The sequence below is a fragment of the Anser cygnoides genome, chromosome 2 (genome assembly GCF_040182565.1).
Source record: "Anser cygnoides isolate HZ-2024a breed goose chromosome 2, Taihu_goose_T2T_genome, whole genome shotgun sequence".
In the NCBI taxonomy this organism is placed as follows: domain Eukaryota; kingdom Metazoa; phylum Chordata; class Aves; order Anseriformes; family Anatidae; genus Anser; species Anser cygnoides.
This window is the reverse complement of record NC_089874.1, coordinates 157,892,355-158,136,147: the sequence shown is the minus strand read 5'-3', so window position 1 is coordinate 158,136,147 and position 243,793 is coordinate 157,892,355. Positions and strand designations below refer to the sequence as shown.

At 39.9% G+C, this 243,793-nt stretch overlaps 2 protein-coding genes across 10 annotated transcripts; one reads left to right on the top strand and one right to left on the bottom strand.

Annotated features, from left to right (window-relative positions):
* Positions 1 to 1,569: 1,569 nt before the first annotated feature.
* Positions 1,570 to 206,368, top strand: FAM135B (family with sequence similarity 135 member B). 9 transcript variants are annotated; one of them, XM_066990767.1, is made up of 21 exons: positions 1,574 to 1,810; positions 35,000 to 35,081; positions 63,531 to 63,626; positions 96,171 to 96,250; positions 129,703 to 129,842; positions 136,206 to 136,276; positions 138,062 to 138,235; positions 149,420 to 149,546; positions 176,084 to 176,237; positions 179,286 to 179,335; positions 183,400 to 183,555; positions 185,571 to 185,644; positions 190,822 to 190,976; positions 192,034 to 194,101; positions 195,915 to 196,081; positions 197,478 to 197,569; positions 200,169 to 200,266; positions 200,554 to 200,705; positions 201,274 to 201,384; positions 203,841 to 203,954; positions 205,947 to 206,368. In XM_066990767.1, the coding sequence occupies exons 3-21, from the start codon at positions 63,550 to 63,552 to the stop codon at positions 206,150 to 206,152; spliced, it is 4,266 nt and encodes a 1,421-aa protein (XP_066846868.1). In that variant the 5' UTR covers positions 1,574 to 1,810; positions 35,000 to 35,081; positions 63,531 to 63,549; the 3' UTR covers positions 206,153 to 206,368. The 9 variants fall into 9 exon arrangements, 8 of the variants coding, with proteins under 8 accessions (XP_066846868.1, XP_066846872.1, XP_047905335.1 ...); XR_010828841.1 differs by lacking the exon at positions 35,000 to 35,081 and having other exon boundaries at positions 1,570 to 1,810; positions 203,759 to 203,954; positions 205,947 to 206,080; XM_066990771.1 differs by lacking the exon at positions 35,000 to 35,081 and having other exon boundaries at positions 179,289 to 179,335.
* On the bottom strand, positions 70,102 to 71,518 carry LOC136789811 (inositol 1,4,5-trisphosphate receptor-interacting protein-like 1). Its single transcript, XM_066990775.1, has one exon. It carries the CDS (start codon positions 71,293 to 71,295, stop codon positions 70,285 to 70,287), a length of 1,011 nt encoding a protein of 336 aa, XP_066846876.1. The 5' UTR covers positions 71,296 to 71,518; the 3' UTR covers positions 70,102 to 70,284.
* Positions 206,369 to 243,793: the final 37,425 nt, after the last annotated feature.

The following is a 243,793-nucleotide window of genomic DNA, read 5'->3' as shown; positions in this document are numbered from 1 at the left end:
TTTTTTCTTTCATTTTCTGAGTGGTAGAAAAGCCCTCTGAGACAACTATTCCATATAGTATCTGATCGGGGATCAGAATTGCTGCCTGAATTAATATTAAAAATATTAATTAAAAACCCTATAGCAGCAATGATGTATATAGCAACTAATTTTATAAGATACATAAAGACAGGGAAATGGGAAGTTATTCCAAGGAAGTCTGATTTAATGAGTGCTGGCTGGTGCATTTTGCTCCTCAGATGGGTGGTTCCAGGTTCTCCTATAGCAATGAGATAAACAGAAAATGCCTTTATGTGAACCACATTATGAATCTTCAGATGAACATGGTTTGGAGACACCGTCTTCTAGAATACCTTGGGGAGTGGTGCTGCCAGCACATCTCCTGGAACTCCTTCTCCAGGATAATTTAATAGGAAATACTATCCAGTGCATCTTCTTAGTGCCTCGGACTCAAAGGTTAATATCCTCTGCGGCATCTAGGCTGCGAGCAGAGCTCTGGCAGTAGGAAACAAATCCCTTTAGAAAGTTTCCACCAGTGATTTTTCTTTTTCGGTAGGTTTTAGACAGGGCATCACAACGTCCAGCAAACAGTACCAGCTCTGGAAAGAACTGTCATGGCATATGAATGTTACGCGGCTTTGCACTGACATTTTTGGATGGAAGTGACATTTGATTGTTGTGACCTTGCTGCATCTTGTGATGTTCCAGTGCAGAATCAGAGCCTCGTGACATGCGTATTTGATAGATAAATGGCAACTGAACGCCTTGATTTCACATGTCTCTCTCAGTTAGGACTCCACATTTCGATCATGTGGCAGCCAATCCACCTTGGATTCTTTCCTTTCTTATTTTCAGGTCCCTAGAAAAAGGCAAAGTTCAGCTTGTTTGCTTCATGTAATTAGGCATGAATTATTAGTGTCCTGGGCTGTGTAAGAAGGCTCCTTTCAGAGAGATTTTTTTTCTCAGTGTTTTCTGTTAGGATGCAGCTCTATCCCTCTCACAAGGAATTGGCTCGTAAGGGGGTTTCTCTATACAAAAAACAAACAAACAAACAAACACACCCACCTTTACAAAAGATGGTAATAAAATCCTTCTTTTAAGCCCTGTCTTAAAGAAAGAGGACTGACCTTCCTTTTAAAAGAAAAAAGTCCAAACTTACATCAGAACAGGAACTTTGAAAATTACTCCCCTCCTCTGCTTTGCTGTTTTGTTCCCTTCGTAACAGAAATGCAGAGCAGCCCCGAAAATAAAACCCTGGCCTCGCAGAAGCTGGTATTCGACCTTCACAGGGCAGCAAGCTTTTCGCCCAGGAGCGTGCAGGGACTTTATTTCCGTGCAAACATTTTAGGCACATTGCTGCCTGTTTTCTCCGAGCTCCGAAGAGCGAGCGACCTCCATCCTCCCTCTGGAAGGGCTTTGGGGTGACCCCTCCGTGCCCGTCTAACCCAGGGCCCTTCGGTGGGTGCCGAGTAGGAGATCTGGGTGCTGGGGCAGCTGTTGCGCCGAGCAGCTCCGCGCCGCCGAGTTGGGTAACCATAGCAACAGCATCACCGCCAGCATCCTCCTCCTCCTCCTCACTCGCTCTCCTCCTCCTCAGCATCATCAGGAGCAGCAGCAGCAGCAGCAGCAGCAGCCCTGGCAGGAGCCAGAGCCCGGCAGCCGAGGCTGCAGCCAGCCGCCTGCCGTCCCCTACCTGCACCGTCACCCCGCCACAGCACCGGCACCGGCCCCGCTGCTCCCCACCGGGGGCAGGAATAGGGGGAGAGGGAGCTGAGGGAGGTGCACTGCAGAGGGATCCCAGACAACCCAGGTAAGAGCCACGGGGCTGCTCGCAAACTCCCCGTGATCGATGTGGTGTGTGCCTGGCGTGTGTTTGCGTGCGAGTGTTTGTTGCTAGTTTTTCCGGCTCTCCCCTTCCAACGGCAGGGTGATGACAATTCAAGGCAAGCATGTTTTCTGGATCGTGTTTCCCGTCTCTGCCATGCTGCCCCTCTCCGTCTCCTCCATCCTGATGTATAAGGAATAATAAATAAAATTTTAAGAGGTTGTTTGAAAACGGGGTGATTGGGGAACCCAATGTGGTAAGAGTGCCGAACGGCTGTGCTTCCGAAATAAAAGTGGGCAGCAGCAGCACAGCAAAGGTTGACATGGTAATTAATAACCCTTTAAAAAAAATTTCATGCGACAACGCACTTCTGTCTCTGCCCACTCCACAAATAAATCTCTCTCATCATATCCAGCAGAGAGCTGTAAACCAGAGAGGTGTATGAATAGCCAAGACTAGCAACCTCACCGTAGTCCAGAACTGGCACGTTTACCTCAAGTGCTTCAAAGCCAGGCTAAGTCATTGCAATAGCAATGCAATCATATCTGTAAATGTATATATATACACACATATATATTTGCAGAAATATCTCTTAAACCTTTACACCTTCTAAGCAGAATCAAAAATGTATCTTCTTAAAGATGTGGGTGTGATAGCCAAGCAGTAAGTGATGCTCACTTCATCTGTGTATGAGAAAGCACGTATTGAATGCATTTTAAAAGGTAGGAATAATAGCTGTAATCCAAAGGCATACGGGGACAGTCCTTTTCATTTTAAAAACAGAAGGGATCCAAAGCTGTGGAGTGTCCTTGTGCAGGCAAATATCTGTGGATGAGTGTGTACATGTCTGGGGAGCGTGAGGGGGAGAGAATAAGAAGCAAGTTTAAGCCAAGCCGTAAGTGTTTGCTATGTAATGACTGCAGAGAGCTCTTTTCAATTCCGTGTAACTAGTACTATATGTATATATTTCTTATTATTACTATTATTATTTTTTTGGTCAGCTTTGAGGAGAATGAGAGCTGCTGCTGCTGTCTCTGTCTCCTTCTATAACCCCCTGCTCTCCCTGTCTGGTGTCCTTATCTTCCCCTGTCCTCCCCAAATCATCCTTGTCTGCATAGCTGGAAATGCCCCTAGCTTTAATAATGATAAGCATTTTAATAGAAGGCTTTTGAGTTTGTCCCAGAATATGATACAGTCATAACTCTACTTCTTATTTATACTGTAGGGACAGTCTGGATATGACCCAATGCCAACCAACACAGTCAAGGGGCATCTGTCTTTCACGTGAAACCTGATTTGAAAATCACAGGGCTTTTTTTTTGTCCCAGTCCTGTGTTTTGCTACTTGCTTGCAGATCCCCCTAAAATCAGCTGGAGCTGGGAGATAACCTGTGATTTCCCAAAGAGGTATAGAACAGAACACAGAATTGGGCCCACCTTTGCTATCTGATCATAAACACCTTCCTCCTGCAAGCTACAGGAAAGCAAGGAATTTGGGTAGGCAGGACCTTATGCCTGGTTCTTATGCAGAAGTGTTGTAAAAATCACCTGGGACCTATGTCCCATTGCAAGTGAACTCGATGGGATGAGGGACAGAAAAAGAAAACAGAGACAAGTATTTGGAATCAGTGCTTTGATTTGCAAAATAATTTCCTTAAGAACCTGACCTTATCGTCACTACGGGTCTGCAAAGGGCCATTTGACCCATGTTAATAACAGTGCTCACGGACATCAAGTTTAACTGAAGGGGATGATTTTGGATCCTTGTGCTATTTAAACAGAGTCACTGTAACACTACAGTCATCAGGACATTGGACTAACCTAGTCACGTTACAGGGTATTTCTGCATGAGATTTGGTGTCTGCTTCAAATCAGAGAATGTTTCAATTTTGAAACTTCTTCTGGGTAATAACAGGGAATAAAAATACCTATGAAATTGCCTCTAAAAAGAGCACAAACCTCATCACGTTTTGGTCACGAAGACATCAGAGACAGGATTAAAATGCTGTTTATACGTGTTGCGGAGATCTAAAGTGCACCTCAGTATGGCATGGAGCCGTGATCATCTCTCACCAGCACAAGCAAATGACTGAAGGTCAAAGGGCTTTTGTAGTGTTACACATTAACACCCTGAAAATATTCTTATGTGGTCTTAACTTGCTGCTAGCTGTAGGTAGATGAGTATGAGAAAGGAAGAACTCAAGCACAGACTTTTGATTGCTGTGGGGCTGCAAAACTTCTCCTGGAAATGGCTCTGGGAAAGGCAGGAGATGTGCATTTTTTCATAAACACTGCTTTGTTATAAAACTCCTCTGTAGAAAAAGCACTGTGAAATGCTGTGTGTTTTTGGAAAGTCAGGGCACTGTATCTGATATCAACGTAAACATCAAAGATTTTTCCCACCTCAAATAACCAATTTTTAATGATTAGTGTCCCTCACCTCTACACCTCTTTCCCTTGTTTAAACTGGAAAGCTTAGGAGGGATTATTTTAATTTTGATTTCATTTTACCTTACGGCTTGTTCTATTATATTTTATTTCTATAGTAAAGGAAGAGAACAGTTTTTCTATTGATTTGTGCACAGCTGTTAACAGCTGGTCTCTTGATGCCCACTTAGTGTTGTTCACTAGCGCATTTCTAAGGAAAAAAAAAAAAAAACAAAACAATTTTTGCATCTAATGATATTATTAAGCATCTTTTAAAATCCAGATCCTTATTTGCATTAGTCACCCGCTGTGCCTCTCGGAGCTCAGAACAAAAGAAGACTTGTACAATAGTTGCTGTTCAGAAGTCAGCATTTGCCAACAGGTTGAAAGAGGCATTTCTGAAATGCTGCAGCCAGGGCTTTTTTTTTTTTTTTTTTTTTTTTTAAATAAGGAAGCTGCCGTTTTCCAGATCCTACCATGTAGTAACCTGAGGCAAGAGAAGATTTGATGATCAATGTTGTACCTTGCATTTAGTTTGACAATGCTATTCATTGTATTTTGAGGCTGCACGTAAACTGCCTTTTATTACTCCACTCAGTAATCATACTTTGTGATTCTCCTTGTTGCAATATTGTAATTCTCTGCCTTTACACTATATGGTGATTGGCTAGATCTGCTGCTTAATGAGGCAGGCATGTAACCATGGAAAATAAAAGTTTTCCCAGTGAGTGAGGGGAGGATGAGATCTTTTCATCAAAGATTGGACACTCCATACCTTGAAATTAGCTGTAGCTGTGGTCTTGATAAGGAAATGACCTTTTTTCTTTTTCTTTTTTTTTTTTTTTCTTTTTTTTTGCCACCACACATCCTTTTTGGGTGATCATTTTGTATTGGCAGGTTCGTAAGTTCAAATTGTACCTGGACCTTATTGTCCACCTAGCAGACACCAAACTTTTGGTTAGCCTTGAAGTGGTCAAGCAGTTGGAGTTGATGATCTTTGCAGGTCCCTTCCAACTGAACTATGTTATTCTGTTCTATTATGTCCTGTTATATTCCATAACTTCACTTGAAAAGGTTGTAACTCCTTTCTCATTTATTGGCTCAGGTAGGGTACGCTCTTAGCCTCTGCTCAGCATCTCCTGGGGTCCACCAGCTTCCTTGATGATGGGTTAAGACCTTCCCCCCGGCTTGGTGAGATGATCTGTGAGCCCATGCTTCCCAGCAGCACAGCTAGAAGGAACTGAGAAAAGTGTGTCTAAAAGCATGAATAGCACAAGTGTCTCACTGCATTTCTTCTGAAATCTCCCCTGTATCCAGTTCCCATCCTTGCACACTGGCAGTTTCTGACATGCTGCAAGGGAAGCAGGGCCTACGGTGCAGCATGACCTTTGCTAACACTGCTCCGGGAGGTAATGGGCTGAAACAACCTGCAGCGGTTGTGACTGCTGGGCTGATCGGAGTCCTGTTTCAGAAGGTCAACACCACGGCACGCCTGATCTCAACTTGTCAGGCGAGTGAGTCATAAGATGGCTTCTTCAAAATCTAAATCCAAAAAGATATAATTTTATTCTCTCTCTAATCCTATTATTAGTGCCTGCAATGTTAAGGACGCTGTTATTCAGCAGTTTTACTTTTCCCCTGTCTGACTGCAGCAGATGGAGCATCCCAACAAAGTGTAAAAAGGGAGAATTCCTTTTCTGTGCTAAGATGCTGCTGACATTCGTGTGTTGATGCGAATCAGCAGAGAATCCCTTGCAGAGGGGGATGCTCTCTCCAGTCCTCCCACAGACCTCCCAGAAATCTGATGGCACTTCCACTTCTCTCCCCAGATCAGATGTGCCTTGGTGTGGTTTCTTTGTGACTGGAGCACCCATACCTCAGATGTGGCTGTTTCAGTACTGAAACAAGCCATTTGTGTGGCTGCATCACATAAAGAATGATTCTGGTTCTGCTGATTCCACAGAAAAAAAGAAAAGCTCATCTTCCACGGACACAGAGGGAGCCACACCATTTACTTGTCTTACTGCTGTTGAAGCACTATAGGTAGATGCACATTACTGATGTGTCCTTGATGTGATGTCTGTTTTCTCATTTTTAGGATCATACATGTAAGACTGTCTAAGCACTATTTTGACCTTCTACTGGTATATGTATTTACAAAATCTTTGCTTTTGTACTTTCTGATCACTGTCCAGGAGATATATTTATCTTATTTTTAATTTGTTCTAACTTTTTCTTAGCTATGTGGTGTTGTCATGGATAAGCTAGGCTTTACACATCGTATGGGACTTCAAAGCATGAATTGCAGATGATAGTCTTTATACCACAGACCTGTATTGCTAATGCATAGCAGTGGTGCTTCAAGAAGTCGGTGTCTGTCTCTTTTGCATGGAAATTTCAAATTCTGTCTTCCTGGTAACAGTGTGGCTTTTAAGGATTCACAGCATGCAGCACAATGACAAGTGGGGCTTTCTTAATGTAACTTGGCTTGGGAAGGACCACTCATCTGCTGCCATCACTTAGCAGCATGGGGAGCAGCAGGCTCTTTCTTTGTCCAGTTAGTTGGGCAAACAAATCTCTCCCGTTTTATTTCTATCCAGATCTGTGTGATTGGGAAAGAATCTGGCCCTGCCAGAATCTTTTAACGTGTAATTTTAGCTTCTAACATGTCGCTAACATTGAATTTATTTCCGAGGCTAGAAAGCAGTGTACCATTAGTTTCTTATGGCATAAAAGAACATGAGTATTACTTGGAGGATATACCTTGAGTGAAACATTGTTTGCGTCTGTGTCAATTTATCAGCCCCTACTGCCAAAAACACTGTGTTTCGAAGATTGAACAGTAGGAAAAGGAAGCCTCTTTTCTGAAAACGATTTCAAAAAGAGAGTGAAAGGACCAGTATTTCCCTCACTGAGTCTTCTACAAGTGGGGTGTTTCAATATGAAAATCTCCATTCCTATTATATTATCTCCCTCTCCTTCTCACTACTATCCTGTGTTGCTTCTCAGTGGCTGTGATTTGACTTTATTGAGGGCAGAAGATGCATGTGGATGGTGTAACCTCCTGATCTAACTAAAAAATGCACTTGACTTGTGAGAATCAGCTTTGAGGGTGTCTGCATGAAATCATGGTGAAATGATTTCGTCTGCATATGGAAACTTCCCTTTTGCTCTAGATGGGGAAGCGTGGGTCAACACAACAATTTGGAAAATCACGTTCCTTTGACTAACCCTATTCTGGATTTGTGTGATCTAAGAAAATTTGTGTTCTGGCTGATAATTTTGTTTCTGCAGAGACTTAACCCTCTGAGCTACAGGTTCTGAGCCCAAGACACAGGCTTGCTAGCTGCTGTTAACTGTGGCAGCTGCCCACCCTCTGTGTGATTGAGTACCGGAGTTCAGCAGGTACCAGCTTACATCTGCACAGCTCCTACGTGCTACTAGGACTCTGACTATCCCACACCTTAAAGCATGAGGATCTCTGTGAGACAAGGCAGATGGATTTCATTAAAGCAAAGCAGTGTCTGCTGCTGCAAGGGACTTCTTACAGGTGTTTATAGACTATACCACATTGCTTAAATCTATTCTATGCCATGCAGCAGTGCAGTCCTATTTATTTTCTTTGCCTGCCTGTCTTGGTTTAAAATCTCAGCTGAAGACATCTCTTTTCTGTCCATGTCTCTTCATTGTTTTCTCTGTTTCCCTCTCCCTTTGCAGCTGTGTTTAAGCTGAGCTGTGTGAGGGTACAGTTGGCCAGGGTAGATGTTACAAAAAATAAAGTTGCATTGTGTTAGGTTCTAGAGTGCTTTGCTCTATAGACAGCCAGTCCTTTCACTGCTGCAGTCAAGAGGATGCTTGCCACTGACCTCAGAAACAGCAAGATTCATCTCCATGCACAAAAGGCTTTTCAGGAGAAAAAATAATGCACAAGGCTGTAAAGAGATTGTTGTTTGAGAAAGGAGTGGAAGCCTGAACCCCGTCAGTGGAAAGGTTTTTGTTGGCTGTCCTGGATGGATCAAAGTCGTGGTCCGGTTTTAGCTGGCAATGTCATGACCACCAGAACGTTCCTCACCTTTGTGTGGGGAACTGAGCAGCAAAGTCAGGGCCACTGGGAGGCAGAAGAGGGACAAGGTAGAGAAGTCATTTCAGGAAGGCTACTCTTTTTTTTTTGCAAGAAGTAAACATCTGTTTATTGGACCAAAAGGAGAAGGAATAATAATTCTATGTTATGTTAAAAGTGCTTGGGTATGATCTTTCATGGTAGGAAAGGAAGGAATACCTTGGGAGGATATTTTAGATTGCATCAATCTTTTGTCTGTGGAGGGAAGAAACATCGTCGAAGAAGAAAGAAAATCTAGTGAGAAATGATCAGCAGACTCCTGCTAATTTTTAGTAGCACTGTAAATTAAGCCTTATTTTCTTTAGGTGACTTGCGTTGGTAGTGGGTGACATTAATGCTTTATTAAACTTGCCGTGCCGAGAAGCTCATCAGTTTTGCGTAGCTAATAATAATACCCTAATCGAGAAACAGAAGGTGGGATAACTCGGCATCAGAAATTGGAATGCAGAAATAGTTGCTGCTAGATGAACTAAAAATACCCAACAGCATAACTCTTGCCTACAGCAGCACATGCTGAACACACATTCGGGCTCTGGCAGCAGGGAGAAATGGCTTTCCTTTATTTTTGGCAGCTGCTAGATCAGCAGTCCTCTATGGTGACCCACACGCGTGACCGTCAAGCTCCACCTCAGATGCATGCTAGGCCTGCTGTAGCAAGTTAATTAGTATCCTCAGCAAGTTAACCATTATCCAGAGCCATAAACAAGCTGTGTAGGGTAACTTCAGAAGCCAGATTTTCCTAGGGTGGGACAACCTGATCAGGGTAGCACCCAATGAGGCGGGAGTGACCTGCAGCAGGGAGAGGGGTGTAACCTTGGCTACTCTGTTCCTCTGCTCCACTCTCGGGCCTTGGGATAACCATCAGATGTCACGATCCCTGCTGAACTAGGAGCCGTGGAGTTTTTACTACATAAGGGTTGTTGGTGCTCAAAGAGATTTATACACTTTTCTCTGCAGCCTTTCAGAGCTTACCCAGCCTGTCAACTTGGGCTTTACGAGGGTGAAATTTGATTTAGCATGTACATGTTTTTCTGCTATGAACTTTGAAGTCTCCATGCCAATAAGCTAAGAGTGGCTCAGATGCAGTAGTGATGGGAGACCCTGAAATAGGTTAGTTAGATTTAATTAGGACACATCTAATGTCAGAATCAGCCATGCAACACAGAGTATCTGCTGCATTGTCAGCTAGTAGATCAAAGATGGGGCACACACTTTAGAGTAAGAAGGGCGCTCAGTGAAAAGAGAGAACTAACTGTGTTGGGCACACATGATGAGGCATCGTCCCTGGACAAAAGACACAAAAGCAACATAGGCCTAAAAGAATGAAGGCAAGAAGCAAGGGCTGAATGCTCTGATTTGAAATTCCTGCATTATGGATAATAAATCCCTGGTTGTGGTGGGAATCCTTCACTGGTTTGAGATAAAGACAATTGTGGCTGGGTTAGGAGTGCAGAAGGATATGACTGTGGCTAGTTTGCTCACCACACCTGCAGGTGGGAGGAGTACCCGTGTCTGTATTAGCACTTGTGCCTTGCTTTCCTTCCCAAAGTCAGGTGTCTGCTTACTATATAACTACAGGTGCTTGCCTTGGAGCAGAAAATGGCAGTATGTTCTTTGAAGAAGTGTAGCTAACAGAGCTTTTAAAAAGATTCAACCTAAAGGTAAGCCCTTTACTTGATGCACCTGAGCTTTTCTTCTACCTATTTTCCTTTTGTGATGTATTACAACCAGAAAGTCTGAGGACATGATTCTTCCTTGCATCTCATCTAAGACTCCTTGGTGTCAGGGGGATCGGCTGTAGACAGGGCAGACAGAGCACAGAGGTTATTTTTCCTGCAATAGGTGCCTCTTGGATGGAATTCTACAGTCTGAGGTTACTCTGGATAAAGGGAGCAGCAGAATGACAAGCTTGCTTGCCTGTCCTCCTTGGCCAGCCTTAGCTTCTTCCTGGGTCTGTTATTCTACTTACTCTTTGATGAAGTGAATAGCAAAAAGACATTTTTGCTCATAGGACAGGTTCATCATATAACTCAGGCTGTAAGGAACCTCAGGAAGTCTCTATTCCAATTTCTTGCTGAAATCAGGGTCAGCTATGGGTTCAGACCCTCTCTCTGTGGGCTTTTTTTAGTCTAGCTTTTTACTCATCTCTATTGAAAAGAGCACCCAGAGCCTGTAAAAGCTTTTGAATTGTCAGGACTAGGGTCAGCAGGAGCTTTCAGGAAGAGATCATATTCAGGGAGGGAAGAGACCTGAGAGTACATGCAAAGAGCATTTCCATGGAGACTTCTGACCATGGAGATATCCAGAGGAAGCTGTGGCAGACGGTCTGAGAGGAGAGTGCCAAGCAGAATGTGATAGAGGTGAGGACGAACTTATCAAAAGCATCCTCGGGCTGTCATGGGCAGTCTTATTCCTAGGCATAAATGGCTTCCTCTGGGGACTTGTGGAATATGCTTTGCCAGGGGGAAAGTGCTGATGTTTATAGTGCAATGGGTTTGGCTTGCCCTGCATCTTCACGTGGCAGATGACTCTTTGGGGAGATAGTGCCTCAGGTCAATGATTTAATTATGTCTGATTTGGAGACCTTTACCACACCTGAGATAAGGTTTGAAGGATGGCTTTTGTAAGAATCGTCTATTTGGCATCAATAATCACCAATTACTTAGAAAAGATTATTTTAGAAAATCATCTCCTTACTTAGTTGTTTCCCTCTTATCCCTTCTTCCCACCAAATTCTCAGTTTAAAAATCTTTGCATTCAGGAGCAGTGCCACTGATAATCAGAAACCTCTCATTGTAAGCACATTTAAGAAAGAGTTTGAGGACCAATTATATAAATGTTTCCCTTTTGTAAAACAGCTTGGGACTTGTAAACATACTCAGTCCACATCTCTCTAAATAATTCATTATGATGAATTATTTAGTTTTGTAAGCTGTGTTTTATGTAAGGAAATGCTTTTATTAATGCAGAAATTCTAGATATTTTCCAAAGGGGTAGCTGTCATTTTGCTCCTTTGCTTCCATCTGCGTTACAATTGATTTTTGTCATGAATGTGTTCTTCAGGAGTGGTTGATGCCAGGTCTACAGCATGTCAAGGTGACTTCCTCAGCAGTGACAATGATAAGATCTTTTAGCAGAATGAGGTTTAGCAGAAGTCAAGGAGTCCACTTCCCATTGTAGATGTGAAGAGGGCAAATTTTAGAATGATTGCTCATTTTCCATAGAAAATCAGGGATGATGACTTTAGTCCATGGGAGAGGAGAAAAGGGGATTGCTGTTACTGCCTGAGTCTTTTGCACAAGGCTCTTTTGAGTTTGAGCTTTGAGTCTTAACTGTGAGATTAACTCAAATTTTGTTCTGTTTTTATATTTTGATAATTCTCTTGCACTTTCTTTTCTCTCCCCTTCTTTTCCTCCCTAAAACAGATGATTTTGAAGACAGCATGAATGAAACAAAATGTTGGCATGTCCTAGCTGGATTTGCTGACAAGATAAACATTAAGTTAAATGTGAGACATATGCCTTAGTGTGTGACTGTAATTTTATAGGTTCTTTTATATGTTATGGTTGGCAGCAGAATCTCTGTAGCCTATTCTGGCTAGAAAGAACAGTATTTCTTAGTCTTCAGACAGACACACAATCTAAAATCAGCATATACCACTAGCTATAGTGTGAGTGGTGGAGTGAATCTTGGTTACAAGCAGTTTTCACTATGTTACATTTTATAAATGGAGGTCGTTATTCAGACATGGTTCATTTGAGATAACAATGATGGTCTCATTATCAGTGGTCCTCTTTTCTGCCTTCATCCCACACTTGGTGTTAAACTACCTGGAGGCATTGCAGCTCCGTGCACTTTCACTGTGGTGGACTTGCTTTGGGCAAGAATACCTAGTGCAGTGGTTGCGTAGGTGGAAAATGAGATGTATATTGACTCCAAGTCATTCTGTGAGATGTTAGTTTGTGCAGCCAAGACCACTGGAGTGGGAATGAATGACATGGTTCTTCCCACCCCCTCATGTTTGAGGACCAGTCATACCATCTGGGAACATTTTGAACTGCAATGAAGTCAGCTCTCCCACCTTACTGAGAAGCTTGTACAGAGCCCCATCTTTCCCTTACCTTCTCATGTAAAGATCTCCGTGTAGAAATGCTATCGCTAGCCCATGTATGGGAAGATGGAGGCCCATGTGTGTTTACTTCTTATACAAGATCCTAGTCATGAGTGGAATTTAATTTGCTTTGCCTCAGTTATCTGTGATGGGGTCAACTTCATCTAAAGTAGATTCCAGCCTTCTCTTTTTGGACAGGACAGAGAAGCAGCTATTTTTAAGGCATTAAACATAAGCTTTTAAGTGCCTACTTTAGCATAGAAAGATCACACTCAAGTTTTTTCTCCACTGTCTAAAAGAGAACCCGAACAAATTGCTGAAGAAGACTTCTTTATACTGTAGATGTCTGTCACTTTGCAAGGTATATCCACTCTTATTTACCGTCAAAATACAGAATAGACTACGGACATCCTGAGCCTTATCCCTCTTCTCCAGGTGCCCTTGCCACTTGTTTGTAGGTTTCCTGTAATGTGGGGCATAATGATTTTTGTTTTGCAGGAGGGGGTCACCTTTGTCATTCACATTTCCAGAATGTTCTGGTTGTTGGCTTCACAAGACCACCTTTCTCAATATGATTTTTGGACTTATGGCTGGTAGCTGTACTATCACAAGTGAAAGAATGGTGAAGCAGCTGTTAGCACTGCTTCACCTTACATATACCAAAGGATTTTAATGGTAAGATGTAGTTAGGGAATGAAGGGTGTATTTGGAAAAAGTGTAGCATATTTGGGGAAATGCATTTGAGCTTTGAGGTTACAAAGGCCCATGAGTCATCTTGGATAGTAGACACACTGTAACTGCTTTAGCATGATGTCCACCTACAAGAGGACATCACTGGGATCTACTCCTTTTCGCTAAGGTCCTTTAGCCCTAGCAGAGCACCGTCCTGTCTCAGCCTTCCTTTCCTTGCTTCTGAGAGAGCTTGTTCAGATGCAGCTTAAGCATACCTCTGCAGTGGTTCAGATACGCAGTACCCTTTGTTTGGAGGAGTAATTTAGTTCCTTGTGTGGGTGCTTTTATGGGAACACACAGCTTCTCTAAAAGAAATACGTATGCTTCTGGTAGTTGCAGATGTAGTGGTGTACATTAAGGGAAAAAAAAAAAAGGCAACATTTTGGTGGAGGAAATTTCCATTATTCACCAGTTCTTTGCAGACAACACTATTAATTGTGAGCATTGTATTTGTATCTTAACGGCCTTTTCTGTTCAGGGAGGGAAGGGTAGTTGGAATTTGATCCTCAAAGGGATGAAGTATATCTGGTAGTAAGCACATCAACAGCTTTGTGAAGAGAATTGCACCATAAAGACCTGTATCTACAACTGCTATTAGAACCACAGTAAGCCATGCAGGCTCTTGAGAGTGACAGTGAGCCAATGGGGCCTCGACATTGCTGGCTTCTTCATGACTCTCACCCAGGCTGTCCTTTGTCATTCTGGAGCCTAAACTTCTAATGTGCTTGTAGATTATTTTCATAGAATAACAGAATATCCCAAGTTGGAAGGGACCCACAAGGATCATCGAGTCCAGCTCCTGGTTCTACACAGAACCACCCCAAAATCAGACCATGTGTCTGAGAGCATTCTCCAAAGGCTTCTTGAACTCTGGCAGGCTCGGTGCCATTACCACTGCCCTGGGGAGCCTGTCCCAGTGCCCAACCACCTCTGGGTGCAGAACCTTTCCCTAACCCCCAGCCTGACCCTCCCCTGTCCCAGCTCCATGCCGTTCCCTCGGGTCCTGTCGCTGTCCCCAGAGAGCAGAGCTCAGCGCCTGCCCCTCCGCTCCCCTCGTGAGGGAGCTGCAGGCCGCCATGAGGCCTCCCCTCGGCCTGCTCTGCTCTGGGCTGAACAAACCAAGGCACCTCAGCTGCTCCTCACATGTCTTCCCCTCCAGACCCTTCACCATCTTTGTAGCCCTCCTTTAGACACTCTCTAACCATTTTCTTTCTTTCTTATATTGTGGTGCCCAAAGCTGCACAGAGTGTTCAAGGTGAAGCTGCACCAGTGCAGAGCAGAGCAGGACAGTCCTTTCCCTTGGCCAGCTAGCAACACTGTGCTTGGGGCACCCCAGGGTACGGTTGGCCCTTTTGGCTGCCAGGGCACACTGCTGGCTCATATTCAACTTGATGGTGACCAAAACCCCCAGATCCCTCTCTGTGGGGCTGCTCCAGAGCCTCTCATCCCCCAGTCTGTACGTACAGCCAGGGTTGCCCCTTCACAGGTGCAGAATCTGCACTTGCTGCTGTTTAATTTCATGTTGGTGGTGATTGCCCAGCTCTCTTTGTCTTGGCTCATTCATGGCAAGGAGAGCAGCAGTATGTCGGATGAAAAACTGAAGCCTCAAGTGTGTAGAACTGAGAAAGATTTGAGAAGTCCCGATTCAATAAAACAAGCTTCAGATAGGTGTCTGTCTTCCTCTGACCCACACACAGACTTGTCAAAATGGAAGCTGTAGATGAGGTACAGTCAAGGTGCCTCTCTGGTGTTGAGTGCTGTGCTTCGTACACCAACAGCTCTTGTGGCATCTGCTCTCCCATGCCTTGCTGGTCTGATCTGTGGTGTCCTCACTGATTGTGGCTGGTGGTGCAAGCTGAGATGATCATACAAATGCTGATGTGACGGGCTGTAGCTGCTGGTGGAAGTTGTGGCTCTTCTCCAGCCTGTGAGGATACAGTCTTTTTGCATGACTACACTGATGCTAATAGGGGATCTGGTGGGACAAAAACACTGATCTTCTAGTTGTTTTTTTTTTGTATGTTTGTTTTTTGTTTTTTCTGTAAAGCATACCGCAATTTTGGAACCTTATTCCAAAAATTGTCACTCCTGATTAGTGTCCTCTTAGGACACTAATTATGCTTTGCTGACAACACATTGAAAAGACAGTGGTTGTTTACTTCTCTGTCTGCCATTGTGCAACATAATCAATGATCTTGCACAACTGTTGTTCACTTTAATTCTGTGGTTGCTCTGGTAGGTTCTGCAGATCAGACAGGTGGGTTATCAGCAGGAATCTAAACTATTCATTTAATTTTCTTCTCTTTTCCAGTCTGGGGCAATGGAACTGTTGAGAGAGAATACAAAATGCTTCCTTTTAATTTTAAGAACTTTATTTATTTTGTTATGATTTTTTTTAATCTCAGCAAAACTACTGTGAACCCCAAATCAGTGTTGAATATATTAAATCAGTGATCCAGGAAAAAGGGATGATCAAGAAAGTAGTAAAGATGGTAGGAAATGTGAAATTACCGAACTCAGTGTGCAGAAACTTAACAAATCTATATGAAGGAAAAAGAAATTCTCTGATGAATACAAGGTAATGTACAAAGGAAATAAATAACTAGAATGTTTAATACCTTTGAGTTCTAAGTGAATTCTCACCAATTGAAGGGAGAACCTTCAGAAAACATTTCTTCATGTATATTCTTCACGTATAGTTATCTCAGAAAAAAAAAAAAATCCGCTGTAAGTAAATAGAATACTTGGTGCATAAGAACTGGAATGAGGATTATTTCTGAAAATAAGAATTAATCATGTTTGTTTTCCCTCAGTGAAATGTTTTTCAATTAAAATCTTTTATTTAAATTTAAATCATCCTATGGAAAGAATTGATCTTCTAAAATTTGGTTTCAGAAGAAGCCAGAAAATAAGTTTACTCTAATCCTCTTGGAAAGCTCAGGCTGTTTTATTTTGAAATGCCTTTTTTATTTCAAATTGCATTTGTTTTGGAAAAAAAAATCCATACATATTAAAAAAAAAAAAAGAAAAAAAACACAAAAAACAACAACAAACACAATGAAACCAAAAAACCAAAACAGCAAACACAAAAAAAGCAAACAACACAAATGAAATGTGCTGATTCACTGAAACATAATTTTTCAGATCCATTAAGATATTTTATTTTTGTCAAACATGCAGTTCTGTGGGAAATACAGGGTTTTCATTTTGAGTCTGAGCACAGATAAACACACACCTACTCACACAGCCAGAGAATTTCTTGCTATAGGTCCTATAGCATGCTCTCCAAAACATTTCAGTGTCTTATCAGAAGCATGGAATCCCCTAAAATAGTGCATTTTAATCAGATCGTTGTCTCTTATGGTGTCTATATCTTAAGTAGAAGGCTTCAGAAGCAGGTGACCAAAACTATTAGTGATAGGAAGACTCATCCATGCTTTGGCATTGTGTAGAATGAATATATTATTTCAGTCGTGAATGTAAAATACTCCTTACTGAGGAATGAGATAGTGATTATTTTTTTTTAAGCTCCTATGAGGTTAATTGAAAAACTTCCTCCTGCATACAGACGGGTTTTCACCCCGGTTTTGAGGTCAGAAAGGTAGCTTATTTGCCAAGCTAGATGCAGAGTGCATTGCAGAACTAGCTGGTGGGTACCTAAAATAAGTGGAGAAATGATTTACATTTTTTTTCTAACATTTTTCAAAATGTAAGAGGAAGACCGCATTCTGTGAAAGTAAAAGGCAACACAATGAATGTAGATTAAAAAATGTTTTTAAACCATGAAGGTTGCCAAAAAGAAAAAGAAAAAAGGAGGGCTTAGAAGAATTTAAAGAAGTGGAAGTAAAAAAAAAAAGTAATGTTCATTTTCACAGCCAGTGAAAACATTCACAGTTACAGGGTGAATTTAAAATCTCTCATGTCCTGATGCAGAGGCTAAAAAAGTGGAAAGATTCCCATCAGATTCATTTTTGCATGAAGCAATATCTGAGGGCAATTATGACAAAACCTGCCCATCGGGAAATATATTCTGTAACTTTTCATTGCAGAATTATTTTTACTTTTCATTGAATCTTCTTTCATTGGTCTTGCTGTTGCATATCTGCTTGCTGTACTTGTCTCTGGTAGTTTGAAGTCAAAAGGTGAACTCTGACATCTATTTCTTGGTTCATAAACCCCTATCTGTATGTAGAGACATTTGTAAGTTGTTTTTTTTTTAGTGCTGAAATTGTTATGCCATAGTGCACATAACACTAGACTTTAGTACATAGGCTTCTATCTGTATTTTGCTTTGCTTTTTAAATGTCACAGTGCATTCCTTGCTAAAAGGCATTCAGATAGCTTGGTTTTGGTGCTGTGTGCTGTCTTCTGCAGTAATGTATATATTTTAAAAACTGTTAATTAACTTTCTTAGCACCACTTTTTTTTTTTTTTGTAGAAAATGATTATACTGAAATTAAACTTTATACTGAAGAGAGAAGGAAGGAAATATAAAAGCATTGCAGAATGCTGGGCCCCAGTGTATACACAGAGAAATAAGATGTTTGTGACAGCAACAGAAAACCAAGCTGAAAGCAGTTTTCTCCCTTCCACCTGCATGGTGAGCTTGCCCTATAATAAATTGGTTATTAGCAATCTCTTCTTCAGGGCTCAAAGGAAACCCGTCTGCTTTACCACAGTAGATTAAAAGTAGATTTCCTCTCTGAACAGTGACAGGACCCAAGGGAACAGCATGAAGCTGCATCAGGGAAGGTTCAGGTTGGATATTAGGAAAAGGTTTTTCACCGAGACAGTGGTTGGGCACTGGAACAGGCTCCCCAGGGAAGTGGCCATGGCACGGAGCCTGATGGAGTTCAAGAAGGGTTTGGACAATGCTCTCAGGTATATCGTCTGATTTTTGGGTGGTCCTGTGCTGCAGACCCAGGAGTTGAACTCAGTTGTCTTTGTGGGTCTCTTCCAACTCAGGATATTCTGTGATTCTATGAAAACATTCCGTTCCCTTCTCAAGAAAAATCTCCATTATGCCGTAGTAGGGTTTAATATTTTCCATTAATGTGTAGCTGAGATTGTGAAAGGCAGCTAAAAACTGCAGTGTTCATGATGGCACAATTAAAACATGAAGGCTAAAGGTAACAAAGCTCCAGTAGACAGTTTTCTTTCTTCCAACTTAGAAATGTCCATTCAAGGCCTGACCCCACTCTTTCCTCTTTGCCGGCATCTTCTATAACCTCTCCTAGGTCATGTGTAGGATGGAAGCAGAGCTATGTAGATTAGCTCTCAATATAATGGACTTCTCGTAGTGTTTAGGCCCATTCTTATCTCCATGTCCACATATAGTAGATTACCACAGAAACAAGGGAAATAATCTCATAACCACTTCCCTGTGAATGCATTGTGCCGTTGCTGCTTCATGTAAACCTGTCCCGACATTATTTGCCATGAGGAATGGGGCCTGAATTCACTTGGTTTACAGCTTGTAGTAGAATTGTCCTACTTGTGTCCAGCTTCATGGGCACGTGCTGCTTGTTGCTTCCTGCTGACTTGCCCTTGGCTCCTTTCTCTTTGTTTCTATTGCCCCTGCGTGGGAAGCTGCCAATTTGTTCCTGCTTTTTGTTCCATTTGTTCCAAAACCTGCTTGTTTTCCCTTTTGACCCTCTCCCCATTAGACAAGACAGTGCTGTGCCATCTCCTCTGGTTTTGGAGAGTAGCTCCTCCCTTTCCTTCTCACTTTACCCTCAAAATGAAATCATATTTCTTACAGAATCATAGCCCAGGCTGAATGGACCTTGAAAGATCACCAGGTCCAACCTTTCATAGGAAAAGGGAGCCTACATGAGATTATCTAGCACCCTGTCCAGTTGCATCTTGAAAACCTCCAGTGATGGGGATTCTACCATGTCCCCTGGGAGGTTGTTCCAGCGATTCATTGTTCTTACTGTAAAAAAAAAAAAATTCTTATATCAAGACAAATCCTTTTCTGATGCAGCTTGCACACAATTTCCCCTTGTCTTCTTAATGTGACTCCTTGTGAAGACGTGAAGAGAGCCTCCATTATCTTCGTAGGCACCCTTTAAGTACTGGAATACTGTGATGAGGTCCCCCCTCAGCCTTCCCTATTCCAGGATCAAAAGACCTAAGTCCTTCATTTTTTTTTTTTTCTGATGGTGCAGGTTTGCTAAACCTTTGACCCTCTTTGTGGCCCTCCTTTGGACCCCCTCCAGTCTGTCTGTCTGTTTTGAATTGTGGGGACCAGAACCAGACACTACTCCAGCTGTGGCCTGACAAGCACTTGTCACACTTCCACCCCCATGTCCTCCCACCCAATTTGGGAAGGTGATGTTAAAGAGGATCTGTCCCTTTGCTTCCTCATCTCAAAAGAAGCATGTAACTTCTTTCCTCCTTTGTGTTGGTGTCTGTCTCTCTGGGAAGCAAAAAGCGTGTGCTGCATCCTCAGAGGCTTGTTCAGCTTGGAGAATTTAACAGGTCCTTGAAAACAACTGAAGTCACACAGAAATCTCATATCTTTAGCCCCTTCATCTTAGGTGGGCTTGGGATTGCTGTATTTTCTAGTAAAATAAACGGGATCATCTGTATTCTTCCTCTAATTTGCTGTCTTCCCTTTCTGTACCTGCATTTCTTTTCCTTCCAGCCTATAAGCAATGTTTACTTCATCAAAATCTCATCACCTTTCCATAGCAATGGAGCTTTCCCATCACTCTCTCTTCTCCTGCAGCTCTTTTACAATCTAGACCCCCTATATTAGGGAGGGCACAAGTTCTTCCATGTTCTTAGCTCCTCTCCCATCTGTCTATTGGAAGGACCCCATTCACTTCTAACCCAGGAAAAGAAAATGGCAATCTTTAAAATTATCCCCCTCTAAAGCAGTTGCAACTAATTACGAAGGCTACAGCTACTGCAAGAGCAGCTAATAAACTCCTTGAACGGGTCTCTGAAGTCTGTATTAGAAGTGGATGAGTCATAGTTGCACCAGCTGATTGCAAATAAGTGAGTGGGAGGGGAATAGGCCCCGTGCTTTATTCTGGCAAGGTAAGAATAAAAGAGCTGTCAGCAGGCCCGGGAAATGAGCAGGGGTGAGTTTGGACTGACAGCTCTGCAACAGGGGGATGGAGGCAGCTGAGTCTAAAAGTAAAAACCTGAGCTTTTGAGTTAAATCACGCTTTGGAAGCATCCCATCCCAGTGAGGGAAGTGGGAGATCAGCAGAGGAACTGTTGGGCTGCGAAGCTATGTGGTTTAGCACGCTGAGTGTAAGATTTACTGTCTGTGCACTGGCCTCGCTATTTGTATGTAGCTCCTTGAACATAAATGTTTGGAATAATTATGTACCGTGATTTGACTCAAATCAGCAAATGCTGATTTGCTCTAGCATTTCAGATCAATGGGATGAAGCTATCTGTATACGTGGCCCAATACCCCCCTTACCACTGTCAGAGGTTCCAGATGCAAAATCTGATCCAAATGTGGGTATGAGCCAAACATATGGTGAAATTATGTCAGAGGGTCCATGCTTGCCCCCATGATCTTGCAGAGGCTGGAGTGTTGTATTTGATTTGCGGTAAAACTTTGCATATTTTTTTGAGGAAAACCCAGAGCAGTGGAAGCTGATAAAAATGATTTTGTACATCCCACGGCAGCAAAACACCCTGCCCTTCCACATACTGCTGCTCAGCCCGACTGTGGTTTGTGTGTTATAGCACTAGATCAGAAGAGATTTGTCAGCTGTGTAAAACTAAGCCTTGGCCTGTGGTTATCTCCTGAGACTCGAGGAGAAACACCATCTGTATGGAGAAGATCTTCTGCAAGCACTGCCCCCCTGATGGGTAAAGCTTCTTGTGGATCCCATCAGTTTGCAGAGTTCCACTGAGAGTGGCTGCTTCTGTGATTGGATTTTTTGAACGATAAGTGCAGACAAAAGGATTTACAGGATTAGTGTTTACAGATGATAATATTTGAGAATACCATGGAGGGTGGGGCACAGGACTCTGAAGGTACAGGTCTTGTGCTTTGTTGTTGAGTGTGTTCTTTTAAGTCAGTTCTGCTCATCTTGCAAAATTCACCCAGACAAGACTACGTAGTGTTTCCTGCTTTGTCCAAGGAGATAACACACTTACCATCTTTGACACATCTTTCTTATTTTTTTTGAGCCATCATTTGGCCTTTCGAGGTGTGCGTATCGGCTTGTTGCTTTCAGCACGTCACAGGATATATAAAGCGGGATACAGTCTTGCAGGTGGATGCACAATGGTGGATGAAGAGCCATGAACTAGGCTTAGCATGGAGCCAACAATGCATTTCAAACCAGGAAAATAAGCTATGGAGTGCTGATGCCTGGGGGATGAAGACAGTGTGAGAATGTGGTCGTCTTGCACCATGGAAAAGCAGTCCACGCTGGCTGATCTGGAAAAAATATAATTCTATGGTAAGTTAAAACAATCCAGCCAGACACATCATCAATAACTGATTATTTGCAGCTAAAATTAGACCTGGAACTGGCATTTTGTATCTTAATTAAAACAAAGCTATCTTTATCAATAAACTATGACAACTTTGAGCAGACATTTCCTAGCGAATGTTAATCCTTCGGTCTCTTTTGATTAGTAGATGGGATTACATTAAAATCGATCCTCCTCCCGAGGTCCATTTGTGCACTCTCTCTCTGTATTGAATTACGTAGCTGGCCTAGTGCCAGGCACAGGTCCCCCATCGGGACAATGAAATCACAGCCGCAGTGATGCTCATTTGTGTTTTACAGTATGCCATTTATTTATTACAATGGGCTCAGGAGACTTAGCGCCTTGGTGAGATATTATCTTAGGCTTCAGATCTCTGTCAAACCTTATTACTCTCGTTTTAGTTCAGTTTGCACATAACTGGCTTTTAAAGATAGGAGGTGAAAAGGTAAGGAAGGAAAACAATGTCATATTTAAAATCGAGGGCTAGTTAGATTTCCCCAGGTGTACAGGCTGATCTGAGGGAATTGCTGAGTTTCAGGCTGGGACAAAACATCACTGGAGGAGCTCAGAGAAACAGATCACTTTTGGGTGTGGATCTTTTTAAAAAAGATGGTCCTCTCTTGTTCATGTTTGAGCTTTGGGCAGCCACACCCTGAAAGAAGCTGTCCCTAAACTGTGCTGAATTGTTATTACTGTACTTTTAGGGTACCTGTGAAGCTGGTGGGAATCAGTGATGTGGTCCTCACTGAGCAGAGAACTCCAGTGTCTTTGTTTTCTGTTTCAAAGTTGTTTCTTAGAAATTGAGAGTAATTAAAGCTATGAATAATTCTTCTTAGGGAAAAAAAAAAAGACTGCATAAAAAGTAACAGAGAAGAGCTGTTGACAGTCTGGTAAGTGTAAGAGCTGGACAGCTTTCCATTTAATTCCCTCCCACCTTTCCCATCTGTAGCTCTTGTCATCAGTCAGCAAGCCAGCCAGGAGACGGTGATAGCTAAATGGTGTGCATTCCCTTAAGGTTCGAGATTACATCTTTCCTTTCCTCTCTGACATCCTTTAATAGCCAGCTGCTTTTATGAAGTGTGCTGTTCCTTGGCTTGTGCAGTTGTGATCTGGAAGCTGTCTTCCAACACCTGACTGGTTCAGTGGCACTTGGAGTTATAGAAGCATCTTGTGAGGGTGTGAACTAATCTCTTAACTGCGCCTCTAAGCTTAATTCTGAGCCTGCCAAGGCTGAGATGTGAAGTGGAAACATATATATAATTTAGACAGGAAATATAAAACATTATGGGATTCCTTACACTGTTGTAAACAATACTCTGTATCACTTTGCTTATGTGATTTGGCATTTCTAACAAAAGTAGTGCTCTGTGATAATGCTAAGAAGGATGCTGTGCCAGCGTGGAATGGAAGTAATGTGGGATGGTAGTGACTGATGTTCCTTGAAATGAGAAATATGAGAGATTCAAGGTAGCAGACTAATTATGTAGCTTGTTTACTTTTCAAGGAGGGTCACATTCCTATGATTACTGTCAAATGGAGAAGTCAGTTTCATATTGTCTTGGATCTGATTATTCTTAGATTACAGGTTTATCTTTGAATATCTGGGGGATATGATAGCAGTCACAGAAGAAGAAAGATAGGCATAATACCTTGTTGTACTTTGTAGTAGTGAATCTCTGGTGGAGATTCACATCGGATGCATGTTCAATTTGATTTATTTGTTTTCATGGTAGCTATACGCAGAGTTCAGGGTATTCATCTTTGACCGTGTTTCAGCCAATATCTCACCTGTAACCTAACTTGTGCAAATACACTAAATTCTATACAATACTGCGTGTTTCCTGAAACTACACAAAAGTCTAGGAGGTGGTTTCTTTTCCTTTTTTTTTTTTTAAACAGTGATCTTTTAAGTTAGGAGAAGCAGCCTTAATTAGACTGGTTAAGACACAGAAACGTAAACAAGCTTTGCCAAGTGAAGTTGATGATGATAACGTTGTCTTTCCAAGACAGAGTTATCATCATCATGAACATGAACATATGTATCTTTAAAACAGCTAGTGTCTTCTGTAGTGTGCTGAGGCAAGAAACTTCCCATGTGAAACAAAAAAAATAATAAAATAGGATACCTTCACTAGTAAAAAAAACTAATTAAAAGAAAAACAACATGATACTTCAGATGTCTTTGCAAAGCTGTGGGAAACCTGCATGACCTTGTTTATTTGGTTCTTTTGGGGCATATACAGTGTAAAAAACGTTGTCTTTACACTGTTTTTGCTTGCAGAATCAGGGTCTTTGCACTCTGTGTCTCCAAAGACCTTGCGGTGTATGTCTGAGTTGTGCTTACTTGGGACGCTGCCTCATCTGACTTGTTCAGGATAACCCATTTTGTCATATGATAACTGAAACTGACAAAAAAAAAAAAAAAAAGGATGAGGAATAGTGAATTTTCCTTTTGTATTTCAGAGATTCTTCGGTCTCGTGTGGCCAAATCTCTTCATGCAAAGGATCGTTTTGTTTCATTTCATATTCCTAGATGTTAGTGGCTGTCTCCCAACACAAAGATTGCTTTCAATAAGCAAGCCAGTTCTATTTTTATGCCTACCTTGCTGTGTGCAAGCTGGAAGTTGCTTCTTACTGCAGCAAGCTCCCTACTGTTGCGATGAGCCTCGAAGAGTCTTGGGCTTTCACGTACCTGAGCTTTGTGGCTGCATTCCACATGCCTGTGTTACCTGAAGTGACTGTTTGTTATAATGAAAAATGCTATTTTTCAGCCCACTGATTTATTTGGAGGACTGGGGAGAGGCTGCAGATCTTTTCGACTGCCACAAAATCTAATAAACTAGTAGATCTGTGCATGTTTTTGAAAGCCAACTGAACTGCTGCTTAAATTTGTTTGATTTTACTAGAAATGCAAGGAAGCGCATTTTGGGAGCAATCAGTCCAGTGGTGCCAACTCAGTGTTTGACAGAAAGCATGAAGAAATACCACAAAACAAAGCACAGTGATTTGGAGCGCATTGCAGATAGCAAAGTCTAATTCCCTGTGGATTTGTTTGCTCAGGTTCAGGCACAATTTTTGCACACTGTTAGCCTGGACACCCTCTACTCTGGATGTTGTGTCTCCACAATCAGGCTAGACTGCAACCAGACTTGAATTGCCATGTCTCCAGGTTGACTTCAGCATCACGTTTTGTCTGGAAAAACAGAAATCAATTTCTTAGGTGTTGGAAACAAATTCCATTTGGTGCTTTTTCACTAGTAGAAAGGTGATTTTACTTGATTCCTTCTCTGATGAGACAGCACTTTACTTGAGCTCTCTGGTCTGACACCCAGAAAAGAAACATTTGTTTGGGCTTTGTCAACCCAGTAGACCACAACTGATAATTCCCTTGTACCTTTTGTACAGTTTCTGAGCTACAGTAACACTGCTCTTCCTCCACTGGTGATTTGAGTTGTCAATGACTCAGGGGTGAGCCAGACTGATCTGTGCCCAAATCACCCCTTCCTGCGGGTCACTGTCCTCCTCTGATCAATGCAGAGCGAGGTGGCAGCACTTTGTGGCCAATTAATTGTCAGAGTGACTTTAATGGTAATGGTGAATATGAGACAAATTAAGGAGTTCAGGGGCTGCTTGGAAGCAAGAATTGAGTTTGATTAGAGATTTAAGTACACTCACTGACAACTATCCGCATAGTGAAAATGTAAGGAGTTTCAGCTGGTTCTGGTAATTTAAATTATTGAAACCTATCCCCAGGCATGGAAGCAGAGAAGCTTTTTCTCCATACCTGCTTTCCCCCTGCAGTAATGCTGAGGCACCTGAGATAGACGCGTTCAACGATTCCAGTCAGTCACCGAGGGCAGGTGAGGTGGCTTCTTCAGAAGTCTGCTTACCTAAAACGATCCGCTGGTGCCTAAATGAGACAAACACCACCATGAAAGTTAGTTTGTCAAGACAGGCACTCTCTGAAGTCAGGTCAAGAAATCTATTGGCTTGAATAAGACCAGGATTTCACCTGCTAATTTTTCAGAATTAAGTGTTCAGAGGCTTATTGTTGGACAATCAATAGCTGCTGCAAGAAGAGTTAGCGCAGACGGAGGGTGAATATCTCTGTAGCCATTTCAGATGTGACTTTTTATTTTTTTCCCCAGTTTGTGTGCATCTAGCAATTTCTTAATTATAGTACCCAGCACTTACAGCTATTTACCTCTTCAAAGCACTGCACAATTATTAACAAATTAATTACTGCTTCATTGCCCTGTGAAATAATACCCTGATAGTTGTCTGATTATTGGACTGTCATCCAGTGAATGAGAATAACCCTGTTGGTTATAATACCAGGTCACCTATGGTAGAACATTCAAATATATTTTTGCCAAGAGAGACAGGTGAGACCACACGTTCTGATGATTTACATTGCAAAGTTTATTTGATGATACAATAAAAATCCTGTAATGTGGCGGTTAACTTGGGTAGAACGGGAAGAGTGAAGGGATGTTACTTCAGTCAGTGGAGCAGTCATGGGAGCTGCTTATATGAGAAATCACTCTGGTAGGAGTGGTTTAACAGAGGACTGTCATCTCTGCAAGCTCCTCCACAGAAATGGGAATGGAAATGCTGTGGTTGAAAAGAATAATGTCTGAAATGTTGCAATTAGAGGAAGGTTAAGGGGTACAGAAAGTCCAAACTATCTTTTTTGGAAAAGGGGAGCTTCCGTTTCATTAGTATTCTCACTTTGCCTTCTGCAAATTTAAGTAGTTCCTTCTAAGAAAATATGATCTAACGTGAGGATTAATTAGACTGTTAACCACATTTATCTCCTTTACACAAGAGATCATTCCCTGATGAGGGGGGGAAAAGGGATGTTTTATAACGAGTAATGAAAATATGGCAATTTAGGGAATTAACATAGTGTAGTGGCTGACGCAAATGTTTTTCTATTTATAAGACTAAATATGTTAGGCTGTCAGAGCCTCAAGAGCTAAATGCTGGGAATGATGGACCCCTATTGCCAAGGCTGTACAAACAAGCAAGAGGAAGAGCTGCTTGCTGAGGGCTAAGAAGAGATCTAAATGACATGGGAATTGTTCAGTGCCTCATAAAGCTCCAGTTTCTGTGCCCCTCTTATGAGTTCTACAAGTTGCAGCTATATAAATGTATTTATCAGATTTAGGAATCTTTAGGGTTTCCACTTGATAACTTTGAATAGATTTTTTTTTTTTTGGTAGAGGTTCACCATTCACCACTTGCGAGCGGTGACAGTGGATACTTAGGTTATTGGCATGAAAAGGCAGCTTCTCTCTCTAACAGCTTTCTTGTGCTTCCTGCATGTGTTGTCTAATGGACACCATGCTGATTTGGGTTAATAAAATGGTGGGATTAGAAATCAGCGGTTGCCTTGTGAGGGATGCAGCCACACATCTCTTGTAAGAATTAGACTTGTTGTCCAATTGGCCTCCAAGGCACTGGGAAAAAGCAGTAAATTCCTGCTCAGAAAGTGCCCTCCCTTTGTTTCAGACAGTCACAAATGTGTTGTGTGAACCACGGAGCTGACCTACAAATGTTCCTAAGGCATGTGGATTGGGGTGGTGCCCTGTCAATTTGATGCTGTGGACACAACTGAGATTATGGGTTCTTCTGTAAACTTCTTTGTAAACTCCCCCCTTAGCCCTTCTTCTTTTGTTCACTACTCTCACTGCTTGATGGATTTGTTCTTCTTTGGAACTTTATTTATTTTTTTTTTATTTTTTTAAAGCAGGTTACGCATCTGTTTTTCTGATAGTGTATCTCTTTTCTCCAGCTTTTAGCTGAAGTTTCTGCTAGAGAGACTGAGTCAATGATTTGGCCACTAGATTGCTCTTGCCAGATTTGTTCCTTGCCATCAAAATAAGACTGACAGCATGTCTCTGTGTTTTTTCATTTAAGAGAATGGATCTTCCTAGCTAACAGAACCCTAAGCAAAAGGGATAGTTTTCCTGTGAACAATGTTTATGTATATGAAATTATTTCATTCCGAAGATGTAATTAAGATCTTGCTTTGTGGGGCCAGGAATAATGTCGTCAAAATTTTAGTTTGTTCTAGCACTTTAAAATTTAGCATTTAGATTTATTTATTTTATTATTTTATTTTTTTCCAAAAGATTAATGCAGAGTTGTAGACTAAATAGTTCAGTACATCCTATTTACATAACCTTTTTGCTGGGCTGGATTCCAGATTTTCTTGATTTCATATGTTTTATATCTCCTCAAGAGAGATTAATTCTATGTTAATTACCATATTAGGGTCAGCTAAGTTAACAAATATGGTTTGTGATTTACGTAACTTTAACAGCACTTTACCTGGTAGCTTTTTAAAATAAAATGTTTGACTACATTCGGGAAAGATTTTTTAAGAACCTTTTTTAAAAAAAAAAAACTTTTTTTTCAAAAAAAACTAAAATAATGAGAGACTGAGAAGCAGTCTACTCTACTCACTGGCTGCATTTCTAATTTTCCTATTTTAGAATACATTAGAAACTCCCCAGGCTCTGCTACTAACTGCAGTGGGAGATTATCTGGGTGTACATGTACACACCTCCACTCAGATGTCTGAATATGGAGCTGAATCCCATATGAAGAGGTTCTTTAAATATTCTCTGTCATTGCATGGTTATATGTTCCTGATAGTCAGCTCTTGCTCTTTGTTTCAATGTTGTCGTCGAGTGTGTTTTCCATGTTGACTTTGAACACCATTTCATGAGTAGTCAATGTAATCTTTATACCATGGCATTACTAATAGTTATACCATGACTATTTTGTATCACATTTCCCTGTGTCCCTTTGTGTTGGTGTTTTTCAGCAGTGGTAGCAATCTGCACTACTTGTGATTTTCATAATTTCATCCAAAGTCCAAGAAATATTTCTGTGATTGTCTGTACCAAAACCACCTTGATCTCATACATTTCACTCAGGTGTTATAAAGCCAATGAATTCTTGCAGACCTCAGATGAAGTATGGATGTGCCCCACTGGAGAACCATAGTTTTGCTGAAGCAGGGTCTTCATCCTAATATTGATCCTCCTGTGTTAAAAGCTATGTAAAGCTCACTACAGACTCAAAACAGATATGCATTCAGATTAATTTTTGGGGAGGCTGATGCATTTTTGTAGATAGGTTAACACACTACAGAAATACAGGTTGCAACCCCTTTAAACTATTGTGGCTCAAACTCATTACCAGAAACACTGACCCTGTGGGAACCTGACTTCTTTGTAAGGCACTTTTCCCCTGTCTTTCATAAAATCCAGTTCTGCTCTACCTTCCTACTGGAGTTGGTCAGATTGCACTCATAAAGCAAGTGCAGAATTCATTCTGTGCTGATTACTCTTTATTGAAATTTCCTACATTTAGTCTTTAAAATGATCTCCCACTGTTTTATTTAGAATCTGTTTTTGTAAAAAAATCTGCTGTTTGGCTATTCTGACAGACAGATGCTATTTAAAAGCAAAAATGGTAGAAGAAAATAGTATGAAGATCCCAGTGTAGATTTGTCTCTGAAGCAATAAACTCTGACCAGGTCATAGTTGCTTCCATGAACTGTCATGCTGTGTGCAATGTTTAGTATATATTTATTCTAGTATGTAATTGTTTTAGTATATTTTAGTATATAATGCTTCATTGAAGCATTAATGATTTTGAAAGACTCACTGTCTGCCTGTAACCAGTGGTATGCATGAGAGTTTCATAAGTGTTTAAAGAGATTCCAGGTCTAGGAAAATAGAAACATAAAAAATCATGAGACTGCAGTGGGGAAAAAAAGCAGGTTGTAGTTATTTGTCATCCAAGTACTTCAGCCAGTTTCCCACACTGTCAAATCCCAAGGTATCTTGCTGAATATTGGTTAAAGGAAACGCTTATGGGATGAAGTGAGAATGGATGGTAAGCACTCATGGAAAGCTGTTCAATACCAGCAAGCTGGAGCACAAAAGGCCTGGTATGATGGAAGAAGAAAGTACTGGGAATAGCATAAGAAAAATACTTTCTGAAGTACTTTCCTGGGATTCATAGCTCTCATGCATTTCGTTGTAGCCTTTGAGCCAAGTGAGTGCTATTTGTTCCTTTTTTTTTTTTTTCATAAAGGGAGTAGAAACATAAAGAAGCTAAATGACTCATCCAAAGTCAGCTAGAAAATGTGTAACAACATAGGAAAAAAATCAGATGTCTTTTATCACAAGGTTGCACAGTGTTCTTTCAATCATTCTTCCCCTTTGAGATGTGAGCAGAGTGCAAGGCTATTTTGTGTTGAATAAATATCTATGCAAGAATGGGGATGTGATATGAAGTTTTGGAAATGATACGGTGGCTGCGGGAAGCACAAATTTGAAAAACAGATCAGGTTTGCTGTGGGTCTAGCCAAGAAAAAAAATGGTGGAGAAATCCAAGTGGTAGCTAGCTCAGGTCTAACTTCAACACGCTGTTTGGAACTAATAGAAATGATGGTTAGAGTGACGTTTTGTCTCTTGACCAATTATACTAGCTGAAGTGACTAAGAGGAAAACAGGCAAAATTCATAGGCAGATAAATTTTTAATGTTTCATAAGAGTTTCCAGCCTTTATGTTGTTTCCTTTGATTGGAAATTAGCTACTGAATTCCTTCTGAGCTCTTACTGGCATCCATGAGTGACAGCAGTTACTCTTCGCTATATATGAAAATCCACAGGAGACTGGCAGGTGATGGACAGATTTTAATTTCATTTCTTCTCAGCTGAGTTATGAAAATGTGATATTTCTCTGCATAAACCTCAGAAATTTCAACTCATACAGAATACTGAAACATGTCCCTTCAGAGATCAGGCAACCAACCCCAAGCAGATATATTTTATCTACTGTCCAAGAATAGCTGAAACATTTCAGTCTTCAATAGCATCAAACAACTACACGATGCCTTGGAGATCATCTAATGATGATGAGGAATGTAGTTTGTTAGACAGCTCTTCTGATCCATTTGAACTGTATGAGATAAAAGCTCTTATGCATATAAGAGTGGAATTTTTCAGTGGAAAACCACAAAGTGACATTCCAGACACAGCAAAGCACTGTCATAAGTCTCACTATTCTGTCCATAACAAATATTTTCTTTGAATATTTTTTCTCTAATGCAGATAGTGAAATGAATGGCTAGAAACAACAACTAAGCTGAAAAGGTTAAAAAAAATTAAAAATTCCAAACCCGTAAAACCGTAATTCTGTAACAGGAATCACGATTGTTTTGAGATTTCTGCTGATTTTGAGCCATTCTTGGAAGAGAAAACCAAGGAATCCAGTTCTGATGGGGCTTGCTGCAGAAGTCCAGGCTTTAGCAGAAATGCACCTTGATGTCTGACTGGTTTTGCTTCTGTAACTTGTTTCAACGCTGTTCATCTTTGTCAGCATCATTAAACTTGAGGGTGCCCTTTTTGGGTTTGGATTTGAGCCAGCAATTTAAAAGGGTGCTCCTTCAGCAGCAAATACTAATGCTCGAAGTGAGAGATGAGACAACAGCACAGTGACTGGCTGCAATTTGAAGCATTTTCAGTACAAATGACAAAAACACTTAAAACCACAGGGTCTGCTTTTCAGTGTTGACATGCACTTGGCATGTTTGTACAAGTCTTCATTCACCATCTCTCTGTGCTTCAAATAAGCACTCAGGATATTTTCAGACACGCTGTGGCAGAGGATGAGCTCAGATATGGAAAAAACCCCTGCTATTATCAGGACTGTTGCAGGGATTGCTAGCCACGCTCATAAAAAAGAGGAATATGTTCTTCTAGAGGTTTAGATTTAGCTATTAGATATCATCATCATCCAAACAAGAAGCCTGGAAGTTATATAAAGAACTGCCCTGTATTTGCGGTATGTAATTCAGCGGGTGTGTATAATTTAGTGCATGTGTCTGTGCATATGCACGCACACATGTTGGTAGGCATATGTCTTCTTTCAGTCTAGAATAAACATATTTTAAACAAGCATCAGCCTCAGCCACAGGGTTTCTTTCCTTCTAGTGTCTGTGGTCTGTTGACTAAGGAAATCCTTCACTAGTGGTACATCTTCATAACTTGTTTACAGCTAGGTACTTAAAGACTGCATTCCTGTTGTGGTTTAACCCAGATGGCAGCCGAGCACCACAAAGCCGTTTGCTCACTCCTCCCGCAGTGGGATGGGGGAGAGAACTGGAGGAAAAAAAAAAGTTGAAACTCATGGGTTGAGATAATGACAGTTTAATAGGACAGAAAAGGAAGGGAAAATAATAATAATGGTGATAAGAATATACAAAACAAGCGATGCACAATACATCGCTCACCACCCGCTGACCAATACTCAGCCAGATCCTGCGCAGCACCAGCCCCCTGCTCCAGCCAACTCACCCAGTTTTATTGCTGAGCACGATGTTAGATGGTGTGGGACATCCTTTGGCCAGTCTGGGCCAGCTGTCCTGGTTCTGTCCCCTCCAGCTCCTGGTACACCACCAGCTTCATTGCTGGCAGGGCAGCACGAGATGCTGGTAAGTCCTTGGCTCTGTGTGAGCACTGCTCTGCAACAACTAAAACATCGGTGTGTTATCAGCATTATACTTATCCTAAATCCAAAACACAGCACCATACTTACTAGGAGAAAATTAACTAGCTACTAGGAGAAAATTAACTCTATCCCAGTCCAAACCAGTACAATTCCTTAACCCTGCTGAGGACTAAAAAAGAAAGTACTATTTCTTATTGAAATGTAGCCACCTCTTTGCAATGAGAAAACAGTCTGAGCTGTTGACAGGTGGAGAGGAATGAAGACAGACTTCACAAAATGAAGCATGTAGATACCTCCCATGTGCACTTCTTGCGGCAGTAAAGTGTAATAATCCACTCACTCCACTCAGCTGGGGTTTTATATGTTGCAGAATATAAAAACTTTATATATTTTAGTGAGATGATCTCTGGGAAGGAGGGATGGGAGCTGTTTCATTGTTTTCAGTAGCTGACTGAGTATAAAAGGATTAAGAATTTAATTATGAATTTACCAAAAACTGAATTAATTTGGTACTTCAAATTCAAGACAGCTTCCTGGTACTTCATCTCTCATCTTCGCTAGTTAAATGCCTAGGCATATATCACCATGTTTGTACACCAGGTTGACAGAGTATCTGATGTCCAGGCTAAACCTGAGCTTTCTTTACTGAAATGCACTTACTGAAGCATCGATAGTGGATTGTTGGTTCTGAGGTTGCTAGATCACATGCAGTCTATTGCTGAATATTGGCTTTCACATACAAAATAAGCTGCAAAAAGGAAGAATTTACCTTGAAGTTTTCTAGTCTTGCGTAACTCATCAAAACAAGAGGCAAAATTTCTTTAGGGTTGAGAGAGGACTTTAGCATGGGAAAAGAGAGAAACAACTTTTTCTCATCCTGTAAATAATTCCATTGACCCAGGTTGCTCAATGTATATGCAGGCCAACAAGGTATGGCTCCTAAAGTCAATTTTCATGTGTACCAAGGGTCTAAGGAAGATAACATCTCTCACATCTTCCTGCTGCAGCTCAAGCTGGGCCAAGATTTGTGTTTCCCATAACCCACTGTCATGGGTTGCTGGTCTTGGGATTTTGAAGTGGATGACTAGCAGCTATTTTCATTCAAAAAATCATGTTTAGATGTAAGGGAAAAGTTTAAAGGACTCGAGACAATTCCTCTAAAATCTTCAGTTATGGACTGGTACGTGCATTTGTGGTAGCAGTTTGTCTAAGCTGGACATGCAGTAGTCATCTTCCTCTTATAGAAGATTTTGGGACTGTGTACATTCTCAGATTCATACAGTCATAGAATGGTTTGGGTTGGAAGGGACCTTAAAGATTGTCTAGATCCACCCCCCCTGCCATGGGCAGGGACACCTCCCACTAAATCAGATTGCTCAAAGCCCCATCCAGCCTGGCCTTCATATCCTGCTCAGATTTGCTTTGCTCCCATTTGACCTCTGTGGTAATATTATTCAATAGCTGACTGCAGATTATAGATCTAAACTCTTGGATGGAGGAATCATCCATATGTCAGACGACACCTGCATTTTTATATTTCCACTATCCTTCTCCACCTTTTTAAATAAAGAATTTTTTGTCCTTTCTCTTTTCTAAAAAGCTATTTTTAAATAAATGCTCTCCCACTAGGATGCAATGTAAGTAATTAACTAAGCAGAAAGTTTTTATATCATAAATCATGATATCATAAATCATGAAATATATGAAATATATTATGATAATATATCATAAATCATGCTTTCACATACCGGTGAGTCGCACGATATTTACTCTATGTGAAAAAAGACAAGTTTAACATTTTGTTCTGCAGTCTGCAGCTCTTATCAATTTAATGTCCAGTGATGACTGTTGATAGGAAAGCAGCAGTACACTTAAAAATCCTAGGAGAAGGTTATTGCCTCTTGACCACATCACAGATGCTTTCAACTCAGTTAAATGAATAAATGCTTTACTGTACACACATGAAATTGCAGAGCTTGCTCCTTAAAGCAGTATCAAAATTTGTCACATGCACATTAGTTGAAATGGAAATTTATGCAACATACTGGTTCTCTGCACATATAGTAGCCTTGTGTACGTTAGAGTTTACGTGACCATACATTTGTTGTGTAGTTAAATACCTGCTCTAATGAGCATGCCTGGCTGTGCTCTGTTGTAAAAATCATCTTTTATTTATTAAATGAGAGCTGTGGTGATACGCTGACTGCACAGAAATAGATCATTGGCGCGTGTGTTTAGAATAAACACCAGTTCAACTGGCTAAATGACTTTGAACTACTAATGGGAGATTTTTACAATAAAAGAAATTAGCTTCTATTGTTCCCGCAATTTAGACTATGAAAAATCCATTGAAATGTTAATCTCTGCCATGACCACTGCTGGCTAACAATTGTGTTTATGTCCTCTTAGCAACATTAAATGGCTCCTAAAGCAGCTATATTGGCATTTCAGGCTCTTCCTGGCACGAAAATTATACAGTGGGATGGGAGTGGCTTCTGAATTGGTGGGTTGTTTCAAAAAGAGGATGTACCACAAATATTATTTGTTTAATAGCTGTCTGAAAAAGCAGATGTGCAGATAATGTATTGAGCTAAATGAGGTGTTGAAAGGGTTAGGCATTTGCTTGCGCGGCACATGCATACTTCACTAACAAGACTTCCAGGCGGGCTGTTTACAGGTGGTTTTCAGTAATTATTAGTTACTTAGATTATTAGTGACTTGCTGATGTTAAAGTACCAGTGTGCTTTATTTTAAAGTACTTTGTTTTGTGGGCATAGGGGCTGATTTCCAGATGAGCTGGGCTTCCACAGATTGCAGCTAATGGGAGCTGCAGGTGTTCAGAAGATCTTTAAAGAAGAGGTGAGCAAAGAGACTTCAGAAAATCTCTGATTTGCCTGCAGTGCTGTTGCAGCTGCAACCCCCCGCCTCCTCCCACTTCTGGAGTTAAGTAACATCAAGGCTCAAGTGCCATCCGTGAGATTTTAGGAATTTAAAATTCTCTATTTGGGTGGTTTGATTGCTAGAGAAGACTACCCAAAGTAGAACTGAATCTCCCGTTTCCCAGGAGAGAGCTCTGCCAGCGATGCAGAGGGTTTTCTGTTTTAGAATGGGTCTTTCTTGATTTATTTAAATTTTCCTATTTTGTATTTTAAAAATTAAACACTAATGAGAATGGGGTTGGAGCCAATGTCTCTTGCATGCCCTCCAATTCTTTAAACCCCACTTGAAGAGAAATTTTCTCTGTGTAATCAAATTTTTGGTTATTTATACACATTGGAACATGTCCACTGGGGGAAAGCCAGGATGAGGCATCCTAGAATTTCCCCCAATTACAGAACTGTAAGGATGGTGAGTACTGGGATACCTGCTGTAGTTAGGGGAGAAGTAGAATATCAAAGTCAGCACTTTGCCTCTCACAAATGACCTAGCCACTGGGACGAGCAGGGACACTCTTTTTCTTCTCTCCTCTTTTTTATGAGATATATCTTGCTTTTAATAAAATTGCCTATCAGAAGAGAAAAAAAAGTTTCACTTACCGTTTATTTTTATTTTTTTAATAATCATATGTGTTTGCTATTTATATGAATTTATTTTGGGGAAGGATAGGGTGATGAAAGGAACAACGTTTTAGTTTAAGCTGATCTTTATTTCACTCAGCCAGTGAATTGCATCCTCTTCTACGTCTTCTCATTCATCCTCCTTTAGGATATTTCTCCATGTTCAGCTATTTCACGACACAATTGTTAGAGAAAACCCAGGAAAAAGGTGTTGATCCTTCTGTTGCAAAAGCCAACCTATGGATGTTAGCAGTGGAGGAAACAGTACATTTCTATTTAACACATTTATTCTTTGTTTTGTTTTGATTCCAGGGCATGTACAGTAGCTAATCCTCCCCTACAGTTTTAAAACAGAGTTCTACCAAGTAATGAGATGGCAGCTACTAGCCAGCATGTTCAGCTTTCACCGTCTCTCAATATGCTTAAAAATAGGTTCAAAATGTAAACATAGAAAGTCATATTACTGTGATGAAGCTTTTTGGATAGGGCTGACCCTATCTGACTATTCGCTGATTCACATATTGCTGTGCTGTGTGAGTGCAGGTATACGTTTATGATTGCAGCCCCGACAGACTCTTTCTCTAAGTCTGCCTTATACCAACATCACTGGGTCTTTCACTCCCATTTCTTCCACTCCTAGTATTGCACCCCAAATTGTCCCCAGGTTGACCTGGGCAACTCAATGTAAGGAACAAAATGGGTGCTATGAGTCTACAGAGCTGCAGCTTATCCTCACCCTGGGCTTCCCCCCTTCCCTCCTCCTGCTCTGTGTGTGTGCACTGCTTCAGTTACCCTTCTGCACCAAAGCAAGAAATGATTTGGGTGAGTCGGTACAAGCTGTGAGTCTCACAGTTGTGAGCAACTCTGCGTAGGCATTTGCCAGGGGCCTGCTATTAAAGCTCATAGCGCTGCAGAGCTTCCACCTACTTCCCTCTTGAGATACTACCTACAGCCCGTTTAGTTTGACTGATTGTTCTTAGACTGTGATCTCAACTTTGCAGAGTCCTGGGCTATGAGGAAAGGACATCATGGAGGTGGATCTGATAGCCCTTGTAATAGCACTTGAAGATTATTTTTTCTTACAGTTGTGACTGCTGAGTTACGTGTTGAATTTTTGCTCCAAAATATTCTTGCTCCTAAAAACAGGGCCACAATAGCTCTGTTGATGGCTTTCTTCGCATTTGATGTCTTTCCCTACATAAGCCCAGAAAATATGTCCCTTCATGGTGTCCTCCTCCCATTTATCCTCCTGTAGTAGCAACACAGATGTGTAGTCTATAATGCCCTGATTTAGCTATGTCTCTTAGGAGGATCATCCTTATGCTGTAGGTTTACAGGTAGCTTTAGCAGGCATCATGATTAGATTAAGCTGCTTGTCACGATATGACTGCACAGGACTGCAAAACTTGGTCATCCATTTACAGACTAATTTTAGTTGGAAGAGACCTCTGGAGATGATCTGGTCCTACCCCTGCTCTAGGCAGGTCTGCCTTTGTCAGGGTGATCAAGGCCACGTCTTGCTGAGTTTTAAATATGTTGGATGGACATTCCACCACCTCTCTTTCCAGTGTGCAACCGCTCATGTACTGAAAAATATTTTCCTTACATTTGACCATAATTTCCTTTGCTGTAGCTTATGTCCATTGTCATCTAAGCAAAATAATTTGGCTGATTTCATCAACGCCGTCTCACACATAAGGTGATTCTTTATTTATGCATTTCTCAATTTCTCAGTGAACAGAAAGTATTGTTGTACAGAAGTTCATTTATTTATTTTCAGAAAAGAAGGACAGCATTTTAACATCATGGATTTAAGCCGCCTTTTGTGTAAATCTTGGGTGCACTGAGTGATGCCCATTAGAATACATTTGTAAAAGAACCATAGCTTCTAGCAGGAGGGGCAGCTTGACGACTTTGCCCGCATCAGTCAGGATAACAGAGAGGCTGGTACCATGAAGAACCACTTATTTTCAATTGTTGAATACCCAGTCCCATCACACTCGCTTAATTCCTCATCTGTGAGCCAAGCAAGCCTAATAAATTAGATTGAGGATGTTGATGTTAAAATAGCATATGTTCAGAGATACTTAGGTAAGCAGAGAGGGAAGTGAGTGAGGTATCTGACTCCGCAGAGCTGTTAAGAAGGTGAGAAGTCATTCTTGTGAAGGGTCAAGACAGGAGTTCTTTAACAGATTAAGGCAACTGGTTTTGAAATGTCACCACAAATCTTATACATAATGGTGCAGGTTTGACCCTTTCTAAGTGTAATTGAGCATAGCTCCATTGACTTCCCTGTATCTCCGCTAGATGCCAGATGAGCATCTTGTCCTTAGTTTATTTTCATGTTCATTTAGTGCCTGCGGCACAATGATATCACAGTTGCTGTGCAGGGAATAGACTGTGCTGAACAAATATCACAGCTCATACTGGAGGAAGAAATTGTGATGAAATATTTTCATATCAGGAAATGCTGTTTTTGTCAAAAAAAGGTAGTAATTGTACAAGAAGGTGTTGATTGTGATGAAATTTTGCTTTGAGGAAAGAAAACACACACACACCAGAACTGACACATATTAAAACACATTAGCAATGTCCAAATCATCTATTTTAAAAAATGGAATATCAGAAGTTTCTTTTCATTCCAAAACAAACCACGACAAAAAGCCACAACAGATTCTGTACTTCTCTTGCTGTTGGGAGTGGGGTGGGAGGGATGAGGGGGATGAGAGGGGACATAGGAAGGGGGGGAGAGAGATAAGAAAAAATGCAGGGGGGAAAAAAAAAAAAAACAAAAACAATCCTCCCAATATTCTTTTACTGAAACTCTGCCATGGGAAATGTCAAAATTTGACAACAATTCTGATATATAATCCAACCTTTAATTCTGAAAGTGACCTAATATTGCTTTTGTTTGGGTTCTAGTGTATGAACAGCATGGCCAGGGAGATTTCTAGCCTTTGCTTTCTCTTCTTGCATCTCTAAACATACAGAGAAACTTGGGCCTGCAGGAAGGACTGACCAAGAGGGACTTCTTCCTGGAGCTGTACTCCATGCTTCATAATTCCATTGCAGGTTCTCCATTTATCGAGAAATGATCATTTATCATTTATATACAAGGAATCAGAGACTAATTTAGGTTGGCTTCTAGAAGTCCTAGTCCAAATCCCCGCTTAAAGCAGAGCTACCTTCAAAGTTATGTCAGGCTGCTCAGGACCTTGTTCAGCTTTGAGTATCTCCAAGGATGGACATCCCACAGCCTCTCTGGTCTCTTGCTCCTCTGATCAAAACGTATACATGCATGCACACAAACATTTCTGTCATTTGTCACCTTGATTTTGACCTTCAGAATTAAATCATTCTGTGCTTTTAGAGATCTTCCTTTAAATCTTTAGAAATTAGAATGTATGCGTTTTTATTTTTGCCTTTTGTAACAAAAGATGAATATTCCTATTCCATTTGTGCCTGAGATCTAGAATTTTAAGAAAAGAGACAAATATTTAGAAATAAATATTTGGAAATAAATCAGGTTTTTACCATCTCTCCTTTCCCTTCCCTTAATCCAGGATGTGGAATTTATGACTGAAGCAATTAAGTCTTTGGCAGAAAATATCTCCAGGTTAAATGTGTAAGTAAAAGGCATCACAAATGCTTTCAGTTTGGACAGTTATTACAAAGTAAGACAGGTTAATATTTCCCTTTAAGTTTCAGATTTTGGCTGAGTGGTAAAACAAGCAGAACTTTGCTAAAAACAGTTGAGTCCTCCCTCTTGATAAGAAGGGTCTTGGCATCTCATTGCAGGTTCTTAACAACTTTGGTAAATATTTAAAGCGTACAGATTAAAAATTAATACAGCAATGATCCCTGGTGAAATGAAATAATTGAGCCTCCAGGCACCACCATCATAATACAGCTAATTAGAATAATATCAGAGAAATGCAGACCAAAGAACAAACTTCTAATACTGGCTCCATAGGACATTATAATCCATTGGTCTATTTGGGGTACTTTGATCTTTTCTCAGCTGCTGGAAATATCTAAGCACCAAAGGAGACACTGGAAACAACAGGACTGATAAGGTTTTCCACTTCTGTGCATTTTTTTCTTCACATTCATGTTATCTGCTTTCTGTTGGAAATTCCAGGTTCTTTTTTAATGGTTTTGGATTTTGTTCCACTTTTCTTCCTTAAATGAAAACTTAAACATCTCCAGATGTGGAGAATGCAGTAGCTCCATCCTTTGCTTTCCCTCTCTCCTCAAAAATACTGTCAGCACTGGGGACATGCTTGCCCTGGTACCTGCATGCAGGAGGAGAGACCTGTCTTGTTCTGCCACGGTCCCGCTCCCCACAGCCCCATGCCTCCAAGCAATTCATCGCAGCAGAGAGAGCGCGAGCCACCGGCGGTGTCAGCCCGCATCAACCAAAAGGAGGATGTGCAGCGGGGTGCTACAAGGGCTGTTTATCCTTTTTGCCATAAAACTCCCACTGCTGTAGAGGTTTGCAATCCGCTCACAAACTGGATTTTTTTTTTTTGGTCCCTAATTCTTTCTGATTGCAAAGCCCTGCTGCCTATGATGACCTTGCCTAAGCAATAACGGGCTTGTAGTAAATATCAATAAATACTTCATTTCAGCAGTCCAAGTGACTTGCCCCATGAAGATTTCTTCTGGCTGCTCTAGGAATTCGGTGGAGATGTGTTTCTGCTCTTCCTGCAGCTGGGAAAAGCTGAGGAGAGACTCCAGAAGCAGAAAGGACCAACCCTCTGCTTCCCCGAGCCTGTTGAAGCAGGATTTCTGCTTAAATTAAGGTGCTTTTCTTGTGTAAGATGGATGCAGTGCTCTGGAAAGCTTTGTCTCTCCCACCCCCGGAACCTCCAGTCTCATCCTTTGGCTTTTTTTTTTCTACCGTGGCAACATTCTTGCTGTACAGTCTGTTAAATATAGGCTGGGTTCGGCAGATAACTGAACGTTTGTTATAGTAAATGAGGCAATAAATGTCTGAGGTTATGATGAGCAGAAAAGTCAAGGTATTTATCAAATTGCCATGGGAAATAGCTTTGCCAAGCGTTAAGTAATAAACTTTCAATTATCATTTTTATACTCCTACTGCTGAATGTTTTTCAGATCGGATTTGCTTTTGTTGGTTCAAATAGGGTGAGAGGTGAAGTCGTTTTGCTCTGTGAGCAGAGAGATGGATGTCCCTGTGTGTGCATGTGTGCTCACAGATGTGCCCGTACATTCTGTTTTGTTTGCTGGTTTGGTGGTTCTTTTCCTTTTTTCGCTTGTGGGCTTCTCCCAGCTCTGGATTAACGGACACGCATGCTGATATTGAGGATTTCAGGATAATCCTTTAAATGGCTCTTAGAAAGGTACTTACCTATAGATTCGAAAAGACGATTATACTTTGTTATTGTTGCTGTTATCACTGTAGTATCATCCTCGGCCTGATCTGAACTCCCCAGCTGTAGACCAACTTCTGTCATCTTTTTTGTGATAAAAGAGAGGAGGATTTACCCTCTGCTTGGCACCTGGTTTGACATGCTAACCACTGAAATGCAAGCTGTTTTTAACATTCACTTTGTCCTTGATTTCAGTGAAAGTCAAGTGAAGCCTACATGAACTTTCCTGTAGAAGCAGAATTTCTTTATCTGTTGGTAAGGAAAAACACCCAAGGAAGAAAATCCTCAAAACTGAAATGGGTAGATGAAAGGAAGGGCTTAAGGTATTTTCTTAGAGCATAAAGAGATACTGAAAAGACAGTGAGAAATTCTTGCAAGCAACAATTAGGGAACTAACAATGAACAAACCCAGAAATTTGTTATGCCATTGTATCATATGCCATCAACAGTACATATGTACCTTAAATATGGTTTAATTTTCTGTGTCTTCTGTTTCAAAAAATGTAGAAAGCAGGGCAAGAGTCATCACAAAGATGGAAGAGTTCCCACAAAGAGAGAGGCTGTAGACCATATTCAGCTTGGGGAGGAAGCGACTGAGAGCCAGGGCATGACTGCAGAGGGCTGGAAGGATGTGTAAGGAGGAGGGGGGCTCCGTGCTTGTTTTGTCTCTCGTGGCCTCTGAAAATACACTGTAGGCCTAGAGGGACCTTTAGTTTGATTGTTTATGAATGTGCTTGTGGCACTGGGGCTCTGTTCTCTACTTTTCTCCTGATTTGCTCTTAGCAAACATTTCACTGCCTACACATAGTTTTAGAACAAAGATGATAATGTAACCCAGGGGAGTACAGAGATGAAGCACTGCTAAAGTTTCCATACGATGGGCTTTGTACAACTACTAAGTTTTGCCACTGATATATTTTCCCTGCTATTAGGAACAGCAATGAAATACAGGGTTCCATAAGAGGGTCTTTATGCGTAAATGTTCACAGGTTTACTCAGAAGAGGCCACACATGGTCAGTTGGTACTGACATATCCCAGAATCACTTTAACCAGGCTCCAACATATTCTGAAGCATGGAAACAAATTTTTCTCCTCTTCAGTTTTCCTGCTCTCCCCGTCTTATTTTTGTATAGTGCCTTTGCAATTTTTAAGACCTGATGTATCTGGAATCAGCTCCAGCACCTGGCTGCTTAGCCAGCAGCTCGCAGGCTAGCCTCGTAAAAGCAGACTCTTTGAAAACCTGTTTGTTAAAAAGCAGGCTTCTCACGAGCTTTCCAGCATGCTGAATTCCCACTGAAATCCAATGTGTTCTTTTATATCTCTGAAATAGCTGGTGATTTCAGAGGGAGTCTGTGATGTGCGGGTTCTGTAGAATTACAACTTTAGCAGCTGTAACATCACTAAAAGGTTTTTTTCAGAGAAAGACCGTGTCGTAAATGAGGTGTTCAAAGACTGAAAGTTCTGGCTGCAGCTTGCTAACTGTGCCTGCTGCCAAAAATGAGACTCCCCAGGAAAGTCCTACTCTCTCCATATAGATGCTTTTTCTTTTAAAATACCCACATTTTAGAGAGTTTGAAAATAAAGGACACCAGAGAGGATTTTTGTTGGCTTCTAAAATGATGGAATTTCAGATGATGAGGTCCCTGACAGATGAATTATTGTAGTTAGATCTGTGAAGATTAAGGATGCTGTCACACTTGTGTTTCCCCTGTCCCTCTTTGGGAAAGTTTTGCCCCTCTAGCCAAGGAGAGGAAAGATGGGAGATAATCTGTAGTTCAGAGAGCAGATTATTAGCTGAAATATTGATGAAAGCGGTCTTTTGCTAAAGAAGCGTTTTGAATACTCCCAGCACACACATCTTCTGCAGCCTGTGCCCCAGCAGAGAAGCTTCTGGTGGAAGGCTGAAAGTAACAGACGAGGATCTCTTAGAGCATCAAGACTAAAATTGTCAAATTCAAAGCCAGGAATTTAAATGTAGGAGTTGCAGTGTTGAACCAGATAAGGCGTAAGGTGGGGAGATATAGCAGTAACCGTGCTGACTATGTTTAAGTGTCTCCCCTCTGATCTTTAGGGTGCTACTTTTGATCCCTCAAACCCTTTTCCCCTACAGACTTTTCAACCAGCATTTTAGATTTGGGGTGAAAGTACTCTTAGTCGCTGCATTTGGGGTGAAGTTTTGCCTTATGGACTGGGCCACTCAAAAGGACTTCACCAAGATGTATGTTTTGAAGCTGCCTTGTCCCATTCAGCAGAAAAATAGGAACAAGGATGCTCAGCCCAGCCAAAATGGCGTTGGTCAGGACTTGTACAGAATTGCAGGTATTGAGATAGCTTTGTCAGTAAAACCTTGGAGAAGGCACTGGATGGGGTAGAAGAATTTCAGGAAGAAAAGGCTGGTTCATGACCTTAATTTTGTCATAGCAGGGCTTTAAATACTTGAGACATTTTGTACGTCTGGAATTTAAATATCTGAGAATTTTGAGCTTTTTGGTATGCCAAAAGATGCCATAGAAAACAAATTGGAGTTTATTTTCTTTGCAGATGATTCTATAGGTGCAGCAATCGGGATAGAACAGAAGCTGAATCAAGTTGATTTTGCTTCAAAAGAGGTTGTTTCAGACTTAAACTGGTATTTTATTAAGTTCCAAGGGTTAATTACGTATTGTTACTCTGTGTCTATGGGGCTTATTAAAATTGGTCTTCTGCCTCAGACAGGTGCTTTCAGAACATAAACGGCAATCATATCGGAGAAATACAAAGCAAAATGAAGAAAGTGCAAGTTTTATGAATTTTTACCCTAAACAGATTCTTGTCCCGTTTTTCCTCTATATGTCTAATAATGGATCCATGAAATGTTTTTAAAATCTAGAGGTTAATTTTAGAATTGTTTTGATCTTTTCTTAATGCTGCTGTACGGATTTGGCTGAGGAAAGTGTATTATTTGTTTCAGATCACCATTTCAAATTTGCATTGAGCTGAAAGGACCAATAATAAATTCCAGCTCAAATTGTGAATCTTCTGATGCTTTTCTAAATGAAATCCACTGTTGTGTCAGGGATATTTTTATCCCTCTGACACAGAAATCATGTTTTGCAGAAGCCTCGGCTGCAGAAATAATGCGTTATTATACAAGAACGGAGAAGGACAAGTTATTTTAAAGATAGTGAGAAACATCCTCCCATGGTATAAGAAGGCAAAAGACTCTTGATCTCAGTCAACCTGTACTGATATGCACTGGCTGAACATCTGATTATGATGAGAAATATTGCAGATACCTTGTTGTTCAGATTACCTGCTATTTGATAATTAATGTTCTTTGTACAGTGTCAACCCACAAACCCATTCTGCTTGACAGATTCGTGAGAGCACTCTTTGTAATATTCAGAGTTATTTGTACCTTCTGATCTTAACAGTGACATGTAGTCATATGCAAAATTTTTCAGAATAGCCATTTTATTGCTTTGGATGGGAGCGGGACCTTTCCTGAAGCAAGTTTTATTGATGGCCAAATTCAGAATATTTCACAAGGGAACTGCAGAATTTAAGCAATTTTTTAATGGCACAGACAGACATTTTTTTTATGGTTTAGCATGTGCATGAAATAAGATTATGTGCAATGAGCAGATCTCAGTGTAGTTCATCTTATGGCTGAGTGTATCATTACTTCCTCCTTGCAACTAGAAACATGTTTTCACTGTTGTGAACAATAAACAAAGAAACCAATTCCAACACAAGTCATTGCAAATTGTTCTATCTAAAGGAGAGAAATCTGGAAAGGGAGGTAAATGTCAAAGTCTACACTGTGCCAGAAGGGTGTGTGTGACATTAAATGTATTATTTAGCTTGCAAAGATTTTACTTCTGCAGTCCTGAAGCTGCTTTTGAATTTAATAGATATGGTGTCAGAGTTCACATGATATTTCGGATGCTCAACATCAGATTTATGTGAGAAGCTAGATCACTAAATTAAGAGTCTTTTGCGCTCTCTAGTGCACACAGTGTTGTTGTTGATAACATCTTAACAGTGACCTCAAATGCAATTTTGGAGTAGGAAGAGGGATATAGTGCTTTCTATTTTCTCATTTTTCTGATCTCCATGAATAGGTGTTTAACACTCATCGACAGAGTAAGAAGCTATTCTGTTGACGACAGTGTGACCAGAATTTTACCCAACATCGTTACTCTTACTGCAATCAATATATTCCAGGAATCACTGGGCTATTACTCAGTGTGTGATGTTGTCTTTGCTGCCAAGATTTTATCTCAGAAGACACACAGATGGCATGTTTCTGCATATAAACACAAAGTAAAAAGTGCTGGAGCAGCATGAAACATGCTCCTCCTGCAACAAACCGGGCAAACAGGACTCAGTGACTCAGCCAACACGGACTCTCCTTTGCAGGATCAGGGCATGATTCTAGACCGGGTGAAATGTAGATTTCATGAAATCCTTGGGCCCACTACTTACTTTTATTTCTTGTAGGGGCCTGCATGTCGCTTGGCTGCTCTGAAGCACAAAACACGCTCAGGAAATGCTCTGCCATCTTCTGTCTCTGCAGTGAGGACATCGTGGAAACACAACTGCGTTTTCCTTATGACAGAAGTTGTGAATAGCTCGGGTTGCCTGTCTTCATCTGGTTCATAGTGATATTTATTCAAATGCAGGAGAACAGAACATTTCGCAATTTGCTATTTGCGGCCTGATGAAATCATGTGCCTGCCATAGTTGTGCGTTCTGTCTGTTTTCCTAATTCTCAATGTTGCGTGAGAATTGCATTTTATGGATGTCTGGTTGCTAATAGGAGGATGAAATCTGAAATCCGTGATGAATGTTTACTCAATACAACAAGTTCAAGATTGTGATTAAAACTCCAAAGGCCCGGTTGAGGCTTTGCGCATATATATTAATATCACACTTTGTGTGATATATCACACTTTTTTTTCAGCTTTACAGCTTTTTTTAAGAGAGGGATCTTGTGAGGCACTGAAAACTGATCTTGATGATGATAACTCAAGTTAGAGAAATAAGCCCTTATATTTTCTTGTCCAGAATGACAGGCCATCACTCCTGGGGAAGAAGTGACTTGCTGCTTTGTTACTTTGTTCTAACAATAATTCACATTTCTTTAACCCAGAGGAGCACCAAAATGCTCTCCAGTATGCATATATTTCATTTCTTTCTGTAAGCTGAAGAAAGCAACTATTTTATAGCAACAAAACTAGAAATAGAATTGAAAAAGGCAATATGGCCATGGAAAATTTATTAGCCAATAAATGTAATTCCCTAAATTGGGAGTTATCTGAGGGGCAGTGGCATTTCTGCTTGTGAGTGGACAGGGCTTAATTTCATAATACAGTGCCTGTTGCACTTTTTTTGCTGTTATTTAATCTTATCTTTCCTTTCCATAGAGTCACTGGAAAATAGTAAAATATAAAGACAAACAAACAAAATTCTATTTAAAATTACTGTTAGTGATTGAGCTGAGTGGTGCAGTTGATACAACAGAAGGAAGGGGAGCCATCCAAAGGGACCTGGACAGGCTGGAGAAGTGGGCCCTCGTGAACCTAATGAGGTTCAACAAGTCCAAGTGCAAGGTGCTGCACCTGGGTCAGGGCAATCCCAGACAGGAGGACAGACTGGGAGAAGAAATTGAGAGCAGCCCTGCAGAGAAGGACTTGGGGGTTCTGGTGGACGAAAGGCTCGACATGAGCCAGCAGTGTGTGCTTGCAGCCCAGAAGGCCAACTGCATCCTGGGCTGCATCAACAGAGGGGTGGGCAGGAGGGGTGGAAGGTGATTGTCCCTCTCTGCCCTGCCCTTGTGAGGAACCACCTGGAGTGCTGCGTCCAGGCATGGGGCCTGCAGCACAAGAAGGACATGGGGCTATTAGAGAGGGTCCAGAGGAGGGCCATGAAGATGGTCAGAGGGCTAGAGCACCTCTCCTATGAAGACAGGCTGAGAGAACTGGGGTTGTTTAGCCTGAAGAAGAGAGAGCTGTGGAGAGATATCATTGATATCAATACTTAAAGAGGAATTATAAAAAGATGGAGAGTGACTTTTTTTTTTTTTTTCACAAGCAGATAGTGATAGGACACGACGTAATGGTTTTAAACTAAAAAAAAATAAAAATAAAAATAAATGAAGATTTAGATTAGATATTAAGAAAAAGTTCTTTACTATGAGAGTTGTGAGGCCCTGGCACAGGCTGCCCAGAGAAGCTGTGGATGCCCCATCCCTGGAGGTGCCCAAGGCCAGGCTGGAGGAGCCTTGGGCAACCTGGTCTGGTGGGAGGTGTCCCTGCCCATGGCAGCAACGTTGGAACTAGATGACCTTTAAGGTCCCTTCCAACCCAAGCCATTTTGTGATTCTATGAACTGATGTTCATACGTGAAGACCCTATATCAAAGTTTTGGATCAATTTTTAAAGCCTTTTATTTATTGTTGTGTTTGAAGCATACTCTATAGTTTAAAGTTCCATTTAGATGCTTAGAAATAGTGGTTTTTTTGTGTGTGTGTTTTGGAGAGCAGTGAGATATATCAATCTAAAATTTATAGTTTCAAATGCATCTTAGGTACCTAAAGATAGGTATAGACGTTTAGTGATATTTCTGAGAGGCAGGTGTCTAGTTCTTGATCTCTACCCACTTTCATAGAAGTGGGATTTCTCATCTATCTTTACGAAGTGTACACCAGAGATGAACACTGAGATTCTCCTGCTAGTCTGTGGAGATAAAGGGTGTGACTCATTTCAGTGTAAAATGGATGTAGAAAAATGGGTCAAAGGAATCTCTTTCTAAATGTGCCTGCTTCTTTTTTTCTCCACTTTGCTAGACAAGCGACCCATATGTAGCTATAGACAATGTAAATACCTAGAATAGGTGAGATGAATTTCGCTTTGAGAATGGAATGCATTCCCACAGTGAGACACCTACATTCAGGTGTTAGTGCACACAAAATATATATAGGTCGAAGTGTTTAAGCTCCCATTACAACCAAAAGAGATGCAGTCACTAAAGGTGGAATGAGTTCAGCTGGGTGACTGTTTCAGGGTAAGCTCAACCACTGTCATTTTTTTTTTTTTTTTTTTTTTTTACTTTTGTAGACTTAGACAAAAGATTGTTGCCTAATTATATGTGTGATGCCATTTGAAAGGCTTTAGGATGTCTCATCTGGTCTTCAACTGCTGCTTCGAAAGGCAGCAGAACTCCCCTACATCATGGGCCAACCTCCAGTTGTGCACAGATGTCTTATTTTATACCTATACATGATATCTCTAAGTTTAGGCATTGGAATTTCACCCGAGGATCCTAATTGGTATTGAAAAATAGAGCTTTAATACTTTCTTATCTAGTGTCATGGGAGAAAATAGTAGCAGCGTGACATTCTGGTTTGAGTCTGCAAAATATCCCAAATTACCTTTTTCTCAAAGTAGTTTATGTGGATATAAATTTTCAGGGGTCAAAATGAGAGGTGAAAACGCCATTGCTTCTGAAAAGGTAATAAAAAGACCTTGGAGGCTTTGTTTGTTTGCACAGCAAGCTGGTGTCTAAAAGAGCAAGATGCAAACATTAAACTAGTTTCAACCCTGCTGGCCCATCGTCACTTCTGTTGTAAGTTCTGCAAACCAAATAATGCTTCTGAAGAAAACATGCAAAATTTTTAACTTCAGCTAGACCCTATACAACAGAGGTAAAATGAGGTCATAGGAGATCCAGTAAATTTACTGGATTTGTGTGCCATAAATATTCATTGTGTTGTATAAGAATTAAAAACAATGGGAATTAAGTTATTGATTATGGGACACCAGGAATGATTCATCTGTTACCAAGAATCAGGCTATGAAAAATCAGCAGGAACAGTGCAGACATCTGTGCTAAATATGCTTGAAAATGAATATTCACATGATGGGGACTTTTACTTAGATGTTGATGTACCTATTTTTGCTTATAACTTTACGGATAACTGCATCCTCTTGACTTCAATTTCATGTACACCTCGCCTTCTTATTTGGAGGCTGAGGAAAAACCCTGTGCTTGTTTTATTGTTGATGCTTGATCTGTGCTCTGCATTCATGTCTTATCTTGCTCCAGAAGCTGTTAGCGCCTCTCTTAAGATGAGTCTTCATTCTTAAGAGATCTTGAATGTTCTCCATGTGGTGTGTAAATAGAAGGAGCTCAAAAATTTACCAGGGTCAGGATTTGGAGGCTAGTCCTCTGCAGCAAATTCAGTTACTTAGAAGTAATATCAATGGCTTTCAAAATGACATGGTATTTCAAACTAGTAAGCAAACGACCTGACAAGTCACAGTGTGCCAGAGGAATAGTATTGTCTTTCAGTTAGGCATAAAACTAAAAACTTAGCTGCTTCTCCGTGTTTGCTAAAGATTCCTGCTCTGAATAAGAATTGCTTAATCCAAACTGCTGTCCCAGTTTCTTCTTGGGCAATGAAATTTCCTCTGCCCACAGATAACCTCTCTTGCTCTGGCTAGGTGTTCTTTTCTTACTGAATTCCTGGCCTGGAGTACAAGGAGCTGTTTTGTTTTGTTTTTCAGCGCAGTAGCTTGGTTTGTGATTCTGCAACCACAATGCTGTACAAGATATTTGTGGTGATACATATTTTCGTCAAGATATGCTTGTTCCCGGAACTGCATTCCATTAGTGAAATAGGATCAGAGAAATAGAAAGGATACTTTTGCTGGCTGCAGTTTGGTCTCAGTGAGTACATGGTGCTGGGTGATTCACTTCATTTTGCTGTGATTATCCCACACAATGAAAAGGTCTAGCAGGAAAGCTTTTGATTTCATTATTTCTTTTTCCAAGTAAATTTATACTTTTCCATTTTTTTTTTTTTTCTCCAACCTTCCAACCTCAGCCATTCTGTGATTCTGTGAAAGAGTCATATTAAACTTTCTGTCCTTAGTGAAAATATAGGGTCCCAGTGTGTGTGCTGAACAGCTCTGGTCTCAGCCAGCCACTAGTGCAGTGAACCCCCTTTAGAAAGCAGCATGACCTCAGAAGCCCCATTTGAAAGGGGAAAGTTTCTCCACTGCCCACGCCTCAGCGGGAGATTCTTGCCTGGGTGTAGAGCTGTTAGCAACACAGTTCTGTCTGATTTTGGCAAGAAGCATCTCCTGCTGCCATCTGCTAAGACCCTTGCAAGCTGAGGACTATGTCTGAATGGCAGTCCCTATAATTTCAGTGTATAGGGCCTTGATTGTTTGAAACCAGCTCATTTGGACACTGGTGCCAATGTAAATTGTGGCAGTATGTAGTTCATTAAAGGCTGAAAAAAACACTGCAGAAAAAGAGCGCGTTTTCCTGCTCTGCATGCCATGCTGCTATCACCAGACTGCTATCTGCATCAGAAACGTGCAGTTTATTGCTGGTTTATGTACATCTGCAGCATGCCATGGGCACCGAGTCTGCTCACACTTAATCAATTGTTGGGGAATTTTTATTGTACCCCTTGAGGCGAGTTAAACACGCGTTCGTGCTTAAATATAAAAAGATGAAATGAACAATGCATTGGACAGAGTCCCACCACCACAAGCAGATCTACAGGGAGGCTGTCAAGATATGTTGCTGCCCAGTTCCTCCACTTGCACCTTCACCAGTTCTGTGAGCATCAGTATCAGGCACCTCAGCCCAGTTTTTGGTTCATGCCCCAGCACCAGTTCTGCTCAACAAAGGTGGCTCCTGAGCACTTGCATTCCAGGATTGCTGCATGACAGTGCTGAAGCCTTTCTTTCCTCATCAGCAAGGGAAACTTGACTGCTTACATGAAGTCTTTCTGCCTCTGGCCTTCCTGCTCACAGCCAGTTTAACCCATTTTCCAGTTTGACCTTCTTCCCTTCAGGACAGTTCATTCCTTGGTCACAAATGAGTATTGCCGAGCAGCTGCAATTTTAATTTCCCCTTTGTATTGCAAGGAAAGCAGAACTTCAAGTGACACCAGGGGGGCATGGCAGGATGGAGGTACTGGCAGATCAATTGCTGCTCTTCTAGAAATCTCTCTGTCTGTGTTCCCCCCTGCAACTTCCTTGTCTAAAAGTAATTGGGCACAGGAAGAGAGGATTTCAGGGAAATTAACAGCCTAGAGTTGGTTAGCTTTATCTTGTTATCTCCTTCCTCTTCAGGCACTGTTCACTGTGCACCCACTCAAGTAAGTGTGTTAAGGACAACAACTTACGAACACAACACTTAGATGCTTTGGAGAATTAACTGATTCACACCATGTGATGGGTTGCCAGTGGCCCTAGCTCTTCAAAGGGAAATCCAGCTCCTTCTCCAATTGAAACTCAAGAGCTCAGCATCCGTCTTACAAACCCTTATGGATTTAAGAAGGGTCATTAGCTCCATGAGATGACTGAGCAATGTGTTTACGGTGCGACAGAAGATTTGTCAGGCAAAGCTTGAGGGACAGCTACACTGAGAGGCTGGAATAAGAGCCAAGGTCTCCAGGAAAAATTACAGCCTAGCTGTGCAGAGCCATCCTTCTGGTGAAGTTTACCAAGATGCTGGCCTGAATTTGAGAAATAAAGGGTTTTCCTGTTGTTTTGATAGACTCTACTAGCTTAGTAAGCAGCTTATTCGACGGCTGTGTTTCAGGCCCTGTTTTGTTAGTCCCATGTATAGCAGTGGCTCACTTGGCCCTTTTCTTCTTTGTCAGAGATCAAGTAGTGCCGTGACAAATAAATCAACCTTTTCCTCTGTTTGTAAACCACTTAATTTAGCTCTTGCTCTACAGCAAAACCTGGTGCAGTTATTTATATCAACATGGCCCCAAGCACTTAAAACAAGTCAACATTCTGATTATGGCTCTGCATATTTTATTGCATATATTTATATCATGATGCTCTAAACCAGCACCTGTTCCTCCTCTACCACATTCCAGTTTAATAGTTACTGCCTGTCCAAAGAACTATTGTGATGGAAACTGGCCTACAGATTTTTATTTCTATAGCGGTGAATGTCCTTTGGAATACACGTTTCAAAGTTCTCATGAAATCTGTTGAATATTTTAAAACTGCAGATGGCTATAAAAAAGGCATTTATTTATTTATTTGTGAGGCTGAAAGTAAAACATCATGCTGTACTAATTTCTGTACTGAAAGTATTCCCTCTCGCAGCTGTACCAGGACCATAGTTCTTCTGATGTTCCTCCGATGGTCCCTCTCTGTCCAATTCTCCCTCCACCACCCTTATCTTCTCCCACCACTGTCCCAGCCTGTGAGCATTTTTGGTGGCAACAATCTGATCCGCAACTGCTTGCCAACCTTTCAATGCTTTTGTCTTGCTCAGTGTGTGAGACCATGACACTGCCTGCTGTGCTGTCGTCTTTTGGTCCAGCAATGCAAATATGCAATTCAACAGATCCTTATGAGCATCAATAATTCCTCTGATTCTATGGGAAACCTCAAGACAGGTGTCAATGTTTACTTTGTTAGTAATTTCAGAGAAGTTAATTAAATAAAAAAGGTTGTGTTAAGAGCCTTTATTTGATCAGACCTTAGACCAAGCAATCAAGACATAAAAACAGGCTTTATGAGAACCTGACTTTTCAAATACCTATAGATTTACCAGCACAGAGACCCCTCTTCTTTCTTGGCATCCTTTATCTCCCTCTTTTTAAATACATGCTATTAGTGTATCTATACAGATTCATACATTTTGCTTTTCTCACCCTTTTCACATGTGATTCTATAGATATTCAAAATCCTGTTCTTATTGTATGTGCAATCTCGCTATGAATGACATTCATCTGACTAGATGTGGATTTGGATCACAAGGCTACACCTGAGCAAGTCAGTTTTAGCTCCCTTTTTATGGTCAGCACAGAATAAGGTGTTGATGGTCACATGAATGTTGTTGACTGCATTTGCCAGACCTCTATTGACTGTAGAGCGACTCTAAACACCTCATACGTATGAAGGAATTTCTAGTTAGTGAGATGAAGCTCATGGACAAACATCTTTGCTTAACAGCCTTCACAAACAAGGATAATTTCTGTGATGAGTGTAAATTATTTGGAATCATAGAACTGTGGAATGCTTTGGGTAGGAAGGGACCTTAAAGATCATGTAGTTCCAACCCCCTGCCATGGGCAGGGACATCTCCCACCAGACCAGGTTGCCCAAAGCCCATCCAGCCTGGCCTTGAGCACCTCCAGGGATGGGGCATCCACAGCTTCTCTGGGCAGCCTGTGCCAGGGCCTCACCACCCTCTGAGGAAAGAATTTCTTCCTTATATCTAATCTAAATCTACCCTCTTTTAGTTTAAAGCCGTTACCCCTTGTTCTATCACTCACCTTCCTGACACAGAGTCCCTCCCCAGCTTTCCTGTAGCCCCCTTTAGGCACTGGAAGGCTGCTAAGGTCTCCCCGGATCCTTCTCTTCTCCAGGCTAAACAACCCCAACTCCCTCAGCCTGTCTTCGCAGGAGAGGTGCTCCAGCCCTCTAAGCATATTTGTGGCCCTCCTCTGGACTCGTTCTAATATGTCCATGTCCTTCTTGTGCTGGTGGCCCCAGAGATGAATGCAGTGCTCCAGGTGGAGCAGAGTAGAAGGGGACAATCATCTTCCTTGATATGTTGGCCACACTGCTTTTGATGCAGCCCAGGATATGGGTGGCTTTCTGGGCTGCAAGCACATATTGGCAGCTCATGCTGAGCTTCTCATCAACCACCACCCCCAAGTCCTTCTCATCAGGGCTACTCTCAAACCATTCTCTGCCCAGCTTGTTTTTGTGCTTGGGATTGCCCTGACCCAGGTGCAAGGACCTTGCACTTACTTGGTCTTGTTGAACCTCATGAGGTTTGCACAGGCCCACCTCTCCAGCCTGTCAAGGTCTCTCTGGATGGCATCCCTTCCCTGCAGCATGTCGACTTCACCACACAGCTTGGTGTCATCATCAAACTTGCTGAGGGTGCACTCAGTCCCACCGTCCATGTCACTGGCAAAGCTGTTAAATAGTGCCGGTCCCAGTACTGACCCCTGCGGAACAACACTCATCACTGATCTCCACCTGGACATTGAGCTGTTGACCACAACTCTTTGAGTGCGACCCTCCAGCCAATTACTTACCCAATGAGTGGTCCATCCATCAAATCCATGTCTCTTCAACTTAGAGACAAGGATATCATGGGGGACAGTGTCAAATGCTTTGCACAGGTCCAGGCAGATGATGTCAGTTTCTCTTCCCCCATCCAACAATGCTGTAACTCCATTGTAGAAGGCCACCAGGTTCATCAGGCTGATCTGCCCTCAGTGAAGCCATGTTGGCTGTCACTAACCATGTCCTTACTTTCTATGTGCCTTTGCAGAGTTCCCAGGATGATCTGCTCCATGACCTTGCTTGGCACAGAGGTGAGACTGACCGGCCTGTAGTTCCCTGGGCCTTCCTTTTCTCTCATTTTAAAAATGAGAGCCTTTGCCTCCTGGGGCCCGAGCTATGCGGCTAGAGCTGTTGCTGGTGAAGACTGAGGCAAAAAAGTCATTGATTAGCTCAGCCTCTGTGTTGGTGAGAATGTCTAAATAGCGGAACCCCTCTCTGTGGCACCAGTCCTGTAACCATTTGTTGACTTTCCAGCTTCAACTGGCCCTTTTTATCCCCTTCCCTTTGACCAGGAGGATTGATGAAAAAAATACCTGCACTCCTGAGTCTTTACTGCTGCTCTCAGGTCTCTGTATAATCCTTCTTGAACCCCCTTAGACTGCTCCTGGCTGCATCATTGGTCCCCACATGAAACAGCAGCAGTGGATAATAGTCCTTAAGCTGCACAAGGCCTGGCAGTTTCTTGGTGACATCCCTGATAAGAGTCCCTGGTAAGCAGCAGGCTTCTCTCGAGAGCGGATTGGGTCAGCAGATGGGTGCCTCTGTACCTCTCAGAAGAGAGCCTTCTACTGCTATCACTCATCCCCTTTTCTTAGTGGGACTAGTTGCTATGCAGGGAGCAGACCAGGCTGTCTTATTCAGCTCCACCCTTCCTGCAATGAGTCTTTCCTTTTCAGTCTGCAGAGGAATTACTTGCTCTTATATCTTACTTAGATGTCCTCAGAACATATGAAGGGGACAATAACTTTCCAAGTGAAACTCTAGGGTGATTTTGGTAAGGTAAAATACAATATAAGCACCTAAAATCTGACAAGGACAACTGAGTTTACAGCTCATTTAGACAGTACCATGAATTTTTTTCATGACCAGAAATGGAAATGCAGTCAGAACAGTGCCAAGGAACACATAATTCATTAGCCTTTCCATACAAGACTGTCAGTAGCATTGTGGTGACATTCAAGAAGCTCTGTTACGTACTTGGATTCTTTGGAAATAGCTCTATTGACATAACAGTTTGTCCTCAAGATAACTCCTTGACTCATGCATCAGGCAGCCACATGGCTCAATAGCTCAACAAGAGGATGCTTCTCATCCAGCTCCTTACATCACCTTTCCTGCCCTATAGCACATGATTATGGATTTTTTTCCAAGGAGAATCTCAGTCAGCTTGTTTGTCCTGCCCAGATGTGGCCTCTTTAGAAGACAGACAGATCTGTCCTGTAGGTGTTGCTAAGATTTGAATGAGGTCGAACATCCTGATATACTCCCAAGGACTTGGTATAGACCTATGCCCATACAGTTTGGAGAACAGTCACGTATGAACTTGAGTAGAACTTAAAAATAAATAAATCCTTTTTGGCTGTTTCACAAGTACAGGAGAATAATATATGGTCTGTGTCTGAAAGAGTTCTAATTTCCTGTTTAAACCAATAAAAGAACTCAGACTGAGAAGAATGTAGCCCCTTTTATTAAGTAGAGGACCATACTCAAGCATGAGAATGATGGGTAAGTGCCTAAGTGTCCTAATCAGGCTTCAAATAACTAACTGCTTTTTCTTGTATTTTATGGTTCTAAAAGGCACAAAAGGAATTCTGGGGTGGAAAAAAATGAAAAAGAAAAAAGATTCAGGTGAACGGTGGTAACTGCTGAAGATTGATGATGATGATGTTCTTAGGAGTTTGGATTCAGGGCTCTGAGTTGTGCCTGAAGCTTTAAAAACCCTTTTTCTTTTGGAAGTCGCAAAGAAGAGATACAAGGTGGGGAAGGAAGAGGTAGGAGAGGTATGGTGAGGACAGGATTATGCAGCAGTGGGAAGCTAGTCCAGGTGAAAGTTTTTATTATCTCCTTTTTCCTTCTGTTTTGCTCTCGCTGCTCTGTTGCCTGAATTTTCCCTGCTGTTTCATTTTGTGCACAATACCAACAGCAGGTTATTATTAACTGTGTAAGCAGATAGTGATTTGTGCTGAGCTGAACTCAGATCTGGTGTCCTGACAGACACGTGCTTACAGAGGACAAATCGAGGTTGATCTTCATTCTTTTTGTCGAGTGATCTGACCTAAATTTGCACAGCTGTGTTCACATTTAATCCTGTCTAATAGCTCAAAAGCTTTATATCTCATAAGAGCAGCCTACTGGCACCTGACATTTATTCTGGCCCTGGTTCAGTTCTGCCGCACAAATCCTCTGGCACAACCTGGTATTTTTGTTTTTCCCTAGTAGATTTATTCCTCCATCTAAACACCCTTGAAATGAACAATCTATGAAGGGTGTAATCTAGACCATTGCTTTTCAGCCTTCATGAGTTTGCTGACCTGTACTAATTCTCCCTCGTGGATTGAAATTCTCCAGTGTGGATTGGTCACACAGGAAAAACATAAGAGAAATTGAAGTGAGTTGTTGGCTTGTTTTCCTAAGTGACTCCCTTTGGATCCTTGGGCTACACCCTGTTTTTACCCATGACTATGTGACCCATATATTTGAAGTTATTGATACAGAGTGAAGGTTCTTGACTATGAGATGCAGCTGGTTTTTCTTCATAATACTCTAATTATGTTGCTAAAGGTTGAACAAGTATTTTACCCTGCTCTTCAATGTGAGCCAATGAACTAGGTACCACTGCTACTCTGTGAATTCCAGCTGGCAAAAGACATAGCAGAGCTTGCAAGTGAAAAAACAGCAACTAAACAAACATAAATAAAACGGCTCCTTTCTTATTTGCTCCCCTTTGAATACTCTTTGGGTTGTGAGTCATTTTTTAAGGATCATTTATTATCTGTCTTCTGCGCCTCTAACTCATAACATTTTGGTGGTAGAAATCAACGAACCTCGGCAAAAGTGATTCATGATGTTGCACTGTTTATGAACATATGTCTAATGCATCTGACAAAATTGTGGATATTGATTTTCCCAAGAATATTAAACAGCAAACTTGGTATATGTATTTTTTTTTAACATTGGAATATTATTTTCAGGGCTTGCATCCAAACTAAGTTAGCTCTCTGCAACATAAAAACAAATTAGTCTTTAACATTTTGAACCAGACTAAATGCTTATGTGGTGAAAAAAAAATATGTTTAATGGCTTTGCTTGGTTAACACACCATGTGCCTTGCATTTGTTTTTACCTGTAACACAAATCTCTGCTTTTGCTGACATATTGAAGAAAACAATTCAAAGGATTACAATAGACTGGAAAACTAAAAACCTTGGTAAAATAGCTGCAAGGGATTATTGCTGGTTTGTGCTGTGATACTATCTCATTCTGTAAGCTATTCTAGTTAATGTTAGATCATTGTAAAAACTGGCAATCTTACAAAGTAAATCCTGATAGTTCCATGTCTAAACAGAGCATTAGAATGTTTCTCATGGATGAGAATAACATGTTTTCTGAGGGAGACTTGACATCAGAGTCCTAAATGATAATACATACCAAAATAAACAGAAAAAAAAATCACAAACAGGCAGTGACCCAAAAGTTTTGGTTTTTGTAAGTGTGTTAGAGAACAAATTAATGAGCATTATGGTTGGGTTCTAAATTGGGTATATGCATCATCTATGCAGATTTTATTGCATATATTCTTCACTTTCAACTTAATAACATATTGTTGAGTGAGGCCATATATTGAGTAAGACACCGTCTGCATCTCATTCAGTGTGGATGTTTTATCAATCTGTTGCAGTGTTTGTGCATGAATGTGGGAGACTGGGTACCAGGCAGCACTTTTTTGTTACTGTTAAAGCTGTGGCAAAAGGCATCTCTTGAGGGCTCACATGTTTCATTGGCCTCCCTTTACCTAGGGTAAATGTTCTATCTTGTTGACTGTGTTATAGTAAAATGAATTTTACTAATTCAAGATGTCAGAGGGGCATAAACTCATGCTTGAATCATTTTTCTGATGTAAAACCATAACCGTCAACGGTTGTCCCAGGGTTGACAGTCATGTGCCAGGAACGAAGTTTTATAAAAAGTTGAGCAAAAACTTCACATTCCAGTAATTATTTAGCCTCAGTAGTGTTGGGGAAACAAAACAAATTGTTTAATGAAAATAAGAAACATCCTGAATGAAAAAGAAGGCCACCTTTATCCTAACTAGTCTAAAAAATATAATACTCATCAGGTCCTAGTTCCTATTATGTCAGTGATTTGGACCAAGTATGGTGGTTTCATACTTATGGCTAGATAAGCTCCACCATGCTGCTCTCTTACTCCCCCCCCTCAAAATGTACGGGGCTAAAATATGAAGTATTGTAATTATTTAATAGCTTTGGTAAACAAGCCTTGTCATTTCCTGCTATATTTTCATATTGTATTTAGATTGGTTCTTTTGAAAAGTCTAAAGGAGATATCTTGCTATCACACACAATCTTGGAAGAGAATTGCCAGCTCTGTTTATTTTAACAAAATGAGGTGTTACCTTTTGAAATCATTGTTTTGCTAAAGGTCATCTCTGCCATTTCACTGATGTTCTGGCAGAAAAAAGCAATGGGTACTGTGAACTGGAGAACACTTGCTGACAACGCCATAGTGAAAGGTTTTACTGACACTTGTGACTGCTTTGACTCAAGCAATTCATGTAGGCTCAGAAGAGGCTACTGAGATGCAATTGTTGCCTTAAGAACCGGGATCCTTTTCAGCTGCATGAAGGTGAACAATGGAACAATTTAATTAAACAAAAATGAAACAGAGAGACTTGGTCTAGTGTGAACTTCTCCTGCTGCTTTAGTCTCAGAGCTTACTTGTAATGAGATTGTGTTTATAATCTTCCTTTTCCTGAGTTACTTTGTCCCTTACTTAGATTTTTACAGAAGGCATTTGTGGAGAGGAGAATAATGTTATCTTACTGTGGGTTTATGACTATAGTCTAAACATTTGATCAAGGAACTCTTTAAAAAAAAAAAGTGTGAAAGAGAGAGAGAGAGACAGAGAATGCACAGGTAGCAACAAATACCAGTTTCTGAAAAAAATCACAATAAAGTAAAAGATGCTTTATGCTTTAGAGGCAGTAAGGAAAACGGTTCTATCCTGGAGATAGTATGTGCTGTGTTTCCTGAGAGCTGGCTTTATTCTCCTAAATGAATCTTTCTAGGTTTATGAGTCATTGCCCTTTATCACATGGTGTTTTGTTCTTTTGTCCTTAGCGTGTGTGTGTGTTTTTTTTTCCTGTTTTTGTTTTTGTTTTTTTTTTCTTTTTTTTTTCTTTTTCCTTTTTTTTTTTTTTTTTTCCCCCCTCTGGCTTATGTGACAGAGAGGGACAAGAATTGTGAAAGCAGTAAATAAATGTCTGGTTTATTTTTCATTCAGAGGTAATTGCACAAATGCTAGAAAGTTCACAGACTGTCAGAGTATGCAGTGTCCTGTCCTTATTTCCACCCAGCCCTGTCCCTGTCTCGCCTTTCTCTCCTCCCTTTGGTAGGGTTGATGCTGATTGCTGCCTCAGCAGGTAATTTTCAGACTCCTTTTTAGCTTCACGATGTGTAACAATTGAGTGTGTGTGGTACATAACCAATACCCACCTGCTGTCAGAGGGCTCGGTCAGTTGACTATCTCTAAAACGTCATTAGCACAGCCACTATGAGTCAAAAAGATTGCTGAGAGCAATGGAGGATAAAGATAAATAAAGCCATTGTAGCTTAACCAGTATCATATGCTGAAAAATCTCCAATCCAGAAGTTATCTCTACAGAAGACAATGAAATGGAGAGTATAAAATCAAGTCTTCCTTTAAAAGAATGCTCCAATCTTTAAATATATAGATTTTTATAGGGCTTTATTTATATAAAGGATTCTGATTTTCAGTGTCTCCTTGCTACAAGTAAAATGATAAATGGAATTGATTGTCTTTTGCTAGGACACCAGCTCTTGTTGGAAGGACAGACTTTCAAAGTGGTGACCTGACTGATAAAATCAGTGCCTGTAGGACAGCACAGTGCAACCAGTGATGATGGCAGTGCCTTACAAAGCAATACATTGCTTTGGAAGTGACAAAACTGATCATAGGCACTACTTTTACACAAGCATATGGCCAAAACACTTCCCATGTAGTTTTTTTCTGGCTTCCTATAGGGACTTACTTGTGTCTTCTTCAGTCCTCTTGTGGAAAATACAGAGGGTTTAACTTAAAAAAATTGGTATTTTAGAAGAACCAATGTACTAAAGCCTTACCAAGAATCACCTCTGCATTTTGGTTTAAACTGCTTATTATTAAATTGATGATACTTTGGTTCTGGCAACAGTCCCTATTGTGTTTTCAATGCTTTCACTTCAGTATTATTTTTACCATCTACTCCTCTATTTATAGCCCGAGGTTATTCCCCATGGAGATCAGTGAGTAAGGGGTAGTCAGAGGTCTTTCACATGCCCTGGATTCTGAAGGGCTGTGATCAGCTTCTTTTAAAGAGCAACGTGGTACAGCAGTGAAAACTCGGTGCATCATTTGAAGCACTTGTGTTTTCTCCATCTGGGATTCCAGCAGCTGTTTTGTCTTATTTTGTAGCTTTTTCATTGAAGCATGCTACCAATGGCTCTGAGCAATTTTTCTTTGAACCTGGCTAAGTGTCACGATGAGCAGGTGTGCCAGAGACCACTTCTAGTGATTGTCAGATGTGTCCTGAGGTGCCAGGCCTGGCTAGTCCCTCTAGCCTTCAGATGTAGATTTATATGCTCAGAGCCTCTCTTTTTTTTTTTTTCTGTGGAGTGGATGGATGTCTAACATGGTGTGGCAGCTATTTCCCCTTTCATTCTGGTGATTTGTAAGGGTAATTAAGCTACAGAAACTATTTTTTTTTTTGTCCAGGGATAATTTTTCAATATTTGCTTTGAAAAGGTACAAAGCATGCAAAATAAAAAGTAAATATAGTGAAGACCTGCATGTGTATTTCCGTGTATTTAATCTTTAATTTTTCAGTCATCCTAGCTAACCTTAGCCTCATGCCATTCTTTCTGTCTTTGAAAATATTGGTCCTGGTCTGAACTGTCTGGCCATCCATTCACACTTCTCTTTAAATTGGTGTCTTCAAAAGCACACAGTTTCCTTTGATCCTGAGCTTTTGGTCTAGGGAGATATGTCTGAGCACAATATGCAGATTTATCCATAGGTAATTCTTCCAATTAGCACTCTTCTCAAGGCAGAATACCTTGTCAGAGTATCACTTGGTGTTGTGTGATTTTCTCATCCCCCACACAGTCTGCCTTGCTTTGATGCTATATGCTCAGACAAGACTATCACACACATTACCAGGCGAATATGTGATATACATGCCCTATAAACAGTGTACAATTCCTTCAGGCTGTGCAGAAAGGCAAAGCCAGAAAGGATTAGTCTCATGCCTGTTTAAATAGAAAAAAAATAAATACGCAGGCTAAAAATTACATGTATTTGGCCAAATGATAGCATTTTACTTTCACTTTTTAGAAGAGCTTAAAAGAGTTTACCTTCACTGCTCCAAAATCATACCCTGGCACTAAGCTGTAGAATTTCTTACCTTGGAGGTATATCAGATGAGTAGCTTAGCAGCTATAGACATATATTACAAATATTGCATACATCCTGTGTCCCATTCTTGTCATTCGAGAGCCAACATCTTTAATGTTTGATTTTGAGGAGGGTGGATGTAAAAACAACAACATTTTAACTCTGGAATAGCTATTTTTGAAACTGGTAGTGTTTGAAAGGACAACCAGAAAGAAAACATGGTTTAAAATAATCAGTGTAATAAGCCAGTCAGTTGGAAAATTACTAGTCAGGATTCAGCACAGAGACTTATCAGAAAGCTACAGCTTAACGCTTATCTCAGACCTTCATGCATCAAACTCCTCATTCCTGTTTCATTGTAGACAATGGTCAAATCTTTGAGTGCCATGGAAATTACAGGTTAGCATGTATGGAGAAATTCTCCCATTTGCAATCTGAGCTCAATGTCCCCTTAGAGACCCAAGTGTCTCTGATAGGGGAATTATTAATAGTCATAACATGGGTCATCCTCAGAGATTGCACTTGGCTGCTGTGAAAAAGCTATCAAATGGTGCTTCTGAACTGTGCTAATTAAGCAAATCTGATGGCTGTCTTGTCAATGATGCCATAGACAATTTCCAGACAGCTTACAGCTTGCAGCTTGCCAAAAGAAGACTTTCAGGGAGAAAAGGAGGAAAGGGTAAATGGAAATTGTAAAATCTCTCTAAAAGCTCTAAAAACCCTTTGCTTGGCTCTGCTGCAATTAAGGAAATGTCAAGGGTTTACACTAGTATATTAAATAGTGACGGTTTGGAAACTTACTCTTGCAAAGCTTCCTTGAGTAAGGTATGTCCTCCTGAGGTCCCTTCCAACCTGAATTATTCTGTGATTCAATGAACTGTGTGTGTGTATATATATATATAAATATATAATCTGTAAATGGTTGTAATGCTTCAAAATCTTGATCTGGGTGTTGTGGCCTATTAGATCCTTTGATTGTCAGCGTTTTCCTTAGAAGAATCTCTTCCATTCATTATTCTTTAAATTATTCATATTCCCTCAGAAACTTCCCTTCCAGGCCTTTAGTTAAGTCACAGAAAGGTTCAAAAGCACGAGAATTCTGAATTCTACTCTCATCTGTCTCAGGGTTTTGTCTTTTTGGCCTGTGGTTTTACAGAAATGAGCTGTGCTGCCCCTGGATATCTGCCATTTGGTAAAATGGGATGAAAAAATCAATTTCCCATACAAGAGTAGTAAGACAGTTAATTAAAATTTGCTTTGAGATTCTTGCACATAATATGTTATTTACTTTTTGCCTCTTCTTGTACTTTCCATAATATTATCATTCTGTCCTCAGGCCTATTAAACATTTTACCTCTCTTAATTACTGCTTTGATCTTGCTTTTAGCAAGTCTTCCTGAAGATGGAGCTCAATGAAGTCATTGGAAATATTCCAATCAATTTCAGTGGGCTTTGCATGAACCCCAAGTGCCAAACAAAATGTAGTAATATGGTTGAGGATTTGTTAAGCAAAATACTTCAAATGTTTATAATGCTTGTTTATATGTGTTGTTTAGGTGATGACCTGAAAAAATCATGTCTGAGGTCCAGGGAACGGTCGAGTTTTCTGTGGAGCTACACAAATTCCATAATGTGGACCTTTTCCAGAGAGGGTGAGTTGATGTTTCCATTAATTTGCAGCTGATTACAGAAGAGTTGTTTACAGAAAACAGTTCAAATCCACAACAGATTGTTTTCTGCCAAATGTAGTTTTATTTCATGCAATCTCCATGGCAGGGAAGGATGTCATTAGGTTTTCATTGCTGTCAAGGAAGGTCAATGTACATTACTTTCACAATAAAGTCAGAGTGACTGACTTGTTTTGGTAATACAATAGTGTAATGCTCCAAATTATTTTAAGCTCTGTTCAGACATAAGCACAATAGATGCTTTAAATGTTTCTGGACTGGTGTTGAGTCTTTGTGCCAAATGATAGCTGCATTGGACTATAGTGAAAACATGTTCATTTTAGGGTAATAAATCCAACGAATATTCTTTTAATTATTTTACTGAAATTTAAATGAATTCCACCATTTCAGAGAGGAACATGAATATTCAAATTTGTCTAAAGTTCTAGTTCTAATGGACACATTGTATTTTCACATCTCTTTAAGTTAGAAGAACATGTACGAATTCTGGTTTACTCAAAATTTTGCCCCTATTCTTCTGCACCACTCTTCCTGATAGCTTTTATAATAACCCAGTGGCTATTAAATGGAGAAGCCTAACCAAACATGAGTTGTTGTTCTGCTTGCATGTTGGACCCCACAGCTCTTTTTCTGTGAGGAAAAGATATAGTACTGAAATACTTTTTAAGGAGACCAGAAGACCCAGATGGGTAAAAAGAATGGACAACAGTGGGTCTTGTTGAATATTATTTTCTTTCATCTAGGAGGACTGATATATACAGCACACTAGATATTCTCTTTCATGCCTTAGTTTTGTATAGGGGTAGTTCACAGATGATTTGTCTAGCTTCATTTCTACTAACAAAACTACAGAATTGTTTCAGGTATTGTGATGGATTAGTTAAAGCTGTTTCCATCTGGATATAGGCTTTTCATTATTTGTTTTTACTGTGATGAACTATGTGGTAAAGATGCCATGAACGTGAATGAAGGAAACATGTCTATATTTTAACAGCTGGCATCTGTCATTCTGTTCAAGCATTCTGACTATAACAAGTACTCGTATTTAACAGGGGAAAAAAAAAGTATATATTAAAAAAAAAAAAAAAGCTCTGTGCTTGAGGTGTTTGTTTTATCTGAGTTATAAAAGAAGACTCCTGTGTACTATCATGCTCATTACCTTAGAAGACTAACCTAGCTATACATTTTTAACTTGGCTTCTGGTGGTCAGTGTAATGTATTTGATCCTCCTCATGTCTGAAAATCTGCACTCATATGTGGCTTCAGTAATGTCTTTTTTTTTCTTTTTTTTTTTCTTTTTTTTTTCTTTTTTTTTTTTTTTTTTTCATATGGGCCTGCTCTGGCATTCAGTAATTTCTATAAAATGCTTTCTTTGGCTTTGACAGTCAGATCAAATCTCTGGTGCTAGTACCTAGCACTAACACAGATAATATATTCTAATTAGGGACACTCATGAGTCCCTAATTACCTTACTTTTTTTCCCTGCTGGCACTTACCCTGCTTTACTGATTAATTATTCCAAACATAGTACTATAGGTTACACTGCGTTAGTACTGCATATAGTACTATGCACTACTATAGGTTATACTGCATTAATTTTTTTATAGTATTTTTTTTCTATGTATCCTGCGTTGCTTATTTGCTTCCTTCTATAGTTTTACTCTTCACATTTCCAATACAACCCTTTTCTGCATCTCATATTTGCCAATCAATATCCTCTGGTTGGCTTCATCTACTCTGTGGCCCATAGCACTGCAGCATGAGAGTATGAAGAAAAGGAGTGAATGAGTTTGCCAAATTTCATTTTAACTTGGGCACAATTTTTATTTTTTCCCTACTGCCATTGTATATATTCACTGTGGACATCTGGGATATCTTGGATTGACGTACAGTCTCTCCAGATGAGAGGGTGGTAGAAGTAATAATAATGGGAACTTTCTACTTAACTAGTGTTTTTCTTCTCTGAGTGCCTTGCAAATTAAGTCAATATCGGCCTGTCTCGCTGAAGGCTAGAAAGGTGATTTGTGAAAGGTTGTCCATCAGGATAGCTGTGGAGCTGAAATGAATCTTAATTTCTGTGGAAACACAATATGCTCTTTTTTTTTTTTTTTTTTCATTGAAGCTTTCAGTACTGTTTCTCACAGTGTTCTTCTGGACAAAATGTCCAGCATACAGCTAGATAAATGCATAATACAGTGGGTGAACAATTGGCTGATGTGTTGGACTCAAAGGGTTATAGCAAACAGGGTTACATCAGGCTGGTGGCTGGATTCCCCAGGGCTCTATTTTAGGGCCAGTTCTCTTCAATGTTTTCTTAAAATACTGGGGTGTAGGACTAAAAGGTATACTGAGGAAGTTTGCAGATGATAATAAATTAGCAGGTGCGGTTGACTCTATTGAGGGTAGAGTGGCCTTGCGGAGAGATCTTGACGAACTAGAGGGCTGGGTGATCACCAATAGCGTGAAATTTAACAAGCAAGTGCCAGATCCTGCACCTGGGACAGGATAATCCTAGATACAGACTAGGGGACAAGAGGCTGGAGAGCAGCCCTGCAGAATGGGATCTGAAGTTTCTGGTTAATGGCAAGCTGAATATGAGCCAAAAGTATGTTCTGGGAGCCAGGAGGGCCAACTGTATCCTGGGGTGCATCAGGTACGGCATTGCTAGCCGGTCAAGGGAAGGGATTGTCCCGTTCTGCTCTGAGCTGGCGCGGCCTCACCTCAAATACTGTGTGCAGTTTTGGGCACCACAATACAAGAAAGAGGTAAAACTACTAGAGTGTCCAAAGAAGGGTAAGCAAGACGGTGAAGGATCTAGAGGGGAAGACATTCAGGAGTGGCTGAAGTCACTGGGTTATTAACACTTGGCCTAGAGCAGAGCAGGCCGAGGGGAGGCCTCATGGCGGCCTGCAGCTCCCTCACGAGGGGAGCGGAGGGGCAGGCGCTGAGCTCTGCTCTCTGGGGACAGCGACAGGACCCGAGGGAACGGCATGGAGCTGGGGCAGGGGAGGGTCAGGCTGGGGGTTAGGGAAAGGTTCTGCACCCAGAGGTGGTCGGGCACTGGGGCAGGCTCCCAAGGGCAGAGATCATGGCACCAAGCTGCCAGAGTTCAAGCAGCTCTCAGACACATGGTCTGATGGAGGACAACGCTCTCAGACACATGGTCTGATTTTTATGTGGTTCTGTGTGGAGCCAGGAGTTGGACTCGATGATCCTTGTGGGTCCCTTCCAACTTGGTGTATTCTATGATTCTGTGATTCTTTGTCTTTTACAGAGAGCATGGCTGGGCCAACAGTAAGCCCACTGGACAAGAGCACTCCATGCAAATGATAGCATGAATAAATCATCAAGATTGAGTTAAAGATTCCCGGGAAAATCAGCCCTTCAGGAGCTGTTCGGTGATGGTTAATAATCAAACTTGATTAAGGACATGGTCTGCTGGCCTTAAGCCACAGAGTCAAAGTGCTTTAAAATGTTAGGCTTTATGTAATTGTTCTGGTTCTATTTTTGATTGCTCTGGAATCTATTTTGCATTGTGTAAGCACACAGAGCCAGTTGCCATCTCTTCCTTCCATGGGAAATTGAAACTCCTTAATCTAACTGAATTCTACCTTGTGAGATTTGGATCATTGTTTTAGGATCTGAATCTAGTGTTTCTTAACCTGTACGAGTGATTAATATTGAAAAGACGCTCTGATACAAGAGGAACCAGGAGCTTTTGTAAATATTTGTTATGGTTTTATGTGTCTGGCATATGTAACAGAAACTGTCATGAGCAAATTATGTGTTACAGTTAGTTCACTTTGGTCAGTTATTAAATTTATCTTTTTCTGAAGCATAAACATAACATTTATAGACATCAAATGTTAAATGTGGTAGGTACTGCTGTAGGGGAAGAAAGAACCTTTTCTTTGGTCGAACCAAAGGATTTGCAGTGATGTTTGATGCCATACTTGTAAAGGTTGAGTAATAAGTTATGCAACTTCTGGGAAAAGAAAACCAAACCAAACCAAAACAAAAAAACTCACATTTTTAAGTTTTCTGTCCTAGTTCTCTCCATCATGTTCCACTTAATAACTGGTGACAGATATTTTCTCTAGTGAAATTAGCTGACTGGTTCTGATTTTTCTTAATAGAGTAGGAAATAAAATTATCCCTGGCTTCCAGAGATCAATTAATTGATTTGTCTGGTTCTGTCAGAAGCAATTCTTCTGCACCTTTTTTCTTAAAGCATTTCAAAATCCATTTGATGGATTTCCTAACTTAAAAACAAAAACAAACAAAACCTACCACCACCAACAGAAAAAAAATACTGTGTTCACAGGGTAAGTAACTTTTGGAGTCTGAGAGGGAATAGGGGGCACAAAGAAGGTGAAACACTGGCTTCATAATGTTAAGATTCTGGCAATGATGTGTTATAAAACAAGGATCAAGGTAAGTCCTTACCAATCACAGGGCTGAATCAAATGCTTATCAGTCCTTTCACTCCTCAAATTCAGGTCACAATTTGTAAGCGTCTAACACCTACACCGGTGTTTGTGTGTGTAGAGGGTGGTAATGATAAAAATTAGTGGGAAATAAATTCCAGCTTCTTCTAAAATGAATGCAGCATTACCCTGGGGAACAGACCAGAGGTCTCAGAGTTTCCAGTACCCTGCAAGTATCAGACAAAGAACTCTCATGATTCAGAGCTGCTGAAAAGATTCAGTCTTAGCAGACAAAGCCTTAACATAACAAAGCATCCCTGTTGCCTGCTGGATGGACAGCAGTGTTTCAATGTAGATAACCATGAAATCATCCCCTTCAGAGGCACAGTGCAGCAGTTCCTAGCCTCAGCATCCCGGGGTTCTTCAATTAACCAAGGCCTTTCCTGTCAGGATGGATACCTGGAAAATACACACATCATGGTCGGAGGTTCAGACCTCATTTCCTGGAGTCTTTGAGGTACAGTGTCAGGATATGCAAAAAATAAATAAATAAATAAATAAATAAAATATAGTACAGAGACAGATCTTGATACTTTGTTCCTGATGATATTCATTTCTTCAAACTTCCAACCTGTAATGAAATATAAATCACTTTTGGATTGTAAATCTATTTCATTTTGAATGTACTTACCTAATTCATTTAAGATGCATGGATTCTTTTTAATATAAATGAAGTAAAAGGAAAAAAAAAAAAAAGGAAAAGAAGAGAGCTAACAGGCATGCCTCAGTGAAGCATTTCTGGAATAATGATTGCTGTGTCTTGGAACAGATATATTGACAGAACTGACTTTTTTCTTGGCATGAAGATATTATTTCTATGACTCTTGAACAGACCTTCAGTCTAAGGCAGCAGATTCTTCCCAAAATAAAGGACTCAGGTATAAGAAGGCAATGACTGTCTACATAGTCATACAGTGACAGATATGAACCTGCTGCACTGAACTGACAGGACTGAAACCAGTGGAGGTTTGAACCACAGGAGGTTTCATCACCTTATGAGGAAGAACTTCTTCATGGTAAGGGTGACAGAGCACTGGAACAGGATGCTCAGAGAGGTTGTGGAGTCTCCTTCTCTGGAGATATTAAAAACCCGCCTGGATGCCATCCTGTGTAACATGCTCTAGGTGACCCTGCTTGAGCAGTGGGGTTGGACTAGGCAATCTTTGGAGGTCTTTTCCAACCTCAACCACTCTGTGATTCTGTGATACAGTGCAGCACGAACCTGTACTTATGAAAGCAGCTGAGGTGCAGGTGCTCAGTTAGCTAAATGTCAATGTGCGTAGCGAATGCCCAACTTCTGGAGAATAATATATGATTAGTTACTTTCATGACTGTTGGTCAAGACAGTTCTCTCATCTGGTTATCAGTGCTGCCACCTTTAACTTTAAGGCACCCCATGCTTACTGAAGAGAGGTGGGTTCTCCAGTGCCAGTGGTAGGGGGAAAAGATTGAATCCAAATAGTGTGAAATATAACATATTTATAACAAATTTTTAACAATATTTATAACAAATTTTTAACAACATTTATAACAAATATAACAGAATGTTTTGCAGATGAGGAGCATCTTCTCAACAAACTCTCAAGTAAGCAATATATATTGCAATTTTTGCAGAGGTCAAAGCTCTCGGAGAGAACGGACGCTCCCCAGGAGCCCAGGTGGTCACTGCCCAGCTGGAGAGAGGAGTCTCTGCTTCAAGTCTTCCTGCAGCGGCCTCTTCAGCTGCATGGGGTGTGCCTCCCCCAGGGGTGGTTTTGCTGTGGGGAGGACACGGAGGAGCAATTCCCACTGCCCACGGAGCAGCATCTTCTCCATGGTCAGCATGCTTAGCTCTGGGGCATGTGGCAAGCAGGGTGTCAGTCAGTCATCTTTGTAGCCACCATAATCATCATTGGTGTGGGTCTGGAAATCCCTCCTGTGCATGCTTGCCACAGGGATGGTGGTCAGGAGGTGCGTGACAGCTGTCTTCAAGGCATGGGTGGCAAAGCTTGCGCCTAACAGGATACAGACACAGAGCTGCAGATGTCTGAGGTGGAAGGTGTGCCGAGCATGCCTAGCTGTTTCCTGAAGAAGTGCATCTCTGGCACAGCGCAGCTCTGTGGCCACCTCGTGCTGCTGCTAACGATGACCTCTGCCTACTCGAAGGTCAGGAAGGTGTCTGAGTTGTCCTGCTTTACCCCAAGCATGAGCTCGATGGAGAGGGTTTCCTTGGAGGCGTTGGTCAGTCTGAGCTCGCAGAAGCGCGTGGAGGGCAGCACTGTTAGCTGCAGTTGGGATGATTGGGGCATAGCCACCCAGGCTTCTGTCACCAGCTCCTGGAACCACTTTGCTGTTTTCTGCACATCCAAGTAGGAGCCGCTGCAGAGGGTGTCCAGGAGGTTTGGGTCCTGATGTCTCAGCTCGTCCTCAGGGCGGTGGAGGAAGCACACCACGTCCCCCAGCAGCCGCTCCCGTGTGCACATGCACTGTGGCTCCACGCGGAGGCAGGAGTTCCTCACCAGCGTCTCCCCTTCAGTGCCCAGCTCCAGGTGGAAGGCATGCCCAGGGGGTGGGTTCAGGGGCACGAGCAGGCGGTAGATGGTGGTGTTCTCAGTGGGACTGAAGGTGCTGCCCACTCCAATGGGTGGCTGCAGCCGCGGCATGAACTTACTCCTGGGAAGCATCTGGCAGACGCAGAGAAGCTTGTCCACCAGTTCCTCCACGAGCTTGCATGTTTCTTCCAGGTTCCTCACTGGCCACTGCAGGTACCCATTGACAAATCTGCAGGCATCCAAAATGTCATTGGGGTCTTCCTCAGTGTCATCATCCTCCTTGCTTCCAGAGATGTCCTTCTCGTTTCTGCTGCCCAGCTCACGGCACAATTTTATGACCATGCGGCAGAGCACAAAGAACAAGACAAGCTCTCCGGTCAGGGCCCAGAACTGCCAGTGCTGCAGCACAGATAGGAGCAGGGCTCCCACATGCGCCCAGCTGTTCTCCCGGTCCCTCTGCTCCATTTCCAGCAGCAGCTGCATCATGCGCGCTTGCAGCTCCTCTGCATGCTGCCACACGCGCTCATTTGTAGCTGCATCTAGTTCGTCGCTGACCTTCTGTGGGCTGTGGATTAAACCCAGGAATGTCAGAGCGAAGAAAATCGCCGAAACCATGGTCTGAAAGAATTGAGAGAGAAGTGGATCAGTGGGGCTGGGTGGGAGCTCCCTGGAGGCTGAGGGAGCTGGGGCAGGAGCCGCAGGCCCTTGGGGTCGGGTAGGACCCCCAGCCCTGGCCCAGCCCAGCCTTCCCCCTGCTGCTTCACTCACCTCGCCGATGGCTCAGGCCAAACTGCAGCAGCGCTGCCTGCCGCTGCCCTAAAAGCAGCCCCCCCATTGTGACACATCCTCTGTGGTGTCATCTGCGCCCCGCCACAGGCCCCCCGGCCCTGCCCTCAGTCCCCACACAGGTCCTGACATTGCCTGAGTGCCAGAGCTCCTCGGGCTCCCTTTGCATGGCCTGTGGGAGCCCCCCAGTCCATCTGTGGAAAGAAATTTGGGTGATGTAGCCTGTGGACGCTGTGCTCCTCGTGTGCCACCTGGTGATACGGGTCGGCTCCCTTGGTTCTGGCCTCGGTGCCTCCATGGCAGTGGCGGCTGGGTGCTGGTGGCCATGCCGGTGGTGGGATGGGGCCTCTCCCTGGCCGAGTCCGTGTGCCTGCAGTGCCAGCACAGTGCTTCGGAGGAGACATTTCTGAACGGGGACGAGGCTGTGCGGGAGGGGAGGTGCCCGGCGCTGCAGGAAGCTCGTTCCTCCCGTGCCCGCCTGTGAGGAAAAATCTCAATGTTTTTTTCAGACAGGATCTTCTCTGAAGCTATTTTATTCGCGATGGCCATGTTGAGCGTCCTGCATGCAGGAATGCCCAGTGAAAGCCTATCATAACCTTATATTCCCTGTTTGTGGGACCTCTCTCAATTATTTTTCAATGGTCTTGGGAATCTGGAGAGGTCCCAGTTGACTGGAAGCTGGCAAATGCTGTGCCAGTTTTCAAGGAGGGCAAGAAAGAAGACCCTGGCAACTACAGGCCTGTCAGTCTCATGTCAGTGCCTGGTAAAATTACGGAGAAAATTATCCTGAGAGTTACTGAAGCTCAGCTGGGGGACAGTGCAGTCATAGGTCCCAGCCAACATGGGTTCACGAGGGGTAGGTCCTGTTTAACAAACTTGACTCCCTTTTATGATAAGATCGTCCGTCAAGGGAAGACGGGAAGACAAGGGATTGTCCCGCTCTGCTCTGCGCTAGTGCGGCCTCACCTCGAGTACTGTGTGCAGTTCTGGGCACCACGGTACAAAGAGGACATGAAACTGTTGGAGAGTGTCCAGAGAAGGGCTACAAGATATTGAAGGGCCTAGAGGGGAAGATGTATGAGGAGCGGCTGAGGTCACTTGGCCTGTTCAGCCTGGAAAAGAGGAGGCTGAGGGGAGACCTCATCGTGGCCTACAGCTTCCTCATGAGGGAGCGGAGGGGCAGGCACCGATCTATTCTCTATTCAGATATAAGGGGCCTGGACAGACAGTACTCAGGACTCTGAAATAATGTTTCACCAGCTAAAGAACCTTTGTGTGTCCTTTCTGAATACAGAAAGAGTACAATGATAAGAACTGTGCCTTGCCTTCCGGAGCTCCTTCTTCTGTGCTCTTTTGTGGTCAGCTCCCTTTGTGTCTTTACCACCATTTTTGTGCAACGTTTGCAGTTATACAATTAACCAGATGGCATAAAATCAGGTGACAACATTTTGCAGAGAATATGAAAATCCATCTGTTGCCTATCTGTGTCACACTACAGTGGTTCAATGAGTAACTGAAAAAGGAGACACGAACCTAAAGACACAAGTTAGCAGTTAGAGGACGATTTCTTGTAGAGTAAGGCTCTCTATCCTTTTGTGAGAGATGTTTGTATCCATAGCTGGTCTGTCTGTCCAGCAGCTTAGCACTGTCCCAAGGCAGCTTGCTGATAATAACCAGGGTCAATAAGATGTGTTACTGATACTTCTTACTATCTCTGTTTGCACAGAAGATACCCTCTCAGTCTGATGTATCAATACCAATTATTCTAGGCTGCAGAATGTCTTCTTCAGGGAATTACCGCTGCTGCAAGGCGCTGCACATTATCTCCTCAGCCACACAGGTTACTGTCAACAAGTTGGACACTGCATCATATAGGAAGCCAGTGCAGAAAGCAGAGGATAACCTACTTTCTATTTTCAGAGCTCTTTGCAGCAAGTGACTAGAATCTACATAAAGGTTCTTTAGCTCAGGATTTACCATGATGTGCAGCATTTTTTTTTTAAATTATTATTATTATTATTTTTAATCAGAATAGAACTTTGCATCAGAAATGGAAAATACATCTACGTGAAGGATGATCCCCTCTCTGGGACATGACTGGAGCAGTGCAATGAACCCTTACGGGACAGGGGATCATCTCCAAGGGTCAGGCATGGTACGGCTGATCTGCCATCTCTGACAGAAGCATGCAATACATACAAGGCATGTGTGTGCACAGAGTATAGAGTTAAAATAGGAAAAGCTCTACTGCTCAAGTTTCTCCCCAAAGGGAGAGAATAACAGGCAAATTTTATGACAGACATCAGTCTTGTTGGAAGCACTGCTGAGCATTGCTCAGATATTAGTGATGAGTATCATATAAGAATCGCATAATGATAATGGAAAAAAAAAGTTTGTCAGCTGGTGTGTTTATCTACATCTTTGTAAATAAAGAAGGATATGATGTTTAGACAAAGCCAGTACCATAGCAGAGTGGACACTTTGTAATGATCTTTTCAGCTACTGGTTTTGATAGATGGATAAAATAACATAAATATCTACATCTCAAAAAATACAAGATATCCACTGTTCTTCCACTCTCAGTTTTCAAGACTGCTGACCACTCAGGAAGTCAATTTAAACCATGTGGCATTTTATGCTATTCAGGCTTCTATAACCTTCTCCACAACCATTGGCATTAATAGGAGTCTCTCCACTGGCTTGTTGGATTATCTCTTTGCTGATTTAGAGGCTGGCAAGCAATGCATCTCTGAAACTCATGCCTCTGAAGAAGATTCTTTGTGATACCTAATATTAAGCAAGGAGTAAGGAAGATTTCTGTGCCAGTTTGTAACTGAGCCTTTGGCAATGTCTGTGCTTTCGATGCAGGTCTTACATTTATTTTTAAAGCTGTATTTCCTGGAGTCAGGCAATTAGAGAAGAAACTTGTAATATTCTTGCAATATTTAAAATTAACCTGTTAATGCTTATGACTGGTCTGAAAACCATGGAAGGTAGTATGCCTCCCCCAGATAGTTTCATATTCAGTCATATTTAAAATAGATATTTTTAAAACTAAGTCTAGGTTCCATTTACCTGTTAAACAACCTTTGATGGTAATTAGTGCTACCCGAGTAGAAGGCAGGTGTTTTTCTTGCATGTCTTTTTTTTTTTTTTTTTTCCTGACTAGCTGTTGTAATTCGTTGACCAAAGAATAAACCTTTGCTCCCTTAAAAGCTGGATACTATCTCTTCTAAGGAAAGCAAATAGCACCCAATTCCAAGTGACATTTACATTGCTCCTTTGATGACTTTCTGAGTGAATTATGTCAGGAAGCAGCTTCAACTTCACCTAACATGATTTACATTTATAGAGAGAAACACTTCAAATGTTGACTGCAGTTACTAATTCATAGAGCTACAGATGGAACAGTGGCTACCACTGGGAATCACTTGGCTCTGTGTTATGTGTGCATGTGTAGAGGAAAGGAGTCCAAGCCCACAGGCTTGGGAAAGGATAAATGTGCATGTGCTGCAACATTTTATTACTTAAGAACAAATTAAGCGAGACATTTTTAAAGCATTGAACTTAACTAGAACAAGCCAGAAACATGACAGCAGCATAGGCAGTGTCAATGCAACTATTCTAAACAAGAGAACGAGTGCCAGAATTTTCTGAATGAACAGCTCTGGTAATAAAATAACTATGAGATGCTTCAAAGAAACACTGTGTTCCTTGTATGCAGTTTTTAAGGAATGGGAAGTTGTCCTCCAAGTTTTCGTGTGAGGGTGTTTTGTAGCTCTTTTGGCACTTTTCCTTTCAAAAGCACTTTGCAAACAGCAACTAATTGAGGCAGATGAAGTTGTCTGTGTTCAGAATGTGTTCTCACATTGTTACACATTGTGCATATCCCTAGAGAAAGCGTGGCATAACCATCACCAGCAAATCTAGTCTTTAAATATAGGACAAGCTGTTGAGAGAACAGCTAGACCTGATCTCTTCCTACGGTTCTTGCTTACAAGGGAAAAAAAATCCTATGAGGATAGTCAAGCACTGGAGCTAGCTATCCAGAGAGGCTGCAGAATCTCTCTCCTTGGAGGTTTCGAGACCTGACTGGATATGTCCCTGAGCAATCTAGTCTGAATTCAGTGTTGATCCTGCTTTGGGCAGGTGCTGGGCTGGAGGTCTCTCAAGGTCCCTTCCAGCTTGAATGATTCCCCGAGTCTAGGATGAGTGTGGCCATGACTTTACTTATAATTGAAGAACTGGGAGAGCTCAACTTTGAGCAACTTCCCTCTGCATCACTCAGTTTCAGTCCATGCAGCAGACACTACTTTGTAGTGATTTACTGTCAGCACCATGGTCCCAGTAATCATATGGCTGTTTAGACTGCAGCACAGAACAGGCTGATTTGACTAACATTAGAAAGTGATTTTAGCTAAGAAATGCAGTTCGCAAATAAGATTTAAGTTCTTCTTCTCTTCTGTATGCGATACTCTACTCCTTAAGCCTTGATGTTTCTGAGTCCTCACCATCTTCTGTCACACCCTGGAGAAGCCCAATTCCAATGCTGCACTTAATGCCCTGTGATTCTTCCTGATATCTTTCAGCACAAATACTCAGTGGATAAAACAATTAGACCTGAATGTGTGAATGAAGAGCGCAGGTATCTCTAGAAGACCGAAGAATGAAAAGCAACCATTTATTGTATAATGTCTATTGGTTCAAGCAGACATTCACCTTAAAGACATGGCTTTAGTCTGCTAAATGAAAGTCTTTGCTTCGTTGAACTTAAAGCTTAATCAGCTTTCTAAGGATAATCAAAGCCACTCTGTGATATTTAAGATCTATGCTTGCAGATATATTTTTATTTTATGAATAGGTTTCACAAAAATGGGCAAAGCACTGTCCAATTAAACACCAAGAGCTTTGAAAAAAATCTCATGATGGTCAATTGTTAATGTTATACGTGATAGAATGAGCTGTCTTCCAATTACTGATTAGCATTAAACATTGTCTGAATCCCAGAAGTTTCATTTCAGTTTATTCTCCTGTTTTTAACTATATTTCCCCCCCAAGATTTTCATCTAACATGACACCTTGCATTTTATTTCCTAAGAGATTGGATTCCATTTGTTTGCATGACATTGCTCTCGGCTATCAGTGTCTATATGATATATTTTAATGTTTGTCTTCCAAGAGAAAGCAGTATGCCTTTTCTGTCTGTATCGTTACCTCTTGACTTCTGAATCTTCCTGGTGTGTACAAAGCTTCCACGTGGGTAGCCAGAATATCTATACCAAACTGTGCTCTGCATAAGTATCATCACCTTTTATCCTTGGATCACAAATCACATTACAACCTTCACTTATCCTTCAAAATGTCTTTTGGAAGTTCTAGTTATTTGTATTTTACAGATGGAAAAAAGCTGATACAACTCCAATAAAAAGAATAGCATCAGAAAGAAAGTTAGGAAGTGAATATATTGATTCACTAGATTATGCTTTTTTTTTTCTTTCTGATACCTGTGAGTCAATGGAGGCCAATTTGCTGCATGTCATGCAATGTGTCCTTTTAAATCATTTGTTTTAATGACTAATCATCATTCTAGCATTCATGACCAAGAAGAATCAGCTGCTATCCCATGTGTGAAAGGTGGTTGAAGTAAAGTCAGCACACTCTTCCTCACCATATGACTCAGCTGGTTCTTGTTGTGCTACATGGGCATCAAATGGGAGCAGAACAAGAGTTGAATCTGGCCCATATGGATTGAAGAGTGATAAGATGGCATTTGGAATTCTCATAAACTCTCAAATTATTATAGCATTTCTGGGCTCTCCAACATGTGTTTGTTTTAAATAACCATGTTGTCCAGAAATTTCCTTCTGATATTGCACATGCTTGGCTTCAACTCTGTCTTAAGGACTGCTGGCAACTAAATGTGTAAAATTTCACATCACCATGCAAACTAGGGTTGAAGAAAAAAAAAAAATCAGTATTTTCTCTCACTTTTACGTCACTAACTTAGTTCCTGCTCCATGTCCATCTTTTTCAAAGAGAAAGCACTACATAGTGGGTAGGAGAAGTGGGTTCAGCTCTATTTCTTTGCATTCTATTTGAAGAAATCCTGTCTTTTGGCAATACTGCCTGCACACTTCTCCACAGTCTTGTAAAGTGCATTTTAATGCAACTATTCCAAACCCAAATGATCTTTGACTGTTATTATTTTCTGGAGTGAGTGATGAGTTCAGGAAATTTCTTGAGATGGGTCTGAACGGCCTTTTAGTCCTTCAGTTTTTATCTACAAACATGGGAGTAGTAGTAATTTTTCAGAAGATTGTTCTCAACAGTAACAGTATACAATCATGAATGCTCAGATGGTGCGGTAATAGAAAACATTGTTGAGCATGGGGGAGTGTCTCTGACTTCTATTTTCCAGGTATTTTTGTATTCTGCTTAAAACATCCCAAAGTCTAATTTTCAGAAGGGAAAATTGTACCCTACCTCCAAATCAGATGCTCTTTAGATGGCTTTGGTGAGGAAGCCAAATCATTACTCTTTTTTGACGCTTCATCCTTTAGAGTTGCCTTGAGGTAATAACTGCTTGTGTAACTGGATAGTTTAATTCTATGGATGCAATCAAACTATATAATGTGTATACTGCAGACAAGGTGCACTTGAGCTGCAATGAAAAAAACAATTGGCCTTTGTCCTTGCTTTAATGGAGTTGACTATACAGTGTGTCTGGATGGGGAGATCTTTTTAGCACTTTAATTACTTAATGTGCTTGCTGCAGCAAAAGTACGTTAACAAATGCAGATCAATTTCTGCCATCAATCCACGTCCACTCTGTTACTTCAGATTCATTATTTTGTGGGGATAACATCTGCCAAGAAAAGGCATTACAAATAAAATGCATCTGAAAAATGAACTGTTCTTTAGTAATCTCTTGTTCCCATTTGGTTATGCAAGATAAATCTTTATAATGATGTCCTGCAACAAATGAGAAGTCAGTTTATAATGTGACAGTTTGTTTGATGTCTGCAACCAGCCAACAACAAAAATACTGAACATACTGTGTATTTTTAATTAATTTTGTGATTCTTTGCTGACTAGTTTAACATATACTCTTCAGGTAGATATTGCCAGGACTCACATGTCCTCCTCATAAGATAAAATTTGTGAAGCAGTGGAGAGAAATAGTTTGATGAAGCAGACCTACTAGAGTTTGAGAAAAGTTACTGGACATGAAGTTTCTCAGACAAGAGCAGCCCTGGCTTGCTCAACCACTGGATAGGGAAAGAAGTTTGAACCCCTTAAAAACATACTGAACTCAAACTCTTACTTCTGGCAATGGGCACAATATGTAAGCATTTTAATTTTAGTAAAGAACTCATTTCATTTAGGTCATTAGATCAAATTACCAGTTTGGGATGGATAAAAGCATTTAGGGCTGAACAATATGTTCAGATAAAGAAAATACACCAGTGCACCTCTAGTTTGTGGAGATATTGAAAAGCTAAATACACTGGTACGTTTTAGAGAATGAAATAGTAGGGAAAGTTTCAGAGAATAAATGAAGAGGAGATTTGTAAACATTGAAAACTAAGGTAATTTTTGAATCTAATTGAGATGACAATTTTTGTTTCCTTACTTAAAGCTCTTTACTTAAATACCTTACTTAAATACCCTTTTCTGAAGGGATTCCCAAGAATACCTGGTGTCTGATACATGCTGAAACTCAAAAATGAATTAAAATTGCGGTATAAGTCACAGCAGGCAACCAGCTTTCCCATTAGTTTGTGACCCAGTGGTTGCCAAACGATATAGATGCATATGATCTTCTAGCAGATCTAACCAACAGTACTTTGTCATCTGGTATCATGGAAACTCTGTCTTTTATTACCACGATAACACTTTTGATCACATTTGTACTTTTTTCCAAGTGGAAAAAATGCTATTGGAAATAGTTAAATGTTGGTGCCATCTTTGTTCACTTGCCCTATGCCTGTAATGATGTGGCATCACAGTAAGAAGGAAAACAATCAAGAGTACTTGTTCTTTGTGCTGCAGAAATTATTGTATGTAATTTCAGATAGCATGCAAATAATGTAAGTTTTTGGAAATTCCTTCTCCATGGCTTAACTGAGTTCCTGTAACAATTCTGTCTCTTAACGTTTAACTTCCATAACTTCAAAAATTTTGGAGCTGATAAGATTGTCAGCTTATAAGATATGACGGTGATTTGAGTACTCTCTTGAATAGTCTATTTTGACTATAGGAACACTTGAATTCTGATCTTAAGTTGTATTGTCTTAACTATCTTTTGAGGTTTTTTTTTTTCCCCTGAAATCAGACTGTTTTCCACCTCCACTATGCTCTATGATTTGGAGATCAGTGTCTCCGTTTCAGTACCCACCAGGACAGTGTGACAAAGTTTACTGCTACATGTCCTATCTGATAAAAATGGTGCCAATCTAAACACATATTGGCCTATTTGTTGAGTTGGTAAGATCTGTCTGAGGATCTAACATTCATGCCGTTTGGACATCTGTCTTTGTTCTCTCTATTTCACAAGATAGTACGGTATTTTCAATGTGAATGTACTTTCCTTTTGCAAGGTTTGTTGACTACAGCCCTATATACATCATCGTATCAAAGGCTTTGTGTCCTACATCCTGACTCTGCTTCCCTTTGTCAACATTTTCAATGAACTTCGAAAAAAAAAATAATCTGTTATCTTACTCAAATTTTTGCACCTAGCTTGCTTTCATAGTCTTTTGAGCTGATGGCTGCGATTTTTAACATGCTGATATATCTTTCTGCCAGTAAGAAGGATTAAAAATTGTCTCCTTCTCAGTTCCTAATGTTTCTTTCCTTCAAAGCCATCCTGGGTTATTCTTGACCAGTTCCACTGCTTCTCGACTCTCCAGAAACTAGTTGATGGTCAAGCCTATATCCTACCTACAGATGGACATTGTGCTTTTGGGATGGTCCAACCCAAAGACATGCCTGGTGTCAGATAACCTCCTGTATTTTACATGATTCTCTGCTATCCATAGTAGTGAGAGAGGAAGTACACTAAATTCTGGCACTGGATGTTACAGCAAAGATTAATGATAGTCAGGAATATGGTTAAAGAGAGTCAGTGAGGTTTTAATTCTCTAATGTAGAAGAACAACTTAGGTTTTTGGAGAGAAGAATAATCAGGTTAGGATCACTTAATCAATGTCTGTCTTCTGTACTCTTGTGGTGCTCTTGGTGTGGAGAGATAATTCTTAAGATTGGTCTGTTGCCAGAATCAGTGCCTAGATGAAATTAACATTTATTCCACGATAATGAAGCATCAAGTCTATAGCTTGAGGCACTACCTGAGATTCTCTTTAGACTTGCCTGTGATAGAAGGTTGAGGAGTCCTGGTTGTTCCCTTTGGAGAATCTCATGTTCGATAAAAGAATTAACATATCTATCATTAGTATCTTAAATGTTGGCATTAAAAAAAAATCTACAAAGGGCCTTGTGTCTGATGGTGTTTAGTGTTACCATACCAAATATTTAGGTACTTTGCTTTCTAGATTGGAATCTACAAGTCCAGTTTAGGCTAATTTATAACATAGTGAACAGAGGAAACTAGTGAGTGACTGTATTCTCAAATGGGATGAAAGGTTAGAGACAAAAGGACATGTAGCTCCGCGGCCCACTAATTGGGTGAATTCACTTATGTCAGTGGAGTCCTCAGATTCCTTTCTTGCTCCTCCTAATGCCTATTATACAATGCTGATCTGAGATCCAATTAATATTTTTATTCGATGAAACCAGGAACAGCCTCAGCAGGAATGAAAACAATACCATATGGATAAGCATAGAAAAGATAAATGACACAGATGATCTCAGACATGGGAGGGAACAGGACTGGGCTGTGCGGTGAGTTAGGTTACAGAATAAGTGCATAGAAGTGTGTCAGCACTCTCTTCTGTACAGACTTTGGTTGAACAGGTATGGTATTGAAAAGTATTTGATTTGTGGACCCTGATGGAAAGTGTAGGTTTCACTTCTAGCTATTTAGGAGATAAGTTCTGTTCATACCAAGAGCATATTTGCAACCATCTTGGAGACATTACTAATGTAAGCTTAAGGAGCTATAATCTCTAGGCATTTCCAGGACTTGGTGACAGCTCAGGTGTACGTATCATTTGTCTCTGCCCTTGTGTAGCTCATGTTTGCTCTGCTTCTATTTTGTCTTCTGTAAAAAAAAAAAAAATATATTCTGGGAGAAAAATTACAAAACAATTTTTTGCGAATTCTTACATGATTAACATTCTGAGGATTAGCTCAAAAATAAGGTCAAAGCTTTAGCAGAGGCGGCAGATTCATGAGGCAGTTGGGAATGAAGAGTCTATTCACCTCCCTGTACAGAGTTTCTGTAAAAGAGCGAGGACTTATATTGACAAAAACATTCTGAAGAGAAATTACAATGCAGTTGTTAATGCTGCATCCATTCCACAGAAAACAAGATTTGCATCTCTAGAGCTGTCAGGTTTGTGCCAGCACCGAGTGTACTTTCAGAAGAGAGTATTCATCTTTCTTGGAAGAGGGGGAAAAGTCCCATCAGTGCTGCCAGTGGTTCAGTGAGAAAAAATAGGTAAATTTGGGTAAAATCCCACATTTAGCAATTAGTTTTATCTGCGTGTGGAGTGAACGGGTGGAAATAGAAATGACCCATTTCCTGAGAAAGAGTAAGGAAGAAAATCTGATGCAAAAAGTAAAAATGAGAAAAATAAGGAGAAAGGAATGAAGAAGACGAGGAGAAGGAGGAGGAGAAGGATTTCTTTATGGGGCTTTCATTTGGTCATCCCTAGTCCTGGTGTGGGGGAAATGTATCTGTAAGAATACACGTAAAGTCTCTCTATTTGCAACTACAGTAGACAGGTTTACTTTGAAGTTAAGTACTATGGCTCTCCTTTCATTTTATTCATTGCGGGAGTCATAGCCGTTAGCACATGGGAAGTGGAACAATCAAGCATCATAACAACAAACTGCAACACGGCACTATGGGAAAATGGGTGAACTGAAATGAGAGAGTCCTGGTCAATGCACCAAATTCAGGAGAGAAATGCTGAAGTGATCAGTGTTTTTATAAGATGGAGGATCCATACAGTGGTTGTATGAAGTTACAGCAGGGCTGATTATGCCAGCTGAGTTTGGAAGAGCTCATTCTGGAGTCTCTTTGTCTGGTCATTCCAATGATCAGTTTCTTGATATGTCAGTTGAAACAGTGCTTCTGTGAAAAGGAAAGCTGAGGAGTCACCATCACCCAGTGTAGTGAGTGCTCATTCCAAGGTGTTGGCACCATGCCTGCAGGGCCTCCATGGGCAGAGGACGGGGCTGCCCCATGATGGACCCAGCCAGCTCCAGTTGTCTCCAACAGCCCCATGGCATGGCCCAGATGAGGCCAGCACCAAGCTGGCAGCGCCTCGGGTAAAGCAGATTTCGGAAAGGGCAGAGCGGGCACAGGCCGAGGAGGAGGCCCAGGGCGAGGGAGAAGCAGCAGAGGGCCCAGGCCCCAGCAGGAGGAGGGCAGGAGGGGCTCCAGGCCCACAGGCAGCAGGGATTCCCCGGCAGCCCTGCAGAGCATCTGGCACTTTGCTGAGATCAGACCACCACAGCCAGGTCCAGGTTTTGCTCAATATGGAGTTTTATTAGATTGCTGTACAGGTGTGTGTTCTCTGGCCGAAGCTGAGTGAAGCTGGAAGTTCTATGGTTTTCCTGTAACTGTAACTACAAGTTCAGCTGCGATATCTCCTAATTTTTCTTATCTTATTATCTTTATATTGTTCTAGTTGGTCTAATAAGGTTGCAATCTCTCTCTCTTTCGTCACAAGTGCATCCTGTTCTGCCTCTAACTTTTCCTTCAGCACTTGATCAGAGCTGCCTTCTGTAGTTACGTCATGCCCTGTATCATCCAATTTAAACTGTAGAACAGAGATCTGAATCAGGTTATTGTACTGTTCCTTTGCAATGCTTCTTCATTTTGTTTTAATTCTGTTTCCACTTTCTTAATTTCTTGTGGTTGTGGTTTGAAGTAGCTTGCAGTCTTTGAGAATTTAATACCTCTTTTCTCCAGTTCTTGTATGTGTGCCACCAGTTTTTCTATTTCTTTATCACAAGCTGTAAATTCTGGATGGTTTTGGTCGTTTTCTAATAACAGCTTATTGTAATCATCCATCTTTGCTCTTTTTTTTTTTTTCCTGCTTGGAAGATTCTACCTCATACTCTCTGGGCACTACACAAGCCTTTGACGTTACTGTAAGTTTTAAATGTTCTTCCAGATCCCTGCTGAAAACCATCACATTCATTTTTCCTTTCTGTAGCTTACTCATCCATCAACTGCCAATGTTTTTTAAGTTGCTTTTCAAGGACTAGAATTCACCAGTTTACATGTAAAACCTCCAAAAATTGCTTAGCCAGGTCCTGCTTACTGCACAATTGTATTTTAGGTTCTCTACCAATTTTTTTTTAATTTTTTTTTTTGAGAGTGAAAGCTCAAATGGTCCTTTCCTGCTTGACACTGAACTGTTACTTTTTCCTTTGCTAAAACTCCTGCTCTCAGTCCTAGAAGGTATTTATAACAGAAAGAAAGGGGCTGTGTTAATTCTTTTCCAGTTTTATGGCACATCACTTTGTGTTTATTGTCTTACATAGTTTTACAGGTTATATGAAACTAATTGAAAAACAATCCTCTGTTTGTACAAACACAGTACGCTGTTCCATGTTTGACTCACAAAAACTTGGAAAGTCTCTGCATTTCCTAGTTGTTGTGTGAGTGTTCATTTCTGATTCTGTGCTGAGATCTTTAATCTTTTAGAACAGGAAATGCTGCCTTCGTGTGTGTGTGCTTTATTTCTTTAGCTGCATTGTGTATGACACAATCATGTTCTAATCTGTGGTTACAAGCCATAGGTGTTACCCTCACAAAAAAAGGCTGTCTTTCTGAACGAAGAACAATATTTGGAGAAGAGATGAACCACTGCAACCCCATTTCGGAGGAGAAAGTTAAGTTGTAATGAATTTTAGGTACCAGGCCGCAAAAGAAAATAGATTGAAATTCCTCTCACAAACCCACCTCAGACATCTTAGGAAGTGGGTCAGAGGCTTTCCATTGATTCTTGTAAAGGAAAATGCTGCTTCTACAATACTTTTTTTTTTTTGTTTCCTTTCTTTTCCTCTTTTCATTCCCTTACTGCCTTCAAAGAAATTGGAAATTCAAAATTATTTTTCAATAAGTTACAAAATTACCAATCTTCCTTTTATGAAGATATAGTTGAGACCTCACGTGAGTAACAGGTTTTCAAATCAAGGGGTATATGTGGGTTCTCTTAGATTATACTGTTTTTAAGAACTTGCCCAGGTGTTCTAGGCCACAAAACGTAATGCATTTATAACCTGCAATGCATGAGAGCACTATGGCCAACAAAAACAAACACAGCTTCATTTCAGTGGAAAACACTGACAAAGTAGTCAAATTGAACCATTGACCACAACTCTTTGAATGTGGCCATCTAGCCAATTCGTTATCCACCAAATAGTCCACCCTTCAAATCCCCATCTTTCCAGTTTAGAGCCAAGGATGTTGTGGGGAACCCTGTCAAAGGCCTTATAGAAGTTCAGGTAGAGGACATCAGTTACTCTTCCCTTGTCCACCGATGTAGTCACTCCATTATGATTCACTGTGTGTCAGATCACTCTTCATCTTCACTTTGCTCATGTCCCAGACTTCCTTCTTTTGGAAGTCAGCTCAGGGGCAATGGATGGAAGATGCTCAGGTTTTGTATTCATTTGGAATTGGACAATTGCCAGGCTGTGCATGCGCTGAAAATCTCTCCTTGGTCTGCTGGGTTAGATGTACCCATTATGTCCCCAATGAGTCTGCATCTCTGTTTCAAGGTCACTTTGTCTTTCAGTCTTCTGGGAAGGTGTGAGAATCAAAATGGGAAACGATTTGTACAATTTTTAAAGGAGCAGCCTCTGAGAAGCCATTTCCTGGCTATCATTTTCTGTTGTCTCCTGTTTCCAAGAGTGGGATCCAAAACTCAACAAAATTTAGTGTAAATAATGCCTCCAAATCTAAATACTTTTATATTCATTTCAGTCTACAAACATTGCAGAAACACTTTAGAACTCTCATGAGACACCATGTTTGTCTGGCTGTACATCTTATGCTAATAAAAAAGCTGTAACATAAAAGTTTGAATTAAGAAAGAAAAGAATGACCTTCAGTAATATTCAGCTCCTTTTATATTTATTAAATAATTTCTATAAGTGCTTCTTGTTGGCACCCACAGCAGTTAAGGATTGCATACCTCTGTAAGATTATTGAAGTTTAAGATTTTTTCAGATGCTTCAGTTACAAGAGCACAAAATCTCTTCTTCTCTAGCTGCTCATATAATTTAAAAATGGATTGAAAAATGTTACTACTTGACTGTGAAACCAAATTAAGCCATGTTTCCCAGGTTTCTCATTGCCTTTGAGAAAAGGATGTAAGTGTCATATCCTTACTGGGGTTCTAATTTTCTGCCCTTTACTTTGCCTGCCTCTCTTTGCCTGTCTCTTTCATTTTACTCTGCTGTACACTATTCTACTACCTACTCCTCTTCACCCCTACTTTGCTATGCTGCCTGAAAGGAAAGTAAAGGGCAGATTGCTTTAAGAGTATGGATACAGGACCAAATAAAAGGCAGCATTGCTACCTTGGTGAGCATAAAAGGCCAAGAGCCCCTGAGGTGAGCATAAAAGGAGATATAAAGAGTGCTGGTTGGTGTAATTGTCAGAGAGCTGCAGGGATGCAAGGGCTGGAGCTTTTATGGCCCGTAGGGTTGCAAGTTTCTGCAGTGAAGAGATATCTGATGAAGCTACAAGTATAAAAATTATCAAGGTTGTGGCTTACCTGGATCCAAATGAAAGCCTCGCCTCAAAGGCATCAAGTGCCTAGTGTAGGCTCTGATTCAGTAACACACTGAAGTATGGAAGCTGTTCTGTTAAGTTTAATGCTTGTTTGCCAAAAGGTGTATATTTTTCCACATCGCATTCGGAGCATTCAGCTTTGGAGAGCTTCCAGCTCTAATTCTTGGTCTCTAAACATACCTATCTGTGTTTGATCCTGGTACATGCTAGGCATCTTCAGCAAGGTGTTGAGACCCCTCACACATAGTGTTTGCTTGGGTGATAATCACACAAATATTTGTTAGGTTTGTAGAGCTTGACACCATTTATTGTTAGAACAGGATTTTCTATGAAAATAAAAAATCTGAAAGGTTGGCTGCCAAATGTTTACAATTGGAGAATTTCCTCTTATTGCATGCCTCCTTGTGTCTGCATGCTACAGCCTCCTTGTAGGTGGGCAGTTTGCTGTCAGTAGACCAACTATGCCTTCTAGCAAGTCAAGGGCTATATTAGTTACTGTACTGCAAGGAGGGTATGTATTGCACTTCTCTTTCCCTATTAATTTTAGATCTACCTTCGTCAAAAGAGCCTGGGGATAAATCTGCAGTGAGAATTGTGGAAACTTGATGTGACAAATGAAGTCTGGATCGGAGTGCCGTAGTTGCGTTTGACTAACCTGCTGTTGTGGGCATTATGGAGGAAGCTTCCTGACAGACCTGTCACCTGGTTCAGTGTTTGTGTAAGACTGAGGAAAGCCTTCCTCTTGACACTTCCAACAGCCATTTTTATGCTTCCAAAATGAGAAGGTTTTTTTTAGGCAGGAGCCCTGAGCTGTCCACGTTGTTCCTTCTGCTGACAAAAGAGTGGGAAGGAAATGCTGATGGTGGGAAGGGTGATGGCAGTTGAGAAGAACAACGTACTGCTTACTGGTAGCTCCTCTGTGACACGTTCTCACTCCTGTATTTTGGGGCTCTTCAGCACCATGCTAGAAGCCTGTGGTAGAGGTGGTCACACAGGTTTCTTGAAATACCATTTAATTGAGAAAGCAGCCTGACTGATGTTTGTAGATGTGTGTAGGTTCACAGGAAATATCCAACAAATGAAATGTTTGGAAATAAGCTTGCAGTTTCACTTCAAAGCTTACATCTGAGCTGTATGCATTTTTAATCACCTAAGAATGCAACAGAATAGGTATTATTTTCCCTTCTTTACAGTAGCGCATTTAATGTAATTAAGAAAAGCTTTAAGGTCATCCATCTTTTATTCTTTTCTGAGTGGATGTACTTCTAGCTCCTGTTACAATGGAGCGTCACGTCCAAATGTCACTGTTTACATGTGATTCTTTGTGGTGTAGTAACAAACTTTTTGGTTGTAACATGAAACATTCTCCCCTCATATGCAGAGAAAAATATTTTTGCAATTTGAAACCTTTCGGTTTTGTTGCACTCAGCACCCCCGCACACCCAGAACCCTCTTGGCCGCCCCTTCCTCCTCACCCGTAGCCCTGCTCCAGCGGGGGCCCTGCCCCGGGCTGCAGCCCTTCAGGAACACCCTGCTCCCGCGGGGGCTCCCCACGGCCGCAGCTCCCTCAGGAAATGTCCCCCTGCTGCGGCGTGGGCCCTCCCCGGGCTGCAGGGTGGAGATCTGCTCCAGCGGGGGCTCCGCAGGGCTGCCGGGGAATCCCTGCTGCCTGTGGGCCTGGAGCCCCTCCTGCCCTCCTCCCCCTGGGGCCTGGGCCCTCTGCTGCTTCTCCCTCGCCCTGGGCCTCCTCCTCAGCCTGTGCCCGCTCTGCCCTTTCGGAAATCTGTTTTCCCCGAGGTGCCGCCAGCTTGGTGCTGGGCTCAGCTGGGCCCTGCCATGGGGCCATTGGAGCCACCACAGAGGCCCTGCAGCCTCTGGCCAGCACCTGGGCCTCGACATTCAGTTCAGTATCATTGTTTGTTCGGGGGCTCCTGTTCACCTTTGATGATTAATGTATATTTTATACGCATTATTTTGTACTGACAAGCGTGTTCCAGTCAGCAACATCCAGAGCCGCTTTGAGCCCTGTTGTGCTGGTGCATTTTGGATGCTGATCATGGAAGAACTTGCTGATGAACTGCTTCTGTGGAGACGTTTGTGAACCACACACACTGGCTGCTGTTTAGCATAAAGAGATCTAAGAGTTTGTCCTATTTTGTGGTTGTATTGTAGGGCTTCCTTATGTCTGTGCTTTTTGCACACCATCTTATGCAGCAATATGATTCTTCCCCTCCCCACCCCCACGCCCGAGTTTCATCTCCCAGTATCTGTCTAGGAAATAATAGTTTGTAGTTTGGTTCGTTAATTGTTTGAAATCCAAGGTGCTGTGTTTCTCTGGAAATCACTGTCAATAATCACAGTCGTTTCATCTAACCCACAGAAACTTCCGGAATATGCAGCAGGTAGCTCTCAGAGGGTAACATACTTTGTATTCCTCTTCTGGGAATCATCAACACAAGACAAAAAGGTCTGCTAATATGCTAATATTGCCAGAGAAGGAATGTATATTCTTTCCAGCAGGAAAACAAAACAAACCAACCAACCAACCAAACAAACAAACAAAAAAAACCCATGAACTCCCTTTATAGCCAATGAAGTAGCTTGTTGGATAGAGATTTGAGGTCTTTTCTCATGCTGTTCTTAGAAGTTTTTTCCTTGTTGTTTTCCAAAACAGTGTACTGCTTTGGCTCCCCTGCAGCAGCAATTTGATAGGGTTTTGCTGACAGGGACTGCTGGAGGGCAACTCCAACACACTGGTCTGAGGAGCAACAGAATCTCAAGGCTGAGTGACAGGGCTCAGCCTACAGTTGTTTTGTTTACAGTAGGTACTAGCTTAAGGGTTGTTTATTAAAACACAGCCTAAAACAGAATGAAATGTTAAGCCTTGGAGTTTGTCAGATAGAATTCATAGCAAGCAGAAGCTATTTAGTTTTGTAGTTTTCTGGTTCCTGTGGCAGTGGTACTGAGCCAACCTTTTCACTTTCCATGCTGCAGGAATGAATAGGGAGGAGCAGCCTAGTCTGTCAGGGCTGCTGGTGGGAGTGATCTGGCTTGGTAGGGTGATGTATCAATATTATCCAACAAATTGCTTCTCTCAGATTAGTCATCCCCAATCCCATTTTCATTGTCTAGTCTCTGTAATGCCACTGCTGGGCAATGGCTCAGGAAGGCAATTACGCAGTAGCTTGTAGGACTAGATGGGAGCTGAGGTGTTCTAGCTTTGATCAGAGAGGAGGAAGCAAAGGGGTGAGTCCAACCATCAGTAATAAGGCTGATATCAGCCTTCTCCATGGATGTGTTCCTCTTCTGTTTTGTTGTAAATCCTCTGGAATTAGGCACTGCCCTGTGTTCTGGTTAGATTACTAGAGATGACATGATGACCCATCTGAAACAAAAATATTTGATTCTCATAAAACTAAATATTTCCACTGTGCATTTGAGTACAATAGTAATAATTAACAGACAGTTAAAAAAAAAATAAAAATCAAACCAACAAAAACCACCATCCAAACAAACAAACAAAAAACCACACACACACACACAAACCTCAACCTTGCCTGGGCGTTAAGTTAGCAGTTAACATCTAAGAGTGATGTTGGTGCTCCTTAGAGGAGGTCTGACCATCACAGAGCTGGGAGGCTGAAAGGTGCTGGTAGCTTTGCCTTTTGAAAGGGGGAGGCAAGGGGTGGCTGCGTAACCCAACACAACCATTAGTGGAGTCAGGCTCCTGAGGGAGGTTTTAACGTCAGTGCCCTAGGTGAGTCAGTACAGGTCGTCAAGGATTAATGAGTGTCCAGGCATAGAAAAACAAAGTTAACATTCAAATTAGCAATGATTTTAAAGACGAGCAGTTCACAAATGACCAGTGAAGATGCCGATGGCAAATTCATTGCTACTAGGGTGACCTGTGCAGACTCTCTCATAGGAGAGATGGAACTTGGTGGTACAGGCTGCCTACGTAAATAACATCAGTCCTGCAAACGAGAAGGATCCGTGTCCTATAAATTATTCAGAAATTAACTCAGCTTCCCCTAAAAATAAATTGGCTTTTTTTCATCCCTGTGTCTGCTAGGAGGCTGTTTCATAGTCTTGCTCCTTTGCCAGCTACAACTTCATATTTCTAAATTGCATTTATTCATGGGCAGTTATACGTGGTTGTTCTTGTGCCAATGTTGTACTTTCTTGTACCTCACTCTCCTTCTTCCTTCCTGATGTTTTTCCTTTCAGTGTATTTATAGATAGAGAGGGGATCTGATTGCTCTGTGTTTTGCTGAGTTGTGTGCCAAGTTCCTTTAGTTCTTTTTTTTTTTGAAATCAGCTTGCTGTTTCCTCATCTTCCCTTCACAGGACCTGTTCCACATTATCCGACAATTTTCCATGGTCTCCCTACTTTACTGAAGTCTAAATAAGCTTTTCTGCACTGTTCTTGTTTAAAAACATAAAACAACCAACCAACCAAACAAACAAAAACACCCAACACAGTAACAACAACAAAAAGCGCTCACACACAAAAAGCAACAGCAGCTATTTACTCAAAGAGAGGTACCACCTAACCTAACTCTAATGAGCCAGACACAGCCTGTGGATTGGATATTGGATTAGATTATTAGATTGGATGTTAGGAAAAGGTTCTTCACTAAGAGTGGTCGGGCACTGGAACAGGCTCCCCAGGGAAACGGTCATGGCACCGAGCCTGCTGGAGCCATGAGTTGGACTAGATAGTCCTTGTGGGTCCCTTCCAACTCAGGATATTCCATAATTTTGTGATTGCATTTGTAGCAAAACAATAATTTTATTGCAATTTCTTATTTATTTCTTAATTATTCTTTCTTTCAAAATCTACAGTAAAGCCTTGTGCATTTGTAAGATGTCACTCAAAAACCCATAGTGGTGTCCATTTAAACGCCTTTGAAAAATGACTTTCTTCTGTACATCACCAGTCCTACAGTACCTTTCTTGATTTCTTGGGTTTGTTGTAAATCTTTATGATCAATTTTCCAGATCATGTGACACTTCTGCCAGGGTTTTCATGCTTTCTCCTCACTAAGCACGCTGATCTCTTTGATTTTGGCATCTTGGTTGTGATTTTTTCCAAAGCTTTGTACTCTTCTTTAGCCTTCTTATCTGTGTTGTTCATGAAAAGTAAGCAGGAGAGCAAAATATTTTGTTATTTTGGTGGATAAAATCTTATTTATTGTTAGTGTCAGCGCTGTATCACTATTGGGCAACCCTTCCCTCTGCTTGCTCATATGTGGTGGAGAACACCCTGCAGCTATATTAGCGGCTTTTGCAATGCTTACCTCAGCCTGATTTTCCAGTGTTAGGCATAAATTTGACTTTAGATCTAGTTCCCATTCTTTGCATTTTTTTGTGTTCACTCCATTTTGGAGATGTTTACTCAGCTGGGCTGAGCTGAAGTACTTCTCTGTAGGAATTCTTCCCAAGCCTGCAACGTAGATAGCAGTTACTTTTACATAAAGAGTCTGTTCAATTGCCTCCATGCTCAGCTCAGACCACCCTCAAGGCTCTGCTGCTCCAGTGTCCAGATAGCAAATAGTCCGCTCAGATGAGAAGAGGTCATGATGACTCCGAAGAGAGCTCACATCTCTAAATTGATCCCTCTCTTGCTTGGGTGGATTGGAAGAGACTGGTGAGGGTGACCAGTCTTTGAAGCCACTTCCTGATAAAGGTAGTCAGCTGTAGATGTTTACGTTCATCCTGAGGAAAAACAGGAACACTTCATGCTCAGCTGTACCTGTTGCTTCAGCATGATTTATCTATCCCATTTGTAGTTCATGCAGTACCCCAGTGTAACAGAAGGAGTGGTATTAGCTAGTGTCAAAGCTGTTTTCCATCCACCATCCTGTTAGCAAGGACTGAGAACAGTATTCACTCATGTAACAGTGTGGATGTTTGCAGAGGTACTGACAGAAAGAGTATTTTATTATTTGCTCTCATTAGTGGGGGTCTGTTTTATGTCTTGTTCCCACTAATACTTTTACAGCACAATCAAGAGAGGAGTAGGGCAGCGGCGTGGGGAAGTGGAGCTATTTATCTGTGTTTGCTGCTGAAAAAAATGTATGGGATGCTATACTTACAACGGACCGTATTTTGATCAGGGAAATGCTCTTCAGTAATGAACAAGCTATTTTGAAGTAATCATACAACTTCACAGTATGGGAACAGGAACCTTAATTTTTATGTTTTTGCTTAGTTGTAAAGTCAGTATTTGATAATTTCTCCCTACCTGCAAATAGAGGAAGATCTGGGAAAGAATGGGCAATATTCGCCTGTTTTATGATTTAAATACTGATTTGGGGATTAAAATTAGAAATGCAGATAATGGGTTTAATTTAGTTTCCTGTAGGATGTTTACTTTAACCGCACAACAAGAGGTCTGGTGAAACTCAAATGAGGATGTCTTTGCCCCTTTCTGGTCACCTAAGTGGAAGCTACTCTTTGCTCTTATTATGTTTGTAGTATTTATAATCTCCTTCAGAGCTATTGTTAACATTTTGCCTGAAAACTTTCATTGAAAAATGACTTGTTCTCAAAAATTTTCAGGGAAACTATTCTATTTTAAAGCAATGAATTGATAAAATCTGAGCATTTCTATTTCATTTTTAATTTATTCTTTTGTTTTGAGCCCTTGATCCTTTCACTGCCCTATCTGTTGAATTCCGTGAATATCAGTGGGATGTTGGGGACTTAATTCACCATCGTTCTCTGCATTAATCTACTGGATCAACAGTGACACTACCTTATGGTGCAAGACATTGCAACACAAACATAACGCAAAGAGCTTGGAACACAAGACAGATTCACAAATCTCCTCTGTATTCTGGGTATAGAACCATTCTCTAAAGCCTTTCTTTAGGATGAGTGTATCAAATTCCATGATGGAATTCCTTCTTTTCCAGTATGGAATTCATACCGGAAAATGGCATTTATCTGACATGTGCCACCTTCTGGACTCATCTCACAGAGGCCACCCCTGCAGTGCCCTGCTAACAAATCTTTGCCGTATAAACCCAATACACACATTCAAAATCTAAGGGGAAATGATAGTCATATTCCTTAGTATTGCAGACCTCACCAATCTCTAGATTCTCTTCACTTCTGGACCTGTAAACTAATTTTAACCTTTATCATAGAGTGCCTTAGGTTTCTATCATTTTTCGGTGCAGTTTTTGTTTTGAACAGTTAAACACGCTGGGTACAGGGAAGTAGGTATATTTATGACTTCAATCAAATGGTTTTGCCAGAATAAAGGGGATGAACAGGGAAAGGTTAAAATAAGATAAAGAGCTAGCTATTTTATGCCATTGCACCTAGCCCACTTTGAAAAAAAAACAACAGTAAATTTAATATTTAGATATCTTCATGTATTTTTGATGTCCAAGGCTGTGTTACAGTTAGCAGTTCTAGTCTGGGCCAAGTGAAGCCATTTTCCTGATGAAAATGTCTAGGGCTGTTTGAGATGCTCACAAGGCACTGGGCAGTGTCTGAGGACAAAGGAGCAGCTTAGAGGGGCTGTGGTGGGCTGAGCACAACCCCCATCCCATCCCCTGAACTGCTCGAGGATATGGAGAGGAGTTAGGAGTGATGGAGTGATGTTGAACTTGGGAAAAGGGACACAGAGTGGGGGGGAGGCGTTTCTTACTACTTAAATTAGCAAGAAATTATACTCATTTTCCCCAAGGTGAGTCCATTTTGCCAGTGATTGTAACTGGTAAATGACCTACCTGTCTTTATCTTGACCCACAAGATTTTTCATCATATTTTCTCCTGCTGTTCTGTTGAGGAGGGTGGGTAAAAGAGCAGCTAGGTGGAAATTTGGCTCTTAGCCAAGGCTAACCTATCACGATCTTAAGAGGGAAATATCTAAGAGAGTTACCAGGCAGTTTTGGACGTGATTCTTAGGAATAAATCTAGTGGAAGGGACATGGAGCAAAACATCATTAATATGTACATACTGAGTAGTGTCCTATTACCCTGCCTTGGCAATGCACTAATACCACATTGCTGTAATTTCGAAATGTTTAGACTGTGTGTATAGCCCAAGGAGGGTATTTTTGTCAGTTAAATATTTGTATTGCATATAATTGTAATGAAAATACAAAGGGTCTTAAGGCATAATTCTGGTACTCGCTCTTGAAGAAATCAGCACCAATAACATTAAGTCAAAACTCTTAATCATTGTACAAGAACAGTGTAAGGGAGAGAAGGATCAAGCAGTTAATGTTTGGTTGTAATTTAACTAGATATTGTGTGTTCAGAGTCTGAGCTTCTTTTGTTTTCTTTTCTGAAAACTAAAATATAAATGGAGAGGTTTTATTTCCAAGTTCTTGCCTGAAACAGAAGACCAAAAAGGATACCAAAAAGTGCTAGGGGATGTGCTGGGACTATATCCAGGTGGCAGGGATCTGCAAGTTGGAGCAGGTAGGGTAAGGTGAGCTTTCAGCAGTGAGGGACTGTAACAGAATTGTCACCAAGACATTTTTTTTTTCTCTCCCCATCAGACCCCTTCCATCAGCTTTTAATCTAGCAGAGACAGACATAGATTATTCACTATTACATCCCTAGTAAAGATTACATTGCTAAGCGTGACCTGTATGAGCTGTTGTTTATTCAGCAGTTCTCAGAAGACTGGATTTTCTAACAGTTCATTTCCACGTAGTGTTATACTCTTCTGGAGAAACAATTCTGCCAGCTGTCATAAAGTCTTCAGGTGCTGGGTAGACCTTTACATTTCTAATTTAGATTTTATTTTTGTATTTAGAGGGTGAAAACAAATCAGGCTGAAAATGTCTCCACACACTTGTAAGACAACCCTGATGTGAGGCATTTATAAATGAATAAACCAAACATAGGGTAGGAGGGAAAATGCAAAGAAAGGGGAACTGACACCAGCATGGTGTTGCGGCAGCTCAGTGGGAGAGCTGTGAACTGTCAGAGGTGTCCTGTGCTACAGCGAAGTGGCTTAGGAGCTGTAATACCTACTGGTGTGCATCGCCTGTTATTCCTTGCTTATGAAAGTGCCAACAAGAAAAGACTAGGATAAGTTTATTTCTCCGTTTGGACTGAGTTCATATTTGCAAACTTTGTAAAGTACCTTGCACTGTGTGTAATAAACTGGTGAAACTACTGAAGTTTTCTTAAGTTTTCTATTTTTTTTTTTTTTGGTCATCCTTCACCTAACGTATGCATCACCTATAGGATAGCAAATAACTAGAAAGTAACTGCTTGAGGTATGATTGAAGCTAGTGACAACATTTTAAAGATATGATATGCTCAACGTGGAACACAAGAATGATAATCCCTATGTATAAAATGAGTTTTCCTGGATATGCGATTAGCACATTCGTTTTCTTTCCACAGAAGTTTCCAATTCCTTTATTTTGCATTAAATTTTTGTCACTGATTTCCCTGCATTTTTCCATATGTTTTTTTTTTCCACTTTTTTTTTTTTTTTTTTTACCCTGTGAGAAGCCAAGCTCATTTCACAGCCTTTCCTTATAATTTATACATTTGGTCTCTGTTCATTCAGACTGCTATAAAATAGGATGGGGATGATAACGTCAGTATAAATTATAACTTCAGTTAAAAACTACAAAGCAGAGAAAAGGGCTCAGTATTTCTGACCTAGTCTGTTCTGGGCCTGTTTGTGTGTAGATGCCCATGATATGTTCTCAAAGATTTTTTAGACGGATGAAGCAGTCACCTGTGTAACAGCATGACGTTTTTAATTCTGTCTCCCCAGGTATTACCAGATAAGAGCTGGGCTGAAAATCCCATCCAGGATTCCTCACAGGCTCTTTGCTACAATTGCAGGACAGACAGGTAAGGAGGTTCCTGAGGGGTGGGACATGGCTGGAGGTGGGGCAGGGTGCGTGAGGGGAACAGGTGAAGCATGGCCATTAATTTCAAAGTCTGATCTTGGATTTGGATCCAATCCTGGATTTCCTTACTGATCTCTGACTGTTCAGGTTTCTGTTATTGTGTGGGATGTTACTGAGTTGGGCTTGAGTTTTAGTGCATGTGTGTGTTTTCATGCTCAGCTCTGGGGGTGTGCAAGGGGGCTTATTTCAGACTGGGCCATGCTTAGGTGACTGAGGAGGCAGATGGAGAGCAGGCACAGAATGGTCTGTTTTGGAAGGGACCTTTAAAGGTCATCCAGTTTCACCCCCTCTGCCATGGGCAGGGACACCTCCCACCAGACCAGGCTGCCCAAAGCCCCATCCAGCCTGGCCTTGAGCACCTCCAGGGATGGGGCATCCACAGCTTCTCTGGGCAGCCTGTGCCAGGGCCTCACAACCTTCTGAGTAAAGACTTCATTCTGAATATCTATCTAAATCTACCCTCTTGTAGTTTAAAGACATTCCCCCTTGCCCTATCACTACACCCCCGACAAAGAGTCCCTGCCCAGCTTTCATGTAGGCCTCATGTAGGTACTGGAAGGCCACAATGAGGTCTCCCCGGAGCCTTCTCTTCTCCAGGCTGAACAACCCCAACTCCCTCAGCCTGTCTTTGTAGGAGAGGTGCTCCAGCCCCTTTATCATCTTTGTAGCCCTTCTCTGGACTCATTCCAATACTTCGGTGTCCTTCTTGTGCTGCAGGTCCCAGAGCTGAACACAGTCCTCCAGCTGGGGTCTCACAAGGGCAGTGCAGAGCAGTCCTTGCTGCTATGTGAAAAGAGCAGAGAAGGAAAGTGATAAGGTGGACAGGATTGGTCCAGGAGACCTTGATTGCACAGATCCACTGTGCAGTCAAGATGTTACTTAGACATATGACTTTTTTTTCTGGACTTTCAAAGCTGGAGAAGTGTTATGAATTGGGGTTGGAACTGAAAGAAGGACAAAACAAAATTACATATTGAGGAAAAGCCATGCATATAAAGACAATTCTTCACTTCCTGCTGTAAAAGTGTACATAACACTGGGGTGCTGTCTTGGGGCCCTACAGAGGTAGGAGCTTCTGAGTTAGTGAACACTACTGAGTGTTGACAGAAACCATACCAAATCCACAGCCAGGTTCACGCTGGAGGAAACTGGTACAGACTTGTGTTCTGGTTTTGGCTAGGATAGAGTTAATTTTCCTCCTAGTAGCTGATATGATGCTGTGTTCTGGATGTAGAATGAGAATAATGCTGATAACACACCAATGTTTCAGTTGTTTCAGAGCAGTGCTCACCCAAAGCCAAGGACTTTCCAGCTCCTCGTGCTGCCCTGCCAGCGAGGGGCTTGGGGGTGCAGCAGGAGCTGGGAGGGAACAGGACCAGGACAGCTGGCCCAGATGGACCAAAGGGATGTCCCATACCATGTGGTATCATGCTGAAATATTACTAGGAGGTGGCTGGCTGGGGTGGGGGTCCGCTGCTCAGGGATGGGATGGACATTGGTCAGCAGGTGACCAATTATCTCAACCCATGAGCTTTTACTTTTTTCTGTCCCAATTCTCTCCCCCTTCCCACTGGGAGATGGGGGAGTGAGTGAATGGCTGTGTGGTGCTGAGCTGCCTGCCGGGTTAAACTGGGATGCACTGTCCTTAGTATAAGGATACCCACTGGTAAAGCAATGTCATACCGTAGGATTATTGTAGCACTTTCTCAGTTAGCTATTCTTCAGGTGTATCTTCATAATTTTGACATTTCTGGACACACATCACAGTTAGGCACACCAATTAATTCATTGCGCCATTATCATTATCAGCATAGATCCTTTAAGTACTTGTAGAATTTAAACTGCCCTTTTCCTCTTGAGTTTTTATGTCAGAAAAGCAATAGAAATTCATGCCACCTTATCTGCAAGCACTCTCTTACATGTGGCTTTCCTTGCTGACAATGGAAGTTGGTTTACTATTCTAAATGATTTCTGGATGAAAATTTTTTAATGTTAATGACAGCTTGTAGAGAATAAGCAATGGAGTCCTTTTCACTCAATACTGTGCAGAGAGGATGAAAAAATGTGAGTGCAAGATTAATGAGTTCTTGAATATTACATTTTGATTTTTTCATTTTTACATTTGAAATGTTCAAATTTAACATTCTTTCATAGATTAAATGTTTGCTTTTTTCAGTTTGAAAGTCTGGTTCAGTTAACCAAGATTAAATTATACATTAAAATACAAAATAATTCTACAAATTACATTTGTATAAAACACAAATAAGTATACAAAAACACACACACACAAAAAAAGTCTGAATAAAAATTTCCAAACTCGAAGTCTGAGTAAAGAAATTGATTCTACGGAAAGAAAAAAGTCCAGTTCTGGTTTGGCATACACTGTAGTGTGAAAAATGCCCAAGGAAGGAAGAAAAATATTTTTCATCCTGTTCCAATGTAAATCACCCTTGGCATATGCAGAATCATATATAAAATAATTATTATTTTACTAACTTTTGTGGGATTTACAAGAAAAGTGTGGAAACTGACAGCATTAGCAATGTTTAGTTTGCTTTCTGCTAGTTTTTTTCATCTGCAGAAGCAGAAGAGGAATAGTTTCAAAGAATTCGTTGGAGGGGAAGGCACTCAGGCTTGACTTGACTCAAGCTGTTTGAACTTAAATATGCCGTGTAGCATGCATATGTATGTGTAAAAATATATAACCATAAAAATATATACAATTACTTAATACCCCTAACCATTATTAGTGTGGTGTGTTTCCTTAAAAACAGGAGGAGACTGGTGGCTGGTGACTTCCTCCGCTGTAAAAGGAGAGAAGGAACAAGGCTGTTTGTGTACAGTCTTTAGTTTCTCTCTGCAGGTTTTGAGACCCCATGAGATTTAGTTTCCTGTCTCTGAATAGACATCATGACTGATGAAGCCTGCTTTTGGCTTATGAAGAGCAAACTATGCTCACCGCTTTTTCTTGTGCAGCTCATAACGTCACATACTTATCAGTCTCAGCATCAGTTCTGCAGGGCTGAGCTAATGCAGACATATCTTAAAGCCAAACTATAGAAGCTCTTTTCTGACTGGATTTATCTATCTATCTATCTATCTATCTATCTATCTATCTATCTATCTATCTATCTATTTATTGCGCCTCTTTTCACCAGCATGGCTTATTAAAATATGTTATGGTGACGTCCACCGGCAGGATACATTAGGCTGAATATGCATGACTCAAGCACAGTCAAAGGAGCTGGGAAAGTGAATGTACCGTCTCATACTAGCACATTGGTACAATTAGCTCCTTGGCTGAATTGTTTTATGATCCACTAAGTGTCTTCCATAAGTTTTTAGGCTATCGTATAAATTTGGAGACAAGGATTCATAAAAGTTATGAATACACAGTCCTTCAGTGGTTTCCAGGCTATAGATACAAGATGAAAGGTTGCAGGAGCTTATCTTTAAATCATATCTTTAAAGCATTTTTATTTAAAAGTTTGCCGGTAAGCATACAAGGTGAAAATACTGGGAGAAATAACAATGGTCAGAAGCAGTTAGGATTAGCTGTTGTATCTTGATTTCCTGGACCACCTGAGTGGAGAACAGTGGAGCCCAGACCTGTACAGGTGAAGATTACTTAAGGAAAGTGGTATATTTGGGGTAAATTTTAGGAGTATTATCGCCTAGGAAGACACACAAGGTTGAATTACATTTTTGAAGGTGCCAGTGCAGCTAAATCTCAGTAAAAGTATAGTTTTGAATTTCCTCTGCAGTGTTTTGCAATAGAATACAAACCACCTGGATGTATTATTTTTTGGACAGAAAATTATTCCTTATTAGTGAAAGCTCCAGTCAGGTTTTGCTATATGCTGTTTTTAGACTCACTGTGCCTCATTCTCATGCACCACAACCATGGAGACCTGCTTGCCTGTTTACATTACAGACCAGGGAAAAAATTTGGTGAATATTGAGAAAAAAAATTGCATGGTTTATAACTAAAGAAATTACTTAGGACTTTGATTTGTGCCCAGATTTCCTTTGTTTCTCCCCTCCAGATGTACCACATTACAAATTTTCAAAACTTTCCAAACAGACAAATATTTTTGACAACTTGTTCTGAAAATCTAATGACAAGTAATACAAAGTATTTAAGAAAAAATAGTACCTGCTAGTCTAATCTTTATTAGATTGTAGGAGTGTTGTACTTAATTTTACTGAGTTACATTGGGTTATTTGCTGATAGTGCAGAAAGCCAAAGAGAGTCAAGGAATATGCGTTTCTTTTTCAGCTATCTCATATAATGCATGGGAGGCGAGATGCAGTATTTGCCATTACACATTAGCTCTTTTAATTGGTGTTGTAGAGATGTTTCATGTACGCATAGTTTGATGATTTCTCATAAAATGGAATACCTTACATTGGGTGTCAAGAAAAAATTAGCCTGATTTAAATTGTGATGTGAAAAAAGGAGAGTATATCAGAAAATGAAGAAAATTGCTGCAACCCATGCTTTCATTTTGCTAGACTGGTTCCTGATCACCCACACTGAATGCCTACAAGACAATTTTGCCCTTTCCTATAAATTAAATGTTCATTCTGGGACTACCTCAGACCTAAAACCTAATCTGAAGGGTTAATTATAATTCTAATATGCTCCTTGACTAACTGTTTGTGTCTGTTTTTAATAGACAATTAGTGATCCTAATCTTTTTAATACTCTTTGGATATCTCAAAAACAAGTTTCTACTGAAGGAATTCTACCTTGATTTTTAAAGAAAAAATCTTTTCTTGTAAACTGCTTCTTAATGCAGTCATAACAAGCATTTGCAGTTAGTTGCTCATTAGAGCAAGAAGAAACAGCACCATGACTTGTGGAATAGTATGAAATTGCAGTCATTAGTTTCAATAACTTTTTGAAAGGTAATTTTTGCCTCCATTAAGTGAAGATAAGCTTACTGCTTTTGAAGCATGAGAAAAGGGGGGAGACATTCATATTTTAGCCAATACATGGTTTTGTTTTCAAGGCTTGTTAAAGTAATCTGAAAATAAAAATGTATTTTATATGTAAAATAAAACATATCTGACAGATACAAATTTTTACCTAGAGGAGACCTTGTTGTGAGAGGAATGACTTTGTGACGATTTATTTTAGAAACCCTTATTACCAGTGAGACCATAAAAGACAGTCAGAAATTTTATGAATTGGTATACCAATGATCGAACAGAATTCAGTGATACTCCACAATATGGGAACAGAGTTAATCCGAACATGGAAAAAAGATGAAGAGGAATAAACCAAAGTGAAAAATCCAGAACTGGGAAGGGCTTGTAAGCACCAACGCATGCCATGGGGCTCTCTCCCTGGGCAGTGAGTCCGAGACAACAAAATTTCATCATCAGTGGCAACTTGAAGGTCTGGTAGGAACAGAAATCAGTTGTTCAGATGCAGAGAGAGCCCCCACACCATGTTTGCTGCTTAAGGCCAACAATGTCCTTCAGTTTTACTGTTAAACGATCCATAGGGGTTTTCAGACCTACTGCTCTGGAGGCAGGACCTTCAGAGGTCCTTACATGTTTACTTACATGTCTCTGATCCTTGCTGTCCTTTCAGTCTAATGTACAGTTCAACTGTGCAAGTTCTTCAACATCCACAAATGCCCTAAATGCTGAATAGTCATTTTCACTAATTCAGTAGAGAGTTGCATCCAGACAACTGTTTCCTCCTGCTGTGCACTGAAGAAAAAAATGTCCTTTTGATGTCTTATTGTGATGTCCTTTGCTTTATTTGGGGGATTTTCTCGTCTGAATTAGTATTTCAAATAAATATGTGGAATGTCAGCTACACAGTTAGGTGACACAGCAAAGAAATATTTGTTCACCTAAGTTTCTGAAGCTCAAAGTCATTTTCAGAAGTGAATCCTGTAACTGAACAGGGCTCTTAAGGAACTGACAATGAGTTTGAAAACAACAATGAAACAATACAAAACAACAACAACAAAGAACAACATAGATTTTGTTTGTGTATTTAAGAAAGCAACAACAAACTTTGCATTGATGCAAAGTGCTACCTATCTTCTCACATTTCAACAAGTCTGAGAAATGAACCTTGGTTTATAGAGCAATACAGTCATAAGAAACTGCATTTATATTAGGATCTTTCATAAAAGGAAATTAATAGGGTATCTTCTTTTTATCCTCACTGAATCTATGTATTGGCAGGGAGGCAGTTTTATGTAATGCTTTCCATGAGGCTAATTGGAAGTGTCAAAAGGTAAGGTTAAGATAAAAGATTCATCTTAGAAATATGCAGCTTTAATCAAAAGTCACATTGAGGGAGAAAACATTCTGAACTTTTTGATCAAGCAATTTAAAAATAATGGTGTCTCCTTTAGAAATGATTTAATCTAAATATAACATCTGCATTTATTCTAAATATAAATATGCTAAATATATTATTTTAAAACTATAAGAAGTCTCTTCAAACATTTAAATAGGAAAATGATGATGCGTTGGAAAGGTTTCTGCCTGAAAAATGTTGTCTCGGCACTTTCAAATCTAGCTTATTTTAGCTTAATTATAAAAACTGAGGGTCTGCATGTATTCCTCTGCTTAAGAAGATTTATTTTCAAGCTTCAGCAGTAGAGTTCTCAAAGCTAAAATGTAGATGTGCAACTTAGTACATGCAGATGAAAGTGGCAGGTTCAGTGGCAGGTTCATTCCAGGGATATGTGGATTTTTGTCTGTTTTTAGGTATGGGCTTGTAAAATGATATAGATGTTTGTCTTCAGAGCCTGAATTTTCAGAAATGGTGGTTATTTGGATTGATTCCATCTTTTTTTTTTTTTTTTTTTCCCCAACCTGAAACACTACAGTTTCTGTAGGAAAGTACTTCTGAAACTAGGATGTCAAAATGTGCTAACTAAATAGCCCCATCACAGCTGAAAATCTGCAGTAAGATCCAATATTTCCTGTTCACCAATTGCCAAGAAGGAGAAATAATATTAAAAAATGGATAACTTGTGACAAATCATGACAATCTTAACAACCCTCTTTTACAAACTATCACATAAATTTTTTATATAAATCACAGGAAAAAAAAATCATAAAATGTAGCTGGAATCCTATGTGGGAAACAAACTTGTTTTACCAGCAAAACTCCTTCAAGTCTGTCATCAGAGCCAAAAACCGAATGGGTTTGGCTTCACAGTTCCTGGGCGCTATAAATTCCTGTAAGCTTCAAGTACCTGAAAGCAGAGTTATTGCTAGTATTAAGTAAAGGGTATATTGTCTTTCTGGAGAAATAATAGATAGAACAGAAAGTTTGTCCTTCATCTCTTGATTTCATTTTGAATGTGGGACACTATCATGTTAAACTGACAGCTGTAATAACCTCATATTCCCTCTAGATAAGATGTATCCAAGGGAATACAATGTACGGAACAGAGGGCTACAGAAATACTAGAAACTTCTGCAGAAGATGCCACCGGGCTGGATTTATGTTGGTTAAGAAATGGGCAGATGTCACGACTGAGTTGTTTTTCACTAGTTCAACTTACAGATAAAAGGGAGTAGACATCTTTGGGAAAGGCTATGAATCACCAGCTAAGGGAGGATCTTGCATATGTCCAAGGGGCTGAAGAGTGAGGGGTTACGTGAAGGAGCTGTGTCTGCAGCCATGTGTGTTAGAGGGACTATGTTACCCTAGTAATGAGCTGGGCAATCATGAGACTGTCACCTCAGTCTCTCATATGTTTTAAATTCAGATTTAGCAGGTAATTCCAGATTGAAGGTTTTTCTACCCAATGAGCAATGAGTTACCCAATAAATCTCAGACTTGACCAGGCATCTGAGCCTCAAGATTTTAGGGTCTGAATTAGTAGGGATTAAATGGAACTAGTAGGAACACTTTCAGGAAGATGTGATTGTATTTTTGCATGGGGACCACAAGCACTTGTAAACGTTTCTTTAAAAACATTTTTGGATGGTGGAATATGTCTCGCTGTTCTGCTCAGCAAATCATTACAGATGTGCTGCAGGGAGCAATGGCTTCTTGGGAGTATCAGGATGTCCCAGTGATTATAGGACACAGTGGATCGTCAGAGTTAGGATTTGAGGGATAAAGTATTAGACTTGTGTTCTGGAGCAACTGGATGGAGCCCTTTTGTGGCACTACAGTTGGCAAGCCTCGTCTCACCTCTCTGCCTCAACTACTGAACAGAAGTGGCAGTGTTGACCTCTGTAAAATATCTTTAGATCTATAGATGATAGGTTTTATATAAGAAGTAGATATTCATTAGTTGAAACATATGTATATACTCAGCATTTACAGATAATCGTGGTTGTTCCCGTGAGGCTATCTTGCACGATTTACGAATAAGCCTCTGAAGAAACCTTACTTTACCAAGTTTTCTATACTTTCACGAAATACTTATTTTATAATGATGTGCTAGGTTGTATTTTAAGGGCAGGCAATAAATCATCTGTAACTTGAGTTATGGCTGTGAGATGGAGGCGGCCCTGGGAACCTGTGACTAAGGGTAAGAATCATCTTATCTAACTGCTGATATCTATGCTGTGAGCATCTCCACCTAAGCTAATCAGCCAGGCTCCCTTTATAGTCAAAGAAGAGAAATAAGTAATTTGAGGGACTGATTTAACATATCTATTTTAAGATGAGTTGAATCACACCTATGTCTTTCCATTTACTATAAAAGAAGTCGAGGAACTTCTGCAGAGAGAGACATATCCATTGTGTTTGTACAAGCCTTGGCACAAAAGGGCTGTGATTGCACTATGTGCCTGCACGTATATATGCAAATTAAGAAGTAATAATAAAAATCAGCAAAGGTGAGTCAGGCAACAGAGGGAGCAAATGGTGCCCATGTCTATCCCAGCAAATAATCAAAAATGATACTTTGAGTCAGGATTTTGCATAACACTTCAACATAATGTCTGAAGCTAAAAAAAAAAAAAAAAAAAGAAGGAAAATGATAAGACTCCAATGTGAGATCATCTTTCTTCTACCTTCCTTTTTCTTTTCATTGGACCTTATTGTGGCACCACCAATTAAATAAATAAATAAAAATCTTAACTTGTCTGTATAACTGGTTCCAGTTTGTTCAGCAAGAATTGTCCCTGGGCAATACTGAAATGGCTGCCCTGTGAAAACAATTAAGCACAAAGGCAATGATCTAAAAAATGAATTCACATTTTCCTTCTGCAGTGTCACAGTATTTAATTGAAATTGTGTTAATGGTGGTTTGTTTATTTATATTTTGCAAGATAAAAATAATAATTATATTTTCACCATAAATGTCATAGATGGACAAAAAATATACTGGGAAATAGTAGGCAGGCTTGAATTTAGATGAACCAGGAACTGAATTCAAGGTTCAGCAAAGCATTCTGTGCTATTAACAGTTCTCTAGGACATTGCTCTGTGGTCAGTAGCCCCGAAGCTTAGCATTATGTATTAGATGTGATCATAAATTAGAAAAATGAGAGAATTTTCTGTGCATTCAATTGTACTCCTGGGCCTTTCAGACGTATATGCTTAATTTACTGTTCTGGCCAAGGAACTCTGGCTAGTTTAATTTCGCATTGATAACACTGGCAGGGAGTGCTCTGAAAAATCTTGTGGCCTACGGATTGAAACAGGGGACATAGACAGAACAGCCTGTGTGTCCTTGGCTCCGTCTTATCTGTAAAATGATGGTGTTACTTCAAAGATATAATTATATATATGACAATAACTTTCTAAGTGTGTAAGATAAACAGGAATCCAGATAGCTAGAAAGCTATACCCTTTAGGGAGTGATTCAAAATGACCTGCTAAATCTTCCATCAGCAGAAAATTTATGTCCCAGGCAAGGTAATGGTGTCATGATGAGAGGCAAATGTTCTGGGAGATTTGTTCATTGCTTCTTTTGGTCCAGAAAGGACCATTTTTATAGCTAGTCTGATACCCTCTGAACCTAAGCCACAGAACCTCAGCAAGTGCTTTGTGCACAAAGCACAGCTCTGGCGTTTGAACTGTGGCATGTCTTTGTAGAAAGATGTCCAGGGCCAATTTTTAAGAGAGGATTTTTTTTTTCCACTTGAAAGAATGGGTCGGCCTGCTTTCTCTGAATAACTTCATACTAGAAAGAAGTGGAGCACCCATTGCCTTTTTAGCAGCTGTAATCAGAGAAATTTGATGTCTCCTTCTCTTGTGGTTTTAGTTAGTCTTCACCTTCCCCACGTTCTCCTTATTGCTGAAAGAAGGCAAAAAGATCAGATACAGGCAAGTAGGAAGTGTTGTTACCAGCATGAACAAAGAGCATTGGCTTGAATACAGCTATTCCAATTTTCTTTGTACAGCTACTTTATTTATCCATTAACTGTGAGAAGAAATAAGTCAGTAAATAAATTGGTCCATTTAAGCATAAGCACTTTTCCTGGGCTGAGATTACCCTTTAAGTCCCTAGATTTCATTTTGATGCTTAAATTGCACATAAGGGATGTGTGCGATGGTATAAAACCCTGCCTGGTGTCAAATCACTTTCTCACTGATGATGTGTGCACTGCCCTTAAAGAAAGGTCTCCTTGTGTAGGAGCTCTCATATCTCTCAATATCCCATCTGTGGCAGGACCTTTGAGACATCCTGTAGGCAGCCTGTCCAGCAGTGCCTAGCAACCTTCTACAGCGATGCTGATGATACACTGACAAGTCCTGGCATTGAACCACACGTCCCAGTGGGAAATCCCCAGTTTTGCTTTAGATTTTGCCAGCATCTGTTTGCATGGAGAGCAAGCCTGGTTTGAACAGCGGCATTGAATCCTCTAATTGCTGCCTACGAGGCCTGATCTTTTTCTCTCCATGAAAAATACTTGAGATGGAGTCCAGGGAAAATACAGCACACTGTGGAAGAAACAGAGGGCTGAGAAAAATGTGACCTGAGTTCTGTATAACATATTGAAGAATAGGAGAATGATTCCAACCTTCTTTTTCCTTCTTTAGACTTGCATTCCCTGCTGGTGTGACACCACAGTCAGAGCCTGCAGGTAATGCTGGAACCCAACACTTCCTTTCCTATAGATTTCTACATGCAGAAGTTACTCAAATACACTTTCTGTGTTGGATTTCATACAAAACTTTCACACCTTTCAGGAAGATGAGAAGCAACATGCATCCCGAATGTGGAACAGTTTGCGTTCTTTCCACCTGCCTGAATGGTTAGGAAGCACTTAAAGTGGGATATTAAACCTGATGGCTCAAAGAGCTGCAAGCTATTTGGGAGAAAACAAACAAAGAAATAAAAATGCCACACACACCCCACCTTTTTATTTTGTGTTTTCTTTTCTAATGTAAATTTGGATCCTCGTCCATGTCCCTTGCCAGCATCACAGTACAAACAACTTCATCCGACATTATATGGAGACCCTGAATATGACCTGACCTCCTGATCAATTAAGAGCAGACACCTTTTCTGATGGCTGCTGTAAAATTCTGCATAGCAAAATGCTGGTTTGTGACTTGAAGCTTGAAAACAGTCCTGTTGCTATAAATGGATCCTGCTTGTTTGTCAGATGAGCACCTGCTTAGAGGTTTGCTAGGTTGGGGATCAATCTTAAGAAAACTTCTGATTTCACCTTGATTTTAAATTATAGAGCTGGTGGCATAAAAATAGATGGTGCAATAACGTGCATTCTACAGAAACCAGCAAGGTTCAAAATTACATACTTGGCTTTCACAGACAGGCTGTAAAAGGTCACCTTCTATGGCAGATACTGCGTAGCTTAGTCTTCCCCTTGCATATGTGTGGGTGAAGTTATAGTGCATATAAGTTATATGTGCTACCACAACACCCTTCGCTCACAAGATCAGAAACACCCTGAAATTGCACATTTAAATATGCCTCCGAGGACTGCATGTAAAGAGGGTAGATCAGCAGAGTAGTCAACTCGCTGCATCTTTGTCAGGGGAGAAAGTGATAAAGTTGGTCTGCAGCCAATGGAGGCCATACTTCTACAGTCTAGTACTGCAGACTATAACTTTGAGAGATCTGTTTCGCAAAAGTGTTTTATAAATGCTGCGAATGACATTTGAGTAGCAAAGGAAAACATACGAAAAATGGCATATGACTGAGGGATAGCATTGTAACTTTTTTTTTTCTTCTTCTTAAAGAGAAGAAAGAAAAGATATTGCACATTATTTCACATTACCTAATAGGCATCAGATATTAGTGTCAAAAGCTGATATAGAAAAAAAAGAATCTAGGCAATAAACGCAATCTCCCTTAAGAATAAGAATAAAGCTTTCTCATTATGTTAGTAGAAACACTCGTGAAATTGCATCATTCAGGTTGTTATTTAGATCAAAGAAATTTATTTTAGCATTTGTTGCTTTTATAAAGAAGCTCCTTTGAAAGTACACTGTAGAGGATATCCTTGTGTTACTGATGTTTCTTGTGGTTAAACAAATAAAGAAAATGAAACTATGGCACAAGGGGATAGAAACCAATGTATCAGAATTCAAGACAGTGAGTACCAGAAGCAAAAACTTCAGGACAGAGCTTAACAGAAGCAGAAACCCTTACATGTTTTTTAACAGGGGGCTTTGATGAAGTTATAAATATGCCTGTGTGGCATATGATAACTGGAAAGTTTGAGGACCCAGAAGGATTCACTGGTCCTTAATTCCTATGATTTCCTATGAGCTCTTTTTCCTAGCGATGATCTTGAGCAATCAGCCTGTTTTAGTTTCCCCATATGTGTAATGGGGTTAATTGTATCATAAGGCCATTGTGAAACTTAATTACTTAATATAAAGAGCTTTCATATTCTTGGATATGTGACAGTGTAGGAGAGCAGAAAATTATTTATGGTCTTGAAACTTGTTATGGTTGTTTCACATTTTAGAGAGTAATACAGTGGATCCAAAGAGGGAAATGTTTGACCTACTATTTCTACCACGCACTGTGTAATGAGTTGAAATAATAACAGTAATCTGGGTGTCTGTTAATATAATTAAAACCACTGACACTTTTCTAGGTGGGAGTTTTTTGAATATGGCTCATGTCCTAAATGGAAGTGCGCTTCAACATCATCATAGCTGCTGTATCATGTCCAAAATTAGGAGAATAATTCTGCTTATGAAAATATTTCTCCCCCACCTCTACGCATTAACTTGCCAGAAATAACTAATATGCATTTGGAAAATCTTCAGCAGTGCTTTTACCAGCTTCTGCTTTTCACAATCTAAGTACAGCTGCTGGCTCACGGCCAGAAACAAGGGTTAGTTTGGTGGAAGGTGCTAGCCCTAAGCACTCCAGGGAAGGTGGCACAGTAAGGGGGTTAGGGGTGCCTAGTACCCGTTCTTTTATTATGCGTGAAGGAAAGTATGAAGCTTCTTCCTTTATATGCAGGTCACAAATACTGTCAGTTCACCTGAACTCCAACATAGGAGACTCCTCTCAGTGGCTGGCGCCTTGTGGGTGTTGATGGATGCCTCTACCTCCAGATCCAGGAGGCGAATCATGGGCTGAGCTTAGACCTGAATGCAGAGCTTCCTCAGACCTCAGGCTGCCACTCTGTCCCAGGAGACTGCACGGTTTCCCTTGCTCCGTGACCCTCTGGCCATCAAAGCTCGAGGCTGCAGGGGCACTGTAGATGCATTATTCATTGGGAATACGAAACAGAGACCAGCTGAGACAAGTGTGCAGTTAAGGGCTGTTCTGAGGGAAGGAGATTTAAGCTGCAAACAGCAAAAAGTGTTTTTCTCCCCAGCTTAGCTGTGTCCCTTCTGCGCAGTGCCTGGGTAGGATAACGTATCCAGCCAGATACTTTCTCAGTGGGAAATTTTCTCTTTAATGTCTTCTTCAACTCAGGGCTATTCTTAGATGAAATCTTACTGTTTTAAGGCAGTATTCTTTCACTTTCTGGGAAACATAAGCTAAATGGCTGTCATGTATACAGAGATCCGGGAAGATGCTTATTAATGTGTTCAGGAGAAACAGCAAACCAACTGAAAATGTGGGCGAAAAGAACTAATTTAATGTAAACAGCTCAAATACACAGCTTAATGATTTTTAGTATTTGTTTATTAATTACTAGGTCTTGGCACTTCTATGTAGCGCTTTCCTTCTGTGCTAATCAACATGCCTCGTTATTGTGAATTAACTCAAGTCCTCATGAGGTAAAGAGCTTACGCCTGTACCATAAAGCCCCAAACCCTGCTGAAGATCTCTACCCTAGCTTTGACCTGATACACTTCTGTGACCTAGTACATCTTCTTTAAACCACCTTACCTCCTGAGAGCAGTGTCCTTGTGCTAAATGTTTCTTTGTCATCACACTCTACGTTATTCATCCTGCCTCATGCTCTGGTGGAAGTTTGCTGTCTGTTACCTTAGGGGTATTTGCACCAACTGTTGTGCAGTTGTTGGTATCATGCCAAGTTTTTCTCACAGTTTCCACCAAAAAGTCCTCAAAACCCCACAGAGGTGTAGGCAAAAAAAGTTATGTTTTGTCTGCAAGGAGCCTGAAAACAGAAGGTCAAATATCTGCGGAAGTAATTGAAAATACTGAGTTAATTTTTTTTTTTTTTTTATGTAACTCCTCCTGATTGTCTTCTCTTCCCTCTGAATACTATAAAATTTTCCAGCAGTAATGGTGCTCTGGTCAAGGCTCAGGCTTAATGAAAGGCCAGCCTAGTGTTGTGCTAAGTGTACTTCCAGTCATGGTAACTAATATGGTCTCATTATTTCCTGGCTTTATCTGTTTATGTCTGTCCATCTGTTGTCTCTCATCTTACACTTCAACTAGAGTTTGTAAGAGTAATATCACTTTGCTCTGGATTTATGTTTAGCACATATGTCTATAGTTTACACTTGGTAGGGTTCAACTCTCTCTTGCATCGGTGTCTCCAGGTCTTGACTTTGGACTTGAACTTGCAACCCCAGGAGGAGGAAAGGGAGCTTCTCACAAAATCTTAGAAACAATTGCAGACCTGAGTAGTCTTAAAGCTACATTGAGTACCATAAAATGATAATGCAAGCTTTCTGCGTAGGTTACATTGGGAGGGCTTCCTTCATTCCACATACTTAAAGGATGGATTTTAGGTTACAGTGATTTTCTATTAGATGTTTCTTTCTTTCTATGTGTTACCAAAAAAAAAAAAAATCAACTTACATTAGTTGCCTGTTTTTTTCTGTGACTAAAATGGGACATGACAGATCTCACACTAAAATTTTATTCAAGGTGAGTATGTGTAACTGAGTGATGGTACTGGTACGATGTTGATCTGAGGAGTCTTATCAGTAGTCTCTGTTTTAAGAAATAAGTGGAAGTTGGGATTTGTCACCATGGCAAGTATTTTCTTCTGCTCAGAAATACCAAGGTTTAATTTCCCCCCTTTTAAGTAGAGGGAAGTACCATAATAACTCCACTCGACCACTAATAAAGTAGGTATTACATTTGTGGGGGATGAAAAATCTCTTCTTGTACAAATAACACAATAAGGATCTCTGTGGTACTAGCCATAATAATATTTGATTGAAAATACACTCACCAGAGCTCAGAGTCTCAAGATTTAGATTAGAAGAGACTGCAAAAGACCTCTGGCAGGATCCAAGGAATTACCATGTGCTGTCATGTTGGTGTTGCAGGCAGGAAACAGAAGCAGAGTTTTAGACTTCTATAATGAATTTCTCTGGTTTGTGGATTGTAATAGGAAGGCTGTTTATTGTGAATTGGGTTTTAGGTTTTAATGAAACCAAATTAAACTGCAAATTATTGTGTGTTTTGATTTCCAGTAATAGACGTTTCTACAGTATTAGGAAGAGAGGAAGAGGACAGGGAGTCTAGACTGTTGCTGGACTGTGAGATCTGGCTTCAATCTCCTACTCTGCAACAGGCTTCCTCTCCAATGTTAGGCAAGACACTTATCTTCAAAGTCCCTCAAGGGCATGATTTTTTATTGGCTTATATTGAATATTGATGAGACAGGCCCAAGTCAACCTCTGCCTCAGCTTCCGACCTGTAAAATGGGTATAAGCAACCTCCACAATCAAGATCATGCATGATAACAAAGAAAGTGAAGAACTCATACTGTGAAGACGTGGTGACAGGCATAAAAATGTTCATGTGATAGATTGCCTCCAAGCAATTTCAACACTGTTGGAGGCTTTCATGTCACATCAGACAGATTTAATTAAGAATGTTGTTCGATTTTATGTTACACTGTGCCTGGTTTTGGTAGCAGTTAGCTGTAAAGAGAAATTCAGTGACCGAGGACAATGAAGTAAACTCTTTGAATGATAAAATCTGGAGGTGGGTTTTCATTCATTTTTCCCCTTGGGGGATAAAGACAAAAATCCTTTAAAAAGTCTTTTCTTTTTTTTTTTTTTTTTTTTGTTTTTAATCTTTCCCTAGCCTGAAATGAAAGTTATTTGATGTTGTTCATCTTTTTAACTATGAGCTGAGAGGAGCCAACGGGACAATGGGAGTGATTGGGAACTTCACCTTCATTTACATAATTGCAATGTGGAATGGGAAATTGGCTTATGCAAGGAAGAAACCTGGGACTTATTAGTGATGAGCATCTTCAGAAGAGAGAGTACTCCCTGACATGGTGTTCAGTTGCAGGAGGTGGCTGGTCTTAGGGGATACATTTCGTGTTAGCCAGTCGATTAACAAAAAACACAGGTGAATTGAATTGAATTTAGTGCTTGCATGTGTCTGTGAGGTTGCTTGTTTGGTGATTGCCTACAAAAGCCTAATGACTATATTCATAAAACAAAGTAAGATGGTGAATACAAACTCAGGTAACCATGGGAAGAGGTACTGTTGTTTCATAGTGTGCTCATTATAGGCTGAATACGTGCTTCATAGGCTGATTTGTGGTATAGAATATAATCATGTATAAATAGGATAAAAATCTCTCCCTGTTCTTTAAGCCTTTAGGTCTAAATGCAAATACTGAGGTAGCCAGCCTGTTTCCTGCACAGAATTTTATTGCATTCACTTACACTTATGGTGGTTTTACACTGATGGCTAGCTAAACTCCACCAATTTGCTCCCTCACTCCCACTTGTCAAAGGAACAGGGGGAAAAATATGATGAAAAAGGGGTCAAGGGTTGAGATAATGACAGGGAGATCACTCACCAATTATCATCACGGGCAAAACAGGCTCAACATAGGGAGATTAATATAATTTATTGCCTGTTTCAAGCACACCAGAGCAGCGAGAAATCAAAACCAAACCAAACATACCCTTTCCATACTCCTTTACCTCCTCCCTCCTACCCCTGAGTGGCACAGGGGCATGGGGATATGGGTTGTGATTAGTCCTTGACGCTTCATCTCGGCTGCTCCCTCACGGTCCCTCTCTGCCCCTGCTCCATGGGGTCCCTCCCACGGGATGCCGTCCTTCCCGAACTGAGCCTGCGGGGGCTGCCCACAGGCAGCAGCTCTTCAGGAACTGCTCCCACACGGCTCCGTCCCACGGGGTCCATCCCCCAGGAGCAAACTGCTCCAGCACGGGTCCCCCACGGGCGGCAGCTCCCCCCAGACCCCCTGCTCCTGCGTGGGCTCCTCTCCACGGGCTGCAGCTCCGGCCCGGGGCCTGCTCCTGCGGGGGCTCTCCATGGGCCGCAGCCTCCTCCAGGCCACATCCACCTGCTCCACCGGGGGCTCCTCCACGGGCTGCAGCGTGGAGATCTGCTCCGTGTGGGACCCGTGGGCTGCAGGGGGACAGCCTGCTCCACCAGGGGCCTCTCCACAGGCCGCAGGGGAACTGCTGCTGTGAGCCTGGAGCACGTCCTGCTGCACTCACCTTAGGATCTGCAGGGCTGCTTCTCACTCCTCGCTCTCTCAGCTGCTGTTTTGCAGCAGCAGTTTGTTGTTGTTGTTGTTTGTTTGTTTGTTTGTTTTCCCCTTTCTTAAGGGAACAAAAACAAACAAACAAACAAAAAAACCTCTCCTCTGACTGAGGCCCAGCTAGCATGGCTCATGGCTCATCACTGGCCTGCAGCGGGTCCCTTTGGAGCTGTTTGGAGCTGGCTCTGATTTGACATGGGGCAGCTGCTGGGCTCTGCTCACAGAGGCCACCTCTGTAGCACCCCTGCTGTCAAAATCTTGCCATGTAAACCCATTACAATACTTTTTTGATTCAAGTGACTTGCCCATCACAGGTGGAAGGGTTAGCAGTGTTTTACTGCTGATCTTGTACATACAAGAAACTATCAAATTTCACATCTCTAAAATAATTCAAGTAGGAATAATGCCTCCGTGAGGATCAGTCACAGGACTTACATATATAAGTCCTCTGACATCCTTATTCTCCTCTGCTCCAAACCTCATGCTGAAGGCATCTGTTATTGATATCACTCCCATCTCTGCAAATATAGGCCAAGGGGACCACAACAGTATCCTTAATTTAAAAGATGAGAAGGTGGAGATAAAGAACTGAAAAGTTAAAGGATGGGCAACAGATGTGACTGGATGAGTTAAGCAAAGTGACTTCTCTTTTTCCCCAGATTACAAGGGTCTCCTTGTTGCTACAAATGTATTGACAATCTGAACACAAAGTAGTGTATATTCAGCCATTGCTGAAAGGAAATGCATGAAGGGAAAAGCTTGGAAGAGCTCAGTAGTACAGGGAGTCATATGAAACGTCTCAGTAGTAGCAGAGAAGAAATACACTTCAGTAGTGATTACTCTTTAAAGCCTGCAGGCTCAAGTTGAAAGTGATATCTTTTTTATGTATTTTGACAGTTCCCAGAAATGACCCAATAGTAAATGATACGACAATGTTCTTGAAGCAGGAATAGCACAGTTGTGCTGGAGAAAGAGACACTGTTCCAACACGAGTTCTCTTCAGAGGTGCTGACCCAGCTTTAGAGGAGATTTTTCTTGAAACTGGTACACTGAAAAAAAATCCAATACCATAATTGAGCTGTTTGAGTTTAAGTAATTTCAGCAAGGAAAATGTAGAAATTAAGAAAATGGCAACAAGATACTAAAGAAGTATTTGCCAGGTGTTGATATTAATGTCCTTTAAATTATTCATTTGGTTATAGAAATTAAGGTTCAGTCAGCTGCTCAGTCCTAATTCTAGAAGATGTAGACAGTTTCTGCAGGAGTCATTCCTGCAAAGCATCTTCTTGTCTTTATCCTCTGCAGAACTTCAGTTGCAACTAAGATAAAACAGAGATATTTTTTTTCTTTCTTTCTTTCCTTTTCTAGGAAAAAAAAAAAATCATTTTTTTTGGTGCTAGTTGACCACTTTTCCAAAATCCTGAATTCCCAACAAACATATCTGTCTTCAGAAAGGTCTGCTGGCTGCACAGTGCTTCAGAGAACCAGGCTCCTTTATATTTTCCCACTGTTGGGCATAGAAGAGCTTGCGATGGCAGGGTTTGTATTAATGATGCAGTTTTCAGTACATTGGGACAGGATTTTAATCCAGTCACATGTAATTTGCTCAGTATTACAGATGAAGTCTCTGATTAAGCTGGAACAGGAGTTTCTGGTTTCAAGTTCAATGCTGAGGTCACTTGAACTAAATTAACATTTGGGTTACGGTTTTATTTTTTCCTTCTCACCTCTGTATTTTTTGTAATAAATAAGGGAGGAGCACAACCTCTCCACATAACACTGATTAAATAGATATTGACTGTGTATATCTTCTACTTCAAGACTCTTTTATTAAGAGTTTTCATAATACCTCCCACCATAGCCTTCCAAAGATTATTCTGGCCTTGACCATTGTATGAAGATTGTGTCACAAACTGATAGATTGGTAATGGGATGGGAGTCTTTGAAGAGCTATCTGTGAAAGTTATATCCACAGTTTTTGATTGACATTTTAAGCCTCTTTGCTGTTGTTTACTTACTCAAGGCTAGCTGTCCAGATAGACGTGTGATTTGAAATATAAAATAGACATGGTAGGCAACGCAAAAGGAAAGAACGTGGCTCCAGTGCACAGAAGAGTATAAGAGAAGCATCACAGGAAGAGGAGTATGATAGGAAAGCACTGAATATCAGGTGTAGTTCTAGAAAGGTTTGGCAAGACAGTCTATAACAGCTAAATATTAACTAATGTTTGGAAATGGTTGTCATGCTGCATGGGTAAACTTCACAGTTCTGAGCTCTTCCAGCTCCTTACTGGCACCTCTCTTGTAAACCACATAAACAAATTCTAAGCCTGACTTCTGAATTTCAGATAGAAAGAGAATAAAAAGTATATAGGAATGCTGAAATACCACAAACTTAAGCAACATCAAAGAATTTTTTTTTCAAGACCTCTGAAATTCTCTAACACATATAACATTGAATTCAGTAAGAGTGGATGAAGGTGGATAAGAATATCCAGATATCTCAATAGGGATGTAACAAGTAAAGTGAACTGGTGTGTATAAATGCCTTAAGAAATTCAAGTACCTGTGAAACAGTAAGGAAGCAAATAGACATCCAGTACAGTATTCTACATGTTTTCCAAGAAAACAGGGAAGTTTGAACAACTTATGCAACTTATGCAGTAAGGTTTGTACAATAAAGATGGTTTTGTACAATAGTGAAGCCTGTAGTGTTCCTTCCTTCCTTTCCTCTTTTTTTCTTTTCTTCCTTTTTTTTTTTTTTTTAATTATAATTTATGAAAGCTTTCTACCATTTCTGCCAAAGGTTCTTGCCAAGCCTATTTTGGATGCTTTCCAGTTTCCCCTGAGTTTTTCATTCTTTTTGCCTGTGTGAAAAGTTCCTATCAAGTCTTTAAAATCCCTCTATTAATTATAAATAAGAACAAGCTAACTATAATTTTTTTTTTTTTCCCCGTGATTCATATCCATAGGCTCTTACATGATTTCCTGTAGCGCTCATTTTCAAGGACAGCCATCCTTACAAGGACATGGATGTATGGAAAAGCCTTACAAAATATGAATAGATTTTTTTTCTCCTTCTCAGTAGAACAATCTTAACCTAAACCACAGCTTTGGGGGTAATGGAAACTAGCATTCCGTTGGTTTCCAGAATTTATAAAAATATTGAAAAGAGAAAGGAATTTATTTCTATGAATGTTGTTTCTTCTTTTGCTACTTTATATGTTGGAGTACTTTTCTAATTACGCTAGTGTAATATTTGTTAGTTGGGATCTCCAGTATTTGTTCTTCTCTCAGTCTTTCCTGCCACTGAAATCCAGAGGAAGAATGTACTTATGTGTTAATTCTCTTCATTCAAATGTAGCAGCAAAAATGATGGTCTGTTTCCAAAGTTATGTCATTTGAATACTCGCTGTCTTATTCTTTGGGAAAGCATTTAAAATTAGGAAGGGAACTGTAGGCAGCTGGAACATGGTTCTGATCTGTCGTCTTCTGTGAACTTTGTACAAAGTGATAATTTCTCCGCTAGAAGACCCCATATGCTTGAAAGCCCAAGAGCCTAAAATTCACGTATTGAAAATTATGTATACTGAATATTGTCAGCTTATGTCAGGGATGCACAGTTATCTCCACACTTGGGATTGTTGATTCCAAAATCATTAGGATGGTTGATGAATAAGTTTACAGGATGAAGGAAAAGATTCAAGATTTTATTAAGTCATTAGGAAAACTTATGAATATATCACTAGGCAAATTATATCCAGGGAAATATCTTCACAATTTATTTATTTATTGTGAAGGCAATCAAAACTTGCATCCCAGGTTCAGTATGTGTTTCTAAGCCAAGTTATATATAACAGCTGGTAGCATTGTAATAAAACTTAGGGCTCAAAATAGCAGCTGCAGACTGGTTAAATGAGATAAAAAGTGAGGGAGAAGTTAATATGTGGGAAACGGAGCCACAGTGAAGCTTCATTTTTTGCCTAATGTCTCTCAAGAAGGCAGTGATAGCACTGGGCATTCAGATCTCTAAAGTGCTAAATAATGTTAGTGTGGCCACATGCCTCTACACTGCGATGTCTAATACAGTAGCAGTGCCTGCGTCTGTTTGGCAGTAAATAGACGCCTTTCTTTACACTAGATTAAAGTTAATTCCCAGCTCTGACGATGATTTTCAGCATCACCTTGAATGATTTACCATACTTTTGTGTAAGTTCACTGCCTATAAGATGTTGGTAATAAAACTTTTGTAACCTTTGTTGGTCTTGGAGTGGCAAATTGCGTGTATAACTTTTTGTCTCGGGGAGTTTAAATGAGACTATTTGGACAGACAGGCTGTGGCCCATTTCAGTTGCAAAGTCTTAAATGGGTTTTGTTGAGGAAGGCAGAAAGAATTAGACTCAACGACCCTCTAGTCTTACAGTGTTTAGTTGATTTAAGAGCTTACTGCAGAACCACAATGAGTATGCAAAGTTTAAGTCAAACAAAAAGACAGACTGTTCAGAAAGTGATAAGGGATGCTTTTCCTGAATGACCCTTAATTCAGACTGAAAGTGATGAATAGCCTTACCAGACACCAATCCAAAGAAGAACAGCTAATGATACTCTTGGCACATCAGAGAGAGAGAGAACGGTTTAATGAAATCACAGACAGAAAGCCAAATGGCTTGTGCCTGACATGGATTGAGAAAGTATCATCGGTCTCTTGCTGATTTATGTGCATGTGTGATCCAGATGAGGCTGCAGGATTTCAATCGAGATAATGTGCATAATTAAAAAGCAAAAAATTTACTGATGCAGTGGCAAAGGTTGATGGAATCTAATTGGAGAAGCAAATGAATAAGTAAAAATAATTTTATTGCATTTTTGTGCTAAGCTGTATAGACAGCTCAGCAATTAAATCACTAATCAGACAAGAACTGGCTGACCTCGGAGAGAAGTAATCTCATTCCTCAGCTGGATAGGAAGATTTAAAATATCTGCTCAAATCAATGTTAAAAGATATAAAACATACAGGAGAACATTTTGGGTTTCTGTTAGGTTTATGGTTTATATTGAAATGGTTCTTCTTACAGATAAATGATCTAGTTGATTTCTTGGAAAGCTACTTTATAATGATGCTGTTTTTATTTTGAACAGAAGCTATTTTTCAGCAAATGGAATTGCAATTTTGTGTGTGTGTTAGTAATTATGTGATTTTTTAAAATTCTTCTAGCCTCTTTAGTAAGCAGACAGAATTGTCTTTGTACAATTTTGCTTGAATATCTAAGAGCTACCTGTCTGCTTCTAAGGTTGTGGCGATATTTGAGGTGAAAACATGAAGCCTTGACATGACTTACCTGTGGTCTGATTCTGCCAATCTCCATCACACTGACTGTCTTTCTGGACGCTGATTTGTATTGTGTTGCCTCGAGGAACCCATGCAATGTATGTGAAATGTCTTCAGAGTAAAGATCATACGGTAATTTGTGGAAACTATAGGGGTTGATTTATTGTAATTAACTTGCCCTAGGATCTCAGCGAGTTCTTCCATCCTTTCTATGGGCAGGTAAGGAGGTATATGTTTCTACCCTTTCTCCCAACAAATACCAAATCTAGTGCTCAGAATCACAGATCACCAGGCACTGGGATCAGGACTCTCTCTCCTGAGTGATCAAGGGATCAGGTCTACTTCAATGTGGAGGAAGAAAATCATAATGTTTATCACTGTTCATCGAGAGTCATGAACACTCTGTGAATGGGAATATGAAAAACTCACCTTGAACATCATGCTAGAACATCACATAGCCTGTAGAATGAAAGAACCTCAGCTGCTGCAGCTGCAGCTAAAAAATCAGGTCTCTTGTATCTACCTTAACTCTGAAGAATTGTCATGGAAGGTATATGGAAGACATCCTGGTGTTGTACACAATGAGGAAAAAAATAGTAAGGCCTTGAAGCCTTTCTTTGTGCTTTGTTTTGTGATACAAGGTGGGGCTCAGAAACCTGTATTTAAATACCTGGATAGCTTGCCTGGCTTTTCAGAAACTCTAACCACCTGTGGTTGCTCCTTCCAATGAGAGTCTGAGGTCCTTTATGGTGGATTGTCAGTCTTTTTTGTTTTACAGTGGGATCTTAGGGACCACCTCTTACATCTGATAAATTAGCTTTATTGGCATATTTTTTTTATTAGACTGTCAGAAAATGTTTTGCATATTTAATTCACAGCAATTTGTCCTCTAAGTCCAGTGCAACTGGCTGCAACATTGGAGATAAAAGTTTGGTCAATATACAGCTTCCGTCCATCACCTTGAACACAGTCTGCATAAAATGGTACCAGTGCAATAGTACATCAGGAGAGTATTTTTTTCCCAGTCTATGCCATTGATCAGGGGACTTGAAACTGGTACATCCCCAGCAGGGAACTCTTCAGTCTCCAGTTTGACTTAAAGGCTGTGATTTTAGTTCATGACTTTTCTGATTCTGTTGCTGGTGTGTTGATGAGATGATGACAGCTGTGCTATGTGAGCAGTAGGGAATAATGGGTGGTCCTAGTGTTACACCATGAGGTGTCTGTAACCTATGTTCAGGGTTTTTTAAAAATGTGTCTCAGCTCTAATATATCTGGATCTGTAAATCTGTAAAGGTGGTGTTCCACCTTTCAAAACAAAATGTGAGCGGTAGTGAGAAAAGTGGAAAGGAATTTTCTTATTGGTAGGCAGAGGAAAAGACTAGCTGAAATGAGATGATTCAAATGCCCCCGCATCCCACCCCCTTTAAACTCCTTGTTGGGGCTTTCTTCTTTGCACACCACTCATTCACACAAAGAATTTGTGGCAGTTATAATGGGAAACAGCTACCTGACTGATGGTTGGAACGAATTAGCTTAAAACTTACTACTTCCATTTGCCTTTTTTCAGAAAACCCTAATTTCTGCCAGAATGGTTCTAATCTGCCTGGAAGGTCAGCATGACATTCTGAAATTGCTGGTGTCCTGTGCTGAAAGACATACGTAGTGTCTGGAGTTTTTTTAAAGGCACCTCAACTATTCATTTACCATATTTAGGACTGAATTCATTTTTATCCTTCAATCCTTTCACATTACACAGCAATACAAAGTGATATTGACACTGAAGGCAATTATAAAACATTTGCCTGAATGGTGTTAATGGACATTTATACAAAGAGACATTTATGCAAATGCCTATTGGACATGAAAATGAAGTCTTGTCTTTTTTAAGACAAGAAGATATATTATGAGATATAAGTTTCTCTAAAAAGTCTTCAATCTCTCTTCCAAAAGTTAGTTTAGGTCCTTCTTTGCCTGGGTTATTCACAGCTAAAAGCTAGATAAGTTGGTGACAGGTGTATTTCTTTTCTCTCTTTCCCTATGTAGAACAACACAAGGACAGTGAAGGAAAACTCAAAACATTAAAAGCTCTATAACAGTACATATCAGTGAATATATTCATTGGGCAGTCACCTTCTGTCCCAAGGTCACTCTTCCTAATGTATTTGGTGAGAACTGTACTTTGGCACTTATTGTTCTGCAGTTTATTAAGAATTTATCCCGTATGTTAACACAGGCGTGTGTATCAACTACAACTACTGTTTACCCAAGTCCAGACAACCAGAGAAAGGCCACTATCTCTCTGTGTGTTTGGGGAGGAATTTTCATAAAGAAGAAATGAAATTTCCAGCTGAAGTTTGCCACAGTTGCCACTATTTGATTAGTTGCAGTGGAGACCTATAATTAGCTCTTATTTAAGAAGGCATATGGCTCCAACAGATGGTAAAGGGAAAAAAGCAAGTTAGATAAACATGGCTATTTGCACAAGATTTTGTGGTCTCCTTTGGTTATATTTTGCAATTCGGTTCTTAGGTTCTAGCAAGACAGCATACTGTTCATTCGAGGAATGTCCAAGTGCCTTAATTTTCACTAAAAATAGCAAAACTAGCATGGCCTACAAGCATTTAAGAAGTCTGGCAACAGTAGAAGAAATCAGATGACACAGAATCTTAGAAGTTAGTAATTGAACACATATTTGGTGGGGACTCTAAACAAGAGTTTTATCTCTTCTGATATCACTGGGAATTTCATATGAAATGAATAAGAGAAAGTGTGTGTCTGGACAGGAGAGGGTAATCAGCAACTAGGCAGTTTTTGGTTATGTTTCTGACAGCACCAACCAGGAAGATATGTGCAATAAAAATCTCCCAGATTGCAGGGAGGTGGGCTACAGCTAGTCCAAACTGAGATCTTAAAGACTTTGCTATGTACACCCATCTATAGCCGCCCTCCCGTTCAGCTGCGTGAGAAGGCTGTGTGACTGCTGCTAATCTGCTTCAGGGCAAGGGCAATGAGCTCAGCTTAAATTGCCTTCTACTGCGACGTACCAGGAGATGACTTTCCACTCGAGAAGATTAGGAAAGATCACATGAACCAGTGACACAGCTTAGCTGCGTAGGTAGTAACATAAGGTTTGTGGGTAGGAAGGTGTTGATGCTCGCAGCTCTTTCTCGAGTGAGAATGCCTTTCATCTGTCTGTGCACGAGTGACCTGGGAGAATGAACCTATCTACAGCTGAAGGTATATGAGATTTACTTGTGTGGGAAACTAAATATAGAGGCTATGGTATGTTTCTTGTAGCTCTGAATTAATCTGAAATACAAATGCTTTGGCAAGCACCGTTATTCATAATGAAGTACTTACAGTAAAGCTCTGTTTACAACTACAACAGCTTGGTTTGCCCATGTTTTTGAAGAGTACCTTTCATTAAATCAAAGCTTATCAGAACCCTAAATTTCCATTTATTTGATCAGCAATGTAATAATACTTCATTCCTGAGATAGAAAGAGAGATTCAAGAAGTTTCCAGCTACTGAATGATTACCTTGTTTCCAGTGCTATAGCTGTAAAGAGGATAGATTTGAAGTTAAATTTGTTTTCCATAAGGATTTTTTTCCCTGACTGTATAATCACTTTCTGTTCATTTTAGACCTCTCACTCAAAGCTCAATAAACAGCAGAGAGAATTCTGGAGAAGGCAGGATGTAAACCTGAAGTCATCTTTCAAAAAGGCCATCCACACTGATGTTCCCTGGAGTAGTAATTTTATGTTTAGAAAAGAAATATGATTTTGTTCTCTTCTCTGTGTAGAGGATAGGAAGTGATGTAACATCTCCAGCAGCAGAGTGCCAAGACTGAGTTGCCATGCTTCCTGCTTCCTTACTTTGAAAAAATAATAATTTCTCTTATTTCTCTGGGCTAAAGAACAGAGGACAAAGTCAGGGTGAATCCTATCTCTGATCTTTGTCAAGCCCTGAAGGTGAAGTGTACCAGAAGCTGAGGTAATGGAGGATTATGAGTATGGCGATTTCCCCCTGTAATTCTCAGCAAAGCTGTAGCAGTCAAGTCCTACAAGATTAACAGAAAAGTTGTATGGGAGAAAATGTGCTTTGAAGGAGGTTTTAATGTATTTTGCCTGGAGAACACAGCTTTTTCACGTTTCATTTATGTCTCGTGGTCCTTGTTATGTAGGGTAATCTGACATTATTTAAGGTTATTCTTAGCAAAGTATTCAAAAAATAAAAAGGGGATAAAAAAAAAGCCAAGGATCTAATTTCAAGGCTTTCTCTGTGCTTCTGATATCCAATGGAAGCAGAGTTTAAAAGTTATGCAAAGTGATTTAGTGATGATCATCCAAGCTGTGCATAGTCTGTGTAGCATTATGAGTAAGAACCTTTTCCTTTCTAATTGTTGATTTTTATTCAAAAACTGTCTAAAATATACTGTCTTTTACCCTTGGCTCCCAAGGCTTTGAAGGTACCCTTATATCATCACTTAGTGCAAGAATTTGAGTTAGGAGCTGTGTGGTTAGGCGTTTATGTGTTTTTAAGCCTTGATGTACTAAATACAAACAGAACTCCAACATTTTGGCATCCCTGCCTATGGCAGGGGGTTTGGAGTTAGATGATCTTTAAGGTCCCTTCCAGCCCAAACCATGCTATGATTCTATGATTTCTTAAAGGTCATATTATACTTAAGTTCCTAAACAAATCTGGGTCACAGGCAGGGATGCCTACTACCCTGAAAAGGCTTGTAGCTTAATATTTATTCCATTTTTTTTGGCAGTTACAGACATCAGGAGGAAGAACAATTGAAAATACAATTATGGAAAGAATTTAGCTGTTGAGATAGGAGCATGCTAATGACTTACATGCCAGATTGTAGAGGACTTAAAACCTGGTCAACCATATTGCTAGCAAACAGCAAGGATCCACATGACTTAAGTGGCTCTGGGGGAATCATTCATCATCAAGTCTCTGCTGCACCAAGATATTGCCAGTTAAAAGTCTGTCCTTGACAGAAATCAGAGGTTGATATTTGCACGTGTCATTGTCATTGTTGATTTTGCCAAGGTGAGTTTTTTGTTTGTTTGCTTGAGGAAATGTTGCTGTAGAACAGCTCTGAAGCCTCTCAAACCAGTTTTAGAGAGATTAAAAAGAAATATATATATAAAAAATAGCGAGTACATGATGGTTAGAATAAAGGAGATTTAAAGGAAGGGAGATAGCAGAGAGATGATGGGAGCAGAGGAAGGAGGTTAGAAAGGCAGAGTTGGTATAGCTGGAGAAGACAGCTGAAATAACTGGCCAGTGGAGTTTGGGAGAAGAAATGTTAGTCTATCTGGTGTGTGTACTAGGATCTTGGAAAGGTTGAAGGATCAGTTCTGACTTGCAGAATACTATAATGATCTTTAATTATTTTTCCCCAGTAACATTTTCTTCTCCCCATATGAGCATCTGCTGCCCAAAGTTGTAGGGATGAGATCAGAGAAGCCAAAGCACAGATGGAATTGAACTTGGCAAGGGATGCAAAGCTCCATGCATCCCAGGGTCCCGAGGAAACTGGCTGATGTAGTTGCCAAGCCACTCCCCAGAATATTTGAAAATCTATGGCAGTCAGGTGAAGTCCCCAATGACTGGGAAAAGGGAAATATCACTCCCATTTTTAAAAAGGGTAGAAAGGAGGACCCAGGGAGCTACAGACCGGTGAGCCTCACCTGTGGAATATCCTGTGCAATATCATGGAACAAATCCTCCAGTAGGCAACGTCAAGGCACATGCAGGACAAAGAGGTGATCTGAGGCAGCCAGCGTGACTTCAGCAAGGGCAAATCGTGCCTGACCAATCTGGTGGCCTTCTGTGATGGAATGACTGCATCAGTTGACAAGGGAAAACCGACTGATGTCACTGGGAGAAGAACTCACTGAGAGCAGCCCTGCAGAGAAGGACTTGAGGGTTCTGGTAGATGAAAAACTCGACATGAACCATCACTGTGCACTTGAAACCCAGAAGGCCAACTGCATCATGGGCTGCATCAACAGAGGAGTGGGCAGCAGGGGAGAGAGGTGATTGTCCCCCTCTGTTCTGCCCTCGTGAGGCACAAATAGAGGGGCATGTTAGGCACCAAAAGTTGATTTCATTATCAACAACCACAGAGTACATCAGATTATACCTACTCCCAGGAGGCAAAGACATAGTTAAGTGAGATTTGATCAGATCTCACATATCTCTGTAGGAACTATGGTTCCTGACTGTGTTCTTCAGGTCCTGGTGCTCTTTGTGGAAGATGTTAAACCAGATTTTACTATCCATTGCTTGCTTACTTCTGCTCTCCTATACCACCTATCTTTATACACACTGAGATGTTATGAAAAACTAATTTGTTTTATATGGGCTTTTTCATGCCTACCATAGATAGTCCCTACTTCAAGGTCCTTTCTTTTTTTAAAATGCCATCACTTAATAGTCTGCAAAGGAATTGCTAGGGGTGGTATTAGGATGGCGATATATTTCCTGTGGAAGGAGTAGAAAGAGAAGGAGATACAGACTTTTCAAATCCCCTTAAATGAACAGTGGTGCAGGACAGCTGTCCTGTTCATGCTTGTGATGGTTCCTGCAGCCCTGGGAGTTCTTTCACTTTCCAGGTATTTTGAAGGCTTTTTCCACCCAAAAAAAGATAACCAGTAAATGCAATAGGATTACGTCTAGCTTAAGGGACACTGCAAGTGTTACAAACACATCTCCTAAAGGGGAAATTTAGCAAAAGCCAAATTGCTTTTTTTCAAAATCAAACTTTTCTTGCTGAGTTCACCAAAGCTCAAGCACTTGAAACTGTGGAATAAACAGCTAAGCACAGGTCAATACAGCCTTAGCCCTGGCAGTTTCCACACACTACATCCATCTTCCTTGGACTGCACATGAGTGGTGAGCAGTGCAGGCACGTCCTAGAGCTGTTTGGGTAACTGAGGTTTTGCTAGAAAGAGATTTGGGGGAGTCTTTGAAGCTTTGCTCTCCTACCACCCTATGCTTTGTGCCAGAGGACATGGAAGGAGTGTGTGCACAGGTGTACGTCTGCTACTTCTTCTGCCAGCAGCCAGCTCTAAAGAACGTCAGCCGTGCAACCACCAACCTTCCTGCCACGGTGTCTGCTAGCAGACAAGTTTGTGGGTTTAGAAAGACATGGCTGTCAGAAAGCATCCCAGGAACAAGGAGAAATCTGTAAAAGTTCCCGGAGTGATGACGAGGTTTTCGTGGAGCAGGCTAAGGAAGCGCCTGTCTGGCACGGGTACCGCTTGTGAGTGGAAGAAGCTGAAGCAGGGTGGCACAGGCTGCTCGCTGCCTGCACAACAAAGCACAGGGTGCGTGAGCGAGTGCTGCTGCCTGACGAGCGGCGTCTGCGGGGATGTTGTCATCCCCTCTGCTCTGAGGGGCAGGACGCCTGCATTGCCGTCAGCGTTGCTGAGATGTCTTCGTGCTGCTGAGCACTCCTCTGAGGGATCTCCTGCCACAGCCTTATGTCATCCTTCAGGAGGGAGAGAAGCAGGCGGCGGCCGTTGAAGCAGGCAGGGATGGGTTTTGCTTAGGGGATGATCAGGCACTCATCTGCTGCAGTTCTCTGCCAGATCTCCGCAAAGCTATATCTGTGTTCTTAAAACTAAGCAATTTTTGGCCCTGTAGTATATCCACACGCACAGATTTGAGACATCTCTAAGCGTAGTAGCTTGTCTTTGATTTCGACCTTCCCAACAAGAGAAATGACTCTTTGTGCCACCTTGCAACTCTAGCTCCTAAAGCAATTACACACTAGCAGTGGTCTGTGCAGGAGTGCATTTGAAAAGTAAATGACATTAAACTTTCCATCTTAGAAGAGTACCAGTATATCAATATCCAAATCAAATAACATAAAGCTCCCTTTGTCTGCCAGATAGGAATAAGAATGCATTATACCCCTAATATGATTTTTGCAGTGTCTCTAATATGATGAGATTTAAATTAAAATAAATATGACTGCATGCTTTGAAGAGCTAATCAGGCTGAAACGTTCTAGCCTAACGGGTGTAGCACAAGGAAATAAATGTGCGTTTATCTAGGCTGTCTGGACTTATGCAGAGCTATTGTGAAGGATATGTGCTGGGAAGACAACAGCAGAGTGAAACACAGGCTGATCCTGGGTGTGCTTGGTAAAAGTCAGTAACAGGAAAATGATTTGTATGTAGTTTGCATTGATAGCCCTATGGTCCTGGTCCTGCTAATTAATTAGCACAACTCGTATTGTTTTTTAATCTTTTCCTCCTTCCTTCCCCTCCCCCTCCCCCCCTTTTTTTATTTTCAAGAAGGTGCTTCTTTGTCTGCACTACTCCAGTTCCAACAGACAGGTGCCACAAAAATTAATCATTATAATGACAACTGTACTCCATACACTTGTCTACCAGGACCTTTAGTACTCTTTTTTTTTTTTTTAAAAAAAAAAAAAAAACCTTCCTTTTTTTTTTTTTTCCATCCTAAACAAACGTTACCTCTGGAAATCTTTAGTCCTTTGTCAGTATCAACTCTCAAACCAATTTCTGCTTGCAAGTTATGTATTCAGCAGCTATACAAGTTATGCAGCAGTAGCTTTAGCACAGCAGAACACACCTGTCCTGATTTGAAACTCTTGACAAACCAGCAGTCCCCAAGACTTCTTGACCTGGTCTTTTATCCTACCCCAGCTCATGAGCTCAAAACAATTCTGCAAAGACCCAAATTCCCAGAAGTATCTCCTGAAAAACTGTTATTCTTTTTAAAAGTCGTGTACCTGCTGGCTTCCTGATGAAGATCACAGATCTCTCTCTCTTTGAAGGACTGATACCAGTACACCTTTTTTAAGCACACCTCATCAGGAGAGTTCCAAAATACCATTTGCTAAAGGATTACATTTCAAAAGCTCAGGTCGCTACAGAAATGAATGCTGGAAAAAAGGTAAAGCTGGCTCTGAATACATTTTGGAAGTTGTTTTTGCTCAGGGGCAATGGAAGTAGAATTAGCAAGTGATTCAGATTAAAAGCCAAGACTCAGTTTAAAAGTACCTCACTCCAGTGCCCAATTGCTCATTAAATGGTCGCACAGGCATCGCAGACTCCTCTGGAAGAAACTCATTGTAGTAAATGTTGCCTACAATGTAGTTTTGTACAGCTAGGCAAGCCATACTCTGTTCCCGTCAGTGACAGGTTTAATAAGTAGTGGAGTTGGGGGGAAAATCTGTTTCATTCTAAAGTATGCACCTTTTTCTGCTGGATGAACAACGTCTTAAATCCTAGTGGCTCCACTGTAGCCAAAATAAGATGCATACACCGGAGGCATCTAAAAGTTAGGACACACAAATACCAGCTCAGTATACGTGAAGCTCATTTGTGGTGATGTGATTTATCAGCACACAGATGAAACCATTGACTGTCTGAATTCAATGGGCAGAAGCTTAGGTGTTGTGGTTTCACCCTGGCAGCTCAGCACCACACAGCCGTTCCCCAGGCAGGATGGGTTAGAAAATGGCAAATGTAAACGTGCGAGAACTCACGGGTTGAGATAAGGACGGTTTGCTAGGTAGAGCTAAAGCTGTGTGTGCAAGCAAAGCAAAACAAGGAATGCATTTGCCACGTCTCATCGGCAGGAAGGAATCAGCCATGTCCAGGAAAGCAGGGCTCGTCATGTGTAATGGTTTATTGGGAAGACAAATGCTATCACTCTAAATGTGCCTCCCTTCCTCCTTCTTTACCCCAGTAAATGTGCTGTTGGCTATTGTCCACACTCCCAGGTAGTAACTTCTGGGAGCACCAAAGGTGACAAGAAAACTCCTTTTTCTGAAAGATGCCCATTGCAGATAAAAGTTGAATTTTTATCATGTGAGCACCTACAGTCCATGCTTCTACAGACACCCTAGAAAACATTTGATGCTTTAGCTTTCATTAGAAATAAAGTCAGGGCAAGTGCTGCCACTGGGTTAGCTATTTTCACTTTGGAAACCAACCTGCCTACTTGTGTTTAACATCTGTTTTCTTTAAGTGCCATGCTTGGGAACCTGCAATCCACAACAACAACTTGCTCCATTAACATTAATTATTGATAATGCAAGTGTTTAATTAGAAGTACTAATACAACTGGCCTAGATAATCATGAAGTGTAGGAGAGAAAATAGTCTCCCTGCAGAAATCACACTGGTAGTCTGTCTGTGTTTTGTGCAGGTGATTCCAGCCTTTGCTCGGCCTGCGTGCATGAAAACAACGTTTACAGCAGAATATTTCAGATTTTGTACAGGAACGAAGAGATCATTCTTAATGAATCAATGAACTTCAGAGTACACCTGCTTCTGGATGGCGAAAGGGTGAGTTGTCTTGGGATATCCATAAAAAAAACAGGAGGGTTGGGATTTCTTTTACCTAACTTTTAGGTGTCCATCACATAGATACCTCCATATGAGATGTTACCATGGGGTTCCTGTGTTGTCACAGGTCAATATAACTGATGGAGGTGAGAGCACAGCTTATCTGACCTATTATCAGCATCTGCCTTAGAAGGAGATCCTGTACTTGTCCTTCTCTATGTTGATGAGGGTGCATGGGGTCATTTGTTTAGATGTGAATGCCAACACTGAAAGCATCTGCATTAGGTCAGATAGACCCTATGCACTGCACCTATCATGACGAGTAGTCCACACCCTGGCTTCCCAGTGGAATAACATGTTGACGTACTCTAGTACATCAGTATATCACAACAACTCAAATGTGTCAACCATAAGTTGTCCTTTGTGTACTAGATCACCATTCTGCATGTCTGTGTAGATGAATCTCTCCTGAAAAAATCAGCAGTCTTCTGCATCTTGCTGGGACCAGCTTCCCCACTATCCATTACTGCTACCTTCTCCTTTCTCCTTGTGACTGTTATTTCTTTTTGTTGTTGTTGTTGTTGTTGTTTTCTTATTATTTTTTTTTCTCCCAGCAATGAGAATGTTGTGACCAAGTTGCCCAATCCCTTTCCACCAAAGTTCTCACCCTTCTCCTTAGTGCTCCTGACTGCAGGAGTGCCTGGCAGAGTAGCTGGAGCTTACCATTCCTATTGTCCGTGCAGGACCCCTATGGCTTATTTGTTCTCTGTCATGTCTCAGCTAGAATGAGCTCATGCTGTGATCCCATTTGGCATCTGTTACTCCAGGCAAGCACCCACACAAGTGAAGTAGGTGATCTGAACCACCCATCCTGCAGGGCACTTTTGGTTTCCTCTTACTGAACAGAAACCAATGTCTCTCACTGACTTTTCCTATGCCTTGAAGCTACAAGACAGAAGCAATGTAAGAGTGCGGGGAGTGACATTTTTTTTTTCTGGAATTTTACACAGAAAAGGGAGAAAGATTCATTGTACCATGACAATCAGTCCTGGCCCAATGTGCCGTTGCTGTGCTTTGCCTGCACAAGGGCTGGTGCAGAATATATTGCATTAGGACATGCTGTCAGTGATAATGAGAGACATATGACATCAGCTGTTTTGTTTGTTTGTTTGTTTGTTTGTTTTGTTTTGTTCTTCAAAATCAGTATGCCATCAAAAATAGGTCCTATTACTTGTGCAGCCAGTGCGAATCAAGGGCTATGCACTGAACCTGAGGCCAGAGATGCTTGGCTGTCCTTCACTGTGTAACTTCATATTTGAGCACGGAGAGATTTAAAATTTCTATTTTCACTAATTTCAACCCATACATACCTGGGTTATATATAGATATAAATTGAAACAGCTGGAGAACCTAATTTAAGCTCATTTTACATGCTTCCCTTTCCCTCCCACTTTTTTTTTTTTTCTTTTACATGCAGTGTGATCAATTTATTCCTCCCTAGAACTGTTGTTTTGCGCTTACAGGAAAAAATGCTAAGTTCAAGGTTATTAATATTCGTTAGAAAAATGTTCCAACATGCTTAATTGAATATTAATTTTATCCTTCCACAGTGGAACATCTCTGATTAAACATCCCTCCCCTCAAATTACAGCAGTTTCCGCAGTGTTGAGCAGGGATGATTTCTGATGATTTTTGCATTAATATTCAGAAAGATATGCACCTCAAAAAATGAAAGAAATAATCCCACGATATTCCTTGCAGCTAAAACTTGTCCTGACTCGTGTGCTGTGCCCATCACACTTACCTTTATATAGGAGGTTCCTTGGGAAAAGTAGAACTGCCCAATTCCGTACTTACAGAGTGGTTTTACAAAGAGAAAACTCCATTATCTCTGTGTGATGAAGTTGCTTTGGCTTTTCAAGGGTGTAGAACAAGAGGATAAACAGGTTTGTTCACCCAAAATGAATTTCTGAAGGTATTAGAAAGAATCAAATTCAAAAAGTAAAGGTTTGTAAAACTTCAAGCATTTAGCAGGTTTGCACAATTCACTTATGATTAATGCTCCTAGTTCTGTTTTCTGCTGTTATACCTTGTCCTCTGTGAATGTAAAACTTCAGTATAAATATGGAGAAAGGCAAAGTGCGTCACTTAATAGGGCACCCTGCTCAGAAGAAAAGCTATTATATTTTCAACTACTGTTCAGAGATGGTATTGCATGTCTATCACATAATCTCAGATGCAATTCCTGCAACAGGGCTTTGGAGAAGTACCTTGAGGTCAGCAAAGCCTTTTGAATATTGTCTCTGTTCATCACTTCTTAACTTATTTAACACACAGTGTATGTCAGTCCTATGTGTGTCTGTTGTGTACTATGGTGGTGTTTTTGGTTGAGAGGCATGAGTCTGTTTGCTGCTTTCTCTGTAAATGGAAGATATGATAAATGGGTAAGGCAGTTAGGCTGGGTAATGGAAGTGGTGGGTTTATATGCTCCTTGTAGTTTCTGCTGCCAGAGCTGGCATTATCAAATATTACATCAAGGGAGTAGTATGCTTTCTCCTCATGGTGCTGGGGTAGTTCTGTAGATGAGGTAGGCTCAATACAAAAAAAAAATAAAAATAAAAATTGCAGTGTGCATGTTCAGATTAAATTGTTTGCTACTTTTTTTTTTTTTACTTTTTTTCTTTTTTTTTTTCTTTTTTTTTTTTCTGTATAACCCTAGATAAGCTTAAATATGGAAATATGTCTTTTTTGTCTGGCTTTATATGGAAGAAGCCTCAATTATCCATCTAGAAGTCGCACTGAGCATACCTTTCACCATATAAATGGTTCTTTAAAGCTCTGTCATTTATTAGATGCCTTTTTCTGTATTATCCCAGAATGCAGCATTCTTTGAATTCATAGGAAACAATACTGCAGGGCTGAGGCAGCCTTTAGTGTTACAAAGTCTAATTTATTTTCATAAGCTTTTGCTTTCATTCCTATTAAAGAAGGAGCAGTGCCTTTTTCATCAAGCAGTAAAACAGGTAACTTGTCTCCTTGCTTGCTGGCTCCATTTGGGGACAATTTAGCAGCTGGGAGAGGACAGGGTGAGGCATGCTGGGATATAATGGTATATTAGATTTTGTACTTTCCAGAGAAATTTAAGTGAGATGGGACAGCCAGATGATTCAGTCTGACATCCTGGCTAAACTGTTAAATATTATGGTAGTACATCACAAGGATGCTGGAAACTTCAGTTACAACTTTTATTGCAGCTCTCAGAAACTAAACCAAAAAAATAAATAAATAAATGTAAACTTGAAAACTTAGAAATAAAAACTGAAATGATGCACTTGATTCTAGACTGGTTCAGCAGAAATAGGAGTATTTTGGTTTCTCTATGCTCTTTATTGCATATGCTACTTATACTTTTTGTATACAAATCCCTTTTATGGAACAGATTCCAAACAGTGTTTAATAAAATGCATCTCCCTATCAGTTCTTTCTTTTGGTGAGAGAGGCAGAGGGTAGAAACCAGCCTGACTTCTGGACAGTGCTTTTGGGAGAATTTTGTGCGCTCACAGCCAAATATGGTGGTTTTGGCACAAGCTAAGGGCCAAGGTAGGAGCACCAGGGGAAATATAGGCCCATCCCAACGATGAGGAACTTTCCACGAGACACAAGATGATGTTTCAAGAAAGTACAGAGTAATATTAAACTGATGCAAACAAGGAAGAATTAATCAAATCGGAAAGAACAAAATTAATTTATTTCAGCCTTACTTGATTTAGCAGGGGGGCAGGGGAGGCTGGGGAAATGCATGTACTTATTTCAAAGAAAGCTTTCAAAATCTTTCTTCAGAACTGTCTTGTTTCATTTTTGACTGGACACGAGATCAGCATGTGAAACATTTCCCAGCGGTCAGATGTTCTGAATTTCCCTTACTTTTATTTAGTTATATGGAATATTAGGGAAAAGAATAATATTCCTTCTTTTGTATGAACGTATTTCTACAAATAAAGATCTTTATCTCCCCTTTCATGAGTTGTGATTTCAATCATTAATATTCCTGAGAAGTTGAAGAACTTTTAAAAAAACATCAGAAGACCCTTCATAGCTTCTCTGGAAGGACCACTTTCTGGCTTAGACAGTCAAACATGAATTATATTTCAGAGATTTGTTTTCAAGCTGATTTCTTGAGTAGGTTCATTTAAAACTGTACATCTTTTCTTCAGGGAAAAAAAAAATCTGTTTGTCTGTCAAACTGTTGGGCAATTACCATCTGTATATAACTGTGAAAAACCCCATAATAGTCCCAGTAGTGCTTAAAGGAGCAACCAATATTTCATTTAAGGGCAATATTATTGCATACAGAAGACTGACAAATAGATGATAGAAATCCCAATGCTTCTTCTGTATGAGTTATGGAAAGGCCATTTCATTTTCTCTCCTGTAAAGGATTTTACATACTTTGGTTCTAATACGTGAAGAAAAGTAAAACACAGTGAAGTCTAGCAAGAATCAAAGCTGTATATTAACTTGTGTCATGTAATTTCTGTATATAGCTGTTATGTCTGAGGGTTGGATTGACTTCTAGATAGGCTGTGTTTGTGGAGAGCTTTAGATACTCAACTCATGCATAAACCTTTCAATGTTATTTTCTCATGAAGATTCCAGTATAGAGCCACAGTCCAATTTTCACTTGCTTTATTATTTACACCTCCGGTATACAAAGAAAAACATGCAATCTCTCTAGTGACAACTGTGACATGATTTTATATGGGTTCTTACACTGTGCTGAGAAGTCTAATTTCAATCCACTTGTGGGACTAAATATACACTATTGTACAGTTGCACTGTAATGCTTGATCCTGTGCAGCAGTGAATACCTCTCAGATACCTGCTCATTGCCTCAGCCTGTTTTGGGCAAGTGTCACTAGCCTTCTGTCTCTGAAGATATTGAACTTGTTTAAAATCAAGCTAATTTCAGTGACAGTTGCAGGTGCTCAGCAGTACTTAGGCACAGACCCAAAATTTCAACCCTCTGTTGGCAGATGAGGTTTGCTTTGTCTGATGCTCTATACTTGAGATTAATTCCTAGTTTAAATTCAGTCTGTAGCTTCAATAATGATTATTTCTTTTGCAACTGCCAGCAACTGTGATTTTTAGTGACAACAGCTCATTAAAAAGGAAAAAGTCTTTTTTTGCTGAAAGACATACTTCCAGATGTTTTGAGACAAACACAAAAGAGAAGGCACATTTTCAGTAAACAGAGGCTGGAATTTTGTTCTCACATCTCAGTGCCTGTGATCATGCTAGAAGAAACACCATATTACTTTGGAAGGGTCTACATTTTACGTCTGATTTTTTCAACAAAGTACAACCAGTCCTTGGCTCTAATTTTTCTTGCTTCCACAGAAAAAGGCACACTGCAGATGGAGTTTCAGCTTTGGAAAACATATCTAAACATGTTCTAAGCTATGTATTTTATGGATCCTGCCTGTTAGAGTGGGTTAGATGCCTCTGACATTGTCTTCAGTACATTTTTGGTATATTATATTAAGAAGGTGCTAATCTGCTGGAGAAAGTAGACTTCATCTTGCCTAATTTAAGCCATTTAAAATTTGAGTGGATCAAGACCAGTGTATTTGTCCATGCTCCATCTATTGTCAATGGAAAGAGACAGGCACAAACAAATCAATTATCCATTGTAGATGTGTGCTTCAAAATGGGTCATCTCACTGCGTGTGTGTATTTGTTGCTTTCCACTGACAAAAGACAGAACCTAGATGTCTCACCTTACTTTTTTTTGTGCACAAAATAGGGTAAAAAGATGTTGTCTCTGTACTACTTGATCCCCAGTGTGCAATTCTGTTTTTCCTCCTACGTTCCCATGTTTTTCCAGTGTACTATGGTACACAGCAAAGGATACTTATACTCACAGAAAAGGAGTATTTTGATAAAAAAGTGAGTGATTTTCTGTTCACATTTCCATTTATGTTGATAAAAAACAATTCTTATTCTACTAAATATACATTGCTGCAGAAGAAAAGACATTCCAAAGGAATAAAACACAGCTTAATCCCTCTTCCAGTCTAATTAATTACTTCCTTAGATTATAGTTACTTCAGCTGTGTCAAGCTAGAAGTGTTTTCCAATGTTGACTTCTCCAGGTGAATGTAATGAACTGACAGCTATCCTCATGTGCTGTCTCACAAAATCCAATCCAATATTTAACTGACAATCAGAGAAGGGTAATTTTGTTGGTGGGATCTGTTAGAAGAACATACCAGTGAGTCAATTTATTAGGAAAAATCATCCCCCTTTGTCTTCAGTGTTGTAGGTACCAATTTATAAAGATAACTTTGCCTTTCTCTTTTGTAGGTGGAAGATGCATTGAGTGAGGCAGACTTTCAGCTCAAGCTGGACCTGCACTTTACTGATAGTGAACAACAGTAAGTGCTGTTTTAAAGCTCAGTTGGTAATGCAGGAGTTTCTTCAATTGGGAAATGACCTTGAAGTGAGAGTCCTTTTGAAAAAGGATGTCTTTGATATGTCTTTCCTTTTCCTTAGTGTTGAAGTCCTTTTGTTTCTCATCTCTGTATTTGAAAAGTGTATCTCACATTCCTCTATGAACGAACAACATTTTTTCTCTTTTAAGTGAGAGTTTTAAGTGTTGCTCTATCTCTACTGCTATTGAAGTTAAAGGAGATATCACCACTGACTTCCATTTGAGAGGGGCTGTTGCTCAGGAATGCATTTATCTCAGGAGACAACTAAAGGCTGAAGATATGTGTGTGAACATGTTGAGTGCTTTTCTTGTGAGAAAAAACCAAGGCGGTCTTGATATTTTAGGAGGAAAGACTATTCCCATTGACTTTGATCTCTTCCCACTGCATTTGATTCCAAAATCTTGGGGAAGTGGAAACAGCATCTGTTCCTGAGACATAGCAGTAAGCGTAATTCTAGACCTTATTCAACCTTGCTGAATCACAGAAAAGGTTTCTGATGACTTCAGCAGCTGTGTTTCATGTGTTTTTATTCATATCCATAAGCATCTTAACAAATTTCAGGGCATGTGTTTCCTTTATCTTCAAGATACAACAAGTGAAACCTTGTTCACAAAAGCAGGTGGGACTGGACCATCAATCATCAGCTGAGAGAAGAAACAAACATAAATGAAAGCCAAAAATAAAAAGAAATGCAGCTTTCACATTGTTGTGAAATTGTGGCATAAAACATACATTTCATTTCTGTTATCATCTGAATGATTAATCTGGTTTACTTTAAACAAAAGCAGTGGTATTTATAGAAAGGTATTCTGCAAACCTCACTGAAACATTTCTTGGGACTACACTGTACTCAACCAAGTCATCTTAGATTTTCTTAGCTCTGGAAAGCAATTGACTTAGATCAGAAGTGTCTTTAATGCTGTAAAATAAATCTATTTTTTTAGGAGTGACTTGCACGTACTTTGGGAGAATGTGGTTAGGCATGGTCTCAGGTCTACATCTCATTCTTCTGCTTTACAGATGTCTTGGATGTCATATGGCTGACTGCACACTAGGAAAGTTGTTCTAGGATAGTTATAATCAACATTGAAATAGAAGTCTTGGGTTTTATTTATTGAAAATAGAAAAGCTAGTCCTAAGTGTATAATTTCTCTGCAGTTACTTAACCTACTCCTTTGCCTGACCTCTTGCAAAAAGTTTTTCAGAAGATCAGCTATCTAGAAAGGTACTCTGAATATGTTTTGTGCTCTGACACAGGACTGTTTCTACCTCTCAGATTGCTTGAGGAAAAATAGATTGGTTTTACAGTAAAAATCACAATTAGTGATTTTTTCTGGCTATGAACATTCAAATAAGCTGAGCATTTTGCTAACTGCATGTTACTCTGCTATTTATTAGTTCTTGATGATTCCAGACCTAGTATATAGGTGGACAACAAAGGGAAATTTGTGTGTGGTGATCACAAAGGGAAATTGGATCTGCATTATATATATTTCTCTTTTGTACATTATATTTATACTTATTATCTATATTATATTTGCATTTACACTAGGCATAAGTACAATGCAAGATACTCATCAGTTATGTAAGCTCTCTTGAAGCTGTGAATGTTACCAGGCAGTGATAAAAATTCAGCTCAAGCCACCTCCCAGACTGCTGCTTGTAGCATGTTATAGGCTGTGACAATTCAAGCTTTCACTAATCCTTGTAAACCTCTTTCTCTTCCAGGCTGAGAGATGTTCCAGCCATTCCCATGATCAGCAGCCGTACACTGTGTCTTCACTTCCACCCCCGGAGAGGTCTGCACCACCATGTTCCTGTCATGTTTGACTATTTTCACCTGTCAGTGATATCCGTCACAGTGCATGCGTCACTGGTAGCATTACACCAGCCTCTGATCAGGTAAAGGACACAGAAATGTCTCGTGAAAGGCAGAGAAGATCCCTCTTCTGAATGCATTTGCTTATTGTGTAGGAGAAGAAGAGATCATAATTTAATTTCAAATTTTTTTCGTTATGGGCTAGGATTCTGGAGACTGGATCCAGCCTCTGACATGGGTTCCTTTCTTTGATAAGACACTAAGGGCCTGATCAAAAAACAGCAGTCTGCAGAATTTCAGGGAGACTTGATCTCTCTAGTCCCCATCTGTAACAAGAGAATAGTGAAATTTCTTGGCTCTTCCTTGTCTGTCTTTCCTCTTTAGTCCAAAAGCACCTAAGAACATTAATATATATATTTTCTGTTGTTTTGTAAAACATTTTGGACAGTAGGTCTCTAATCTCATTTCTGGCCTCTGGGCATTAGCATAATTCATAACACGGCTGGAAGGAAGCATGCATGAGTCAATACTGGATAAGCCTCTGTTGATTTTTTTCCCTTGTAGCATCATCTGATTTAACCATGGAGCAGTGTAATACTAACTGCCATGGGGCCTAGGTGTGATTTATGTTATCTGATTCGTAAGGACATGAAAATAATTCAGAACTCCTTCAAATAAAACGGGACTGGAGGTCAATATCCTCTAATATTTAGAGCAGGCGAGGGGGAGAAAAGGTCTTTCTGGTAATTTACTTTCTGTCCAATCTTGTCATCACATGAGATAAAGAGTGCTGAAAGGGAGGGAACTCCCTGGGTCCTGGAACAAAATGCAGTGTTCAGTGTTGTTCAGATCCTTTTACACTGGCAAGGCCTTGCTGTTTACCAAGCGTGTATTGAGTTTGACAAATACTGAGTGACGACCACTGTGTCAAAAAGAAAAGATGGTTCTCTAGACTCTCTTCTTTTCTTAGATTTCCTATTTTGACTTAGTATATCTTTTCTCCAGTTCTTCATTTGTGTAAATGTATGGTGTTTACCTGGTGCCATTCAATGAAATAAGATTGTAAGAGGTTGAGTAGTGACAGTGATGTGAGTTGTATTAGTACCTCAGACTGAAAAATCTGTCTTTTCCTCCTCTACTGAGATGCAGGTAACTGCTGTTATGACTTTCCTGCTATGTAGATTTTTAAAATAGTGAATTAAATTGTAACAGACTACTCCTAACCAGATAGTTCTGCTCAGATAATTTATCCATTGTTCTACTATACAAAAGGGTGGAAGAGCAATAGTTATCAGGCTTAATGACTGTTTTCAGTGCTTTGTTATCCTCTAATGAATGGGGCTTCAGAGAGTTGTTACTGCTATTACACATAAATTGCATAATGAGCAACTGTTCCAGATTATTATAGCTTTCAAAATATGATTTTGTGGACATTTATGAAATATACAATATTTTTACTTAGTGCAACAAAATGAAGATTTTTGACAACACAATGCAGAGTTTCATTTTCTTAAGCCAGTAAAATCATTCTAAAGTGTGATACTGAGGATTTATCTTCTTGTTAAATTTTCAAAACCAAAAGAGTATCGTGTTCTCTAAATATAAATCAAGGTGAACAGTATAAAAGAAATGTCAGTGGCAAGCATCCTGAAACAAAACCAACCCACGAAAACCTACTTGCTTTTCTCTCATCTCAGAGATTACTTGTTTAGCACTGGTCATTGGGATTTACTGGGAACGTGGAAAAAATGTAAAAGCACACCTTTATTTTGTAGCACAACAGAGCCCAAATGATCAGAAAGCCTTTTTTGACACATTATAAAAAAATAAATGCATGATTGTTACATTGTGTGGGAAATATATATATATATATACTGTGTTGTACTATGTTTTATTTTGCCAACTTAAACCTTCCTATTGTGGTATGTATTTTATATATATGTACATTCAAGGGCCATGTGCCCTAGAAGAGTACAGAAACACTGTCCGGATGCGCAGGGATGGGATCAGGAAAGCCAAGGCACTGACAGAACTAAACTTGGTGAGGGATGCAAAGAATAACAAGAAATAACAAGAAGGGATTCTACAGGTACATTGGCCACAAAAAAAAAAAAAAAAAAAAGAAAAAAAAAGACTACGGTGAGTGTTCTGCCTCTGACAAATGAAGAAGGAGAACTGGTAACAACAGACGAGGAGAATTAAGAGGTGCTTAACAACTTCTTTGCTTTGGTCTTCACTGGTGATCAGGCTTCCCACATCTCTTGAGTCTCCAAACCTCTAGATGGGGGCTAGGGGAGCAGAGTCCCTCCCACTGTGAGTGAAGAGCAAGTTCAGGATGTCTTGACACGACTTAACTACTACAAGTCTATGGGCCCTGATGACATGCATCCCAGGGTCCTAAGGGAATTGGCTGATGTAGTTGCCAAGCCAATCTCCATCATAACTGAAAAAGCATAGCAGTCAGGTGAAGTCCCCAGTGACTGGAAAAAGGGAAACATCATTGCTATTTTTAAAAATGGAAGAAAGGAAGACCTGGGGAACTACAGACCAATGAACGTCTCCTCTGTGCCTGGTATTATCATGGAATGGATCCTCTTGGAAGCAATATCAAGGCACTGGCAGGACAAGGAGGTGATTTGAGGCAACCGGCATGGCTTCAGCAAGGGCAAATCATGCCTGACCAATCTGGTGGCCTTCAGTCAACAAGAGAAAACCAACCAACGTCATCTACTTGGACTTCTGTAAGGCCTTTGACACAGTCCCACACAGCATCCTTGTCTCTAAATTGGGAAGATATGGATTTGAAGGGTGGACCATCCGGTGGATAAGGAATTGGCTCAACGAATGTCGGTTGATCTGTTAGAGCGGGTCCAGAGGAGGGCTACAAAGATGCTCAGAGGGCTGGAACACCTCTCCTATGAAGAAAGGCTGAGAGAGCTGGTGCTGTTCAGCCTGGAGAAGTGAAGTCTCCAGGGAGACCGCATTTCAACCTTTCAGTAGTTAAAAGGGACTTATAAAAAAGATGGAGAAGGACTCTTTACTCAGATAGATAATGATAGGACAAGGGGGAATGGCTTTAAACTAAAAGAGGGTAGGTTTAGATTAGATATATGGAAGAAGTTATTTACTCTGAGGGTGGTGAGGCCCTGGCACAGGTATCCCAGAGAATCTGTGGATGCCCCATCCCTGGAGGTGCTCAAGGCCAGGGTGGTTGGGGCCTTGGCCAACCTGATCTAGTGGGTGGTATCCTTGTCTATGGCAGGGGGTTTGGAGTAATATGATCTTTAAGATCCCTTTCAACCTGAGCCATTCTATGATTTATTTCTACACATATTTGTATACCTATATCTAAGATAAAAACAATTCTAGACATGCTCTATAAATGCTCTATAAATAAAGTTCACATATATATATATAAATAAAGTTTACATATTATGTAAAGTTGAATTTTACTTCTGTCTTGAAGTTGTCCTGGAGAACAACTTTGCCTGAAACACAGATATCTACTCACATATCCCCTGTGGACTCAGCTTTTCATATTTTATTAGATCTTTTGGCAAATTATACATTCTTCCCCAAAGTCCTTCCCTGTTGCCTGTATTTGAACAGAGAAACCCGTAGTGAAAACAGCAGGATTGATTCAGGCCCTTCGCTGCTGGGTAATGTTCACCTTCAAAAAGCCCCCACGGGGCAAGCCTTGCCAGGATGCCTCCATTTCCTCCTTTTTTTTTTTTTTTTTTTTTTTTGAAAATGAACATTTTGCTATCAACGTTTTTCCTGGTTAATAATTCTTATATTGTAAATATTATATTAGATTTGGTACTTTGAACCCTTCACCTCTTATAGAACTGGGAAAAAGTGAAATTCTGGATTATGGGATTCTTTTTAGGACTCTGGATGGAAATTTTGTGAATCAGCTTTTCCAATGATCATAACCTTCAGCTTTGTAATGGGGTCCGTATTCATGCAGATGCTAATGGCTTTATGCATTTCCTAAGGAGGTGAGAGCCTGGATAAAAAGGTGATGAGGCAGAACTAGAGTCAATTCAGCTCTGTTATCCCCACAGCAATCATATTGGTTCTAGGTATGGGATGATGAGGAACAAAGTGGGATTGTCTTGGTCTTCAAGTGGCTGGGGAAGCTGGACCACTGGAGGCTGAATCAAAAATTTTGTATTTCCAGGCAGGGGCACAATAATAAGGGACAGGCTGGAGAGATGGCAGGTAAGGAAACCCATGAAGTTCAACAAAGGCAAGTGCAGGATCCCTTCACCCCAAGGAATAACCCCAAGCACCCATACAGGTCAGGAAGTGACCTGCTGGAAAGCAGCTCTGCAGAGAGGGACCTTGGAGTCCTGGTGGCCAGCAGGCTGACCATGAGCCAGCAACATGGTCTTGTGGCCAAAAAGGCCAACAGTATCCTGGGGTGCGTTCGGAAGATTGTTGCCAGCAGGTCAAGGGAGGTAATCCTCCCCCTCTACTCGGCCCTGGTGAGGCCACACCTGGAGTATTGTGTCCAGTTCTGGGCTCCCCAGTACACGAGGGATGTGGAGTGAGTCCAGAGTACCTAAATGTGACAAGGCAGTTGGAGAAGAAAGGTGAGGAGGATCTCCCAGTTTGGACACCAGTTTTCTGTTTTGTCTTTTGTATATATCAGTTTGGTTTCTGGCCTGAGACATTGACTTTTCCCTTAGCTCCCTGTCGTTGGCTTTGCAACTGGCCCAGTTTATAAATGAAATGAGCAGTGTAGCCCAGCATCAGTACTTAGAAAAAGAACTTTGCTCCAGCTTCGTTCAGACCTCAGTAAATATTTCTTCTTTCCTTGGGACACATCCATCTCTGTGGTGTGCAGATCTACTTAGTTTCAGGCATGCTGCACGCTCAGTTTCTTTCTTATATTGGACTCCTGTAAGAAATGAACAGCAAGAAACATGGTTATGTGCTTCATTAATTTCATAGACCTTTTGATCACTCCTTCCCAAGAGGAGTTAGCATAAATTACTGTTTATAAAAATATATATATAAATGCCCTACACGTTCTATTTCCTTTTAAGCAGCATGGCCAGTAGGATCAGACTGTCACTTCTGCTGCAAGTTTATCCAGGGATGTCAGATGATTTATACTTTCTTCCCCTGAAAGCTTTCGGGAAATTTAAGCGCTGTGTTTCACCACCAGACTGGTACTATCTGTACAGATTGGGTCTCCCCAAAGCCATGCTTTGTCTAAGGATCAGCTCACTTGATGGCCGCAGCATCTGCAGTGTTATTTGCTGTGGCTCTTGGGCTTCAGCTGAAAACATTTTCAATCTGAATGAAAAAAAAAAAAAAAAAGGCAAGATTTGAAAATGCTGCAAATAAGCGAGTACCTCCTTCACAGGCAGCTGGCAAACCTGATTTCTCTTGTTTGCATAAGAAAGGGGTTTAATTTCCTCAGCTGTCTGGATTCTCCTCAACTTTTATCCTCTCCCCCAGCTTCACACCTATATCTACGTGAAAAGCAAAGTAGACTTCAGAGTTTTGACTTGTTAACATTAAAATCTTATTTGCCCATATCCAAATCACTGAATAAGAAACAGGAGATCTTCATGGTGGTATCTGAGATGGGGAAACAATATAGTACCCATTTTGCAGGCAATGAAACCATGATGCAGATACTGAATTTTGTAGTGTCTTGAGCTTGCTCTGCTGTGGCAAGAGGAAGCAGAATTAAAGGGACATTGAATATTTAAAGGTTTCAGCCCTGACCTAATTCAGCTGTGCTCCACTGCACTGAGGAATCAGGCCAACCCTGGCCATCCTTGAGTAACTTTATCTTGACTACAACCTTTTATTCTCAGGAGCACCACAACTGATATATCTGTGTGATATACATCCTGTTCTACCCTGTGCACCTCAATTCTGGGTGCAGACTATGCGGGTCAATTTTTCTACAGTCATGAGTGTAGCTGGCACCTACTTATGGGCAGCTTATGTATGAAAGAGATGTAATCCTGGGTAGCAAAGGTCATGACTTACTTTTCCAGTAATCTGTAGAAAGAAAATTGAATATTTATCCAGGAGAGAGCTACTTCTTCCATAACATGTTTATTAAAATAACAGTTTTCATATTTTTCTTCTCTAAGAATTCTTGAATAGAATATGCAGCAATAGCTGGATGATTCTTCCTCTGAATTTTCTTTTGTTACCATTTATTATGTACCTGAAAAGATAAACCTCTGCTTTGACATGCCATTCTTTTGAGCTACCAGCCAAAAAATCATGTAAGGAAAACACCTGACTATTTCTGAGTCAAGCTTTCATTAAAACAAAACTAAAGTAAACTAAACCAAACCACATAAATAAATATCACCACCTGACTTTGCCTGATTTCAAGTTTTATAGCAACTAAAGTTAAGTTCAGGGCAACTGAACCAGCATTTTCCAGCAATCAAAATCACTAGAGATTTCAAACCAGATTCCACCCTGACTCTATTTGGGATCCAGGGACAAATATCTGTTTCCATTGTTAATGTTATTTTAATAATCCTTTACAGTCTTACCCAAGAATGTCAGAATATTTTACAGTCACTCATTATAACCTTAGTGAAACTTCTTGTGTAAGAGGGAGTCTAGGTAAGCACAGCCTGCAAATATCCAACTGTTATTCTCACAAAACAAATAACAGATCACCCGTGTATCCTATGGCTGTATGCCAGCAGTAATTTGCCAAGAAGAATTTGCTATACTAATGTCTTGAGTTAAAACAGTAACGGAAATCGGTGTTGTGCAATGTATGTTTTCCTGTCTGTGGGAAGTAGAAGTTTGTGGTGAAACGTGAAGTGGTGTTGCCAGTGGAAGATGTAGGATTTTGATTCTGAAGTATGTTATAGTTTGATATATCTTTACCCCTATGGAACTTGCTTATAGTTTACATTTTTGAAATCGGTGATATTTTGTACATAGGAGACTGAGGGAAAAAAAGAGTGATTTTTCTATAGAATCTGGCCTAAACGGGATGCAATTTCCCTTCCTGAACTTCCACTCTGGTTCAGACATAAGACTATAATTTCTTCTAATTGTAAATGTGAGGGTGCTTGTTTTTTACAGTTTTACTAATTCTTATGCATGATAATTTTTTTTTTTTTTTTTTTTGTGAACAACATTCAGAATCAAATCTGATAACAGATAACTTTTTTTTCCCATTCGGCTGAAAACTACAAGTTTTGAAGCATTTAAATTTTGCTTGCCAAGAGAAAAAAAAGTCTTTATCTTTAAAATACTGAATGAAAAAATAAATGTGAATAATAATAATAATAATAAAAGTTATTTCATTTTTGGGGCATTTTAATGTCGAAGAGTATATTTTATTAAAATGTCCTAAAGCATTTATTCTGAATTTCTTCAATAACACATCTAATTAATATTTATCTATGACAATCCATTTCTTGTGCTAGGGAACTGTCATCTCATTTATAAATTAAAGAATTGTCCACAGAAGATAAAAACTAGGGAATTTAACATTTTGTGCAGTGCAAGAACTAATAGGTGCTATATTCAATTCTGCAACGGCCGGTTCAAAACAAGCATAAAGTGCAGCATATATTACAATGTGCAATTAATTCCAAAAAGTTATTACAGAGGCCAAAAGTATAAATCAAAAAGGCATGGACACAAATTCATGGAAGATAACCATGACTGCTGGAAATAATTGCCTAAATATAACCTCCGAGTCAGAAAGTTCTTAAATTTTGATTGCTAATAGCTGGCAGGTTATGCTACTGGAAAAATGGTTTTTTTTCAAGGACAGTTATATGTCTCCACAGATAGCTGCTGAAGGAGCTGTAAGACTCTTCTGATAGATAAAGACATCTCATGATTAAAATCATCAAAAAAACAGTTCAACAAAAGTTAAAATAAATTGTTTGTTTCACTGAAAATAGTAATAGCGCTGCACACATGACGTGTTCATTTACTCTGACATACACACATGAACTCCTTGACTTCTTTATCCTGACTGAATAAAAGCTAAGGTTAGCATACAGGATGAGGTTCTAACTGTTGATGTTAGGTCAGTTCTGTTAAGCAGATGGTTCAAAAGGACACATAAATAACCAGGGTTCAATATCCGTGCAAACGAGCATGGTTTCTGGAATAAATGGAAAAATAAATAAATACAGAAAACAAAATCAAAATGAATGAAAAATAAATACAGAAAACAAAATAGCAAAATAACCTGCTATTGCTAATTAAAATTGTCCTCAAGTTTTTAGGACTCGGAGCCTCCTTTTCAATACAAACCCTCATTTTGAGGGCTCAAAGCCTCTTTTAAGGACACACAGCCTCTTTTCAGGGTCCAAATTCTCATTTCAGAATCCAAAATGTCATTTTAGAATGCCAAGCCTTCTTTTTTTCACAGTAAAACCCACCATTTGGGGGCCCCAAGGTCTTGGTCTACAGCTCCCTCACGAGGGGAGCGGAGGGGCAGGCGCTGAGCTCTGCTCTCTGGGGACAGCGACAGGACCCGAGGGAACGGCATGGAGCTGGGACAGGGGGTGGTCAGGCTGGGGGTTAGGGAAAGGGTCTGCACCCAGAGGTGGTCGGGCACTGGGACAGGCTCCCCACGGCAGTGGTGATAGCACTGAGCCTGCTGGAGTTCAAGTGTTTGCACAGTGCTCTCAGACACATGGTCTGATTTTTGGGTGATCCTGTGTGGAGTGATGAGTTGGACTTTATGGTCCTTGTTGGGTCCCTTCCAACTCAGTATTTTCTGATTCTATGATTATGTGCTTCAGAAGGCATTAGGGGAACCTCAACAATCTGTAAGCCTCCCAGTTAAACTTTCCCTCAACAGACAGATGACATTTTGGCAGGTTTTCCAAAAACGGTTTTTGTTTTACGGCGCTATGTGGGATCAATTTCCATAAAACCAGCAGATTAAAATCCCTTCTCTGCTGTAAAAGCAAAAGATAAATAAATAAAAAAGGCATTAAAAAGTGCTTTTATCTCCCTTAAAACCTTTGAAAGCTTTGCTAATATTCAAATGAGGAGTTTTTCATGGGCAGGCGACATTTGTTTAAGCTTCTCTCTGATACCACAGCAATCATTTTTTATTTCTGCTTCCTGAGCCTTTCCAATAGACCAGGGCAGACAACATCACCCAATAACAGCTGAAATTATTCTGAGCAGCATTTATCTCTTGCCTCTTCGTAATTGCTTTAGTTTATTTATTTATTTGTGCCTTAAATTTAGCATGTAGGAAATAACATGGGAAGACTTCCTGCTGCTTAAAAGCAGCCAACTGGAAATTTCTTGGATCACATCAATTAATATACATAAACAAGCTCAGATATGTGCAAAAGCTTTCTACACCATCCTCTCCCTTTTGAGATGTTCTTTTTGTCAGTATATGAATGCCTCAGGATATATAAAAAATAGCAGTTTTGACTTAGAGAGGAAGCGGGGATTTGTGATAAACCTGAAAAATTTCAGTTCCTGATTTTGCTTGAGATTAGTTTTCTGTTCTTCCAAAAGTTACTGAGTTTCCCTGCTTGTCAAAACCTCATTTGTTACTGGGTGATAGGAAGTATTCCTGCAACTCTCTTTTGTTTCGTGTCCTTACCATAAACACCCTTTAATTTGTTGTGTTTCTGTACAACAGCCAACGCTTGCGTCTATTATTAAAACTGAAAAAAACGTAGAGCTGCATGAAGTATGGCTGATCTAACTAACATGATACACATCGACATAGGGGACTAAGCTCAGGTTGGAAAGTTCTGGCAGGATGGGTAACACTGCCCTGTGGCCTTTGCTACTGGCAATTTATGGTTTTAAATTTGTGTGTGTGTGCGCTCCCTATCTTGGAAGCTTTTGTTTTTCCGAGGACAACAAGGTCTCCTGAACAGGAGGTATTTGGAATAGTTGGTGGGGGTACAACATCTCACAGTGAATGGTGATCCCAGCCTGAATGCTATAGCACAAACTCAGTGGCATTATGTCTGTACTGATTAAGAACAGCAAATTTGGTGGATTTTTTAATTTTGTGCAGTTCATTATTTCAATTCCACCTTTGTCTGCACGCTTTTTAAGAACTATTATAATTGCCTGCATTAGTATTTTGACTCAGTAATTTCACTCACTGTGTTCTCCACAAATAACCTGGTTTCTCTCTCCAAATCTTGATATAGTTTATGTACAGCACGTTATCACAGGGACTAATAGTGGAGTTTATCTCACCTAACCTTAGTTGTTTATGAGACAGTCATCCTTGCCTCCCTTTACAGTCCACAATTAGAAGAAGCACTTTTAGGGTGAAATACATCTGACCTATTTGATACGACTACTTTAGAAGGAGATGACTCACCCCCTGGATATGTCTGTTCCTCTTCAGCAACTATAAAGGCAGCCTACATCATTAATGAGGTTGTGGACATTGGTTCAGATTAATCCCAAATAAGATCCCTAGCTATGAATCAGTATTCTGGTGGACCCAAGGCTGAGTAGACTCCAACGAAGGTGTTCCACTATTAAGGGGTTCATCCTATGAGATAGGAAATATACAGATATGGTCAGAAGGCAACACTGTAGCTATGAGTCAGCACTGAGATCTAATGACCTCAACAGTAAAACAACTTAAATTCCGTCAGGTCTTTGAGGAAGGATTTGAGTAAGAATGAACTCACATTACATATAAGTATGGGAGAACATGTCCAAGAAAATGAACTGCTCCCAGCAAAAGATATTCAGGTTTGGGTTTTTTTCATTGTAATGCTAGAGGCTGACTCCCTGGGACAATAAGAACTGGAACCTGAACTTCCAATTGGTAATAAAAGATTGGGATGAGGTATAAAAGGTATTAATAATTAAGATAGGTCATGGACAATTCAAACAGGAAGGGTGATATTGTTAAAGCCAGACAGTAAGATGCCTCATCAATCAAGATGCAAGCTGATGAGAAGTTGGATGAGAGTGTTATCTATGTGAATAGATGGAAAGGTTGTGTTGTTGATATGTTATTCTGGAAAAAGACCTGTAAGAAAACAAAGGAAGGACTGAGGGAAAGCTAACACCCAAGCAATTTGACTGAATGCCAAGAAAGAAAGCATAATTTTAGCTAGTGCGTACTGGACAATGTTCATTTAATGAGGGAAACATGACATCTGGACTTGTGGTGTCAGCTTGAAATAAATAAATAAATAAATACTGCAAACGTTTCCTGCATAAGGAAGGAAAAGATTCTTCTGTAACACTATTGCTCTGATTATTTTTATTCTCTTTTCTTCTTCTTTTAGTTTTGCTCGTCCAGGGAAAGGATCATGGCTTGGTAAAGGCAACCTGGATACAGGACCAGACCAGTCCAGTATGTCATTAGAAAATCTAGTGTTTGGAGCTGGCTACTGCAAACCCACTTCATCAGAGGTAAGGAGAGTGGGACCGTAATACACCCCACTTCCATTTGGTCACACAACGTTTATGGTATCTTGGAAGAATGTGCACTGTTTTATGTCTCTAGTACTGAGAGTTTCTTTGAAGAAGAACCCTTCAAACATTTCTGTATTAACTACCTGGCACTTGAATACCCAATTTGTGAGTGTTCAGATCCCACCTATTCCAACCATCTCAGAAAAATTCAGAATGTATGGACATTCCCCTGATTACCAATGGACTTCTAAGGCTGAATTCACTTGACCAGATGTCTGCTTTAGGGTGAAGTTAATTACTCTGTAAAAGATCCTTGATTTCAGGTCTTGTGTTTACCAGGCAGAGGAGTTGAGTCATCATTAAGGATGCTGTGATTAGTAGCAGGTCAAAGCTGGCATCAGAAAGGAAACTTGGAAGGACTTGTGTCTGAAATATCGAGGAATGAGTGTTTTGTGTGTTGCTGAAGGGATGTTATGTACATTGCCTTACTCAAGGCAGGTCCCTTACTCAGTGTTTGCCTTTGATCTTACTACTTCCTGCAGGGGATGAGCAGAGCTTGTGCAATTTTTAGTACAAAGTTGCTTGTTTGGAAAATAATGAATAACTGGATTTTGATTGGAGGAAAGTGCTAGCATTGGAGTGTTTATTTTGTTATTTATTTATTTATTTATTTTGCTCAGAAATATTTCCTCAGATCTAGAAATCTCAGATCTAGAAATTCAGCATAGACCAATGGAATCATCACATTGTTGGGAAACCCTCATTCAAAGATTCTGATTAACATGCTGCCCTCAGCTTCCCTCAAACTTTCCTGTCAGAGCTGTTCTCTTCTACATAAACATTAAAAACGTGCTAGCCTAAGGCAGTTGGTGCAGAACTGTCAGGAAATTAACCCAGACTGAGAGAATGTTTGGCCAGAGGCTGCTGTCTGAGCTGTTGGGTCACTGTATGCTGTTGGCAAACAAGTTGACCTCAACCTCTGTCTCTCTGGTAAATGTTCCCGTCATATGGTTTTAAATAACTGATTCAAGTGTTTATCTTGGAGACTAATCTCTGTATGTCTCTGTACATCACACAAGAGAGAGACTGCTTTGGAGAATGGTTCCTACTTTTCATTATCCTCTAGTCAAATCTCTTTTTTAAGAAGATAAATGGAAAAACTAACTCACCACTCCCATTTTTTATTCCAGTCTCCATGGAAAAATCCTAGTCTGTTGTTGATTAGGAAAATTTATTTCCTTCCCCAAAATTTTCCTCAGCTCAAACCCATCTCCATTGACTAATCTTTGACTAGAGGCCTTTATTTATTTATTTTTAAATGGCAGCACAATTATTATCCTAGCAGGTGACCTATTAAATGGTAAAGTGAAAGTACTGTATCATGAACCAGCTTTAGCACTCTGCTTCACTGCAGGTCATCTGAACGTCACACTGAACAATCAGAAATATAATTTTGCACACTCCACCTCCGCATGGTCAGATGTGTGTTTGCTTAGCCTGAGAAACATATATATATGGAGAGAGGGACATCTGTTCTTGATCTGAACATTTTAATGTAATAGACCGTGGTGGCCTTTTTGCACATGCTGTATTTGATGTGTGATAATGAATGAAGACTACTTCTCTTTGTTCATGTGAAAAATACAAATTAGGATCTAGGAAAGGAACTACTGTGGAGGTAAGCCTAACACCAACTGAGGGCCTTCTGACTAACTGCTATTTTATGTTGAAGTTTATATTAACCATAGCTAATTATAGGAAGAGGAGTAATTTTGTTTTGTGCCATGTTGCAACACTTTATACTGGGTCCAGTTTACTTCTCTTAACAACTGCATAGATTTCTTTCCAGGTTGTTTGAATGTGTTTGTTAAAGGTAATTTTAACTGGACTATAGACTTGTCCATCTTTCAGGAACTATGCAATCACCTTCAGTGGAGATTAGAATAGATTCTCCCCTTTTCATTACACAAAACCCCCAGACCTCTCTACTCCTCTTTGTATATTTTTGATCAGACCTTGTCTATTGCATGTAACAGTAGTCAGTAATTGTTAGATACCTTAACTCAAGTTATACCACTACACTTTTTCTTTGTAAGCAACTTTGGTTTGATGCAACCAGTTAAAGTCTGGTCTAGAACCATCAACATATCTCGTCTTCTAAGGCTTCACTGGGCAGCAGGCCTTGGAAAGAATGAATGTTAATACACTTCATATAATTCTGTAGTCATATGAGTATGTAGTCATATATATGTCATAATGCTGTAAAGCAGTTTATTTTGGTCTTTCCTGTTTTGTTGTTGGTGGTGGGTTTTTTTTGTTTTGTTTTGTTTGTGTTTTTTTTGTTTGTTTGTTTGTTTTGCATTTCATCTCTGCAAAGCTTCTGTTGGTTATATACATTTCTTAAGATGCACCTCCTGGCTAACTGTCTTCTACGTGATGTCTGGTTCAGTTCCCTGAAACACTGGGAACAATGGTAACATTCCATTATTTTAGGTTTACCTACTGTGAGTAAACTGAAAAGACCTTTTTTCTTTCTCTCTCTTTTTTTTTTTTCTTTTTTCCCCTCAGTTGCATCCTGCTTATTATTCCAGAATGCTTCCATTTGAGTGGAAGCTTGTAATAGATAGGAACTCTAAATCATTCCTATTACACCCTCTTCCCAGGTCTAGGAGCTCCATAGTTTAAAACCCCAGCAAGTGTGTGTTTCAGTATCTCTGGAGCACTCACTAACTCAGCAATTTATCCAATTCCGTAGGTTCCATAAACTCTCCAATATCATGAAGCAGACTTGCTCACAGAAGTAAGCTTTCTCTTTATTAGTGTTACCATACTCACCAGATGACTAGAGGTATGGTTCAGATAGGATATGAACGTTTAGCTTCAACAGAGTAGCAGCTAGATTTACATTAGTGTCAAGCCCCCAAAAAAGATAGAATTGTGCAAAAATCTGATGTTAATACTACTAAGTCATGTCTTTCAAGTATCTCTTGAGTATGAAGTAGAGGACTCTTACCTTGACATATAATCTCTAGGTCATACAACCCGTTTTACCTCTTTGTTTCTCATAAAATGTGTGCATCCATCAGAGAGCTAATTTTCTTTATAGGTCCATAGACTGACTGTACAAGTTCTCAGCTAGCTTATGTACTCAATTTGCTTTCACTTTATTGAAAGTGCAAGTTACTTCCTTCATTTCTAAAGAAAGTTCATATCAATCATCAGCTCCTCTTGCCACTTACTGTGTTAATCTTCTGCGTTCAGGCTGCTGAGGTGCCACTGCTTTGTGATAGATCGTGAAGGCTCCTCATTCTGCACTTCCAGCTTCTCAGGGAAGAGACTAATTAAATGCGAGCAGCTCTGGACTGTGTGTGTGCAGTTTCCCTAGCTCCCCACAACTGACTTCTGAACACCAATGACAGTTTCCTCCTCTCCCATCTCAACAGAGAAGTTACAATAATTAAAGCTATTTAAACCTTTGTGTTTCCTTTGTTTGTTTTTGTTTTTTTAAAGCCTTCCACACATGTCCAGGTCACCTTACCGGCAAACAGGGATTTCCTTTCCTCCATCCCTCCCTTTCTATTTTCCTCTTCCCTCCCTTTTCTCTCTGTCTATACAGAAGGAGTTTCTTGAACTATGGCAGAACACAGGACGAAGTGTCTGTTTTCTTCTCTGCTATGCTTTTCCTTTCAAGCAAAGTTAAAACATCAAAGATATTTCTTATTGATTAGTGCCTTTTGATATTAGCTAAATATGAAGGAAGATGCTTTTCTGGTCAAGAAACCAATAGAGAGTAATCTGCAGAATGAGAAAATGTGCTAGCAGTTTTTCAAGCTCTCTTCAGCTTCTAACCTACAGTCATAAGATACATATAAATGTTTAACAATGATATATACATATATATATATATCAATGATTAACATAGATGTTAAGAGATATATATCAATGATTAACAATATTGAAAGTGTGATCATATCTATTGGAGGCTTGGGAGATCTAGTGGCATGGAACAGACCCATGAGCTGTGGGTGACTGGTTTCTCTCAGGGGCACCTCAGTTACCAAGGGGGACTGATCTATTTTTCTTCCCATGTGGAGGCTCAAGGAGTTGTTTTGGATGTTACATGTTCTGTTTCAGAACGTCACACAGACTCATGCTTTAATGTGATCTCAGCAGCCGTATAAACTGGACACGGAAAAATATCAGATCAATATTTCTCAGCTCAGATCAAAATTTCTGCCTTAATTTCTAATTTTAAATTTAAACTGCTTTACTTTTGGTCTCAGGGTTCTGTTCTTTGGAGTGGGCCGGATATGAAAAGCATCCCTCATGCCTTTGTGTGCATTTGTAATGTGTAGTTTTAAAGGAATGGGAGTCTTTCAGTGTCTTGCTTATGCAAATGGTGACTAGTTGTGATTGGAACACCAGCAGATGTCCACCACATAATTATTCTGAAATAGTAAGAGAGTTGATGTAGTGTTCCTTATAAGGTATAATGACAAGTATCTTTAATCAGTGTGCTGAGGGCACCATTTGTGATAATTACTGGTGAAGTCTTTAATCTTTAGTTGCCTGAAGATAAATGGCTGATCTTTAGAAAGAACTGTAAATGATTTCCTAGCCCTAGCAGAAAACACGCTAACTAATAGTGTGACACTAACTGGTTTCTTTAATCACTGGCATGTTTCTTTTCTGCGGCTCTTAGTGTTTGACCTGGTATGTGCAGGGTACAACAAAGCAATGATCTACATTATGGCAGAGTTCAAAACTGGTATTAAATTGGGATTAGGCATAAAATGTGGTGCTGAAAAAAATTAGCAGTCTTTTCACTTAAGCTCTCACTGTCATGAAATCATCCAAAGATTCCTGTGAGACTTCAGCCAGGGTGGCAATGGAGTTTTCCTCTGGAGAAAATCCTTTCTGAAAATTGATGGAATTTGCAGCGGAAGTTCCATTTTTCATGCCTGTATTTTGCTGTTTTTCTATGACATGTATGTATTAGACAGAATTAAACTGCTGCATCCTATATACAAATTTACCTGTTTCTCTGCATATTGCTGTGAAAGAGTCGATCACACCTAGAGTTGTGCAACTGAAATAAAGTTTTATGTAGCTAATATAGAGTAGCTGTAAGTAAAGTGATAAAAGGCATACTCAGTATGGAGAATATACTTTTCTTTCATAGCTTCCATTAAAGGTATATACTGAAGAATTTATTAGGCTTATTATTTATTATCAACTATAATGTTCTACTTCGGGGCTGAAATCCACTGAAGTGGCTTGTACTGTCTCTCATTTGACTGACATCCTTGCAATTAAAACTCTCCATTTCTACAGATTTTAGCACTGATTTTTCAAGGTAGTTTATAGGAGAGGGATCGAGACAGATGTTTCTTTCTTTCTGCCCTGAAACAGACTGCACAAGCAGCAGGAAGAGCCTTTCTACTCTTCAGTTTGGGAAATGGACTTGGCTGCTCCCTTCCTTCTGTAGAGCACTCTATGATTCAGTTTTCCCATCTTCTCAGTACTTTTCCCAGTGGTAATTTGTTGAAAAATTATCTTCATATGCCCTAAAGAACACTACAATAATTCCCACTGACTGATGGTGAGAGTTCTTGAAAGGAGACCTAATCAAGTCTCCTAGCTTCTGAGCTGACGGCCTTTCCAACAGGAGCACAAATGCCAACAACAGCACAGTCGAGATCCATCATGTGGAAACTAACTCTGCTATTGGCAAGTGTCCCAGACAGCAGCTCAGGGACTGGGGAATAAGAAAAGAGATCCCCTCCTTTTCCAACCACTTTGTCATGTTTTGTGGAAACAAATCCTCGAGTGACAGCAAAAGCTTGTACCTCTATTCAAAGCCACCATGCCAGTTGTAATGACCCAAGAATCAGTTTCACAGCTAATATGAATTATAAGTTCTAGTGCAGTGCTTGAGAGGAAGACTTAGAAGTGCAGTCCCTTTGGCATCAGCCTGTGTACAAGCAACTGTATCTGCTCCAATGGTCTTACAAGTTCTCTGAGGATCTGACAAGCTTCAACAGTGTGACAAATAGAAAACAATGGGATGAGTGAACAGAGAGGTGTCAATATATGGTTCTCAAAAACCTTTCCAATGAATACCAATTGTCAAAGCTTTAGCCAGTATAGACAAAACATTTTTTGGAGCTTCATGGATAAGATAAGGAAAAAAATTAGAAGTCCTTTAATACAAGAACAAACCCCCCTGAAGTTGTCTGGACATAAACATAAGTTTAGAGTTTACACTGCAGTGTTTTGATGGGTAGCAAAAAATAAATAGTTGCTGGGTAGAATTGGGTAATGCTTGAAGGAAGGAAGGGCAAAAAGTTGGAGTAAAACCCTGAAATCAGAACTACTGTATTTGCAATCTGTCACACTTAGCTTAGTGTTCAGTTTAATTTGTTTTTCTAAATCTAAGGAGTCCTGAGCATTGGAGTGTTTGCATGCACAGAAGTTAAATAGCCTATCTGAATCAAGCCGGCTTTAGAGAGAGCCTTTATCACTTACTTACACTAAATGATCAGACAGCAATAGCTAATAGAGTTGAATTCAGCCATTAGGTACTTTGGAAAATGTGACTTGGGCTTTTATGTTCTTCCTACTTAATGTTCCTGATAACTCTAAAGAAATTCTTCAGCCAGTAAATCGGTTACTACCTTAGTAATAATTACCACTTTGACTGCAGTGTTTGCATTCCAAGTGTATGCTTTTGACCATAATGACACCTTGGTATGCTAGGCTCAAGACTGCTTATATATTTTGTAAATGTTAATTCCTTAATTTGTAAGGAGGGTTTGTGAGAGGGAGCAGAACCACAGAATCATCTAGGTTGGAAGAGACCTCCAAGATCACTGAGTCCAATCACTGACCTAACACTAACAAGTCCTCCACTAAACCATATCACTGAGCTCTACATCTAAACGTCTTTTAAAGACCTCCAGGGATGGTGACTGAACCACTTCCCTGGGCAGCCCATTCCAATGCCTAACAACCCTTTCAGTAAAGAATTTCTTCCTAATATCCAACCTAAACCTAATATCAAACCTAAATCCTGGCAGCACAGCATGATGTTTGAACGGGGCTGGGTGCATTGATGGTGTCTGTTCACTGAGACACTACCATCTCCAGGGAGCTGGGTGTGTCATGGAGTGTGTTAAAGAGCTGCAATATCTTTCACTCTGCAGCCCCTGACTTCCAGTAGGACGGGGAGGTTGGAATCAGATGATCTTTAAGGTCCCTTCCAACCCAAACCATTCTATGTTTCTATGATTCAACATGAAAGAAAAGTCCATAAGGTGAGCAGAGGCATTATATGTCTGCTCACTGATGAACCCCCCCAAGAAAATCATTATCATCTCACAGGTTTTTGTTAGTTCTTGGAGCAATCTGTAACTCCTGTTGGAAACAGCTTTACCCATCATTGGAGGAAAGCATTGATTGAAGCAAGGGTAAAGGCCTTATAAATAGGACAGAGGGGTTCCTCCAAAGCAGTGTTGAGTGTTGTTCCTGGGGATGGTAAAGCAGTGTTTCTACTCTACATATTATGCTTTCTTGTAAACAAATACAGGTTGAGTCTCCAGAGCTACCAGTCAACCTCCCCTTTCTCATCTACTAAACTGACTAGAAATATTTTATTTAAAACCATAAAATGATGGCCTGCAGAATAAATGGTAAACTACTCATGGCTCATGAAATTTGATTGTCTTTAAGTGTAAATGACTTGAGGGCTGGAATATGTACTATGCATAATACAGGAGGTATCTACTCAGCTAGGAAAATGAACCTGTGAAGATATAATACTTATGCAAATTTATACAGCTCCAGCTATTCAAAAGTTCCCTGTTTTGTTGCAGTAAATTATAGCAAATTAATATAATTGCCTTAAAGTAACATACCCAGGAAAGTTTCTGATTAGCCATTACTTCTGTTTCAGTGTTAAAATAGAAATTGTGGATTTCTGAAGTGATAAAAAGGCCTGTATATTGTTTTATAATTGGCTTTGCAATTTGAGGTATGTTTGCATGCATGTCAAAGAGGTATAAATGATTCATTGCCTGAGTATGTCATAAGTGAAGACTTCAGCAATGCAGCATAATGACAGCATTAGGCATCGAGTTGGTTTTTGTCAGCAATAAGCATAGAAACCACATCCCCCTATGTCAAAGAAAACAGAGACCAGCCATATAGCACACAGGCTCAAGCAGAGCAATTCTTGTGAAGACTAATTATTTGCAAGAAGGAAGGGGTCTGTAGCCAGGGCTGTAAATAATTCTTTTGGGGTGTAGTTGGCTGAAATAAAGTAATACTTCAGAAAGAACAGGTTTTGAAACGTTGCTATGAGAAAAATCCAATAGATCTCATTTGGTCACTTTGAAAACTTGAATTATGTGAGTGATGGAATTCTTGGAGCCACAGAATTATCTTCAGCAAAATAGCTGGGAAAGGAATGGAAATTGATTTACAGCAAACCTTGGAGTAGGATCTTGAAAAGATCTTATGTTCATTGTTTTTCACAATACAAAAACAGACAAAATTCCATGAAGTTGAAAAGTAGCATATTTAGAACTAATAACAGGATTTTTACCTCCAGTTTTATAGACCCTAGGATAGCCAGTATAACACATAGCTGGAAGGTGCTTGTGTGAGCTTAGTACAGTTTGCCGCGATTGTGAAAAATGACTGCACGTTCTTGAAAAACTATGGGCACTGCGAGGAGTGCTGCGTAAACCAGTATTTGGGCATTTTGAGATTTTGCCTAAAGGCATGCAATTTCTGAAATTGTCAGAACTTAAATTTGGGTTTTCTTTTGGTTACATCCGTCTCTCCTGTGAGTATTTGGCAGTTAACTACAGCTGGGTCTAAAACACAAGACTTGTTGGGCTTCAGTTCTGATCCAGTTTGACAGAGCATATACAGAACAGCATACCTTGCCCACACCGTTGAGGGAAAATGAGAAGTTGACTGTGGACCAAGTAGAAAGAAGGGGATATGCAAGAACATTTGCAAATAATAATAAAAAATAATAATGCTATCAATAGAGACTTGATTGCTTCCCACCTGCTCATGACTCATAGGAACCTACTTGGTAATGGTGTGACTGTGTAACAGACTGGAAGAAATAATAAAACAAAGAAATTTGCCTTAGTAACAAAATGTTAGACTGCTATGTTAGACTGCTAAAAAAAAAAAAAAAAAAAAAACAAGAAACCCATAAAGGTTGAAGTAATTTGTCACTGCCAAATGGCAAGTAGATATTTCCTCTTTAGCCATTGTTTGACAGTGTTTCTAATGTTAAAAGCTGCCAAGTTTAAGAAGAGATCTGTAGTGTTGTGATTGTTCTCATTTGCATCTGCATTTGTGAAGAAGCTAATTAGCCTGCATGCAGCAATAGCCCTGATTATGGAGATTTCCACACTGAACTCTGGGCAAGGCTCTCAAGTAATAGCTTTGGGTGGGCATGATTGGCTCTATCTTCCTTTTCTCCTTTAAGACTCTGTGTAATTAAATACTGAAACAACCTACTGAGAAGCTATTTTCAAATATCCATTATAAAGTCATTTCAGAGGCCAAGCTAGTGGAATTAGGAAGAGAGGATCCAATGTAATTTCCAACCATAGAAGTGGACTGAAAAGCACATGGTACAGTTCATAAAAGTCCTGTGCATAGGCAGGAATGACAACATATCACAGATCCCAAGAGGATCATGTCCCTCGTCCCATTCTATTAAAATAGTTCACAGGCTTTGTTGGTTGCTTATTGTCACCATGTGGTGTTGCAAGACAGTAGATATATATTCCCCACAGCTCATACCAATGGGTCTCTGGGTCTCGATTAAAGTATGGCTCAGACCTGTAGCTTCATAGGGAATGTAGACAAATGCTGTAAGGCTCAGAGATCCTGTTCCTCCTACCAGTTTCTTCGTCCATTTTTTTTTTTTTTCCTGTTCTGTCTCTCTGAATTCTAGGTTTCCCAAGAAAGGGAAATATCTCGTTTTATAGTGTGTGATATTTGAATAGTGGTCCTCAGCTTTTGCTTCTGGCAGCATTGAATCAGTAAAGGTCTTTTCTGCAAAATGTTGAACTGCAATGAAGAAATTCATCATCTCATATAAGCAGGAACAGCTTTTTGATAATCTTTTTGGTATCCTTTCTGAACTTTTTTCCTACCTGGTTTTATTTTGCACAAATTTCAAACACAGTCATCTCAGTGGTATCTGAAAGACAAAGGCTATTTCTTCTCTTAAATCATACCATTCATGAAAGAGGAGACATAGAAACAGCATACGACTGCTTGAAGTAACTAGCAATCCATTTCCTCCCACTTCTTGTTACACATCTTCCAATGTGAGATTCCAGTCTTATTTTCCTAATTTCTCCTTCCCCATAGGTCCGGATCCATGTCCACTTTATCACCAACGTCCCCACTCAATATCTGTGGGCTCTTTTTTCCTCTGCCCAGCTTGTAGGTAATGCTGATAGGAGTCCATAGGCTCCCTCTTCCAACTCAAATGCATTTATCTAGAAAGTTAATGTTGTGTATCACTTGGGCGTGACTTATGTACCACCAGGGTCATAACTACCAGAACTTCCTGGCTGACAGCTTTTCATCACCCTCAGGAACTGGAATATCATTTTCAAAATAAACAATTTCTAAGGCTGCAGTAACACTAAAAATCCATCCTTTATCTTATGGCAAGTTAGTGCTCTAGCATTGGAAGTAATTAACTTTTCCTCCCTCTATGAACATACTTGTAGCTGAGTAAAGTTTTACTTTAAGGCAGTAGCAGGGTGCAAAGTGTCTGTCCTTTTTAGGTTTAAAATGCCAGCCTTGTGTGCTGCAGTCTCAAGGTCTTAATGCAACTCTAGCACAGTTTCTTGGGAAATTTCACAAGGCTCAAGCTAAGTTTTCATTGTTATGCTCTGCTGAATAAACAAAATCAAATCGGTTGCTGGAGGTGGACTTCTCTAATGGAACCACTAAGTTGATTTTATACCTACTCTTTGATTTTATAGCCTCCTCTTCTCCAGACTAAACAACCCAGTTCCCTCAGCTGCTCCTCATAGGACTTGTGCCCCCGCTCCACATGGGGTCCCTCCCACGGGATGCCGTCCTTCCCGAAATGAGCCTGCGGGGGCTGCCCACAGGCAGCAGCTCTTCAGGAACTGCTCCCACACGGCTCCGTCCCACGGGGTCCATCCCCCAGGAGCAAACTGCTCCAGCACGGGTCCCCCACGGGCGGCAGCTCCCCCCAGCCCCCCTGCTCCTGCGTGGGCTCCTCTCCACGGGCTGCAGCTCCGGCCCGGGGCCTGCTCCTGCGGGGGCTCTCCATGGGCCGCAGCCTCCTCCAGGCCACATCCACCTGCTGCACCTGGGGCTCCTCCACGGGCTGCAGCGTGGAGATCTGCTCCGTGTGGGACCCGTGGGCTGCAGGGGGACTAACATTAAACCATGTCCCAAAACACCACATCTACATGTGCACACAGATGATAGGATCACCAAGTTCATTCTACTACCTTTGTGGAAAACAGTGAAACAGGCATTTATTACAGTAGGTTGGTAAATATTTCCCATAGGAACATCCTTTCTGCATCTTATTATTTATTGATTCCCATATTGAACATCATTATGGCATGCTGTTTTATGTTAACTGATTTAGCACATGGTTCTTTATCTAGCTTCACAACACAAAGAAGTTTAAAGTATGTTTTAATTCATATCTGTAGTTTGTTAAGAGGGTATACAAGGTCTGTTGTGGTACTTAACTTATAGATCTTGACTTGTTAAAACAGAATAATCTGATAACTCGCAGTCATTCTTAAAACTGCCTTGGGAAAAAAAAAAAAAAGTCTTTCATTTCACTATGAACAAGGAAATTCTTTCTGAGTTGACCTAACATGTTCCTTTTCCCCAGTTCTGGCATCGAACTGTAAAATCAATTATTCCCATAGCCCTAGTCACATGTGAACAGAGATTCAGGCCTGAAGTCACTCTTTCTCTGGCAGTGACTGGCACTATTTAATAGAGCCTGACATTTTTAGATAGGAAGCTGTGGTCCCCGCTATTGCTTTTATTCAATAAAGAGCATTTCAGCGACCATTTGCTCTGGCTCTGTGTATCAGAAAGCAACACTGAGCCAAGTTCTTTGGTGCATGCAGTATGATACAAGTTCTGTATGTTTAATAGCATATTGTGCCAAACTCTATGAGAGAAATGTCATGTGCAAGAGAACTGTTTTTCAATAATATGTTTGTCAGCTCCCAGCCGGTCTACATGCCAGTACACAAGCAGACTCAAGTAATTCTGCTACTTTGGCCTTGGCCACATATGGGGAATGATCATCTAGGTGTGGATATAAGGGCAGGAAATCTGTCCAATTCCACCTTTGCCATTCTCAGGCATGCACATCAGGGCTACTACAACCCTGTGCTCATTTAAAACCTCTTACCCCTGAGAAAGCTGACACCAAGCTAAAGCAGAATGATGCCAGCTCACATCCTTTAAAAGTTGCTCAACAGATATTTTCCTCATGGCAGTTTTCTTCTGTAAAAGAAAACACAGAAAATTCTCTCTTACCTTTAGATAATTCCCTTCCCTTCCCTTCCCTTCCCTTCCCTTCCCTTCCCTTCCCTTCCCTTCCCTTCCCTTCCCTTCCCTTCCCTTCCCTTCCCTTCCCTTCCCTTCCCTTCCCTTCCCTTCCCTTCCCCCTTCCCTTCCCTTCCCTTCCCTTCCCTTCCCTTCCCCCTTCCCTTCCCTTCCCTTCCCTTCCCTTCCCTTCCCTTCCCTTCCCTTCCCTTCCCTTCCCTTCCCTTCCCTTCCCTTCCCTTCCCTTCCCTTCCCTTCCCTTCCCTTCCCTTCCCTTCCCTTCCCTTCCCTTCCCTTCCCTTCCCCCTTCCCCCTTCCCTTCCCTTCCCTTCCCTTCCCTTCCCTTCCCCCTTCCCTTCCCTTCCCCCCTTCCCTTCCCTTCCCTTCCCTTCCCTTCCCTTCCCTTCCCTTCCCTTCCCTTCCCTTCCCTTCCCTTCCCTTCCCTTCCCTTCCCTTCCCTTCCCTTCCCTTCCCTTCCCTTCCCTTCCCTTCCCTTCCCTTCCCTTCCCTTCCCTTCCCTTCCCTTCCCTTCCCTTCCCTTCCCTTCCCTTCCCTTCCCTTCCCTTCCCTTTAGTAACCTGCAGTATGTTGTTGACTCAACTTGATGATAACACCACAAGTATGGAATACACAATTTTACAATGTCATTGAAACAGCCTGGCAGCAGTGGATATGGAAGAGGTGTATGGTAGAGAGGAAGGTGTAAAACCCCAGAGGTGTGAGTGCCAATTCTGCAATGAATACTTTACTTTTATTCTTCTGTAGGTGTAGGATCTGTTGATATTTTCTGGTGTCCAGTTCATATAGCTGCTGAGATCATGTTAAAGCATGACTGTGTGTGATGTTCTGAAACAGAACATGTAACATCCAAAACAACTCCTTGAACCTCCACATGGGAAGAAAGAATAGATCAGTCCCCCCTGGAAACTGAGATGCCCCTGAGAGAAACCAGTCACTCACAGCTCGTGGGTCTATTCCATGCCACTAGACCTCCCAAACCTCCAATAGATCTGACTGTATTTTGAACATCGTTGACCCACTCTAATATATATATATCTTAAGAGTGTAGTTTAGAAACTGAAGAGAGCTTGAGTAAGTGCTAACACATTTTCTTATTCAGCAGATTATTCTCTACTTGTTTATAATGCATTATACCATGAACGTTTACAGTAGGGAAGGTAAAAGTGCTTGTTTCCCTCCATGTGCTATGAAGGGAAACTAGGGTGATTTTCTGAGCTGGAGATGCTTACAGTCCAAATGTAAAACGGAGATATTAATCTCATTCTTCTTATGTGAGCAAAGTGGGAGATGTGTTAGAGCTACGATAATTGCCACCTAGGTAACTAATTGTGATCTTTTTGAAACAAAAGCACTCAGATAATATACAATATTTGGGTACACTTACTCATTCATTTAGTATCAAGTAGTAAATGGTAGTGGTGCAAAGGGCAAAATTCCTTCACCAGATGTTAATCTGCATGAGTACATAGCATAAGACCATCTCCACTGTAGCCAGAGCAGCAACTGGATGTGTCCTTCCCTATTGCGATGTGTAAAAGTTGGGTCAAAACATTTTTTGTACATTCTGTTGTCCTTAATGCAATTTCTAATGGTACAATTTCATTATGTCATGGAATGGTCTGTCTTATATGTGTGAGTGTGTACATAATGTGTGGGAGAGACAAAAGTATGCTAACAAGTTTCCTTTTAAAACCTTACTGATTTTGTTTGCTGCCTGCAGTGATGTGTTAAAACAAGGCAGTTCTTCATCTCAGGGGTCCTTGTCTGATCACAGCAACAGGAGTGGATTTGCTTTCCTTATCTGTTGGTAAGCAGCATGGACTCTATTTAATCAGAAAGGACACTAAGGTTCTTTTTGGTGTCTGCACTGTGTTATTTTGCTTAGGAGGTCTGCATTCACACTGTATATATGTGTGTTTGAGAATATTTATAAATATTAAATTTGGAATTACATATAGAAGTCAGCTTTATATATATATATACATGTATACGACTGTCTATCTATCTAAACTCTCTCTCTCTCTCTCTCTCGGCATTAGCATTTATGTTCACATTGTTTGAAAAATCAACCACTGCTTTTTTCCCATAAAATAATTATTCAGTACTGCTGTACCATCTCTTAGCCAAAGATCCTGTCAGAAAGCTTTACTTCAGAAAGCTTTACTTCTTTATTTCTTTTACTTCAGAAAGCTTTGTGAGTATTCCCTAAACCAGACTCTTAATACCTACAAGATGAAGATATGGATTAATATGTGTCATTTTCATACATATGTCTAATGGAGGGAAAGGAAGGCATATGACTTTTCTTGTGCCAGATGATTCAGTGCTCTTCTTGGAAGAAGTATGCCTCTTGTCAGACACCTGCTCTAGCTTTCATAAGACGTCTTCTCGGGTGCTTAATTTACTGCTAGAAAAATTATTTTATGGCTTTCATTTTATCCAAAGTGATGTATAACCCTAGAGTTCAGGTGGAGGAAAGATTTTTTTTCCTTATTCATCATCAGCAGAATTTTTTAAGACTTCTTTGTATGTTTTTACATGAAGAGCCATTGTGACACTGCTGAAGATATGTTAGGATGTAACTCGACTTAGGCAGTCTGCCTAGGTTTAATTTTCAACGTGATACAGGAAATAGATTTGAGATAATCTGAGGAGACTTCAGAATTTGGTTTCATTTGTATTGAAATGAAAATCAAAAATTATAAAATGTACTGTAAAAGAAAAATCTGAAAAAAGAGACCCGTGCATAGAAGAAAAAATTTTGTTTGGCTTTGCACCTTTAAACTGTACAATTTCCTACAATTTTAATATGATTTTGACCAAATAAATAAATAAATAAATAAAAACTAACCAGAGGCTTTATTTGAAATGAAAAAGTCAAAATGTTTTTCTTTGAGAGTGTCAAAATGAGACATTTGGAAATTTGTTAGATTTTTACTGTTTTTTTTTTTTCCTAGAAGAACTTTATTGGAAATCAATGTGATTTTTGTTGCTTTTTTTTTTTTTTTTTAATAGGAATTTAAGAATTACATTTTTAGATGGAAATTTTCCTATCAAACACTTTCTTGGACACTTCATCTTTCTCAGCCATTCATTTTCTCAGCCATTCTTAACTGAGAAACTACAGCCTGTGTTTTTTAAGTGTCTTGTAGTATTGAAACCCAGAGACACAACCGTTAGAGCTGACCAGGATAATTCTCTTGTAACTGTTCAGATGATGGCTCTTTTTCAAGCTTGATGATTCCTATTTTTCAAGGGTCTCAAATTAAATACTTTCTTTGTGTTAGCTTTTGTACAAAGTGTAAATTATCATTAAGTCGGACTCCAGTTTTAAATAATTTTTCTACTCTACTGTCACCCCAGTCGTTTTGGAAAGTAACCCTAACTTCTAGGAGTTAATAGAAATGTCAAATTATACCTTGTATTATGAAATACCAACCAACATTTTCTTTCATAACAGATTTCTCCCCCAGATAGGATCAAGCTTTGTGTATCATGCCCTTTATTTATTGCCTAAAGTCTTTCCATTAGACCAGTATTTTAAGTCCCTTTTCTATTCTAGCTGCCCATTTTCCCTACGCTTTAGGCACTTAACATATCGGAAATGTCTTCCTATCTCTCAAAGAAGGCTAAATTCAGCCACCATGTAGAAAAATTTCTGGAAGCATTGTCATACAGACATACACAGACAACCTGATTGAATATGCTGTGTTTGCTAAGGAAAACAGGCAAAGAAAAAAACATGATCTCAGTAGAGCATCTGCAAGCTGGTCACTATGGATATTCATGCCTATGACCTATGAAATGCTCTTGAATTTGCCAATATTTTTTTTTTCACTGTCTGGCACAGGAATCTATGCTATTTTTTATTGATAAGTGAATGAATGGGGAAGACTTGTTTCTTTTTGTTGTTGTTGTTGTTTTCCATAGCTGAATGGAAGTGTAAATATACATGTATGCATAAATTTGTATATATGTATAGTTTTTTATGTGTATATTATTTTGTTTGTTTGTTTTTTTCATGAAACATTTTCATTAAAACTACTTCTTTTTAATTGAGGTTCTTTTTTTCCCTTTTGAATCTCATTCCTGCCATAAGAACCTCTTTGAGCCTCAGGAGGAGGCATTCCCCTGCATCTTTTGTCTTTTCTTGGAGTTCAGTTTAGCATATTTACACAATACTCAAGACAAAAGTAATTTTGACAAGCAACCAGTTTTGGTAAATGGGATTAGAACTTGCCCTCCTCCCACCACTGGTTCATTGATGAGGCACTCTGTTGAAGCTGTGGGAATTTTACATTTTTCATTCCCAACACTGATTTAATTAACAGTGATATAACTTCTCCCTCAGCATGCATAGTCTTGTGTGTCAGTTCAAGTGAAAATGAAGTTCTTTCTCAGTGAGAGTAATATTGGTTTCCCAGAAAGAAGTAAAAAAAAAAAAAAAAAAAAAAAAAAAAAAGAATATTGAAGGGGGAGAAAGGAAGGTCAGCAGAAATGAAAAACTAAAATAATTTTAGCCATTTGGTAAATCTGTGTTTGCTTACTGTCTTTTTGGACAGGTAGATATAGCAGACCTTCATTTTTTTTTTTTTTCAGTTGGGACCTCTGTCTTAACTGAAATATAAGTAACATTTATTATTATTATTATTCTATATGTTTTTGGAAATTAAAATTATGCTTCTGAAAGCATTTCTAAGCTTCCGTAAAATAAAGCTTTTTTCACACTGGTGGCAAGAACTATGAATTATGTGTTAAGTGTGATACGAGGATGAAGTTCAAGTTCATCCTATAATATAGTATAGGGTAGTATGGTGTTAGGGCTGTGACTGTTTGGACGGCTGGAGCACTTAGGCTTTAATAGGCACTGGAGGTCCAAGAACTCCTCATCTTGTTATCTGCATGAATGAGACAACAGATCAATTTGAGAGAAAGTGGTACCACCTAGAAGCAGCATTTGTCTCAGTGGTGGAGGAGCAACCTAGGTGGGAATTTCAGGCTGTCCCAGAGATTCCCCTGGGCAGGTCTCAGACCTGTTGACTGGCACTACTTGCGTGCTTTGGTATGCTAACAAATATCCTCTGGGCAATCCAGCTGTCCCAGAGACTCTGCTGGGAGGTTCCTGCTGCAAAATTGACCAAAGGTAAGGTATTGTGGGTTGTCAATAGGTGCTATTCCTGCAGAGGCAGAGACGGTCAAATAAGATGGACTTTCATAAATAGTTGAGGTATTAATAAAATACTTTGTATATGTTTTAAGACAAAATAAAAATGGATCACGTATGTGCTGGAGTGGTCATACAGGATCATGGCCCAGTGAGATACAGGAATTCATCAGAACAGCAGTCTGGGGAGTCTCATCTGATCCAGCTGAGGATCACTGTAAGGAAACTTGCAATGGAAATTCAGGTCATCATCTGGATGGCAACCAACTGCTCTGTTCAGGAGACTGGATTGCCATAGAAGTGTTAGCCGATGCAAAGTGTCTAATAAATTAGGCTTTTGTTTTTTAACAAACACTTTGCACATATAAATATTTGTGAAACAATTGACAGCAATAATATAACTGGCATACTATGTTGTGTAATATAACTCCTAGTTCCCTTCCTGTTGATTTTTGTGATCCTTTGTGATTTTTTTTATTGTTTAATTGTTGTTTTGTTTTAATTATAAAATACGAATATCCCTCTTTGTCATGTATTTTCTTGCATGTGAAAGTATGCTTCTGTCCATATATATCAGCCATGTCCCTAATGACCAGAAATCACCTTTTAATCCTTTTTTACAAATATAATAATGAGGTGTAAATATAATGTATTATTTCAAACTGTTGACTATCATTTCTCTTCAAACCACCAGCTGACAGGAGATCTCCTATCTTAAAAAACAGTCTCTAGAGTAGAAATGCAAAATCTCCTTTCTCAGTGGTTTCAAAGCTAGACCAAAAATAATATGCTATGTGACAAATATGGGTATGAAGATGCAAACACTGTGCTCTCAGAGACTGCATTCATCTTGGGGTGCTGACTTTTCTTTCCCTGTTCCAAGCAGATATCTCAATCTTTGCCAGAAATAGGCAAGGTGGGCTAATACTGTCTGCTAATGAAAAACTGCTGGAGACCGCCAAACTCATCTAATTAGTCTGCAATGGCTTTTTAGTATCTCAAAATTCTTGAAAAGCAATTTGAATTTGAATCTAAATTACAGAATGCTGTTTTGAATTAGATTAAATATAAAGGGTCTAATTTACCAGCTGCTAGTGCTATTGTTGAACTTTTCATACAGTTAACATATTTTGTGAAATTAATACAAAAGAAATACAGCTTAGTGTATATAACAGAGCATAAAATCCAATTGGTGTCTTTTGATATTAGGTGGATTTGGTACACTGGAAGTGGATATCCACAAATTGTTCTCTGCATTACAGTAATGAATTGGCATGAACCTTATTTAATTTGTGTTTGTTTTTCTCAAGTAATTTTCCTTTCTCTTGTTATAAAGGAAAAGTACATTTATAAAGTAATTCACTGTAATTATAGGAGAAATCTGTTGACTGAAAAGAACATTACACGGGACACAGTCATTTTAAAGGGTGATTTATTTGAATATATTTAGCAGGGAAGCTGTCAAGAATGTTTTGTTTGTTTGGGGGTTGTTGTTTTTTATAGGCTATTTTACTTGGCTGGATAAACCCTAGAAGAACCTCTTAGAGGACAGATGGACAAAGAACAGTGAGAGTCCAGTGTCAGGATCTAGCTTTGCAGAACATGGTCAAATTGAACAGAAACCTTTGCATTTGCAAAATACTTAGCAGGTTTTTGTTTGTTTGTTTGTTTGTTTTTTAACCTGGCATTTGACTAGGTTTTTCTTTATGTCACCACATTCATATTCTATGATTCTATGATCATGATCGGTTAACTGAGAAAAGGACAGATTAAGGCTGTATGTACATTGTTTTTCATTGCACCCTGCAAACATACATAAGTGATATATCCTTTCTGATATAATGTGTACACGTAGGTGCTCACCTGATCTTTTAGGAAAATGTTTTTTTCTATTTCACAACTAATAAGCAAGGAGCTAGGAAGTATTTTATATTTGCTGCCACTACAAACCACCAAAAAATCAAACCCTATGCATTGACCAAATGGTTCTTGAGCTCCAGCAGGCTCAGTGCCATGACCACTGCCCTGGGGAGCCTGTTACAGTGCCCAACTGTCTTCTTGGTGCAGAACCTTTTCCTAACATCCAGCCTGAACCTTCCCTGTCACAGCTCCATGCCGTTCCCTCGGGTCCTGTTGCTGGTCAGCGGAGAGGAGAGATCAGCGCCTCCTGCCATGATTTCCCTCTTGAGGAAACTGTAGTCTGTGATGAGGTCACCCTTCAGCCTTCTTTTCTGTAAGCTGAACAAAACAAGTGACCTCAGCCATGTCTCACCCTCTAGACCCTACACCATCTTTGTTGCCCTCCTTTGGACACTCTCTAATAGTTTTATATCGTTCCTAAATTGTGATGCCCAAATCCGCACACAGGACTCAATGTGAGGGTTCATCAAAAAGATATTGGCAATCGATGGGACAATTTTTTTATTTTTTTTTTATTTTTTTCATTTGGGATCAATACAGCTGACGTCCTTTCACAGATCACAGGAAAAACACCTCTTAAAGCAAATCATTGTAGTCTGGAATTATAACCATTATTTGCAGTTCTTTGTATTGTCTTCCTGACTGCCTCTTTTTCTATCATCTCTTGGCTTTCTTGATCTATTTTGCCTCTGATGCTGTTGGCACAATAGAAGTCATACTTTTCTCTGCTGTCAGTACTAGTAGCTTCTGTATCATCATCCATCACTGCTAGCAAAGTACCTTTAGGTGGTAAGTCTTGAAGTGAAGATTTGTCAGGCATTCATTTACTCCCAAAGTTTTCAGAAGTAGAAAAGGGCAAAAGCCAGAGGTACAGTCTACTATTACAGAAAGGGTCTTGGAAAAGGAAGACAGCACTGATGTATTTTGCAACCAGCAAAGAAAACTCTATCCTTAACTGCAAACTAATGAGATTAGAATAACAGTAGGCCAAAGGAATTAACTTAAAATGCATTTACCAAGGAAGCTAATGTGTAATTTCACAATGGATTTTACAAGCTCAGTGCAGTCATCATGCTTTGGGCAAGCTGGGATTGTTAGCTTCAATACCTGTTTTAATATGAGTTGCATCTTAACCAGAAGTAGACCCTTTGGAGAAAAATATGTCTGTCCTCCCAATCCAAGAAGCCCAGAGTTCTGAGCACTTTGTAGTTATTTAATGGGTCAAAGATAGTGCTTTTCCTGACTTATTTTTACATCACTATTTTTCCTTAGAATAACATGTACCGTGTTTGCTACTAAACTTGATTTGTTAGTGTTGTAGTGTGGAGCCCTCTTCCAGGCTATAACCTAGTGGACCACCTAAATGACACAGAAGAAAAGTCGATTCAAATAGAGAATGTGGAAGGTATGCAGTCTTCAGACCATCCCAAAGGAGGGCATTTCCTGACATTTGTCAGCTTACTGAACAGTGACGGATAGACTGTTTAGCTGCAGCAGTTTATAATGGCCTCATCTGACAGATGCCTGCCATGCTTGGGCCCCCAGCAGATGAGGATGCACAGACCTTAGCTCATGTTAGCTAAACTGTCCCTGAGGTGGGTTTAATAATCCCTCTTATGTTCTGCTCTGCCTCCTCTGTGTGTGTGACAACTTTCTAAGCAGTTTTGTGAAGTTGTTGAAGGACCAGAGATTTGGAACTTGGTGTCTTTTTTTCCATCATGGTCACTTTCCACCTTGACACGATGATTTGTCAAATTGGGATGGATGTTCCCATTAAACAACAGGATTTTGAAGTCAGTTGCCACTTAACAGAGTTGCACCAGAATGCTTCAGCTTAGTGATATGGCTTCCTAATAATGCACGGTGTGGCCTAGGCTGTGCCTGTTTGGCATTGCCTTGAGTTGTAACTGTGCAGTGCTAGTCCTCCCATGCAAAGATATTCTGAGAGCACAGCACCTTTCTTCAGTACAGATATTCCTCCTGGAGAGAACTGTGACAGGAGGATGAAGGAGATGTGGGAGTAACCTCTTCAGGCCCCTATGCACTCATGTATATTATCAATATCTCACAGTAATTTTTGAAGAAATACACTTTGATGCACAGCAATGGTACAGGAAATTTGACTCATCTGTTGAGGTCTTATTCAGTGCTCCTAATTATTATCATCTCTGCAGTGTAGAATATGTCACCAGTTGTCCTATGTTTCCTTTATTTAATGGGAAGAAATTGCCACAATTAATTTCCCTGATTTTAGATGTCATTTTAGTCATAAAAACAATAATTCCACAGCAATGCATTTTTCTTCATCAGTTCTCCATCTCTCAAAAGAGGTTGTAGCTCAGAAATACATATCCGTGTTTGCTTGTGTGAGTCCTTCTCTCAGAGCCCAGGACTTTCTTAATTTTGTCTGCTTTCAGGGAAGATGTTTGACAATGTTTCTCCTTATATGTTTTCTCTTCAAATGGAAGGTATAAAGCTGAAGCTTTATTTCTGTGAGAAATACTCCAGGTTAGTTTTTCCTTCACCGTACTGCTTCATATTAGAAGATGGTGCTCCATCAAGGAGGAAGCAGAAGCAACAGCTTGTGTATCATCAGTATCATCCTGCATATGTAGAAAGCCAACATTTCATTGGAGGACTGCACCACTTGCTAGCCATATTTCTTCCATCTGAAAACAACTCTTTTACGGAAAGGAGGATCCAGACTGAATTGTATAGAGTATGGCTGAAATGGTGGCAAAGGTTCTGCTCTTTTGATTTCACAGGACCCTAGAGCTCGGAAATGATTAATATGGAGGTGGCTTTTCTCTATTAATATAGAAACAACCTATTCCACCATACATACACTCTTGCTGTTCATGTATACCCTCCCTCCCCCAAAATGACATAATTACTAGAGATGTCTTTAATAAATAAATTAATTTAGGTTGGCATTTATACTATTCATGTCACAGATTACTAGGGCAGTGACTCCAGATGCTTGCTGCTTTTGCAGTGTCTCTGAAACTAATTGGTCTGGGACTTGTTGTTAGGGGATCTTCAGAAATATATGACCTTTTAAATAGAATTTTGGATTCACACTAATCTAATTAATTTCCTGAAATCCTGAGTAAGTCCGTAGAATTAACTGACAGAAATGATCAAATGTGGACATGGACAGGTAAATTCTTCTCATACTTCTGTCTACAAAAGAGAAAGTACAATTTCAGTCCTTCTTACAAGCTGATACATTTCAAGCTCTCAGGTGTGTATAACAGTGCTGCCAAAAATGGCAAGTCTTGGCTGCATCCCTGAAAAGTGGTCACTGGAGGATGCAAATAACCTACGTCAGCAACACCAGTGAATGTATGGGACAAATGGTTATCACAGAGTCACACTTCAAGTCTGACGCATAAGAATTAGGTCTGGGACTTGCCTCTTCTCATGCCTATTAAGGGCAGCCTCGTCTGCCACAACTACATGACTATGGAGTTTAACATCCTGAGATTGCCGATCAAGTTAAACAGCAGGATTACAAACCTTCAGAAGACCAGATTTTGGCCTGTTCAAGGACTTTGTTGTCTGGATTCCTTGAGAAACCACCCTGGAGGGCAAATGAGGTCCGAGAGTGCTGTTTAATCTTCAAGAGCAAACTACTGAGACCGTAAGAACAGCCCATTGCCAAGCTGGATAAAACCAAGTTGGAAGGAGCAGTCACTACAGTGGAGGGCAAAAAGGTCTCCTGCTCAGGGTGTCCTCAACAGGCTGGAGAAATGGAGCAGTAGGAACCTCATGAAGATAACCAAAATAAAATAAAAAATATAATATAAAATAAAAAAATCTTGCATCTAGGATGAACAAACCCAAGGCAGTAGTGCGTATCAGTGGCCAACTGTCCCCAAAACAGCTCTGTGAAGATGGTTAAACACTGGAACAAGTTGCTCAGAGAGGTGGTGAAATCTACCTCCCTGGAGATGTTCGAGACCCAGCAGGACACAACACTGAGCAGCCTGATCTGTTCATAACTGTTTTAAGCAGGTAGTTAGACTAGATGCTCTCTACAGGTCCCTTCTGACCTAAATTATTTCATATTTCTACAATAATGACCAAGTTCTATTGCTAACATATAACATTGAAAACTATTTTTAATAACAGTTCTTTCCCCATTCTGTGTTTTAATACTGTGTAAATCTTTGCAAAGTATATCCTCCTAAACTCCCATGCTCTGCAAACTGGTCCATCTGATCTGTAAGAAGTTGTATTAATTCAGAAAATTTAAAAAGCACCATATGACTATTAGGCAAACACTAACGCATTTAAAACAGCTAATCAATAAGGATTTTTAGTGTCTTTAGTTCACACATTTTTGAGCCCACCTGCAGTTGTGCTTTCTTATTACTTTTTCATTTTAGTTTTAAACAACAATTTATGACAAGAAAGGCTGAAAACAGACCTATAAAAATTTAGACTTGCTCTACAATACTGTGTTATAGTACTGGTATGAACTATGAAATTATCTCCCATTGTTCCTTCTGCTTGTCAGTGTAGCATTTAAATTCCAGAGCAATTTCTGCTTAAAATTAGGCAACAGATTATAAAACAGGACATTTTTTTTGTGACATTGTGTATCAATCCACATCAGATTTTCTATTATTCCCAGCAGCATTTCTGTATGCTGCCTTTTTTTGTGTTTTCCATGGTGAGAGTAAAATATAGATTCATGCTAAGGCTGGAGTTTTTGAAACCTTCCAAGAACAACCAACTCAGTCAATTACCATTAGCCATTTCTCTAAGGGGCCAAGCTGAGCAGTCCCAGTTGTGTCAGCCACAGAACACAAGTTAACATCTTGACATTTTACACAAGAAAGTTGAGGAACACATCCCAACTCAAGCTAAAAGCCATGAAATACAGCCTTTACTGGGGGGACTCAAAGGGAGAAAAACAAAGGAGGTGCACTGACACATAGTTGGAGTCTTCACTGTTCTTCCTGGAGGTGCATAGCTACTGGGGATGTTGGCTTAATAAGAACCCATTACTTAGTGTCCATAAAGACAATCAGTACCTAGCAGGGTATGTAGGAATTGTATTTTTTCCCCGTAAATGATCAGCAGTGGAGTAACTTGCAAATTGTTCATGTTTCTCCATAGATAGACAGAGGGGAAGTCGTGTCCTGGTGCCTTTGTGCAGCTCATATGCTTTAAAATGCACATCTAGATGTATGCTCAATTTACCTAGTGTTTAATAAAGATCAAGGGAAAAGTACCTTGCTGTCTTTCTTTGTCTTCATGACCCTTGCTCTTCATGCAAAGCGGATAAATTAATCCTGTGTGGTTTTTGTGGATGAGTGATGCACTTCACTGGTAAGAGAGAAGCAGCAATATGTTTTATTGATATAAGATGGTGATTTAATGAAGTTAATGGTAAATTAAGAATGGTTTAAAAAAACTCAATGGCAAGGTATGCTCAGTTATTTACTGCATAGAGGACAGGGTCAGATGATATTGTCAAGGAGAGCCTCCCATTGAGTTATGAGGTTCAGAATGGACCCTTTTGCTTTTCAAAGGAGTTTGGGTATCACTGGATCCAATCTTAGTCCCAGACTTGGTCAACAGTTTATGTCTAAAGGACTATGTGCACAATAAATCTGAAATGTAAGTTTGCAAAGTTTCAGCAAGCTATTAGTCCCTTACTGAGGATCTCTAATAGGTGAGGAATCTCTCATCCTCAAGGAGTAACCTTGAGAGGTGCCCCTACTCAAGCAGAGATCCTAGCAATCCTAGCATACAGCCCACTGATGTGTAAGGGAGCTCAACGGGCTCTGGGCTGCCCCCTGTTTACGGGGTAAGATAATGGACTCAGTCATATTTGCATACCAACCATATTTTGGTTGGCACATGCTCAATTAGCCCTTGGCTATCGTGTTGTTATCTGTCTCCTCAGAGTCCAATCTGAGCTGTCTGCAGACATCATGACCCCCACTGGTGGTTATCACTTGAGCAGGATCATGGGTGAAAGCTCAGGTGTGTGGGGGAATACACCATCACACCCCACCCCGTGACTAGAGTCAGTGGAGAATCAAGAACCAGCTATAGCCATTGACTGCAAGTGCTCACAGACCTTTCTGCTGCACCATTTCCAGAAATTGAAAGAGGATAGCAGTTCCATGATCTGATGAAAACCGCTAAAATGCATCATTCACAGAGACCTAGGAAACAGAGCTATTACTAACAGTTGTCATAATATTACTTGCAACTCTCCTTGAAATTCTGGCCACAAAAGCACAGTTTAAGAAACAGTTTTATTTTAAAGTCTGAACAGTGCAAATTGCAAATATAAATTATTTCTAGAAGTGGTGCTTTTGATGGAACTGAAAACTTTTGATCTAGAATGCCTTATTGTAAACTCAGCTTATGTTCTAAGTGTAAAGAAGTTTGGGACAGTTTTGTATAAATGTGCTGTGGACTGTCCAGTGACGTCTTTTCTCGCAAGACAAGTAATAAACCTGATGTTGATCCTGGAGGACAGAAAAACTCATAGTAGTGAAAAAATGCAGATGGTATTGCCATCCTATCTACTAATAAGACTTATTCTGTCCTCATTTTAATTTCAGGATATATGTGACAGCATTCCTGGGACCGAATAGTTTTGGTATGGTTTGAGAAAAGCATGCGCAGAGAATGAGACAGTGTTAGGGTTATATGGTTAGGAAGTAGATCTGGTTGCCAGATGCTTGGTTAGAAGTGAAAGGCTGACCACAATCAAATTTTTGTGGAAATTTGTAGGACAAATGGAGAGCAATAATTGTAATCTCTGTATTTTTCTTTTCTTGATGCTTTTGTTATACAGGGCAGCTTTTATGTCCCATCTGAAAACTGCATGCAGCATGCGTACAAATGGCATAAGGACCTCTGTCTTCTGCTCTTGAATGCTCAAAGAGGACTTCACATGTACTACACCCTCATAATGAAGGAGATTCCTGATTTACCACAGCTGAAGTTGGGTAAGGGAACAGACATTTTAAATCACTGAATATAGACCATTGCTGTGTTTTCAATACATATTTTAGTACTAAAATTCTTGGGCTGTGTAGAGATTTTAGAGGATTTTTCTCCCTCTTTCCTGATTAGTGTTTATTCTGGCACACTATTAAACACTAATGCTTTCTCCGCTTATGAAAATCGTTTTATAGAAACTGAAGGTTGCCTGATATGTAGAAGGGTAAAGTGTTCTGATAAATTTCTCAGAATACTTGCCTCTAAATGATATTTGGACTCCATTACTTTTTGGAGATTTTAACTTCCAGTTCAAAATCACCATGAGATCTAGTGAAGACTAGTAATTTTTACTCTCAACCAAATGTGTATTTTTTTAAACTGAAAACAAAAATCTGAAAGGTGATATGAATGTTTTTGAAATGTACTCCCTCCCTTATGCTTTACAATGCACTTCTCTGCCCATATTATAATTACATCTTGCTCTTTAAAAACATTCTGCTCTTCTTCCTAGTTCATTTGTTTAAATAGATTTTCTAGATTTTTTGGCAGAAGCATTTTTAACTGGTCAGGCCTATTGGGTCCAACACAGAAGTGCTGTCTGGCTGGATTTGCAGGACGGAGCTCAGTAATTTGTGTTTAGTCATGTTTGTAATGACAGCATGAGCTCCTGTGAAAATGAGGAGCATCCCTGACTAATTCCTGCGCTCCCACCTGTTTCTTTGAATTTAAGGCATGTGTCTCATCTGTGGTTTTGTCTCATTGTACATCTGAATGCACATTTTTTCTAAGTTAGCAGTTTGTTGTATTTCAGGGATAATTATATTAAGAGAATTGATTGCATTGGGCAGCAGATTTAAAAAAGGGAGGATAAAATCATTCTCCTTTTTTACTGTGTAGGTACTACATGCACTTTCAAATATAATACATTATTCTGTACAGACTTATGAGCTTGATAGCTTCTATTTTCCACTTTATGTTTTGTTCCCCGATATATATTTCCACTCATGGGAAACCTGAAACTCATGGGATGGGAAGAGCACATACTGTGTTATTCAATTCAGCTATGAGGAAAAAAAAAAAAGAAAAAAAAAGTACAGCATTTTTATTTGCAATTTATGAGCTGTCAAACAGAATTCAACATGCAACAAAACCCTTGCTTCAGGCATCTTGGTTATCAGGCACATTTTTAGATGATTTGTATTTTACCTTGACAGGCTTATAGACTGGGAGATGGCAGAGTTACGTATGGTTGGTTGACCACAACTGAAGAACAGCCCCAGATACGCACATATTGGCTTTCTGAATACAGTTGACTTAGTTTTCAAATGACTACTAGTACTGAAGCAGGCACTTAATTTGCAAATGTACTTGTTGTAATACATGCAAATTTACTAAATGCAAATACCCTTTTTAGCTGCTTGAGCAGAGCACTCTTTGCATCATTTTATTCACAGCCTAAAAATCTACTGAAGATTGGATTTTAAGGCTAGCCTTCTGAGGCCTGTTGCAAAGCACAGAAAAAATCATGGGGTATAAGATTTACCCAGGATGATGAATATCAAGCCAGTTTTTATATGAGACAGTTGCCTGGACTGTCCTTACAGTCACTGGGGAGAAACAGGCCCATTTAGGACAATAAAACGTGTTATCTGACAAGTAGTGCTCTCTGCCTTAGGATGACATGAACTGCACCTTGTACTTGCTCATTTTTCTTCACTGGCCAGGAGAATAATATAAATGACTCATTCAGTTTTAGGCATCTATATTTGGTGAAATTAATCTCGTCATAGGTTTCTAAAGATAATTAAGATAAATACAAGACAATAAATCTCCTCTGTGGACTTTCTAAATTCCTTTTTCTAGCCCCCTGAATAATATATTAAAAAATTAATAGTCTAGTTTAGACTTTAAAAGTGGAAATTGTTGTCTCCCAAATTTTACCAACTGAGGAGAGATATTTTTGAGGTGTTACACATCTCACTCTGTCCTCTTAAATTCCTCAGTATTATTTAAGAAGAATCACTTGGGGATTGGGGAGGGGATCGGTTGCTTGGTTTCTCTGCTTTGTTTCTTTCTGTATACTACTAGAAAGTTCCACATTGCAAAATCTGGCTGTCAAAGTTGGAGAGCTGATTTATGTCTTCCTCTGCTTTATAGTTTGTGGTGCATTTAATGTGGAGAGTCCCTATGCTGGATTCTCTCAGGGCTATATCAAAGCAATGCTGCGTGGTCTAGGGGTGGTGACGTACTTCACATTCCACAGGGTGATGCAGAGATGCTCAGTCTGTTAGCAGTCATACATGTAGGGCATTTAATACATGGCCTCATGTAGCATGATAAGGAGAACCACCTATTGTACGTCATTTGCTCACATTTTCCAATGGTGAGATAATATTGCATTTAGGTCAGGAATCAGCCATAAATCATAGAATGGTTAAGGCTGGGAGGGACCTCCAGAGTCCATCTGGTCCAACCCCCTACTCAAGCAGGGACACCCAGAGCAGGGTGCCCAGGACCATGTCCAAGTGGCTTTTGAAGATCTCCAAGTGGGGATATTCCACGACCTCTCTGGGCAACCTGTGCCAGTGCTCAAGCACTGCACAGTAAAGAAGTGCTTCCTGATGTTTAGACAGAACCTTCTGTGTTCCAGTTTGTGCCCGTTTCCAGTGAGCACCACTGAAAAGAGCCTGGCTCTTTGCAGCCTCCCTTCAGGTGTTTATATAGACTGATAAACACCAAAGCCTAGTAAGCAAACTTCTACTAAGGGAGAGGGTAGACAACGAAAAGCCCTGAAATTCTGTCCTCTGCATCCTAACAACCTTCCAGAACATGTGCAGGTTTAACGGTTTGGGTCTGCATAAGCAGAAATTGTAGCTGTACCTCTGCAAGTACAAGGTGTATCGTGGGGGGGCCCACATCCGAACAGAAACAAGTCCATTGGCAAAGAACATCAAATGACTATTCATTGTGTGAATAAACAGTAGAGCTTTAACATTTCACGCCTAATGTTCTCAATCCTGATATGTTTCTTTCTCTGTGTTTCTTTTCCCTAGAAGAGCTTTCCACGGAAGATACGTTATCTCAGCTTTGTACAGAGCTGCAGGTATTTTCTTCAACAGAATTGGTCTGCTTTTCGCAAGTCCATTTTTCAAGTGCACTGAGACAGTACAATCATGTATCAGAGTGGGGAGAGAGGGAATTTGGTGCCAGCAGAAAGTTTGCTGAATGTTTCTTTTTCACCAACAATTTCACATAATTTTGATTATTCACTTACATAATGTTTCTGTCACTTTTAACGACTCACCAGCTGGATTGCTTTAGGATCCTTCAGTGATCCTAGCCCTGAGTGTCAAGAGTATGCACAAAAAAATGCTTTGGGGATAGGTTGCAATTACAGCTTTTGTGCTGACAGGAGAAAAGATTTTTTGGCAGGTTGTGCAGCCACATTTTTTTTTCAAATAAAAACACCTAAATGTGTAGGGAGGCTCATGGGAAGACACAAGTGATTTTGGCACTGTGCAACTGAATTACTGTCTTGAACTTCTGCTGCGTTGGCTTCAAGTGAGACACAGGCAAGTCATCAAGGTTGTCAGGAAGAAATGCAAACAGCAGTTGATCACTGGGGAAAATGTTTTATAGTCAGAGATCTAATAGTTTTGATTTGCTCAGGTTATTAGCAGGAAAACAGCATAGGGAAGAAAGACAAAATAACAATTAATGAAGGGAATTTGAAACCAAACCGAACTGCGAGTACATTTACACTACAGTTACAAATGGTAAGCTAATGTTTGTCAGCCGTGTGTAAAAAATGTTTGAAAAGGCAAATTTCTTAATTCTAAGTCATAAGTTGGATTCTTTGAAATAAATTTGATTTCATTTAAATTTGATGTAGAGAAACCTAAATTATGGGGCTCAACTCAACTAGATTGCAGAAATTTAGAAACCTTAAGTGTATGTGGGGGTCAGACAACACTCACTAGAGACTCCTTAGGACTTATTTTTTATGAGTCCAGCAAAGTCCAAATTGGCTTGGCGTACAACAGAAAATGTCAGCCCTAATTTTTTTGTATTTTCTAATTCCTGTCCAATTCTTGTTCTCCTAAGAAGCTTCTTGACTTGTTTTGCATGGCCTTATTAGTAAAGCCAGATTGCCCTGACTGTTTTTTGAAAGCTGCCTGTAACAGTGTAGCATCAGATAGGAGAACACAACAGCTAGAATGGCTTTGGGTTAACAAAAACAAACAAACAAACAAACAAAAACCAACTATGATTTTCCTATATGCCATGAAAATATTTGGCATTAGCATCCTGGAATCATAACTTTCTATTGATAATTTAATGATTAAGACAGTGAATTTGCAGAGACTCATAAGACATAAATATTGAGACCCCGTACAATATTGTTGGGATCTAGAGGCAACACTGACCATCTCTGCAATGTACGTGCAGAAGTTGTGTGGACCTCTGTATGGTGTTCAGATGAGTATTGGCAAAGCTCTCCCTGTATTTTTGCCTCTAGGAATACGTGAACTGAAACCATTTCTCTTCAGCAGAAAATACGAAGAGCAGTCATTTATAAAGGAAGAAAATGCTATTAAAACCATACAGAGAGAAGCCTGTGGGGTTAGTTTCCCATTACCACTGTGTTACCAGAGTCAGGTCCGTTTTTAAAATTAAATAAAAACAAAAGAAGGGAAGAAAGTGAGTTTTACCCTGTTTTGTATTCAACCCAAGGACACAGCAGATATTCAAAATGAGAAAATGGAAGGACAATATTTTTTTAATTGTGTGATTAATTTGTAAGCAATCGAGCAAAAAATAATTCCTCCAAAAAGCCCTCTAAATGTGTTTTGCATAACAGTGTAGTTAAAACCAGAATACCCTGAGTGGGGTTTGAAAAGTGCAGTCATGATGAACTGCACAGCAGCAAGTACTTGAGCAGAATAGCCAGAATCATATTTGGTGATCATTTTAATTGCTGGGCTTTGCTTTGAGGAACTGAGTCCTTGGGAATTAACCTGCATTGCAAGGGTTGCCAGGCTCTTGCTCTGTACGTGGCAGCAAAATTCTCACAATTAGGAGTAGGCATTGCCTGCCTTCCTTTCCTTCCTTCCTTCCTTCCTTCCTTCCTTCCTTCCTTCCTTCCTTCCTTCCTTCCTTCCTTCCTTCCTTCCTTCCTTCCTTCCTTCCTTCCTTCCTTCCTTCCTTCCTTCCTTCCTTCCTTCCTTCCTTCCTCTCTTCCTTCCTTCCTTCCTTCCTTCCTTCCTCTCTTCCTCTCTTCCTCTCTCCCTCTCTTCCTCTCTTCCTTCTTATTCCTTTCTTCTTTCCTTCCTTCTTTCCTTTCTGTTCAAAAGGTTAAGAATCAATAAACTAGAAAAATAGCCATCATGCTCCTTGTCCTAGTATGGCTTACATTAATAATTCATGTTCTTTGAAGACTCTGCTTTCAGTCTTTGATGTAAGAAGTAGCTTACTGGCTAAATTTCAAATAAAAATAAAATTGAGTACAGAAATAAAGAAGTGTCCTAACTCTGCAAAGAGTGATATATGGGGAGTATATTTTGTTTAACAGCATTTTTTCTCTGGTACCAGAATGGGTACTGAAGCTTGTGACATTTTGGACAAATCATTAAAACACAATAGCACCCAAACAAAGTAAACTCTGACAGTATCTGTGGTTATTATCCATACATGCATCTTCTCTGTTTCTGTCTCACACAATTTGCTTTTAATCATGACATTGCAGTGTCACCAGACTGAAAATTAACTGCATAATAAACGGTGCAAGAAATAAGCAGGCTTTCAACTAGACTGCAGTTCTAGCCAAAAGAAAAAAATAATAAAAAAATAAGACCTGGCCAAGAAAGAATGACTCCCTGTGGTATTATTTATGGCGTATTTTTGGAAGTATTACCTGTTTCATGGAGGCAGGTAGGGTCCCTAAGAACAGACGCAGTCTCAGTTGCCTCTGTGCCAACCCAGTGAAGGTAAAATGCAATGCCTGTTGTTGAAGAAATTGTCAAACTGGGAGGGGGGATGTGGGGGGGGTGGTCGGTATGCAGAGACTTTGCTGCTGATCTGCACTCCTTGGGCTGCCGTGGTTCAGTGCAGAATTGCAGCTGGGAACACCAAAGACCCCATCCCATCCCTGTGCGGGACAGAAGCACCAGCAGACTCTGTGATGTCTGTTTGCATCGTGTGTTGAGGACACAGTGCTTTTTTGCCTTTTTTTTTTTTTTTTTTTTTTTTCCCTATAATCACCCATCTGGCATTCTAGTGTGACGTGGCTGAGAAAGATTTTTTTTTTTTTTTTTTTTTTTTTTTTGCAATCAGAAAGGAGACAACGGGCCATGCTTTATTATTTCAGAGCATCCAGCACCATCTGGTGGGTAGTTTGGAATCTGCGCTTTTTTTTTTTTTTTTTTTTTCCTTTCCATCTACTATATCTGCAGTAAAGTTTCTGGAAATATTGAAGCTGTTCCCACTTCACAGAATGACAGAATCGCAGAATGGTTGAGGTTGGAAGGGATCTCTGGCGGTCATCGGGTCCAACTCCCTGCTCAAGCAGGGGCACCTACAGCAGGGTGCCCAGGACCATGCCAAAATGGCTTTTAAATATCTCCAAGGAGGAGACTCCACAGCCTCTCTGGGCAACCTGTGCCAATGCTCTGTCATCTGCACAGCAAAGTAGAGCTTCCTGGTGTTCAGAGGGAACCTCTTTTGTTCCAGTTTGTGCCCATTGCCTCTTGTTCTGTCACTGGGCAGCACTGAAAAAAGCCTGGCTCCATCTTCTTTGCACCTTCCCTTCAGATATTTATACACATTGATAAAATCCACCCTGAGCCATCTTTTCTCCAGGCAGAACAGTCACAGCTTTCTCAGTCTCTCCTTGTAGGAGAGGTGCTGTAGTCCCTTGATCGTCTTGATCTTTCTCTCCAGATATGTAGCTGAGACTCTGCATTAAACCACATGACTTTTAAAGAGAAAACGTGGAATTCTCACCTGCATGATATGGGGTGAAATAATTCAAAATAGTGGCTTTAATAATAATTTTAAATCATGAGGATATGTTGTTGTTCTTTTTCCTATAAAGTCTTAATCTAACATGCTAACTGATTTTCTGTCATGCCACTGTCTTGATCTCAGAATGCCCTTTCTCCTCTCCAGCTGCTGAGCAACCCAGAGAAGATAGCAGAACAGATAAGCAAGGACCTCGCCTGGCTTTGCTCCCACCTCCTGGCCCTGTGGACCCAGTTCCTGGAGGTGGCAACACTCCATCCAGAAGTCACAGCTTATCTGACTCAGGAGCATCATATGCTAAGGGTAACGTTAAGAAGTTAAAAGCAAGTTCTGTAACGGCAACTTCTTGACAGACACTGGTGATATATCTGGATAGATATTTCTCTTACTGTTACGCCTTATGAACCATTATGGGAGATGTGGTGAGTAGGACAAGGAGTAAAGAAGAGAATTTAAAATTACGGATTTCAATTTTTGCAATGATGTTGCTTTTATGGTACCCAGAATCCTCTGTAAAATAAATGTACTCTGAATACCAAAATACAGCATGGAACATGAGGTGGCTGAAAAGAGGTGGATATGCCCCGTATTTGCTAGGTATCCATCCATCACAAACATAAGTTTTAAAAGGCATCACAATGACAAATAGCCAAAAGATGAGTTTGTCTCAATTTCTTTCAAAAAACTACCATGAGGAATATAGATTTGCTCTCTTCACTATGTCACATATATACAGCTAGTTCTTGCCTTTCTCCTAGTGAGTTTCACGAAATGAAATGTTAATACTGTGCATGTGGAAATTGGTTCTTGATAATAAAGAAGGCACAAAAGCAAATGCCTTTTGGGCTAACTTTATCAAAGCTGCTTACCTGATTAGTTCAGCAAGTGCTGTGCCTTCCATGAGGACATTTTGGGTTATTGACCATACATCACTTTTATCACATTTGTTGAGCTGAACTCATAGCCTGATCTAATCATTAAAAAAGAGATATAGAGAAAAGGCTAGGGTTCATCTTGTTTAGCGTTAGAAGGCTACAGTGTAGGTGCTAATATCCCAATTCACATACTGGTTCTTGTTAAAGTCAGTGGAGGTCCAGTCACTGGAGATAAGATAATGTTTATGCTTGCAAAAGGGAGACATAACATTCAGGAAGAGGTGGATGATGCTGAGGCTATTTTAACTATGTATCATTTAACTCAGAGGACCTGGATGACTTGATCAGCCAAAGGACCCAACTCTGTAGGCCCCCAGCTCCAGCAAGGTGAAACCTAGTCTCAACTGATGCCAACTGCTGGCATGACCTTTGGCAAAAGACATACCTTCATGTGCTTCAGTTCCTCCCTATATAAACTGTGCGTAATAAAACTTTCCTAGTTCTAGAAAACAGTTTGAGACCTCCAAAAAAAACAATCCGCTTTTTTAAAAGAGGTGATAGTCATTCTTGTATTAGAAAAGCCATTTGTTGAAGTACGGCTGGGATTTAGGGAGATGCTGAGATGCTGTGCTTTTCACTGCCATTCTCTGACACCATAATACAGGTCGCTTTTACAAATATTATTAGCAATGTATGGGCTGCAGTTTAGCAGTTCAGTACAGTTGACTGCATATCATGATGGATTGATTGAAACTCAAAGCTTATTCCAGGGCAGATAGAAACACTGAATATTTTATAGCTTATTACACACTCTGTGCTCTGCCAGACATTTCAGATCTGTGGCTCTTTTGTAATTGATTATCCAACACTGAGCAGATCAAATGTCTATGAAGAGATTTGAAAAGCTCTCATTTGTAAGTATCGTGACATAGGCAGATGTGTTTCTACCGTGACAGGGCTTATTCTTCTCTAGGCTGAAGTGTAAAACTTCCTTTATCATCTTGGGAACCACTGTGAATGTTCCCACAGAAAAGATGATCAATTATGAATCGTTCTAATTTAGTAACTCACTCCACTGCTGCTATGATTTGTACAGTGGGAAAGGAAGAAATCTTCCTCATTTTAATATTACAAGGACAAAATGGTAAATTTGACAGTTTTTAGAAAAGTAGTCAGAAGGTGCATATAAGAAAATCTTGATTTCCTCTCAAGGGACACTTCTTCCCTCCCAGAAAAATATGCAACAGCACCAGCTGCTTTGTGCTGGACTGGGAAAGTGAAGCAGAGTTGAGCTCTTTGTTTTCTTTCTGTCACCAGAGTGGTGCAAAACAGGCAGAGCATACTAAAGAATCTGGTCCTGACATGCATTGCTCTGTTTTCAGCTTGATTGTGCTTGACACCTTTCAGTAGATCTTAGGTTTAATTTGTGTGTTTCTCCCTCAGGTAAGGAGATTCTCAGAAGCCTTCTTCTACACTGAGCACCAGAAACTCGCTGTGCTGACATTCCAGGAAGGCCTGTAAGTAACTCATTGACTCTCCCCTGTCACTGGGAAGGCTGAAAATGTAGTTGCTTAAAACATTTTTCTACCAAGACTGAAGTCTTTTCTGCTGGGTATGGAAGGCTTTGGTTTGAGAGAAATCACTAGGTCTACTCTAGCTCCATATTGTAAATGCATTGAAACTAATGTCAAAAGTAAGTAACTCCAATCAGGCCCTAGAGATGATTAATTGTAAGATTCCTGTAAGATATTTCTTTTTCTTTCTCTGCTCTCACAATACTTACAACATCAGGGAGTGACTAAAACACTGTAGCAAGAGCCTTTTAGGGATATGATGTGGGGGAATCCTCTTTCCCTACCTTTCTTCCCAACTGGGTACATGTCTCTGCAGAGCTTATCTCCAACAACATCAGCCTCAGGGCAGACAAATATTTTTGATGTCGTTCTTCAATTAACTTCCTAACCTCCCTATACCAGATCTAGTACTGGCAATTTTCATAGGAGGTAACAGCTGAAAAGCAACAGAAAAATAACATTTAAGAGTTTGCTTTTTACTCCCTCTTATAATACTTTTGGTTATAGGCAGTCATGGCTTTATTTTGGTCTTTAGTCCATCCCCACTTTCTATAGCAGAAAGGATCATCTGTACATGCAGACAGGAACCTTGATTCATTAAATAGACAACACAAAGATGTGAATGTTCACTGGAAGCAGCAGTGGAGGACCACAAGGGGACACCACCACATTAGATGGAGGAACCGTAGGAGGGATATGAGCTCAGGGCTGATAACTCATTGCTCAAGAATCAACAGTACAAAACAGTTTGGGAAAATAAACATTGCACTAGGCTGCATTCACAAAAATATGCTATGAAACGTGAGCAAGGTAATTATTTCATAGAATCATAGAATGGTTTGGGTTGGAAGGGACCTTAAAGACCACCTAATTCCAACCCCCCTGCCATAGGCAGGGACACCTCCCACCAGCCCAGGTTGCCCAAAGCCCCATCCAGCCTGGCCTTGAGCACCTCCAGGGATGGGGCATCCACAGCTTCTCTGGGCAGCCTGTGTCAGGGTCTCACCACCCTCTGAGGAAAGAATTTCTTCCTTATATCTAATCTAAATCTATCCTCTTTTAGTTTAAAGCCGTTACCCCTTGTTCTATCACTCCCCTTCCTGACACAGAGTCCCTCCCCAGCTTTCCTGTAGGCCCCTTCAGGCACTGGAAGGCCGCTGTAAGGCCTCCCCAGAGACTTCTCCAGGATGAACAACCCCAACTCCCTCAACCTGTCTTCATAGGCAAGGTGCTTCAGCCCCTTGATCATCTTTGTGGCCCTCCTCTGAGCTCATTCCAATACTTCCATGTCCTTCTTGTGCTGGGGGCCCTAGAGCTGCATGCAGTACTCCAGATTTCCATCTGCTTGACACTGCTTGCTTTGACCAAAACTGCAGAGTATGAGGAGCCCCTTTTAAAGCTGCAGTAGTGCAAATCCTGCCTTCAGTTTTAGCCAGTGATTCCAAGTGGAGAGCATGGATGATACTCAGGACCTGACCCCTGACGGCAGAGTTAAAGGAAAGCTGCTCAGATATGAATTTCAAAGTAATGAGGGATGTCTGAACTTTTGCTGCACTGAAACAGCCTGTTATCACAGGAGGACAACAGCATTACCAGAACAGAAACACACTTTTCAGAAGTGGCTTAAAGGCCACGACATCACGTTCTGTCATGATGATAAGGCTTAAATGAGACATCTGTTTCCAACCAAGAGCAAAGAAGAAAATGAGTTTCTCAGAGCTGTCGCTAGGAACATTAAGGCTGATTCAGTGCTGGTGGAAAAGGCCATGACTTCATTAGTGGATGGGTTATACAAGGGTACCTTTTTCTGACAAACTAGAGCAGGGCCACGGCTGCAGGGGCCCAGCTGTGCTCACTTAGTCCTCCCATGTCAGTTTTTAAGTAAACTGTGTACATGGAAAGACCCATGGCAGGACCCGAGGGTGAGGTCAAAGACAGTCATGGCCCCAACTGGGCAAACACAGCCCTGCACAAGGAGAAGCCTAATTGCATGAAGTGCTTTTATTTCTCCAGACAGCCACAGAGCTAGCCCATTTCCTACAGATAAGCATAATTTTCCTTAGTGATTATCAAGGAGATAGAATACAAAAAATAAAATAGCTTGCAAATGCTAAAAATTGATCTGTGAGGTAAATTCGGTATATACAGGCCTCATGGCAGAGTCCTGTTTTCCTTTTGGTTGTGCTAGATAGTGCAGTTAGAAAAGCAGAATCTTGGCTCCCAGAGTATAGTGGTGAGGGTGCCAGCAGGGAGTATTAATTGTGTTCAGAGAGGCTTCAGATGAGTTCAGCTCTTGGTGTGCTGGGTGCTGTACAAACACCTTACACATGAGCAGGTTTTTCCCCAGTTATTTCTTCCTTGTTACTAGATGAGGGGGCTTTTTGCCTTCCATACTGTGGTTGTGAATTCTGTTAGGTCATGCACCTACATGCATAGCAGTATCTGACTGCTCAAATAGAACAGGAAATACAGTTTCCAATAGGTTGGATATCACACAGCAGGTGGCTGTAGCAGGTGACAAAGCCTCCCAACACTTTGCAGAAAAAAATAGTTTTTCCTACACCTATCATTAATGATTCATTTTTCTTGTGCCAGGGACTGGTCTCAAAGCAAGTTTACTTATGATTTTTACACGTGGCCTTTAGTATAAACACCGATGCTGTTTATTAGTATGTCAGTGAGAACTTTGTTATAGTGCTAGGGCTTAACTCCAAATACCCAGGTGTTGCTGCAGGCAAGACTGAGCAGCTAGCTGTTTGTGACTGCTGTCTGATTCATGTTTTAGCAATCAATGACTCGCCTATCTTTGAGGAAAAAATAGCTGGTAAGAGCAAATGATAGACAACAACAATTATGTTCTGAAGTTGAAGCCAGTATGCTGGTTTGCACAAGTTTTTTTTTTTTTTTTTTTTTTTTTTTGTCTGGATGTAGGAATCTTCTGTGCTGGCATGAGGACAGACCAATTGAATTACAAATTTGTCGTTTGAGTTTTGCTTCATAATGTATAAAGTGTTTCTTCCAGTTAACTACCACAAGGTGATTACCTGCCTCCTGCCAATGATAATCTAAAATATTGTCACTGTGCCATCCTATGGTACCTGTCCAAAATTCCTTTCATCCAGCTGTCTACAAAAAGCTTTCCTCCTCCCTCTTTATTCCTTAGGATATGCAGACTAATTCAGGAAAGACTCAACAGAACTAAACAAACAATGCATTTGATTCCACATTTTTGAAGAAGTTGCTTATGTAGGAAAACTCATCAGAACAATGTATTAATGTATTTATTTTAGCCAAACCCACATCCCTGTGCCAGCTTAATGTAACATTCCTTGATGAAAGCCAGGTAGCATTTTACATGTGCCAAAGGGTGGAACAGAACAGTTATTCTAGTTCTACCAACAAGCAGTAGCTGAGCCAATGTGCCTTAGCTCTTCCAGAAGTGTGTGAGATACCACAGTGCTCTGAGGGTAGGTATAAGCAAGATAGAGGGCCTACCATGTGTCCTTCTTGGTCTTGTTCCTCACTGTACTGGTCAAAGAGATTTTTGATTATTGCTTCCTGCACCTGGGTTTTGAAACCCTTGGCACAGTCAGAGCAACAGACCTCTTCTCCTGATGGGAAAATCAGTTGAGGGATCCAGTCTCAGTCATCTGCAGTGACCCATGGGAGGACAGCAATGAGTCACGGAGCAGCAGGAGCGATTTCCAATAAAGAAAGAGGTTTTGCATTGAGGGACTGTGCAAAGAAATCTCTATCTGAAAGACAGAAATCAACTCACAGGACATGTTCTGCAAGCACTGAGTACTCCTTTCAAACACATTGCCTCTATCTTCTCCTACCATCCCCCAGTCAGTAATTGAGTATGCCTAAAGTTGTCCACAGTCCACAATACTCACAATATGTTCTGATATCCAAATAATTCATGTTATTTGTTTCAAACATCTGTTATGGACACAGATAATTGCTATTACACTAGAAGTACTACTGAGTGTGGTGCTTCTAACCTTAAGTTCTATTCCCTCAAATCTACTTTTTCCTTTGTCTGTTTACACGACTCATAGTTTTCAACTACCTGCAGTGCCCTTCTATCAAAACAGAAACCTTGGTGTCTTTGTCCTTAATCTTCTTATCAGCATGGTGCAGTGGAAAATACTATTGGACCACTCTATGCCAGACATTTTACATGCTCATAGAAAGAAGAAGTTCTTGGTATAAACAATTTGCCTGGTAGAGTTGTTGAGGGATTTTATGTCTTTATATCTACTCTGAATGCTGTGGAGCAAAGTCGTAGTTCATTCCTTCAACTGGGTTAGGTTAGCCAAAGACAAATTCAGATGATGAAAACTCCATCCTATTTCTAACAGCTTTGTGCAGATGTACTTTTTGTTCTGGTCATGTAATGACTGTTCTTTTGTCATTGTGTCTTCTGAGTGCAATGCTCCTGGTGTAATGAGCTCATCTCCTTTGTGTGACATCCTTCACCACACTGTGGTGGTCTTTATTCTACTCCATAAATTCAGCCAGATGTGGACTAATTTGCTAGCATTTTACCTGAACTTGCCCTGGCAAACATTTTTTAATATGAAGGAGTATAAATACTGAGTTTTAGTCTCAGTGCTAGCTCTGCAACATGGTCCATGGTGCGGCAGACTGGGAGCTATTGCAGCTTGGAGGGAATCTCTGAGTGAATGAGCAGCAGATGACATTACATTGCAGGTAGTGTGGCAGATGGGTTGTAGCTGTGACAAAGAGAGGGGACAAATCATACCTTCCCACTAGGAAGTTCCTGCAATGATTCCTTCTGCCTAGATGACTTCCAGCCTGCCCTGCTGCATGGGATTGTGCCGTCGTCCATGCACACCTTGGCATTTGTCTTTATTGAACTTCATGAGACGTCTGCCTGCCCATCTCAGTATTATCTGCAAACCTACTGAGTGCACCCTGTCCTGTCACTGAGGGTGTTAAATACAGACATTAAATGGTATTGCCCCATATCAGCTGAAGGGCACGCACATCTAGTAATTGTCTACGCATCTGCCCTTACTGCCTGGCTGCAGGAGTGACTGAGAAAAGCATGATAATCATTTGAATACTCAATTTCTTTTGCACTTTGCTGCCAGGATCCAAAGTCATGGACAGATTTCTACAGAAATTCGTAATTCAGACTACTTCACCAGCATGCCCCCCCTGCCAGCGGAATGCCTCGACATAGATGGGGACTGGAACACGCTTCCAGTTATTTTTGAAGACAGGTACATGGATTTGCCTTGCAAAGGTGAGTGAAACACCCCAAGGTACATGAGACAGTTTGAGCTGAGGAGGTTCACTTCCGCAGCTGTAGGTAAATGATCCTATATTACTTGGGCTGGCTCTGCCTTGGATCAGAGCATAATCCACTGTAAAATATAAGTGAATCTTCTGTTTTTTCTACTAGTGAACTTTAGAGTATTTCCTGTAACTTCATAGTTTTCATCTTCCAAGTAAGATGTTTAGTTGCAAGGACTGGAGGCGAAATCTAGAAAGAAAGCAAAACCATTTGGATTTTTGTTACGGCAACTAACTAACATCATACTCAGAGTGACATCTAGTGTTAAGAAAAGTCAGAACAAAAAACCTTAAAATTTGTGTGAAGCCCAATACTGTTTCCAAAAGGGAGTATTGCTTTTCAAAAAAACAAAACAAAACAAAACAAAAAAACAAACAACAAAAAAAAATGATTTCCCCTGGAGTACCCAAACCACATTTTTCATTAAGAAAAAATACTTAGTTCTTCAAGTGTATAGTAAAACCTCATAGCCCTTGCTTCCCTTTTCAACAACTGTTAAGTGTAGCAGAGAGATAGTATCATAAGTGAGCATGGTCCAGTAAAGAAGACCTGTGGCCATTTCCAGAGCTATCAAATTGGCTAAATTTTGACAATAATAACTACAGATATTTAAATCATGACTCCATATTAAACTGATTCACAAGCAATATCTACACTACATACAATGTGGTACAACAGCAGGAGTGCAAAGAAGTGCCAGCTCTGATTGATTTACCAATTCTATAAATTAGCAGTATAAATACAGTTGTACTGAGGAAAGTCTTTTTTTGGACTAACTGTAACTGTTTAGTGAGTATAATTCCAATTAAATGCCCTGTGTCATCTGTATTTGTAATATCACTCTAATGTAGAGATAATTTTTAACATAATAAATAATGTAGAGATAATTTACAACATAAATATACATACTTCTCTAGGCCTTACAATCACTTTTCCAAGTCCCACATCACATTGGGGTAATATGTTGTGTTCTTGCAGATGCCACTTCTTTTTTTCTTCCTTTCAGATCAGAATTTGGATGTTTTCCCAGATTTTGAGGTTCCTGAAAATACGCAAATGGATGTAATAGACGACAAGGAAGATTTTTCGTCAAATGATGCCACTGCAGTAGCAAAAGCAGACTTTGGGAAAGGTACTCTGCTAATACACACAGACAGGATAAATGGGAATCTGTCCTGCTTGTACAGTGGTACTGAAGGTGCTGCTCACGCAGCAAAGGGTTTAAACCCACACTCCACATCTCAGGTATGTACATTGAACAAAGAAGGCCAAAGGAAACCTGAAAATATTTTTGTTTCAAGTAAGGAAACTACTGACTCAGAGTCCGGCAATACAGAATGCACATCAGAGGAATTTAGAACACGCAAAGAAGTTTTATTAAAAGACAATAGACTTGCAGCGGGTGTTACCTCTGGAGACATGAAACCTAGCAATAAGGATGCCCACAAAAGTGAGCCCGTGTTAATTGTCAGTGCTCAGTATGAGTGCGGAGCATGTGGAACTGATGGCTTGGAAGACAGGTCAGAAATAGAAAAAACAGCTGAATCTGGTCATCCTGAGAATAATTTCACTTCTGAGCTTGCACTGAGTGAGTCAACCAGTCTTGAAAAAACAGCAGATCCAGACAACAAGACTCTGCTGCCTGTTTTGAAAGCTTTGCCTGCCCACAGCTTGGAAGTGAAACTGTTCGCAAAGGAGCAACGAACTGAGGAGTGTGAAGAATTTACCCTGATGTCAGGGGTTATAAAGAGATCCTCCTCCATAATATCTGATTCGGGCATTGAAAGTGAACCAAGTTCGGTGGCATGGTCTGATGCTCGTAGCCGGGCTCTGGAGCTGCCCAGCGATCGAGAGATCCTGCACCATTTGGTACGGAGACATGCCATCCACCGAAATTCCCTGGAGGGTGGCCACACAGAAAGCAATACCAGCTTGCCCAGTGGAATCCAAGCATCGCTCACATCCATTAGCTCTTTGCCCTTTGAAGAAGAGGAGAGAGAAGTGGAGCTTACCAAACTGACCAAGTCTGTCTCAGCTCCTCAGATCAGTAGCCCAGAAGAGCCTGTGGAGGAGGTGGATATATCCAAACACAGCGAAGCAACCTCAGGAGACTCAGGAGGATATTTAAAAAGTAGCATGGAAACAGAGGATGGAGATAAGCAATTAATCATGGACTTCTCTGGGTGTCATATCACCACTGAAAGTGGACAGCTAGAACCAAAAGAACATCCCAAACCCACTGCCAAACACAGTAGTAGTCACATGGAATTACACAAGGAGGAGGCAAAAGAAAGTCTTTCAGAGACTTACTGTAGTTTGGAGTGTGCAAAACCACCTGTATGTCCAAAGTCACTCGGAGATAACATCTCTGAATTCCAGTCACTGGAGAGCAATGGTGAGTGCAGCTTAAAAACACCAAGGGCTAATAATTACTTGGACAAAAGTACAGAAAAGTTTGATGCATGCATCAAGGATCCAAAGGGTAAACCTAAGCCGGACAGTTTTGAAATAGAACAAGGCTTTTACACCGATATCAGAGTAACAGGAGAGGAGAGCTTCTCACAAAGCATAAAGGTGTTACCTGATACTTGTAATCCTGTTTCAGCTGCTTCAGAGACTTCAACAGAATTTGGCTCAATGCAAGGAGAATGTGGTAGGTCTCTTGCTGATGAGAGCCAGGTGGTGTACACAGAAATGCAGGGGTTACAAGAAATTGAACTCAATGACTCACCTGCCTCAGCAGACCCTGCTTCAGGATCCTACCAGGATGAATATCCTCAGGAACCCGAGAGCCAAGAGCATAAACTTGTAGCTAATGGCACTGGGTTTCATTCAGTGACGACAGAGGGGGTAGCACTGGAAAGCAGAAAGGCTGTTGATGTGGTTAACCTCTCTGTCTCTTGCACGGCCACATGTCTTCCCTTTTCTTCTGTGCTCAAAGAGACCCCTGCGATGGTCGGCTTCTCTGCAAAGCAGGCTGTGTTCCCCATCACACGACAGCCTCTAGGCTCCTTTGGAGTTGTTTCTTCTAACTCAAATGAGGTGGATGAAGAGGCCAATGAAAGGATGCTGAGGTAAGAATGTCTAATTACTTTTAATTAATGTTGCAGTAATGCCAAGAGACCCTGACAAAGTTCAGGGCCCTAGTACAGTAAGCATAGTGAAAGTTTGGATTCAGAGGCAGTTGTTGGAATTACAGTATAAGTTATCCAAATAGACATATGGTTTATACACGATAAATAATCTAAGTAGACAGGAAGAACAAAACCACAGAGAAACCAAGATCTTTAAAGACATTAGGTCCTTAATCCTCATGGAAATGAGTGGGATTTAGGTGTCTAAATAGTCTTTAAAATTTGGCCCTCCACCAAGAAGTCATATTACCAAGATGTGGATATTGATCCCAGATATTTGCTTCACTATAGCAGCACATAGCTCGTTTTTCTTTTCTGCTTAATTTTACTCATTAGCAAAACTATGAAAGGGGAACACAGGTTGGTTGGCAGGGCATCGGCTTCAATGAAACTGGAAAATGGGAGAATGAGCATACTGGGTACCTGGAGAGAAGGTGTTTTTGTTTGTTTGTTTGTTTTTCTCTTGTTTCTTAGCCCATGAAAAAATGCCACATCATGGTCTTGATTTTACAGTGCCCTATTTCACAGACTGACATGCTAGTACATATATAATTTTGTTATATTTTTTGTGTCTCTGCTGTGCTGAGGGAAAATGGTAGCATGGGAATTTCTCAACCCATTCACCCATGTTGGTTCTCTGCATGTGCATTCATTTGGGACCTAAGGCTTATTTCTATTTCTATTTTTAATTTTAATTTTAATTTTAATTTTAATTTTAATTTTAATTTTAATTTTAATTTTAATTTTTGTTTTTGTTTTTGTTTTTATTTATTTTTTTTAACATCTCGAGGTTCAATTTATGACCCCTGCTGTAAATCCTGTTTGATCTAAGCACAAAATTTATTCCTTCTCTGTGAAGCAGAATACTTAACCGTGTATTCATGCATTGATGAATTCAGGGCCTCTAGGTCCATGGCCAGAATATTAGATTTTTTTGTTATTGAGTCCCTTTAATATCAGTAAGGTTGATGTAATTAATTGTTCACCATCATTCCGATTGGCCTTAGGCTACCCCCAAGGTTTAAAGGTTTATATCTCCTAGCCTGGTCCATCCCAATTTTCTAATTCTACACTTATATTGCAATTATTAATTCCTAAAAGCTCTGGATAAGTTTTGCTAAGTCAAAAAGCCACTGAAGTGTTTAGCACCTTTGTGTAGCTTCTAGGTGAGTTCATGTGTCAAACTTTAGGCCTTCATCAGACAAGCTGTTATCTTAGTTCTTTCAGCTCTGAGCTGCTTTTCCTCTTAGCCACTAAGTGTTTTCAAGAGAACCCCAAACCAAACCAAACCAAACCAAACCAAACCAAACCAAACCAAACCAAACCAAACCAAACCAAACCAAACCAAACCAAACCAAACCAAAATGTGTCATCTCTGTAATGAGGTGTACCCTTAAACTCCGCTGTCTGAGGAATGGGGAGAGCAACTTCTACCTGCCTATAAATGCATCTGATGCTATAATTTTGCTTTTCAGTGTCAGTATGTCTGAGGACATTTATAAGATGTAGATTTTGCAATTCTGCATTTTATTCTCATTGGTTTTGGCCACCAGAAGGTTCTTTTTGTTCCTCTAGTAGGTTTGAGATGCTGAAGGTTTTTACCCATTCCCTGTATGACATAAAATCATTTGGGAACAGATTTTCTTCCCTGCATCTTGATTTCTCTCAATCAGAATAGAACCTTCTTATTTCTAGTTTGAGGGTTTGTTGTTGAACACCCAGTTCTACTGTGATTAATTAATCTATTCTCCAGTTTTTATCAGGCCAAAGAAAAATTTAAAAAAGAAATGAAGATTGAAGGATTTCTGTACAGTGACTTATCTGTACTAGCTTCTGATATCCCATATTTTCCACCAGAGGAAGAGGAAGAAAATTTGGAAGATGGAATTCACCTGGTTGTCTGTGTCCATGGGTTGGATGGTAAGACCAGGAAGAATAGTTGTGTGTAAGCGTCGCTTGAGTGTAAACAAAACAAAAGAAAGGCAGATCTACAGGAAGTGTGAAATAACAAAGTCTGTGGAAAACATTTATCTTAGCTAAGTGTTTGGTTTCCTTTATGGTATTTAGTCTTTTGTAATAAAGGATGTAGGAGGATATTAAGTATTTTCTTTACAAAATGGGTGCTGCTGTGTGTTTTTGTTGTTGTTATTGTTGTTGTTGGTGGTGGTTTATTTTGTTGAGACAGAATTCTACACCAAATTACATCATCCCTTCAGCATACGGTAAGAGTACACTACAGTAACACCTCTTGTCTTTCTGGAGATACCTGGTTGTTTAGCAGTATGTCACCAGGATGAAAACATTATTAAACAAAATAAACCGCTATTAAAGGATAGACAGTGGCTGGATTTAGAATGTGGGAAAATAGAAATCAATATTCACTACAAAGGAAGCCTGGCCTGAAATATTTTAAATACATGCTTTCTAAGCAGAAAACAGATATATTAAATTTGAAACTTCTCTTGATAAGCTGTTGGTTCAATGGGGAAGGTGAAAGCATTAACCTCGAGACTATGGAGAAGGAGGGGCAGAGCCTCAGAAAAGTGTGAAATTCTCCTTGGCTTGTGCAAGGACCATTGCCATCCAATATAGCAGTGACGGTGATATGTTTCTTATGAAGAGGAGGTACATCCTTTTCCAGATAAATAATTCAGAATACCTTGGAATTTACCTAATATGGAGTTGGGGCATTTTGTTCATCTCCCAGAATCATAGAATCATAGAATGGCTAGGGTTGGAAAGGACCTTGAAGATCATCTATTTCCAACCCCCCTGCAAGTCTTGTAAAATATTACAAGACTGACAGCATTTCAGCACCAGGTTTAATTGTGAATAAAGAGAGGCAGGCTGCTGTGCATATGAAGGCACATCCTTATCCCCCAGGCACATGTGCCAAAGTTCCCAGCAGGGCTGCAATGTCTCCTGGGGGTGTCACCAGCTGCAAAGGGAAAAGGACAGATGTCAATCTTTTGGTGACCCCTTGTCTTTGTTCTGACATTGTTCAGCAAATAAGGGACAGAGTAATTCTGGGCCTGATCTTTGCCTTCTCCTCCCACTTTTTATAGAGTTCATGCAGTGCCCAGCAGCAGGATGTGAGGTCCAGCCCTCCTTGCACATGTTGTGGGTATTCTTGCTCTCCTGCTGTTTCAGTGAATTATCATATGGTGTGGTGAGCTGTCTTAGAAGCATTTAGCAAGAGCTCCCTGGTGCCAAGGTTTATAAGAGGACAAATTTATTAAATTGAATTTATATATATATATATATATATTTTTTTTTTCTGTTGAATTGTGTCTTATAAAGTGCCATCTGTTTCCAGGTAACAGTGCAGATCTACGGCTGGTAAAGACTTTTATAGAACTGGGACTCCCTGGTGGAAAACTGGACTTCCTAATGTCTGAACGAAATCAGGTAGTGTAGAGCTAATTTCTGTCTTCGTTTAGATCTCCTACAAGCTGTTGCCATTGCTAAAAAAGAACCTTCAGTAAGGCTCTTTCACAAGCTGGTTGAAGCAAAAGCACTGGGGAATTTAGGGAATTTGATGTAGGATTTAGTTCAAAGGCCTGTTCCTGATCCTCTCTGAGGTGATGGGGTACTCAAACACACCAGGAAAGATTCCTTGCATTGAACTCAAAGACAATTATATTATTACTTACAGGGCTAAACCTTAGAGAAACCAAATTGATTTATCCTGTCAGTTTGCAAACTTAGCAGCCGGGTGCCTCTGCCTTTTGGATGCTGTACAACGCAACACCGACAGAAAGCGGCAGGTTTAGTAATGTTAAATTCTCTGGAGGATGTGAAATATCCAGAAGGTGTTGTCAGTTGCTTTTGATGCATCAGCTATTGTTTCTCCTGTTGCAATGCTTGTGAGATTTATTTTCTTGAATGATAAAGAAATGTCTTCCAGAACAATTCATTGCTAGCCTAGGCAGAACACCAGAAATGAATTCTATGCTCTGCTTCGCAATGAACCCATATTTATGACACCTTTATGCAAAAGATAAGGATTTCCAGTGCCCAGTCAAAAACATTATTCTGATTTACGAGCAGCTGAGAAACTAGAGTCAAAACTCTCTTCTTTGTTCAATAGCTTTTATATTTTGAAATGGCCAGTTGTTTTTAGTCTGTGAACTTGCCACCTTCCAGTGTACATCTCTGCCAGAAGTGGACCTTCATGGTTAATGTGAGCAAGATGGAAATAATGAGGAGACCAGACTTGCATCAAAGTTTCTCCTGATGTTTTCCAAGGCTGAAAGGATCAGCTCTTACAACATCTCTATTTGCTATTATATTGAACCCATAATGGAAACTTTCAGTCCTCCTATAGTATGGAAATGTGTGCAAGTTCACATAGCACTGGTACAGGACCGATGTCTTTTGATGAATGTTTGGATGCTTTAAAACATCCTGTCACCCTTTTTTCCCTGCTCTGGGAACCACATTGAAAACGATCCATGAAATCAGTCATTTAGCTGAAGTTTGCTTTAAAGAAGAAAATTCAAGCCACATTTTTATGCACTCATCTGTAATATATTTGACAAGCTCAGTCAGAAGACTTCATACTGAAGAATGGAGGTATAACCAGGTGAAATATGACATTTGATGTGTTTTGTTTGTGGTTAATGCTCAGGCTGGTATTGTTCCACTTTTAAACAACCTGAAAGATTTGGGATAATGAGCCTAAGAGGAAATTGTTAATTATCAATGCAGGCTAAACAAGCAGGCAAGAGGTTATTGGACTGTTTGTAGTATATGAGAACATTTATTTTAAGGCAGTGTTGCAAAGTGAATATGCTCGTTTTCCTTTGCAAGAGCTGCAATTAGCAAGATGGGTTGTGTCACAAAAGCATTAATTACTAGATATGTTTGCTCTGAATAGCTGTTCCAACATTTGATGATTGTTTTTGTGGCATCTGATTAGTTACAAATTTGATTTAGAGTCTTGTTGGAGTGCCAAATGACACGGTTCTGAATAAGATCTGCCTATAATTGTACAGAATGGACAATATATTATTAGTTTTATTGTATCAAAACTGCCATTACTGTTGCAAACAACATTGTTTAAGTCCCTCTCTGGCAGTCATTCTCTTACTGATATTCCTGAATAACAAACACATGGCATTTAATTAAGATGGCCTAATAATTTTGTGATTGTGTCTGTAGTGTCAACATCACCTATATGTAGTGTATAAAGCTGTAAACTATTTTATTATACTAATCCATTAAATCCTAAATATCAAAAGCTTTTCTTCCATGTGCAGACTATGGTGCCTAGAGAGGCTAAGCAGTTCTCAACACTGTCAAGTCAGGCTGTTTTAAGATCTTACTTTTGACTCTGAACTCACTCAGTCTGACACTGTTAATCTTACTATTAATAAACTGTAGGCCCAGATTTATCCAATTATGCCTAAGTTAGAGGCACAGTCACTAGAGAAACAGAAGCAACCACAGAAGGTAATTTAATCCCCTTAAAATACTGTCATCTAGAGGGCCCTATTTCCATGCCCTACAAAGGAAGCACAAGGTAACTCTTGTCCTATATTGAATGCCCGGGTTATATTCCTGAAGCTAAAAGGCACAATATAGAGTCAGAGAAGCTCCGTGACAAAAGATTTTGCTTTATCTTATGTGGGAGCTCAGCAAAGACAATGAATTTCCACATGGTCTATACTGAGAGCCGTAAGACTGATACTGACGAGTGTTGTTACTGTTAAAGCTGTATGAGAAAGAAAATACTTGGCTTGAATAAATTTGCAAAGTTAGTTGAAATAATTTTGATAATAATCTGAAAATGAAACTTTATGGCTGTTTTCAAAGAGCTTCGATTTTGAGAGGACTAAGCAACTGAGAAAAATCCTCCCCCATTGAGCAAGTATAAAGAAAATTTGGACTAGTTATCACTTTTGTGCTTGCAGTTTACTTTGAAAATAACATTAGTCTATGATATATGTATACTTCAATAAAAGCAATATATTTTAATTCACCTACTCAATCCTTTTTACACCAGACTGATACTTTTGCTGATTTTGATACAATGACTGACCGATTGTTGGATGAAATTATTCAGCATATTCAATTGTATAACCTCTCCATATCTCGAATAAGGTAAGCATTCTGATAGTTAATTGTCTGTAACTATTTTTGGCCATCATCATCATTCTGTGAAATTAGCTTTTTCAAAGGGTCCTGAGTCAAAGTCAGTGAGCTGAATTTTTACGTGTTATAGATCGAAGAGTGTCCAGTAGGCTGAACAAAATGTAAAATGATAACTAAAGGATGATACTGAAAGCTCTGATGGAGTCCTCTCGAGAGCAATTTTTGCTGCTTTTACATTTAATTTAAATAACATACAGATGGCTTTTGTGTTAATATAATTCTGTTTTTCCTAACAGTTTTATTGGACATTCCCTCGGTAATGTCATCATCCGATCTGTACTAACTCGCCCCAGGTTTCGCTATTACCTCAACAAGTTACATACCTTCCTGTCCCTCTCTGGACCTCACCTGGGAACACTTTACAACAATAGTACTTTGGTTAGCACAGGTAAGAATTAAATGGGAAAGCTATGACTTACTGCAGCCCATGGCAGAGTATATGAGAGCGCAACATGTAGAGGTAGCAGTAAATTGTGACAACGTGACACATACACTATAGCTGTGGCAAATATTTGTTGAAGACTTCAGGCTCAGAGAAAATAGCAATGAGAGAGGCTTTCAGGGCCTACTACATGATCCAGCATTGTGGAAAATCCAGGGGCGTGGAGCAGCAAGAGATGACCTTGCTTCCACTGTGTTCTTTCATTTCTCTTTATACTGCCAATAAAGAGAGGCATCTCCAAGGCTGAAGAAAACACTTACAGTACTATCGGAAATGAATGGCCTAATGTTCACCCTTCCTGACTGTTTATGTTACCATGACACTGGATAATCCAGAGAGACCCTTAGACTTTTCTCTTTGTTTATTAACAATACAAGAAGAAACAGACTTACACTGAGTTACAGTGCTAACCTTACTGTAATCTCTTCAAGTTTATTATTATAGGCACATAACTTCAATCCCCTAGTTTGATAATCAGCAAAAAGTCTAAAAATATACACCAATTTTATTCCAGGTCTGTGGCTCATGCAGAAGTTGAAAAAATCAGGGTCACTTTTGCAATTGACCTTCAGGGACAACGCAGATTTACGCAAGTGTTTCCTCTACCAGCTCAGCCAAAAAACAGGTGAGTAGGGCTTAATGTTGTAAATGTTGGGGGATATTCCAAAGGATTGTACTAGATTACTTTGTCCTCCAGGGAGTAAAGAAAATCTGCATTTCATTATTGATCTTTCTTTAAATGTTCTTGCTTTCAAGAAAGTCTGCCCTGTCTAATAACTGTTTTATCTGCCTTTTATCTGCACCATTTACCAGTGGATGTAGTTGCCAAACAGTTAATACCCAATAAGACCTACATGCTGTAATAAATATGCACCTAATTTTGTATTCTTCAAGTAAGAAATACTATTCTTGACAGGCCAACATAACTTAATTTATGTTACTAGATGCAAACCGTTTTTCCTTTTTTAATATTTTTTTAAGTTTAACATCTCTTGTCTCTAGGAAATATGGTGCTGTGAGATGAAGAGCAAATTTTATTCATGTCTATTGTGGCACCTCTGTACTACAGAGAGAGATGTATGGCCTTACGCTGTAAAAATGATGCCTACATCATTTTACCACTTCCTTGGTCTGTTATGAATAAATGAAATAAATCAGACTTTCCCTAAGAAAAGAAAGCAAGCATAATCCTTCTGTTCAGACAAATGTTTTCTTCTAAGAGTTATTTTTAATATTGTGCGTAAGCAAACTAGTGCTAAGTATGCACTCACAGAGTCACTACTTGATATTTATTATTTTTTTCTCTCACTCTGCTATGTTGCTGATAGGAAACAAAGACTATCTTAATACAGGTACAACTTAATACTTGGTCTGACAGACATAGAGCTGTTCCATAATTTTCTGACCACAATACATGACCTAATCAATAACAGGAAGATGCTATATCTTGACATTATTTAAATTTCCTTATTTGAATTTTCCTTTGTTTCTCTAGCTCCCATTTTTATGGAGCACAGTGAGATGTTTGCTTTAAGACTGTCATGTTCAAATAAAATTGGTTCTACACAGGAAGCTTGCATTGTTCCTTCCCAAGCCAAGAATTCCTAAGTGTATGCTGTGAGCTAAAGTGACTTGTTGCCTGTTAGCTTGATAGACTGGAGATCTAGCAGACTGTAAATGAAGGTGATGTCTCTGTAAAAGCAGAAAGTTAAGTATCAAAAAGGTTGCCTGTAAATTAAAATGATCCAGGTAGATGCTTAGGAGAAAGATCTGGAATTATAAAGTTCTATATTAAAATGTATGAGCTAGCACAATGAGTCAGAATTGAGGTGCCCTTACTTTAGCACTCTGCTCCCAAAAGTGGTGAGAGCACCTACAAAGGGACACATTTGGTTGAGAGCACCTACAAAGGTGCAGTGTTTTGCCTGCTCTCCTAGATATCTCTTTGAGCCTCCAGCAATTTCTGACTTTCTTAAAGTAGAAATCACTTCCACTATTCAATTTCATTAAATGCTGTTTGTGCTTGTCTCGGAAGAAAAAAATGACTCCCTACTAAGTCTCTTCACATAAGATTTTACTTATGTTAAAACTCATTGATGCCTCTTCTACCTTGTACCTCAGAGAAGTCACAAACACAATTGGTTTGATTACACAGGAAGAAAATGATGGCTTCAGCCAGGCTTAGTAGAGGCAGCTATCAGGGCTCTTCCTTGTGGTGGTGATGGTCGACTTTTCTGTTAAGATCTAGAAAGCAAAGGACTTTGTTCTGGGTCTCTTTTCTGCAAGAGGGAGGGAAGGATAAAGGTCAAACCTACAGCATTCCCATGTGCAGAATAATCTCTGAGCTGGTAGTGTAGATTATCTGTATCCATTCTCCTACTCTTCTGCTGAATGTGGGTGATCTAGAGTTCAAGAGATCTCAGACAGAGTAAGTAGCAGGAGTCTTTTCATAGCGAATGGTGGCCCCATTACTTCCAGGGAAGAGGGAGAATTCCTGGTTTCCAGTCCATGTACCATCAGTGTGTATTTATCCAAGGACTGCTGGATGCAGGGACTGGATCCCAAGGCTCCTTGCACACTGATGTAATAGTATGACATCATAGCGGTGAAGCTGATTTCTCTTCTCCTTCTCTCTATATATTTTATTTGCTATTTTACTTATTACCTGTATTATTTTTTTTGAATGTGATCCCCAATTCTGTGAACATTTACTCATGCAAGTACACCCATGGACTGCAGTGAGCCTGTACATGTGTTTGCAATGTTTACAGGCATAAATATTTGCAAGATTAAGTTTTTAATCATTTACTCTTTGAAATGGAGTCAGTTCTCTCTTTTTCTTTGTTGTTATTGTTGTTGATACACGATTAACTTGTACGAGCATTGATAAGTAACAAATAGTTCATAGAAGCAGCAGCAATGTTTTTATGCTATTCTTGTGAATATTTCTAAGTTTGTGCTGTATGTTTTAATAATTCTTCATTTGTTTTTCACTATAGATTTTAAAGTGCATTTCACCATGAATATGATTGTGCTGTTCATCATTGTGATAAATGCATTTAATGAATTTGTTTGCCGCAGGCCTTCAGTACTTTAAAAATGTTGTGTTAGTGGCCTCACCCCAAGACAGATATGTACCCTTCCATTCAGCAAGAATAGAAATGTGCAAAAATGCTCTTAAGGACAGACACACAGGTATGTTTAAGATCCATTCTGTATTTACAAAGCTATTGAGAAACTGTGTTTTTATGTAACTGAGGCCATTGCATCAGAAGGGTTTTTCATCAGTATGATGAAAACTCAAACGCTTATTTGATAAGGAAGAAAGTGTTCTATTCCTACAGGAAATGACTGAAATCAAGAAAAGATTTCAAAGATGCTCTTTGATGAAAATAAATTTCAATCAGGTTGTAATCAAAGATTTCTTACTGCTCTTCCCTCCCTAATTAATTTTTTAAAATGTGGAGATAATAGAACTAGTTCCTAACAATGTTTCTCTTTAGTGTACTGAATTATTAGTATTGTCTCACATAACAAAATCTCCTTCAGCACATCCAAAGTCAACGGGTTTTCCCATTGTTTTCAGTAGTATTTGGATGATTGCCAGGTAATTTGAGAGATGTAAAATCATACTGGTTTGTAATAAAATCTGCAAAGCACATCAGGACTCATGCCATCAGAGGCCTAGTTTTCCTGTGAATTCAGTCTGTGCATTGTTCCAAATATTGCCTTTGTTTTTTGCAGTCTCCCTCTCTTATAAAATGTTTCATGGTTTCAGTTTGATATCACTTCCAGAAAAAATGTTCAGTGTAATTTTATACCTGTTTCAGACACATAGTTAAGTAGAAATGGAGGTTGTCCTTGGAAGCTGGCAGCCAGTCCCTAGTGGGGTTCCCCAAAGCTCCGTTTTAGGGCCAGTTCTCTTCAATATTTTTGTAAATGACTTGGATGTAGGACTTAAAGGTGTTTTGAGTAAGTTTGCAGATACCAAACTGGGAGAAGTTGTTGACTCCCTTGAGGGTAGAGAGGCCTTTCAGAGAGACCTCAACAAATTAGAGCTAGACAATCACCAAACATATGAAGTTTAACAAGAGCAAGGGCCCCATTCTGCACCCGGGAAGGGGCAGCCCTGTCTATATGTACAGGCAGGGGGACAGGAGGCTGGAGAGCAGTACTGCAGAAAGGGATCTGGGTATTTTGGTCAACAGCAAGTTCAATATGAGCCAGCAGTGTGCCCTGGCAGCCAAAAGGGCCAACTGTACCCTAGGGTGCATCAAGCACAACATTGGTAGCTAGTCGAGGGAAGCCCCACTCTACTCTGTGTTGGTGTGGCCTTACCCTGAGTACCGTGTGCAGTTTTGGGAGCCGCAATTTAGAAAGGATATAAAATTATTGGGAAGTGTCCAAAGGAGGGCAGCAAAGATGGGGTAGGGCCTACAGGGCAAGACGTGGCTGAGGTCTCTTGTTTTGTTCAGCTTTGAGACGAGAAGGCTGAGGGGTGACTTCATTGAAGATTACAATTTCCTCAAGAGGGGAAGCAAAAGCAGGAGGCATTGATCTCTTCTCTCGGCTGACCAAGGGTCAACATGGTTGCCTTCACACAGCTCTTTCTTTCTTACCTAAGACATGAATTGAAAAGCAGTTTTCTAACTCTTTCTTCAGGTGTTTTTTTCTCAGGGACATCTTTGGCCTAGTAGAAGCCAGATCTACATTCATGAGTACAAGTTTCCTGGGCTGCTGCTGTTGCCCTATAAACTTCTGAACTATCTGCAGAAAGGCATGATGTTCTTCCTGCATTAGAATACCCAGGAAAAAACAAACAAACAAAAAACTTATATCTTGCCTGACCCTTTTGCATTCAGCTTCACAGGCAGTATGAATCCAGCCCTCTTCCCCTGGAGGAAATGAATGTTTCTTTCCACCTCAGGAGAAATGGGACTAAATGCTGAGGCATGTCCCACTCTTCATGTTAGCAGCTTCACTAGATTTCTCTGTGTCGCCAATGGCTCCATTACATTAATAACATGCTGGTACATGGCAAACCATTGAAACAAACTGCTTTCACTTGCATTTTGTTATTTTTTTTCCATTTTCCTTCTCTTTGTGTCTGTAATTAAATGATACTGGAAGGAAAGAGGGGATCTGGCAGCTTTGGCATGTAGGTGTGACATTTAAAATCTTTTGCAGGTCCTGTTTATGCAGAAATGATTAACAACTTGCTCCAGCCTTTGATTGGGGCGAAGGACTGCACTTTGATCAGACACAACGTGTTCCATGCTCTGCCAAACACCGCCAACACATTGATTGGCCGGGCAGCCCACATTGCCGTGCTGGACTCTGAACTTTTCCTGGAGAAGTTTTTCCTTGTGGCAGGACTCAACTACTTCAAATAGTGCCTGAAGTATGGGGTAGCAGAGGCAAACCATTTCACAGAGTGGAGGAGAATCCCTTAGCCAAAAGCGTGCAGTGTTAGAAATGAGATCAGGTGGGACTTTCAATCTCTCTCCATTTCCATTTCTGTTTCAGAGAATAAAGTGCTATGGCTTTAAGGCATTCAAGCTTCCAAATATTGGTGCTTTTGGAAGAAATAAATATTCCTCTTCTGTTTATGTGTTGTTTGTCCACATAAAGACATGAGCTACTTCTGAAGTAGAGAATCAAAATAAAGATGGTTAATATTATCTAAATGTGATGGGACCAATATGATCACCATTTCTCTCGAATATTAACCCAGGAACTTGTCTGTTCTTGATTTAATGCTTATTTACATATTAACAAAGCTATACATCTGTAGCACTTTGGGGTGGTTAATACAAGAGGAAACAAGTGTATATGAACTCAGGTTAAAACTTCCTTTGCAATGAAATGAAAAGTCTAAAAAACATTTATGAAAATTTTAACATTTCTGTTTCTCAAAATAAAATGGTTCCATCATTGGTAATCATTTGTAACATGCACATATTCAAATCATGGAAAGGGTGAAAATATTTAACATAGAATGAAAAAAAAATCTTGATATTTGATTTTTTTTTAGAAAAAAACTTTTAGTTGGGAAGACTTTTCTTCAAGTTGGAAGCTGCCAGACTGATAGGAATCTATTGGATTTCTTGTGAAATATCAATGGCATCTGTCAACATTTCTCCTGTTTACATTTCTAGGATACCATTACTGTGCTTGTCATTATAACCTTACAGGTACAATTTTCACTTTTAAATTTGTATCTAAATACATTTACCGCAGGGTATTATATATATATATATGTATATGTATGTATATATATATTAGTCTGAAATTCAAAATCTAGCCAGTAATACCCCTAAAAAACACCAATCAGATGAAACTAGGTTGGTGACCTAGAGCAGTAAAGATTGTGGAAATGTTAAAAACCATACATATGTCTTCTTAGATTTCTCTGTAATGCTATAATAGGGTTTTACTAATTCCCATTTGCAGTGCTATGTGCAGTCCTAATTATTATATGGTTACAGCTGGTCAAAACATTTAAAACTTTATTCGTACAAAGTTATCAGAATTCTTTTCAAGGGTTTGGAAAAGAACCCATTTTTTCACTGTTTGTATTTTTTTGCATTTTTAATTTGTTTTTAATCAAAAAGTTGTCAGCATTTTAAATGACAAATTTCAATAAATGTCTATAAGTTTTCATACCACTTTGATAAATTTTCAATGTCACAGCAGTTTTTCAAAAAGGAGGAGGTGAATAACTCTTCACAAATATTTGTGTTTGGAAGGAAGGTAATTTTTTAAAGCAAGTGTAATTTGTTTAAAAACATAGGTGACCAGCCCTCTATATCTTGTGAAAAAATAAAACGAACATAAAAAGTTGGTTCTAGGACTCAAGACTATCATCAGTGAACTAGGATCAAGACAGTGGAAATTTCTGAACTAAAAGAATTAAAAAATGAAAGCAAACAATTTTGCAACCCCAGGGGAATATTTGTACATGCAAAAGGTAAAACTAGCTGTGTTCAAAAGAAGAAAAGTAGAAAACTTTTGAAGAATTAGTTCAAGAAAATGGTTGCTGACAAATTGGAACTAGGGTGGTCTGATAATGCAGGCATGTTTTGAAATAGAAAGGAATAAGAAGGAATATCCAAAAAGGTAAGACTAAGACATGAAAACAGAAAGGTATATTGCACCTAAAATCATCTTCTGCCCTTCAAAGGTGATACTGAAATTAAATAGAAATGATCACATGGTTCATTTCAATAGAGATTAGTTTTGTAAAAATTAAATATTACTGCAATACTTGAAGTAAATAGGTAGATACTATTCTCTTTTTTCCTTTTATTAATTGACATTTTAAAGCTAAAAGATGAATTTTCCCAGTTAAAAATAGATGCTGTGTCAGGAATCAAGAATTTCTGGGTCCCATGTCTTGTTTTAGAAATCTTTACCACTGTTCCGCCTCAACATTTTAATGCCAACTGAACTTACATATCACAGCTTACTTCTTCCTTGGTAAATTTTTTAAACAATGTTAAACATAATGGGGCATGGAGGTGAAGCTTTGGTACAGTGGTTTTGATCCACAGACATGGACTTCTAATGAAAATAACTTCTATGTGAAAAGCAAGAAAGAAAAGCAATCCTCAAACATCAGTAGTCTTTAGTTAGTTATATGACGATCTCTTTTAGAAATTTTTGGGAGTCTGCACATGGAAAATTTTTTAAATTGTTGAGAGGCTAGTTTACACATATATACATACCTAATGTGTGTGTGTATTTGCAATGCATACAAAGAAGTATGCTTATTTCAAGGTCAAACACTCCATGTTTTTAAACATGAATATACTGGATATGACAACATACTGGTGTAGTGCTTCTTAAAATCATGCAGGTGGTTTCTTGCCTTGCCTTGTACATTAGACAGCATTCCTAGCCTTCTACTTGCATACATGTGGGAGAGAGGAAATGTGAAAAAGTCTCTTTTGTATTACTGAAAAAATTGGTGGCCTGTTCAGTACGTTCACTTTCACACTGTACACTGCTACCAGTGCTGTGACTTATGGACAAACATACCTAGAGATTTCCATGTTCCCGTCCATATCATGTTCTTCCACAGCTCAGATTCTGATTTCAGTGGAGTTGGATTAGGTTCATTCAACTTGCTCCTTGGAGGGTGTAATAGAGAGCTTCTATAGAGCCTCAGAAAAATCTGGGAGATGTCATTCCTATGAAATGATATGACACAGATTTTATCTTCCTTTTGCTGCCAGAACGTTGTGGGAAATATTGGCAATAACTGTCTAGCTTAGCATTCGTTTTGAGGTTCTCAGAGTAGTCTCCCTTTCTTTTATGCTTTTTAATGGGATATTGCCTTGATAATGACACAGAATATTGTAAATCTTCTATAACGGTATAGACTATATTGCAAAGAAATCCTCATTGTCATTATAATGTAAATAACATTTGAGTGGTTGCACTTCATCAAAATATAGCAATCATCATGGAATCATTTTTAGAAGGTTTTTATATATTGATTTATATAGAGAGAAATATATATTAAGAATTATCTACATAGGAGATATCAAAATAACTGCACAGTAAGCTTTTGTGTTTCTGTGTTTTGTAATTTTAATGCATTTCCCTTTCACATATGTATCATGTATTGATACAAGGATTTCCCTTCAAACTTCACAATCTCCACTTGTTTTGGTATATCCACGGAGGCTGTGCTTAATTTCTTAAGTGAAGCTCATACATTCACAAGAACACATTTTTTCAAGAGGTTGGACAGAGTGGAGAACGTGGTTGCATTTGAAGTGAAACTCCATCCACTTCTTTGTGTCTTTTCTCTAGATAAGATAAAACACAGACGACGATGCAGGGTTGTTTCTTGAGCACCTGGGTGTGATGTCTTAAAACCAGCATGGTAGACCTCCTGGCTCCGAATGGTAAAATGAACTTGTCTAGTAAGGTTTGACAGTGTTAAATATGAGGTATGGGCTATATGAGAAAATTTTCGCAAGGAAGATGCACGGGCAATGGTAAATTACCTTACAAGTAATTGAAAACCTCCATACACAGTAGTATCATCACACCTAACCTTAGATAATTATGGTATAGAAGTCATTTTGTGACCTGGCAGGAGAGACTTTAGGTCCTTTTAGGGTCAGCGGAAGGAAAGATACACTTTTAGGGTGTGATTTATTGGATCTGTTTTATTTGTCTGTTCTATTTTTCTCTATGCCTGTTCTTCTCCACTGACTATGCAGGACATCAGATATTGTCATCTACTTTCTAGATACCTAAGCTTGATCAGATGAGGCCCACACCAAAATTTCAAAATATCAGTGGGAGTCCCCCACCGATTTCCCACTGAAAATCTTATGGGAATCCATCTCCACTCCAAAGGCCTTAATAAAGCCTACTGTACACTGAAATAATGCTTGCCTTTGAAGCTATCTCCTTATCAGTTTCAGTTATATAGATTGGAATGGCACAGTAATTCTGGGAGAAAGAATATTTAAAATCTCACCAATTTTATTGACAAAGTTCTTAGAATGAGACCACTGAACTCTGTTTTTGTAAGGATTTATTCTCTTTTGAAATAGAAGAATTATTTCTTGAATACAAATGGAAAGACATTGCAGTATTGAATAAATGTGAGTAGGTGAAGGACAAAAAGGGTCTAGCTCCTCCTGCAGCAGTCTTAAGGATCTTCAAGGGTCTGTTTCTTAATCTCTTAGTAATTGCTGACTGCCTTTCACAAAACCTGGAGAAACCTCTAGAGATGTTTCTGCTTGTAGAGTAGAATTTAGCCTGTTTAATTTTATTACCTAATTTGTGCTTAAAAATTAGTTGCAAAATGAATTTGTTCAACTAAAGGAAGTGTCTAAGTTCTTACTGTAGTCAACGAAGAGAGGTAAGTACTCTGCAGGAGTGCTCCTGTTTTCTCCTTTGGTGGCCTTCAGAGTTACTTACATCTCTTCACTGACCAGGGAACTTATTGTAAGGCTCATTTTTTGGGTCCCTAAGGTGTTGGCGTAAAGTAGAGGACCAACATTGGTGGACTGGTTAGAAAACTGATCTGTTTTTCATAATTAGGTGTGAATTTTGACTAGTACAGTTGGATCATAAGCAAGCACTAAAGAGACAAAGAGGATCCTTTAAAATTGGACTGTAAATGTGTCCTTTCCCAGCCTCCAATGATGACAATTTCTCTTTAACAAAACTGTTAATCTGCTTTTAAAATCAGGTCTTTCCACTGACAAAAGTGGAAGCTGAAATTGCTTAGCTTTAAAGGATTGTATTCTCAAGGCTTGAAACCTTAGCACAGAGTCTTGGAAATTACTAGTACGAATGCTGAGTGCTATTTTACTTCAAAGCACTTCATAAATATCCACTGACCAATCCTCTTCAGCATTTCCTTGCTAGAGAAGTGCCAAGCTTGAAAAAGAAAACTATCACAAGATTATGTGAAAACTGGGAATTCAGGCCAAAGCTTTCATTAGAATTTGTAGGTTCCTCTGGTGCTTTCTGCAAGTTAAGGAAAGAAGATCTCTTCCTTTCTACTGCTGCATTTGAAGTAGCTAAGTGGTGATGCAAGAAGAAGGTGAGAACTTCTAACAGAGTTAGACCCATGTGAAAGTTTATGTAAATATCCCATGAAACATTATATACATTGAATAGTCATGGGGCACTTCTATAGTGGTCTCAGCATGCCAATATGTGCCAGCCTAGCTGAGTGCTTATTTTCTTATGGACTCAAATTTCCATTTGAAAATGATCATCAGAACAGACCATCATATTTCACTCCTGCTGGTCATTTGGATGCTAAATGTCATGTTCATAAAGAGCTCTCTAAGAGTGTTTTATTTCAGTGCATATACTTAGCAATTTTGATGTTGAATGCTGTTAAGTAACTGTCAGTTCCTAGCTCAATCTTTAATATTTATTTAGCACTCTCTTTCGGATCAAATGTGTGACCACAGCAAGATGGTCCCTCTTGCTCTGTTCTTTGATTATGGTTCCCCAAACTTGCTGTTTCTTGAGTAGCCTAAATGGCCCCAAGCTACTGTTCTGTCTTTCCAATCATTTCTAAGTTTGTACAGTCACTTTTCAATTATCTGATTACATCTCCTGCTTTTCTTTTTCCTACAGCTTCCATGAATTCCTTTTCTCTTCATTCTTCAGTCCTTGCCTTCATATAAAGCTACAGCACTGTCCAAGTGCCCAAACACTTTTAGTATTCTCAAGATTAACCCTGGTCTTGTCCACATAGTTGAGCAGTTAGGGGAAATAGTCAGAAGGGTCTTATGCAGTCTTTCTGCACTGTCATGGATCTGGCCTCCAGGTACCAGCAAAGTCCCTTGGATAGCAGCTCTGGTGCTGACTGGTGCCTTTTCCCTGGGCAGGAGGGAGTCACTGGCTATCGACTCTCATTAGATCCTCTTCCTATCTCAGGTCCTAATCTGGACAGCTGGAGCTGGAGCTGTCCTCCTGTTGCCAGAATTTGTAAACTTGCAGATTGCATCCCCCCTGTGAGTTCATCTTTACTTCTTGATCCTTTGTTATCTTGGTCGAAGTGGTTGCACCAGCAAGGGCAAAGAGTTGTGACCTGTGCCATATCACCACCATTGGTGGGCCTCTCTTTCAGCACACAACATATCTGGGACTACATTACACCCCTGGCACACCCACAATGATGCTAATGGCTTCCCTACTGGTTTTCCATATTTTATTTTACAGTCATTGGTAATCTTCAGGCACAGATAGCAATGCATAAAACCTCATGTGAGTCCTGTTCACCCTGGCATGAGCGACAGATATGTTTTCTTACCTTTTGATCATCAGGTCCATGGCATGCTGCTTACCAACAGGTTGTGGTCTGAAATAGATGCTGCTGCTGTTTCTTTTCTGTTTTAATAAGACTGTATAATACATGTGCACTTCCATAACAGAAGTCAATGCACTGAATTGAAATGCTTATGAAAACAGTTTAATCATTGTATAGCTACTTTAAATGCAGATGAGTCAGGCCTTCCCTTCATAGGTTAAGAGGCATAAAGAATAAATATGTATAAACTCCGCTTATGCAAAAGGTCAAACTGAATTAACTTCTATTACAACCTTGAAACTTGATTTATCTGCTTTTGTAAATTCAACTCTACTTCCACCCAAAGCACTGGAAGATCCCATTATCTGTGCAGGAAACTAATCACATCTGTGCAAAACTGATTCCCACAGGTAGATGAACATGCCAGAAGTCCATTAGGTATATGCATGGAGCTGTACATCTTTAAGTAGCTTCCGCTTACGAAAATATGAAACTGTGACGTAGTAAATAGGACTACTCTTACTCTGGCATGCAGTTCAGACTTTGAGAGCTATCAAATGAAAACACAAATGGCTTTTCCAAAGTAGCAAACAAACCTCCCCAGAGTCTATGAAGAAGTCCAGCCTCAAGCAATTTTTTATTTTTTATTTATTTATTTTTTGAGTGGGTGGTTCAAATACTGTGATGGTCTTACTTATTCTCCATTACCTATACACGTGGTTAGTCTAATAAATAGAATAGCCAAGAGGCCCAATATTTCAATTTTCGTCGTAGTTTCTCCCAATTAAGAAGCTTTTAATTCCTTCCTGAATGCTAAAGTACTAGTAGAAATCTACTTGTCCCAATTCAGGAGAAACGCTCATTTACTCTTTTTTTTTTTTTTTTCTTTTTTCTTTTTAATATGTATAACATTACCTGCATTACTCCTAATGGTGGAAAGATGTCAAGGCATTTCTGATACACTACCATATATGCAGCTACATGCACTACAAAGGTTGAAAAAGAGATCAGGGGAATCTTTTTGATCTAAGATGTATCATCACTTTCAGTAAAAATGATAAAAGAATTAGTTCTTGTATGCCCCACATACCATTTGTTTGGTATGCCTAACATCTGTATGCATACAGAAAGTGTCTTTTCCCTGTTGTAACCATGTTATAATCCTATACATAATGCATGTATGTTCCCATATGTAGAGTATGTATATCATACCTTACTTTGAAGCTGGTGGTGACTGCTGAATCTAATAGGTTTCTCTTCCTTTTTGGAGGAACATTTTGTTTATCTTCCAGAGCTCCTGTGAAAGAGCAGTTTGCTGGCTTCCTCCACCTCATTGGAGGAGAGAGATTGGTTTGGACAATGTCAGCCTCTTGGCAGACCATTCATCGACTAATCTTATCTAAGCAGTCTCGAATTTGATGTGTGTTATCTACCAACTCCATGGCTTCCATGGTCAATGTAACGTCAAACCCAGCTGCCCTATCTTCTGAGACAGGAAGCTTGTCACCATTTTTAAATTTTTCTTGACATCCATCCTCTTCAACCAAGCATTCATTCTTTAGCTGATGGACCAGTAATTTATCAGCTTTGCAATTCTGCTTACTAATTTTAGTCTTGTGTGTATTTGGTTATACATCCAGTTTGGGGAATTAGCTATTTCCTTCTTCTGCTGTTAAACTTTCTTATGAAGTACGAAGGAGATCAGTATAAATAAAGCAGGGTACTTCTTTGCAAATGTCTGGGAAAAAAAATATAATCACATCACTGGTAGTGTTTTCAAGGTTTATTTTTCACTGTTTGTTTTACCAAGAAAGAAGCAATACTGGTAATTTGTCCATGCCTTTTAGGATTATCCAGTTAAGTAAGAATCTGGATGTAGCTCTGATAAAAAACAAAGATGCAGGATAAATCATCCTAGAATATTTTTGTATGTTTGGGAGAAATATTGATGCAAAATCAAAACATAGATGAGCATATTCCTAAACACAAAGTTCAGAGATAAACTGAAATTCATATCTATGTTTTGTTACTTGTATTCAACTTTTAATAGCAAGCTTTCTTAAATGATGAGCAGTTTAATGGTTCAGATTAACCCAGGACTGGCCTTCATTGACTTCAGTAATGAATCCTTTTAGTACTTAAGTTTTTTTAACCCCAGTCTTAAGAGTAAGGCCTCTATCATCTGCTTAAATCTGTTAACGTGTACTCAAGCATTATTATTTTTTTTAGATCTGACATTAAATCTCCATCTTCCCATTTATGTTCGGACAATTAGTGACAGCATCTAAGATATCAGAAAATGCAATTTTCTCTATAATCAGAATTACCTTTATCAAACCCTTAGTTGGGAGGACTTGCTTGCTGGAGGACTTTCTGTTTTGCTTAGAGGGAACTTGTAACAAATTTTTAGGCAATTCACAGGAGTAAGTGAATCTCTGCCCCGTCCTATCTCTCTATTACTTGCTGCAAATTTCACACTCAGGTGCTTAAAATCAGAAAAATAAAGTTCATATTCCAAACAAAGCACATCCATGAGACAGGTCTTACTTGCCATATCTTTCCCTGTAAGTGATGTACATAGGCAATTGCTATTTTTGATGCTGGAACCATTATATTGGTTTGAGAATCTTGGAAAACTTGATGAAACTCCTTTTTCAAGTTTATTAAAATTGTAACCTTCAAAATCAGCCTGTTACTTTTTAATAGTTAAGGTTAGCAAGGTCACCAGATATAACTTCTCAACTGTACAGTATCTATTCAAGTGGAACACTTTACATTGCTGGATTAATTCTCAGCTCAATGGTAACACCTAAAATTGGATTTTACTGTTCCTCAACAGACATGTGGAATAGAATTTGCTGGACAGGATCACAGTTCTGTGAAGATCCCTATTCTATGTTACAAAACATTATGTTTTATTTACTATATTAATTAACAAGAAAATAACCCTTAGAATTAACCCCCTGCATTTTCCTCTAAGTAATTAGCTCTGAAAGTAGTTTTCTTTAAGCGTACTTATACATTTCTTTGTTAACAAGGACAAGGTTAGAACTTTTTAAAAATAAATACATATTTTAAAATAAACAACTGACATAAATAATACTGAGCTGAATTTCAAGTGATAAATTCATCTTCAAGCAGTTCAATTTCAAAACAAACAAACAAACAAACAAAAAAAAACCCAACAAATAAATGAAGAGTCTGACCCCTGGACTTAATAACCATTTCTACCCTTGCATAGTGGATGTGTTATACTATCATTGGACAACGTGCCCATGTTTGTACACACAGGCTGCAAAGCAATGCATCAGAAATATATTGTTCTCCAAGTATTTCCTTTAAGGCTGATTGTTCAGGGTGAGCAATATGCATGATACAAGTGGTGCATGTACAATCTTCTGCAAATTCGGGTTTAAAGCCAGTAACTTTATACTGAGGTTGAACTTTGCAGATGACTAATCTATGGTATTTTAAAGTATAACCATTTCTGTGCTCTGAATATGAGTACAACTGATTCTGTCATGTGACATTAGAGGTTGTATTTTTAAATGATATATTATTACATTTGACTGAGGCAGTTATGCATCTCACAAATTGTATTTCAAATCAGAAGAGGCAATAATTAGAGACTGTGAGCTTGGAAAATCTGTACTGTTTCTCTGTTTATTTTTAAGAAGACTCTTTTTAAGAAGATCTACAACGTGTTCTGTTCTGCCTCACTCTAATTTACTTTCCTTTCCCTAATGAACATTTGTCAACTGCCATACGCTTCAATTTTCTTTAACTGTGTCTGTCAAGATTTAAGTGAGACATATCAAAAACCCAAACCGATCTCACCAAGTGGGAACAAATGAAGTTGAGTCACTTCCGTGACATTTTAGGGAAAATGCAGACACAAATCAATTTTCTTGAAATGTATGTTCTGACTCAACAGCTTCCACAAAGTCTTGACTAAAGGTCTGATCCTGAGAAATGCTGCTCAAATGCACTTTTGTTATAATGGGCCAGATCCCCAAGTGGGTTAACCTGATAAAGCAGTTTATACCTCCTAAGGATCTTGCTGAATGGCAGCCGGTAGCATTCATTGCATCTCACAGCTGGATCACCAGAAGATAACAAATATCCTGGGTTCTTTCTAAGGCCAATTTTCAGATTGGTCAATTATGTTTTAGAAGTAATGTCTTTTTAGACAAATGCAGACCTCTTCAAGGGATCAAGTCAATGGATTAATGTGGACAGATCCTTATAGGTTAAGGGAAAGGGCTTTTAATTTTTAAATCTACTACTTAGAATCATGATCATACAAAAAAAAAAAAAAATAAAAAAAAAAGTGAAGAAACCTGACATGGTCCCTTGTATAAACAAGATCATGAATGTAAAGCTTATAATGCCACTGTGAAATTTTAATGCTTATTTATTATGGTTATGATGAAACCTGTATAATAAGATGATGATAATAATAATGAATAGTCATCAGTGCCAATATGATTCTACTATTTTTCTACATATGCTTTATTGTGGCATTTTGTGTAGCTCGTGTTCTGTGTAAAGAAATGTCAATAAAATCTTTGCTTCCTTTTGTCTGTAATTTGTGTGGTTCCTGGTATTTACACAGGAAGTCCCAAATTTTTTTTGTCTATATAGTGTGAGGGAACATGATGCCAGTGCTAAAGAGAAGTCGAACAAAAAATTCTGAGTGTGAAGCAAGAGAATGCAGGAGCTTATGAGCAACCTTGGCCAATTCACATTATGACTTTCTGCTTGAAGAATATAAAATGACTCTGAGACACCGAATAAATAATACATGGAAATTATTAAATGAACTGATCATGACCTAAAGGGCTTTTAACATGGAACTTATATTGACTGATTAAATGAATAAGACCTCGAAGCAGCAAAACATTGAAGGCAGCAATGTATTAAGTGCTTGAACACTTCTTTTACAGGCTTTTGTATGTATATTTAAGAATTAATTTCAGGAATATAATCCATAACTAAACCTGAGCTCCACTGGTCCCATATATTGAGGCCATGAACCTCCTTATAGCCAGCTGCCTACCACCATCAGGAGTTGGTGTTGGGGTGGGGGTGTTGCTGCTTCTTCATGTCCCTTTGGCAATTTCTATACCAGTTAACTGTACAGGGAAAGGACATTTCTGCTTTTTGTCAAGTGAGCAGGGACTTCAACTGTAAGTTCTGGTCTTACCCCCACAAATTTCCAGAAAAATACATCTGCACTTAAAATTAGTCACAGGTATATGTCAACAATGCAGGTCTCTGTTTTATCCTTTCCTACAAAGATAAGGATATATCTCTGTCTGTCTATTTATTTTATTTTACCCCAGAGATAGTTATGATTGCTGATGCTATCTGTGATTTAGTGTGGTAGGATGGGATACATCACTGGGTATCTCTACCTTGAGACATAGAAAGGAGGGAACTGAGGAGGAAGCTGTGTGTGTACAGTCCCAGAAGAAATTTCCTGGCCCTTTTTTATCGTTATGCTATTTCAGACAATTCTACAGGAAAAAGAAGTGTTTAATGGCATCTCCCACAGAAACTCCAAAAGACAGCAAATACATGGAGCAGCTGATGGATGCAGGGGCGTTAACGTGGAGGGAGTGCAAAATTTAGGGGGTTGCTGCCTTCCTATTGCAAACTGATTAGTAGCCAAGAATGGGCTCTGTTGATGTGCCTGTGTCTGTAGAGATAGGTTTTCTTTTTTTCTGACTCACTCCTCAATCATATCAAATGGCAAAGGAACCAGCTACAGGGAGGGGATAATGAGTGCATTGGTTATATGCATTTCCCTTTTACTTTTGATGATAATTACATTGCACTCTTACAGACAGAAAATGAATTGGACTCACCTTAATCCCAACAAGTCATTTGTCCATCCTCAAAATGTTACAGGATTTGGCATATTTTCTGGGATTTGGTAGAACGCACTTCTAAACAGTCCAGATAAGCAGATACTCTGGTCAACGCCAGGAGATAATAATTGGCACAACTGTGCTGCAAAGCAAACCAATGCCAGTTTCACTCTGCCTGTTCCAAACTGGTATTTTTAGTCTGTTGTTTTAATAAAGGCTAAATTTACCTTATTATTCTTGTAAGTCATATTGTGGTGTTATGCAGTAAACTGTATCCTTATCAGACTGTAGTGTTCTTCTGGGGACTCCTAGTGAAGAAACGCCATGATTTGTTACCATGACTGTCCAAGATGAAGTAGATGCTTTCAAAATAGAGTTATAGTACATTCCTTATCCCAGTTAGATTATGGTTGGAAAGCAAGTAGGCAGGCTAATAAAATGTTACTGTACATAGCCCTTGGTGAATCTGGGCTAAAGACTCTTAAACACCTGGAAGCACAGGACATTCTGCATGGCACCAACCTGCCTATGGTTGGGTTCTCATCCCTCCTTCCCAGGCCTAAGACATCTGTAGTTGCAGCCTGTGTCCCTTCCCGTAATGTTTATAGGCCAATTTCTCTCTCCTTCTCCTCTAACCTAAACCTCCCTGCTCCTCCAACACAAACACATCCTTCTCCCATTACCCAAAGACAGCCCAGGTTGGTGTGTGATGGACAATTGGCTGAAAAAATTCAGGAGACAAATTAGAGACTGAATTATTGCAGACCCAAACACCTATTGACATAATTAAGACTTTAATTAGCAAACCAATAAGTCAAAATTGGTTTGTTGGACTTTGAATTCATTACTGTGCTGGAACTAAGGCCAAATTACTCAATAAAGGAATGAGTGTAGGCTTTTGCGTTTCATCCTTTCAGACGTCATTGATCAGAAACTGATATGTACAAGCTGGTGGCATTAACAACCTGATCTTCAGCTTGGATGGGTCCTGAGAGCTTACACTTGCCTAATCAGTCTTTCATTATCCTGCCCCAAAGAGTTTTCTTCTCTAATTTGAGTCATACAAGGAGTGAGAGTATACATTCACATGCGCACACAACACCGGCATCTACTCTACAGTTAATTCTGCTGTAGGCCTATGTCCAAATAGGCCAGATAATAGCTTCATATTCATACAAAACTGCACACATTTGAAGAGGGAGATGAAACGTGGGATGCACTTTTCTTCCTTGAGCCATGAATGTGTGAATAAAATCAACATCCAACCTGGAACATCTCTCCAATCATTGCTTACTTTTTCTCCCCATCATTACATGTCTACTGTATTTTACAGTCAAATTCAAACACTCATTGGCCATTAAAAGCAGTTATTGTTCCTGCATACAGAACAAGCTCATCCCACAAGCAGCATGAGGTGAGGTTTCAAAATAATGTTCATTACAGGGACTGCGGAGAGTGATGGTGTTATTCTACTGCAATACAGAATGCCTGCCTTGCACTGTGAGGTAGGGATAGATTAGTTCAGGCAACACTGACCATGCTCCACCAACTTCTCAGACAGACCTGGTGACTTCTCTACACAATTTCAAATGATTTTGGTGGAACTTGGACATCAAAATCGTAGAATTAAATTGTATAGCCTCTTGCCACAAGCATGTCTCTTGTCTGCATGTATAATCCAAAGCTGCCACAAGCTTTTTAGCTACAGAGGTATTTATGGATTACCTTGTTTGATCTTTAAGACAGAACATGTACACCAATATCTCTCTAGTGCTGCACACTACTGTGCTAACTGAAAAAAAAAAAAAAAAAAAAAAAAAACAGCAGGCAGCTCAGAAAGAACATCCTTAAGAAGCTTTGATAAATCATAAAAGCAATCCCTACATGGCAGAGAGACACAGCTAGTCAAAATGAAAGCTATTTTAAATCACCACTAATAGTAACCGGAGACTCTCTGTGTCTGGTTCAGTCTGGGTTAGATGGGAACTTTCCCAAGAGCATGTAGTACTTCACACAGATGTGATGGTGAAACTTGCACGCTGCCCTGGCTCCTTATGAAAGTCTCTGGCATGCAACGTCTTTGGAAGGGCTAAACAGGCAGCAAATCTCTTTTTCTACTCATAGCAGTAAGCTTTCAATCCAGCATAGTGCCAATATGGCCACGTCATCTCCATGTCTGGAATGCCACTGACTACAGAAGTGAATCAGTAGGGTGATATTACCAACCATGAATTTCCTGAAAAATCAGTTTGCACGTAACAAGAGTGATGGCTTTTGTCACTGGAAGTTTTCAGAAGGAAAATAAGTGAAGGCAGTTTTTGTTAGTTTTATGCTGTCTTCCCAAGCTCCAAATCACTAACATGCTTTTAGAAGTCATGGGGACTGATAGTCCCACAGTCAGCAGAAAGTTACAAGTGAAGCCTGCAGAGGTCGACCCTTTCCAGGCAGCCACACGATGTCAGTGTTGGATCATACAAATACAACGAGCTGTGCATTTCCTTGGCTGCCACTGTGCACCTGTGCAGGACTGTGACGGGCCAAAGGATGCGATATTAGAAGTGACCCCAGGTAGGTGACACACTGTGTACCAGCCCAGGACCAGGTGCACCACGACATGACCATAAAGACAAAGCTGTATGTTCTTCTGATGTGAAATTTTGCCTCTGATATATCATTTCTCTTTTCTAGACTCCCAGCATATATCCTGAGGCGATATGAATTGTTTTTTCCTGATGTTTTTCCATCTGAAACTGGAGATTTAGACCCAGCACATGGCAGATTTAAGCTTAGTGCTCATAGGCTTGCTCAGTATGTTTTATCTCATCAATTTCTTCGAAGTTGTCCTCTGAGTTCCTAGAAATCTAATCTCTTTTACAGTCTGTTAAAGACTAGCTACTTTTTATTAACAAAACTATGAGCTCAGATTAGGCTATTGTACTATTAAAAAGCATGAGAACACAGAGCCTGTTGGAATTTAACAGGAAGACTCCAGTGCATCAGACTCTGAACACAGGAATTGCCATGAGGCATTAATCAAATGCCACCCCTGTGCTACTGCACTCTTTCATTAAAATGAATGGTGAATCTTTGATATGGACATGTCCTCCAGCAGAAGGATACATAAGTCCAACACAAAACTTAGATGAAAGCTTGGATGTATTTTTTCCACTTGCAAACGTACAAATACTGAGCAGGAAATGGAACAGATTTGCTACTTTCACTTGGTTACTGAACTCCTGTGTTTCTTTTTCAGGGCTGAACATCCTTAACCTTTTAATGAACAGCACTGGAGAGCCTGTGTTGAAAAGCTTAATCCATTCTACTGGTAACATGTCAAATCTCAGCTGAAAGCATATGCTAGATATGTTTGGTAAACCTTCTTATGTTCATAGGGTTTCTGCTTTTCTACATTCCTTTTCTACAAGATGATTAATACACAGAGAAGGATTAGCACTGCATTAGAACAACTCTGTTGTTAATGCTTACATAACTTAATGTTCTCTCTGTTGCCATATTTTTTACAGTATAAACACACACACACACACAAAAAAGTCAAATCATGATTAAATACTGAAATCCTCTTAAACCCCTCTAGTAAGCAGCCAGCTGTTGGAGTTGTTATGGTTAAGCCACAAGTTTGTTTTTTAGATTAATATTAGATATTATTATTATTATTATTATTATTATTATTATTATTTAGCATGAAATTTGTTTAAAAGCCTTCCAGAAAAACAGATGCAGCAATTGAGGCAAGTTTTCATTGTACTTCTGCCACCATCAGCCATTGTTGTTATCCTTGGCTGTTCTCCAAGGCTATCACAACAGCTATCTAGGTGTTTAATGTCTTTTCTTCTTCTCTTTTTGTTGTGATGGTTCCAAAAGGATGGCAGTTTTGAAACACGTAGGTCTTTCCAAACTAGGCGTGTCTTGAAGCATTCTGGAAATGTCTTGATATTGCTGACTCTTCTGCTTAAGTTCAAGCAGTGAAAAATACTCCCAAGCACACAAATCACAGTTCTTCTACCTTTCTTCGAGCAATACTGCAATGCCCTCGGATAGCTTTGGATCTGTAGAGACTATACTTGACTTGACTTTTCACATACTTACGCTTATAGTGCCTACACTAAAGAGACAATGATAAAAACAGTGCGTGGAAGCAAGATGCATGGTGCATAATATCGATGTGTCAGTTTGCCAGTCTGTTGTATGTACCATGGGTAGACTTATAAAACTTCTATCTCTATCTAGATAGTGCTTGAATAATTAGAAATGTACTCAGAATTGGTCTAGACTAGGATAAATAAATAAATAAATAAAGCTTTAGGGTAGTCTTGGCTCCCTAATTTAGTGCAAATGAAATTAAAAAAAAAAAAAAAATTAGGCAATGCTTTCAGACATATGGTTGGATTTTTGGATGGTCCTGTGTGGAGCCAGGAGTTGGACTTGATGATCTTTGTGGGTACCTTCCAAGTAGGGATATTCTATGATTCTATGATTCTTGTCTTGGAAGAAAGTCACCACAGAGTAAAGGTCCTAATACAAACTCAAAGCCCCAAACATACCTTCAAGTCTCTCTCCCTCTTCAGAATTACCCTCACCAGCAACATGTGCTGAATGCTCTCCTTTCTAGAGCATTTTCCATAGCAGTGTAAATTGCTCATCTGTATTAATTCCCCAAGGGGAAACTGAGCATGTTGGGTATTTTTTATTTTTTATTATCTGAGGGCTTAGCAGTTTCATTCCTATCCTCTACAACTTCTGTCAGAAGAAGCAGACTCTTATGAATGTAATTTCTACATGGTGGTCATTGGCTGTTAGAAGAGTTTGTGATACAACTTAAATCTGTGCTGAGAAAGCTTTTATTTGGTACGTTATTCTTGTAAGATATTCCAACTAAGTGTAGTGTCCTCAACAGTCAGGTGTACCATCCTCCTTTTTCCAACCCAGACAGCAAATGCCTGAATAAGACATCAAAGGACAGACCACCATCTTAAAGTTTTAGTGTAGAAGTACATGAAGTAGTGGATATTAAAATGGAATACTGTAGTAGGAGGAAAAGCTCAAATAATAATAATATATATATATATTAGTCTTTCTATAGAGAGCGTTCAGTCAAGTTCCTGTCAGAGGTTTTAAGAGTTTCAGACACATTAATCAAAGCTATTTCAAATACCTCTGCAGTGCTCACTCTTCACAGAGGAATAAAACACATTGTCAGGCTGAAGAGCTAAAAGAAACAAGTATAGTAAAAAAAAAAAAAAAAAGTAATTGAGAGACCCTTAAAACACTCATGTCAGTCTCTGTGCTTTAACCATTTGATTTATCATCAGTGGGGCGATTTTGAAGCAACATTCCTATTAGACAAGAGTGCTTATAGCTTTTGTAGTTTAAAGGCTTTTAACGGAAATTCTTAGATGGTTCCCCAATCAGTGTAAATATTGGCTTGTACCCCTTCTTTGAACAAGGGAAGAAGGAAAAGTGAAATCAATTAAACACATCCTCTGATTGCCAATGTATACAGGAGAGGTTTGCAATCGATCCCAAAGGAGTAGAGTGGTAAAGTATCAATGTTTCACTTGTTCTCTCAGGGTAAAAGTGTTTCAAAATGCCCTCAGATATTTTGTATTATTTTCCTGAGGAAATGAGGCTCACGCTGTCCTGCTATGCAATTCAGCTGGAGTCCAGTTTCATCTAAATTTGATGGAGGGGATAGAGTTGACTAAGACGTTAAGTTTTCACCCTTCCTGTAAAAGAGATCTCATCAGAAAATAAATAAATAAATGAATAAATAAATAAAAATAAAAATACTGTTGTGAGTTTCATTTTGTTGATCTCATTTTTTTTTCCATAGTACCGGAGTTACTCAATGTTAGTACAGACTTAAGCTGATACCTTTCTGAATTCACTTGATAATTTATTGCTTTGGAAATTAATACATTAATATTATGATGTCTAAATTTATTAAGGAGTTCCTGAATTTCTTAAGTAAAAAAGGGGAATCCTTTTCCTCTCATTTTCCCCCTTAACATATATAAATACATCTAACCTCTTTTGCTAGCATCCAGGCATTTTTTTTTCCTTCTGAAAGAAGACAACATTAGTAACTGAGTCATCTGTGCTCATCTAAACATTAAAAAAGTTTTCCTCTATGCTGAAAGGGGGGATTTAAATCTTGTGATGCTGCCAGTTAAAATTTACATGCCATGAGGAAAACTGGAAGAGGTAGAAAATCTAGGGAAAAGCTGAACTCCAGAATTTGTCTCAGACTGATGTCCTGTATTGCTGCATTAAGTTTATGTTCAACAGTGGCTCGCTCTTACTCCTGGATAAAGAAGGTGGCTACCAAATTCAAAGCTCTAGCTCATCTGCTGTGTTTTCACCAGTGGCAGAGGTGGATAATGCCCTCCCTGAGCAGTGGGCTACTTGCAGGTGGTAGTGGTGCAAACAACACCAAATGCAACATGGAAAAAAAAAAAAAAAAAAAGATTCTAAAAGTACCCGTCACTTCAGGTAACAAAAAAAAAGCAAAACGAACAACAACAACAAAAATGTTTACTATATGTTGGAAAAGCTGATGGAAACCAAAAACTAACCTCTCCTGCCACCACCACAGAAAGGTCAGTACTGTCAGCCATTTACTAAAGTTTCTTAGTGTGACCTACTGCCCCTTCCGACCAGGCTGAGAAGGTTTTATTTTGGAGCCAAAGTGGAAATAGGTGACAAACCACTCACACTTTGGTTGGTTGCCATTAAGCTGGAACTAATGGCTTTTGACAAAGCGCCTGTGCCTGTTAAAGCTCTCAGATGCAGAAGACTCCTGATAATCTCATAGCATGGGCTCCGTGGTGTTTGTTTCATGTTCAGCTTTCCTGTCTGTTACTTGCTATGATACTATGGCATGATGAATAGCAAACTGTCCGTGCTATCTTTTCTCTTCTGAGGCTTTTTTATTCTTAGCCATAACTACACTTCTGACAGAGTTGGCTGAGACTCCTCACAAATGAAATGTTATTTGGGGAAGGATTATAAGTCTTCCAGCACTAGATCTACATTATACAGCGTGCGTGCTTCAGCAGAGCAGAATATGACTCTTCATAGTCTGTGGCTGTTCCTTTGGCCAGAAAGCAGTTATTTTGTCCCATCCCTGCTGTTAAAAGGGCTATGTAATAATTATAGCATTTAGTCTGTTCAACAGTCCTGGCTGGCACTGATCCTGATACTGTTGGGCTGCCTGCAGGCCTCTATTTGAATACAACAGGAAGCTTTTAAGCTGGCATCTGAGGGCATATAAGATGTAACTGGGAAGCCAACCAGACCCCAAACACCTGGCTCCCTTCTGCAGTTCCTCTCCTTGTGAGGATTCATGCATCATAGGCAGATGATTGGAACCTAATGATTTTTCATTTAAACCCTTGGTTCATGCTTGTCTACAAAGAACCATTGATGTGACTCTGTCAGGTTTAAAAAGGAACACAGAGGGAAGGAAGAAGAAAGCGAACGAAGAAGGAAGGAAGAAGGCAGGGAGATAAAGTGAGCAGATAATAAAGGATGACAACAGATAACCAAGGAAGTTGGCGTCTAATCTATGGAGATTACAATACAAAAATTCAAGGAAGGTGGATGTATAAAATATTTTCTTTTGAATACTCAGGCTTGAGGAAGAAAAACAGGTTTGGCAGCAGCATTATGCTCTCTCTTTCTTGTGGGAATAGCAAGGCAATGGGCGGATAGAACCTGGATCTTCTCTATAGCACTTGCTGGCATGCACCAGAGGAGCAGATATGAGCTGCTGCTTTGCCTAACAGAGCGCTGCACTGTATGACCTCAGTGCATGTCTTCACAGGACAGAACTGAGTCCTCCAGGCAAAGAAGTGACTGTGAATAGATACAGATCATTTTGTTACATCTGGTTAGCATGCAATGTTTGAAGGATTAAGAATAAAGATATGGGAACATGTAAAACTGATATAAATTGCACAGAAGTCAACAATAGCCAAGGTAAAATAATACAACAATTAATTTAAAAGACAGAGAAAAAGCCGTAGGCCTTATCTGTCATACCAGGTACTAGGGAGGTTGGAACTGGATGGTGCCTTCCAACCCACACCTATGATTCTATGTACTAGTGAATCTCATTTGAAACTGTATGTACAACTTTGCCCACTTTTTTCCAATCCATGTTAAAACAATATTAATTGAAACAGGGAGATGAAGGAATGCATAAACGGAGTAATATGAAAACTGAGCAGAAGACCACTTCAAGACCTATGGAGCTTGGATTCACTTTAAAATAAATAAATAAATAAATAAAAATCAAGGTACAAGGGGCAAGAATGCTGCCTATAATGTTAATTTTCAGCAATTGTACAACTGAAGTTTCAGGATACTGTTTTCTGCAATAACAGTGAGCTGAGCTCTGTGAGTTAAGAAATATCTTCCAGTCAAATATCCTACTCCTAAACAGATCTGGGTATCCAAATCATAATTTGATTCTCAACGAGTCTCTGAACAGTTAGCTTTTCTCCATTCAGCAAATCATTTTCAGATGTCTGATGAATGGTAAAAAAAAAAGAGGGGAAAAGTGTGAAAATGCAAGCTAATATTGACTTTTTTTTTTTTTTTAGAAAAACTGTTATGGTCAGTTATGAGTGAGGAAGAAAGAATAGAAACATTCACATTTGGCAAACATATGAATTTCACAGGTAAATTGAAATGTGAGATTTGCTTTAAGAGAAAAGTAGGATTATTTTTTAAAAGACATTCAGAGCTGAATTTTGCAAAGAAGCTGAATGATTTAGCTTAAGACCTGCCTTCAGATAATTACTTGAAAATTGAAGGCTCAGAAAGATGCAGGAACTTAAGACAATCAAATACCTTAAAAATAAATAGTTTCTTGTTCATTCTGCTGTCTTTCAGGGCACCTTGTATCAGGGCAGAGAAGCTGTGAATATGAGATGCTGACTTGAAATATTCCTAATCCATCACCACTAAGAATAAGGAGTATTTACATTCATTTCAACCCATATTAGTGCAGTACAGTATACAAAAATATAATTACTATACCTGTTAAAAACAACAATATGCTTGCATGCTGCCATGGTTATTGGGCTGTGACTTAACATGGATACCCTGGACTTTCAAGTTTCAAAGTCTAACTTCCCTTTGGAATCAGACTTCAGCGAGGATATGCAATTAACCACCCCATAATGCATACAATACCATTAAAATCAGTCTCAAAGAGCTGAGTTTTGGACCTGTTAACAAACATTAAGCCCCAAAAGAACCACTGAGAGTACACTGAATATTCTAACTATAGTGGAATTTCACCTGTTGGTGAAACGCAGTACATCCTGATTTTATCCACCCTTGGACCACATCATGTTAAGCACTGCAACTTAACAAAGTTACAAAGAACAGCTGGCACTTTCTGCCCTCAAGTCCCTACAATTTCAAAGTATGACCAAGAGGTGACTGGGAACTTTCAGAAATGGAAGAAGCTACGCAAGATAAAACTGTTAGCTTTCATGTGCTAGACATGCAATTGAATTACCTTGTTGGGTTTGATTTCACTTCACTGGGACCAAAACAGGATGCAGTCTGTAGTCTTTGAGAAAAAAGCCTCATCAGCACAATGAAATGGGAAAATAACCCTGAAAATAGTGCTGAGGTAAAAGCCCTTCCACTTCTGCTTATCCATCCAAATGGCTGGAGGTGAGAAAGAACATGTTGCTAACTGTGTAATGAGGCACAGATTGAAAATTGCTTAAAAGCCTGTGCTCAGTAATGTGGAGGATTTTACCCAGTGGCACTCTGAGAAAATTATTGTAATTGCACTTTTTAGTTATTATCAACTTGGTCTCCAGGACCTCAGTAAGTGCCATTAGACATCTGCTGTGGGACTGTTCTCAGCAAGCAAAGATGCCACCAAGTCTTTTAAAAGATATGAATAAGTGGGGAGTACACACAGTATTTTTTCCTGTAGATATGCCTTACAAATAACATTATGGAGAACTTTCTTTTTATAACTTTAAATATTATTATCGGGGTAGGTTTGCATATGTTTTTTACTGTAATGAGAGCTTTTCAGGTGAGATTGATAGCATTTATTTTAGTCATTTTAATACTTATAATAGCTGAACATCTGATTAAGGTGAATTATCTAAACAATCAAAGAAGGGTATATTGTATATTGATAGAAGTTGAATATCTAGACCACTCACTTTTTAAATTACTTAACTGCTATTTGCTTTAATTCTGCTACAGTTCTGTATAAAGTGGGGGATACCGAGAGAAAATGAATAAAGGAAGTCAACCCAGAAAAGAATGAATGTATTTAAAGAAAAAGTAATCTTCTCTTCCAACAGTTCAGAATTAAGTGCCCATCTCCAGGTGTGGAGTTCACAGTGCTGAGCCTGCGGTAGGGTTTCAGGTGCTGTTTTCTCCTGTTTTGTAAAATTGTGGGTTAATCCCAGTAGGCTGCTAGACATTGCACAGCCTCTCAGTCACTTCCCCCCCCCAGATCTCAGTGGGGTGGGGGATAAGGAAAGGAAGAGTTGAAGTAAGAAAACCTGTGGCTTCACATTAAAAAAAAAAAAAAAGGAAAAAAAAAAAGTGTTTAGTAAGTGAAGTAGAAGAGAAGAGAGAACCAAACCAAAACAAATGATGCAAAGGCAATCATTCATCACACTCCACAGATAGACCAATCCACAGCCAGTTCATGATTAAATACATTGGGCTTACATGGCAAGGTTTTGGAACTGTGGAGGCTGCAGGGGTGGCCTCTGTGAGAAGGCATCAGGAGCACTCTAGTGCCAGGTTAGAGGCCCCGGTAGAACAGGCTGTCCTCCTGTTTTTTTTTTTTGTTTGTTTGTTTGTTTGCTTAAGTTCTCACTTCTCTACTCTGTTATTAATCAGCAATAAATTAAATTAATGATCCTCAAGCAGAGGCTGTTTTGCCTGTGATGGCAGTTAGAGGGTGATCTCCTTGACCTCAACTGATGAGTTTTTTCATTATATTTTCTCCCCCCATCCTCCTGAGGAGCTGAGGAGGGGGAATGAAAGAGCAGCTGGGTGGGCACCTGTCAGCCAGCCAAGGTTAACCACCACAACAAAAGATGGTTAAACCCAACCCCCTTGCTCTACCTGTTTATTGCTGAGCATGATATTATGTGGCATGGAATATCTTTTTGGTTAGCTGGTGTCATTTGCCTGGTTGTGTCACCTCCAAAACTTTTGTGCACCCCGAATCTATACAGTGGGGAGCAGGATGAGAAAAAGAGAAGGCCTTGATGCTATGCAAACACTGTTCAGCAATAGCTTGAACAATAACATGCTACCAGATTTTTTTTGGCCATAATTCTAAAACAAAGCAATGTATAAGCTGCTATGAAGAAAATTAACTCCGTCTCAGCCAGACCCAATCCAAACATTTGTGGAATGGAGAGTTAGATGGACGAGATCTGTGTCTTAGGCCCTCTTACACTAACAATCTGCCATATCCCAAGGGAGAATCCCAAAGCTACTCCAAAAGCTTGGGATGCTCTCCATCCTTCATGTGAAAGAATCTGGGCTACTGCAGTTACTGAAGTACAAAGTGCAGGGCTGCAGGAGGAAGGAAGAGCACAAACCCATAGTTGAGGATGAGAGTATGATGGGAATTTTCATCCCTGCTCTTGGATTATTTCTAGAAATATGTAAAGGCTATATACACACTATTAAATTAAATGTGCTGGTTCTGAGGCTACTGGCCTCAATATCTATACCATAAAACTCTTGCTTTCAAAACAAGGTGTCTGCATCTGTTTCTTGGAAATGATCTGCAGCCCATGTTGAGTTGCCACTTGCCTGGCAATTTTCTGTAGAGTCCTAGCTGGTCCTGACCAAAACTATTTGACAATTTAACAACATAACACAGTAAGTTATTATGGACCTAACTTTGACTACAAAAGTTTGTTTTTTTTTTTTTTTTTTTTTTTTTTCAGAGCAGTGTTAAGCAAAAGACGGGAATTTTCCTTTGCAGATGGAATCCTCTCCTTGCAGCAGTCACAGAGCATAAAATGCAGAGCAGGAGGACAGGGAGGAATTCACCCTTCAAAAGAGACTTCCCACTAACCCTTCCAGTGTTTGTCCAGGCAAGGCAACAAGGTAGGACTACAACAAAATGTTGCACAGTGATTCTTGCAGGAAACCTTGATTTGCTTTCCTCTTTTCTATTTTGTCTGTTTCCATGTGTTCTTAAAACCCTGGCCAAAAAGTTAGGACACTAAGTATAAGCAAAGCTATCTACACCCTCTCACAGAAGTATGGCCTTACCTTCCTGCATATTCCTACTTTTTTTTTTTTTTTTCCCCCCCTCCAAGCTGCTCTCCTCCATCCTTTGAAACTTGGTAAGACAAAACGGAGAGCCTTGAAAGCAAAGGTAACTGCAGAAGAGCAGGCAGCTATTCACTCGCAAAGCAACCCTCTTGGGCTGTTTCCTGTGCTTTTTCTTCTCAGTTTCCCCCTGATCAAAGAGCAGTCTCCACAGTCTGCATAATACATGAAGCTGAGATAGCTAACAGCATGCTCTGGCTCAGAGAGCTTGCCAGTGTGCAGGCAGACTTTGATGTCTGCATGCTCTGAGTGGCCCTAATGGCTGTCCTTGCCCTGTTTGCCGCTGCATCCCACAAACTTCTGCTCAGGAGCGCAACTGCAGAATTACAGAATTTCCTTACTTTGTTCACTAGGAAGGCCTTCTTTTCTCTAAAGGAAGCCATCCCAGCTGGGGCTATCTGATGCCTAATGAAGCAAGTGAAGGACAAGAATCCTATCAACACACTGAGGGATGAGAGGAGGAACAAAACTTGTTTAGGGACACCGGCAGAGATGGGTAAATACAGTGCAGTATCTCAGAGTGGAGCAAAACCCATCCCTACCAGTGCACAAAGGAAAGGGATTAGCTCTCAGAGCTGAAGCCACGCTTTATGGCAGGCTTCTACCCTGCTTTGAGGCACAAGCCTGAGAAATTGAAAAGGAAACAATCCTTAATCCTGCTTTTTTATGATTTGGTGATAAAGTCAAATCCACTTTGCTGTAAGTAGCTCAGCAGATTTTTAGAAGCCAGGCTATTTCCTGAGATACAAGGCTTTACTTATATAAAGAGATCGACATTGTTTATTGGGGCGAAAGGAGGGGAAGAGTAGGCAGTGGTGTGTGGGAGAAGTTTGGATCATCTTTGCAGAGGGCTGCCTCTTGATTTCATTATTGGTATTATTGCTGTTTATTTGCTGTATGATTCAGAGGGTAGGGGATATGAAAGAAAACATACGAGAAAAGAAGGGATACAAATGGCTTGAGCAATGTACTACCTCCTATATGCTTTCCTATGTAAAAAAAAAAAAAAAAAAAAAAAAAAATTTGGCTATTTTTACCAAGAATTATATAGTTTTAATTACATATATCCCATCCTGGGAAAACAAAACCATACCCAAAACTCAAACACATAGACACACACCACAACCAATAACAAAAACAGCCAGCCAAACAGAAAAAAAAAAAACGACCACTATTCTCAGTATGGCTGCTGGGCACACGGAGGATCTTAAAAGACTCAAACCAGTGCATTTCAAGGGCTAACTCAATGACAAAAGCTAACTGCAAAAGAATAAACAGCTATAAAACCATTAAAATTGTGTATAAACACCATTAACAATAATTGATCTTTTAAATCAGGAAGCTTTTACTGATCCGCCTTGACACTGGGAGTTTAGATACAGTAGAAAATAGCTTGCAATAAACGTGAAAGAAAAAACCCACAAGATTAGACGCAGCCTATGGCCAGCCCAGTTATAAATTTGCAGTACTACTGTTGGCAATAGGTTTTATATTATTCATTGAAGAGAGAGGGATATCCAAGATGGCTAATTAAAAATAAGTTTATATTCCTTAAATAATACCACCCTTGTTAGCAAAATCTATCAAAAGCTTTAAGCACAGGTTGAAAAGGGAGGTATTAAATACTTTGCATTTAAGCTGACTGAGAGCAGTGTACATTCAGAGATAAAAAAAAAATAAGAAGTTGAGATACAAATGACAAATATGCAATCCTGCATGTTCCAATTTTGGCAAATGATTTTTGTTTCAAAAAGAAAACACAGTTATTGAGAACAAAATTGCTTGTTTTCATTTTATAATTTGCAAGATTCTTGGATCAAGATTTATTCCATCAGCAGAAAATGAAACGTTTTAAGTTTTCAAAGTACTGAGAGTTCAATATCCCATTTTAGTGGGATTTGCAATTTCTGGAGTCAACAGATGGCCCAAAATTAAGTGAAGCACTACCTTTTTACTGTTCTCCATAACCATTATCAATTCCATCTTTGAAGCCACCTTATAAATACATTCCTATTTTTTATTTTATTTTTATTTAGTTTGTCCAGGGGCTTTACTAGCCTTTTTGTTAAACCAGCAGTGTCATTATATTCTTGCCAGGACTGCTTTTACCATACCCAAGCTCTCCCATGACACCTTTCTAACTTAGTCATGACAAGTTATCCATAACGGCTACAACAGAGAACAGAGCTCCACCTCGGTTGGATGTTCTGTCTCCCTGTAGCTACTTAGAGGCTGTTCCAAGACAACATTGGTCTTAGGTCAAGAAACTGTCTCCTACATTAATTTAGAGTTAACTATGTATTAATTTCATCAGTCATTAATCATGTCATTTCTCATCCCATGTTTTGCAGGAAAAAACACAAAGCTGGTTTCAATCTCCTTTGAGAAACCACAATAGACCAAATCTGGATGTATGCTTCATAATGGCCTGAACTGCAACCTACATGACATTGCATAACAGTCCACTGACAATGCATAATGTTGCATCTTCTGAAATGTCACTACAAGCAGATAATTGTCATAAATACAGATGCAGAAATGTTTTATATTGGGAAATTGTTTATTTGTGAGCCGAAGTGAAATTTAGGGAAGAAATTCAATGGCTGCCTATAAAAACAACACAAATAATTTATCTTCTATATGCATCATTAGATGACATCACCAGGTCTGTTTCTTCTCCATTTCATACATGGAAAGTATGTTGAAAAAGACAGTAAAGAAATTTGTTTATAGATATACAAGAAAATAGAACCATATGTTTGAAAAGCAACACAGAATAAGACCATGTCTTAATCCCCGGTATAATGATTTGGGTCATGGCATCTTCTTTCCACAGGGAAAAAATAAAGATTAAAAAATCTGTAATTCAAGTGGAAAGAACTGCATACTGCATCAAAAATGAATTTTCACTGTAAAATATTCTACTTTCAGGTAGATGTTAATTATATATATATATTTTCTTTCTTTCTTTTACAAGGCCTTTAAATATTATCACAGCAAAATTGGTGTTTAATTGACATTCCTTTTACTGTCACTCAGGCAAATAGAAGGATTAAAACATCAATTAAATGGTGATTATGACACTGTACTACTTTGCAGAATCTGAAATTAAATGTTTAAGAATAAACTTTTATGAAAGAAGGTGTTGAAAAACTATTTGAGGAAGCTAGTCCTGAGTTTATTGTCTCAAAATCTTATTTTTTAAACAATATTCTACATATATTTTGTGAGGAAAATGAGTATCTTTGTTGGTACATACATGCTTTCAAAAATAGAATCAAAATATGGTGTATTAATAAAACAAAGACAAGACTTAGGCAAACATAGATTTTCCTCTAAACCATCTATGCAAATCTAGGCTCCAGTTCATCAGTTTCTGCCTCCAGAACAGAGATGAAAACAGACGATCGTTTCTGCAGTTCAGGTAAACCCTTGAGAGCTTAACACAGCTACTGGAGACAGTGAAGATGCTGAATTTTCATTACAGATCAAAGTGTGATTGTTTTGCTCAGTAGACATAATGGCATGCTTTCATATTCAATGTCATTCCTAAATAGGTGTGGTCATTCCAGTACTGGGATGTAGAAGTCTGATAGAAAATATGAATATAACAGAAGACTGATATAAAATGAACTTCTTAGTTTCTTCCTGAGTTGTGTATGAGTACATTTGTGACTATGTAGACACAACTTCAAAACAGAAGATTTTCCTAAGAGGTAGCTAACTGCAAGTGCTTGAAACATAGCTGGGCTGAAGAGGGTATATAAATGCAAGCAGGTTCTTCAGAAAACCAGGACACTCAGAATCACTGGCAACTTCCAAAGTTTACCACTGATAGTCTTATGAGTGAAATAGGGAAGGCGGGGAAAAGATTTCATCTTTTGAGTGAGCTACAAGTCATGTGTCAAAAATTCTGAGTATTCACTGCTTGGTCTGGGGAAAGATCTAACCATATACTAAACTTTATTTCATCACAGTCACCTGGTACATTTTGATGAAGGTAATTATAAATTTTCTAAATGAGAGTGTTTCAACATTTTGTTGCAGGAAACTTTGGCTAAATCAGCTTTTTCCCAAGTTGTCAACCCCTTAAGGCAATAACCCCTAATCCCGGGGAGGGATTGTCCTTGTTTGGCTGCTCCTGATGGGTTTCACGTCAGGACAGTGGTCTAATCCTTCCACTCTGATTAAGTTTTAACTGATTATGTTATTAGTGTTCCTACACCTATCATTGTTCCTTTGACCCTAGCCAGGTCCTTATGTTTAAGGACCTTTAATTAGATAACAGTATAAATGCAAAATCTTTGATGAAAACATGTCTTAAGTTTTTACTCAGCTCTTAGCCCAGGCTTGAGCCTCTGATAGCATGATATTATTATCAAATTGCACTCCTGGCTATGCCACCAGCTTGCTGCATATTCTTAAACAACTTAGACAAGTCATTTTGGTGTCTGATACTCAACTGATAAAGCATGAATACAAATGCTTACAGATGTCATAATGGAGAAGTTCAGTTTCTCTTCCATTACTAATGTGTAAACATAAGTATTAAGGTAAATTTCTTAGGTTTTGAAGGCTTCAACACAGTTCTTTCATTGTCATAGTCTCTACATTAACATCTCAGCAGCCTTCTGTATTCCAGGCTCACATCTGTACTATTTCTGTGCCATGCTAAAACAAGTCATTCGCTGTTTCTCCAGAATTTTACATCAACTTCTGTTCATATTTGATAAGCACTCTCCCATAATGCATCCTTTGTGTACTGCATGGGTGACGGGAGGTATGGTAATGTTTTTCTTGCTGGAACAAAACAGGAATGTGCTCTGAGATGTGGATATGTTAATGAAGGGGTGGTGCCTGCACATTCTGTGCTTTCACCTCATCCTCTCTTTGTTTGATAATTGTGACAAAACAAATAATTTGGAAATCTCTGACTCATTTTTTTTTTGAAAAGAAGCACTGCCACAGACTAATTACATTTTTTTTTTCTTATAAAGAAATGTGCGTAAGGGTAAAGTAGCTGTAGTCAATAACTTTCACATCCCAAAAAGTTTAGCAAGAAGATCCAATTCTCAGAAACAAGTGTGAGACTAAAATGAGGGAAGGACAGATAGTGTGTGGAGGGGAAGAAGGGCTCGGGAGCAGAGCACACAGACCTGTGAATCCTCTGGAGATTTCAATGCTATAAATAAAGGAGTCAGAGATGTTACAGCAAAATCTCCCTAAGGGAATGATCATCCCTGAGGAACTTGGAACTTTAAAGTGTTGCAAAAGTATTTTTTTTTTCCTTTCCAACATAACTCGTGCTAGGTATTACATTTCCATAGCAACAAATATGTACTTAAGGAAAGTTTGCAAGAAAGGAGGTTAAGGGCTCCAACTCTCTGAGTCCACTCATGTAACTGCATGAGCCATCCAACACCTACTTCATGAGGGTCAACATGTCAGGTGAGTATGGATGGAAGAGATGAAGTTTGTTCTTGTGAAGCTTCAGGTGAATTAAGCTATGATTTCCCAGGTATTTAGTGTTTAACATATAGACCACACAAGGACCCTAAGATGACAATCCTGCTGGCATAAGGTTATGCACTGTGCAAAGTAGTAAAGGGGAACAAACCCTGCTGAAGGGTTTCGAGGAGCTGCAAGTGGAAGTGGAAGTACTGCTACCACTCTACTACTGGAGCCCAAGTTTAGCCAAACCATTCATGTTCCTGTTGCACTTGTGAGTGCAACAAGAAACACAAGGTTGTGAAAGAAAGGAAAGGATTAGGAGGAAAGTGGTCTGCTTGTGATGAAACCTGTCGTACTGCATGGAGCCTCTGGCAATTTTTAGAAGGGTGCATGACCATAGTCGCAGACAACCAGGTTCCCACATAGTTGAGTTCATTCTCTTTCTGGAGCATTTTCAGTTATTTTTCAGATGACAGCAGCTGCTCTCGAGCAAATAGGATCCCACAGCACATGAAAGGCTGGAAGTAAACAAAAACTTCAGTTACTATCTGAAAATGCATAGGCTGAGGAATTTAAAGAAAGTAATTTACTTACCCAAATTAGTATTTACCTGTGAAAAGAGAAATAATTATCATGCTCACCTGAGCATAAATGATTTAAACCTGCTAAATTCTAATCCTTTCTGGTGATTACATCACAAACAATGTCCCACTATGCTATACAAAGAATTTATGGTAACAAGATTTCTGCCTGCCTTCTGCTCATGTTGGTCAAGCCTTTTGATCAACGCAGAACAGAGGTGTCTGAGACTGAAACCATCCCTGAATCCTGAAACATGTTTTCTTTATTTCTCTTGTCTGTTTTTTCTCTCTCTCTCTTTTTTTTTTTTCTCAAAAAAAAAAAAAAAATATATATATATATTTCACCATGTTTTCAAAGGCTGTGAGTGACTGAGAAGGATATACTCAAATATTATCAAGAAAGTTATTTCAGTTATTTGCTGGGACAGAAAATGGAATCTGGCTGTATGGTGGCCTGAAATAAAATATCGCCTGACAGACTGCTATTTGTTATGTTTGCTTCTATTGACATTTGTCTAAAGAGTTAAAATTATATGCGGAGAAATGCATATTCTATCTGATTTCAGTGTGGTAGCATGAGTGAGTAGGAAATATGTGGATAACACAAATGATTGTGAGAGCATGAGAAAGTCATGCTTTAGACAAACAAAAATCAACATATTTTTTTTTTCCTAAAATATCTTCCCAATCTTTCCTTTTAATGTCCCCTTTGCTATTCTTTCAATTTATTAATAAAAAAGCACAGGCCAAAAGACAGTAGTAGACGTTTGTTATTTCATATCCTGAGCTACACATGACTAGTTTTATCCAGTTCCTTCTGAATGGATGCCCTTGACTTTAAAACCATCATTATGTCTGCCATGAAGAGAACTGTTCGAGCATATCCTTGCATGACTCTGGTGAAATAGGCGGAGGCGGCAGTCTTAGTGCTAATACAGAGTATTTCCTTATCATGGACATCTTCACTTCTTTTCCTTTGAACTGACAGTGATTATGACTGTTTACTCTTCTCTCTCCCAGTGGCGACCCATTTTTTACCTAAGGGTACAAGATGGGAACATGGGCACTAACCAGAGCAGGTCTCCCTTCCTGGAGATCTGAATCTGGGAATATGCTGAAGGAAAGAACAGAGACATGCAGCTCCCCCAGGTCTCTGATTACCTTTCTTTTCCTATATATATATATATATTTTTTTTTTTCACTGGGTCCTATTTCCTTTCCACTGGCTCGCTGAGTTTTCAGCAGCTTGATTTCCCTTTCTAAATGAATTATAATGAATGCCGGCTTTTCTGGTAACAACTGGCCCAGTTCTGTCTACAACATGACTCTAAAGCTGTAATTGCATTAATGGTGTCCTTTCCTTTGTTCACAATATGCTCTTTGCTTAACTTTAAATCAAAAATGCACTCTGGAAATTCTTCTTAAACTTTATGTATTCCTTTTTCTCTCTCTCTCTCTTTCACACTTGGACAAATAATCATAATTCATCCCTTCTCTGTAATTGCTAATTCTGAGAAGCTTCTAGTCCACCTACAGAATTGTGGCTCAGCAAGAGATGTGTTGAAAAATATTACCATCTTCTCATTACTGCTTACACCTTCTTGTAGATGCAGGTCTCTACACTGCTATCTCTGTTTTCTACCCTCTGTTTCTCCCTTCTAAAAGACACTTGCAAGTCCATCTTTACAAAGTCATCTAATACAGTCCTAGTTAACTGGTGATGCCTTACTTTGTTTAATTATATTCCCATTAGCTTTGAAATTTCTTGGTGATTACAGTGTCAGCAGACTGAATGCTCTGAAATGCCAATTCAACTGAAATAAATGGAAAAGAAAATCCCCCTGGGATTTAATACCAGCATAACATTCTAGAGAGACATGTAGGTTTGAATTTTACGGTGTCACTAAATACATGCATGTGCATGAACTGCACTGTACACAACACACTGTTCTTAAAGGAAAGACTGGAAAAATGATAGAAAAATAAAATGATAATAATAAAAAAATGGCTCATTTGGTTTTACGTGGATATTTTAAAGATATTTTGGTCCAAAAAAGATCACCAATCTGTAACAGGGTTAAAAATAACCAAACACCTTCTCATCACTGAGACTAAAAACCAAGCTCCTTTGTTGCATTACTGATCCATATTAGTTCATGCTGCTCTCTTCCATTACATTTTGTGCAACTGCTTCCAAGCTGCTGGGAACAGGTTGAATTAAGGATAGTTGCACCCCTGTGCAGCTGTAATTCAGTCTGGCCTCACAGCTGAAGACGAGAATAAGAGCCTTATGAAAAAAGACAAGGTTATGTTATTAAGCACAAGCTCTCAAAGTGTAAATAAATTATAGTATTTCTAATATTTGTTAGTTCTGGGATGAAGGTGTTTGCTATAAATGTAGGTAGAGTAGAACAAATGAGATAAGTCATTGGTGTGAAAACATAAAATAATGTATTTATGTAGCTGAATGCAGTCTGAATGAGTCAGAGATTCTTTCAAGTTGATTTTTTTTTCCCCCGAAGAACAAGCAAAATTATAAGTTTTGTAACTATAATGGCACATACAATCTTAACGAACTCAAATGAAGGCAGCAACCTTTTAGAATGTATTTTCCTGTGAATACATTGGGAATGTGACAAACCCATTCAACAAACCCAACAACATTCATCTGCAATGGCTCCAAAGAGGTTTTCTTTTCAAAAAGTGGATTTGGTGGTCCAAAGATACTACATTATTAAAAGGACCATTATTGTTCTAGTCATAGAAACAGATTCAGTGTTTAGTCAGGTTTTTACTTATTTACAGTTTCACTTTCTATTCCTTTTTTTTTTTTTTCTTCCTTTGGGTAATTCTTGCTCCCACTGAAATCAATGGGAATGGATATGACTCGTAGCACCCTGATATACCTGTACATGCACTATATATACCTTACCCTTTCCATAAAGCATATGAGACTAGCAGATATGTGAACTAAAGATCACTGTCCTCTCTGGGGTCTTCTGCTTTAAATTTTGGCTTGCTGAATGATCACAGAAAGTGAGTTTCTTCTCACCTTACATTTTCTTTTTAAAGCCATGTGGTTTCGTATAAACCAGCGCAGGATTCGTTGCATTCTGTGTGGCATGTTTAGAGTGCAAGTGACTTCATCTGCATGAGGAATCTTTGTTGTTAACAAAGTGAACAAAGATCATTTAGTACAAAGAGTGAAGTTTAGGATGTCCCTAAAATCTACCAATTGCTGTGATGATACAGAGCGCATGATGTGGCTTGATTATATGGCCATACTGGTATGAGAGACATACATGCTCATTAAGTCATTTAATCAGCCTGTCAAATTACTAGCTAAGATGGATGTCTAACTCTTGGAGTGATGTTACCAGAAGCAGTAAGTAAAATGTCACCCCTCCAGACACAACAGACCTTCTGAGAAAAAGTTGTTCTCTTTTTTTTTCTTCTTTAATCAGAGCATGAGATGGAGTGGTAATGCCTGGGTTTGAGTTTTGGTCTTTGGGCTGCTCCAACACCTTCTTTCTCTGGCTGCATGGTTTTAGTCTCCCTCACCTGGAGCCTATGGGGGAATGTTATAGGTACAGGAGTACGCAGAAACACCATGTGCAGCCCCTTTTTGTTTCATGGGCATCAAAAGAATGAGCACAGTGTAATCAGTCTGGATGAGTACAGGTGGGGCAGAAGTGAGAAAGTGCTGAATTCTTCATTGAAGTATATGAAGACAAAATGTGTTATACTATAAGGCCAAAACCATAGGAAACTGAAGCTCCTTGATTAATACAAAAAACAACAAGCCAGAGCACAGGAATAGAGGAATGAAGTGCTTGGTATTTTAGAGAAGTGACCAGCTCTGTAGATATGTTTCACACTCACTGCTCCAAACATAAGTTTGCTCCATGACAGTGCATTCCTCCTGACATGAGTACTCTGAGAAAAGCAGAGCTTAACCATCACTGAGCACATAATATACTCAGGGCTCAGAACAATTTGTGTCACAGTCACAGGGCTGATATACTTACAGGCATTTGCCTATTAGCCTTCCTTTCTATCTGAAGAGCAAACAGAAGGTGGCACCCCATCAAAATAAATAAATAAATAAAAATAAACACAACAAAAAACAAGTCCACAGACCTTATAACCTAGATAACCCCCTCAAAATCCTCAGATAATGGATCTGCCACTGATGTTGACAACATAGAAGGGAATATGGGAATGGAGGTAGCCGGGGATGGTGTGGGGAGGTGGATTTTGGTTCTCAGTTTAGACTTCAGTTATTAAATGAACTGTAAAAATCCTCAGGAAATACAGCCCATGCACTGGGGTCAGATGCAGTGCTGATCCATACTGGGAGGGGAAAGAAGGAAATCTACATGTTGCTGCATGGCTTTGGCCACAACACAAAGCACTCCACTGCCTGGTGCAGACACAATCTTCTCCAAGATCCCACACTTGCAAATTTTCACCTGGCCCAAATAAGGGTCCTGAAGCAACAAAGTCAGGCAAACAATATCCAAAGGCTCTGGAAAATCCAGATATGCAAAAACTTCCAAGGTACCTCAATGAAAGCGTGGTTTCTACCTTCTCCTTTCTGCAAACTAAATCCTGCTCGCTGTTTCCATGTCACAGCAGGTCAGTCAATTTATAATTGGTTCTAATTGGAATGGTGATGTTCTTTACCTGCAGGCAAATGGCACTCAGAAAGGCGTGACATTCCCACTTTGGAAATAAAATAAAATAAAATAAAATAAAATAAAATAAAATAAAATAAAATAAAATAAAATAAAATAAAATAAAATAAAATAAAATAAAATAAAATAAAATAAAATAAATAAAATAAAATAAAATAAATAAATCAGAGCTTTCCAACTGATCTTTACATCCAACAGATCCACAGATCAGGATAATTTAGATTTATTCATTATTTATTTATTTACTTATTTATTTTTTGGATACACATAACCATTAAAACTCAAGCTCACTGCATAATAAATTACTTGCATCAAGGTGCGTGAAGGTTCTTCCATGGAATCTTTAGAGGCCGTGGGAGTGTGCCTAGCCTTTGTGTGTCACATGTATGCATACTTTCGCTGCCTGACTCATGCAAAGAACAGATAGCCCCTGCAGCTTCTCTCTGTAGCCATGTGCTATTTCTTAGACAAGCCTTTCAGACAGGGTCTCCCAGGAGTGCATTTACTTTCTTCAGCCTTGGCCAACAAATGGTGAGGGGAGAGACAGAAAGCAAGTCCCTGGATATGTTTCTCCAGGCTTTCTTTGATCGTATCCTAGTTTTTCAACTTGATTTCAAGCTAGAAGTTGTAGCTATTTTAAGATTTAAAGAAAACAACCTTGAAAAAAAAAATAGGGAAGGAAAACAATATTAGGAGCACAAGGTGATTCTGGGGGTCATAAAGTCCAGTCCTCAAACTTACAGCCAGCAATGCAATTAACGTTTGGTCCACAGAACATACACTTCAAACCCTGGAGGCAGAAAATACTTTCAAGCAGCCTACATGGAACTTAAATTTTATAGTGAAAGACCAAAATCTCCAAGTATGATGTGTCAGAGGAAGAAAAATGTGAGAAATGTTGGGCACTGCCAGTATACTTACCTCCTGCAAAAGCCAATGATGATTTAGGAAAAAATCAGGTGTGATTTTAGAAGCAGACCATATTTTGCAGGACTGCAGAGCATTGTCCCATGAATTCCCTTCTGCGTGCAGACTGAATATAATTTCAGCTTTGAGTGTGTGTTGAAGAGATGCCATCCAAATAATTGAGTGATTTCCATACTGTTCCAGTCATCAACACATCCTAGCCTGCACCCCTGGGCAAACTCTGAAGTGTCAGAAGAAAAACAAGCAAACAAAAAACAACCAGCAATTAAAACCAGAAAGAAGTGATGAGCAGAGAAAGGAAAAGAGGCAGATTTCTTCCCCAGCTGTTGGAAGTCATTAGAGGGAATTCCAAAACATGAGATACAGAATAAATACAAGCCAAGCATCCAGCAGCCAGGTATACTTTTATATCTTTGACAGCAGTATATTGGTGCAAATTCCTAAGGACTCACCTTTTTTTTTTTTTTTTTTTTTTTTTTTTCAGTCACTTTTCCAATCTTTTGTCCAAGAAAATGATAACACCTTCGTACTCCATTTCATTTCCTCAGCTATAAGAAGGTACAGAAATGTGTCAGGCAGCGCACTCCTTCAGCATCTGGAAGGAATGATTTGCTGGGAGTCTGGCTTCATAACAGTGCTTTGCCTTCTCATTAAAATAAATCACAGCAAGTGTTGTCTTTGCGTGCTTCAGGCTTAAAAAGAAGTCCTCAGGTAGTCATTCGCATCTTAAAGGACAGACACAAAGGCAAACTCTGAATGGCACAAAGAAAGAATAGAGAGAAAAAGCTTCACAGTGGGAATATCAGTGAACTTTCACTGCACCTACCCTTGAAAATTCAGATTCTGGAGAGTATGAAAATGTACCTGAGATTTTACATTTTTTTGGTTATGTCACTCTAGTGAAATATTTCAAATGATCATGAACGAATATATGTGGCCATCACTGGGGACTGGTGCCTCTGTGTCTTTTTGTGTATTTTCCATTATATGGAAATAAATGAGAGAACTACAGCCTCTGGCAATTAGGTTGCTAAATTTTGAAGATTCAATGGATATTAACACATGGGGAAATAGATGTATATATTCACAAATATCCATATGTGTATGAGGAATATAGGTGTATATATATGTACCAGGAATATTCAAAGGCATTACTGGGCCAGATTTGATCCTTTCTGCCTCTCCTGTAAGTGCAGAGCAGAATCCCAAAACCTCACATACATATCCCTGTGTTTTGGGGTTTTGTTTGTTTGTTTTTCCAAGCTCTGGGTACTGTCTCCTCACCTCTTTTCCCACCCCAGGGATGTGCCAGGAGCCCCGAGAGAAAATGAAA

What these genes read in the sequence shown, in the direction of transcription:
- FAM135B (XM_066990767.1), top strand. Translation starts at nt 63,550, where the DNA reads ATGTCTGAGGTCCAGGGAACGGTCGAGTTTTCTGTGGAGCTACACAAA. An exon ending in TTTACTGATAGTGAACAACA is followed by an intron (nt 136,277 to 138,061) that starts GTAAGTGCTGTT and finishes TTTCTCTTCCAG; the next exon opens with GCTGAGAGATGTTCCAGCCA. An exon ending in TTACACCAGCCTCTGATCAG is followed by an intron (nt 138,236 to 149,419) that starts GTAAAGGACACA and finishes TTCTTCTTTTAG; the next exon opens with TTTTGCTCGTCCAGGGAAAG.
- LOC136789811 (XM_066990775.1), bottom strand. Translation starts at nt 71,295, where the DNA reads ATGGTTTCGGCGATTTTCTTCGCTCTGACATTCCTGGGTTTAATCCAC.